This window comes from Artibeus jamaicensis, unplaced genomic scaffold, assembly GCF_021234435.1.
Source record: "Artibeus jamaicensis isolate MK-2021 breed Jamaican fruit bat unplaced genomic scaffold, CSHL_Jam_final scaffold_847, whole genome shotgun sequence".
Taxonomy (NCBI): domain Eukaryota; kingdom Metazoa; phylum Chordata; class Mammalia; order Chiroptera; family Phyllostomidae; genus Artibeus; species Artibeus jamaicensis.
Genome location: NW_026522057.1, coordinates 7,601,617 through 7,888,186, shown reverse-complemented (window position 1 = coordinate 7,888,186; position 286,570 = coordinate 7,601,617). Strand labels below are relative to the sequence as shown.

Genomic DNA, 286,570 nt, shown 5'->3' with positions numbered 1-286,570 from the left:
GCAGCTTCTTCACAGGGCCTTCAAGTCAGCACGAGGAATTTGGCTTTCATCCCAAGTGGGGTGGGAAGCAATTGAGTTTAGAGTAGGGGAGAGGCAGGATCTGATTTACGTTTTGCAACGATTACTCTGGTTTTGTTTAGAGCAGATGCTGCTAGTAAAATCCAAACTGGCCACCGTCCCCAGCTGCCAATGCATGCAGCCTGCCCGGAATATCCAATGCTGTTTATCCTGCGGCCGTTCTGAGCGTGTCGAATACAGTGTGTTTGCGATGGTTTTAAATGTGTGCAGCTTTGTAGCAGTGTCATTACACACAGACACGTACCTCACGAGTGTTTCCTTATGAGACATGTGGACAAGGTCCAATCTTCCCCAAGGAAGATGTAGAGCCTTGACTAAAGCTGGCACTGCTACAAATTATCCTGAGTCTATTGGTTATAAAAACTACTCTTAATACATTGAGTAAAGTAGGGAAGTTAAATGCAGGAGGCTTAGAAGTGTGGACCATTGGCCCGGAGGGATATTAACAGATTGGCATTTAGGTGTTGATGTTTCTCCAGCTTTGGAGAGTATTGTAAATCAACACATGGTTTGGCGTGACAGCGTTTAGTGTGTGATGTTGAATCCGAGATGCATATGTCGTATATAAAAGAGAGGAGAGGGGCTAGGCGCTCAGAGAGGAAAGGGAGAATAGAAATTAAGGAAGGTGTGTTAGAGCGTGATGGGAAAGAATCCAGAAGCCCTGGAGTTGACTTGGGAAGAACAGTATGAACCTACAACTTTGATATTCTGCTCAAATCACTGAAGTAACCCGGGCAGCCTCTGCATCTGCCCCAGGTGTTGTAAGATAAGCGAGCAGCCCCACTGACCATGGGTTAGTCATTCAAGTCACTTTGCAGTGGAAGGCAGCAGGGATTCCCTGAAGGGTAGGTGAGCTGTGCTGCACCTTGGGGTGGAGATGGCTTGGTGTTGGGGGGCCAGGATGCTTTCTCCAGGAAAATAGAAATGTGCACGGAGGCCGGCCCAAAGAGTCCCCTCTACCCTGCCATTAGGACGGCCAAACAGAGACCATCTGAGCATACAAATCAGTCGCTATGAGCAAGTGGCACAAATTGAGTCCATGAAAGAGCTTAAGTCCATAAAGCTATTGAAATATGGAAATTAATAGCAAGTGTGCCAGAGGAAATTGGAACGCGGACCATCCATTTTCAATATGGTTTACAGAAGGATATTGATCAAGTCACATGGCTAGAAGCTCATGCTTCAGTTGTGGCCAGCAACCAGGTCTCCAATCCAAATTCTCGTTGACCTGCTCCAACTGTTTGCTTAGAGGATTAAACTGCATGCAGAATCGTGCTGCGCCTGTGCTGTTTGTGTGGTTGTGCCCAGGTTCGCTCTTTGTGGTGGCCAAAGGGCGGAATGCAGCAGCCAGGCCCAGGAAACCCAGATTTTGTCATGTGAGACTTTGGATGACATGTCCACACTGCCCTTTGCCCAAATAGCCTTTGTCAGGGGAAGGGTGTGTTTCTTACCAAAAAAAAAAAAAAATTAAGATGCCTTGAGAAAAGGTGAGAAAAAGGGACAGTATATTGTCCCCAGGTCAGAGCAGCCAACACCCCAGGGCCACATTTAGCCAACAGGTGTGTATGTATTTGAACTCCTATAGGGTCAAAAAAGTGTGAATTACTGCAAAGTTTACAATTAGAGAGATTTAACATATAATCCAGATTTTCAGTTTCTTTTGAAAAACTGGAACACCTGGAAATGCTGAGCCAGCATTTCCATCAGCACAGGAGGCAGGGGTTGAACAGGGACCTTCTCTTCTAGACAGGGCTCGCCCCTCCAGTTAGCCCCAGTCCCTCCCATTCCCAATTGTCTCACATTTAAATTACTTTCTTGAGCCCTGGAGACATTTGAGATTCTGACCCCTATTGGTAGGTAATGCCGGTCAACAACACCACTAATAGAGGCCACTATTACCATTTTACAGGCAAGAAAACTGAGGCCCAGAGGGCTCAAGTAAATGGTCTTGAAGTCACAGGCCATGGGAAGGACTGCTAATTGATTCTCTTACCAGATATTTTCATCTTCCGCATAACTAACTGAACCCTATTTTATTTGGACTGACAATGTGCCCAGATAAAAAAGTAGATTTCCCCTAGCTTCCTTTATAGTTAGATTTGGCTATATGGACCCTTTTTAAAAGCATCTTTAGAATGGAGGGGCAAGTCCTTTTTTTCCTCTCTTGTCCTCATTCTTGATGTCTGGAATGCAGATGTGATGGCCGGAGCTCTGTCAGCCACATTGGACCATGAAGAACCCTTGAGCAGGGAAGCCATGCATGCCAGAACAGAAAGCCAGGAGCTGGATTTCCCAATGAGTGTGCAGATCCACCATTCCAGGCCCGACCCACATTCCCTTAGACTTCTGTTGTGATGGTTAGTAAACCATGTGTGCGGAAGTCCCGTTTCTCTCTGTTCCTATGACTGATAGAGTGGCAAGGCCAGGGTTCAGACTCCATCTGCCTGACACCAGAGCAGGGGCACTTAGTTCGCTCCCCTGCCCAGCCTTCTCGTCGGGGTTGTAGCCAATTCTTGACTTTCCCTTGCCTACTGGCGTTGGAGGAGCAATTGCACCGCCGGCTTGGACTTGCTAATGAGCAAGTGGCTGTCTTCCAGTTCTGCAGAAAAAACAAAGTTGACCCAGGCAAGGGCAATTTGGGAGTTCCTTGGTGAGGAATTACAGTTCCATATGTCACCTCATTATAAGAACAGTAGCCACTGAGTTGTTTTTTCTTTTTTTCCAGGCTGCCCTCCAAGGCCAAAGGACAGATAAACAATGCCTGCGACAATGCCCAAATGTCAGGGGTTCTCAGGGAGACCCCCAAAGTCTGCCAAGGCTGCCGCCAGCTGGTACCTGATTCTTACTCATGCGAGGGGTGTTCCTGCAGTAACTGGTGTCCTTTCTGTTCAGAGCAATGGGTCCCTTTTGTTTAAGTGGTTAGGATTAATTTTGTTTTTGGCAAAAGAAAACCCCACATGGTCAGATGTTGAGACTTCTCTGGGGGGCCATGAATGAATACAGCCTTCTGGCTGGCAAGTTCTTGAGGATTCGAATGCTCAAGTCTCTGTGATCTTAAAAACAACAGTGACCATGATAATATAACACCAGTTCTAGCTGTTGTACTGTCTTTCCTTTTGCTTTCCCTTCTTCAAAGAATGGTCTAAGTCCCTTCCCCCCTCAGCTCCCCTCCCTGTGACTGCTGGCCCCGGGGCGCTCACTTCTGCCCCATTGCCCTCTGGGGACTGCTTTGGCTAAGGCCGTCAGCCACCTCCTGCTGTTAATCCAATGACTGTTTTTTAGTTTTTATTTTACTGGATTTCTCCGTGGAGTTTGATACTATCCACCATCTTTTCCTTGAAATATTCTATTCTTTCAATTTTGTGACAATACAATCTTTAGGTTTTCTCTTCACGACTCCCACCAATCCTTCTTTGGTCTGGGGGTCATAAATCCTTGTTCCTCAGAGGTTCATCTTTGGTCCCCTCCCCTCCCCTTCACTCCTGCTCCTCCTCTCCCCTTCTCGTTCTTTCTCGAATCCCTGAACACACTGCCCTCAGCCTGTCTCCAGTCCCTGCATTTACACCATTCACCCACGACGCCTGTCCAGGTCCAGGTCCTGGTCCTCAGATACAGGCTGTGAGGTGGAGGATTGCTGGCAGGAATCTTCCTGAGAGACACTCATGGGAGCAACACCCGAGGGACCAGGAGCACCCGGAAAGAGGGAGAGCGAGCAAGCAAGCAAGGCCTCAGCCGTTCCCCCAGGTCTCTGGATCTGGGATGGCCCTTTGAAGTCATCCTGCGATAGGCCAGGGAGCCCATTGTGCCTCTGCAGTGACAGGTCACCCTGGACGTCAGCCGGCCTCAGGAGGGGCGTTGTACTGGGTGAAGCAGCTTCATTCTGCCAAAGGCTGTTTCTGAAGAATGGCCCAGCCAGGGCAGACAGCAGCCAACGTTCCCTGCAGCTGGGGAAGTGCGGGCCTCCTGCTGAGGGGCATGTGGTCCGCAGCATCTGCCATCCGATCCCAAGTAAATTTATAGTCTTGACCTTTTCATGAGCAACTACCACACTTTGGTCTCTAACTACCGCTGCATGGACTCACCTGGTGCAGTCCCCCAACTGCGACATGCTGTGCTCCCCACTGCTCCTTAAAAGAGTCTCTCCTCTCTGCCTAATGTGCTCCTTTGTCTACATTCATTAATCCCACACATGTTTTTTATTTTTAGTAAGTGCTCACTCTGTGCCAGGCACTGTGCGGGGACCTGGGGCACAGGCCAGGGTCTTATTGGAGATCAGCTCTTGGGCCTGGAATCAGTCTGCCCGGTCCAAGGAGGCTGAGTGGGCAGCTCACAGCCCACCAGGGCCCGGGCAGTGCCACACTCACCCGCTCTGGAAGCTCCTGGTAGCCCAGCAATGGGATGAAGGGAAATAAAGCCCTGGGGGAAAGGGGCAGGCAGAGACTCAGGTGACAGGCAGAGATGTGTGGGGCTTAGGGAGAGGGGAGCAGGGTATCCCCCCTACTCCATGTAACCTCTACCTGGAGAACCTGCAAACGCCGCCTGCTGCGGTCAGCACCCCTGTGGTGGGACTCGGCCTGCGGTTTCCGATGGCTCAGTAAACTGGGACCCTGTGTGCATACATACATGTGCCCTCCCAACAGGCCTGTGCCCCTTGTGCACGAACACATGGTCATGCCTTCAATTCCTTCACGGGCATGCACATGAGCAAACCTGGGTTCCCTACCCCCATGGACATGGGGATGGGTGTGCCACACCCTAGTACACACCCTCCACCCAGTGTCCACACTCATAGTGCCCACACGGGTGGGGCTGGGCTTCCCACCGGCACAGGCACACACGTGCAGGGATGCTCCCGGACATTCTCACGTGCACGCCAGCCTGGGAAGCCTGAGTGACAGCTGTCAGTGCACATTGCTGGGCATCAGCCACCTCCTGCTGCAGGCCGGGGGGAAGGACGGCTCCGGTGCCTGCATCAGCCTCCAGAGGGGAGAGATGAGCCTTTTTTCTCTTTTTGAGGCCAACCTTCTGAAATGCCATGAATAACTAGTCAGTTTCCTTCTCTCCCCAGGGACCAGGCTGCTCTCTAAATACCAAGGCAGGTGGAGAGGGTGGTATTTAGCTATGGAAGTGGCTCCCAGAGGAGAACCCCAGACCTCGGTGGGGAGCCTTTGTTAATAGTCACACTTGCTGCCAGGTCCCTGTTGCTGGGTCTGGAGCGGAAAGGAGAGCGAGGCTCTACCCTCCAGGGCAGGGCTGTGCCCTGAGCTGGGGACAGACCCTCAAGGGCAGGAGTAGGCTCTTTGCAGTTTACAGCCGGCTCTGGGGGTTTAGAGGACGATCCTGTGGGTGAGGGTGGGACAGAGGAGTGCCTGCTTTTTCTGGAGAGCATGGATGAGGAAGCGGGGTTCAGTCACCACCCCAGAACCATAAGGCCCTGGCAAGAGCAAAAAGCCCATCCCCCTGTTTCCAGGCGCAGGCAGAGTGGTTTCTGGGACAGGATAGTAACTCCTTCCTTAGGGAACACTTCCCTCCTCTCCCTGCCTCCTTTTTCGTAGTTAAGGTGAAAAAAGAGATGATTGTTTAACAGCTTGACAGCAATTCCTCTTAGGGTCTTTGCTTAGGGAAATGCTTTGATAAGCTGGCTGCGTGGGCAAGAAGGTGAGATCCGGAGGGCAGGAAGTGGGCAGGAGCCAAGGCAGTAAGAACAACAAATTGGCTAAACTGTTCTGCATGAGACGTGGAGGGATTAGTTTCACTCCATAGAGGAAAGGAGAGCGAAGAAAGGCAAGAGGGCGGGGCAGAGACTCAGACCGGGAGGCTGGCCCTGCTGGGTCTTCTCCACTCGCTCCTCCCTCGGCATCCTGTCCCCTCCCTTCTCCGCCTTGCCAGGGCCCCAAGCCTGACCCCCATAAACTCCTCTGACCTCACGAGGCTCCTCCTTCGTGGCTGGGCTCTGTTTGTCTGCAAGGATGGGGGGTGGGAGCTAATCCTGGTGGTCTAGGACATGGTGACTGACTTCCTGCAGGGTGGCAGAGGGGGCTCAACAAGAACCACCACCCTAATTTCCTGGTGGTGGACAAAGACACAGGCATCAGTGGGATGGAAGACCCTGCCCGGCAGTTTCTAAACACGGACGCCATCGGCATCATCCTCACCAACCAGTACCTCGAAGAGATGGTGCAGCACATGCTTGATGCCCACCCATCCCAGGAGCACCAGTTTGGTGCCACCAAGGGCTCCATCCTGCACAGGGCCAGGGCCATGTTCACGGCCAAACACCTGCACTGCCGCCTCTCCCAGGCTTGCTGTCAGCCCCTTTCTAAGTTCTGACTGAGCCTCTCATTTTCAACCCCCTTCCCCTTCCCACTCCATGGAGAGGCCAGATGAGGTGCCTCCATGTTGCTGGGTCTCTGCCATTAAAACCAAGGCTGGTTAAAAGAGGCTCCTGGGCCCTGGCTGGCAGAGCTCAGTGGATTGAGTGTGGGCCTGCGAACCAGAGGGCCGGTGGTTAGATTCCCAGTCTAGGGCACATGCCTGGGTTGCAGGCCAGGTCCCCAGTGGGTGGGTGGGGGGGGAGGCACGTGAGAAGCAACCGCACATTGATATTTTTATCCCTTTCTCCTTCCCTTTTCCTCTCTCTAAAATAAATAAAGTCTTAAAAAAAAAAAAAGAGGCTCCTGGCCTCTGATTCTGTGAGGCCAACGGGAGGTGCCTTTAGGAGAACAGGGTGTGGGGAGAGTTGGGGTAGCCACTCCCTGGCTCTCTCTCTGTCTCAAGGGTGCCCCGGGGAGGCCCCTCCTCCACACCGAGGCCGGCCCGCTTTAAAAAAATTCTTATTTTCTCGTTCTTACCTGTTTTTCTGCCCATGCAGTGAATAACTTCACTAAAGCTGCGGTGAGACCTGGAAACAGATGTCACTGTCTACGTTTCCCTCCGGGATCACCACAAAGAGTGTTACGGACTAAAAGTTGTGTGCCCGTCCCAAATGCCTGTGCGGAAACCCGACCCCTCCACGTGAAGGCACTAGGAGGGGCTTGGGAGGTGACTGAGTCTTTTCAAGAGCGACCCGGTGGGCTTGGCTGCCCCAGTCTGTCGTGGGAGGGCACGCTGAGAGTCTGCAGCCACGGAGAGGGTCTGCGTCAGAACCCAGCGGTGCGGGCACCCGACCGCGCTCGAACTTCAGCCTCCTGAGCCACGAGAAGAAATGCCTGTTGTTTGTGAGGCACCCAGGCTGCGGCGCTTTGTTCCAGCAGCCTGAGCTGGCTAAGGCAGAGCGCTGGCCTGGATGGCTGGTGACAGGGACCTGATTGGTGCATATGTTGGGGGGCCGTCAGGAAAAGGAGGCTCATGACCCTAAAGGGGGACATTCTGTGGAAAAAAACACCTGGGCATCTGGAGGCCCCACTGCCTGTGACTAGTGAACTGTCCCTCCGGCCTCCCTTCCCCTCCCCTCCCCCTCCCTCCCCCTTCCCCTCCCCCTCCCTTCCCCTCCCCTCCCCCTTCCTTCCCCTCCCCCTTCCCCACCCCAGCAGCTCAGCACCTGGCGGCTCCTGGTGCTGCCTGGTCTGCTTGTGGCTGCTGGACAGCCCAGCTGGGGTGGGGGCGGGCGAGAAGGAAGCCACACAAACTGACTTGGGGTGGGTTTATTTTTCCGGCTCCTTCAAGGCAGTGATGGGGGGACAGGCAGAGGGGTGCCTTTTAGGACTCGTTTTTTTCCAACTCACGACACATAATGCAATCAGATGACATTTAAATATTCATAGAAAGGATGCAGATACAAGTGTGAGACTTAGCGAGGAAGGGAGGGAGGGAAAGGGAGAGTTTGGGATCCACAGGCTGCATTTTACAGAACCGTAGCATCTCAGACTGAGAAGGGACATTTGGGATCACTTAGTTTGACCTTCCTCTGTCACAGGGATTTCTTTATGGCACCCTGATGCAGGAGGAGGTACCCCACCACCCACAGGAGGCCCACTCTATCTTAAGCAAGATTTTTTTTTAATCTGGGGGGGCAACAATCCTGGCTCCAGGGAATTCTTCCCTAGAATGAGCTAAAATCTCCCCCACTTGCCCCATTTGTCTTTCCCAGTGGTCTTAGCTCTAGAGGGACCACCCAGTATGTGGCCACTGCAGATGTCTTGGGACAGCTCTCAAAGATCTCCAGCAGGTGACCACAATTTCCCAGCTCCATGATAAGCAAGCCAAAGCTCCCTCAGCCCTTGGCCTGACCTTTTTGGAGCTGCTGCCAAAAAGACCTCACAAGGGAGGCTGGGAGAGAACTTGTGTTTGCTGGTTGGTACCTGCACAGTCCAGGGGACACCTGCCATCTAACTACAGAGTGGATCGAGTCTGGCTTTCTGAGGAGCCTCTCGGGAGTGGAGTTGGAGGGAAGCAACACTAGTCTGGGGGTAAGGAGACTTCTGGCTGGTGGTTACTTCTGGCTGTGTGACCTGGATGCAGTCAATTCCCCTCTCTGAGCCTCAGTTTCTTCATGCCTAAGGCAGGCACACCTCCCTCACAAGGACTCCATGAGGACTAATGAGCTAGACAGAGTGGCTTTCCGGGCTGGAAGGGCCAGGACACTCAGCTGGGGTGAGGGTTCTCTGGGCCAGCTCTTGAGGCAGAGGGAGGAGACAGCTGAGACTTGAGGGTGCTTGGGCATCTAGGGTCCGTCCTTGGAGGCTCCAGGTGGCCCAGTTTCAGTGATTCTATGGAGAAGGCTTGGGTGGGGCAGCTTCACTGCTGGCTGAGGTGGCGGGAGTATCGATGCACCTGTGAAGGCCTGGGCAGGAGGTCTTCCAGGTGGAGGCAGTGGGCCCAGCTGTGCAGAATGGAACAGATGGGACAAAACCCGGAGCTGCAGGCTATAGTCTGCTCCCTCATGGGCTTTGTAATTGTGGGCAAAAGTCCTAGCTTCTCTGACCTTTAGTTTCACCATCTGAAAAGTATAGGAAACAAATGACCAGAGCCTCCTGGAGACATTCTAAAGATTAGAGAGGCATTAATGGATTGAGTTTAACAGGATAGAACTTGAATGAGCAGGGCCTCTCAGAATGCCAGGAGGTAGGGACATGGGAGCTCCCAAGAGCCATATGGGGCCATGAGGACACTGAGGAGCATGTCAGCAGGTCACTGGTCTGGCCACACTCAGCAATCTAGGGGTAGCAAAGAGAGAGAGAGAGAACTAGACTCTGTCCCAAGCCTTTAGAACCCAGGGCAGGATGGGACATTGGGTGTTGATCCCCACAACAGACCCGGATGAGACTGTTGGCTTAGATCGCTTAGCAGATGGGGAACTCACCACCTCCCACCGTAGTCCGTGGCGTTGGCCGAGGCTCTGAGAGGCACTCTTCCTCGGCTAGATGCATACTTTCTCCTTTTCTGCGGTCTCCTCAGCTTCCCTGGCTCCAGACAGGCTTGGGAAGGTTTAAGAAGCTTCTTCCCCCGGGGATGCAGGAAGAGGAGCTCACATAACAGAGTAGTGAACAGCTGGAATGAACGAGGGCTCACCACTTCCCCTCCTTCTGCCCCCGCACAGCAGTCTTTCCTGTTCACAGGGTCACTCGAAATCTTCCCGGCTACCCCGTGTGCCCTGGCTGTCCCAAGCTTGAGGCTGAGGCCCCGCCCCCTGCTTCCCCTTCCCTGAAACCTGCTTGGACCCGAGGCTCCGGCCACTCCCTGTTCCATCACACCCGTCCATGTCTGCTCCTAGCCTCACACCCTCACACCCTCCTCCCACATCCCACGAGGAGCTGCTTCTCTCACTGTTCTGTCAACCTACCTCCACGTGTGCCCTTCACCCCATCCTCCCACCTGTTCTCTCAGGCCCTTTCTGCACAAGTAGCTCCTTTCTCTTGATTATCACAGCCTCTCTCTCTGTACTGTGGCCCCCTCCCCAGTAGACCTACTAAAGTCTCTTCCATTAGCCAACACTGAGACAAACAATCATACTTATCCTAAAGCCTGGTGGCCCACTGTGGCTCTCTCTTGCCTCGAAGTCAAGCTGCCCATATAGCCCCTAACCCTGTCCTCACTTCCTCATCTCTCATGCTTGGGTAGCTGGCCTTCAGCCTCACAGGGGCATTTCCAAGGTCACCTGTGGTGTCCTGCTGGTAGACCTGCAGGAGATAAGCCTTCCACCCTTATCTCGCTGGATACCCTGCCACCTTTGGGACTGATGATCACACCCACTTTCTTTGGACATGCTTTTGGCTTTGAAGGTACCACCCTCTTCTGGTTGTCTGCCCACCACTGGAACCCAGCTTTTCAGTCTCATCTTTCTCAGAAGGCTCTTTGATGTTGATGATGCCCAGGTTCTGCACTGGTCTTCTCCTCTCCCCACTGCTCACATGCTCCCTGGCGAGCCCACCCTCTGGGTGGCTAGGATTGCCGGCTGTGTGGCAAGGACACACGAACCTCTCTCTCCAGCCCAGGCCTCTCTCGTGAGCGCCAGACCTGCGTGGCCAGCTGTCCACTGTCACCACGTCTAACATGGGGCTCCTCCTCTTCCTCCCCGCATGCTGCCTGCCATCCCAGCATCCAGGCCGGAAACCTGAGATCGCTCCTTTCGACTCCTCTACCTCTCCTACTTCCCTGCTTCCGTCCAGTCACAGGGTTTTGCCAGGACTTCCTCCCAAATATCTCTGGAATTTGCCCCTTTATTTCTGTTTGTGAATACCCCTGCTCTAGTCCAGGCTAGCAGTGTCTCCTGTCTGAATTCCTGACACAGCCCCTTACCGGGCTGGTCCCCTGACCCCAGCGATGCTGGCAGTGCACCCTCTAGGGAGGAGGTGAGCTGTCTGCATGTGTCAGTGGGACAGGCCTTGAACCCGGGCCAGACCTGGAGCTCTGGTTCTTGTGAATTGAGACCTGGCTTTGGGAAGAAGTGATATGTGCACAGTGTGCACGGGTGTGTGAGCACACCTGTGCACTGTGTGTGCATTTGTGCAACGCGAGTGTGTGTGTGTGCTGGGAGTGGATGATCAGGGAGGGCCCCTACTGTCACTGCCCCGAGAGATGTTCCCCGAGAGCCTGTTCCGGGCCCGTCACCCGCCCACGTGGGAGAACAAAGCGCTTTCCGGCTGACTGCCGCCTGTGTTTGCTGCGACAAGTTGTACATCTCAATTCTGTATCACATGGAAATGGAATAAATGATACTGGAAGAGACCCTGAAGTGACAATACAGCAGAGTGACTACTCCTTCGTAGCAGAGTGACTACTCCTTCGTTGCAGAGTCTCCTGCCCCCCTCCCTGCACCTCCCCAAAGAGCCGTCCCCGTTGAGATGCCAGCTCTTTGGGGCTTTCAAAGGGGATGTCTGTCGTGGCTCTTACATTTTAAAAGACAAGGAGTGTTAAACACACCACAGCGGCAAGAAAAGTGGTTCCGAAATGCGCTGAGTGTTTGCTGCCAGCTCGGCTGCTTGCCTCCTCCGCAGCCCTGTCTCGATGCCGCTGCCTCCACGAGACAGCGGTTTTCCTTCTCAGGAAGAACCCCCGGCTTCACGCCTGCGTGGGAGGGGGCGGCCCTGGAATTAGCCCTGGGGACAGGATGGCAGGCGACAGAGGCCACGAATGTCTCCCTTGCCCTGGTTTGAGCCCCATCCTGGTCCAGAGGAACACCCCTGCTTCCTTCCGGGCCTTTTCCTCTTTTCTGCCCTCTGTCCCACTGACTCCCACAATAAACATGAACTTAAGCTGCTTCCTGTTCTATGCCAGGCCCCTTGGTAGATCTGGAATAAAATGCAGTCTCTGCCCTGGGGGAGCTCAGAGCTGGTCGAAGAGACTGATGGAAAAATAGATGAACCAGGATGCCAGCTAGACTCACCTGTTCCTTAAGATCCAGGTCAGATCAGTCCAACCTCCATTCAACCGACCATACACGGAAAACCCCCCAAGATTCCCGAACTTTCCTGGAGGGCTTCCCTAGCGCAGGCTTCAGGCAGACCACCTGGGTTCAGATTCTCTCTACCTCCACCCCCAGCTAGAGGGACCCACATTACTTAACTGTGCTGTGCCTCTGTCTCCATGTTTGTAGAAGCTGGTTGGCAATAGTACCTACTTCGTGGGTTGCTGTGAGAAGTGAGTGAGTTAGTTCATGTGCAATGCGTGGAGCGGAGCCTGGCACATCGAAAGCACCATGAAAGATTAGCTCTTTATTCTCATCTGCATTTCTAACTCGGAGCTCCCGCTCACATTGAATTAATTCAGTTTGTGCATTTTTCACCCCCCTGCTGGTGGAGTCAGTCGCATCCTGAGTCGGCCCAGACAAGGACCTCAATCCTTTTCCTATGTTCCACTGAAAAACATCAGCCTCACCCCTAAAACAAAGCATGGCTGGGCACACAAAATCCCTGTGGGTAGCAGACGCTTTCAAAGGATGCAGAAGAGGCATTTATAGATTGCAAGAACGCCAGCAGCGTCAAAGCCGGTATTGACATTTCCATTCCTAAAAGCCCCTCAGCTTTTTCCACCACCCCAGCGCCAGCCTCCTGCTACATTGTTTTTTATTAGTTTCCCCTTTGCTCTCTGCTTCTCTCCTGGCCTCTGGATTCCTACTTATTTCCTATGCAGAGCAGTGTAACTATCTCTTTGGGTTCCTTGCTTGCTGTCAAATCATATCCTCAGGATGTTACCTCCCTCAAGTGCCTCATCAAGGTATTTTTCTTATGCAAAGACATTTGTTTCCTTAAGAGGAATTCTGTCCCTGCCCCAAGTGGAAAATGACAAAACTTTCTTTAGAAAGTCATAGAAACCCAAATGAAAGAAACCACATATGCTCACTAATTGGAGCACTCTCTCCTAAAGAGGTTAAATGGCATCTCCAATCCAGGCCAGACCCTACGAGGGATTCTGGTGTCAGATGTCCTATCAGTCAGGATCCAGCCAAGAAGAGAGACGACTCTGCAATTGTCTAGGACAGAAGGGATTTAATGTAGGGCATTGGTCACGTGAATGAGGGAAGGGCTAAGAGGCCAAAGATTGGGGCTGCGCCAGTGGATAATGTGTTAAAATAATAGTGAAGAGCTGCTACTGGGCCCCCAAGTGCCCCCGAGCCCCTGCCTCTTGTCCCCTTAACCCCCATTCTGGCAAATAGAAGGTCAAGGCTACTCCCAGCAGGGAGCCCCCAGGTCTGCTCCAGGGCACACTTTTGATGGGTTTGAGCCGCCCACATGCCCACACTGGTTGTTCAGGGTCTGGGGCTGCACCCGTCTTGGATGAATGGGGCCATGGTGGAGACAGCAGGAATGTGTGAGCGCCAGAGAGACAGCAGTGGAGAAACAGCACCTGGGTGGAAACTGGAGGCCGGAGACTGGAGGCTGGAGCGGGACCGGTGGGGGCACGGAGAGCTCTAGGGGGCCGTGGTCAACAGTCCGAGGAAAAGGCCCATCCTGGAACTCCAGAATGCTTTACCGTGTCTCTGCTGCACAGCGCAGACCAGCACACGCAGACCAGCACACCCTCCCCCGTGAGGACGAGATGGGGCGTTTGCTGGCCTTTTTACAGGTGGGGAAATCAAGGCCAGCAAGACAGAGGTTTGCCTGCGGTCACAGAGTGGTCACAGAGGGGTGACAGAGCTGGAGGGGCTCTCCCCCACGTGGGTCCACAGAGCTGGATGCTAACACGAGCACATCAGAGTCGGGAGAACCCGGAGGTGACGGAGGAGAGGATGCAGCAGGGAGAGGCACCTTCAGATTCTACCCCAGAGGGAGACAGCAGAAACTAATGACGTCTCTGCAGGACACAGCAAAGCGGGAAGAGGCCTTTGAGAGACTGCGACGGGAGGGCACAGGCAGCAGCCAAGGACACCAGCCACTTCCGTGGGAGGAGGGGTGAGAGGCAATTAGCGGTGGTGAGAAGCGTGGGGGCAGCCGCGGCAGCAGGGGGAGCAGCCAACCCTCTCTCAAAACAGACCCTACTCGGGGCCTTGCTCTGACCTCAGCTAATCTCATTAATGCACGCCTGTCAGAAGCAAAGGCTGTCGGACGCAGATGGAGCGTCCAGCCCTTTGAGGGTCAGTCGGGCCAATCTGGTTCTTGTTTAAAAGTAACAGAAGTGGACTCTGGGCCACTTAAGTCAAAGGGCATTGGCCAGAAGTCTTCGAGGTTCTCAGACTCCAGAGGGGATGTGGGAACTGGCTTCTGGGACAGGAGGCACATAGAGCGATGGCGGGCCGGGCCGAAGGCACAGTCTGGGTGTGCAGCTGTGGCCGAGGCGGACGCCGACCAGCCCGGTGCCAGGGCAGTGCTTCCAGACTCATGTGGGAGGGTGAGCAGGGGCCCCAGCCCCACTCCCCGGCCCCACTGGGGTCAGGAGAGAGAAAAGCTCATCCTGCAGACCAGAGGGCTGACGCCTGGAATTTTCTTCCCCTCAAGACAGCACTCAGTGTGGCAGAGGCACCCTCACCCCACTCACCAACCCTCCAACCTGGGCGATGGCAGAGTGGGCTTTGGGGAGTCTGGACCCAGCAAATACCCACGGGCGGCTTAGTGAGAAGCCGCCGAGGCCCAGAGAGGGGAGCCACCCGCCCGCCGTCACGTAGTCACCCAGTGCCTCAGCCCTGATGGCCCGATCACGTGTCTCTCTTCCGAGGGTCACATCTGCAAGTTGGAGGCTTCTGGGGAGAGCACGGCGGGGTGTGGCCTGGGGAGGCCCCGCTGCTTGTTCAGGACAAGCAGTCTTCCCTCCCTCTCGAGCACCAAACGGCAGTGCTGCCCAGTGCCAGGTCCTGCGCTCCCCGCCTCCCTGGGCCTGCCTGGAAGAAGTCCTTTCCGTGCAGGGGCTGCGTGGCTATGGTGTAGTCTGGGCGCAGCGCTGAGCGGACCCTCCTGTGTGTTGGGAGGGTGGGGGGTGGGGGCAGCTGGCGTGCACAGCTCTGGCAGCAGAGGGCCCCTGCTGATGTGGCTGACAGTACGATGTCTGGGATGGGCACGGTGGATGTGGAGCGCTGACCAGGGCCACCTGGGCCTGCCCGGCCCCCCTGGGGACCCCCTGGGGGGCCCCCTTCCACCTCGTGCTCCCTGTCCCGGTTCCAGAGTTGCTCCCCTCCGGCCCTCCCCCTCTTCTCCCAGGGACACAGTTTTTCATTTAAGCCGAGGCAGTATCTGCTCAGCCAATCACCTCTCCCTCTGCTTCCCTTTGGCAGCTCATCGCTGTTCAGGCTGCAGCCAGGACGCATTTAAAAGAGAAAAACTTTAAATTAAGTTTGGGAGTTTTGATGAAAGAAAACAAACCCTCACTATTATCACAGGCAAGAAAAGGACTCTGGCTGCTGGTGGGGAACTGCCGGCTTTCCTTCATCTTGGAGCCAGAAGAAAATCACAAGGTTTTCTCTCCCCTTCGTCCCCTGACACCCCAACCACCCCCACATCCCGTGTGCCAGGTTAATTGAATAGGAGCCTGGGCTTGTCTCTGAGCTCAAGATTCCTCCCCACGGGCGTCCTCCACAGGGTGAGGGGGCAGCCCCAAGCTTCTCTCTGTGGCAGGGGCCTGGGGCTGGGGTGGGGGGCTGCCCCGATCCCCCAGCTCCCCCTCCTGGATGAGGATCTCCTGGGATGAGCTGATCTCCAGCGGGTCCTCCCACGTGCTCAGCCCTGTCAGGGGCGGTGCTGAGGGGGCAGGAAAGGAGGCCCAGGTGGTATTTCTCTCGCACTGCCTCCCCCCCGCCCAGGGTGGGCTGGGATGAAGGGCCAAGACAATGAGGAGCTCCGCCCTGGGATGTGGAGCTTGACCATGCCAGGGCTGGCGCTTTGAGTCTCCGACTAAGTCCCTCCTCCCTCCCTCTCCCTCTCTCCCCCTCCCTTCTTTGGTTTGAGGCCCTTGGGGGCACAGTTCCCTTGGGCTCATCTCTGATGGGCATCTCTAGAGCCCCTGATGGGGTGAGACGAGCCTGGGCTGCCTCTTACTCAGGTGCCGCCCACCACCCCCTGCCCTGGGACAGCATGAGGTGGGTGCTCAGGTGGGCTCTGCTCCAGCCATTGGGACAGATGATTTCCCCCCTCTGCTTTCCTTGTCTCCTTTCCTGCCTGTGGCGAGGTTTGGGGGGAAGGGATTTGGGGTGTGGATGTGGTGGAAAAATGCCAGACACACTGCTAGATGGGTCAGTTCAGTGTTGCCAGCCTCAGGTCTGCTCAGGAGGTGGACTGAATCCCCGGAGCCCCTCTCGGATCAGCTCCCTGGGGCCCAGGAAAACAGCCCATGGGTGGGACATGCTACACGACTGAGAGGGTGACCCTCACTTTCTGAGGACCTGGATGACCATGCAACACTGGGGAAGCAGGGATGAGCTAACGCTTTGATACATCGCCTCTCAGGCAGACAGGCGGATGAGATCTCTTTGAAGGGCATTATTGAAATGTGCAGGATATAGAAAAGCATTAATGTAGGGCAGACAATTTAGCTAAGATTTAAAATATAGATTATATATAACATATAGTATAATATGTAATAATAAACAATATAGTATATAATATACATTATATTATATATAACATCATATACAACATATATAACAATATATTATATATATAACATATTATATATGTATATATCTGTCTGGTTGTTAATATTACTCAAACCATCAAAGCAATCCTCCCTGTACATAACGCCGGAAACCAGGAAAGTACAGAAAAAGCCTAAAGAGAAAAATTAAAGTGATTTGCAGTCCCAGCATCTAACAATAAACACTATTAACACTGTGTCGTGTTGCTGCCCAGTCTTTTATCTGGCGACACACGCACAGTGTTCAGCTATGGCTGCACCGTGTACCCCGCTGGGATCCAGTCACCGTCCAGCAGGTCTACTGAGCTGGTGGCACAGGGCCACCAGCATTTCTTCTGAAACTGAAGTGTCTCCTGGAGGAAAACTTACCCCGAGGAAAGAGGCAGCCAGGCAGGGACAGCTCTATGAACGCCACGGTGGACAGAACCAGGCCTGAGTTTCCGCTCTACCATTGGTCGGTGGGTGAACTTGGACCCATGTCTTGGCTTCCTAATCTATAAAATGAGAGGTAGCAGTGCCCAACTCATTGGTCAGTGAGAGGATTAAATGAGATAATGATCCATGTGACAAGGTACAAGCAACAATATTTTTACATCCAGAAGTTGCCAGCTATTTCTCCATGTAGAAGGAGACCGAAATGAAGCCGAGTGCCTTTGTTGTGGGACCTGAGTCACCCTCTGAGTAACGCAGATACTACAGCAGTGGGCAGACAGGGCGTCTCGGTGTGTGTGGGTGTGGAGGAACCCACGTGCATCATGAGACAGCTGGCACGCTGGATGCCCAGGTGATTCAGACCTGCTATATGGACAGGCGTCCACTTGGCAGGCAGGACCAGCCTTTGACTGGGAGTGGCACCCATTTCTCTCTCTCTACTGGCGTTTGGAAGTAAGTTGGAGCCCCTCTGACTTCATGAGTCCTGAAGGCTTTTGAATAATGCAGAGACATGGGGACAGAGGTCTCAAGATGGGGTCACTGGGTCCTACTATTAAAATTGGTGGCACTTAGTAATTGAAGGCATACTAACAGGTGTCTGCATTGGTGCCCCCACCTGCGCACCTGGGCCACACTGGTTATAGGCACCTTAAAAACTGAGAGTGCTTGGCACACAGAAGCCATGCGATGAAGGGCAGCTAGCTTCAAAGCTCTGGGGCCGTACAGGAGAAGGGGGGCTGAGCACATCACGGACTGTCACTCAGATTTTCCCATGGCCCCACCCCATGGACTCCTGTGTTTGTGTTTGGGAAGGAGGGAAGGGTCTCTAGCGAAGAAAAAATACAATATAGTGAGCCAATTTGACTAACATTGTCATAAGACCTTGGGGACACTGACAGCCCTCCCTTGGCACCCCACTAAGGGGGAGGAGTTGACCTGCCTGCCACCCTCCCCCTTTCCAGGGAACTGCCTCATGTCCAACTCCAACCTTCTGGTCCAAGCAGTGGCCGCCTGTCACAGGGTTCAACCTTATAGCCACTCGGGTGACCCACAGCCAGCCATTCAGTAACCTTCCTGAGAATTTTAAATTGGAGCTAAGCGGAAAGAGTCAACCTTTTCTAAAGGTGAAGCCCTATGACGTGATCCGAGAATGTACCGGGTGCAACCTCCCCAACCCTGTGGGAGACATCAGCCGGGGCAGGAGAGGACACAGCCCACACATCCAGGGAGGAGGGGCTGAGCAACTCGCGGGAGAGGGTTTGGAGGGCCAGCAGTCGACACCCTGGCTTTGGTGATCTCCACCATCCCAGCACGCCCCTTCACTCCCCACGTTTGGTCAAGCGAGACCGACAAACGCTTCTTTCCAACGAGCTATTTCAGGTTGGATTCTAGAGTTGGAAAGTCTCGTCAGGCTTTGGTATCGGGTATCCCAGTGCTCTGATGGTGGGTCTGGCTGGAGAGGTGGGAAACCCGCAGGTCACTGTACCCGATGGGAGGGACAGTGTCCAGCAAAGTGGTGTTATCTGTGTCGGGGGTGTGTGACAGAGACACCCAGAAAGAAAGCAGTGCTGGGACAACACTGCCCAGGCGCATCTGGTAGAAGCAGGAGGAAGCTGGACATGTCATCTGATGGAGCAGATTTGCTTGTGGAACTTATCACACGTACGCTAGATGCAGTCTAGTGCTTTTTTATTGTTTCCACTTGACTTTAGACCTCGGGCATCTCCCCTTAAAATGAAAGGTTTTGTGAATGTGATTTTTAATGACCTCATATCCTTTCATCGTGTGAATTAATATCATTTATTTAACAAATCCCCTAGCATAAGGGATCATAAGTAAATTGTCTTTTTTGGGGGGGGGTTTAGTTGTTGTGGTCTATGCTGCTAGGAACCTCCTTGGAAATAAATCTTCATGCTCATCTCTAATTATTTCCTTAGGAGAAATGGCTATAAATGGAATTGCTCGATCAGAGAGTGTGGGCATTACTTTGATCCATATAAATAATTTGCCTCACAGAATGGCGTGACAGCCCACACTCCCCGCATACGTAAGGTAAAAGATTTTCCTCTTCTCTGAACCTTCGCCAGCCCTCGCTGCTATGATTTGTTAAAGGCTTGGCTAAGATGAAAGGCAAAGTGCACGTCTCTGCTTCAACTCGAATTTCTTCTATTACTAGTGATGCTAAAATGATCTATTTATTTATTGGCTATTTGTAGTTTTTTATTGTAAATTTCTTATTTATGTCCTTTGCTCTTTTTGCTAATGGAGTTTTGAGATTTTCTTATCGATCTGTAACAGTTTATTCACCTTCCTTGTCATATATGTTACAGGTATTATTTCCTCGTTTGATTTTTAAGTTGGTTTATGATGTTTTTATCTACGTAACAGTGTAATTTTTATGTTTTCAGATTTGTCATTTCTTTTGTGGTTTCTTCTAAAAAATAGTGCTTAGAAATACCTTCCTCGCTCCAAGAACCAGATAAATATTCACCAAGTTTTCTTCTGACCCTTCTAAAATGTAATAGTTTCAATTTACCAATCGAGAATTTATTTTGAAGGGGGTTAGGTAAATATTTGACTTTTCCCCCTCCATATAGTCAGTCAGTTTCCCCAGTAACATGTGTTAACTAATTCATTCTCTTTTTTTAAAGATTTTATTCATTTATTTTATAGAGACAAGGGAAGGGAGGGAGAAAAAGCGGGAGAGAGACATCGATGCAAGAGAGAAACAGGGATGGCTGCATCTTGCACACGCCCCAACCGGGGAAAGAACCCGCAACCCACATGTGTGCCCTGGCCAGGAATCGAACTGGCAACCTTTCACTCTGTGATACGCCACCCAACCAACTGAGCCACACCAGTCAGGGCAACTAACCCATTCTTTTACCACACATTCGAAAGGGTGCCTTACGGCCTGCTGAATTATTTTAGGTGCTAGGATCTGTTTCTGGGTTTTCTGTTTGATTACTCTGGTCGATTTGACTATTTTTGGATTAAAATACAATTAAAATTATGGTTTTTTTTTAAGAAAGGAAGGAAGGAAATACATCTCTTAGCTAATTCGAAAGGGGAGGAAACACATATATAACTGATAATTTGACTCTATGTAGACATTATACTACATTTTTATCTCAAATCTTTTTGAAATTTCCACACCATCTTTTGGTATTTACAACTCTACATCAGTGGCTGATAATGGCTGGATCACAAATATCTTATATTTAAATTTGTATACTTATACAAGTATACTTAAAATGGCTGGATCACAACTATCTTATGCTTTTCGGGCCTTCTGATCTCTGTTGCAGCTACTTAGCTCTGCCATGTAGTGTGAAAGAGCCATAGAAATATGTAAACAAGTGGGTGCGAGTGTGTTGCAATAAAACTTTATTTACAAAAGCAGGTGGTGGGCCTGGTTTAGCCCACGGGCCATGGTTGGCAAATCCCTATTTCAGAGCAGCACAGAACATGACAAATGTGATGCAAGACACAGAGTTCATTAACATTTTTTAGTACCCGTACGAAAAAAATAAAAAGAAATGAATTAACGTGTTTCATTGGATTCAACATATCCCAAATACTGTCACTGAAACATATAATCAGCATAAAAATTATTGAGATATTTTACAGTATCTTATTTTGTAGTATGTATTCAAAATCTGGTTTGTATTTTACGCTTTTAGCACATTTCGGTTCAGCTCAGCCCCGTTTGAAGTGCCCAGTGGCCATGTCGAGGGTGGTCACTGCAGTGGACCGCGTTATTCTAGAGTGCAAGTCTAAGAATAATTTTGTTTTTTTCTTTGCAGGATCTAATCACTGTTTTCTATAGGCCTGCTTTTAGGGTAGTCTTTATTATCCTAAAAAATAAATTCAACTAGGAGAGGTGTAGGCCTTAATTTTTTCCCAATATTTTGTCTGCTATTTGGTGATGCCTTTCAAGCTATAGACTTGGTTCTTTAACAGAGCACATTCCAGCTGTTTTATCTTCGATAGTTGCTTTGGTTCTATTGTATGTATTTTGGAAACAATTACTTGTACATTAGACCTCAATTATTTCTCTTCCTTATCTCTTATTTCTCTTTTACTATTCGAATCCCTTTGTCGCTTCCCGTTGCATTCTGGGGAAACTTTTACAGTATGTTCTTCACACCGCCAATTCCATTTTTCCGCCCTGGGGTTTCTTGTCTTCCTAGGCTTCTGATGAAGATTTAAGTGTTACTCACAACCTCTCCTTATCTAGCCCTCTTTTTATTTCTGCGTGCCTCTCCACCAGCCAGCTTCTTTTCCATCTAAACCATTTGTTTTATTACTTTCCCTTCATTAAAAAGTCCATTTATCGAACATAAAAATTTGCTTATTCACTTAATCCTATCTCTGCAAATTCTTAAAATTCTATCTCTGTAAAACCTTAAAAGGTGATTTCTCGATTGTCTAGTGTATTGGTCAGTGACTATCACAATAACACTGTGTAACAAACCACCATGATAACCCACAATAAGTATTTATTCTCATATGTCTGAAGGTTGGCTGGGGTGCTTTTGCTCAGGCTGTGGGCCTCCCTGTTGACTAGGGTGGCTCTGCTCCAGATCCCATTCTGGGCTGGTGGCAACCCAGGGCATGTTATTTTCATGATGGAAGTTAAAACTCCACGAGAGGCAAAAAGAACACTCTGGGAAACACTGTCACTTCTATTCACATACCATTGACCAGAGCTAGCCATATGGCCAAGGCCAAAATCAGATGAGTGGAGTTATATCATGTCACTTTTTTTTTGCTGTTGCAAAGGTTAAACTTTATAAAGTCACAACCATATACTATTACAGACTTATTAGAATGGCTAAAGTAAAAAAAACCTGATAATACCAAGTGCTGACAAGGATGTGGACAAACCGGAACTCTTAAACATTGGTAATAGGAATGCAAAATGCTCCTTTGGAAAATGGTTTAGCAGGTCTTCATAACATTAAATGTACACCTTTTGTATGACCACTCTGGGTATTACCCAAGGTGTGTAAAAACTTATGTTAATTTAAAGAAGCCAGATTAAAAAAACCATTTACTGTTTTATTCCATTTATAAGACATTCTGGAAAAGGAAGGACCGTAGGGACAGAGAATCAAGAGTTAATTTTAAAAAGTGACTGAACAAAAGCTGGGGACTTTCTGACAACATCTCTTATTCCCTTTAGTGAATTGTCCTTATAAGAAGTCTCTTCTCCTTAGTACAGGCTGTTATAAGCACTGTTTTATATATAGGCTATGAAATTGAGTTTTTCCCCCCTTTAGTCTTGAATGGAAAAAAAATTCTATCTTGATCTAGCCTTTAGCTATAATTAGAGAGGGTGGGTCCTCCTTGGTTCTGCTCCATGTACTCGGTTGTAATTTTTCTATCATACTTCAAACAAGGTCAGTCGTGACAGGACCTGGCCAGCCGGCACCAGCAGCAGAGTTCAAGGGACATCACCGGGGCTGCCAGTGAGCGGGTCCCAGAGTCAGGGAACCCAGGTTGAAGAGATGATGTGTGGCACCTTTGACGAGGCTTGAAAGGGAACTCCACTGGGGAGAGGAGCTCCAGGACAAAGGAGGCTCAGGCCTCCAGATGGTCAGGCCAGATGATAGCTAAACCTGAAGTTGTAGAACCTGAGGTGACAGGGACATCTCATCCCTGGCCTTGCCCCAGAGAGAGGCCAGGAGTGCAGCAAAGTCAGGGCAACGGTGTGTTCTTCCTGCTTGCCAGCCCTTGGGCCCTGTTCTGTCCAATTTCCTCTTTAATTGAAACCCTTCTTGCCCTTTCCCATCAGCCCCAGCATGGGTCCCCAGCAGGCAGAGTGTACATTAATAATTAGAAGATTTGTGGCTAAGAAGGCCGCATAATTCTGCTGAAAGGAGCTCTCCAAAGGAAGCTGATGGGCTGGGTTGGTGTCCCTGGATTCCTGCTCTTGTTCCTCAAATGATCTCTGGACAATCAGTGGCTTCCTTCCACCCCAGGGTCTCTGCTGTGGTTGGGCAGGCAGCCTGATGCTTTCCTTGGACTGACCTTTGTCCTGGAGGCTATCGTAGGACAGTGGCAGTATCAGGGCCCAGCCAGGACCCCTTTCCCTCCCCTCCCAGGTTTGGAGCCCCCTCCAGTTGCAGCTGGGACTCCCTTCCCCCTGTACACCACTCACTCTCCTGGATCAAGTTTCCAGCTTGGCCTGGCTGGTGGGTGATCTTGGGACAGGCTCTCCCAGACTCAGGTTCGCCCGCCAACCCTCCAGGGAAGTGACTGTTCCTGGGAGGAGAAATGAAGACTGGGTGCTGGGTCTTGACCTGCAGGAGGGAGAGTCATCTTTTTCCTCTGGGCCTTGTGTCCGCTGGGTCTGGACTGAGCTGAGCTGGCCCCCACTTTGTGGATGCAAGAGGAAGCCAGGCAGACAGTGTTCACTAAGGGGCCTGTCATGAATGCGCTCAGACTGTAGATTCAGAGAAGCCACGTTCCATAGTGACTGTAGGCTCCTTGTGGAGTTTCTGCATCATTATCCTCAGACCTTCAGGGGAGCCTTGTCAAACATCACAGCCTGGTCTCAGATGTGCTGGGAGACACGTGCAGAAAGAGCCTCCTCCCTGTTTGGGACAGAGCGGTGGAGGGGAGGATGGGGTCCTGCTTTTGCTGAAGCCTCCTGGTGTTTGAGCATGGGCTGGAAGGGAGGTTGGCACCCACGGTGGGGGTGGGGGTGGGAGGAAGGGGCCGAGGGGAGATGGTGGTGAGTATGGTCCTGAGAAAACACCAGGCAGCACAGTCGGGGCATTTTGAGGGGGGCTGGGCTGTTGTGAGCGTAGGTGGTTGTGGGTGGTACAAGTTCTTGTCATTTAATAATTCCTGGGGATGTCACTCCTCTCGCATCAGCCTGCAGCGGAGGAGGTGTGGACATTGCACAGGCCACTGTTCCCCAGTTTGCCAGGTGGCCTTCTGGGGAGGAGGTACACACAGGGGCCAGCAGGAGGGCCTCCTTCAGACCGGGAGGAAAGGCTTCCCAGGGGCTGTGGTCTGAGTGGATCACTGAGGGCATGTCAGTGAACATCTTGGTACAGAAACCTTTGTCTGCATTTCAAAGCATTTTTCTTCAGAACAAATTCCTAGAAATGAAGTTTCTGTGCCAAAGCATAGGGCATCAGTTAAAAATGTTTTGGCCATAGCGACAGAAGCCCCCTCAAGCTGGCTTATCAAGACCAAGCAAGTGTGGGTGAAGTTTATTGGCTCATCTGCAGTGGAAGAGCCCGGGGACAGACAAGGCTTCCATCACGGGGGATCCAGGACTCAGTCGCTGTCACCGGGCTTGTTCTCTCTCCCTTCTTTAGCTCAGCTCTCTCCCTGCACCTGCCCCTGGAAGCTCTAGGCTTCCTTTCCACTAGCTCAGCCATCTGCACACAGAAAAGGGACTGTATTTTTCCTCTGTGGTCCACACTAGTCCTGGGCTGAGTCTCGTCGGACCAGCCAGTGTCCCTGAATTGGACACTAAGGCTGGGAGACCCAAGGCCTCAACTTGGTCAGTCCTGGGTCACCACCTACTCCTGGAACCTGGAGGTGTTGTCTACCTAATCCAGGGTGATCGAAGGGGGCTTCCTCAGGGGAAATCAGGATTTCATTACCTAAAGATGCTGCACAGTGCACCCCACAGATGCCGCTACCGGCAGGGACCTTGCTAAGCTTCTCAATATTCAATCTGGTGTTGTCTTTAGCAATCACACAAGGGCTGTGGAGACAGAGTTGGAGCAGAGCACCAAGGAAGGCCAGAGTCCTTGAGAGAGTCGCTTACTTGCTGCGCAGGGAGTGAGAGCCACTGCATGTCAGGAGCTGCTGGGCCCCCTGGATAGGAGTGAATCTGTGGGCACGCACTGCCCTGGACCCAGGAGGTTAAGCAGCAAACTCCAGGGTTACTGCCTTCAGAGGACTTCCAGTCTGCGGGGGAGGGGGGGATGCACGTGCAGAGATATGAGACGGTCAGAGTCAGCAGGCCGCAGGTGTCCTGATAGTACGGAGGACAGGCACTTAGGCCAATCGGGGGTTGGGGGTGGGGGGTGGGGAGAGGTGAGCCTTGGCAGGAAAGGCCAGAGTTTGAGGCTTCAAACATGACCGGCATAGACAGGGGGAGCCTGCAGGGGAATGTCCCGGGTAGAGGAAGCAGCCGGGGCAAAGGCGGGGAGACCCGGGACAGGAAAGAGCATGCGGTTGCTTCAGGTAGGTGAAGGTGCCGGAGGGCCGAGGTGGGTGCAGGCCGTGGGGAGGGATGGAGAGAGACGAGGCCAGGATAAAAGAAAGTAATGGTGGGGGGGCTGCTGGACTTCATGTCCAGCGATAGGAAGATGGTGAAGGATTCTGAGCAGGAGACTGATTCACTGATCTGTGTGTGGTCCGAGGCAGCTGGGGCAGGGTCTCAGCTCAGGCTGCCGCCACCAAGACCGTAGATCGGGGGGCTTAAGTAGCAGACTTTTGTTTTCTACAGTGTCAGGAACTGGGGAGTTCAAGATTGAGGTGCCAGCTGATTCTTTAAAAAGATTTTTATTTATTTGTTTTTAGGGAAAGGGAGGGAGAAGGAGGAGAGAAACATCAGTGTGTGGTTGCCTCTCGTGCACTCCCAGCTGGACACCTGGCCTGCAACCCAGGTACGTGCCCCATTGGGAATCCGACTGGTGACCCTTTGGTTCTCAATCCACCAAGCCACACCAGCCAGGGCTGATTTTGTTCTTGGTAAGAAGGCTCCTCCTGGCTTATGGATGGATGACTTCTCCCTGTGTCCTCACATGGCTTTTCCTTGATCTGATCTAACCCCGCTGCCTTCCAAAGGCCCCAACTTCCAAGTGACATCACATTGCGGTGCATGACTTCATACGTTTTAGGGGACACAAACATTCGGGACACAAACATTCATTCCACAACAGGTGGCTGGGGAGGCCTGGGGGCAGGGACAGGGGCCGATGACCTGTGGAAGGTGAGGGGTACTACAGGGCCCCCCTCTGTCTTCCTCCCCTCCTCTGTCCTGTCCTCCCCTCTCCTCACTCTCTTCCCACCGTCCTCCTTCTTCCCTCCCCCCTTCTGTCTCCTTGGAGGATGGGGAGATGTCTTCCCAGAATAGAAATTTATGGGGAAGTTTATCCATGGCATGAGAGACATCCGCTTTACTTCAGAAAACCCAAAGCAAAATAAATCTAATTAAATCTGTTACTGTTCACAGAGACTAGTTTTGTGGGCAATTGACCTGTTTTATTTATTATGTAAACCATCATGAAACCCGAGCTCCATATTATTTATGCTAATGGAAGGGAATAGGTAATAAATCCCATGTGAGGATGTGGGCAGCCCAGATGGTCTGGCGGCATTTTGATGGCTTGTGCTGGAGGAGCCCGTGCCAGACATCGCTTTCAACCCCAGGGGGAGGGCTGGGGGGGGCTGGGCGGGGGTGGCAATGAGTCCTGGGGGCAGCCTCGCTCTCAGCAAATTGCAAAGTGCTAATGAGAAGAGCGGGGGCTTTCTGGGTTGTCTCCCTCATCCATCTCCTCTATCTCTCAGGGGAAAGTGCGATCTGTGTTACGTCCCTTGTGGAGATTCGAATCGAAATAGAAGGTGCACCTCCCCCGTGCCCCGTTCTAGGGCAGGGACTGCCACCTACATGACCACGTTGGGTTTCCACAACAACCCTGAGGAGTAGTTCTCGTTTGTCCTGTGTTACAGGGGAGACCATGGAAGCTTAGTGTCAGAGCTGGGGTCTGAACCCGATGTACTTGACGTGTAAGCCTCGGGTCTTTCCAGGGTGCCATGGCCTTGGGTAATACAGGACCAGGAAAGAAAGGCATGAACTACGAGGGGAGAGAGGAAGAGAGAAGCAAGCAGATAAGGGCAGGAGGCGGGGAGAGGAGCAAAGGCAGGGAGGAACGTGGGGTCAGTAGAGGGGAGGGGCGTGGGGGAGGGAGGAAAGACCACCAATAAGGCCCTTCTCTCTCCCTGTGAGAGCAAGATCTTCAGGGGAGGTGACAGCCACACAATTATGTGAGGGCAAGTGCAGGGACGGTCCATGAGCAGAGGAAAACTTCCTAGGTGTGAGGGCGGGGGCCACTTAGAGAAATTGAAAAGCAGGGAGTTTGTTTACAGTTGAAGGCTGAGAGCATCAGCTTTTCTTCAAATAAAGGAACAATTCTTGAGGCCTTGGAGAAGGATCTGAGTTTACAGGAGCCTTGTGAGTAAGCAAGTTGGCTCCCGGCTCCCAGTTCCTCTTCCCGGGTCGGCTCCACCTCTGCAGGTGATGCAAGGTAACACCTTGCTCTCTTCTGCAGGCCAGGTGCCAGGTCTTGTTCTTACTCATCCTGGCCAAAGGGGCCGAAACAAAGGAATGTCACCTCTAGTGGTTTGATTAATTTCAAAACAGATGAGTCACAATGAGTGACATGTATCGAGGAATAAAATTAGATTGCAAAGGCGTTAGGGCTATCATATGGCAGTAGGAAGTGTTTGGACTTGCTGTTATCGACTTGAACAAGTTACTCAGCATCTTTGAGCCTTTGTTTTCTTGGGGGACAGCAGTGCCCACTTCCAGCGTTGTTGATGAGGACCAGACAGGGCCAGGTGCATGCCGGCACGGTGCCTGGCGAGGGGGAGGTGCTCCCTGAGGTCTGGTTCCCGGGTGGCACACTCTGAGATGCAGAGTCACATATGGGAGTTTATGGGGGGTGTGGGTGAGGGCAGGAAGCTGGGCAGGGGAAGGAGTTGCAAGGAAGGCTTTAGCTCCTGGGGAGCGCTGTAGCTGGGATGGACGAACTGACCCAGTCCGCTGGGATCTAGAGGACTCCTGGGATGCAGGGTTTTGACTCTAAAACTGAAAAATCTCTAGGCAAACTGGAACATAGGGGTCATCTTACCTTTCAGAGTTGTCCTGCCTGTAGCAAAGGGGGCTGGACCTTTGTATCTCACCAGACATAGGCTGCCTCCAAGGAGAGGACATGACCTTGGGCAAGGAGGCTCTCTCTGGCTGAGGCCGATCCCAGGAGAGGCCTCAGCTGTGAGCTGTCAGTTGCCAACACTCCAGGCAGTTGGGGGAAGAAGTGCCTTGTGTTTGAAGGTGGATCTGGGTGGCACCCCCCCAGCATCCACTACAGCTGCTTGGTAAATGCGCGTCCTCTTTCCACTGCCAGTGGTCCAGGCCGTCGTAAAGAGAAGGTTCTCTCAGCTGTCACCACTGCTGTCAGCTGCTGCCATCTTTTAAGAGCTCAGGAGGTCTCCAAACTCTCCTCTTGGCTCATTCAGAAGGTAAGACCTTGTGCTTCTGCTCCTATGCAGAGCCCCTCAGTGTCTCCCCACAGGGTTCCAGGAGGTCCCAATCCCCCAGACAGTCTCCTAGAATGTCAGCTGGGGGTGCTGGAGTTATCAGATCCTTAAGTAGAAGGCTCTTCTGCTTTTCTCATGGTGATTATTCTCTAGTCTGGGAGTCCCAGACTATCTTCATATCATGTAATTAAAATAATTAAACATAACAACAGCTGACATTTGTAGAATCATTATTATTCTAAATGAAATAAATCATTTCAGCCTCCCAGCTATTCCATGATGTAGGCACAGCTATCCTGATTTACCAATAAAGAAACTGAAACCCAGAGAGGTTAAGAACTTGCTAAAAGTTGCACAGCTAAGAGGAGGTAAAACCAGGATACAAACCCAGGCCCTTTGTCTCCAGAACCTGTGCTTCTGCTCACTGTGCAAATGGCACTGCAAGCCTGCCGACTGAACCCAAACTTAAAGTCTGTTCCTGATTAAAATAATAATTAAAATAGTAATAGGTGGAATTTGCCAGTGACTAACTCTGTGTCAGACGCCATGCTAGTTAACCTTCATCACCTCTTTAATTATTATCATGAACCTATGTGGGAGTCAGTCTTCATATTTTCACTTTATAGGTGATTGTCTCTTATCCAAGCTCGTGAAACTGATGGAGTTGTTCTGGTTATTTACTTCTGGGTAAAAGATTCTCACAAAGTTAGTGGCTTAAAACAATCACTATTTTTCCATATTTCACCATTTTGTAAAAGAGGAATTCAGGCGGGGCTCAGCCGGGTGACTCTTCTGCTCCACATGGCGTTGACTGAGGTCCCTCAGTGGTATTCTGTGGATTGTGGGACTGGTCCAGAGGGTCCACGATAGCCTTTCTCATGTGCCTGGTGCCTTGGTGAGCCCATCTGGACCACTTTCCTGACCCTGTAGTCTTGGGGCCTCCCCGTGTGGTCTCTCTAAGCTGGGCAGTTGGACTTAAGTAGAAGCTCAGTGCCCCAAGAATGAATTCCAGGAGCCAGGAAGTGAAAGCTGCTTAAGGCCTGGGCCTAGAAACTTCCAATATATATATATATTTAAATTATTTATTTATTTTTATTGATTATGCCATTACAGTTGTTCTATTCCCCCCTTCATTCCCCTCCACCCTACCCCCCCATCCCCACCATTACCCCCTTTTAGTTTATGACCATGTGTCTCAAGTTCTTTAGATTCTGTATTTCCCATACTATTCTTGCTCCCCGCATTTATTTTCTATCTACTGTCTATGCTACTTATTTTCTGTACCTTCTCCCCCTTCTCCTCCTCCCACTCCCCTGTTGCTAACCCTGCTTGAGATCTTCATTTCAATGTGTCCACTCCTGATCTAGCTGTCCTTTTAGTTTGCTTTTGTTTTAGGTGTGGTTGTAAGTAACTGTGAGTTTGCTGTCCTTTCACTGTTCATGTTTTTTTAACTTCTTTTTCTTAGATAAGTCCCTTTAGCATTTCATATAATAAGGGCTTGGTGATGATGAACTCCTTGAATTTGATCTTATCTGAGAAGCACTTTATCTGCCCTTCCATTCTAAATGAAAGTTTTGCTGGATAGAGCAATCTTGGTTGTAGATCTTTGGATTTCATGATTTGGAATACCTCTTTCCAGCCCCTTCTTGCCTGTAAGGTCTCTTTTGAGAAATCTGCTGACAGTCTGATGGGGACTCCTTTGTAGGTGACTGTCCCCTTATCTCTTGCTGCTTCTAGGATTCTCTCCTTCATTTTAATTTTGGCTAATGTAATGATGATGTGCCTTGGTGTGTTTCTTCTTGGGTCCAACTTCTTTGGGACTCTCTGAGCTTCCTGGATTTCCTGGAAGTCTATTTCCTTTTCCAGATTGGGGAAATTCTCCTTTATTATTTGTTCAAATAAGTTTTCCACTGGTGGCTGTTTCTTTCCCCCTTCTGGTACCCCTATAATTCGGATGTTGGAACGTTTAAAGATGTTCTGGAGGTTCCTAAGACTCTCCTCATTTTTTTGAATTCTTGCTTCTTGACTCTTTTCTGTTTGGCCATTATTTGCTTTCTTCTGGTCCACTCCATTGATTTGAGTCCCAGTTTCCTTTTCATCGCTATTGATTTCCTGTGTAATTCCATTTATTTCAATTAGTTTCGCCTTCATATATTTGTCTAATTTGTGGCTATAATCAACCATTTCTGTGAGGATCCTGATCACCAGTGTTTTAAACTGTGCGTCTGAGAGTTGTGCTATTTCTTCATCGCTTAGATTTATAGGCTCTGGGGCTTTGAGATCTTCTTGAGCCATTTTTGAGCTGTTCATGCCCGTTAAGTACGAGGAGGGGAGCCTTGGCCTCCCAGGTCGCTGGGTTGTGACGCTGTATGTGGAGGCGGGGTCAGAGTGGGGAAATGGCGGTGCCCTCTGCTGCCGCTCGCCACTGGGGCCTGCTGGGTCCCGTCCAATCGCCCACTCCCTCGCTTGTCTATCCACGCACGGATGTGAAACCACAGTCAACCTGCAGCCCAGCTCCCTTGCCGTTTCCCCGCGGTTGCTCGCTGAGTTGCCGACCGGGTCCAACCCTGCGCCTGGATTCTGCGTGCCTGAGTCCGTCTGACCGAGTTTTCCTGTGCAACCCCGCTCCTCCAGCTGCTGGTTTCACCCCTCTTACCGGTCAGGCTGAAGAATTTGTTGTTATCAGACTTCTGAAAAGTTCAATTTTCTGTGTTCTGGCTGTGTTTTCTGTTGCTAATATTTAGTTGTCTCTAAACTTGGTTGTGTGAGGAAGCATGGCGTCTCCACCTATGCCTCCATCTTGGCGGAAGACCCCAATATTTTCTATTAGTTGGATCCATTATGGAGCTCACCCAGATGCAAGGGGAGGCGGGGCTTAGACACCCTGAAGGGAGTCATGTCAAAGCCTTTCCTGCCATCCTAATCTATCACAGAGCGAGTCTGTCCATTCACAAAGCCCTGGTGTTCCACGCGCCTCTCGGCCTTCCCGTGCGTGCTTCTCTTTTCCCTGTGATGCCCTCCCTTCAAAGCACTTGGTGACTGCTCCTCAGCCTCCAGACCTCTGGGAGTGGCTACCAGGATAGAACTGTTGGGCCATCTGAGCCCATCTCTCTGATGGCTCCTCTCTTCTCCTCTTCTTTGCTTCCTTCCATGCCTGAATGGCAGCTCTGTGTCAAGCTGACACATGGGCCCTGGCGGAGGTCAGCACAGTCAGAGAAGAAACCTGAAAGTGAAGCCTGGCAGCCCCGAGGCAGGTAAAGGGCAGAGTCAGCCTTGGACCATGCTGGTGCTGGCCTTGGGAAACTCAACTCTAGTCGGGTCATCGTCATCTGTCTCAGTCTAAAGTCCTTTATGATCTGATCCTGCCTAATCTGCAGCCTGCTTCCTCAGCACTCCCCAGCTTATACTTTCTTCTCCAACCATACTTTTTTTGTTTTTTTTGGAGGATGTAGGGGTTGGAGCTACTGTAGCCATCTTGAAACCATGAGAAGCCTGGGGGTGGGGGAAGCAACCAGTGAGGAAGTAGATATATGTACAGAAGAAGGAAGAAAATAAAACAAAAGGGAAAGAGAGAGAGAGAGAGAGAGAGAGAGAGAGAGAGAGATCTCTTTGACAAGTGTTTGAGACCTGGATCAAACCATACCTGAAGCTTACTTAATCAGGCTTACTTAACTCTTCGGCCACATAAACCAATGTGTTCTCTATATGTTTAAGCCAGTTTTGGTTGGGGTTTCTGTTACTTGAAACAAAAGAGCCCAAATAATGGTAGATTTACTGAGATTCCGCCGGGACAATCATGCTGGATATTCAGCCCTAGGTAATGGTAATAATGCCTCTCTTCTCTGGGGAAAAAGCATAGAACTTGACCATCTTGACTAGAAGACCCCAACTCTTCACTCTATAAATGGGGAAACTGAGGTCCTGAGAGGTAAGGTCACACACGATAGGGGTAGGGTCTCTGGACTTCAGTCCAGTGGCCCTTCTACCACTGCAGATGCCTCAACGGGGAGAAAATTCCAGACCTGAGCTGGCCTTTTGAGGCCTCCACTGGTCAGCACAGGAGGCTGGAAGTGCACAGGCTGAGGCCCCATGAAACATGTTGGACCCCACGTTTTCTTCTGTGTTCCAGCCATGCTGGCCCTTTCTTTTCTGGGATGTGCCGGCAGTGTCTGCGTGGCAGTCTTTGCACACGCCGCTCCATCTGCGTGGAGACTCCTCCCACCCTTTCTCTCTTTGCCTCGCTGTCCTCTCCTCACTTCCCAGGCTTCATCTCTGCCATCACTTTTCTCAGGGAAGCCCTTTCTCCTCTACCTTCAATAGTTCAACCAATATTTACTGAGCCCCTAATCGATGCCGGCCACTTTTCTGGAGGTCAGTGGAGAATAAGATTAACTGGAGCTTATTGCATCCCTGGGAGTGGAGGTGGATGGATGGAATGCACACACGGGCACACATACGGACACACATGCGCACACACTACGGAGGAAAATGAAACAAGGTGCAGCGTGATGAATGCCCGCAGAAGAGGATGAGGAATTTCGGACTGTGCGGTCAGAAAACGACTCTCTGAAGAGGTGACATCTGAGCACAAAATTGAATAAGATGAAGGAACGAGCCATTTGGAGAGCTCAGGGTGGAGTGTTCCAAGCAGCAGGTGCGGCCAGTGTGGCTGAGGCTGGGGGTCGGCTGGAAGGAGCAGAGGGAGCGTGAAGAGCCCTGTGTGGGGGAGGGGCAGGAGGTGAGGTCACACGTGTAGACAGGCATGCAGGCCAGGGAGGACTTTTAGATCCCAGTAAGGGCTGGGAATTTTACTCAACTTAGCAATGAGAAACTATTGAGAACTTTTAAGCAGGGGGTGATGTAATTCTGATTCCCATCTCGGCAGGCTCCCTCGGCTGCTGCGTGGACTAGGGGCTGTACGTGGCAGAGCATGGAAGCAGGGGCCCGGCAGGGGCCAGGCTGGGCCGGTGGTCCAGGCAGACGTGATGGGTGCTGGGCCTGGGACTACAGCTGTCACAGTGTGGGCAGAGGTTGGATTCTAGGCAGTTCCAAGGGAAAGCCAGTGTGAACTGGATATGTGTGAAAAAGCCGGCAGTGGTTTTGGCCTGATTAACTAGGTAACACTTACTGGGATGTGGGAGACTCAGAGAGGTGGGTTTGGGGAGAAGCCCAAGAGTCTCACTGAGGCTATATAAAATTTGGGGTGCCTTGCAAACAAATGGGGAGGGCTTGTAGGCGGTCGCATACATGACCTTGAAGTTCAGGGATGGGGCTAGTGCTGGACACACACACATGTGGACATCCACAGTCAGTAGAAGGCCTCTAGGGCCATGTCCTTGGGCGAGGTCACTGCGGGAAGAGAGGTCCGAGGTCTGAGCTCTGGGAGCCGCCAGTGTCAGGAGGTCAGGACTAGTGGGGGACTTATATTAGTTTCCTGCAGCTGTCCGAACAAATGACCGCATCTGAACAGCTTGAAACAACTGACAGCTTCTCTCGCAGTTCTAGAGGGTACAAGGCTGGACTGGTGGTGTCCGCGGGGCCACGCTCCTTCCAGGGCGCCTCGGGAGCCCCTGGGCTTGTGGCCGCACTGCTCCGCTCTCAGTTTCCAGCATCACGTGGCCTTCTCCTCTTCTCCCCCCATGTCTCCTCTTTTTCTGTCTCTGCTAGGACACTTGTCACAGTATTGAGGGCCCCTGAATAATGAGGGTTATCTCACCTTGAGAGCCTCAACTTAATTACATCTGCAGACCCTTTTTCCAAATGAGGAAAGGGTTCACAGGTTGTGAAATGTGGGCCTGTGGTTTTGGGGCCACCATTCAACTCACTGCAGTGGCCGAGCACAGAGGTGAGGGTGATCAGATGGGGTGAACCAGGTGACAGTGATGTCCCAAAGGCAAACAGAAGACTCTGGGGGCAAGGGGGAGTGACTGGTTGGGGCCAGTGCTACAGAGAGGTGAGAACGAGGCTGAGAACTGACCATTGGATGGTCTCTGTGGAGGCCTTCAGTGCTCCTTCGAGCCAGGCCTGGACTGTGGAGTTACTTGGATTAAACGGGTCACCATCCCTACCAAATTGAGACCCCACCCCCGCCCCAAGGGGCAGGAACCATGTGTCTGTTCTGATCATCCCTGGGTTCTCAGGGCCTAGATCAGGTGCACGCGAGAGGCTCTGTAACAGTTTTTGATGAATTCCAGAGGTCGAAGCCAGAGCCTGGCTGGGGGGACAGCAGGGCTGGCCTCCCAGCTGAGAGCTGAAGATGAGGGGCCTGCCCACCATTTTGTACAATGTCTCCTCATTTCCAGTGACCACCTGACCTACGGGACCTGCTCCCAGGGCCTGAGAGTCAAGGGTACTAGGCCTGGAGGACTAGTCAAGAGACATGCCCTGCTCTGCCCTCCCTGCCTCCCCAGGGGAGGGGAGGGGCGATCCAGGCTCCCAGGGACAGGGGGGAGGGGAGCCAGGCAGCATATGCTTGGGGCTGGGGGTGCTCTGGCCTCTTCCTTTCTCTGGGTGGGAATTCACCCTCAAATCCTCCCCTTGCACCTGGGGAGTGCCGCCCACCCTCCGAGAGGGTGCCAAATGCTAATCCTGGTCCGGGTGTGGATATGCTGCTGTTTAAATAGTCAGAGATTAGTTTTCAAATTGACAAATAAAGCCCATCTGGAGTGCTTGGAGCCGGCCCCTCCAGGGCCTGGCTGAGCAAACCCAGTTTAATTAGCCTGGTGTTCAGCCCTGCAGGGGAGGGGATGGACTGAGGTGGGATGGCAGCTTCTAGCTCAGCTGCTAGCCTCTCTGAGGCAGCTGGGCCAGTCCCTGTCTGTCTGTCTGTCCTCCCCAGCCCTTCTCCCCACTCTGCTGAGCCCTCAAGTGTTAAAGGGCAGCCATGGGGGTGTAGAGAATTCACTCTGCCTCCCCTCCCAGAAAAGACAGACCTGAACCCCCTCTGTCTTCCCGCTGCAACAGGGCTCCTTCACCCCAGCTTGCCCCCCACCCCAGCTTTCACCTGTGCCTGTGCGTGCTTCCCATTCATTCAGCCATCTATGCACCATTAAATAATGATGGGGCACCTGCTGTTTGTCAGCCACTGTTCTAGGCACAGAGGAGGCGGAGGTCTGCCTCCTGGAGTTTTAGTCTTGTGGTGGGCAACAGGTAATTGGTCAAATAACCACACAAACAGGCCTGTGTTCAGTCACGGACTGTGAGATGTGCTCAGAGAGAAGCTCACAGGGTTGGACGGGTGGGGGCTTGACGTGGTTGACGAGGGTGAGGGGCCCAGGCCGAGAAAATGGCTCGTGAGCCAAGATCGGAAGGGCACAGGGAATCAGCCAGGTGAGGAAGAATGAGTATTCGTGTGTGCGTGTGCGAATGTGTGTTTACACATCATGCACGTAGCTCTCCATGCAGAGGGCCCGCGGCATGCTGAGGCCCTGAGGTGAGGGAGCGGGGCAGTCTTGTGCACCCGAAGGAGGGCCTGTGTGTCTGGGGACAGGGCAGGGGTCAGGTCAAGAAGAGGGGCAATGAAGCCCTTGCCGTCTTTAGGCAGGCTTTTTGAAAAAGGTGGCGCTGGCTGTCCTGTGGAAGCCACACTTCTCTCTGTCTGGGATGTGGCCCCAACCCTTTGCCCTCAGCAGGGGGAGCCCGTTCAGAGTCAGCTTGGTGCTCCCCTCCCTCTGTCCTCGCCCAGCACAAGCTGCATGGTGGCTACTGCCTGTTCCCCATCTGGGCTCCCCTTGCATTCGGTCTGTCTTTTCAGTGTCAACCCTGGTGCTAAATAAATGAGAAATGAATGGGTGAATGAATGAATGGGTGAATGAATGAAGTCCGACCTCAAGGACAGGGCTGACGGAGCCTGGGCCTCAGACCTGCCCACGCTTTCCTTCCGACACTCACTGATCCGGCACAGCACCTATCACCACTCCCAGCCCCCGAAACTGGGGGTGTGCTGACAAACATTTAACACCTGTCCAGAGGAGGAACAAGCCCTCTTTGTGGCCTTTATTGATTTTAGAAATCCTGCCCACCATGGTCCATTTGAAGCTACTTACCTGCCTTCTCTGGATGCCAACTTTCGAGGGGGAGGTTCAGTCGGATGAGCCGGCTCCAGGCCGCCACTGCCCCACCACGCGGCTGTTGCTGGACCCTGGGCCTACGGGCTGGTCAGCACCAGGTTTGGCCCCGCTGCGCCCCAGGCTGTAGTCTTCTTGGCCTAACAGGCAGTCTGGCTTTTCTGACGCCCTCCGGTGAGACTGAGCCCCTCTCCCTGACTCGCTCCCTGGCCCCGGTGCTTGCCTTCCCCGCACATCCAGCAGGTGGGGGGCTCTGCATTTCAGACCTGCGTGCCCTTAATGACTTTCTCACTGATTGTCCCCTGTGACATGGATTTCACCAGCCAGCAGAGCTAGTCTGTTTGAACCCTGTTCTTGCATATGATAAAGGCCTGCCATGCTTCCGCCACCCTGGCAAGGTGAGGTCCAGACCCCGCAGCCTGGCCTCCCTCCACGCGTGGTGCCCCGCAGCTCCCTCTGACCGTATAGCGGTCAGACCTGCTGCTCATTGTTCACTCCGGTGCGCATTCCATCTTCATGCTGTTTGCTTCGACCTCCCCCTGGTCTGCAGTGCCGGCCCTTTTCCCTGTCCACCTTCCTCCAGGGCCCGCTCAGCACCTGCCTCCTGGCCCCTGGGGCTCAGCCCTGGTGTGTCCCCCACCCTGGGCCTGGGTGTCTGCTCTCTGGTAGCGGTGTGATGGCACCGTGGCACGGTTAGAACACGCGCTCTGGAGGCAGGGTGTCGGGGTTGAGTCCCGGCTCCAATGCTGCCAGCTATGCGACCAAGGACAGGTTACCTAACTTCACCGTTTTTCAGTTTCTTCATCTGCGACATAGGGATGATGATAATAAATCTCTTCCTGGACAGGTGTGAGGATTAAATCAGTTGCTGCTTGTAAAGCGTCTAGAGAGGTGACTGGCAATGCAGGGAGTACTTAGTAAACCCTTGCGTGGCGTCTTCAGCAATGAAACATCCTCCACTTCTGCCCTTCAAGGCCAGTGCACCCCTCCCCCAACCTAGGCACCTGTCCCCAGTCCCACCCCCTCACCTACTATTCTCAGGACCCGGGAGCTCTTCCTGGCTCCTCCTTTGGTATTTAGAAGGGACCCTCTTTAACTCGGGGCACACACTCTTCTCTGTGGCCACTATTAACAGCCAGAGGCTGCGGCACTCCTGCCTCCCTGTGCCGGAGCTGGGACCCCAGGCTGCTCACATTCCAACAACTGAAACACTGTCAGGGGACTGGGATTTTCCAGGATTTTTTTTAGTGCTGGAGTGGCTTAGAAATGTTCACGTTAATGAGCAGCACACTCTCTAAAAAAACACTGGAAAAATCCCAGCCAGCCCAAGGCAACAAACAAGGAAACCCCTGTGGACCAGAGCACGGGGAACCCCCTGTCGGCTTCTCATTAGTCATCACTCACTGCTGCTCATTTGTTTCATTCTCTTTGAGTTTTCATAGGGAGACAGGAGGACCTGGGTGTTTTAAAAATGAAAGGGAGAAAACTCAAAAGTAGGGAAAATTGTAATCTTTATTTCATTTCCCCCCCTAGCAGATTTGGAAAAGACTCTATCAGGGCAAGAAGCAGGCAGCGCTCAAGAATTTGCAAAGGTGTGGACAGGAGTGCGGCCAGTGAGGTGGTGGCAGGGGGCCATCACGGCCCCTGGGCCCCAAGGGTGGGGTTTCTGGGTGGCAGAGAGGCTGGCTAACTCCCCAGCGCACACAGTGACCAGAGTCTGGCTCTGGCTAGGTTTCCCCTTTGATATCCTGAACTAGGACCTGGGGCTTTGTGTGGCAGAAGGACTGGAACTTCGGGGACACACTGGGTTGCCTTGTCGTCAGAAGCCCCCATTTGTTCTTCTGAGTTTGCTTCAAGTCCCAGTAGGCAGGAAGGTGGCTGGGGCTTGCTCTGAGGATGTCCCCATGAGAATCTCCTCTGCAAACAGCCCTGAGGACCCTGGCCAGGACCCAGGCTGAGCCTGGAGCACACATGTCCAGGTGACCAGCACTCTGCTGTCCTTTGGGACACAGAGGGGAGGTGGCCTGTGAGTTGGGAAGGTGGCAGTTGGCGCAACAAAAGCAGGGCCAGGCTGGGTGGAGGCCGGGGCTCCCTGACGGGTTTGCTTTCTGCCTGGTGATTACCCATTACCTCCCGTCAGTGCCTGATAAACCGTTATCATGGAATTATCCGCCACAGGCTCCGGCATCAGTTATGAAATCCATTACTGTCCGTCAAGCCCTGTGGCTAATGGGAAAAACCTGGCAGCTGCCCCGTACGCCAGGCGGGGCTCGGGCAGATCTGTTATCTGTCTATTACTTTGGCAATCACGCCTCGTAATGGAATCTTGGATGGGAAATGACAGAAACTCCCAGGATATGTCATTCCGACCAGCAGCAGGTGGGTGGGGCCTTTGGTTGGTGCTGGAGTATGGAGTACGGCAGAGAGGTGACCCAAGTGGTCAGCCCTAACACCATTTGCTGAGCTGGAGGGAAGCCCTTTGCTGTGCCTCAGGAGCAGCTGCCCAGTCCAGACCAGCTAAACACGGTGGCGGACAGAAGTTTGGATGGATGGATAGATGAGTGGGTGGGTGGGGTATAAGCCGTATCCCAACGGCCTGGAGTCTGTGCTTCATTCTCTCCCTACCAGCCTCGTCTTGGCAGGGTTATTGAAAGTAGAAATGAATGAAAGAAAGGAAGGAAGGAGGGAAGAAGAGATAAAGGAAAGACAGGAGCAGGAAGATCCTGTAGATCATTCTGGCACCTGACCTACCCCAAGTCCTGCCACCCTCCCCAGGGACTTGTGGCCATAGGGACAGCCTGGCCTCTCAGTGGAAGGCCACAGCCTGGACCTTCTCCTTGCTCCGAACGGATGTGGCTTTGCAGTCTTAACTGCCCTATCCCTGTGTCTGCCTGCAATCTCCTAACCTTTCAAGTTCTTTTTCAGTTACTCAGTGGAAAGGATTAGCTGTGTGGCCCAGGGAAAGCCATGCGATCCCTCAGAGCCTCTGTTTCCTTGCCTCTAGACAGGTCCCTGGTGCCTGCCTTGCAGGGCTGCTGCTGGCGTGGAGCTTGTTAGTGCACATAAAGCCCTAGCCCAGTGCCTGGCTCTTAGTGGGCGTCCTGGTGGTGGCTCTTATTGTGCTTCCTTCTCACTGCCCTTGCCCTCAGCCCTCTCCCACTGCTCTTTCCACCTGCTCAGCTTGGGACCATGGAGGGAGCCCCTGCACTACCTCCCTGCACCTTCACCCCTGGCCAGTGTCTTGTCTGCCTGGGAGAACCTGCCCTGCATGGATTCCTCCCCTTTCTTTTCTACCCCTTTCGCCCAGAAGCTCTGCCACCTGGGCATGGCCATGTGATATGCCTTGTGGCACCCAGCAGATTTGTGGTCCTGGCTCTCACTGGGGCCACAGCGGCGAGCTCGCTCCAGGCTTTCCTTGTCCATGGTGAGTTCCTGTTCCTGGTTCCCTCACTGTGCTCTGTGGACACTGCCCTGTGCCTGACCCTCACTCTCAACCAGCCATCAGCTTACTCTTCACTGGGCTAATTAACCTGCTCACCTTCTAACTGGGCCCCGCCCCGGGGCCCCACTCTACACACACTCTCGCCCACCTGCCCTTCCTCCTCAGTGGTCCTCTTGTCTTCAGGGCTCTGCCCAGCTCTGCCCCTTACCCCTCCCTGTCACCCGAGTGGGCTCCCCACCCCCAAATGCCATAGGCCCCCATCCATCTCCTGCAAAACTATTGGTGGTGGCTTCACACAGTGAGCCCTCCCACTGCCGCATGTATCTCACTGTGTTTCTGTCCCTGAAACCCTTCACCTGCTTCATTTTTACCATACCTTGCTCATGTGTCCGCTCAGCCATGACCTCCTCCCCAGTGGCGCTGGGCCCCTCTGAGCTCCCATCCCCCTGTCCTGGGCCACCCCATCCAGCTTGTATGACATGGTTGTTGTCTTCTTTCCCACCTGTGTCTGCCACGAGGTTCACCCCAAACATCTTCCTACTCTCCCCTATGTTTCCACATGCACAGGTGGACCCACATCCATACTTCTCTCTCTCTCACACACACACTCACACTTAAGAGTATGAGATATTAATGGAAATAGCCTTGAGCATAGGACACATGGCCCACACCCTCCCACCTGGGATGGGCAGGAGGGGGAGCGTGGAGTGGAGGCTGGCAGCTCAGGATATGGAGGTCCTACTTGCCCATGGGAGAGAGGAGCCTAGGAAGCCAGTCAGCACAAAGCTGCCCAGCCAGGCCTGGTGCTGCTGGGGGTTGGGGGGCAGGGGGCCAGTCTGAGGGAGGAGGCTACAGCAGCGGCAGGACCTGATGAGGTCCTGGCCCCTGGTCTGGGAAGGTGGAGAGAGAGAGCCTGTGGCTCGTCTCCGCACAGCAGCAGGGCACCACACCCAGCCCCCGCCAGGACACAGGCACAGCGTCTGCAGGTGTCAGGGGTGCAATCAAACAGGATAGCTCGGGCCAAGCAGGGAGGGCACAACACTCCTGATAAGAAAACTGAGGCCCAAGGCCAAGCCTGGGGCAGGGCCAGCAGTGCAGGCCAGAGGGTCAGAGCACAGGGTTGCATGGGTCATCTCACTGAGTCCTCACAATGGTGGTTTGGGGCTTGCACTGTTATCATCTCCATTTTACAGATGAGTAAACTGAGACCTGGGAGGTTAAGGAAGTGGTGTGGGCTTGGGGAGAGCTGAGGTTGGAATCCGGGCAGACTTGCTCAAGCGCCTGAATCCTTAACCACTTCCCACTCCTTAACCCAAGCACATGGTCCTGTCTGCCCCAGTCATGAGAATTCCTTTGGCTCTAACTTGTCTCCTGCCTCTGTATCTCCCGAAGCACGAAGTTGAATTAATTCATGGAAGCAGAAGAGGACTTGTGTGGGGAGAAATGGGGGAGTAGCTAAGCAGCCTACTGGCTTGGCCAGGCCCTGAGGAGACTCCCAAACCCAATTAGCAGTTTTATTAAAGACAATTGGATTAGATGCGTCTGCAGCAAACGTTTGCTTGGCTTGAGCTGGGGGAGTGTATTCATTTCTCATTAATGTGCCTGCTTCTTGCTCAATCATCAGCCCATGGAGTTCTGGACCAGCTGAACACATCCTGGCGGCCTCTCCCCTCTCACCACATCTTAACCTGTCCCCACCCTTTTCACCGCCACCCTGGGCCAGCACCTTGCCTCTCTGTCCCCTTAACCAGGAGAGAGGGCTCCCAGCAGGTCTGTGCCTCAATTCAGAGAGGGGAACCTAGAAGTTCCTTCTTCAGGTCTTTGCACAGCTCCTTCCGTCTTACCCTTCAAGTCTAAGCTCATTTGTCACTTGTTCACAGAGACCCTCTCTGACACCCCTGCCTTTTGATCAAGCAGGGCGATGATCAAAAAAATAACCACCCCAAGTTATTTTTTTGATCATTGCCCTGCTTATTTCCTTCATAACTTTTATCTAAGTGGAAATTATATTGCTTCATATTTGTTGGATACGTAGATAATCCTGATGACAACCCTGTAATAGTGCATTGTCCCCATTTTACTGATTGGGAAACAGAAGCACAGAGAAGTTAAGTGACTTTCCAAGGTCACAAAGCAGGTTGGTGGTACAGCCGGGAGTGAACCGAAGTCCAGGGAAAGCAAAGAGAATGCTCTTTCCTTTCCATTCCTGGAATGACGTTTTAGTTAATGCAGGGCTCTGAGGTGACACCCCTGCCTGCTCACTCAGTCACAGAGCGCATTCCGAGTCTCCTGTGGGTGGGTGTGCCCGGGGGAGCCCAGCAGGTTAGCCTGCATGCCCGCAGCCCGCTGTCTGCTACACAGCAGGGATCCAGCTGCAGACCCAGGCCCGGGAGGGGCAGCCAGAGGCCACGTGTCCTCCAGTCCCCAGCCCACCGGGGGCAGAAGGCTTGACCACATCCAACAGTAATATATTCCTCCCACTGCAGATATTAATTTGGGGGTTTAGAGAAAAATCCATATGATGTGAGTTACCCAGGGCAGCGGTTGCAGGGAGAGGCACAAAATCAATAGTGAGAGATTGTCCTGTTCCACTGCTTCTGTAAACGGGGCTGGCCGGGCCACTCCACGGTAGGTGCAGACTGACGAAGGTCAGTGGGATGTCTGGCCCTGCATGGCCCTCGCCTCCCGCTGCCAGCCCTGGGGGTGGCTGGTTTCAGCGCCTGCTGGGGCTTACTTGTATTCTCTCTGCCTCTCTCCCCCTCTCTCCCTCTCTCCCTTGGCTCTGTCAAAGGGCTCTGTAAATATTTATCAACGCTTCTCTGCAGGCAAGAGCTCCCGCTTGGAGGCAGCTCCCTGGGCACCAGACTGTGGCAGCGGTGCTCCCATTCTCTCTGCCACACCCATGGCTCGCCTGTGAGAAAGCAAGGAGGCCCCCAGCAGACCAAGGAAGCTCGTGAGGTCCGGGCCCAGGGCTGCAGACGGGGCTCCATCATCAGGGAGGGCTTCTGAGGTTTTGTAAAGGAGTGAGAACTGGGGCTGGGCCACACTACCCCCCCTCCCCGCCCCCGCAGGGTCTGCTCTGTAGTCTCTTTCCCCTCTCCTGGCTCGCCCATTCGGCTTCATTTTGCAAGCTCAGTCCCGCCCTTGGCCGCATCTTAGCTGGCATCGGGCGTTCTAGCGCAGCACTGGTGATCAAAAGGATGAGGCGAGCCACACAGGTAATTTCAAATTTCCTAGTAGCCACATTATAGAAGGTACAAAGAAATGGGTGTGAAATTAAACTTACTACATCTTTTATTTAACCCAAATATCAGCATTTTAATACGTAAGTAATTAAAAATTATGAATGAGGCCTTTCAAATCCCTTTTGTCATGTGAGGTCTTTAAAATTGGTCATGCACTTTTATACCAAGAGTGCTCTTAAATTTGGAGCAGGCGCATTTCTGGTGCTCTGATCACATGTGACCACCACCTTGGTCGGCTCAGTTCAAAACAGCACTGCAATTCACCGGGAGTGACTGAGCCGCGTCACAGTGTGACTGAGCATCATAAAGGGTGCCTCCGTGCGGTGAGGCCAGACAGGTCACCTAGCTGGCAGGGTGCCAGTCTGCCACTGACTACCACATGACCTTGGACAAGGCCCCCAAGCGAAAGCGTGGGATGTGGATTTGAAGTAACACAGACCTGAGGTTAGCGTATGGCTTCTCTACTTACTGTGTGATCTTAGGAAAATCACTTAACATCTCTGAGCTTCAGTTTCCCCATCTATCAAATGAGAGTACCAAGAGTTGCCCCTTCAGGGGATCCCAGCACGTACCTCCCGGTGCTGGGTCTACAGTAAGATGGACAGTGACCTGCCTCTGGTGCCAGAGAGGTCAGAGAGCCACGGGTAACCTGGAGACACAGGCCGAGGGCCATTCTGTGCCTCTGGAAATGGGCTGTCTTCTTTTCCTCTGTCTTTTCTCTTCCTAGCTTCCTAATATCTTTTCTCACCCCGCCACCCACCACAGAGGCAAGGAATAAGTTCCATGGACAGAGTTCAATCTCCAGCTTGTGTTTTGGGCTGATTTCACACCCACGTGCCCTAGCATTTTGACACCACAAAATCAAGCCTTTTTAATTCGCTGCAGAATTGTGGGGTTTTTCTCAGAAAGTGTTTACCAGGTATGTAAAATATAATCACAGCTTTATGAATACGAACTAGATTATTTTAATGACTGCAGGTAATTTAAAACTTAAGGGCAATCACATTTGCCAGCCATCTTCTGGCACTTTAAAAGCAGGAGCCAGCGGTTGTGAAGAGCCGTGGTCTCGCACGCCTGCTTCTCGGCAACGACCCTGCTCCAGCCTGGTGTTACAGTTATCTGATTATTGTAATTGATGACATTAGAAATAAGGAAGCCACGCAGAATAATGCAGGCTCCTGTCATGCCAGAGTGGTTTTATTCATTGTTAGAGGAGTTCATAAAGTTGAAAGAGAGCATCTATGTGGGCTGGAACGGCACAAAGCATGTTCACTCCTTTTTTAATTTGTAAATAAAGTTATTAATCCCTGGAGTCTATTGTAACTGACAACTGAAATAAACCCTGCATGCCCCTGCCTTTTCCGCTCCGTACCCCTGGGAGCTCCATGCTGTCGCCTGGCCCCCGCAGGAGACCCCTGCCCTGCTGGTCCATCCCAGCTCTGGGACCCCTGCTTTCCTTCGTCCATAGGTCCCCAGCCTCCTGCTTTCCTCCTCGTTAGTGCTTCTCTCCCCTCCCCTCCCTTGGGGTACCCTCTCTCCAGTCTGACTGAAGAGCCAGGGCCTTTTAGGTCTGACACAGGGTTCTGAAGGATCTAGAGCTCCAGACCCTCTTTTTAGGGGGCGACCGTCATCTCTGTAGAGTTCTGCCATCCCCTGTGCAGTTAAATCTAATAACCATCAGTGACTGAATGTTACAGAGCGCCAGTGTGGCTTTTACCAGCTTGTGGATTATCCACCATCATGTCTCACAATCAGCTTGGGTTACGATTTTTATTATTTTTATTATTACAGACACTGAGGCTCCAAGAGGCTAAATGACTTGCCTAAGTCAGAACATTTTAGCTGGTGGCAGTGACAAGATTCAAAGCCAGGTTGGTCTGGCTCTCACTTGCTCTAAAGCAGCATTTCCTCAGGGAAGGAGGAGTGGCGTGCAGGGGGCGCAGGGGGCGCAGGGTGTAGGGGAGGGAGGGTTGGGCGGCAGTCCTGATCATGGGCTTTGGGGCTTTCTGAGGACTGGGAAGCAGGTCCTTGGTTGAGCAAGAGAGGAGTTAGTTAAGTGGTGGATTGGAGGTTTGCAGAGAGGGGAGGGATTTTAAAATATGGGGGGAAGGTGGGAAAGTTTATGGATCAGAATCATGCAGAAGGAGTTGAGAACTGGGGCAAGGGTGATTCCTGGGAATGAGGAAAGATTCCAGGCCATGGCTGTGGGGCGGCCTTCAGCCATATCCTGTGGCCATAGAGATGGAGAGGGGGTAGACAGTGGCCAAAAGAGACGGTGATGGGCCAGCTCATGCTTCCCATCCGAGAGAGTGGCAGAAGCATGAGCCACGTGGGTTCAATGCACTGACCCTAGGGCACCATACCGGGATGCCCCCCATCCCCGCTCTCCCTCCAGGTCTGCCCAGAGCCACACTCTGCGGGGTGACTCTGCAGATTCTCAGCTTGAGGACAGGGCGAAGGCAGGACAATTTTCTTTTAATTCCTGCTAATTTGCTGCTTCTGCTTAAGCTCGTAAAAAGTTTCGTAGCAAAACCATTCTGGCCTGAGTCCCTGCTGTAGCCTGCTGAGCTGCTGTAATTAAACTTTGATTAGTCAGCTCTAAATTCCCTTCGGAAGCTATTGTTGCTCTTGGAGGGCCTTGGAAGAGCGTTGGGTGCACGAGTGTCCTAGAACTTGGGATGGTCAGTGAGCAGGTGGTCAGGGATGGAGGCAGAGGCTGTTCTGCTCAAGTTGAGATGGGGACGTGCAGGAAGCAGAGCCAGGCTGGCCTGGGCCCTCCCAGACATGGGACAGTGACGGGCTGGGTTCTGGGAGCAGGGGTGCTTGTAGGCACAGCCTCTCCGGGAAGCCCTCTCTGCCCTGTAGGCCCCGGACAAATATATTTTCCTTTCACACGCTTGTTGTAAAGTTGATTTTATGGGTGCACTAAACCTGCCTTTTAAATTATCGTTAAGTGTAATAAAACGGCAGAAAATTGTCAATTTTCCTGAGAATGTGAGTAAAGTGAAAGTTAGTTACATGTTGGCGAGGGAGCGGTGGTCCAGCTGTGTCTGAGATCGGAAATAAGCCCGAACGCTTTGTGGGAACAGCTGTTTTTGGATGTAGCCGTCAGCCTTCGATTTCGTTCTGAGGAGGTGACAAGGCAGGGAACTGAGGCCCTGCGTGTCCGCAAACTCACCCAGAGGCCAGTGAAGAGGGATGAGGGTTCAGAATGTTCTTCTGCCAAGGGCCCCACCTTCTACCTTGAATCACGGCCAATCAACTTCCTGCTAAGAGCTGGTGTGGTCTAAGGTGCCCTGGACCGTGTAGCAACTGGCTCTCAAAACAGCAAGCCAAACAAGTAAAAATAAAAATAAAACCTCTGATGTATAGTGCTCACCAGACCCTATGGTGTAAATAGTGCCAATTTCAAAGTACTCTCATGACCCCCCTGAACTTGGACTTGGGGAGAGACCTGTGGCCACACACCATTATATGGCACTTCCAGATTTGATGGATGTAAATAACCTCAAGACCATAGATCATAGTAACATAATTAAGATGCGATGAGATTTGAGCATGTACTACCTTGTTTATAATATAATTTATTTAGTTGTGAATTTACACACTTTAACTTTTAATAATGGCTGTGTTTAACAGCCAGCTCGAAAATTCTTGAAGAAGTTAACCACCACCCGCTCTGCGCACCCTGGGAGGAGGTCTGGGAGCGTCCGGCCAGACTGCAAAGTCTCCAAAGGCAGGGCCGCCTCTGTCTTGCTCCCTGTTGGGTGCTTGCCACCAAGCTCAGTGTTCAGTACTTCATAAATGTTTCTAGAATTTATGAATAACAGGTGGCAGGAAATGTCCCTTGCAATGCAAGGGAGTTCCTTCCTTTATGTGGCAGGACTGGTTCAAAGCCAAACAGCTCTTCCTACTGCCTGGAGCTGCCGGAGGGACCGCACCAGGCCACCTCCTCCCCTGTCCCCACCCACACACCCCTGGCTGGGGGTCTGCTCCCCTCAGGGCAGCTGATGCCATTGAAAGACAGTAGACTTTGGAGCCAATCAGGGTTCAAATCCTGGTCCAGCTCCTCCTTCTGTGTGACCTTGACTGAGTCACCTCCTAGATATATCAGATAAGTGGAAATAGGTTCTTACTCTGCCCTTTACTCCTTCAGCAAATATTTACTGAGCACCTACTAGGTGCCAGGTGCTGTCATAAAGGCCACAGACACACACAAGAATGGATCACAAAAGAAAAGGCAGACATGCATATGTAACAACCATTTCTAAGACTTTGTGAACTGTGGCGGGTGCTGCGAAGGAACAGAGAATGGTTTATGGGGGAGGATGAAGGGGAGAAAGAGGCAGAGACCTTGGGAGACCCCCAAGGGGGAAGGAATGTGGCAGCTGAGCCCGAAGGAGGTGGGGAGTTGTTTAACGACAAACAGGAGGAAGAACATTCCGGGTGGAGAGGGCAGCAAAGGCCCACACAGGAGAGCGTTGCTGGCAAGTCTAAAGAGGTGATGAAATTCCTGGCACACAGTAGGAGCTCAGTAAATATGCCTTCCTTTCTGTCTCCCCTCTCTGATTCTCAGTAGGTCCGAGGGGGCGGGACAGCGACTGCCCTGGATGGTACCTGCCCAGTGTGCTGGGCACTGGCCGGAAGGGTTGAGGAGGGAGGCTGTCCCGAAGGCTCAGGCCCCTGCGGCGGGGGCCCAGGGTCTGGGTCCCTGCCCTCTGTCTGCCGCGGTGTCAGGCTGCAGGCCCAGAGAGTGCCGTCAGTACCCGTCCCGGGCGAGGATTTTAGGGAGGGAGCTGTCCAGGCCGTTGTCGAGGCGTCCAAATGACTCTGCCGTCTCTAGGCCGTAAACGGGTGTGCAGCCTGTCTGCTGGTATTACCCCGTGGACCCTCACGTCCCATGGCAGACCCCATCCCCTCCTGCTTTGGCTTAGAGCCACATCGCTTCTAGTCATTCATGGTTTGTATTTTCGACCCCGACCCTGTGCTCTGAATTTTTCTGCCCTCATTTCTCCTTACCTCAATTTTTGTTTGATATGTGTATTGTTTCAAGTTGCCTTGGATTCTTGACTTCAGTGTGGTGGGAGAAATTAGGTAGGGAAAGGAGGAAGGAAGGAAGGAAGGAAGGAAGGAAGGAAGGAAAGGAGAAAAGAAAAGAGACAGAGAAAGACAGAGGGAGAGACTGAGAAATGAAGACACAGAGAAAAAGAGAGTTGAATGTGGTTCAGCTCAAGAATCTTCTGAGAAAGCCGAAGACCTGGGTCACCTGGGCAGCTTCCTCGATCGCTTACTCTACATAAAGCTCTGTTCTGGGCGCGGGAGATGCTGGGCAGAACAAGGGCGGTAAAAGGCCTTGGGCAGACACTGCATTGTGATGTCAGGTTGTCTTGAGGGCACCACTGGGGTGTGGCAGTAAATGTAGCGGGAAGTGGTTTGTGGTTTCCCCAGATCCGTGGGACTGGCTCTACGCCCACCCCGAGCCAGCTGACCCTTCCTGGACCAGCAGAAGACACTTGAGCAGACTGGATGTTTCTGGTACCAGGAGCAGGTGGGCGAGGCGGAGACCGAAGCAGCCTAGCCAGGCCTGGAAGCAGCGAGTCGTGGAGACCGAGCCTCTGCGGCCTCAGCTCCACCCGTCCTGTACCCAGAGGTGCCACCGAGATGCCCTGGGCAGAAGCCAGTCCTGAAGTCTCGGCCTGCTAAAGCAGGGGTCACGAGTTAGGCACGACAGAGCCATGCCTGCTGTAGTAGCTGCTTGGTCCTCTCCTTACCTGCTGGGCTTGACCACCACCTCCACGGGCTCTGCTTAGCCTGGAGCTGGGCTTGCTCCTCATGGTCCTGGAGTGACCCCACCTCCTGCCATCTGTGTCCTGGTGCAGTGTGTCTGTATTCCTGGACAGATCTCCTCCGTCAGTTATATGAAACCTGAGGCTCCTGTCCTGAGGGTCACTTCCCAACTCCGATTCGTCCCTACTTCCCCCAACTTCTCATCCCAGCATCTCATCCCTGAGTGCTGACCTCCAGCTTGACCTCCTGAGCTTGGACCTCCCCCACCTGGGGCCTCCCCCACCTGGGGTCTCCCCCAGGTGCCCTGGAGTCCAGCAGGGGCAGAGCCTTACGTGGGCACAGCTCTCAATCCTTTTTCTGAGGGTAAGGGAGGGCGTGAAGGGGGCGGTGACTTTGGGGTGGCCCTGCCCTGCTAGTGCCTTATGTTCTAGTAGCTGCATCCACAGAGCACCAGAGCAAGTGGCCCAAGAGGGGAAACATTGGCATTAGCATTAACCAGGAGAAAAAAAATCCAACCAAGTAGTCAGTAAATACTGAATTGAATTGACCTGAATAATCTAATAATAACCAAAGCTACTGTATATGAGGATTTATAGGACTGACACACAGTTACATTTTTCATCTAATTCCCAGATGACCTCTGGGAGAAGTACTATGATTTCTCTCATATTATAGGTGAGAAGATTGAGGTTCCAAGAGGTCAAGGGACTTGCCCAAGGACATGTGGCGGGAAGGTGGAAGAGTTAGGGTTTGAACCAGCCAGTGTGGGCCAGTGCCCCACATTCTTCCCACTCTTAACCATTTTCTCTCATTTCAGCCTCAGTTTGCCTCTGTAGAAAGGGGATAATGACAGCATTGTTGGATCCCTCTCCCCTGTGCTTTCCCCACCCCCAGTTCAGCCGGAGCCTGTTCCCACCCCCCTTGCCTTTGCCCATCAGTTCCTGGCCTGTTGCTGGGCCCTCAGCATCTCCCGGGGCCTGTGCCTCTCACCCCAGGTCTGGGGCTGTGAATTCACATAACACCTGCCAGAGGCCCCGGGAGCTGCTGGCCACTGGTGTTTTAGGTGGAGTCCTTGAGCCTCAGAGCTGGAGAGATCCCCGGGAACTTCAGTTTCAACCCTGTCCTTTTGCAGAGGGGCGCGCCGAGTGCCTGGACAGCGAAGGGACTTTTCCGATGGTTCTGCAGCAGACTCAAGTGCCTCTGGTCCTCTGCGTACAAGCAGGAGCTGTGGTTCTGGGGTTAGGTGGGCAGAATATCCGAGAAGGACCTAGAACCCCAGGAGGAGCTTTCCAGCGAATCGAGGGATCTGTTGGCTCATCAGGGGCCCTGTCTCCAATAACCTGCTTTCCCAATGATCTAAGTAAGAAGCTCTGCCTTCATTATCCTAGTTAGCCTCCAAGGAAATAAAAATATGTCACTCCTTTAACACAGTTTTTGTGCTATTTTACTTTTACAACCATCCCTTTCAAGTGCATTTAGTCTTAAGCTCTTGAATCCTGTTTAAGTACATGCGGATAAGGCATCAATGAATGGAGTAATAAATAGAGAAATAGGAAGGGTTGTGAGTTTCCTCTCTCTCTCTCTCTCCCTGAAGCTCATATCATATCAGTGCTCAGCCAGGCTCTCCAGGAAGGGGATCAGAGTTCATCTGAGGGCATAGCCCTCAGGGTCTGGGAATGAAGCCTGTCTGGCCATGCAGCCTGGACCAGCCCCAGGTCATGGGCAGCTCCAGGCCACCCTGGGACCTTAGACCTGGTTTCTTGGACTCCTGCTTGGTGTCCAAGAATAAGGTCAAATTTATTGGGTTCTCTAGAACTGAAGTTCTAGAGAACTGCGTTCTTCTTCTAGAGAACTCGGTTGGGTTCTCTAGAAGCAGAGCCTGAGATGGGGACCTGAATGCCTGTGATATGGTGAGGGAATGCTCTTCCAGGAAAGGGAGTGAGGAAGCAGCGTGAGGCAGGGTCAAGGCCATGGTGGCCTGAGCAGGAGTTTGATTTGGGCTGCTCCACAGCTGAGCTCTGGAGCACAGAGAGCACCACGGAGTTGGCCCCATCTTAAGGAAATGGGGAGGCCTTTGTATGGCCACACTGGAGGTCATTCATTGGCCGTGAGCTGCCCTGGGTGCTGGGAGATGGGAAACACAACGTCATGGATGCATAGGGGACAGGTGGGAGCCATCACCAGCCAACACTCCCAGGGGCGGAGGAATGAGTACATCATCCGGGAGAAGGTGACCTGGGTGGCAAACCTACTTTGACTACTACAGTGGCCCAGCATCTCCAGAATGGGCCTCTGTCTCCCTCTCAGGCTTCCACTCACCCCCAACTGAGGCTTTGCTGCTGGTCAAGCCCTGTGCTCAACATTTTGTATCCATCTCACTGCATCTCTAGAAGAAGCCCACAAGGCAGGGCTTCTGAGCATGTGTTTGCTGAGGAGGCTCAGGGAGGGTGTGCAATTCACTGAATGCCACACAGTTGCTGGGAGCTCTGGTCCCGTGCTTGTTAGACTTCCGATTGCACCTCGGGGGACCTTCCCTGTCTCCTGTAACCCAGCCGCTCAGCATCTTCTCAGCATCTTTCCCTTCTGGGTCACTGGCTCCGTTTCACACATTATTCCCACCCACAGAAGTCACTCATTTCTAGTTTCCAGGTCCCTGTCCTTTTTTCATGCCGTATCTGCCCCTGGTCCTATCTCCATCATCTTCAGTGGCCTGAGTTCTGTCAGGAGCTGGACATTTCTGACTTGCCCACAAATGACAGACGTCTCACTGGGGAGAGATTGGGTTTGCCACCACTGTCTTGGCTGACACCTCCATCAACGTAGATCTTCCTAAAGACAACAGACATTTATCCCTGACAGTCAGAGGCACAACTGTAATCAGATGCTGAAGGCCTGAATTCTGTGTTGTCAACAAATTGACAGAGCTCTTTAGTCAATGGAAAGAGGCCAGCAGGAAGGGTGGGGAGGGCTTTAAATAGCCCATCCTCTGCAAAATCCAGCTCCCCTGGGCCAGGGCTGGGCTTCAGCCACAGGGGTGGCCGGGTGGCTTGCAGGACACAAGACAGAAATGAAAGAGAGACTATGAAAACCTTAGGCAGAGTGAGAGATGGCTCTGGGTCTGGGAAAACAAACCAGACATGGGTGCAGACAAGGGAGAATGACTTAAGGGTTGAGGAAGACGTTACTGAGCTCATCAATATCCGGTTCTTTTCTCTATCCTGGGTACGTGGGAGACTCACTCCTACCCTGAGTGCAGATTGGGAGAGTCATGTGTCTAGTTTCAGTCTATGAAATGTGAGTGGCAGGCATGTGTGTCACTTTAGGCTGAGGAAGTAAAAAGCATTTACGCAATTCTTCAGTCCATTTATTGCTATGTCGAGGAATTACAGAGCAGGCCTTGTGTCTCACAGTGGAGACACAGGATTGCAGTAGCCTGGATCACCAGCTTCCACGATGGAGGATAGCTGTCCCAGAGAGTTGCCAGACCAGAGAGAAATAAATGTACATGAGAAATAAACATTGTATATTAAGTAAGCCACCAGGACATTGGGGCTGTTCGTTGTTGCAGCATATCCTACCCTATCCCATCCCATCCCATCCCATCCCATCCCATCCCATCCCATCCCATCCCATCCCATCCCATCCCATCCCATCCCGACTAATACAATCACAGTTCATTGCTCACCTACTATGTGCCACGTACTGTGGTGAGTGCTTTACATGGATCATCTCACCAAATCCTTGCAGCTTCACTTCCAGGCAGGACCTTTTCTTAACTGCATTTTACAGATGAGGAACTAGGCTTAAAGGGATTAAGTCACTTCCACAAGTTATTGCACAGCTAGTAGGCAGCAGAGTTGGAAGTCAGGTCCAGGTCTGTCTGGTTCCACAGCTGGGATTGATTGTTAACACTCCAGTTCCAGAGAGGTCACCTTAGTTTTTCTTGTCTTTATTGGGCTGCAGGAACCAGAGCTTGGTAGGACCCAGAGGAGTATTTGAAAGCTGTCTGAAGATTGCCCTAAGCACTGCCGGAGTCCCTGAGTGAAGTCAGCCAAGGCCCACTAGCTCATCAGCCTCTGCTCCCATGGAGCCTGCAGTCTGGGGGAGGAACCAGCCAGGCAAAAGTGTGATGGTTGGAATGAGGGGTGTGTGTATGTATGTGTTCGGGGGGTGGAATGGCCCAGTGAGGAGGTTGGTCTGATTGTATAGTGTACTCGTGGGAGGGAGGAGGGTGTGCTCCAGGCCAGAGAGATCGGATAGAACCCCCTTGGCCTCTACTGGGACAGGTGGAGGTGTGCTGGGTTTACAGGGGCTACGGCTCTGTCCTCATGTCATCAATCTTTCCCAAGGGGACCCTGGCCTCCTTGACTTTTTGCTTGGGAGGCAGGAGACTACTTCTCAAGTTATAGAGTGGGGAAGCAGAGTGATAAACCCACCTGTGGACCGCGGTACTATATACACTCTCAGAAGGCAATGAGCAGTGGGTGTTTGGCTCAGTTTTAGATTTTGCAGAATGAAGAACTGACTTCTGAGCCTGGGGTAAGACCACACGTAGAGTGGAAAGAGGAACACGAACATGGCTTCAAACCAGCTTTTCCCACTTGCCCCTGAGTGACCTTGAATAAGTCTCTTTACTTTCTATGGTCAGTTTCTTCTTCTGATAAGGACAAACATATCTCTTGAAGGTCACTTGTGAGGACTGAATGGCACACAGTAACTTTCTCTCCTTTCCCACTCTTGAGAATGCAGCAGCCTCTGGATAGCAGAGCCCAGGCCATAGCTTTTCTCTGGCTGGGGAGCTCTCCTCGGGCCCTCCTCTGGACCCACAGAGAAGGCCTGCCCTAGAGGGCTACTAGGGCCCAGCTGCGGGGGACCCTGCCCTCATCCAGAAAAGAAAGATCAACTTGAACATAAAGCTCCCCAACTTCTCCCAGCATCACGTCCCCGGAGGCAGTTAGCAAGCGGAGTAATGTATGGCTCCATTTTTAGATGTTGCCGAATTCCATTTGCCGGAGATCTGTGTTTTATTGCCGTATCAGTGTTTCTAAATTGCACTATATTTTCTTAGCTTGATGGGAATTTACAGCACTGGGATTGGAGCGAAACTGGGCTCTCCCTGAGGCTCGGAAAGCGCCGGGGTCGATTGCTGTGGCTGCTGCCTTCCCCCCCGAACTGTTGCTGTTAATTATTCATATTAAGAAGAATTCGAATCCTAGAAAAGATGCCCAGGAGGCCCACTTGGGGAGATATTCATGAAGGGTGGGAGGTGGGTGGCTGCTCCCTGCGGGGATCTGGGTTCCCCATGATGAGGTGGGAGAGCTGTGTCATGGGGTGCACTAAGGCAGAGATGGGTTCCAGGTTGGGGAGCTGGGGAGGGCCCAGCTGGCCGCCAGCCTAGGGCCTGTCCATTCCCAGGGAGCAGTAGACATTAGGTTGACCAACAAAGCAACAGGAGCAATAATGCTACATGTTTGAATGGCCCTTTAGTGGCTTCAAAGGTTTTCCATGTCTTCTTGATTCCCCTGAAGACAGGGACCATCAACCCCATTTTACAGATAAAAAACTGAGGGTCCAGGGCACCAAAGCATGAAGTGGAGCTGGAGTTAGAACCCAGGGCTTTCTGAGCTCTGGGCTCTCCAAACTGGTGTTCACTCTCCTTCGTGGGTTTTGTCTCCTTTCCACTTACAACCTGGAGACTTGGAAGGGGGGTGTCCTTATTCACAGAGCCCTTGCCATGTCAGGGACTGCACTAAAGATTCTGGCACCATTGCATTGAACCTGTCTAGTGGAGGGTGTCACTCAGCCCCTTTTGCAGAATAGCTCCACAACATTGAGTCACTTTTGTAAGGTCACACAGGGACTCCTAAGTGGCAAAGCCTGAGATTCAGGCCCAGAAATATCTGGTTCCGAAGCCTGTTCTTTGCCACCTTACTCCACTGCTTCCAGTGACACCAGCTCATCCAACTCCAGCTGATGTAGGAACGAGCTGCCCCACCTATGGGTCAGAGTCCTGATGCATGCTGGGAGTCAGATGGCGCCTGTCTGGCTGGCATTCAGCAGGCCCTGGACTTGTATGACAAGGGCCAGGGTGCTCAGGCTGCACCTGTATTTGAAATTCACAATCTCCCCAGCTCCAGCCTCCCAGGATGACATAGTACCACCTGGGACACTGGGCAGGGAGAGGAGGCGGTCCCATGAGGATCCAGCTGGGGAATGAAGGAAGTTCTTGTCTGCCCCTCTGGCAGGTCTCTGCCGTTTATCTCACTTGGCAGGGATCCTCTGTCTAAAAGCACGTCCAACATTTTGTGCAATAAAGTTAATGGACTTCTCCATCTTAGAGCAGCTGAATTCTCTTGGAGCAGATGCTGAGGGTTATGGATGTTCTAATTAGGAAGCTGCCGTTGGTACTGAGGAAAGAAGGGGAGGCTTATGATGTTGCATGCCCTACGAAGACCCCCTGCCAAACTGTTTTCTCCAAGCTCGCCGAGGCAGACACGCTGCGGCAGAGGGAGATACTTCTCTCCTCTCCCACTTCCCGTCCAGCTGCATTGGTCTAGACGGGACCAAGGGAACCGGGTGGGATGGCCACAGCCTCCCAAGTCTGTGCAACCACAAACAGGGCTAAGTGTTGCAATCAGATACAACTTACAACCAAGTTAATCTGACACATTTATTGATGTGCATAATTGTTATTGGACTGCACTGCAATTAGGCATAAATGGTAGGCTCTTCCTGTGAGCGACTCTAATTAGTAATTCTTGTTTTTAGCCCAATCAGGTTTAGATTTTTTTCCCCTATAAGCCTAGAAGTTCCCCAGTGTCTGGAAACAGCATTGATTATAGACTATCTTCTGATTCACTCATTCATTTACTCATTCGTTCATTTATCAAATCTATGAAACGGAGGTCCCAGCCTGGCGGCCTCATTCTGATGCTCCCTGGGTGATAGTGGGAGAGTTGTTCTATGTCTCTGGCTTTGGTTTCCACATCTATAAAATGGGTACAATCTCCCCCAGCTCATAGGGTTATGGTGAAAATTCTGTGAGATGAGGTATGCCAAGTATTAAGCACAGAGTCGGGCCTGGGGTTATCACTCATCTAGCTGGAGCATACTATCCTCCTCCTCCTCCTCCTCCTCCTCATCATCATCATCATCATAATTATATTATTGGTGACACCTTGTCCTGGAAAAGACAGAGCTGAGCACTGAGAGCTCTCAAACCTGTGATCATTGGATGACAGGGCAATTCTGAATGCAGAGGGGTCTGTCCCTTGGACTTTGCAGGGAGCTGGAGGTCAGGGACATGCAGAAGGCAGGGAATTGGGTTGACATTGGCTATGGCAACTCTTGTGACCTTGTCCTCACCCATAGGTGACAGGGACTGGGAAAGTTCTGGTTTCCCACATCTTTTGTCTCACCACTGCCCAGCCCTTGGAAAATGGGGGGCTGAGTCAGAGTCCCCAAGAAGGGAAGTACCCGCATAGGGCAGAGGCTCTGATTAAATGCTTGGCCCTGTTTCCACCCCAGAGGATGCTTTACCAGAATTTAGAGAAGTCTTAGTGACTTGAGGCTGGATTGGGGAGGGGAGGCGGGGAGCTGGGCTTCATGGCAAACTAAAAGTACCGGGTTTAGGCCAAAGGGACAGAGGCCAGCAACCTTATGGAGGAAAAGCTCTCTGCATTTGGAACCTGTCAGACTCAGAGGGGAGGGTGTGTGCTTCACCAATGCACCGCACACTGGGAGAAAATGGCCTGGGAGATGCCTGGAGCAGGCAGGGACTGTAGGGGCTCTTGGTGAGGTCAGAGCTGCAGGAAGGAGCATGGGACAGGCCTGGGCGGGAGGCCTGGGGACCTGCACTGTGAGGGAGGGGCAGAGGGCCAGGAGATAGTGAGCTCTGTCCTGGCACTTACTCACTGGAGCTTGGGCAAGTTATGAGGCCTCTCTGAGCCTCAAGCTGTTCATCGCTAAAATGGGGTCATGGCAGGTGCTGTCAGTGTGTTGCATACACTTCCTGCCTTGTTGCTTAGGCACAAAATACCCACCTTCTTACTGTCCCCACTTGCATTGCTCTCCCTGGAGCTTTATCCTGCTCTGGAGCCTGCCTTGCCACTTGTGGCAGGACAGTAGTACTGGGGATGGACAACCTTCAGGGGTCAGCCTAACCTGCAGATTGGTGTATACATACCCCAGCTCTCTCCCCTTGAATAGGAAACTGAGTAGCATATTATATGCTGCACCAGAGGTTCCTCATGAATGAAGCCTGTTGCTTCTCATCTTTTCTTTTATCGCCTGCTGGGTACTGACAACTCTGTCTTCAAGGGGCTCCAACTATTGAGGGATTGGGGACAGAGCCTGAGTCAGGCTGAGCTGACACTTGGGTCTTTGGAAATAAAGGACCAGGCTTCTCTTGGGACAGAGGTAGGACCTGGGGGCTTGTCTGGCAGGAAGTGGCGTGTTCCAGGGCAGGGTGGCTGCTCTGGAAACCCTCTCCACGGGGCCTCCTCATCCCAGAGCTGTCTGGAGGCCGAGGCAGGCAATAAATCCCTCGATGTAGCTGGTCCCAGCATGGGCCACCCAGCAGAAAGACTTCTTCAGCGGCCTCATTTGCATAAGATAATGAAACCGCAGTAAAAATAGTAAAAGAAAAAATGGCCTGGCAACTTTGTTTCCATAATGACAGATGCTTCTTAAACACTCAGCTTCTGTTTCCAAGGAAGTGCCATCAAGGCCCCTAGGAGGGAGGGTTGGGGGATGATGGGAGAGGGGGAGATGTGTGTCCTGGCCCAGTCTGATTCTTGGAAAGGTGACCTGCAGCCACAGGTGTGCCCAGGTTTTGACCTCCTCCTGCTCCTGGCTCACTCCAGGTGGACCTGGGGGACAGGGGCAGGAGAAGGGAAACTGGCAGGAGGGACTCTCACAAACAGTAAGCCTGATGCCTCACACTTAACATCTGCTTTCCTAGAAAGCCTCCTCTTTCTCTCTCACACGAGCCCCTGTGCCAGTCAAAATGGGCAAGCCCAATCAATGCACAGGTGAGTAAACTCAAGCTGATGAATGAATGGTCCAAGGTCATCTGCTTCAATTAAGGTGGCAGAGGGACCTTCAGGCTTGTCTCCAGTTTAGAGCCCCTGTCTCCTGACGTGAGTGATACGGGAAATGGCAGGAGAGAGGCCAGGTCCCTGACCTAGAGGGTGGTGGGGACTGGTGGGAGGTGGGAGCCAGCTCAGCTGGTCTCAGACCTCAGTGGTCCGAGTGGGGTGAGATGACTGAGGTCAAAGGAGAGGGAGCCCTTGACATTAAGGGTTGAGTTATCTAGGATGGGACTCCCTCAGACCTGGGGCCCAAACAGAGCCCACCCAGAAGCTGCTTCAGAACCATTTGGTTGTGTCCCCACCAAGCTGCCTGGGCGCCACAATGACTGACTCAGAAGAAGAAAAAATAACAGCAGCTGTCATGAGGATGATGAAGATGAATAAAATAACAAAGAAGGGCTTGTTCCCTCAGCTCCTTTCTAGGCCAAGGAAGTGGGGGTCCCTCGCTGTACACCACCTTCCCTCGAAGTGTTCAGGACAGAGTCTTCATCTCCTGATTCAGCGAAAGAGGGGTGGCCAGAAAGAGGCCTGAGGATTCTCAGGGTACAGGTGGCTCTCCACTCATGCAGGACGCCAGCGGGAGTCACCTGGCGCCTCAGGAAGGTGACCTCGCGGAGCCACCAAGAAGGGTGCCTAGCAAGACACATCTCCCCAAGCTCTGCAGCACTCACGCACTGGAGACTGGGACCTGCTCCCTGGAGCGGCCTGGGGCCAGCAGTCGAGTGTGCGCACTCGGGCAGAACCTGGGCGTCTCTTCCAGCCTCGACTCCATTTCTGTCTGGCAGTCCCTCCCCATGCTCCCCCTTTGGCCTAATGTAGGAGGCGGTGGAAGCAGAACAGGACTGTGCGTCCTTCCAGATGTTGTGGGTCAGAGACCGGGACTTTGAACTTAAAAGCGTAGTATTTGACCACCCCTGTTTCCTGATTCCTCTGTCTCTGGGCTAGTTGGCTGCTGATATTGGGGAGGGGCCCAATCATTTGTTACTGTCCCTCTATGCAAAAGCTATCATTGGGTGCCAGGCATGTGCAATCTCATCAAATCTCTATGACAACCCTTTGAGATAGGTCTTGGTTTCCCCATTCTGCAGGCAGGGAAACCAAAGCTGGGTGTGCAGTAGGAAGCACAATTAATAATCACTTAAGATGGGGGAGAATTAAGGCATAGAAAGGGGCGGGTTCAGTTCTGTGCTGCTGTTGAATGGGGTGGGTGAGGTCTGGGCCTTATGAGCTTGGAGTAGGAGGGTCCCCTGAGGCCTGTGCTCATCACTGCCCCCTCTACAGTGTGGCTACTTACTGCTGGGGCAGTGGACTCCAGCATCACTTGGAGTTTGTCAGTTCTGCAGAATCTCAGACCCTCCTGGGCCCACTGAGCAAGAACCTTCATTTTATGAGATCCCTAGGATATGCGTGTGAAAGCTTGAGAAGTGGAGTCTAGAGGTAGGTATACCATCTCCCGAATACTCCTTCTCTGAGAATGTCCACATCCAGGGTCCTCTGCTCACCAGGTGGGCAGGTAATTGGGATCGGGACATTTTCACTCTCTATAGCTGCTGTTGGGCCCTGCAGAAGGGGCACTTGAACCAGAACTGGGATGGCTATTTCCTGCCATGACCAGGAAAGGAGAAAGGGAGAGTGGGGAAGAAGGTGAAGAGAGAGGAAGAGAAAAGGGAGGGAGAAGCTTGACTGTGCTTTCATCAGACCCCTTATCATGAGGTCCCTTTTGCTCTAGTTAGAGTAAGTCTTTGTTCACGTGATCCCTGACTGAGGAGCCTTCTTGAAAGTTCTGCTCTTGGGAGTCTGGTGCAGTGGAACTAGGAGCAGGTGTCTAGGTGCCTGGAGTTAGGAGGAGCTTGGAGGGGATTGGCCGAGGAGAGGCTAAGGCAGAAGTGGTCTAGCTGATAGTAACTGGGACCTGAGCCATGATAGCTCCATGCTGCCCCCGCCCCAATGCCCACCCCGAACTCTGGCTTCCTGATTCTCCTCCCTTCCCTTCTTTGCTTTCCCCTCTTCGGGAGGTAGCCGGGGAGGGGTGGGTTTCAGGACCTCACATCTTGAGGATGAGCATTCTGGGAGGGGCAGAATGGCGATGTGTTTGGGGGCCAGGCAGCCCCACTGACTGTTCCAGCTCTGGGGTGGAATGCGCACTGACTCTGTGTGACCTTGAGCAAGTCCATCCACTTCTCTGATCTCTTGCTTCCTTAACTGTGAAATGGGATATAATGATGAAGAAGTAAACTACTCCAGAGGGTTGGTGTTTAATTCCTGGGAAATGGGTAGAAAGTGCTCACAGTGATGCTTGTCTGGTACTAAGTGCCTGGTGATGTGGGGCCCATTTTCCTCCCTGGAGAGAGAGAGCTCAGTGTCTGGGAGGGTCATGCCGGTGGGGATGGGCTCTGAGGGGTAGAGTCAGGTGCTTCTCAGAGAGGCTAAGGGTGCTGAGGAGGTTTTTTCCTTTCTCTGCTCAACCCAGAGACAATCAGGGACACCCCACTACCCTGAGAGGCCTTGCTGAGCCTAGTCCATAGCCCAGAGGGTCACGGATTGGCTTCTGGGCCAGGCTCTGAGATCTGGAGGAGGAGACTTGCTTCACCACTCACCACTGTGTTCCCAGGTGACTTAGCATATAGTAGGTCCTAATTCTCCTTCTCTTCTTTGTCTTTTTTCTTAATAAAAATTACTATCACTTATTGTTGGCTTATGATACACCCAGACCTGTGCTAAGTACTTAACACGGTTTTTCTCCTTTAATCCCCACAACCACTCTACAGGAGGTCATGGTAGTTGGAGTGAGGGGGTGGTTCATGATCATGCAATTTGTTGATGAGGAAATTGAGGCTCAGGGATATTAAGTTGCTTGTTCCAAGTTATACACCTAGCAGATGGCAGAGCTGGGGCTCATACCCAACATATATGTTTAACTCTATGCATGGATGGATGGATTGAGGGTAGGTAGATACGTAGATGGGAATAGAGAATTGGCCGACAAGTCAGTAGGTGAATGGAAAGACATACATAGGTAGACAGGTGGGTGATTTGATGGGTAGATGAATGGATGGGTGGATGGATGGATGGACGGATGGATAGACAGATGAATGAGTGGGCGCTCTACCTGTTTCATCCCCACTGTGGACCTCATTCCTTCCAGGTCTCTTCCTTTTCCCTTGTCCATATTACCCCACTCTGTGCTGGTTTCGAAGTCTACTCTGAATGCCACTGTGTTCACTCTTAAAAAATAGACCTCACCTCTGCCTCCCAGAGGCCCATGTTTTCCAACCGAGGGCCTCTCCCTACTTCTCACCTGGCTTGCACCCAAAACTTCTTCCTGAGCTGTGGCTCCAGGCTGGACTAGAGTTTTCAGACACTGCAGCCCACTGGGTCTTGGGCTCCTCTCCATTCTGCAGGGACTTCTGAGGTCTTGGCTCACCTGGCCCTTGTCAGGTGGTGGAAAAGGAAAGTTCATAGTTTAGAAGCTCTTTCCAACCCACATATCTTCCTATGGGACTTTCCAGTTTTCTCAACTCTCCTAAAGTGAAGAACCTGGGCCCCACGATTTCATTGCGTGGCCCTCCACTCCCTCTCTCACAGCTGACTGAACCACAGGCGACCAACTGGCCCAAGCTGGTCCAGTCACCATCACAGTCACCCCTCAGGAAATTAGAAGGGGTGGACACTGGGACTGAAAGGTGGTGTAGTTGGGGGCTGAGCTGTCTGAGACAAGGGTGAAAGGATATAATATGTGTCAAGCACTTAGCACAGTGCCTGCCACAGAGGAACTGCTCAATTTGGCTATGATTATGATGGAGCATGGAGGGCTCTGGATGCAAATTAGTCTTTACCAGTTAGATGTTTGCGTGCATTTGGAGGGCAGAAGTGAGGTAGACGCCACCCTCCCCTGCACCTGTGGGTTGTCTTGTCACTGGGAACGTGAGGTTTTTCAGTGTCACTCCAGTATCCATCTCCGACTTCCTGGGTGGTGAGAAGCAACTGCACTGGAGCAGTGGGGGCAGCAGATGCTCAATCCTGGCTTTCTAGGCCCTGGACGGCAGCCCTGGGGGGTGCTTTTGCCTCAGGTTCTGTCCGTCTCAGAGGCAGCCGCTGAGTGGGGTCAGTTCTGTGTTGCTTTGGGAGCCACTGGAGCCCCAGCTTGGCCTGGATTCCTTATCTCTATTCATTTTGTAACCGTCTGTGTTCAATCCCTTCCTGCTTCACATGCCCCAACCTGAATAATTTTTAAAAAATTACTTTATTGTTGTTCAATTACAGTTGTCTGCATGTTCTCCCCACCACTCCCCTGACCTCAGCTAAACCCACCTCCCTTGCATCCACCTTTCCCCTTGGTTTTGTCCATGTATCCTTTATAGTAGTTACTAAAAACGCTCTTCCCACTGTACCCTCCCCTCTGGCTATTGTTAGATTGTTCTTTTTAAAAAATATTTTATTGATTATGCTATTATAGTTGTCCCATTTCCCCCCTTCATTTCCCTCCACCCTGCACACCCCTCCCCCCACATTCCTCCCTTTAGTAGTTCATGTCCATATGTCATAAGTTAGTTCTTTAGCTTCTGCATTTCCCACACTACTCTTGCCCTCCCCCCTGTCTATTTTCTACCTACCATCTATGCTACTTATTCTCTGTACCTTCTCCCCCTTCTCCTCCTCCAACTCCCTTGTTGCTAACCCTCCATGTGATCTCCATTTCTGTGACTCTGCTCCTATTTTAGCTGTTCTCTTAGTTTGCTTTTGTTTTAGGTGTGGTTCTTAATAACTGTGAGTTTGCTGTCCTTTCACTGTTCATATTTTTTAATCTTTTTTTCTTAGATAAGTCTCTTTAACATTTCATATAATAAGGGCTTGGTGATGATGAACTCCTTGAATTTGACCTTATCTGAGAAACACTTTATCTGCCCTTCCATTCTAAATGAAAGCTTTGCTGGATAGAGCAATCTTGGATGTAGGTCTTTGGATTTCATGACTTGGAATACTTCTTTCCAGCCCCTTCTTGCCTATAAGGTCTCTTTTGAGAAATCAGCTGATAGTCTGATGGGAACTTCTTTGTAGGTGACTGTCCCCTTATCTCTTGCTGCTTCTAGAATTCTCTCCTTCATTTTAATCTTGGCTAATATAATTATGATGTGCCTTGGTGTGTTCCTTCTTGGGTCTAACTTCTTTGGGATTCTTTGAGGTTCCTGGATTTCCTGGAAGTCTATTTCCTTTTCCAGATTGGGGAAGTTCTCCTTTATTATTTGTTCAAATAAGTTTTCCACTTGTTGCTGTTCCTCTTCTCCTTCTGGTACCCCTATAATTCAGATGTTGGAACATTTAAAGATGTCCTGGAGGTTCCTAAGCCTCTCCTAATTTTTTTGAATTCTTGTTTCTTCATTGTTTTTTGTTTGGTCATTTTTTTCTTCCTTCTGGTCCACTTGATTGATTTTAGTCCCAGTTTCCTTTCCATCACTATTGGTTTCCTGTGCTTTTCCCTTTATTTCACTTAGTTTAGCCTTCATTTGTTCCTCTAATTTGTAACTAAAGCAGTTCTGGAACGTCCTGATCACCAGTGTTTTGAACTGTGCATCTGATAGGTTGGCTATCTCTTGGTTGCTTAGATGTATTGGCTCTGGGGCTTTGAGCTGTTCTTCTTGAGCCATAATGTTTTGGTCTGTTTGTGCCAGTTAGGTATGAGGGGCAGGGCCTTAGGTGTTCACCGGGGCGGGTCGACGCAGTCGCTGGGTTGTGACGCTGTATGGGGGCGGGGTCAGAGAGGAGTAATGGCGTTTGCTCTCCTCTCTCTCAGATCTTGGTCTCCTCTGCTGCTTCCAGCAAGCAAATGGGGCCCTTCTGGTGCTGGTTCCCAGGTACGTGGGCTTGTGCACTCTCCAGGACCCTGTGGGTCTCTCCAACGAACTCTCTGTGACTCTGAGAGCTTCTCCCGGCACCTTAACCCCCAAAGTTTTTCCAATTGGTGCTTTTAGGCTTTATTTCCCAGTGCTGGGGCCCTGGTCTTCATGGTCTGTCTCATTGCTTGCTCCTCTGCTTGGTTTATCTGCGCACGAATGTGTGACCATGGTCAGCCAGCTGCCCTGTGCCCTCACTGGGTCCGCCCATTGCCACCCCACGGCTGGGATCCGCCAACCACCACCCAGGTGCCTGGGTCTGTCTGGCCACATTTTCCTATGCAATTCCGCTCCACCAGCCACTGGCTCTGCCCCTTTACCAGTCTGGCTGAATGGTTTGTTGTTGTTGGACTTCCATACAGTTCAATTTTCTGTGTTTTAGTTGCGTTTTTATTACTAAAACTTTGCTGTCTTTAAACTTGGTTGTGGGAGGAGGCATAGTATTTCCACCTATGCCTCCATCTTAGCCAGAACCATTTTTTTCTGAATTCTTGTTTCTTCATTCTTTTCTGTTTGGTTGTTTCTTTCTTCCTTCAGGTCCACTCCATTGATTTGAGTCCCAGTTTCTTCCCATCACTATTGGTTCCCTGTGCATTTTCCTTCATTTCACTTAGTGTAGCCTTCATTTTTTCATCTAATTTGTGACCAAAATCAACCAGTTCTGTGAGCAACCTGATCATCAGTGTTTTGAACCGTGCATCTGATATAGGTTGGTTATCTCTTGGTCACTTAGAAGTATTGATCCTGGGGCTTTGAACTGTTCTGTTTGAGCCATAATGTTTTGGTCTGTTCATGCCTGTTATGTGTGAGGGGCAGAGTCTTAGGTGTTCACCAGGGTGGATCAACCTAGTCGCTGGGTTGTGACGCTGTATGTGGGGGCGGGGTCAGAAGGGGAACAGTGGTGCTTGTTCCGTGCTTTCTCAGATTTTTGTCCCCTCTGCCACTTCCTACAAGCAAATGGGGCCCTTCTGGTGCTCGTTCCCAGGTTAGTGGGCTAGTATTCATTCTAGGACCCTGTGTATCTCTCCAATGAACTCTCCTGTGAGGCTGGGAGCCTCTCCCAGCACCTCAACCACTGAAAGTTTTTCCAATCAGTGCTTTTAGGCTTTATTTCCTGGCGCTGGGGCCCTGGATTGCGCGGTCTGTTTCACTGCCCTTTTATATGCCTGGTTTATCTACGCATGAATGTGTGTCCCCGGTCAGCCAGTCGCCTTGCACACCTCACTGGGTTGGGTCTGCTCATTTCCTCCTCACTCCCACATCTGCCAACCACCCCCTCTTCCTGCCGAGACCCCTCTCCACCGGCTGCCGACTTGCCCCTCTTACTGGTCTGGATGAATGGTTTGTTGTTGTTGGACTTCGGTACAGTTCAATTTTCTGTCTGTTCTGGTTGTGTTTTTGTTTCTAAGTCTTTGTTGTCCTTAAGTTTGGTTGTGCGAGGAGGTACAATATTTCCACCAACACCTCCATCTTGGCTGGAAGTCCTAGGTTGTTCTTAATTTCAATGTCTTTGGTTATATTTTGTTTGCATTTTTCTTTCATTGATTATGTTCCAGTTAAAGGTGAGATCATATGGTATTTGTCCCTCACCACCTGGCTTATTTCACTTAGCATAATGCTCTCCAGTCCCATCCATGCTGTCACATAGGGTAGGAGCTCCTTCTTTCTCTCTGGTGCATTGAATTTCATTGTAAATGTACCACAGTTTTTTGATCCACTCATTTACTGAACCATTTTTATATGCGTAGTTTCCATCTCCAAAAAGTAGTTGACTTAGAGCTTTCTCATTTCCAGTTTGCAAAAGCTCAGGCAAGATCTCCGATGGAGCAAGTTTGGATAAGAGGCCCACTCATCCTCCCCAGCTGTGCCCAAGAGGCAGGGTCACATAGGGACATGGCAACTCCCAAGGCAGTTATGTGGAAAGAGATGAGTTAGTGAGGGACATGCCCATGAGAAGGGAAGATGGAGGTCAGACAATGTCAAGGACAGACACTACACCCTCCATATCTGACTTGAGAGGCAGGAGCCTGGGTTGGACCACCCACCTGCTCTTCACCAGGGTTTCTGGCCTGGGGCAGTCAGCCCTGGGTGAAGGTGCCATAAGTCAACTGCCCAGCACCCTCTGGTTCTAGAGAGGGGAGAGAAGCAGAAAACACAGCTTGAGGGGTCTTGTTTTCTAGAAACATTTCTTTATTTAAAATTTAAAACCATATTACTTCATACAGCAAACTGTGCACTTCGATATATCACAGTGTCTTAAAAAGGAAAATAATCGAATTTGTTTGGAAATTTATTTACATTAGCCTAGAATGATTGGCAAGTAACACAGTTACTATGAAACCCAAATTGTTACAAAATGTTTACAAAAAACTATATTCATAGAAATTCTGCATGTCCACAAAGGGCATCCCCTGAATGGCCCAGAGACCAGTGTGTGGGAACCATGTTGTGTGGGAGCGGGGGGCGTCCAGGCACTCTGGTCTGGGTGGTGGGACAGGCCGGGGGTCTCGCATGGTGCTGGCTGGGGGCTCAGCCCAGGGGCTGAGAACCCGAGTCCCCATCATGGGAGGCCCAGCAGGCAGAGATGGGATGGGGGTTTGGAGCACAGTGACAGGGCCCTCCACAGGGGGCTGGGTTCAGACGTGTTCTGCCCAGGGCCCCGGGGGCAGACCCAGAATTGTGTGCAGAGCAGCCTGGTGCACGGGGCTGAAGCCGAGGGTGGGCTGCTGACCATGTGGAAGCACGCTCCAGACTTCTCTCCCCTGCGTGCTCCGGAGATTCTCTGACCCATGACAGGGCTGGACCACTAGCGAAGGGATCAGCAGTGCAGAGAACAGACGAATCTGCAGGGAGGGAGGTTTGCTGTTTCTTCTGGGGGATCCCTGCCAACTGCCCTGCTGGGGCAGATGCTACCGGGCAGAGAAGGCAGAGACATGGCATGGGCTGTGCTAGGACAGGACGGGCCTCGCTGGTTTCTCATCTTTTATGCATGTCACTGCTCTGCTCACATCTGTTCTTTCAATAGCTGGCTTCTGGGTCACATGGAACTGGAGAATTGTCTGAGATGGGACACACTCCTAACCGGCATTACTGGGTCTACAGCTGCTTCCCTGCACCTGGAGGCCTCAGAGTTTTGATCTGCAAAGCAGAGACACACTGCTGGGTGATGTGAGGTCGGTTCTAGAAGGCAGGGGACAGGGGTCAATAACTAGGACACTGGGACATCATACTGGCATACTGGCAATGTCCTTGGGGCCACTGTCTTAAAAAAGTGCTTTCTCTAGCCATGAGCTGTGCCCACATGTGGGGTGAGACTCTGACGCAGAGGCCTCTGCCACCTACCACACTGTCGCCTTTTTGGGGTATTCCAGGTGGAACCAGACGTCTACCTGGCAGTTGTGCAGACAGGTGTTTGAGCAGGTCTCAGGAGCCAAGTACTGGTGTGACATTGCTCCCAAACCACAGGCCCTGCTGTCCTGCTGCGGACGCTCTCAGATGGAGACGAGGCTCCCTCGCTACTCCTGTCCCTGCCCAGAGGCACCTGCTCGGCAGAGGCCCATCCGCCAGCCTGCACAGCTCTGCCCTCTTCCTGGGGGTCTGTAGTTCTGGTGCGTGTGTGCCTTTTCCCCATCCCTTCTCACTCACTGCCACCCCTGCCCCAGGTGGCCTCTGTCCCGGACTGTGCTGCTGTAGCCCCCATCTCTCACCTGGTCCCCACCCATACTGGCTGGGTTATGTACACTCCGTGTGCAGACGTGCAGGGAGGGGTGCGTATACACATGGGCTACAGGTCATATATACACTGTGCATATATATATATACAGCATATATATATATTTTTACATTCATATATATAGTGTACAGAATATTCACCTTCTACCAAAAACAGTTTTGTGACTTCACATATGGCCTCAGCTTTGACATTTTAACTCAGGGCAAATGCAAGATGGACATGAAGGCGTGAAACCTGCACGGGGACAGAGGTCAGGGCCCTCCGCAGTGGCGAGCGGTGGGGCCCATTCCCAATGTGTCCTCCCAACTCGGGAGACTGTTCCAGATGTGTCTATTCCAGAGACCTGTCTACAGTGTTGGGCTCATTCTTTGCATCTGTCTAGGGGGCTGGGCTGGTCCCAGGTGTTAAGTCCATACAGCAATTTTGACCAGAGCTAGGCCCTTCCAGATGGCGCTCCACACAGGACCATTCTGGGCGTGGGCCAGAGTTCAGTCTGCTTCCAGATGTTTGTGCATATAGCTGGGGATGGCTTGGGGAGGGATCAGCTTCATGCTGAGTGAGGAAGCAGTTGCAAGCCCCCACACAGCACTCCCTGGAAAAGAAGGCAGGGAGGGAGCTTCTAACTGTCCTGGTTGGACTTCCGCCTTCCCAGAGCTCCAGGAGGGGGAGTGGCCTCTAGCCACTTGGAGGCTCCACCTACTGCTGCCAGCCCCCTGCCAGCGCCTGGTCTAGCCACAGTGCTCTGCTCCGCCAGTTGAGGCAGTGTCTTGGCTGTGTTGGGGGGTCTGAGCAGCCACAGCAGGGAGACCAGTAACAGGTCATGGGGAGAGAGAGGAGGGCTCATTGTTCAAAAGCCCAAGGGTCATGGTGGGGTGTATGTGTTTCTCCTCCCTGCTGCCCCTCAACTTGGCCAATGTGAGCAGGTTGAGAGGAGGCACTGGCATTCTGAAGTGGGAGACGGGGGTGGAAGGTGGGGGCACTCTGTTCGGCCAGACAGGGAGAGTCTAGCATCTGCTCAGGCAAGTTCCATCCTCTGCTCTATCCAAACCAGTGTTTACAGGACCCCATCACTCTCAACCCTGGAGCTCAGTGCCTCTGTGCATGCACCTGCATGTACCCGTTGGAGCGCTGTCCACACCCACTGGCAGGTGGGCCCAAACTTGGACTCTACATGGTCCGCCTTGCTGGGAACACTTTCTCCACCCCCCACCCCCCAGATGTAGCAGAACCTTTAGTACCTGGGACAGACACAGCTCACACTTGGGCAGAAGCGGTTTCCACTGCACTCTGAACCTTGGGCTGGTCTCAAAGACAAACACAGGACATCAGCCAGAAGTTGAACATTAGCCACACATATGGACATAAGGCTCAAGTGGGAGGGAAGATCAGGCAGCATGTCATCCCACTTCCATTTTGGAGCCCCCAAAATCATTTCAGTGCCTTTGGGGGACTCCCCTAACTCAACTGCATCTCTGACGTCCTCCGTTCTTTACTCCTTTGATGAAAGTCTTCCTAGCCCATGCTGCTGCCTTTCCTGTCTCTCATCACAGTCTATGTGCACAGCCTCAGCAAGACACATGTTCACGGAGAGTTATACACAGAGGCGCACGCGCGAGTGTGTGATATGAGTATGGATGTGGGCGTGTGCAAAAAATTCTATCGGATGAAGGACAGTGTTTACTGTGCCTTACTAGTGGTTGATGATAGCAAATGGGCAAATACTTTCATTAGTATCCTGTTACCTGGAAATTGCAAAAATATGTCATTTTCCCCTTCAAACACGGCACTCTGCCTAGAGCAAAGGAGTCACCAGCCACGAGTCCCTGAAGTTTTGCCCGCACTTGGCCAGTCTCCCTGTGCCTATGCCTAGACAATCTCAGCAAATCTTTGTGACAAAAGACCTGTCCCCGTGACAGCAGTGCCAGCAGACCCTGGTTCCCTGCTTTCCTGATTGTCCGTCTCTGCTCCTGCAGTGAGCTGGAACATACTCGTGCATCTGAACACATGTGTGAGCCTACGCACACTCACAAACTCCAGTTCCCCCTGGCTCCTCACATACAACAGGCTCACACATGACCTCGCTGCAGGTCTGTCTGGTTTTGTCCTCTGTCGTGCTCTCTGCTGCACACACAGGCCCACACATGCCTGTGCACATGTGCTCACATGTGGACCCCCTGGTGACATGGCTTCTCCTCTAAAACATATTTGGCAATGCTGCAGGTTTTATCCTGTCCTCCACCTCTGCCATTGGGTGCACAAATGCACATGCATGCACAAACACACATACTCGTGCATGCATGTATATATACATATACTCACCAGAACCCCACTATGACATGGCTTCTCCTGCTTTTACAGGTATAGAGCTCTGCTGCCTGTCCAGAGTGGTCCCCCTCATCCCCAATTCACACACATGCTCACATGTGTACATATGCACGCAGCAGAACCCAAAGAGTTCTCCTATTATTGCCTGCCCTGGACTGTGGATATATCCAAATCTGTCCTTCTCCCCCGGCCCCCAAACTCACACATACAAGACACAGACTCACACTTATGAACACACACACCCCTGCACCCAGAAGCTCACGACAACATGGCTTTTCCTATCTTTACATGTGTCAGCTCCGCTGCACGTCTGGCCTCTTCTCCCGCCTCCAGCGCACACAGCCAGGCGGAGTTGCTCTGATTCTGGGAACCAGCTGCTTTGGTCCTGCAGCTCGCAGCTCCCAGGACGAACAGTACTTGTCACGTGAGTCCACTGTGCTCTCCTGCTTTGGAAGTTCCTGGGGGAGCTAGAGATTACCCTTCGCCCCAGCCGAGAAGGTCCTTGAGACCTAAATGTAGCTCCTCCCTAAAACGAGGCCCCTCAAGCAGAAACAGGAGAGAGGTGGGAGGGGGTGGCTGGTGCTCCTGGGTTGTCCAGAATCACCTGTCCACTTCCCCTGCTCGAAGACTGCCCTCTGCCCTTGGCTGTGGGAAGCCCTGCAGGCCCACCACATTCTCTTTAAGGACACTTTGCTCCTAACCCTTCTGTGTCTCGTTTTCCAGAATCTTAGTCACAGACCTTTAGAGCGTGCATCACAGCTAGCTGGAATCCACAGGTCATTTGGTGTACCCCTCACTGGTACCCCATCTGCTACCACTTCTCTGCTGGACCCCCAAGTCCCACAAGGTCCCGGCTGCTCTGGACAAGAGACCAGGGCCAGGGTTGCCTTGTGTCTCTGGACGGGCTCTTTGGTTATTTCTCCAGGAGGCAGCTTCTCTCTTCCCACCCTTGGGGTCTCTACCAGCCATGATATCCTGCCCCTAAAACCTTTCACTTTGGGGGTATATCTTCAGGTTTGGCAAGTCCAGGAGGCTGGGAGTTCTTTGGGGCCCCCCTAGTTCTCCCCATCTACCCCAAAGTTAGCCTGTGCAGTAGGGCCTGGCCCCCTCTTCTGAGGGGCCTGACTTGACTTTCCCTTTAACCTAGGCCACTCTTCTCCCAAGATGACCGAGGGTCTCAAGGCCAACTGGCCAGGAACAGGAAGTTGCTGATGACTATGTGGCAAAGAGTCCAAGGTCCCTAATGCCACCAGGGTTTAAAAACAGCTTGGGAACCAGCAAAATAAGATCCGATGACTTGAGGGGCATATGGAATTTCCACGGAATCCGCGGTCCCTCTGGGCTTCAACTATTGGCTGAGTCTCTGGGCAGCCTCCTTTTTGAGAGGTTCAGGGGGTCTTCTCTCCTCTGGCCAGAAAGTGGAGAAGAATTTTCTCCGACCACTCCCCCACTCTTCCAGAGAAGCGGGGGCCACTGGACATGGTCTGTTAGAATTCCTGCCTCTGTGCATTCTCCTCTCTTCCAGACCCCAAATCCTCTTTTCCCCTATGGAGTCCTCTGCCTTCAACTTTGCCCAAACAGAGGCTGCCACAGGCGGTGCTAAGTCCAGGAGTTCAGAACCATGTGAGCAGCCCTGCGGGGAGGGAGTCTTCCCAGGCATGGGGGGTGGCCGTCCTCCATCTTCAGCTGCCACTGGCAGCCCAGCTGTACCATCCTTACGATGCCCAGGGTTTGTGTCTCTGGTCTCTCAGTCAAGCCCCAGGGGACCCGGGCTCAGGGGGAAGGAGTGGCGATAAAAGAGTGGTTTCTATTTTCTTTGGCCTCTGCGGGGCCGTGGTAGGAACTTCTGACTGTGGAGGAAAGTTGAGGGGCAGGTGAGTTTGGCCCGAGAGAGGCATGTGCTTCCTTTGGCCTTGGCTGTCTTGGCTGGCAGCTTTAGAAACCCATAGAAGAAATAGGAAGAGAGTGAAGCCCAAGCAGCTGGCCTGGGGGCCTGCTGGTTTCCCAGGAGGTAAGGGCAGAGGGCTCCTGGCCCAAAGAGCAGGCAGCAGCTCTGGTCCCCAAGCCCAGTGTGGGGACAGGGGACGTTCCTTCCAGTTTCCTTTGTTTTCCTCCATCCTGCCCTTCAGGCCGGCGGTCCCCGCCCTACCAGTGCTTAGGGGAACACGGGGGCCAGCGATGTGCTGCAGGTCATGCTGTCCTTGCCCGGAAGCCGGCGATCATTGAACGTGTGCATGTTGATGACGGCGTCTGTCTTGACCATCATGGGAGGCTGCGGCTTGTGCTTGACCCGACGCTGGCAGGTGAGGGAGAAACGGATCTCGTCGGCCACGGTGCTGCAGAAGGAACGCTGGGGTGCGGGTGGGAGGAAAAGGGCAGATGGGTGAGGCCGTCCCTGCACCTCCGGCCAACTCTTGCCCTTGCTCCTGAGCCTATGCTAAGGCCACCAGGTCTCTCTTACCTGTCACCCCACCCACCCCCTGCTCTCCGCAGGATGATTAGTTTGTATAGCAGCCTATGGAGCATCACAGTCTTGTTTGGAGAGTAAGGTCACAGGGCAGGTAGTGTCCTCTTACTCCCGTTTTACAGATGAGCAAACCGAAGCTCTGAGTGGCATACACACTAAAGTTTGAAGACTCGACCTAACTTTTCCCCACTGGGTGATGAGAGCGGGAACCAGCCAGTTTCCTCCACAGGAGCCCAGCCCCGGGCACTAGTCTTCGCCCAGCGTCTGGGTTTAAGATACACCTGACGAATGTGTGGGTGACCCCTCTCCTGGGAGGACTTCCAGCTAAGGGCACAGTCACCGTGTTCTCACTCGGGGAAGCCCAGCATGTGTTTCTCAAGGTGGGCATCTGGGAGGTAGGTCCCTGAAGGGCAGTGGGGTGGCAGTGGCCTCCTCTGGCCACAAAGTCCCTGTGAGTCCCCGAGAGGGACAGCAGAAGTGCAGCATCCCTCACGGGTATCTGATGGCAGAGGTTGTCCTGCAGCTTGCCTGGAAGGCCACGGGGACTGCCAGTGCCTCAGTTTACCCAGTGAACTCAGAGCATCAGCAGCAAGACAGCTCGTACGAAGGCTCTGTGGTGTGGGGGATGGGACCTGCATTTGACTTCTGTTCTCCCTCTTACCAGCTGTGTGGCCTCGCCAAGCTTCTCCTCGTTCACCCACCAAACACAACATCAGCCCTCACCTCCCTTTCTTTGTTCTGAAAATATCGTTTGAGCCCCTTCTCTGCGCCAGGCACTATTCTAGGCGTTAGGCATTCAGCAGTGAAAATGACAGATACACTCCCTACCTTCTGGGGGCTTGTGGCCTAATGATGGGATAAAAGCAGATAATATACGTGTAAACAAACAATGTCAGATAGCGATACCTATGATGAAGAATAGAGCAGTGAAGCGGGTTACAGAGGGGTTGCAAGTAGGGACAGGTGGGGAGGCTACTGAGAGGTGACAGCTGAGCGGAAACTGAGTGACCAGAAGATGCCCAGAACACGGCACTCCGGGGGAAGACCGCCTGAGGTGGACAGGACGGCCCGTGCGAAGGGCCCCAGGCTGGACCACGTCTGATGCATCAAGGACCAAAAGGGAGGCTGGTGCGCGTGGGGTGGAGAAGGGGGGGGAGGAGGCCAGAGCAGAGGTGGGCAAGGACTAGATCCAGTGGGCTTCTTGGTGGAATTTAATTCCAATGACAATGGCAATTCCTGAAGAGTTTGCTTTTTAAAAAATATATCTTATTTTTTTTAGCTGCTCCTGATTACTGGACATTGAGTTTTTTTCCTAGTTTTTTTATGCGATAATTTATATTTCAACAAACATCTTTGTAAAGACAACCACATCTTTGGCCACTTCTGGTGGGTGCACGGCTGACTCAGGCTTCCTGGTTATAACGGCCTCCACTTCATTTCTGATGGACGTAAAAAGCTGGCTGCTTTGAACGGTCCCCACACACAGGACTTAACTACAGCCTCTTTCTGCACGGGCCGTGTATGGCTTTGAGCTTCACTGTGAGAGGTGCTTTCCCCCTGCACAGCGGCCTCAGCCCAGGTGCTCATTGAAACCACCCTGCACACTTTCTTAAGATGCCAGTGCCAGGCTCTGCTACAGAGCAGTTAAAACAGAGTCTCTGGGAGTGAGGCCAGGACATTAGCACTTAAAACGCTCTCTCCCTGTGATTCTAACTTGCTCTCAGGACCCAAAGCCACTGACCAGCCCGGCTTGGATGAATCAGACACGTTCTCCCATCTGAAGCACTTGGGCTGGGCCTCTGAACCCTTTTCTTTTTTAAACTTTTAATTACGGAAATTTCCCAATACAGGCAGTAGAGAGAACAGTATAATGAACCCCTAGGTAACCATCACCCAGCTTCAGTAATTACCCTGGAGGGTTCTACACAGGGGAAGGGCATGGTTTGAGTCAAGTTTTAAGCAGGGCACTGGCTGTGGATGGAGGGCGGGGAGAAGAGAGAAGCGTGGAGGCAGGAAGGCCAGACCGGAGGCTGTTGCGTGGTCCAGCTAGAGACCGCGGGGCTGAGCCTGGGAGGGAGCCGCAGGGATGGGCAGGTGCGCCCACTGGTGTGGGTGGGACAGGAGGGTGGGACTGGCCAGGCTTCCTGGTGCTCTGATGAGAGCGGGGCCTGCCACTGCCACGTGCCTGGCACACAGGAGGTGTGACACCAGCACAGTCCCTGTCTGCCATCTCCCTCCCTCTCTCCCACAGGCACCCGTGAGAGGGGCTCACCTGCTCTCGCTCTGCTGTTTTGCGGAGCTTGTACACGAACTCGCCCACGGCCACCAGCACTGACAGCACCAGCCCAGCGGCCAGCACGATGAAGATGCCCCCGATCTTCTGGATGCCCAGGGCGCTGGCCTCTTTGTTCTCCTCCTCGGGACAGCCGCTGCCCCGCCACCACTTCTCCTTCATGATGTGCAGCTTGTCCTCCTCCTGCAGCTGCAGGATGGCGATGGTGATCTTGTCCCGGTACGGGGAGCCTGTGGTGGGGAGAGGGGACGGATGTCGGCGGCACTCGATCCAGCCCGTGAGCCCCTGACGACACTCCGGCCGGTGTCGGCCACCATCACTGGCCCTCTTGGTGAGCTCACGAAAAGGGGGAGCCTGTTGCCAGAAGTTCTCTCTTTCTATATGCATCTGGGTGGGCGGGAGGGTCCTCCCCTGAGGCAGGGAGTCTTCCCTCTGGGTCCCTGTTTTCACAGGCCCCTGGATGGCACACTGTGTCAGGGCTGTCTCCACAGGGGTCAGGCCAGGGAGCGCAGGTGTGACCTCTGAACGGTCCCCACCTCTGGGTTTGCCCAAGTTCTCTGCTTAGGCCAGGGCTCACCTCACAAGGTACGTGGCTCCACCCCTTCATCTCTGGGCAGAGGAAATGCCACCTCTGTAGGCTCAGTGGGGTGAGCTGGGAGTAGGAGCAGGAGACTGTGTGTGGGAGGAGATGGGGGGCCCCGCCCCGCCTCCCCCCCCCCACCCCGTAGCCTCTTGCTCACCCATGGGCGTGCCGATGCCGTAGCCCTTGGAGTCGATGAGGCCCCCGATCTGGGTGAGGTTGCAGTTCCTCTGGGTGACATACTCGATGGTGGTGGACTCCATGAGCAGCGCGTAGTCCGCCGTCAGCGTCCTCTGGATGCCCTCCTCGTTGTTCTTCACCAGCGCCGAGGGCTTGCTGCTCATGAAGGCCCACATCTTCTCGAAGGTGGAGATCTTGGATTTCTGGGCCACGAGGGGAGGGGCCATACACACACAGTTACCAGGGACCAAGCACCGCGCACCCCGCCTGGCAGGGCCCCGGGCAGGGAGGTCTGCCCACGGGGCTCAGTGTGAGGGGGCGCCACCCATTGCTCATATGCAGACACTGAGGCCCTAGGAGGGCAGGTCCCCAAACACTGGGCTGGTGAGTGACAAAGCCAAGATTCAGATGCAGGCCCACCTCTCTGGAAACCTCTGGCTCTTTGCTATGGCACAAGGGATTTTCATGATGACTTTTACAAAATTAATTTTCTTTCTCCATTTATGTATCAAATAGTTATATGTGCAGGCACTATTCTAAGTGCTTAACCACGTTTATTCATTGACTCTTCACAGCAAGCATAGGAGGCAGGTACATTAGCCCCATGTTGGAGATGGGGAAACTGAGGCATGACTAAGTAACTTGCCTAAAGTCACCCAGATACCAAGGGGCAATGCCAGGCTTGAAACCCAGACCTTCTGGCTCCAGGGCCCATGCTCCTAACCACTGAGCAGCACTGCCTCACAGAAACCACTGTGAGAGTACAGAGGGAGAGGTGGATGGCAATGAGGGCAAAGCTCGTGGGTTTTGGGCCCCCCACGTCACCCTCAGTGCACTGTGTCTCGGGAAGATTTTGTCTGAGGGGAGGGTTCATGTTCCACTTTACCGCAGTGAGAGAGAAGCAGGGTGAGAACTCCAGGACGGGGAGAGGCGGCCCTGCCCCTCGGCCCCCAGAGCCTCCCGGCCTAGATGCTGCTGCATGAGTAGAACCAGTGTCCCTAAGACCTGGTGGGTGGGCTGCTGTGCTTCCGCTGCCTGGCTGGGGAGACACAGAGAGGGCACTGGGGCGGGGACAGGGGGCTGACACCGAATGTCCCCTGCTGCTGAGGAGACTGGGCAGACCAGGGTGGGTGGCCTTCATGAGATTTCTTATGAATATAGTGCTCCCCGCAGGGATGGGCCCTGCCCCCGCCGATCCCAGGGGAGCAGGTGGCTCCACAGGCCCCACCGGGCCAGCAGTTTCCAAGTCCGGCTGTGCCTGTCTGTGATGTAGGCCTGTCTGACTGGCACCCGGCCTGGCTCCAGTGTGCGTGACGGCACGGATGTGCTCAAACAGGCTGGCACAGAGCTGGGGGATGGACAGGAGATGGGGAAGGAACTGTGTCTGCCAGGAGTGGACAGTGGGGGTGGGGAGAGGCTGGGAGGAAAGTGTACCTTCTGCTCTCCAGGTGCTTCCTAGCTCTGTGAGGACTGTCCCCTCGGAAACTGGCTCCTGTAGACTCGGGCACGCCAGGGGGAGGGGAGGCCCCCAAAGCCTCAGGTAGGACCCCACTTGGAATTCCATCTGAGCCCAGATTCTGTCAAGTACCAGTGATAGCTTCTTTGGGCACAGGTTCTGGGGACACATTCACAGACAAGCCACTGCTCCCCCACCTGCAAATGTATCTGCCCCCAAAACCAAAGGCCTGGCAGGGCTTGGGTCCCTGGAGCTTCAGTGGGTTCTACCAGAGCACAAGCTGGCTGTTCCCAGCTCCCCTCGGGCCTCAGCCTTTCTCCTGTTTTCAGCTCTTTCTGCTCTCCAGCTACTCCACCTCCATTGTTACTCTTACCTCTGCAACTCTTGCCTCCAAACCTTCTGTTCTCTCCTGCTAGTCCATCTTCTCAGCTACTCCTCCACCTCAGCTCCTCCTATAGCCCAGATGCCCCTCCTCCACTATTGCCCTTAAAAACTTTCCCAATGTCTAGCTCTTCTGACTCACCAGACATTTCTTATTTTGTAGACAATCTCTGATAGTCAGATACCTCCTCCACTCCCAGGCTCTTTCATCTCTCAGGTCCTTTCTTACTCTGCTACCTTTCCTGCCCAGATTCTCTGTGGCAGGAAGCTTCTCTATGGCTCCAGTGACCTCTGTCACTGGGACTCAGTCCTACCCCTGGATGTGAGTTAGACATCAAGACTTGCTTTTAACTCCCCCCAGTAGCTATGGGATGTCACTCTGGAGATTAGGTTACATGCGACTGAACTGTCATCCTGCTGTGCTCTCTCGCTGCCCTGATGGAAGCCAGCAGCTGCTGTGTTGTGAGTTGCCCACAGAGAGGCCCACAAGACAAGGAACGAAGGGCAGCCTCCAGCAAGTGGTCAGTGGAGAATGGACACCCTCCAGCTGACAGCCAAGGAGGAACTGAATCCCACCAAGAGCCAGGCCAGGGAGTTTGGAATCAGAGCCCCGGGATGACTGCAGTGTTAGCCAACACCTTGAATCCAGCCAGTGGGACACCAGCCAAGGGGACTCAATCAAGCTGTGCTGAACCCTGACCCACAGACTAGGAGATCACAATGTTTTAAGGCACTAAGTGTTGGTCAATTTGTTATGCAGCCACAGATAACTGATACACCCTCACATACACAAGCTATTTCTGTTCTCAGTATAGTTGTTTTGTTCTTCAGATAATCAGTGCTAACTACTCCGTTAATCGGATATCCAAGGCCTATCATCCCCGCTTACCAGGCACACATGCTCCACAGATACTCTGCCCTCCTGGTTGTGGTGGCTAAATACTATTTTCCCACCCTCAGCTCCTTTCCCATCCGTCCTCCCTGCTCTCCAAATCCTCCTTCTACCAGAGCTGGGAACCAGGGGCTGATGAGAGCAGCAGGGCTCCCTTCACACCTCCAATGCATGCCTGCAATCCATCCGTCCCTCCACCCCTCCATCCACCCACTGTCCTTCATTCATCATGTTCAGGTTCTCGCCCATTCGCTCACACAGCATCTATACACTAAGTTACTCAACTAACTATCCAACTGCCCACTTAGCCCTTTACCTGTCTATCCATTCATTCATCCATCTAGTCAACCACCTGTCCATCCATCCACACACCTCTCCACCTCACCCATCTTACCCACTCACCCTTCCACGCACATAGTCAGCCACTGGTAAAATCTCGAGCCTGACAAAAGTCACTTGAAATGAACCATTCAGGGAGTCCTGTCCCACTCCTTCTGTCTCAGAATAGTAGAAGAGCTTGTTCTTATTCTGCAAACTCCTCCCTGTATCCTCCCCCCAGCATGCCATCCCTTCTATACATAGGCACGCCCGACATCAAAACATATGCTCTTTCCAGTAACACTACATCATAAAAGGAGACAGAAATTTCCAGTGGGGCTGGAGGGAGCATCAAGGCCACCAGACTTTGAAGAAAGACACACGAAAGCCTCTGGTGGTAAAGGAACAGGAAGCTGGCTGTGACGCTGGTTTCAGGCGGTTGTTGTCTGCCAGCTTCAGGTTCAGGGTCAACAAATGTACTACCTCAGTCACCTATAGGCAGATGGGTCTGAAGTCTACTTCCGTAGAATGGCCACCCACTGTGCTTGTCCTATGTCTTGGGACCCCATTTTTAAACACATCCACTCATGGTCTCTGTCTCCCTTAAGTTCTGTCCATCTGTGATTCTGATTCTGGGCACATCACCAAAAAGTTTCCCTCTGGCATGGATGAGACGAGGAGGGATACAGCGGGGGGTCCCTCCTGGGATCTCAGGCCTTTTCCCCATCTCCCCGGGCCTGACCACCAGAGCCCTAAGTTCCTCTGGTCACCACCCCAGGGAACAGACGCACATGCCTATGGTTTCCTGAGTCATCCTTCCCACCCCAGTTTCACTGGGAACCTTAGTAAGCATCGCTTCAGGCCCAGCCACCCAGATCAATTAATGGAATCATTTGGAGCAGCCAATACAGGGAGATGTGCCAGAACGAAGAGACTTTTTTTATCAGTAAAATTGGCAAGAAAGTAAGTTTCAGGCACACGACTTTCAATTCCAGCCTCTTCAAAGAAGTAAATTGATTTTCCTCAACTGAAGATACTTAATCTTGAGAATTTAACATTTCTGTACAAGAAAAATGTATGTAGGTATATATAAATATATATCTATTCCGAAGGGAGCTGGGTCCCAGGGAGCGTGTGTGGGGAGACAGCGGCAGTGTGATTCCATGCGAGACCGGGGGTATTTTCCACGTTGAATGGGAGACCTTTCCCAAAGTAATTGGCTTTCTTATCCCTGGGCGTGGAGTCTTCGGCTTTATCAGATCCCCATCCTCGAGCAGTTAATCATGTCTCTTGGCTTATTTCCTTGGGCACCAGGAGGTTTTCCTAAGTCTGCGGCTTCTGCCTGCCTGGCTGGGACAGACTGGCTGACCCTCCAGCCCAGCGGCCCCTGCCGTCTGTCTGCACGTGACCCTGAGGTTTGCCTGTGTGGGGCTGCAGGCTGGTCCCTCCAGTGGGGAGTCGGCCGGCGAGGTCTGCAGGCTGCGGTGGTGGCAGCGGCAGTGGGAGGGGCCAGCCCCATCGCAGGAACTCTGGTTTTATACCCTAGCTCCTTCTGTAACTGCAGGCAGGCAAGTGACAACACACCTCTGAGCCTCACTTTCCACATCTGTAAAATGGGGGCTTTCCACCACACAAAGGCGGGCCCGTGAAGTGCTCAGTAAGTGCCTGGCATCATTGTTTCTCTTTGAGGCCCTTTAATCCTCTTTAAGGCTCAGTTTGCTCATATAGAGATTGGGGGTAATAATTTCCACAGTACAGAGCTTCGAGAGATTATGACGACACGATGCTCAGCAAATGCTGACGGGAGCCACACTGGGGACGGGTGTAGGTAGACAGTGCTGAGCAGAATGTTGGTGAACGAGAGAGAGCCCTGCCTCTCGGCCTGACAGCTGGTGCTTCGTGGAAGAGCCAGCCCCGTGATGCTCCGCCTTTCACATTTTCAAAAAGCTAGAAATGCGAATGTTTTTAAATGCAAGAATCTCCCAATTTTAAAATGCTGGCAACTAGTTAAAAATATATAAGCAATGTATGGCCTTTAAAATTATGTCTGTGGATTGAAGAGGTCAGTGTATCCCTGGTTTCAATGATCAACAATAAAAACAGCGTTTATGGCACATGTACTGTGTCGGGTGCAGTTCTAACCTGTTTATATAAATTATCCCATTTAGTCATCTCAACTCTGGGAGGGAGGATGCTATTATACCCATTTCACAGATAAGAAAACCCAGGCACAGAGAGGTGCTCAGTAACTGAGTGATTTTCAGCAATTTCCCAGCATCCCTGGCCCTCCCCCTGCACCTGTCGCTGCTCCTCTGCCTGCTGTGGGTGTCTTCTGTCCTGAGGACCCCCAGGTACTTAGCTCTGTGCGGGAGCAGGTGGCCATCCTATGGTAGAGACACCAGTGACCTCAACAAAGGCCCAATCCCGAATGACCTGGAAACGTGGAGTCTCCAGGTGTGCACTGGCTGGTCTCTTTCCAATGTCCTCCTTTTTGGGACTGTGGGGCAATAGGAGAAAAGGGTCCAGCCTGCTTCCCAGTCTTTTGCACCAGCCAAAGGGAGGAGCATCAAGAGGAGAGAGCCTTGAACTTCCGTGTTCCTGTGTGCCTGGCACTGGGCTAACCACCGTACATACTGCAGCTCATTGCATCCTCTTGCTAATTGCCACACAGTGAGAATCAGTACCCACGTCATTCAGGTGAGAAGATTCAGACTCAGAGAAGTGATGTGACTTGCCCAAGGTCACCCAGCAGAGACAACACCCAAGACTTCAGTCCTGCGCTGTCTGACTTTAAGACTGATGTGCCTTGACTGTGCCAGGTGCACCCTACTGAGCTCTGCCTGTCACTGTGTTTCAGTCTTCCACCCCCACTTCTGACTGAAGGCAGGGCTAAGGTACCATCAGAGAGGCCAGCAGACAGGTCCGGAGGAACAGGAAGTTGAGATCCAGGAGTGCCCCCAGCCCTCTGGATCACGTGAGAGTGCTGAGCAGCTGGAAGGGGTGGTGGCGGACTGAATGGCCTGTCCGAGTGCCTTGCAGGCTCCAGTGCCGGGACAGGGCAAGACTGTGAGACGGGGGAGGGCTTGACAATGCGAGGGACCCAGAGAGCCTCAAACTCTTGGCCCCCAGCTCCTGTCCCTCGTACACGGTCCCACCCACACGTGATGTGCCTCCCCTGCACCCCGGCACCAAAGAGGGCTAAGTCCTGGGAGAAGCTGTCTTCTCGCCTCCTCTCCCTTCAAAGCTGCCCAGCCCTCCCCACAGAGAACCCGCTTTCCCCACTTTCTCCTTTACTTTTTGCCTACATATTTTTACAGCCAAACGGTGCTTTCAAAGGCCTCCTTTTTCATCTCCTAATTAATTTTTATCTGCCAAGACAGAGGGAGGACAGCATAGGAGACGCTGTTTGTGATGTCTGCTGCTCCCTGCCAACTCTTCAGATGAAGTTTCTTTGGAACGATGGGGCTGTCTCTAGCCTCGAGCCTCCTGGGCTGCAGGGTGGGGGCGTGGCCAGGGATCTGGAGCTCCCCCAGGAGAGAAAGCCCAAAATCTCTCTTCCTGCTGCTGGTTTTGGACAGGAACGGGTTCTCTCCCCTGGGTTCTACTCTCAGCCTGGGGGCTTCTTAGTTTAAAAAATTTTTATTTACTTATTTTTATAGAGAGGGGAAAGGAGGGAAGGAGAAAGGGAGAGAGACATTGATGTGAGCGAGAAACATCGGTCGGTTGTCCCTTTTACGCACCCTGACCAGGCACTGAACATGCAACCCAAGCATATGCCCTGACTGGGAATTGAACTGGTGACCATTCGCTTTGAAGGACAACACTCAACCAACTGAGCCACACAGGTCAAGGTCAGCCACACTGGTCAAGGCTTTTAAAGATGGTTTGCAGCCTAAGCAGGAACACAGGGTAACTACAGAATTGAAGTTCATCTGCCCTGGATTCTGGGACATTCAGAGGTGCCACCTGCTTGGTTCCTGTCCTCAACATGGGCTCTTGCATTTGCTCCATTTGGCTTCTGTCACATTTTAGTCCCATGCTTTAATTCAACAATGGCATGCACACACACACACACACACACACACACACATACATGATTATTAGATTGTCTTGTTTGTTATCAGGACTGTTCCAGGCTGGGGATCCGGCTCAACTGACTGTGGCTTCACTCTTCCCCAACTGACTCCTGGACTGGCTGGCTCCTGAGAGAGGTGACACAGACCCTGTGACAAAGAGCACAGGCACTAGAGCCAGATGGCTGGGGTTCAGATCCTTGTTCTGCATTTCACTAGCTCGATGGTAAAATGCTTGATGGTGAAATAGCAAGTTGAGGTTAACTCAGATTACTTTCTGAGCCTGCTTTCATCGTGGGCACAATGGAGATGATATAATAATAGTCTCTAACCCCTAATGTCGCTGAGAGAATGATATGAGTGGATACCGCAATCCCCTCTTATCCATGGTTTCACTTTCCACAGTCTCAGTCACCTCAGTCAACTACGGTCCAAATATGCTAAGAAGAAAACCCCAGAAATAAACCACTCCTAGGTTTTAGTTGCGTATTGTCCTGAGTAGTGTGATGAAATGGAGAGCCGCCCGGCTGCGTCCTCCGCAGAATGTGAATCATCCCTCCGTCCAGTGTGCTCATGCCTCCTGTGCTCCCACCCGCTACTCACTGAGCAGCCACCTCCGTTATCGGACTGACTGTCCCGGTATCGCGGTCCTCGTGTTCAAGTCACCCTTATTTTACTTAATAGCGGCCCCAAAGCTCAAGTGTAGTGATGTTGGCCATTTGGATATGCCGGAGAAGCTGTAATTGTATGTACGTCTAGGGAAAAACATAGTATATATGAGGGTTCGCTATCATCTGTGGTTTCAGACACCAGCTGGGGGGCTTGGAATGTGTGTCCGTAGGTAAGGGGGAACCACTGTACAGGTAAAGTGCTTGGGATCTTGCCTGGCTCCTAGTAAGTGCTCAATAAATGTTACCATTGTTGTTGACTTTGTTAATGTCTCCTGTGCATCCTATGGGTACTCCCGGAGCCAGCCTTGGCACATACACTCACGGGCAGAAGAGGGACACCCCCGCCACAAGAAGACCCCAGGATGGGTGTGGGAGGGGGCCCTTCGTGTGCAGACAGACATTTGACCTGACATCCCGGATACCCCACTGAGTGGCTGTGTGGTCATGGGCAAATCACCCAGCCCCTCTGGGCCTCTGTTTTTCTAGGTTAAACTCAGGTTTCCTTCCAGCTCTAACCTGAAAGTGACAATGAGGCTATGACCTGGCCTGGGGCAGGGGAGGTGTGACTATGGGGGGTTGGGGGGGAGGTGGGGGAGGAAGTAAATTTGCCCAGGGGTCTTCTGGGAGGGTGCTGTGTGTCCCCCTACTGGTGGCAAGGAAGGTAGGTGAGGGCAGAGCAGGCTGCAGCAGGCACTGCCTGATGCGGAGGACAGCGGCTCTGTGGGGAGCTGGGACTGGGCTCTGGGAAGACAGCCTGAGCATCTGAGCATGGAGGGAGGCGAGGACATCCAATCAGCGGCAATGAGCTGCTCCGGCCGTGTTTATGCTGCTTCCCTTTGATGGGGAGCCCTGCTTGAGACTTGCTCATGAGTAATGCATGAGAGATGCCGTGGCAAGTCACAGGGCTGGGCTGCAGCCTGAGCACAGGCACAGAGGCACACACACACACAAACGCGTCATCGCACACACATGCAGACATGTGTGCGCAGAGGCTGCCACACACACAAGCTATTACACATATGTGGGCCATTCCACAAACACACAAGCTATTACACACACAGGCCCATCCCCCACTCACACTAATTGAGGCACACTCATGGGCCTATTTAAACAGAGAGGCATGTCTATATTCCCCACACATGTATCATGTAGACACTCTGGCACACACTCATAGGCACATATCCACATGCCCAGATCCCAGAGATGCATGTAAACATATGCTCACCAACACACACACATATGTGCAGACGCTCATGTTCACATACAAACATGCACGTTCCTACACAGGCAGACTCTGTGTGGGCACAGATGTGCACACATACATACTTGAGTGCACATTTACATGCTGCATGCACACATCCATCTAGCACATACTCAAACACTACTCACACTTGTGAACACACACACACAGGGTCCTAGAGAGCTCCCAGCGTGCCTGTGACCATGCTTTTCCCTTTCCTTCTCTCTAAATGCATGACAGTGACCCTTAGGAAGGCCACGTTTGCTCCTCTGTAGCAGTAGCAACATCCAAGAGGGGAGCCCTTTTCTCTTTGCTGAGCAGGAGCCTATATCCTTAAGGAGGGACACGGGAGAGGTAGGGGTGGGAGAGGGTCCCAGTGGGGCTCTGCTGCCCCAAAGGCAGAAGGCTTTCCCACCCAGCCCCTTCCTGCTCTCCTCACCAGGCCTATCGGAGGTTCAATCCATCATTCAGAGGCTCAGCCTAGAAGGAGGCCAGGGCTGGGGCTGGGGGCCAGGACCCAGAGGAGAAGGACATACCCCAGGCTTTCAGACTGATCAAGAGCAATTGACTAATAAAGAAATAACTGAACGAATGGACCCATAGCCGCAGAGTTCCCAGATCCTGACCGTTTCTGAGAAAAGCTGGGACGATGGTTCTCAAAGTGTGGGCCCTGACCAGCAGCCTCAGAATTCCCTGGGAACTCAGTAGGAATGTACGTTCTTGGCCCCACCGTGGCCCCACCGAACCAGAAACTCTGAAAGGGAGGCCCACCAACCCGGGCTCACCCCAGCCTCCCAGGCGATTTGGATGCTCACTCACAGCTGAGAACCACGGCCTACCAGGGGGCTTCATTCTGCAGCCCGTGGGCTGTGTGCAGCTCAGGATGGCTGTAATTGCAGCCTAACACAAAACTGTAAATTTACTTAAAACATGAGATTTTTCTGTGTGTGATTATGTGTTGCAACGTATTTACTGTGTGGCCCAGAGACGCCAAAAGTTTGGAACCCCTCTGGCTAGACCATGGGCCTTGGAGGACAGCAGAGCTGGGGCAGCGTCTGGCTGAAGAAGCGTTGGGTGCTTGGTTGAGCCCCTTAACGACTCTGAGCCTCAGTTTCCACATGTGTAGAGTGGAAATAATTGTAGCACCTGCTCGCAGGATTTGTCAGGAAGATTGAGTGAGGCAAGCTTTTAGTACAGTGCCTGGCTCACTGTGAGCTCTTGGTGGTGGCAACTATTGTTATTATCACTTTCATTTCCACAGGAACATTTACAGCTACGGGTTTTCAGGGCCAGCCAGTCCCATAACCCTTGGTTACTCCAGTAGAAGGTGTACAAACACTGGGAACACAGCCAACACCTTACAAAGCAGGAGGAGCAGCAAAGTCATGGCCAAATCCTTACAAGAAGAGTAACCTGAGCAGGTGATGGGGGCTTTATCCGGACATGGTTATTCTGGTTATTCTAAGAGCGTAACCTGCTAAGGAATGCTTGTAAACACTTGGAGTTTTAAGTCTCCTCTCTTCCTTGGAGGATGCACCCGCTGCTGACCTCTAAGTGGTGAAGAGCTGACTCCCAAACCCAGGCCAGTCTTGTGGAGATGGATGCCGCTGAGAGCCAAAGCCAAGGGCAGGAAACCCGCTGGCCCCAGGGCCTGTTTGTGCATCTGGCCTCACTTCTCCTTCCCCCCTCTCCAGCCTCATCTCCCCACCTGTACCCCTCTGATGATTTAAGGAAATAAAGTGCACTCATTCTGCTTGCCCCAGGTATAGAAACTTCTAGGATCTGTTCTGGGACCCACCCAGGTGGTCACATCACCTCAACCCCCAAAAGTTAACTGGTCCCCAACAGGGAGGGACTACGCCCTAGGGATTTCTTGGCTCTGTGTGGTTAGTGAAGGACAGCAAAGGGTCAGCTTGTGGCGCTGCAGTGGGAGGGAGAGGGCCTCACCTTGAAGAAGGTCATGGTGGCCCCGTCCTTGACAGCCCCATACTCGATCTTGGTTTGCTTGGCCAGGTCATCAGCAGAGTCGATAGGCGATTCCATGCGCTCCACGGTCAGAAAGGCGGCTAGGTTGGCCGTGTAGGAGGAGATGATGATGAGCGTGAAGAACCACCAGATGCCGCCGATGATGCGAGTGGACAGGGCTTTGGGCATCAGTTCAGACCCTGGGGGAAGGGAAGAGGCAGGTGGTCTCTGACAATGCGCAGACCAGGGCTGCTCGGGTCCTCTGGGTCACAGACTCCACTGCTAGTCAGGAAAGCCGAGCCCCTGCCCCTTGACCAGCGTTTCTCCAAGTGTGGGCCCTGGACCAGCGGCATTGGCATCACCTGGGAACTTGCTGGACATGCTCATTCTCAGGCCCAGCCCAGGACTTACTAAATCAGTAACTTCAGGGGTGAGGCCGCGTGACCTGGGTCGATAAGCCCTCCAGGTGATTCTGATACAGGCCACAATTAAGGACTGCAGCTCTTCTAGAACAACAAGCACCTGCCCAGCATTTCCTGGGCTTCGCAGGCCCTCTGGTGCCTTTCCTCACACTCCGTGCGGCCCCTATTCTGAACACCTGGAGTCAGGGCCCCTGGGCTCTTGAGTGAATCCTGCTCCTAACTCTCGTGTGCTGTTGTGCCAAACACTCCCCTCTCTGGGACTCTGCAAAGCAGGAGCAGCTGTCCTTCCTCTTCCCAGCCTCGCACAGATCCAGCGACACTGCCACGATATAATTTGAGGAGAAATTGTATTGCAAATACAATTGGTATACAAATACAAGATTGCTATGCGGTGCTTTGCAGGAGGAGAAAAATCAACATGTTTTGAAGCTCTTTGATGAGATGGATCACGCTTCCTCCCTGACCTTGGGTGTGGAGCACAATTTAGGCGAAACCTTCTAACTGAAGTAATTAACTAGGTGGCTTTCAAGAGATTTAAATAGCAAGTGACTCCTGAACTTTCCAGAATATTTGGACCTGCAATCTGAAAAGCGTCTGCTTTGATATGGATGATTTTTTTTCCCCTCAAAGAAATCACTCAAGGGAGAGGTTTTCAAATACACAACTATTTTTCTCCCTCCTAATCAAAACCTCGCGGGGAATACACTAGGGGCCAAGGCTTTGAATAGCAGCAGGAGATGGAAGAAGAGAGGCTATTACTGCATTGAAGGGCTCCCAGGTCTCTCCCAACTGTCACTGAACAAAGATGATGGACAAAGAAGCAAGGCGGGGCTTCAGGACACTCATTAATAGTGGGGACAGAATGAGGCACTTCCCTTGAGGGCTGCCTGTCACTTCCCACCAAGGCTCCTCAGCTTCCTCGCCCCGCCACCCACCCCCAGCCTCACCTGCCTGGCCCTCCTGCAGACTGTGCTCCAAGCCAGGGATAGAGCTGCCCCCCAAAGGGAGAATGACTTATTTTCATTGTTTGCTTGGTGAGCTTTGCCTGGCTCTGTTGCACCCTCACTCAGGCCCAAGTCCTTGCCCTCGGCTCTGCCATGGCTGGGAAATCATCAGGTGGGGGGCAGATTGATCTTCCTTCACCCTTCTTCATTCAAGTGCCCAGCACAGGGCGTGGCGGGTTGTGGGCACTCAGGACACGTGGGGTCATATCACGCATCCACTCATTCATCCATCCATTCAGCATTTCATGGCGGATGCCTATTAGGACCAGGATTTGTTCTGGGCCTTGAGGATACACAAAGATGAGTGAGGGACAAGGCCATTTTCTTCGGATCCTCTCCCTTCCCATGCCCCTCCCCCTCCCGGCTTTGTCGCCCACTGGGCCTCGGCGAGGCCCTATCACAGGCGGAGATTTGGGTTTCCCCACCCCCCAGGATAAGAGGCTCTGGGGTGAGAGGCAGAAGCAAAGGGCACATGTTTCCCCTGAGGAGTTTCCTGTGCCCACCTCCAGCCCCTGTCACCACGCTCCTCGTGGCCGGAGCAGGTGCGCTGCTTTCTGAGATCTTGGAGCAGTTGTGCAGTTGGCCAAGGGTGGGCCAGCCGCCCAGGGTCAGGTCCTGCGCACTGGCCCTCCCTCAGGAGGATGGAAGAACCCGGTGTCCTTCTGCGTGTCCCAGCTCTGATGCACTCAGGCTAAAGTCCCCACTTCAGACTTGACCCTTCCTCCTCCTCCCAGGCTCCCCACAGCCAGACCGTCACCAAGTCCTGTCCCTGCTACACCCTGAAATTCTCTCAGCCCATCCCGTGCTTTACCCTCATTGGTCCCCACGCCAGTTCAGGTCCCATCATCTCATTCCTGCGATGGCCTCTCACCCGGCGGCCTCCCTGCCTCCGGTCACCACCCCACCCATCCTCAGCCCGACTTTGTTTGGCCAGAGTCTCCAGCGGCAAGGCCATCCGTGGGGTCAGCCCCTGCAAGAGGGATGCACTGAGTCCACCTCAGCTGGAGCAGGAGGGACCAGGGATGAGCCCGAGTGACATGGGTGGGGGCGGTTCATCTGCTTTAGCCTTAGAACGAAGGTGGCAAACACAAGGCCCGTGGGCGGAATCCGGCCCCCCACCTTGTTTTATCCGGCCCAGCACCTGGTTTCTACCTGGCAGCAGCGCCGAGTTCTCGCTTAACTGTTAAGGACTAATTACATTTATACAGTCCCACAATGACGTTCGGCCTTTGAAGGCAACCACAAAGCTGAGGTGGCCCCTGGTGGAAATGAGTTTGACACCCCTGCCTTAGAACCTGAGCAGGCCCAGAAACAGTAGTGGTGAGGGGTGGGGACCTGGGGCAAGGGCACACGCCTGGATGTCCAGGTGTCTCCAACCCCGTGATGGCTCAGTGGGTCTGAGGCTGTCCTGGAGGGTGGGCTGACTCTGCTGACTCCAGAGAGGTTCGGCACCCCTCCCTGCCCCACCCCATCAGGGAGAAGAGGTTCCTGGGGAAAGGAGGCCCTCTCTCCCAGGGAGGGGGTGCATACCTTGCTGCATCAGGGACCCCATTCCAAACCAGAAGCTGTTTAGCAGAGTGAAGTTGTTTTCCACCACCTCGGAGCCAGGGTTGCAGGGGTGAGCGTCATACCACTCGTAAGGGCTGAACCTGCAGGGGAAGTGGGAGCAGTGAGGCTGAGCTGCAGGGAGATGGGCGGGGGAGGAAGGGGTGTGGGTATCACGGCAGCGGCAGCGGGTGGTTTAGCAAACACTGATGTGCGACCACTTTAGCATCAATTGCCTCATTGTTCTGCTGGGGAGGCAGGGACGGGAAATCAGGACCGGTTTGTTGTGTGCTTTATTGTTAGTGGCTTTTGCTGGTTATAAAAGTAATTCAGCAGTGTCTCTTAAAATTAAAAGTGAGCATGCCCTTCAACCTAGCAATTCTGGGACTCATTAGCCATCCTAGAAAAAACATGAGTACATAAGTGCAAAGAGAAGTGCACAGAGGTGTTTATCAAAGCGTTGTTTGTAAGAGCAAAACCCTGGAAACAACGGGAATGTCCTTCAGCACAGGTCTGACGGAGGAAACGATGCCCTCGCCGCACTTTGAAATCTCATGCCGCCGGTGGAAGAGGAAAAAAAACCACTTGTAGATGTACCAACAAGAGAAGGTCTCCAACATACGATGTTTGGTTTAAAAAAGATAAAAATAAGAACAATAGGATCACATTTATGTAAACAGATTGCCAAAGACACAGCTTTCTACCTCTTTATGTCCATTTGTATATAAATACATAAAGTATCTGCAAGAATCCAATTCAAAACAATGGCAGTATTTTCCTCTGCGGAGGGAAATCAGAATGGCGGAAGGAGCTTTAGGGAAGCCTTTTTGCTTTATATGTATTATATAAAATTTTAAAAATGAGAATGGACTTTTTGCATTATTTGTATTATTTACTTACTATTATTTATTACTATTTTTACTATTTACTTATATTTTTGAATGACTTGTATATTACTTAAAAACTTAAATTGAAAAAAGTAAGATACACTCTTCCTGAAATAGTCAAACAGCACAGAAGAATACAATGAGAAAGGGAAAGTACTCCGGGATCTCACCCCCTGGAGAGAACAATGTGTTACATAATTTTTCAGCGTCTTTTCCCTGGATATGCAAATGCATGTATGACAGGGAAACATGGTTACTGTAAGCCCCCCACTGTCTTCTAAGGAAGAGCAGTTCTGGTAACTGGAGGGGCCTTTGTGCACAGCCAGCCGGAGCTCCAGGTGAGGAAATGAAGGCCGGAGGAAGCCAGAGGGCGCTGCAGAGAGAGGGGTCCCGGAGGAAGTCGCTAAGAGGCTGGCATGGCCGGTGTGGCATGAAGCAGAATATCCTGGGGGCATAGAGGCCTTACTCAATGCCAAACCCCTGGTTCGTGGCAGGCATGAGCCAGGCCAGGACTGTTTGCAAAATGGACAAGCCCTGTGCCGAGCCAGAGCTGCCATTGGGTGGGTCTGGGGACCTGCCACCTTCACAGATTCCATCTCTGAGCAGCTGTGTCCAGCTTGCCATCAGCCAGCATGGGGCAGTCCAAAGGACACAGGCCACATGGAGAAGGGGACCAAGGGCCACACACACTATACAGACATGCTGTGCTTGACCCTGGCAGTGTTGCAAAAAATCGAATTTGTGGCTACCTCTAACAGCCAAGAGGTATCACCTAAAAGCCTGACTCACTCTCTAAGAATCATGAATTCGGCAGCCCTGGTGCAGCGTCCTGCCCAGCGCAGCTGTGGGAGTCGGGTACTGGCCGCCCCTTTCGCCAGGTGCGTGTCTCCAGTTTGCTTCAGTCCCCATCACTTCCCGCTGCCCACCACTCAGCCTGCTTTACTTCCTCATCCTCCCTGTCCGACCCCCCCAGCCTCCACCTCATTTAAACTCAGATGGGTCATGATTTGAAGCCTAACTCCACCAAGAAAAAGCTTTGTGACTTTGGGCAACGACTTCGCCTATCTGAGTCTCAGTTTTCACTTCTCTGAAGCAGGGAATAACTACGCCCGACACACAGGCCTGTAGTAACAATCTGACAGGACGCGTGTGAACTGTGTTCTGTGAGTGCTACACAGCATGACAACTATTGGGATGCTGTTCATCCCTCTGTGGCCAAGGCCCTGGTTCCTCTCCTTTGTCCTCACATGTCCCGTGTCATTCCAGCAGCTCCAGGAATCCTGTCTCTTCCCCAAAGTCTCCCCAGCCTAACCTCGGGAATTGGCTTTCTACCTCCCTTGCCAGGAGGGATGTGGTGGAAAGCAGGCTTGGCTGCGGCAGCTGATGAAAGGCCAGGAATAGGAGGGGGACGGGATGCACATCACATGGACAGAAGTGATGCTGGAAAAGCTTGAGCTGTTTCCCAGGGGGAGGGGAGCTGAGAGGCTGGCTGGAGCTGCTAAAATTATGGTGAGAGCTGCAGAGAGTGGCTCCTGGCTTTCAAAGGCTTGTTAGACCATTAGAGACAAGAGGCCTAATGAAGGCCTCTCTGTGGCAGGCTGGGCTGCTGGCTGGGCTGAGTAGGCAGGCAGCCCCAGGCCGGCAGGCAGCAGAGGGCTTTGGAGGCAGGACAATTTCATCTCTGCCATCCTTCCCTTTGGTCTTTCTCTGTGCGGGAGGAGGGAGCTAAAGGGAGTGGGGTAGGGGAAAGGTTTTCAAAGAAGACCCAGGAGAAAAAAAAAGGCTGAAAAACCAAGTCCTTGGATCTCAAATTGCCTCTCCAGAGAAGTCTCTCTTCGTACCTTGTTAGGATTTAGAGAGAAGAAAAAAAAAAAGAAAAAGAAAAAAAAAACCAGGGCAAAGGCTGGGCTGGAGGCTAGTGGGACGGGCAGAGGACCCATCTGGGAAGGGGACGGGGAGCTGGGCCCAGCAGCCAACCACCGGGGCAGAGGCAGAGGACAGATGTCCAGGTGGCCAGAGATGTGGATCGTAGATAAAACACTTGGTGACTCCAGTTCATATGCCGAATGTGTCACTTATTGCTAGGATGTCTTTGGCGAGGATAGTGCCTTTCTGAGCCTCAGATATCTCCTCTTCATGGGAGGCTGTGAGAATTAAATAGTATAATGGCTGTGAAAGACAGAGCAACATGCTTGGCCAATATGAGGCTCTCAGTAAACACTGAGCTCAACGTGCCCCCAGTTACCTCCGCCTGCCATCCACCACAAGGATGCGCTAGCATCTCTCATTTGAACAGCCAAGTGTGCAAGGGTATGGCTAGCATGTCTTACAGACAGGTCGGTATGTACGGTGCCACATTTCTGCACGAGTGCATGTGTGTGAGTCTTTGTGATGCTGTCCTTTTTTCAAGTGTTAAGCCACATTCTGAGCTACCCAAAGCACCCAGGTCTGCAGTACTGGGTGCCTGGCCCAGCTGATGCAGCTCTGGGAAATAACTTAACCTCCCCAAGCCTGTTCATAGGGTCTGGGGTACAAGTGTTGCTTCCAGAGTCATGTACACAGACCAGGATGAGGACTGGGGGATTCAAGCTTGTGGGCCATGGACTATTCCTTAAGGGATATAAAGGGGCCTGAGCTGCAGAGAAGGAAAAGGGAGTATGTATAGCAGTGCTCTGAGTGGGGACTTGCTTGGCTCCCTAAACCTCCAACCTCAGGCCAGAGCTCTAGCCATGGCATTGCCCTTACCTGGCGATGACAAAGAGGACACAGCTGACACCCAGGTAGGCGAGGAGCACATACATCCAGATGTCTGGGGACAGAGGGTTGAGGAAGGAGAAGACACTGGGGTTGGTGCCATTGGGCTTGCGATACAGGATGCTAATACCGAGCGTCATGAAGGGTTTGGAGAAGTCAATGGCCTTCTCGCGGACGTGGGTGATAGTCAAGGGGGCCACAGCCAGATCTGCTTTCTGCAATGAGAAAGAGAGAGACAGACAGACAGACAGACTGTGAGCAAAGCCTAGGACTAGCAGTGAACAGAACACCCTCCTTGGAGTGGAGTCAGTTGCCTGAGCCCTGGATCATTTAACTACTCTTCAGTTTCAACATTTACTAACCCTTCTTCTGGTCCAGGCCATGCTCAGGGTGCTGGGGAGACAATGATGAACTTAATTCCTGTTCTCCCAGAGCTCACGACCTTGAGAGAAAGGACTGTGGTATAAACATGCAGAGAATGGAGCCCTATTAAAACTGTAACCATGTAGTCTATTCTCAAAATGGTGCTTTATCAAATAAATACAGTTCAGCAACCTAAGAACATTTAAAGGTCACTCGTGTTCTTTATTTGTACCTTCAAAACAACATGAAGAGGACGTGGAATCCACAGCAGCCCTTATTTAAATGCTTTCCTCTCCTATACACTTCCTGATGGCTTCGCCCCACTACATATCCTAAATGCCCCCAACACCAGATAGGCACAAGGAATGCCTTCCTGGGAGGAGGAAGACAAAGACGAAACTGAACAGGCCAATCCAGACACCTGTTTAGTCGCTGGGGGACAAGAGCAGAGGAAGAAAGGAGGATTGCAGGGAAGGCTAGGAATGTTCATATGCTGGTAAACCTCGGCCTATCAGAATTTTATAGAGGGGAGTAATTAAAGTTCTATCTCTTGGGTCTGAGCTTTTCCTAATTAAAAATCTATAACCCTTCATCCCTATCTTTCCAGCCTTGCCCCACTGCTCTCTTTCTAAATAAGGCCCCGTTTAATTGCTCCCTGATGACCACGTCCATGCTTTGCACACGCTGTGCTCTGTTGAGAATGCCCTCTGCCTGTGGCCCTTCACTGCCTTCCAGATTCCTTTGCACGTGCCACCTCTTCTAAGAAACCCTTCCTGGTGACCTCCAATTCTAAATCCCTGTGAAGTCCACCCTGTCCCATGGTAAGATACTAGCCTGCTTGGTGTGAACAACAATATGTGTGTTCATGTGACTTTTGTCTTATCTGCTTATTTGTCTGTGAGCTTTTAAGCACAGTTGGGACTGTGACTGATTCACTGTTTCATTTCTCAATTTTCAAGACCCATCTCAGCCTCTGTAATACTTGTTAGTTAATAATATTTCTCTTTGAGATGTTACCCCTTGGGTTTCTGTGGATATTTACATGTCAGAATGTGAACAAAGTTATCACTTCCCTTCCTCAGATGGGGCAGGATAGACAGGGAGGCTGGGTCCTAAAGCCCAGCACTCAAGGCCCATTTGCTAAGATAGGGAGGCTACCTTCTGAGACCCCCTCCCAAGGCAATGCCTCTAGGCAGCCACCCAGTAGCTTGGTCCAGCTCCATCCATCCATCCATCCATCCATCCATCCATCCATCCATCCATCCACCCATCCTTGATGAGCTCCACCAGACATTAGGGAATATAGAGTTGAGCCACACAATGAGGGAAATGGACATTAATGAAATTGTTTACTACATTGTAACTGTTAGCACTATCTCTGACTTCACTAATCCTAGAAAAGAAACCAGGAACCAGGTTGAAATCAGACATCAAAAAGGGGAGGACAATATGGGTGGAACCCCAGCTTCCAAATGGCATTGCAGATGTCTTAGACTGGGGGCATCGGGAAACACAACCATGATGTTGTGTACCCTGATGTTTCTTCTTCTAACAGCACCCCCACACCCAAGTAGTGACATTCAGAGCACAAGGATTCAGTGAACCTCAGGACCTGGGAGAGCCAGGGAGGAGGAGCCTATTACAAAGGATTATTTTATACTGGGACCTTCCTTTTGTAAATTTCTGAGTGTGTGAGCTGGAATTTGCTTAGCTCTTATGGCAGAGGCAGAAGAAAGAGGCAGCTGTGGGCACCCCAGCTTCCTGGAGCCCTCTCAGTTCAGGAAAGCAACAAGAGAGAGAGAACTATCTGGGAAGGTACAGAGGGACTAATGTGTATTTGCTCAGGACCTACTGTGTGTCAGTCTGGGATTTGGAAGTAAGCAAGAGACCCAGCTCCTGCTCTCGAGGAGCTTCCGATCAAGTGAGACCCTTTTGGGGACTGAGGAGAGGACGCTGAGTAGGATGAGAGCTGGGGTTGGGCACCCTGGAAGGTCCCTTTCAGTCCTGAAGTTCTAGTTCTTTCTAATGTTGGCATGATAGGGGTGAAATGGGCTTTTGATTTCTAGAACTTGGCCTCCTCCAGGCTTGTCCCTTCAAAACACAGCACTTTGGGAGGCTCTGTTCTAAACCCAAAGTCATCATCATTGTTCAGAATGCATTTGGAGCTGGCCTTTGGGAATGGCCTCTGGGGCTTGGATAGATTCTTGGGAAGAACCTCAAAGTCAATGGAGGCAACTCTTCCTTGGGCTTCTGGTGGCAAGTTGGACGAGAGCATTAGTTCCTGGGGGGTTTGGAGGGTGTGCAGCCAAGGCTTGTTCCATCCACCAGAAGTGTTTTAGGATTGGTGAGGAAGCCAATCATGGGGCCACAGGCCCTTTTTGTGCCCCCCAGACCCACTCAGAACTACCAGAATTTCCCCACCAGCCTTCCTGCTTTCTGCTGTAATGAGGTTGCAGGGCAGGGGCATCTCTGGCATTCTGTGCCTACAGCAGCAAGACAACTGGTCAACCTGACCTTCTTCACAGGGAATTTTGATGTGTGCTCTCCCTTGCACTTCAGGAAGGCTGGAGTTCACCACTTCCATTTTGTCTTAGGCAAGAAACACTACATTTTGCATCAGTTATGATTTCCCAGAAAAAGGCATTATTTTGTCCAACTTCTCTTGAAAGAGCAGAACAGATGTCAAGCCTTTGCCATTTTAGTTCATTACTCAGACTGAAAGGCCCCATCTTGGCAGGTTCCTCCCACTTGAACAAATTTTCTTTGAGGATGATTCATAAAATCATAGGCTGTCAGACCTGGACAAGAGAAATTTAAGAACTGCTATTCCACCCCATTTTTTTTTTTACAGAGGCAAACTAAGGCTTAGAGAAGTTCTAAGGTCTTTGCTGTCATATTTACAGTAATCACATCCTTGAATAACCCCCAAACCTCTGACTTGTCCAACACATTCATTGGTCTTGTGGGTGATTTGCTGACCCCTCCTGCCTCCCTGAGAAACTTTCCATACCTTTTCTAAACCCCTGGGCCAGGCAGGATGGCCCTTCTAGGACACTACTTCATCCCCATAAGCACTTTCCACTTACCAAGAGTCTGTCAGGACACCCTTGTCTCCAGCCTCTCCTACCCTACTCTATCCTTGAATGGGGCCACTAGGTACCCCCTGCTTTATCAAATCCCCAGCAACCAGAATTGAAGTCAAGAGTGACTTAACCAGCTACAGCTCCATATTTTGGCCCTAAGCATCCAGCCACCTTGGCTGCTGGTTGGGCCTTAGCTTTGTACCCTAGACTGAAACTTGGGCAACCTCCTACTTGATTTTAAGAACAGACTTGTGACCATGGTCCCAGTTCTGAACACATACCACTGGTTGGTCTTCTCTTGGGACAGGGGTCTTCCTCAGAGACTCAGCTCTGTTTCCTGAGCCCCAGGTTGCTACCTGTGTCTGGTGTCCCTGTTGGCACTGGCCTACTTGGATTCCCAAGTATGGTCTCCCCCAGATTCCCCTTCTCTGTGCTCTGCCTCTTGGTTGGGATCTTCCAGGGCATCCGCTTGCTCAGACTGTGACCTACCATAGTCAAGAGAGTAAGTACGGCTATTATTCATGGATGCTCCTTACACTAAGCAGCACCGAGTGTGCTACATATATCATCACCTTATGCAATCCTTCCAGCAGCCCCATGAGGCTGTGAATATTATCACTGCAGTCCAGATGAGGGTACTGTGGCTCAACCAGGCTAAGAGGTTCGTCCAAGCTGATGAGTGGCTGAGCCAATACTTGGACTCAGTTTACTGTGACCTCAAAGCCCAACCTTTTACTATACAAACCACATGTGTTAGGTTGAGTTGTGCACACCCTCCCAACAAATACATTCAAATTCTAACCCCTGGTATCTGTGAATGCAACCTTCTTTGGAAATGGGGTCTCTGTAGAAGTAATCAAATGAAGATGCAGTCATGCTGGATTCGGGTGGGCCCTAAATCCAGTGGTTGCTGTTCTGATAGAAGAAGAGAGGACACACAGAGAGAAGACAACTCTGCCGTGTGATGACTAAGGCAGAGATGGGAGTGATGCAGCTACAATCCAAGGACTTCCAGTGGTTGCTGGCCATGCCAGATGCTAGGAGAGAGGCATAGGACAGATTTTCCCCCAGTCTCCAAAAGGTGAGAAACCAAACTTGCTGACACCTTGATTTCTGATTTCTGGCCTCCATAACTGAGAGAGGATACATTTCTGTTGTTTTAAGCTACCTGGTTTGTGGTCATTTGTTGTGGTGACTCCAGGAAACTCACACACTTCATACCTGCCATTTAGACCCTGGGCAGGATGCATGGAGCTCCTTCTCCTGACTCCTGCCAGCCCTTCCCCGGCGTCTGTGCCATTCTGGCGGGCAGGATTTATGGCTGGGCCTGCCCTGCCCGGCCCTGTCCTGAGCCTCGGTTACATTTCCAGACACCTGAACTTGACTCTGGCTTCTGACCATGACTATCATTGGGCCTACTCAGCATATGCTTGGTGGGGCTTGGGAGCCCTATGGCTGCAGGAACATACCGATTCACCCCTGCCTCTCTGCAGATCCCTTTGCTTCTGCTTCCATAGCCACCCAGGAAAACCAGCCTCACTCCAGCCACACATGCAGAACTACTCCCCAGAGATCCATCTGTTGGCTGTCTGCCCCCATCTCAGGTATATGGTACATGGGATTCACCTTCCACTCTTTTCCCAAAGTGGTATTTCTCCAGCTAGACTCTTTCCCCATTCCCAATACTGCTTAATATATGTCAAAGACTTCCTTCTGCCCTGAGGATAAGAAATTCTTATTATGGGCTCCTTGAGCCATTCATGACTTAGTGCTGTTCAATCCAATTTTCTGCAATGATGGGGATGTTCCATAGCTGCACTGTCCAATAAGTATGGTAACTAGTCACACGTGGCCACCAAAAATTTGACAGGTGGCTGGTGTAACTGAGGAAATGAACTTATACATTAACTAAGTTAAATAGTTTTAATCAATTTAAAAAATTAATTTTAATTCATGTAAATTTAAATGAAAATAACCCCAGGTGGCTGGTGGCTACTGTGTGGGCAGGTGCAGAGCTAGCCCTGTCTGCCTCTCCAGACTTACCTGCATCGTGTTCCCACTTGTTCCCTTTCTACTGGCTTCTTTCAGCCCTCCAGTCCTTGCCCTCTCTCACCTCAGGACCTTTGCATGTGCACTTTTCTCTACCTGGAACTTCTCCCTCAAATTCTGTGTCTAGTTAATGGCTACTTCTCCTTCAGATCTCAGTGAAACATCAGTTCTACAGACGAAATCCTCAGATAAAATCAGGCCTCCTTTGTGATTACTCTCACAGCACCAGGTATTATTGCCCCTAGCGCTAATCACAGTTGTGATGTTAGAGGCATTAGTAGGTGATTCTCCAGGTCTTTCTCCCCTGCTGGACCATAAGCTCATGAAAGTAGGGCCTGAGCCTTTATCTTTTTCTGCAGGGATGAATCGGCCTGTTCCTACAGCCATAGGGCTCCCAAGGCCCACCAGGCAATTTGAAGCATATGCTGAGTTTTTCACTGTTGTACGCCTCTTGCCTGGCTCATAGCAGGCTCACGGGAAAGATTTTGGGACTGAATGAATGGGGATGTTGCTAGTTTAGGAGAGACATCCCGCTTGTGTGTCTGAACACAAGGCAGATTATAAGAGGGCTGAGCAAGTCACAGACAGTGTCTGATGATGACCCTCTAGCCTCCAACCTTAAGAACACACAGTGCCCATTGAAAGGCCTTGGACATTAATCTGACAACTAACAGCCTCAAACACCTGCGAAGCTGAGTGGAGGGGAGATGGTTGCTAGGAAATTTATGTGTCAGTGGATGGGTCAACTACGAACACTGGTGATTCATGCACTGGCTTCCTGAGCTGATGACAGCCTCACTTCCTGACAGTGAGGAATGGTACCCGTGCCTCTCTTACCTGGCCATGTTCTCCTCCCAGAACACTCACCATACCCTGGCTGAAGAGTTGCATGTGTCCATATGTTCACAGATTATTGTCTCTTTCCTCCACTAGGGAGTCAGATTCTGAGGCTCAGGGGAGGGATCCTGCCTGTTTGTTCACCTCTGTGGCCACGGCAACTAGCATGAGATGTAACTTAATAAATTTAACTTAAGAAATTGAATTTCTTGATCAATGGGAGCACCAGAGGTTTAGAAGAGCTCACCCAAGAAGCACCTCCACATGGCCTGCCACATAGCAGTGTTCAGGGGTGGGGTATGCTGAGTCACAGGAGGTAGTTGCTGCTGACCCACCAGCCAGCCGCCGTGCTTAACTCAGCACTGTGGCCACAGACAACCTCGGAACAGCCCATATATATCTAAAGGATGAGTGCAGATGCTAGAGAACTCTTAAGTGTTGACTGAGGGGTCATGCACCTGTGCTTCACACATAGGCCTCCTGGGCTGGTGAATACCTGATGGTGAGAAATGAAGCCTGGATCCTTCCCCAGCCTGGGAGAATGGCTGATTCAGGAGTCCTGGCAGGAGTGTCAGTATGTTCCATTGGTTGCTCCCATATCTCTAGTTGCCCTCCAGGTCTGGCATGTCATGGGTGCTCGGGACAGAGGCACAAGCTGACAGCATCTCACCTCCTGCCAGTTGGGCACCCCTTGCCCCTACGACTTCCCTTGCACACTGCTGTAGGGCCCTGATTGGCTCCCATGGCCCCCATGCCAAGCCTAGAAATGCGTGGAAGTCAGAAGTCAGTTAAGAAACCTGTCCTCCCTTTCCCTTCACTCCAAGAGATGGTCCCGAAACACACTTTGTGAGGGTTTTCTGAGGCACAAACTCGTGGATTGAGCCATTAGTCACACTCAGTGGGGATGGCTCAGTATGCATCTTCATATCCTTGTGTTGGCTTCTTTTCCCTCCCGCTCCACTTCCCTGCCTCTCGCTCTCTCCCCAGAGCTCTAGTCAACCCGGCTGCTCTGATGAGAGTTTGCCTTTGCAGTTGATCTATATCCCTTGTAACCAACTTCCCTGTCCCATGCAGGATTCTGACTTGCCCCAGGTGAGCTCCCAGCATGCCTTACTTCAAAGTGCATTGGCCCAGCCTGTAGGAGATGGCTTGGCAGAGCTTTTCCTGGCCACACAAATAGGGATTTGAGAATTCTCCTAACACCAATGCATGCAGGCCAGAACTCAGATCTGGTTCCTGGTTTGAAGGCAGGGACATAGGCAGTGATGATGGGGTCATGGCCTTGACACCAGACCCTCCCCTAACACACTTTGGATGGGAAACTCAATATAGTCCAGACTCCACATGTGTCTGGGGAAGGTGCACAAATCTGTGTGTTAATTCAACATTCATCAACGCCGACTCTATGTGGGTCCAGCCCCTGCCAGGCCTCTGCTCTTGGCTTCAGGCTCTACACTTGGGGCTCTGCCTCCACACTCCCTGGGAGGATCCTGGTTTCCTGGCACCAGGACAGAAGCTCTGGATGGCAGGTGTTGGAAAAGGTCAATGCCCAAAATGAAGCAAGAGGGTAATGTCTTGGTGTGTGCCTCAGTTCCCTGTGAGTCTGATCAATGCGAGTCAGCTCCTGTTTGGATTCAGAGGGTCAAGGTCTAAATCCTGGATCACTGTGGCCCACCAGGATGACCACGCCCGAGGGGCCAGGTCTCCCACTGCTACCACGTTCACACAAGTACATACTCAGACACGTACATTCCCTGCTTTGGAGTGAATGCCGCCGAGCAGGACAACTCACATGTGCTGAGCATTTACCAAGTGCCAGGTACTGTGCTAACCATCTTTGTGCCATATCTTATTAAATCTTCCCATGAACCCTGGGCAGAAGGCTTTTTAAAAAATCACTCCCATTTCACAGATGTGGAAATGGAGGCCAAAGAGGCTGAAGAGCTTTCCCACTGTCAGCTGTGCTAGACCCCAAATTTGGACCCATCACTGTTGGCTTCTAAAGTCATTGAAACACACAGAAGTAATTTAAAGGCATGGATGTGAGTGGAGCCCTTTAAGAAAGGGGACATGAGAGACAGTAGGCAGTGTAAATGGAGACAGTGGTGATTTGAGAGATGGGTGTTGGGCAGAGAAAGCACTGCTCTATCCAACTGTGTTTCTTGCTCCCATAGTTGGAGGTGACTTGGAGGAAGATGAGTGTGTCAGCAGGAGGGGGATGCACCCTCCAGGTGTCCCATCTTCCTCCACAACCCTGGCTCCTCGTAGGGCCATGTGGTACGGGACAGACGTGAGCAGAAAGTGTCAGGGAAGGACTTCTTAACTCCTGCTGGTCAGAGGCTCCACCCGAGGCCTCCAAATGGGGCTCCGGGGACAGACCCTCGTAAAGTTAGCATTCATCATTTTTACATCTACGTTCAGATCCCTAATAAGAAAGTAATAATATTGCCGAGGCTTTACCACACCTTCTATGAGCTAGTGAGAAGACTAATTATCTGACGACACTAATAAATGGTTATGATGATATTAAAATTGGCACCAAGCTAGGATTAATAGGCTCATCAATTGTAGGGACTCTGGTTTAACAAGGTCACCCGCATGTCCCGTCAATGTGGCCTCAGTGGAGATGGGGCTGCCTGAATGAGGCCTCCTCCTTTCCCCAGCGGAGGGTCCACTTAGGAGGGTCTGGCTGCTGCTGGGTTGTTCGGACCCAGCCCCTTGCAAACGGCCTTTCAGAGCTCTCTGACTGCCAGAGATGCTATGGTGATAAGACTGGCATTTGCTCTGCTCACTTGCGCCTGTGGCTTCCCCTCTCCATGCGATTCCTCCTCCTCTCCAGCCCAGCTCCCCTCTGCAAATGACAGGCTCAGACCTACTGGGGGCCCCACACTCCAGAGTCCCACTCAGAAGTGCACGGGGAAACCAATAAACGGAGATGCCTCTGGGGCCTGCTGACTAATTTCCATAATAATTACAGTTCTCTAATACAGGTGACAACACCACTCCCTTCCATTTATATTGAGTTCCACAACCCAGGAGCTGCTTCCCTATCAGTTGTCTCCAAGGAGCCATGCAACCAGCTGGGAAGAAGGCAGGGCAGGTGTCATTACTCTCACTGAGTTAGGAAATGAGCTCAGGGAGGTAAGGGGACTTCCCAAAGCCCCCTCCCCACTCTCAGAGTAATGAGAAAAATAATAAGAACAAGTACTAACTACATAATGCGCATGTGTGAACTTAGTCCACACAACAGCCTTATGGGGAAGGTTCTATCATTTATTATCACTCCCGTTTTACAGAAGAGGAAACTGAGGCACAGAGAAGTTAAGGAACTTGTCGAGGAGCGCACCGCTGATGAGTGGCAGAGTGGGAACCAAGCTCAGCCGAGTTTATGTTCTTTACCTTTAGCCTCTCCCGTCAGCCCTCCCCGGGAGCCTGATTTCCTGGGGCCCAGGAAACGACTGTGTGACACTCTGCTTGGAGCCTTCTGGCTGAGCTCCGGCCTCCTTCCGGCTCCAATCTCCAAGGCCCCCATGGGGCAGGCCCTTCCAAACAGGGGCAGGAAGACTAACAGAAGACCCTGATGCTGCCTGCCCCCACCCTGAGAGGGGGAGTGAGAATAATCCCGTGGGCGGGCACTTCTCGGGTTGCAAAGATCTACTGCATGAGCCTCCTGCTGCTCTGGTTCTTCGCAGAGGTCAGAGCATAGGGCTTCAGAGAACCTCCAAAGATGGGGCACTAGCAGGGGCACGCACCTCCCTCTGCCTCAGCTTCCATGTCTGTTCAAGGGGGTGGTAGCAACAATACCTACTTTACTGAGCCATTGTCAGGATGAAGGAGAGAAGGAGCCTAAGGGGGTGGGTACAGATCAGGTTCTTGCCTTCCCAAGGAGGTCTTTGATAGAAAATGCTTCTGGGGATTTGAGGGCCCTGAGCTGGAAGGCAGGTCATGTACGTGCCAGGTGAGCCTGTACAGATGGTATCTCATTTATACCCACAACAACCATAGGAGCTATGGTAGTTGCTAATTACTTGACTTTAGAAGTGAAGAAATTGAGGCTCAGTGATGTTGATGAACTCACCTGGTGGCTCATCTATTAGCCAGGACTTGAACCTCGGCCCAGCGATCCACAGCCTGGGCTCCTAACCATGGCGATGGGTGGGCTCTCCGCATCTTACAAGCCTCCCTTTTACGGAGGGCTGGCTGTGGGCCGGGCCCTGCACCTAGTGCTTCATGCCCAGTATCACAACAATCCTATGAGGAGGGAGGAATTACACCCACTGACAGAGGAGGAAGCCATTTGTGGAGGTCCAGTGACCTGCCCGTTTATGTAGCAAATAAAGGAGGGAATGGGACTCGAACCCAGGGTCTCCTGACTCCCCTGACTGTGGTGTCCCTCGACTGTGGAGCTTCTTTGTCTTCCTTCCAGGGTCCCAGAAACCCCAGGGCCCTCCCATCACTTGCACCATCTCCCAGAAGCTCCATCTGTTGCTTCTGTTCCTTGCTCCCCGGGCCCTCTCCCATCTCAGACTGAGTGTGACTATCTCTTTGACACCTCCCAGCTGAGCCTTGCCCATCCCTTCATCCCAGTCCTTGGCTCCCTGGACCACTTGTCAACCCATTGGACCCAAAGATGCTCAAGACTGATGGATCTATCTCGGTGTCCCAGAGTTTGGTGAAGCGTTTTGCATTGGCAGCTCGCTCCCATGGCTGGGGCATCCTTTAGTAGCTCTTAAAAGAGCAGAAGGCACTGTTGATACACAGCCAGCTCATCAAAGACACCAGTGGGACGGCTCTGAGTCCAATGGGGGCCAGTGGGCATGCACTCACATGAAGGCGGGTGTCTGGGAGTTGGGAGCATGAGCAAGGCAGGCCAGAGGGAGCTCCTTACCCCCTCCATGCTTCAGGTCACAGCCTTTAACTCCAACTCTGCTGCCCCCTGGGCCCCCATCTGCCAGGATATCCCACCCTGATGTGCACAAAGGACTTGGCCAAGCCTTTGGCAGGGGGTGTCCTCAGCCCCACTTACGTGGTCGATGAGCTCCTTGATCATGCCGTTCCACTGGCCCTTGTCGTCCTGCGCCCCGTACTTGCCATCCTCCACCAGCCGGATCTCATAGGAAAAGCCCAGGATGTGGGCCAGTTCCTTGAGCAGGTCGATGCAGTAGCCCTCAAACCGGTCATTCCCAAACAAGGTCCTGTCGGACTTCCGGAACATGACAAAGGGTTCCTCCTGCAGGGGCAGAGAGGACAGGAGCTGACGCAGGCCGAGTGGGTCGGGGAAAGCTGGCCAGGGCTGGAGAGCTTGGGATGACACCTCTACTCTGTGTTTAAAAAAACCCTTTGGGTGGTTTAGCTAGATGGCCTGCTAAATCAAGGAGGAAAAGCACATTTCCCGAGAGCTGACTTTGTGCCTCCCAGATGGTCACCTACTGGTGTCCCTGGCAAGACACTGGGGCTCAGGAGGTGTTTATTAATTGTCCAGTGGCCACAGAGCTAGGAAGCAGTGGAATAGGGATTTGAACTGGACTGTCTGGTTCTGAATCCCAATGATCTGTCTGCTGCACACACTCAGCACAGGCCAGTGTTTCTCAAAGTGTGGTCCCTAGACGGGCAGCAACATCAACACCTGGGAACTTCTCAGAATCACACATTCTCAGGCCCTGCCCAGGCCACTGAACCAGAAACTCTGGGGCAGGGCCCAGCAGTCTGGGTTGTAAGAAGCCCTCTGGGGGATTCAGATGTTGGCTCCAGTTTGAGCGCACTGCTGCAGAAGGCCCGTCATCAAGTATCTTCCCTGAAGTCTCTCCCAAGTCCTATTTAAAAGATTAGATCTACAAGCTCCCTGATACCACTCTTTCCAAGGATCTCAGTCTCCAGCGCTAGGATCTGCCGGGTGAGTGGTTCCTGATAACCATGATAGCTCGTGCGTGTATGCTGATGTGCCAGACGCTAGTAAATCAGCAAACCAGACGGTGTCAGTGGAGGGCCCAGCAGAACAGGAGGGCACAAGGGGCAGTAGCTGATATTGCCTCATCTAACTTCAATTTCAACCGTCTACAGGCAGGTACTCATAACCCCATTTTATAGGTGCAGAAAGAGAACTCACGAGGATAAGAGACTTGTGTGAATTCACTGGTCCTCTAGAGAGAGGATCTGAGCTCAGGTTGGTGTAGCCCTGGAGTTGAAGCTCTTAACCCACCTCACTGTGTCACAGGCCCTGAGTCCTGAGCTGTCTCTGCCTGGTGGGCAGGGGTCCTCGGAAGGTAGCATGGGTGGCAGCTGTCCCATGTCATCAGGCTTAGCAAACTGGGTCCCAAACAAGGTCCTGGGGATCAGAATGCTTAGCAAACTCAACCTGTATTGGCTTCCTGCTATACACCAGGCACGGATCTCAGTGCTTTCCCACAGGCTGTTTGCTTTAAGCCTCACAAGCTTCCAAGGCAGGTGACACTATCCCCATTTGATAGATAAGGGAACTGGGGCTCAGAGAAGGCCAGCACATTGCCCGCGGTTGCACAAGGGTTGGACTACATTCTGATGGAGTTCAGTTCCAATCCTTCGGCCTCTTTCTGGGCCTTAATCTTCCCCAAAGCCATCTCGGCAGCCCCACATGTCAGAAGGCCTCAGACCTTCAGCTGATGGGTGAAAACCTTTTGCTGACAGAATGCATGTGCGTTGGAAATCTCATGAACACAAGCCCCTGATTCTGCAGGTGTCTCATCATTCTCTCCACTGTGGGCCTCTGGAGAGGGGTAAGCAGTGAAAGGCTGGGGCAAAGGCCCTCATCAGAGGTGCTTGGGTGCAGAAAGCCACCAGCAGCCTCTTGCCAGGCACCCGCTGTGACAGGCGGGATGGATTCTCTGGCCCTGGATACCCAGCAAATATGCCTTTCAAAATCCTATCCCACCCCATGACTGATTTACTCTAGATTTTCAACAGTCATTTGGGAGGCTTCAGAGAAAGAGTCTGAATCCCCAAGGGGTTCCGGTCTCTCCAGGGATTCGGAGGAAAGCACTTCTCAGTCTAATTGGGTGGAGAGCTGGGTCCTGGGGCTGCATTCCATGCTAAACCCCAGTGCCTCCTATCCTGCCCTCCGACCAAGTAGGCAGATGATGAGATTGGAGAACAGAATCCAGGTGGGGCAGGAGAAGGGGCTGGGGCTACGGGGAGGGAAGGGGACTTTGGCTAGTGCCCATGCTGCCTTTGTGCTAATTTGACTCCGGGAAGGCACCGCCTGGAACCCTGGCAGGAGGCCTGGTGAGCGAGGCCCGTGCGGGGATCAGCCCCAACACACCCTTCGGGTCAGACGCTTTTGTGCAGTGAACAAAGCACTGCCCACTGCACCTGGTGGCCCTGATGTCAGCTCAAAGAGTCACTGGAGAGAAGGTACTGTCCTTGCAAGGTGAATTACCTCGATTCCTGGGCACAGTGTACCTCCTTCTGTAAAGTGGGGATAATAATAGAACCTACTTTACAGAGTTGTTTTGAGCTTTAAATGAGTCACATTATGGAAAGCACTTAGGACAGTGCCTGGCAAGTGTAGGCTGCCAATATTATAATTATTGTTAATGTAGTTATTATCTTCTTTCTGTGTGCTGGGTGGCCTGTTGCCACGGTGACCTTCCTAGCCTAGAGACCATGCCTAATGTCACCAAAGGTTAAAACTCGTAGCTGGCGGCGGGAAACCATTTGGGGAAAGGTCTCTGAGGTAGCTCACTTCCTGAGCCTCTCTCCTCTCCCCTCCCTGGCCCTATCCTCTAAAATTAGCACTTTATTCGTGAAGCCACCACGGCCCCAAATCTATACATCTCCATATAAATACGCTGCCTTTGGAGCAGCTGTAAAATGCCATTAATTTTGAGAAGTGCTTTGCGGACGGCATACATATTTAACAGCCAAAGCCCAGAGCATTAAAATGGTGCTCGCCTTAGTAATGTGTCTCTAGACCTGCAACATTTCCTAGGGGGTAATTCTGAACTCCGCCAACTACTTATTCATGGACTATTTCACAATTTATTACTGGAAATGTCCAGACAGCCAATTCACAAGTTCTCTCGGCTGCTAATCGATTGCTCGGTGAAGGTGCCCTCAATTTCAAAACTTCACGCTCTCCTATGGCTCTGGGAGAACAGCTAAAGGAACAGGGGTAATATTTCTCTTCAACAAGTCACAGGAAACAGAGGTCCAGAGAAATAACCTCTTCCGACTTTCCGCTGCCAGGGCCAGTCGTCTTGCTTCTCTCCGATCACTTACGCCACCGGGGTGAGAGCCTGGCCCTGCACCGAACCTCTCACAGCGACTGGACTGTGGAGTCGGAAGAGGAGGTTTTTGCTAGAAGGATCCAGGGGTTAGTGACCGAACCTCCGTGTTCCCACCCCCCTTTCTGACTTAGGAAATATCCACACACACGTGCACACAGTCTCCCTGCACATGTGCACACAACGCAACTGGCGCAGATACACCACATTCTCGAGGGTTCTGTCTGCCTAGTCCTGCTCGGACAAAGAGGCCAAGGACCTTGGACCCGAGGCCTTGGCTTCAGGACAGGGTATTAGTTGTCCTGCCCTCCCAGCAGGTGGGGCCTAGAGTGGTCCTTGGCCTAGGATGGCTCTCCCAGCCCACATCCCAGCCTCCCACTGCTGGATGCTACGGGTCCACCTGCCTGGCCGCTGAGTCTATGTGGGTCACGATGTACACATGGCACAAATACAGCCATTGGTATGTATCCAGACACCTGGGCATAGCAGTCCCACACACACATGCGCGCACATGTGCGCACGTGGACCCGTGGCATCCAGCAGTGGGAGGCTGGGATATGGGCTGGGAGAGCATGTTGACACCACTGCTCACTTCACCAACCAAAAGACCACTGAACCTTCAAAAGCAGGGCCCTCAGAAATGAGTCGGGCGTGTTTTCCCAGTGTTGAGCTGAGGTTTGATTTTGGGTGGGTGAATTTTTCATGAGCTCATAGAAGAGCAGAACCAGAACAGTTGCAGGAGCCAGGCAGGGAGAGGGCAGGAGGGCGGGCGTCCAGGTTCCCTTGGCACCTGTTTCGGCCTCAAGAATGAGGAAGACTGCTTGTGACAAGGAGGAGCCGGAGAGGGTGGGGTCAGGGCTCTGTCCATCTGTGTCCAGGATAAGGTGCCCCTACCCACTTATCCTGGACTTCAGGATAGGGAAGGGGTGGGTTTGCAGGTAGCCCACACCGAGATGGACCTCTGCTACATCCAGACTCCAGGGCGCTGGGGCTGGCCCTGTTCACCAGAGCCAAAGCAGTTAGATCTTCCTGCCTTGTACCTGCCTATCACTCAATGCGTTGCCCTCACAACACACTGCCAGAAGGGCAGCATCGTCCCCTCCTGCCCCCCTGCCCCAAGTGCTTGCAGCCACTGGTGCTGGCCCTGCTTTTAGGCTGTCACAGCACAAGGCTGGATTTCAGCCAGAGCAGCTGGGGCTGGGCTTCTGCCCACAGCTGGTACAGCTGTCCCGAAGAGCTCAAGCCAGGGCCACCTAGGGCTGGGGGACATGAAGATCACACTGAGACTTTTCGGTGCAGTCTCTGGAAGGTCTGGACCAGCTCTAGGTCTTCAGGTCGCCCCAGGTCAGTCCTCGTGTGGAAGTGGGTGTCTCTCACTCAGAGGACTCTGAGGAAGGACGTCTGCCTCTGGATGTCTGGTCAGCAGCCATGTGAGGTCAAGGCAACGGGGCCAGGAGTAGGGAATAATCATGACGTCAGGGCCATGAGCTCAGAGGTGGCCAGGGCAGGGGATGAGACGGTGGCTGGGATCTGGAGTTTTACATACAGGTAGGAGATGGCAGCTATGAGGGTCTCATGAAGTCACAAGCGCCAGTGCCTTCAGGAGCCGGTCGGGAAACAATTACACAAGAAGCATCCACACGTGAACAATAAAGAGGTGCTAGAGTGGTCCGTGGTGGGCTAGGGAATGCCCACGGGGCCTGAAGGGCATTTAAATGCAAGTCCAAAGTTTATAATGCACCCTGCGCTAGAGAAAACCTCTGTGACCATGGTCAGGGGTCAGCCTTCAGTGAAGTTCGGGGTTTTACTTGAACTTCAGAGAATTTCTCTAGAACTGTCATTCTGCATACTGTATTAAGCCCGAGCTTCCTGGAGACTGGATTTGTAATCAATAATAATATGAATTAATAACAATGAGAGCTATCACTTAGCATACAGTCTGTGCCATTTATATTTATTAATCATCCCTCTCAACTCTATAAAGTAGGTATAGTTATTATAACCCCTCTTTTTCAGGTGAAAAACTGAGACACAGAATGGTGAAACAATTTTCCAGGCAGACAGCTAGTGAACAGTAAAGCCAGGACTCAAACCCAGAGTTCTGTGCTCTTAACATTATCACACAGTCTTGCCCCTGTGTCCTGCTCACGCTGCACGTCCCAAAGAGCTGCAGGGCTCATGTTTGCCTGGACGAGGGCAGTGGCACAGATGGAGCTGTGTCCAGGCGGCGGGCCAAGAGGGGGTCCTTTCCTTCTACTTCCCCCGAGTACCTGGGAGCCACCTGGTCCTTCAGGTGGGAAGTTCCTCTGGTGAGCAACTTGAGTACAAGCAGGTAGCTTTGCAAGAAGCTTCCAGGATTGACCAAGAAACTTCAAGAAGAACAGGGGAATATCTTCTGGATTCTTTCTCTGCTGGTGTAGAAAAGTCCTCTATGCCTTTGTAGACAGGACTTATGCCCTTGAAATCAGGCTGCTGCCATTTTAATAAAAAGTTAACCCTGTGGCCTTTCAAGGCATATTTTGCCTCCTTTTGGTACATGATCTTCGGCTCGCCTGTTACCGTTAGAATATTGTTCTGTGGCTGAATCACCTTCACTCCCCCAATCACCTCTCCTCCCAGTCTTTTAAAGCTTATACTCATTTTACCTTTTCAAGTCTTGCCTTGTAAAAAGCGCTTTATTTATTGATAGCTCACATTTTACGGAGCTCTGCTTTTAATCTTTTAGCAGTTCTTATTATTTTATTTTTACCCTTTTATATTTCAGCGTTGTCACACTTTTATCCTTTTGCTTTCTGACATTCTGGTTTTACAAATTTTTTTTAACCTGGTCTCGCCAAAGCTGTTAAATATTTATTTTAATTTTTCATCTTTCTTGATCGTGTTCCTTTTCATTATTCTCTTTATTATTTTCCTTTTAACCTTTTTATTTTGTTCTCTTTCAACTCTCTTTTTATCTTTTTCTATTTTTATCCACATCAATATTCTTTTAATTGCTCATTAGTCCTCACTCTAATCCCTTTGCTCTTTTTAATCTTTTTTTTTTTTTTACAGTTTTTTTTCCCTGTTCCTAATGAGATCTTTGGACTTGCTGATTTTAACAGTCTGGTTTTTATATATTGTAGTTAACAAAAAGTCAGTCGATAAAGGCAGGCAAGATGCATGGTTATCAGGGGACAATGCCAGTGGGAATCTCACCCCAAACTGGCCGGTGGGTGGGCCGGTGGGGTGGGCCGGTGTCCCCCCAGTCCTTGTGCTCTGGATCAGCAGAGTGTCCCGAACCCCAGTAGGTCCCTGTCATCTCAATCACAGCCCCTGGAGCCTGGGGCGGAGACCCACAGTCCACAGTGCCCCCTAGAAGCCAGTGGTAGCCCTGGTGTCTGTTCGTCAGGGCTCCCGGGAGGATGGGGTTTCCACCCCTCCCTGCTCCACGGTGCCCACTGCCCAGGTACTGAGCACACTGCCAGTGAATCACACCAGAAGGAGGACACAGGGCATCCAGTAGCACCTGGCTGGGCTGCCTCCGGTGGGGGGCAGGCAGGGCCAGCCTTGTGTGAGCACCATGGAGGGACCAGGCATGGGGCGCCCAGCCCTGCCCCACCAGGTTCCATCCTGTGACAGTCTTACTTTATCCACACACTCCAAACAGAGCTCTTTTTCTGTTTGCTTTTTGAAGAGAATGATCTTACCTTGTGGTCCTTGCAAACTATAAAGGGAAGCTGACCAGGGCCAGCTTCCATTGGCCCTGGCCTCCAATGGTGCTTGGTCAGAACCCACCAGGCTGTGACTAGGCTGCCCCCCTGCAACATGGCCCAGTGTGGGCCCCCAAGAGCAGTGCTGTGTCTCTGGGAGGGAGGGTCCTGAGCCTTGTCACCCTGGAGGCTTTCCAAGAGGGGCTGGCACACGGGGTTGGCACAGCACTAGCCACTCAGAGGAGGGCAGTGTCCTGACTGAGTCCTGCCCACCCTGAGCTCCAGAGTGCAGAGACCCTAGGAGACCCCCAAAGCCACTCCTTGGGTGGACATGTCCGTCAGGAAGTGGCACTGTTCAGTCTGGGAATGGAGGGAGGGCGGCAGGTGGAGTGACCATTGCCAAGAGCTCTCAAGATGGGGCACTTTGGAGTGAGGCGTGTGTGGGCTCCCAGTGCCCAAGGGGCTCTCAAGGTGTGGCCAGAGCACCCACCCAGCTGGCGGGACCCCTGAGAAGGGTCTATCCCTGGGGACTGAGGTGGAAGAGGTAGACCCTGAGTCCTGGTTCAGAGGCCAGGTTGACCCTCCTTTCTTCCGCACCACCATGGCTTCTATTTAGACTTCCAGCCCAGGGAGTAAGTGGCAGACACAGAGGAATCTGCAGAAGGGACCGGCCACACAGGTCTCAGGTGGGCGCGAGGACCGAATGCCCTGGCTTTGGGAGGAGGCCTCCGGCCTGTGGCCCTGAGCAGAGTTGCTGTGTCCCAGCACTCTCTGTTTTTAAAATTTTTTAAATTATTGATTTCAGAGAGAGAGAAAGGGAGAGAGATAGAAATAGAGAAACACGGATTTGTTGTTCCACTTACTGATGCCTTCATTGGCTGATTCTTACATGTGAGTTGACCGGGGATCGAATCCACAACCTTGGCACATCGGGATGATGTTCTTACCAACTGAGCTACCTGGCCAGGGCTCCGAGGGCTGTTTTGAGCAGCCTCTCTGTGCCCATCTTCCTGCAGCTCCACCTCCCCCAACTTCCAGCCTCCCAGCATCTTCATAAGAGGCACCCTGTCGATGAGGGGTAGAGCAGTGGGGGTGTCTCCAGCCCTGATGGCCATCCCACCCGCACATCAGACAGTCCCTCCTGTGAGGCCGCAGGCTCTTACCAGCACTGTGGTGACAACGAGTGACCTATTTGTCAGAGAGTCGGTGACGTTAGGGCCTCGGCCTTTGGCGACCTCTGTGATGTTGAGCCCCTCGGCAGGACTCCACACCCCAACCTGGATGGACAGACAGACAGAGAACAGGGTGCTGAATCCTCAGTCTTTCCACTCTGTTTCCATATCAGCAAGCCCGTCGTCTTCATCTCGTTCTTTATGACCATCTCTGTCTTGGCTACCATGCTTGGAGCTAAGCTTTCTGACAGGCCTACTGCTTCCTTCTTTCCAGGAGGAGAATCCCAAGGTGGAAAGTCTCCTGAGGTCTGCCCCATCTCCCCTGGTGACAGGCCCTTCACAGCTGATGGGGGAAATGCAGAGGGAGAGGTGATCATAAAGGGAGCCCAGGGGAAACAAACCATCCTGGGGTGGAGCAAATGGCATGCGGAAATCAGGGGTCCTGGGTCAGGGTCAAGGTCAGGTCCTCCCCAGGGACAGAGTCCCTCTGAGCCTCCTACCTCCTGAGGAAGACCCAGGCTCCCAGCTGCTTGCCCACCGGGTCTCAGCCCCAGGGGCAGCTCTAGGGCCAGATGCCCTCCAAAGCCCAGGACCGGGCCTGGGGCCAGGGAGGTGTTCGCCAGCACCTGTGGAATGAGTGAAGGGGCACGGAGATGTGCTACACACAGGAAGGCGGGCTGGGCAGGAGGCTGGGCTCCGTAGCTGTTTGGGGGATGGTAGAACAGAGTGGATGACCCGTGCTGGAGGCCTGGATGCTGCTGGGTTTGCAGGGAGTTTGCTTTGTGGTTTTACTTCTAAAATTGGCAGATACCCTGGGGAAGGCAGCTTAATGTCTATCCCCACAGTGCCCTTGTTGCTATCGGGCCTCAGGCTGGAGGGAGGTGAGGGAAGATCAAGTTTACAAATCACTCTAAAGCCCTGGGCCTCTTAAAGGTCCTTTTGGACCCAACTCTGCCCAGCCCTGCGCCAATCTCAGCTCCTCTTTCTCAAGGACAGGTTCAGCATGCCTATTGTGTCCTTGGCGCAGTTGGGGGTTCCTCAGGAAACTTAATCAATTAAACAGAGAGACCAAATGCAAACATCCCATTAAGAGAGCTGTGCAAGGCAGATAGCAGAGAGACACGTAATTATGCTTGGGAAATGCTGCCTTAATCCTCCCAAAGCCACCCGCTAGAGCCGGCTGGATCAGCAATGACCCAGCTTAGCAAACAGAAGTGATGGTATGAGAGGCAGAGTGGCCGTGCTTGGGGGCTCAGCACCCTCTCCAGGCAGGATCTCCTCTTTGCAGACCTCCTGGGGCAAGAGGAGAGGAGACAAGGAGGCAGCTTGAAAGACGCCCTTCTCTCAAGTGGGCTGAGCTCAGCATGAGGGTCCATTGCAGCCTGCCTGGGTGCAGGAGGTGCTCACCAAACACCTGTCTAGAGTCCAGATGAACAGCAGGAACCCTTGCCCTAGCAAACATCTGTTGAGCTCCAACCGAAAGCCCTGCTCGACTCCAGGCGCTGTGGGGACGTGAGACACTGAGGACTGAGGATAGTTAGGACCAGAATTGGGGTGGCTGTGATCAGAAGCCTCTGAGGGGGACCTCTGCAGTCAACCCTCGTCCAAGTGCGGTAGGGTGTTAGCTGTGGTCAGTTCTCCCCAGTTGCCGAGAGAAGGATGCGGTGGGTGGACTCAGTGGAAAAGGATGGATGCTTGATGACCACTTACTGATGCTGGCACAGGCACAGGAGTGGGAAGTGGTGGCATGTGTGCCGTCTAATTGCTATCCTTAGAATTTCCAGCTACCCTTAGAAATGGACAGCTGAGAGAACAGCGATGAGGCAGCTACTTGAGTGAATACTGTATCGCCATAGTACTGCCCAAGGAAGAAGGCAACTCCCCAGCACTGGGGGAGTTTAAATAGAAGTGGGAAGACTACTTAATGAGAACTCATCTATTGTGGATAGGGCTGGATCAACTGGCCTTGAAGATTTTAGAAGCAGTGGCCACAGGGCCTGTCCTTAGGGACTGATGCTATATTCGGCATCAGAGAGTTGCAGAGTTATGGTGAAGTTTCCCTGGCCACCCCTCCCCAAGACAGTGGCCCCATGAATCTGTGGGAAACTCAGGAATGAATGGAGTAGTAACCTTGGCCACAAGATGCAACCCAGGCAGAGCCACATCTGTGTCAGAGAAAATGAACCGTGGAGACAGAGGCCATTTCTGCAACCAGGGTGATTGATTGCATGGGCGAAGGCCCCGAGGTGCAACAGGAAGGGAGTGTGACTGGGCCATGGGGAGTGTTGCAGGGGACAGTGGACACCAGGCCTGGAGGGGAAAGTTGGGGTGCTTCTCGGGGAACCTTAAAGGCTGGAGAGGGACCGAAGCTTACTGACTCAGCACCAGGGAGTGATGGGCAGTTTCAGAGCAGGGAGAGCTGTGTGCTGGGAGGTTTCACCTGTGTGTACACTCGAATGGATGGAGGGCTCAGGGCTGGAGGTAGAAAGCCAGGAGGGGTGTCGGCATAATCTAAGGAACAGGCCTGGACTGGGGCAGGCAGGCAGAAGAGGAATCAAGGACTCCTGAAGGCCCACGGACATGCGAGCTGGCCCCCACGCTTCCTGGCCCCTGCTCCCTACATTTTATACACTCCCAGGGTTGGGGAGGTGCCCTGGTGGCTACCAGGGACCAGCCTGCTGTGGGAGGAGAGTGTGGCTGAGCTTCTGGCCCCTGAGATCCCAGGGAACACTGAGAACTGGGAACTCATGGTGAGTCCGCCCTCTCAGTCCAGCAGGCTGACCGCGCTGGAATATACTGAAGGTTCCCAGGATCATTTCTATGGTGGCCCAATGGGAGTCCCCAAGGCCCCAGTGGGCCTGCTTCCCTTGTCCAAACTCCCTGGAATCATAAAGGTTTTCGAAGGCTAGAGCAGTTCAGAAACCACTTGCTTCAACCTTTCTCTAAGAGTCAGTCACCTTCGGTGTGCCAGACAAGCAATTACTTTGCTTGATTTTTTGCTTAAATGCCTCTGGTGACAGTGAACTCACTCCTCAGGCAGGCAACCCTGGTCCTTAGAAAGTTTCTCTTACCCAAGGATATGTCTGTCCCTCTGCCCTAGGACAGCCCTGCAGAGACGTAAGGGACAGTCTGCCTGCCCCATGAGCCCTCCATTACTTTTCCCACTTTAAATAGCCCTGGTGGCCGGTGTCCAGTGGTCTGGGTGTCTGCCGTGGCCAGGCCACTGGGTTCTGCACTCCTCGCCTGACCAGGGCTTTGTGTTCTCCGAAGGGCCAAGGTGCAGGCCACACACCGGGTCGTGCCGAGCCGGCCACGTTGGGTCTCGGCCCCTCCCGCTCCCGAGCCCACACACCTTCTCCAGGCCGTCCTCCTTCAGACTGATGATGTCCAGGTCGAAATCGGTCCGTAGGCCACTGGTTTTGTTGAAAACGATTCGTCCGGTTAATCCTTCCCATTGAGCCTGCCGGAGAGGAGAGGGCAAAGCGGCAGTTCCTCGGGCTCATAAATCATCATTCGGTACAACTGTACAATGCTTCATTTTAATTACTCCTTGCACTGATACTGTTCCCCCAAGACCATGATTAATTAATAATCACCTCCATCATTGCTCGGGCTGTGGTGCGAGCCAGCGATTTCCATAAATTCTATTATGCTCTTTAGCCAGCTTTACATTTGCACCTTCTCGTGTACAACATCGATCTCAGACGCGTTCAAATGAGCCCCCGCCTCGAAGCCACAAGCAGGGGAAGCCCGTGTCAGATCCCCAGAGAGGGCCAGGGAGGCAGGCGGGCAGAGCAGGGTAGGCGAGCCCTGCTGGGAGGTAGAAAAGCCAAGGGGCCACGTCGGCCCCAGCTGGAAGACCAGATGCTTGGAGTGGTCCCCAAGAGAGCCAGGGGAGACAGAGAGGGTCGCCTCTGCCACCCCCAGCCCCAGCCCTGTGGCATCAGAACGTTGGGATCAATTGCAGTTAGTTGTGTTACCTTGGGAATTTCACTGCACTCCTGCCTCAGTTTCTTCACCTATAAAGATGGAACCAATAATTGAACCTTGTACCAAAATGTGATGAGGGTGACAGGAGGTGAGTCCTGTGAAATACTCAGAATGGTGCCTGGTGCAACCCAAGCCCTGAATAAAATGGTACCTTTTCATGAGCATCACTGACACAGACAGAGGCAGATAGAGGTTCAGAGAAGGTTCAGGATCCCAACTGAGAAAAGCTCCATCTTCTGTGGAGATCAGAGGTTGGCAAACCACCTGCCCGATGCCTATTTCTGTCAGCAGTTTCTTAGCTCATAGCCATGCCCATGTGTTTACCTATCATCTTTGGCAGCTGTTTTTGCTACAACTTCGGAGCTGAATAGTTGCTACAGAGGCCGCCTGGCCTGAGAAGCCTGAAATATTTACAATGTGGTCCTTTGCAGGAGCCGTTTGCAGACTGCTGTTCCAGATGATACCTGTCTGGTGGGCCCAGAGAGTCGGCTCTGCACAGCGCTTCACACTGCGCGTCCCCTGGGACCCCCGCAGCCATCCTGGAAGGCGAGGAGCCCATTTTACAGATGAGAAAGCAGGCCCAGAGGGTCCCCAAACTCACAGAGTGGGAAAGAGGATGAACCGAGCTGGAGCCAGGGTCTCAGGGCCCAGCCCCCAGGTTGGAGTGGTTCCCTCCTCCCTGTCCTCTCCCTCCTTGTTGGGGTTAGAACCCAGCAGGCACATAGGTTAAGAGCCCGGGATGGGTGGCTTCCTGTGTCTGGGGATGGAACAAACCTGCCCATCCTGGAGTCCTTGGGAACAAAGGTGGGCTGGGAGTTCAGAGGGGGCAAAATGTGGGAGCTCCTACAGCTGCGGCTGGCTGGCCTGAGGGCCCAGAGCACGGGAGAAGGGGGTCTGACTGTCAGAGTCTTTGCGTGGCCACACTGTGCTCACCACACTGGGGTCATGGTCCCTTACAGGTTCTGAGAAAGGCTCCCAGGCTCCCCCTGGCTGAATGTCCCCTGTGCCCCCGCTTGCACTCATACTTTGACACACGAGTCCATGGGTCCACGGGTCCAGATCCCCGGAGGCTTACCTGTTGATCTCAAACTGAAACTTTGGGGAATCTGTGAGCACTTGAGCAGCCCCAAGGCCACTGGAAAGTCTTCCTATGCACCTAGACAGCGAATGCGGACCCTGGCCCAGCGTTTTGCACAAGGAATCTAACCTCTTTGAGCTCTAAGAAGGGGAAAATTACCGACTTCCCTAGATTGTGTTTAGACTACAAAACTGGTGTATACAGTGCTTAGCACAGTGTTGGACATACAGTTGTCCCTCCTGACCTGCAGTTTTGCTTTCCATTGTTTCAGTTACCTGTGATCCTTAAATAGTACACGAAAAACTCCACAAATAGGCAAAATTCATGAGTTTTAAACTGCACGCCATCCTGGGTAATGTGATAAAACCCTCCCTTTCTTCAGCGCATCCACTCTGTACACACGCCCCACCCCGGCGTCACTTAGTGGCGGCCCCAGCATCGGGTCGACTGTCACGGTGTGGCAGCCAGCGCCTGTGGGAAAGAGACCCTTGTCGTACTTCACAATGACCCCAAAGTGCAAGGGCAGTGATGCTGGCCGTTTGCATACACCAAAGAGAAACTGTCAAGGGCTTCCTGTGAGTGAAATGGTGGAAGTTCTAGACTTAGTAAGGAAAACAATTGTACGTTGAAGCTGCTAAGATCTATGGTAAGAACAAATGTTCTACTATGACATTGTCTGATTTATAAATTAAACTTTGTCATAGGTAGGTATGTATAGAAAAAAAAATATGATCTGATACTGAGTGTGGTTCCAGGTGGGACGTATCCCCTGCAGACAAGGGGGGACATATATACACTATGTACGATCCTCACAAAGTGGTTTATATTATTCCTTCCCCTTGTTGCTTCCTTCCAGCTCCTCCTATGGACTGGGGCTGGCCCTAGGGCTGCATGCGGGCCAAGGCCTGAGGCCTCAGTAGAAACCCTGTCACAGAGGACTCATCCCTGCACGAGCTCTCTCGGTTCCCATCCCAGCCCTGCCAGGCAGGTGTCACCCCATTGTAAAGTCATGGACACCGAGGCTCCAACAGGGGCTGAGCTGTGCGGGCCACAAGCAATGGCGCTGCAGACACCCTCACTGCTGGGGCTGAGGCGAAGAGCATGGGTCATTGCTCCCATGTCAGGTGGGGAGATCTGTGGAGCCCGGGGAAGATGCATCAGACAAGGGGAAGACCACTGCTCATGGCCCCAAGGGGAGGCTCAGCTTCTCTCAGGCTGGCTCCCCAGCCCCTGTGCCCCCATCTCGGTCTGTGGGCTCCCACACCTTCAGGCTATCTCCTGACCCCCAAGGGAAATCACAGCAAGAGCCTTCAACCCCGCACTCGTGGTGGAGTGCTTCCTCCTCGTCAGCCGTGGAGGAACTAAATGCCAGCAGGTGCAGCGCCTGTGGGTGGGCGGCGGGCAGGGGCAGGGCCAGGGCAGGGAGCCACTGGCAGCCCCTCCCCATGACATTTCCCGGCCCTCCCGCCCCTTCCGGCAGAGGCTTAGGACTCGCTAAATGAAAGATGCTTCACACGCTCTGAACTCCGGCCTGGCATTTTCCAGCTCCTCTCGGAAATGCCAAGTCTTTAAAATGATTTACTGTCACGCAGTCAGATGGGGAGACAGGCAACTTGGAAATGGTCCGAGGGAAGACTGCGCCGGGCTCCCGCCGGGCCCCAGGGGCCGGTGCTGGCCAGCCGCGGCACCGCGGGCCAGCCAGGTGGTTGCTCCAGACCTTGGTCTCCACACCCTAAGGTGATGATTTTCAACCGGTGTGCTGCAAGAATTTTTAAAACATACAACATCTGACTATTTAGTCAGGGGCACTGACCTCTTTTCCCTTAGAGTGTTGAATAAGAAAATGACAACAATCAACATAACAATAGCCGTCCAGTGTGAGTGAGTCAAAATCACACCTGTTTCATTTTTCCTGTGAGATCAGCAAAAAATATATTTTTTGTATGTCAGAGAATTGTAGTAATTAGCTTACGTTGCCATGAGATTTTAAAAAAGGTTGAAAATTGCTGCACTAAGATAAGACAAAGATGTTTCTAAAAGAGCTCTGTACAGGTGGGGTGGGGGCGTTCACCGTGCTGGGGATGGGCACACCCACGGGGGCCTACCCGCCCCTGGAGGGAGAAGGGGGCTCCCTTTCCTGTGGTGTGGACAGTGAGGGTTCAGCTCCCACCTGGGCTCTACCACTGGGCTGCAACCATTCCGAGGGGTGAGGGATGAACACACAGAGTGGAGGGTCCGGAAACTACGATCTTTCACTAACAGCCCTTCACAGAACACGAAGCCCTCGTGGTGACGGTTATGATGACAGAAATGGAAATAATCGCAGTTGGTCTGTTTGGCACTGGCTCTGTGCCAGGCGGTGTGCTGGTTTCATACCCACCATAATGCACTGAATCCTACAACAACCCTCGTATTATCTCCATGGTACAGAGGAGGACCTGAAGCACAGAGAGGTTCAGTAGCTTTTCTGAGGTTACCCAGCTCCAAAGCGGTTACCTTCAAAACTACTTGTATCTGTCTCCTAAGAAAGTCTGGTGACTCCCTTGGGGCCTGACTCACCAGACCCTGACGCTGGCCTCGGGCCACTGAGCTGGAGGCCTGCCAGGGAGGGAGGTACGGGAGGTAGGAGTCAGGCCTCGGAGTCCCTGAGAACAAGCCAATGAGCACGCAGGCCAGCCAGGCCTTGTTCGGGGCAGTGGGCGTTGAACTTCCTCTGCATTTTGAGGGGATGAATGAGAAGGGGCCATCGGGGTCCTCTTGTACTGAAACAACTGATACCAGAGTCCCTCCCGGGAGTGAGGGACCTGGGGCCGATGCCTCCTCACAGTGACTATGAGACAGTGTTTGCCTGGTGATGAAACATATCTGGGGGTGTCCAGGAACTTGCCTAAAGCCACACAGCTGGGCAGAGGCAGAGATGAACTCCAAAGGCACATGCATCAAACTCCCAAGCCTGTGTCTCATCTGTATCCCTGTTGGTGTCATTCTGAAATGCAGGAGGAGCTGTCACGGGCCTCATCACAGCAGCAACGGTGAGTGAGGAACCTCCGGGAAAGCCGCCCAGTCCACGGAGCAGGAGGACGTGTCTTTCTTTATAGTTCACCCTTGGAGTGGTGCTGTGCTTTGGGTGTAGGGGTCCCCCCATGAACGCAGTGACCACTGACACCGGCCTAGGCCGTGAGCTCGGGGAGTGCAGGGCTCACCTGCTCTAGCTCACTGCCTGGTCCACACAAACATCTATTGGATAAATGAACTCCCAAGGCAGCCGGCCTCACTTCTGGCCCACGGCGCTTGCTACACAGAGACTGTCTATATGATCCCTCCTGGAGAGCTGCCCTGAAGTGCAGTGGGGGTTGTCCTCACAGGGTTGCTCTCTCTGACCCAGGACCTCCCTGGCCACATCTCGTCCCCATGAGCCTTCTTCATGCACCATTTACTGGGATGTGACAGGGCCCAGCCCTGGGCAAAGGGCTTGGTGCATAGTTTCCCACTGCCGTCCCCACAACACCCGGAGGTCGGCATGCCCACCATCTTCACGACCCACCGAGGAAGCTGATAGCCACCTCAGCCGGAATCACACAGCCCAGACCTTAGCTTCATTCATCTGTAAAATGGGAGCAATGAACTGCCCTCCATAGTTCACAGCGACAGCGGTGCTGGGGAGAGTCCTTTGAAATTAAAAGTAGGCACGGTATGTTTCCATGGTCACCTTCTCGGCAGCAGGACAGGTTTCTGCTCTCTGGTCCCGTGGATCCGCTCTACAGATGAAACTGCTCCATAGTTGCCGCAGAGCCAGGGGAGCCGGGTCCTGGCCGGGACTGGGGTGCGAAGTTGGTGGATAGACCCGTGACGTAAAGGGGAGTCTGTGGGGCTGGTTGTTATTTACTGAGCCTCCTCTGCCTTCTGCGCTGCACTAAGTACTTCCCTCGAAGTCCCTGTTCCCCTTCACAGCATCCACGTGAGAATGGAATGCTTCCTACCGTATTGTACAGACAAGCAAGGCTCAGCAAGATTCTTGAGTTTGCCCCGGGGCACACAGCCAGAGGTGAAGCCCTTTGTTGTACTTTAAACCCGGGCTGTGTCCTGCTGACAGTGCTGACCACCCACTGAGTACCTACTATGTGCCAAGGACTTTGCCTCTCAATCACACTGTAAGATTGGTAAGATTGTTCTTATGGTGCCTGTTTTTACTCAGGGAAACTGAGGTCCAGAGATGTGAGGCAACTGGCCCAAGTTCAGGTGGATTGAAAACTGAATCTGACTCCCAAACCTGGGCCCTTGGCTACTGTGCAGCACCACCTCCACCCAGGGAGATGGCCTTGGCCTTGGTGGGTGATGTGGGAAGTACTTACCTCCTTGATGAAATTCATGAAGCGGCCGCCAAAGCGCCAAGCCTTGTGCCGGTGGCACTGCAGGGAGTTCACGGTCATCTGGGGCGCCCTCTGGTAGCACACGGACACGATGTGGACGGCGTCATACAGCAAGGCGGCGTCGGTCTGGAGGGGAGGGCCCAGGGCCTGCCTGAGAATGGCTCCTGGGAATTCTCTGCCCACCCTGCCCTGTCCCCCACCCCAGACACATGGAGTCCTGGTGAGGGAAAGGCCACGAGGCCCCAGAAGTGACCCTGTCTGTGTTCCAGTGACAGGCCAGGCATAGGTTGACCGCTGCTCTGCAGGCACCGACTCCCACCCTCTGCAGCTCAGAGGGTGGCAGTCCCTCCCACCCCATCCCACTGCCCTGTTGTTGCCTGGGCCTCGCCCACACCGCCTCCCTCCTGCCTTCCCCAGCCTCTGCTGGTCATAGCCAAGAGCCCTCCAAGCCCAGGACCCACTGGTCCTTATCACAGCTCTCTGTAACCAGCTGTTTACCCGCCTGTACTCCCAGTCCTGGGACAGGCAATGTCTGACTCCTTTGTGTCCCAGCCCCTAGCCTAAGGTGCAGCCGACACAGGGCAGGTCACAAGAAGGGGGGTGTAGGAGGGAAGAAAGAAGAGGGAGGGAGGAGAGAAGGAAGGAAAGAGTAAGGAAGGACAGATAGGAAGGAAGAGAAGGAGGGAAGGAGGGAGGGAGGGAGGGAGGAGAGAAGGGAGGGAGGGAAAGGGGAGCCCCGATCTGGCGCGCCCTGCTACCGTACCATCATCACTCCGTCCAGCAGACCGGACTCTGCTCGGGGCGCGGCCTGCAGCCGCTCCATGGACCACTTCTCCACGATGGCCGAGACGTGGGGGCTGTCCACGTTGAGGATCCGGAACCCTGTCAGGTTCACCCCTGAGTAGCGGTAGGGCTCCAGGTCCAACGCATAGAGATCCTGGCAGAGAGAGGTTCACGGAAATAAAGGTGTGTCCACTGTAATGGCCAGCCCACTGACCCACACTCCCCACAGCTGACTGCAGGCCCCAGGGCAGGTGAGGCCTGTGGTGAGGGGGCGCCCCAAGAGCACTGCACCAGGAGTCGGTCTCAACACCCGACTGCCTGGTGGTCGACCCCACGCACTCCAGGGCCTCCGGCAAGTCGCTCCGCCTCTTTCTCCATCTAACAAATGGGGGCCATATCTCCCCTCTGGGACCCGGTGAAGCAGTTCATGTAAAATGCCCAGCCTCGAACACCAAAGTAGCTTGACAATAGTCACGATGGTCATTTTCTCCAATGGGGGAGCCCCACTTTGTGGGGCTGGTCCTGGGCATCTCCAAGTTACCCAGAGTGAGTCTGAAGGGAGAATTTTATTCCTCAAAGGAGGGTATTTGAAAAGCCTTTTCTGCTGGGGATTCAGAGTGCAACTGCCCTTGTGCCCTTCCCTCTCCTCGTCTCTGTCACAAGCTGGGGCCTCCAAGGCACAGCTGACTGGTGGTTAGCCTGCCTGTCTGTCTGTGGGCCAGGCCACCTCCAGTCTGGTGCAGCGGGCAGGCCAGGAAAACAGGCCTTCCTGCACGGGGCAGCCCCGCCTCGGCCCTCCCTGCAGCTCTGGGCAAGAGCGTCAGAGGGAGAAGCCAGGTGCTCAGCTGAAAAGAGATGGGGTGTGGCAACAGGAGGGGCAGAGCAGGGCTCTGACCTGTTAAGAAAACTGACCCCAAGCTTGGAAATAAGGCAGGAGAACAGCATGGGAACATGGTTTACCTGCCCACCCAGGGTTGTGTGATTCTCCTGGGGAGCACGCCTAAGTTTGACTTTGCTCTTGGCTGCTGGTCACAGGCAGGCCCAGATTTCGGTTCACTTGTAGGGTTTTGTATGTAAGAGAGAGAACCCTCACAGTTGTGGTTTCATTGCCCTGTAGGGTGCTGATCTGCTTTGTTTCTAACCTAGCAGCCTTACCCTATGTTTTCCCCATCAAACACCTGGGCACTCGATCACTCCAAAGCCCTCTGAGCCAGCATGGCCATCCTGCTGGCGCCCTTGTTAATGGGTTGGTCCATCTGTGGCACAAGTTTCATTCTATATTCTATTTTTTTAACTGTTTGAGAGAATATACTTTGACACTGTAGGTTGGTCCCATTCCACTAGTGGGGAAACTGAGTGTGAAGTTTGTTGTTTGAGCTCCTCCTCATCTACACTCTGTTCTCCACAGCCTTCCCTCGCCAAGCAGTCTTCTACTCTGAGCCCTTGTTCGTCCTCCCTCCTGGGTCCTCAGGCTTAGTCACTGCATCCCATGCTGGGAGACAGGGGCTGGGGACACTTTTCTTGCCTCTCCATGGCTGCAGACATCAGGAGGAGCATCCAGCCCCATCAGAGTCCCAGCTTTGGTTAAGTTTGATGGTGGCTCATGGGAAGGTGATGAGTGATACAACCTCAAGCCACAGAACAGTTCTCATACTGTGCTGGCTTCCTCTGGTCTCTGAGATCTTCCTAACTGTTGCTAAACTCATCCTGTTCTTTCTGAACCCCCTTCCTCCCAAATGCACTTCTGAAATGCACTGTGTTAATTTCCTCTTGGCAGGCTTAGGGAGTAGATCAACTTAAGCATGAGCAAGAAAGTTTAGTCTCAGCCTTGCCCAAACAAATATGGCCCCAATTTGAGGCCAGGATTTGGGATGGGGAAGGGGCTGCATGGGAGCAGGAAGCAGAATCTTGAGCAGATGGGAGATCTCTACTGAACTGGCCAGAGTGTGTCTGTGTGGCCTTAATCTTAGTGGGAGCAGAGGGTGGTCACTGTGCTCAGTCCTGCATGAAGAGTGTATCACCTAAACATCACAATGGCCTGTAAAGTGGGTATTTAACAGTATTCCCTTTATACAGATGAGTTCACAAGGCCAGAGGGGTCAGGGAGTTGCCTGCAGTCGTAAAGCTCATCAAGGCGGGGCAGAATCTGTACCCAGGCCTGTTTCAACGGTGTGTTGGAGCTGGCTCACACTGGCTTGGGAGAGCTCACTGTCAGCTTGGACTCTGCGTTCAGTGGCATCACACTGGTAGCTTCACATTTGCTATCATGGGAGTATTTACACCATGGAAATTGGCAAGCACTCGAATCTGGGTTTCTCTCCGCCTTTTGGAAAGGTGGTTGTACACATTTACTAGCACACCATGGTCTGTCCTATTAAAAAATCCCTGTGCTTTATGTCCCCAGTCATCGTCAAACACAAGGTATTCATCAGAAGTGTCTTTGGAGCTTTTTTGAGAATGTGTAGGCCACATTCACAAAAAATGGTGGGGCGTGGGACGTCTGTGTTTTGCAAAGCCACTCATTTAAGTTATTACTTCTGAGTGGGAAACACGCAGAACTTAGGTGGGGATACCTGTGGAACCGGGAAGGGAACAGCAAGGATGCAGCAGGGGGTGGGGGACACAGCTGGAAGGAAGGCTTCTCTCCCCACGGCTCCTCCCTGACTAGAGCTCACTGCGGTGGCTCCAGGGAATGGCGAGGAGTAGAAACCATGAGGCCAGGCCATCCGGGTTCAGGGTTCCTCTACTCTCATTGCCTCGGTTTCCTCATTTGAAAAATGGGGATGCTAGTAGTGCCTACAGTACAGGGTTGTCACGAGGAAGAAAGGGGTTATCGGATGTGCTGAGAACACACCTGGTGCGTGGTACACGTGGACAGAGCCCCCAGGGACAGCACCGGGTTGTTGGAGGGGAGAGGCAGATGGGAGCTGGGTCCTCCTGCCTTGGCCCTCTGGGCAACGTGAGGACAACTGGGACGGGCTAACATCTACTGGGCACTTATAAATCTCAGAGCGGCAGGCCGGTTCTAAGTACCGCCTATGTATTAACTCAGTTCACAGTTCCACCTTGCAAGAAGTGTGTTATTATCACCCCGTTTTAGAGGGACGGGTTGTGGAGAGATTATTAGTCTTTTGCTCAAGGCTACACAACTGGGGAGCAATGGCATCAAACCCTCTGCCCTATGCTGATCCAAGCCTCCCCCCGGCCCCCAGTCCACACGCACCGGATATTACAGTCAGCGCTACCCCCCACCCCGGAGCAGTCAGAGGGGCCTGCCTGAAGGATGAAGCCAGCCCTGTCACTCCCGTGCTAGGCATATTTCAATGGATCCTTATTGCCTTCTCAGAAAAGAAGTGCAACTTCCTTTGTATGGTTTACCAAGATCTTGGCCCCTCTGGCCTCACTTTCCTTTCCACGCCCTCCAATTTTTTTTGCCCAGAAACACTGAACTACTTCTGGCCCCCTTTCCCATTCCTCACAGGCCCCTGCCCATCATTTGGCTTCTCATTCCCGAGCCGGTGCCTTTGGGTGTGTTCGATCCCTAGGCCAGAGCACCTGTCTTTGCAACTCTTCTCGGACAGGCTCCTTTCTGAGGTTCAGCTCCAGTGTCGCCGTCTCCGGGAAGCCTCCCTGACTGCTCCTCTACCCGTGTACAATAGGGTGGGTCAGAGGTGTGTCTGCTCTTATCCTGGGGCCCTGGGACTTCACTCCATGGACAATAATTGTCTGTGTCTGAGATGTCTCCCCTGTGAGCCCTTGAGCCAAATTCTCCCATCCACCGAAGTGGAAGGAAGGTCAGCTTAGGCGAGGAGCTTTATGGGCATCTAAACATCGCTGGGAAGAGTCTGACATGGACAGACTAGTGTTCCACTTACTGATCTCAGGGGACGCTCTCGATGGGACTGAAAGTGAGAAATGGTTTGGTAAACTACCGGGGGTGGAGGATGAAACCCATGAGGGGATGGCTTTTGGAACATGAGATCTTACCTAAACCACTTTGAACAAGGTAGGTCTGCAACGATGGAGGGATTTTGTTTTGCAAAGTCGTGTCTGCCAGTTTGGGGCCAGAACTGAACTGCTGGGGCCACGGAAGAGAAGCTGAGCTCTGCCCCCAGGGGGCGCCCTCCTTGGTCTACCCCTGCATGGGGCTCAGCCTCCTCTCCAGTTCGATGGGTACCTGACACCTAAGGTCTGAAAGATGCCAAAGCATTAGCCTGCCCAGGGCCTCTGTGACTCGGCACTCCCTCCTCTAGGACCAGAGGACAACTGGACTCAGTGGGAAGGCAGGGTGGCATCTCTCGCTTTAGTGGGGTCTTGGGTGTTGGTGACAATAGCCCTTCCAGTCTCCAGAGACAGTCTTTGCTCTGCTGGCGTGTACGCAGAGGCTGTCAGGGGGTCCAACCTTCAGGCGTCTCTGGGCCATACTGGAAGAAGAGCTGTCTTGGGCTACACATCATATACAGAAATACTATGGAAAACGCAAAAAAATTCATAACGTTTTAGGTAAATTTATGATTTTGTGTTGGGCTGCATTCATAGCCACCGTGAGCTGCGGGTTGGACACCCCCGCTAGGCCATCTCACGCAGCCTCGGAGGTGGCACAATGGAGTGGCAGGGCTGGGGTCACCTTCCTCCCTGTCACCTCAAGCCTGGCTGGGCTTTAGCTGCAAAGTGCTGGAGGGCTTGTGGCACCAAATGCACCATCCCCGTGACATGAGGGCAGCGACAACTGGGAACTGGTAAAGAGGCCTCTTTGTCCAGCTCCAGTTTTTTCATGCAAACCGCCCCAGGCTGAGACCCCAACTGCTATACACAGTGAACTGTGCGCAACCTTGCTGCTTGGCAAAAAGTTGCTGTTCTCCATGCCAAATGTTGACACACTGAATTCAGTATCGACGAGGGACCTTTTAGAAACATTCAGCATAACATAATAGACTAATTCATTAGCACCCCATGGGTCTGACTGGGTAGAAGCTGAAGCTCAGAAAACATCGCCTTAAGGAATGACAGATGAAAATATCTTCCCCATGATATAACTGTTATTGCTGGGAAGTGGCATTAATTGTGATTGCTTATCTATTAATTTATTATAATTCTTTTTTCACCTCCAGGCTTTTACCTACACATGACATGTACCGGGGCTCAGCTGGGGCTGATTAACGCAGGGTTATCTGGGAATGGCTCAAAGCTGGCTGGAACAGATAATGGCAGCTGGGGTAATTAAAATGTCTTCTGCGTGGGAGAAGCAAATTTGGAGAATTTTTTAGAGGCGAAGAGTTGGTGACATGGGTTTCCTAAAGGGAAGGAGAGAAATGCCAAATGCCACTGCCTTCCTCCGCAGTACAGCCACGCTGACCAATGGGCAGAGGCGGAGTCTCCCGGGAGACTCTCAAGCCAACAGGGCTGGAAAGAGGTCCCAGATTTGGAGCTGGAAGCAGGCCATGGGCTGGGGGAGAGGACCCGGAGGACAGAGCTAGTGCCCTGGAATGTGGGGGGCTGCTGGGGGACACCCTGGTGGCTGCTCCCACCCCAAACATGCCCTGCTGCAGAACTGTTTGTGTTGCAGGGTCTTTGATCCCTGGAAAGATCGGTTTCCCTCAACTCTCAGAGAGGCGTGGGGCAGAAGGGCAGTGGGCTGGAACAGCCATGAGCAAGACTGGAAGTCAGAAACCAGGGCCTCTGTCACTGATCTGCTGTGAGATTCTGGGCAGATCACTCAACCTCTCTGGTTGCAGGCTTTCCCATCAATCACCTGGGAACACAAACTCTGCTCTGTGAAGAGGAAAATCAGTGATGTGGAGAAAGGGCTTTGGAACCTGCGAAGTGTGGGCGCTGCTGGGATTTGTGGAGGCTTTGCTGACTCTATTAGTGTCAATCACCAGGTCTGGCCCATCTCAGCCAGAGGAGACTTCTTGCAGGCTCTCACCACGACCGGCTTCAGCAGACAGCTTGGAGTGGGCAGCTCCCGGCCGAAAGCAATCGTTGCTCTGCCCCTTTCTTGCAGAGTGACCTCTCTGAGCCTCAGTTTCTACTTCTCTGTAAAACTGGGGGAGCCATACCTTCTTGGAGAGTTAGTTGCATTTAGATGAGATGAGGTATGCTGAGTACACAGAAAACGTAAGCAGGAGTTTATTTAATTAATCGATTTAACTCATACAGAGCATTAAATGCCAAGCACTTTCCTAAGTGCTTTACTAATATCAACATATTTAATGTTCAGCACAACCACCCTGTGGGTAGCACTGCTACTGTGTGGTTTTGTAGATGAGGTGCAGAGAGGTGAGGTCACCTGCCTGAGGAAGTGAAAGAATCTCAATTCTAATTCAGGCACACGGACTGGCACCAGAGTCTACGATTTTTCCTGACTGTTACTGTGGCACAGACCCTGATCATTTCACTGATTACTTACTACTTTGCACGGCAGTCACTCATTCACGCATTTGTGAGCACCTCCTAGGTACTGGAGACACAGATGTGAATCGGGTCTGGTCCTTGATCCCTGTATGCATGGAAGGAAGCCTACCAGCTGGTGTTGAACTGATCTCCGCACGCCCTTTCCCACCCAAGCGCCCAGCTGTGGGGCAGCTCAGGACGTGGCTCCTCCATGACCTCAGAGAGCAGAGGGCTGCCTGGCCAGCAGCCGTAAGGAACGAGGAAAACAGTCTGCACCTGGACGTCCCGGCCCTCTCCAGGCCCCTGTCTCTCAAGGCCCCCGTGTTTATCACGAACGTGTATGATTTTCACATACCTCTACTGTCCCCTCTACTGCTGCCGCCCCCTCCCCAGCCCTGTAAGTAGCATCAAGGCCGAGGCGGGGCGGTCTGTCCGGCGATCCGCCCCCATCGGGCACGCCCCTGTAACGTGAGAAATAGACGCAGGTCCACATCTGCTGGTCCTCTGGGTGTTTTTTTTCCTTTTCCCAGATTATCATGAATACAGGTACAGCTCCCGGCTTGGAGCCCCTGCGTTACGTTAGCTCAGTACCTACGACCTAGAGAGCCTCTGAATCGGCTGTTAGCTGAGTAGTGAGTAAACGAATGACTGAATTAAGGAAATGAAAATTGAGGAGACACGGGCCCTCCCTTCAGGAACTCCAGCTGTGACCCTGGGTGGGCACCGGCATTAATGGGGAAGGCACAGGAGGGCGGGGCTGGGAGGTGCTGCTTCCTCCAGACTCCTGCCTAGAAGGTCGGCTATGGCTATGGGGCTGCGGGCCAAATCTTCAGGCCCTGCTGCTCCTTGGCTCCCTGAGGGGTCACCTTTCTGGCCTTAGAGTGAGGCATGAGCCAGGGAGGAGGGGGTTTTAACTGAATGTTTAGAGCTAGAATCTGAACAAGGCCTGACAATAGAGATGGCTTAACCTCGGGCCCTGTGTGGACGGAGTGGGGGAGGGGCCGTCCTCTGGCTGGGGGTGAATAAGATATGCGAACTTAGTTCCTGCTGTTTTTAAAGGGAACTCCCAATGTCCCATGCTTTCAGCGTGGTGGCTGCGTCTTGGATTCTGTGAGCCCAATGTACACCACCTCCCACCAACAGACCTCAGCTGATTGGCTGAGGAGTAGTCACCTGTCCCAAGGGTGGTTTTTACAGTCTGGCTGATGACCCAGCTACCACCCTGGGGACATTTGAAAATATAGGGTGGTATTCATGGTGGGCAGAATATTCTGGAATCATGGACTATCCAACCCCAAATGCCTATAGAGTGCCCTGGTGAGGAACACTGACTGGTGCTTGGCCAGTCAGCAGTCTGACCTGGGTGGGGGTGCAACGCTCAGAGAAAGAGGTGGTGAGACAAGGCAGAGGAAGAATGGGTGGTCGGTGGGGAAGGGACGAGCCCAGGGCAGCTGTGCTGTGCTGAAGTTTCCAGGGGTGGAGACTTTGATTAAGGAGCAGAGACAAAGAATAGGGGAGGAAGCAATAGGGGGACGGAGAAAGAGAGAGAGAGAGAGACTGGCTGAGTCTCAGTGCAAAGGGTTGGAACCATCATCCTGTCATGTCTAGAGCTGCTTGGATTTAGAACCACCCTCCCTGTCTGCTCTCGTGGCCGAATGGCTGATTCCCAAACCTCCAACCTCTACCTAATAACTTGAAGTGACTTGAATAAGTTCTGCTCCTTACACCCAAAGAAGACCAAACAAAGGATCTGAGGCCCTGAGCCATTACAATTAATTGTTCCCATTTTAGAGACAAGAACACTGAGGCTGGGGAGTAAACAGCCCACATGATAGAGCAGGGACTCTTGTCCTTATCTGTGCCCCAAGGCTTGTTCCCCTCCCATGTACTGGAAAGCAGTGTGCGGGGTAGATGGGCATAGTCTGCAGTGGACCTCAGCAGTCCCGGCCCATCTGCCTGCTCCTACAGTGGCCCCTGGTCCCTCCTCTGTATTTTCCCATCATGGATGCCAGGACTTGGTCAGAGCAACTCCGAGTGGTGAGAACTCAGAGAGCTGAGCCAGTGGGATACAGGTGTGAGAAGAAAGTGCTGAGCTACTGACACAGGCTGATTGGGACCCCTAACGGCCAGAAGTTGGTCTCAGCCCTCTAGGAGCCCAGGGTGGAGTGGACAGGGCTGCCGTACCAGGGACGGGGCTTTGGGGTCCTGGATCGTGATTCACCCCACCTTCCCATCCTTGCTTCTCTGCCCACCCCCCAACTCCAAACAGGTGGAATATCAGGGACCTGGTGGCCTCACCCTCCAGTTCCCATTGACTTTCCAGGATATAGCATGGCTGAGAGAAGCCAGCTTGGGTGGGCAGAAATCCAGAAGGGTCTGGGGAAGGAAGGTGCCTGGTCCTAGTCACCAGCTTCTGGGATCCCTTCCTCTTTATCTGCCCCCTGGCAGGTCCCCAGGTCTGAGCTCTGGATCAAGAGAATGTGCAGGAACTCTGAGCTCTGCCATGGATATGGGGTGCAGTGGGTGAGGGGTGGGGTGCCAAGCAGTGGGGTGCTGGTAAATGCTAAATAACCAGCTCTCAGGTGAGAAGGGGTAAAAACCCCAATTTGTAGTTTTTGCCAACCTCTGCAGAATGCATACTCCCATGGTGGCCAATTTCAAGCCGTCTACATGATATCACTAAACGTGGAGCTTGGAAGAGATGACCACGGCTGGCTCTCTCAGTCTGCCAGAGAGAGCCTGCTCCAGCCCTCTGCTGAAGAGCTCACCTGCCTCCTAGCCTTTGCTTATGCCGCTTCCTCTACGAGGCACATCTTCCCTCTTTTTACTCCGTGAACTTCCACCGATCCTTCAAGGCCCAGTCCAAAGCACCTGCTTTCTGATAAAGCCCGCCTCAAATTTTCCATCCTCCACTAGGCCCTCAGCATCTGGCCTCTCCTTCACTATGCCCCACGGCCAACTGTCCAGGCCTGTGGTGGCACGAGCCTGCTATATTAGCTGGACATAGAAATGCAGACGGGACAGGATGGGAGCTCCTTGAGGGCAGGGCCAGGCGCTGATCATCTTGAGATGCTCGGTTGAGCACAGGGCTTGGAAAGGAAAGTCAACCGGGTGCTGGATGAACGAAGGAACACAGTCGGAAGCCAGCAGGGCTGCAGCTGCAGGGCTGATGCAGACTGCGGGAGCTTGTTTCAGCAACAGGGTAGTTGGCAATGCTGTCACTTGGGGTGGGAAGAGTCCACCCCAATCCCCAGGGAGGTCAGAAGGCACCTGGATCCAAGGCAGGCAGTTTGGGTGTTGGTGCTCTTTGGCACAAGGAACTCTTCTTCTGCTGATCTCAGACCACAGCTAATTATCCTAATGGGTTTAAATGGCCCTAAATGTTCTCCGAGTTTGGACAGGACCCATCTGGAGCTTGCAGGTGGGCTGGCCCGGCTGACGGCGAGTGGGCAGACTCTGACATGGATGCTATAGGAATCCAAACTGGCTCTTGTTGTTGCAAGAGGCCTGAGACATGTGTGGGCTAGGAGCCAAGGGTCAGTGTAATAAGAGCTAATACGTGTAGCTCTTATGTGAACCAGGAACTGCCTTCGGCACTTACTTTGTCCACTCATTGGGTTCTCACAACATCCTAGGAGGCACAAGCCATCGCTATGCCCATTTTACAGAGAAAGAAACTGGGGCAGGGAGGTTAAATGACTTCCCCAAGGTCTCATAGCCAGTAAACGGAGGGGCTTCTGTTCACACTGGCAGGTTCCAGAGTCCCTGCCCTTAGTCACACATAATGTCACTTCTCTGAGTGGGCGGGCCACCAAGACATGTTTGTGCTCCTTCCTGGGGCCACGCCCACAGCCCCAGAAAGGCAGGTCCATCCTGGATCTCCTCTACCTGCAGCACCTGCCCCACCAGGCTGACTGTGTTCCATGGGAGTCCCACCCCCAGCCCCGCCCGGACGTGGAGGTACATTACCAGAGTGGTGAATATGAAGTGGTAGTACTCTGTCATCATGCCCATGGCCATGGCCTGTGAGAGAGCAGAGCATCAGCAACCTGCAAGGACCCCCAAGCAGCCCCCAACACCCTCCCGCCCAGCCACCCTGCGGTGAGGACTGGGTGGTGGGACAAACTGACGGGGTTCAGCGAGGCTGGCCACTTGGAGTGCGATATTCTCTGAGACCCCCTCCAAACAGTGACCGTGACGGCTGGCAGGCAGCAGTGGATTTCACATGGGGAGTGAGCTGTACAATCACTTGGAACAGATTAAAATGCAGCCTCTTGGGCTATATTCTCCAAAAAGATTCCGAATTCCATGGGGATGGGTGGGGCCTGGCTGTCCATCTTTTTAGTGAGCACCTCTGGGCCTGCTGCATAATCCAAGATACTTTCTCAGGGGCCCTGACCCCACTCACTGAGCTCAGTGTCCCAGGTCTGAAGAAAGGCATTCAGGTGCCCTGTCCCCACCCGCCCTGCCAGGCCCAGGAGGAGGGTCTGTCCTCCACCGCAGCCTCCCAGCAAGGGCTGACCGCAAAGCAGGCCACGGGGCAGCTGTGGAATCACTGCACACCCCCATGGAATCTATATTATACACACTTCATGCATTTTGTTAGCAGACTGGAATCTGTAGTACCAACGACTGTGTGCATTTTCTAGAGTACTTCAGAAGGCTGGGCCCACATAGTGCTCCGAAGGAAAAATGTCCCTGGGTCAAGTGCACTTAGAAAATGCCACACATTCACTCCCCCTCTTGGAGACTGACAACCTGCATCCACAGGTTAAAGGCTCAGAGAAATCCTCGACTGGCAGACACACTCATCTTTGTTTAGTTCAGTGTTTAGCTGAGCCCAGAATCTCTATTTTCAGTTATGTTTCCAGGTCAGACAGACCTGGGAGGAAATTCTGACATGCAGGCTGGATGACCTAGGGCCCATTACTTTCCCCTTGAGCCTCAGTTTCCTCATCTGTCAACTGGGCACAATAACTGAGCCCACTTCCCAGGGGGCAGTAAGTGAGGAGCTATGTGTACCTCACTCAGAGTGACTCCTTAATAAACCAAAGTTGCAATTGTGATTATTATTGTTACACACGCTGGGAAGAGAAGGGATGCCCTGGACACAGTTGGCCGGGAAAGTGGGGGTTAAGGGATTTCTGGGGGATGGTGTCTCCTGGACGGTGACTTTAAAGTTGCTCCACACCCACTGCTGGCTATGAGGCCGCACTGGGATAAACTTGGTTTTTGCCTCACCTTTCTGAACCCTCCATAACCGGGTGAGGTAGGGCCACTCACTCTGTCCACAGGGAGGGGATGACTCCAGGGCACTTGCTCTTGGCAAAAGGATTCAAATTCTCCAGTGAGTTTTTTAATCACCATGTGAAGGAGGCTGGTGTGGGGCTTCCTCAGAGGAAGACAGAGGCTGCCATTCCCTCGGGCACCCTGTGGGCCCAACTGAAGGTTGGGACTTGAGCACCACCTGCTCCCGGGCCTTGAATCACTCCCAGCCCTTGCTCAGCACCTCTTCCTCTGTACTCTATGTCCCCCTCCCTGCTACCTGCCTCTTGAGGTGTCATGTGTCAGGACCCCCCAGAATACCTCCTCCAATCACCAGGGATGCTTTCTGGGACCACTTCCTTGCCTTTTGGTTCCCATCAGCATGGTCTGGTTTTTCCTTGGAGGATGTTGTGGGCAATGTGACTGTTTCTTTCTTGGGGGGCTGGCAGAGCGTGGCTCTTGTTCCCAGCATGCCACACTGGGCTGTGTCCAGGACCAGCGGCCCAACCAGGACTGGAGTCATTCCCCTCCCCAGCTGTCACTGCAGAGCTGAGCAGATGGTGGGAGGAGCCTCTGTAAACCTCCTGGTTATGGGAGAGTAACACCAAATGCTGCGGGCTGTGGGGATTGGTCTTTAGAAGAGGCAGCGAGGTATTCTGGGGGCCGCTCCCGAGACCCCCAGGCCTCTCTGTGCCTCCCAAAGTGTCCTGTCCTGTCCTGTGCAGCTTCAGGCCCCTCTCTGCAGCCACTGCCTCGCCCCTGGACAGAGATGGCACAGAAAGCAGCATTTACGCAGCACCCTCCATGGGCCAAGCCTGGCTGTGGCTGCTCATCCATCCTCTTGAGTCCATCCTCACACCAACGTGGACCTTGCAAGGACCACTGTGTTGATTTTGCTGCTGGTGAGACAGAGTGACCACCCAAGGTCATAGAGCCAACAAGAGGCCAACTAGGGGCAAACAGATCTGGCTGACATCACACTTGTACTTGGGGAAGGGGAGGTAGGGAAGGCGGCGGGCAAGTCCCGAGCACCTGTCCCGCTGCCCAGCGCTCACGCACCTGCTTAAGGATCTGGGCAGCCATGGTGTGGCTGCAGTCGAAGATAATGCGGAATTCCCGGCCTCGCTTCATCTCCTTGAGCAGGGGGCGCGAGTCGTCAGAGTCGAGGGGCAGCTGGCGGATCTTCAGGCGGATGTTGTATCTCGATGGGGCCATGATGAGCTCCTGCAGTCGGATGAGCCCTGATAGGCCCCGGGGCACAAAAGACGTGTGCACACATGTATACAAAGTAATAATGGCAGACTCATGTACATATACATGCCTGTGGCCACAGATATGCAGACATGGAATTGTGGCCCACAGAGATATGTGCATGGGCACAGCCACACATGTCCAGACACAGGCACCTGCACTCAGCTGCACATGCCTGCACACACACATAGATGTGTGTGTACATACAAACATATTTGCATACATGTTGAGAGAGGTAGAGCATGTGCTTGGATAGATAAATATATGTGTATATATGTAGATAGGTGTGTGTGCACACAGATACATACATACATATAGATTCAAAAGTCGGTGTAGACAGCAAATTCTCACGGACTACACCTGCCTGCTCCTCTCCAATCCAGGATGGGTGCAGAGACTTACGGAGCCTGAACCAGATGCCACCTCCTCTTCATGCCCTGCCCTCTGCCACATTGTGAGGCACAGGACATAATCTTCCCAAGTTAGTAACCTGCTCCCAGGATGCAGGCACAAGTGGCGGCTCCACACTCCACTGCACCAAAGGTGGGACTGGGTAAGAGCAGGTGGTGTCTGTGCCCAGCCCCCACCGCATGCCACCCCACCCCCAAGGGCAGACTCTGCAGTAGACCTAACCCATTCTTCCAGCTCAATGCAACCACCTCCTGCATGAAGCCTACCCCTACTGCTCTGTCCAGATGCGATCTCCTCCTCTCCCAACTCGGTGGCCTACTGGCTTAGCACTAGCCTCTTCTGGCCTCATCTCACTCCCCTGGTCCTGCCCCAAACTCCTTCACATGTGGGGCTGCGTCCCCATAGTCCCCAGCACAGGATGTGGGACTTAAGTGGTACTCACCACAAATTTCCATAATTGGATTGATTTGCTGTTTTTTTTTCTCCCCATACTGAAAAATCCATCCTCTACCTTAGCATTTTGCAAAACCGCTTAATCTGGGGACTTCCAGGGAAAACTAAATGTCATTTCCTAGAGACAAATGGCTTGCAGAGGTCTAATTAAGTTCATTTCCGTCCCTATTTCAAGGTTCATTGTTGCTGATGCCTCTCTGCTTAGCCTGGAAGCAAGCCTGCTGGCTGCTCTCTCTACCCTCAACCCCACTGCAGGGAGAGGCTGGGCCAGCCCAAAGCCAGGGGCCTGAACCAGTCCTTACCCACCACCACCACCTCCACCACCTGCTGGACCCCTTGCTTGCCCTCAGGGCTCAGTGTCTGAGAGCTGGCTTCACCGAACACTCACTATGCTCCACTCCCCCAACAACACCACTCTGATACTCCTTTGGGGGACAACCTTCCTACTCTCTGAGTCCCTAGGACCAGGAAGGCTCTATCCCCAGCTCCCAAGGCACAGCATGTGACCCCAGCATGGCCAATCAGGCCTCAGTATGGGCTCATAGATGGATATGTGACACCACCAGCTGGTCTTCTCAGAGTGGCTCCCAGGATGTGCTGGAGTAAATGTGATATGTATCCCCTTTTCCACTGAACTCAAAATAAGTGGGAGGTAAACCTGGGAGTCACCACACAACCTGAGAGAGATTCCAATAGGGCAGAAATCAGAGGCCAAACAGAGAGAAAATAAGTTCTAATGGTACCTATTTGAGCTTCTGGATCAAACAGCACCTGAAGCTAAATTTACTTCTGAACTTTCCAGTTAAGGCAGCCAACAAAATCTGCCCCCCTTTTTTTCTTTAACTAGTTTGTGCTGGATTAAGTTTGCAATCAATTATTCCAGTGTCTCCTGTCCGAACAGAGTCCCCTGCCCTCTCAGTGACTCCACCCCCCAGACAACCCACTTCAGAAGCCTTCCAACAGAGAGCCCCTGTTCCCAAAGCTGTTTTAGGCACACATGCTTGGGTCTGTTCAGGCTCTCATTCCCGTTCCTGAGGGCTGGATATCAGGAAAGCAATCAGGTTGGGGTCCTTCATTTCACTGTGCTGGGAGGACAGAATATAACCCTGGGATCTAAGACTCTCAGAGAGCTCCCCAAATGAGCTTTGCCATGGCTATGGGCATCAGAAAGCCCTGCCCCCTGGAAGGTCTCAGATTCAGGTGGCTGGGTTGGGAGGGTGCTCCAGAGTCCTGAGTGGCTAGATCTAGATCAACAGGGGCCCAGGGCCTCCTGACACCAGACTTGATGGGCAAGAGGACAAGATCTTTGTAAGCCTTAGCAGAAGAGGGAGTGGTCACGAGCTCCCTCCAAACACACATCCAGTCTTACCCTTCCCAAACTAATCTCAGAAATTTTTAGTTTGGCTGACTGATGCTGCCCACTCACACCTGTTACCCCACAAAGCCCCAAGTGCACACTTTGCTCCCACTTGCTCTGTTTTCAGACCCATGCAGAGCATCAATAGGCATATGGGCTTTGGGGACCCAGGACATGATGACAGGGACAGACTAGATGTGGGAGCAGAGGCCACCAGAGTCTTCCTGCCAACCAAGTGCACTGCCCCGTGTAATGTATGGTGACCCACATTCTCCAGCAGCAAATGTCAGACCTCCTTCCCTTGAATGTGCTCCCCAAGGAGACTAGAAGACTAGGTCCCCAACCTCAGCAGAAGGTTCTTTTGTTTGCCCAAGATGAGCTTTTCTTCCTGGCCGCTTCCCTAATCAATCTCTCTCAAAATATCTGCAGTGAATCATGTTGGAATCACGCTTTTCACTTACAAAGCACTTCTGCATTCATTACCCGACTTCACCATCTCCCTGTCCTAGAAAGCATGCAGATGAGGGACTTTTGTGCCGATGTGACAGAGGAAGGGAGTGGAGGCCCAGAGAGGTTCAGTGACCCTCTCAAGGTTTTGCAGCATGCTAGCAATGGGGTCAAAATCAGAGATCCTATCTTTCAGTTCCTAGACCAAGTCATCAGTACATAAACCCATCATAAATCAAGCAGCATCTGTACTGCAAAAAGATAACTGGTATAGCCTCTTCTAACATGCTAAGAGAATCATGATTTTGTCTGGGAGGCAATGTGCCAGTCCCATGGGATTACGTGATTTAAGATTGGGAGGAGCCAGTCAGCAGCAATCCCATTCCCATTGGACTGTGCTTCTGGGTAGCAGGCATGCCTGGTGAGCTATACTGAGTGGTCCTCTGCTGGGAGGTTCTGGGACTGGTTTGCCTCCCATAAGAGGCATGCATCACATTAAGAAAAGTCCATTGGCTCCTCCCATACTTGAATCCTCTCTCCCAGACAGGCTGTCCTCTTGATACGACTGCCATGCACAGGCAGCCCTTCTCCTTGCTTATGCTGCTCCCCCTCAGTTATGCCCTCCCGACTCCTCTCCCTGTCCACCCTTCCTAAGACCCAGCTCATTCACATCTCTGTCCTCTGGTAAGTCAGTCCAGACTAGCCAAGGCCATAGAACTTCCTCTCCCCAAGCATCTCAAGCCCTGATGTCATGTACCTGTCACTCAACATTTAGCCCTGGTAGCCCGGAATGACCAGTGACCTCTGGGTGGACACCTGCTGCCCTATGACATGATTAACTTTTCAAAATAAGACGATGGTATACATCCTCATTTCTTCTCCCTTACCAATGCCCAACACACTCTTTCCTAATGAAATTTAATTATCATTTATTTCAACTTGATTTTCAATTTGATTCAATTCGCTTCAGTTCAACAAATCTTTATAAACATCGGCATTGTACCAGGCCTTGTGCTCAACCCTGCAGGCACAGAAAGCTCATGGCCCAGAAGCAGACATGGGCTCAAAGACAATCGTAGTGTTGTGTTATGACCAATAAATCTGCAGGGCTGCAGAAACACAGAGGTGACCTGGAGCTGGGCAGGTGTGCCCCTCAATGGTAGCGACCTTGTGCAGGGGGCCCTGAGAGGGGTGGGGGTCCCTGCCCTCCAGGATCTTCTGGCTGGTGCTTTGGGTACAGCAGGATATCAATAGAGGCTGGTAAAATCCTGAGCTAGACCAACAACTTGGGAATGTCTTTTCTGAGGGTTTGTTTCTCCCTGTGATTACCAGTTCGCATTAGGAGGTCGTTGAGCAGACATTGAATCACTGGCAGCTGAGAGTTGGAGGACTCTTTCCAGGCTGGACGCTGGAGCTCTTGACTTGATGCATGGGCAGAGAGGGCCAGATGGGTTAAGTGACTTGCCAAGGTCACTTTCTTTTAAGAGATGGGGCTAAGAAACATCTTGTGACTCCAGTTGTTGGAAGGAAAATGGAGAGGAAACAGCCCTGTGCTGCCCAGCTAGTAAGCGTCAGAGCTGGCACACATGCACTGTGGGTTTGAGTCAAAGGTTGTGCTCAGAGGCAGCAGGGCTGGATGTGTTTGCTGCAGATGGAAACGTGCGAATGTAAGAGCAGGCAGGTGTGGGTGTGGGTGCTGGGAGCAGGGCGAGTGTACTGAGTATGGATTTGAGCATACTGCTGGGGTGGAGGTGGGTGGGTAGGGAAGGTGTGATGCAGGAATGAGGCAGGTGTGAGATAGGCTGGGGCTGAGTGAGGTGGGAGTGAGGCTGGTGTGCACAGGGCTGTGAGTGCAGGGACAAGTGTCCATGTGATGGCGTGAGGCCTGAGTGTGAGAGAGGAGCTTTTTTCCAGGGGCAGTAGAGTTGGGTGAGCAGTCAAGACCCTGATTCTGGGTTTCTGCCCACCTTTCACCCTACCTGTGGCCTGGTCAGGCCTAGCCACCCACCTGTACTATCATCATAGACCACGGTGGCCGACCGCCACTTGAGGTACTGGACCAGGTCAAGGATGGCGTGGCTGAGAGAGGCGTAGTCAGGGTAGAGGTTCACGTAGAAGGTGTCCTTGTTGTCCAGTGGGTGGTGCTTCCAGCGCAGCTGGATGTGGGGAACCTCCAGGGCATTGCAGATGGACTGGACGGCGTTGGTGCAGGAGCCCTGGGATGGTCCGAAGATTGCCACCACGCCCAGTGCCAGCTGGTCACAGGCTGCAGCAGAGGGAGGGAAGGAAGGTGCAGGGATCAGTGCTGGGTCTTATCAGGGGGTTGGGCATATTGGGGGCAATGACTTTGGTGATCCCATAAACACATGGAACTCTCTGAGGGTAGATGACTGACAATCTCTCTGAATCTCTGTTTCCTCATCTGGAAGCCAAGGTTGTAATAAACCAGGTTGCCTCAGGGGATTGTAGTAGGTTCAATAATACATATATGACCCTCAGCACAGTGCTCATGAAACAGATGTGATGGTTGCTTTTGATGTTGTCATGGTCATGATTAGTGTCACCAGCTGTGTACCGTGTCCTGTTCTGTGTGGGAACTTGAGAGACAAATAGAAATGAAATAGCTACTTGCTGATGAACTTTAAACTTAAACCTCCAGCCCCAATCTGTTTCCTAAAATCTAACTAGTACGTCTCATCTGTCACTGAGCACTGCTCCTTGGATGTCTGAGACACATCCCAGACCTAATAAGTCCAAAATGTAACCCTGTCTTTTCTTCCCAGACTCTCCCATCTCAGTCGATGGCAGCTTCACTTCTCGCCATGTCCAGTGCTTTGTGCCAAAACCCCTGGTTCTGTCTTGACTCTTCTCATTCTCTCATATCCTGCATCTCAATCCAACATCAATTCCCGTTGCTTCACCTTTGAAATATATCAGGATCCGACCACTTCTCGCCAGTCCCTTGCTGGTGTAGGCCACCATCGTCTTTCGCGTGAAAGCTCCACCAGAGACTTCCAGCCTCCTCAGTAACCCTCTACACCATCTATCCTGTGCCCAGCAGCTGGAGAGAGCCTTGATCAACCTAAATGGATTATATCACTCCTTTGTTCCAAGGGCTCCCGTTCCACTCAGTGTAAAAGCCAAGTCCTTAACAGTGACCAACAAGGCCCTACTTGCTGTAGCTCCTCCCCACCCCTGTCCCCAGCATCACCACCCCACTACTTTTCTGACTTCCTCTCCCATCCTTCTCTTGTCTCACAGCACTCAAGCCCCACTGGCTCCCATGGTGTTCCTCACACATTCTAAGCCCGCTCCTGTCTCAGGCCTTTGTACCTGCTGTCCCTTCTGGCAGGACTGTTCTTCATACTCTACTTTATCTCTTTACTAAATGACCACCAGAAGTCTTGTTCATTTTTAGACTTCTCCTCCCACTTGAACATAAGCTCCAAGGAGGCAAGGGCTTGCTCTATGTTGTTTACTGCTGTATCCACAGTGCTTGAAACAGTACCGGTTTGAGTAGGTGCTTAATCAACATCTGCTGAGTGCACAAATACTGAATTTTTTTACTTCAAACACTTCACATTCTTGGGGGAGGCCCAAGAGCTCAGGCAGATCAGACAGCAGATGCTTCTGGGAAAGTCAGCATCAATGGGCACAGCGTAGCATGAAATGAGCAAACCCACGGCAGCTGGGGCTCGTACAAGGATTGTGCCTGAAAGATCCATAAAATGAACCTCTCAGGGGCATCAGGGGGAGGGCTTCCCAGGAGCCACTGCCCTTTCTTCTGGAAACTGTCTCTACTTTTCCTTCAGGTTCCACTGATTTTTTCACTCCCAGCCCGTGAGGTGTGGGAGAGTGACTAAGACCCTGGGCCACAGCTATTGGTTTGTAGGATGGTCATGTGACCAGTCAGAGCTAATGGGACCTCTGGCCCTGAGAAGGGGGCACATTCTTTCTGTAACTGGATTTGGAGGGAGGTAAAATCTGGAGGTACAGTAGCCACCTTGTACACACAAAGAAAGCTTGGTGCTTGTCTTTGAATGGAGTCAGTCTGGCGGTGAGCAGAGCCAAGAGAGAGAAAAAATTTGAGCCTCTGATCAGGTAGAACCCTGGATTTTGGTTACATGAACTAATAACTTCTCTTCTGGCTTAAGTCAGTTAGAATTTGGTTTTCTGTCACTTGCAAACAGGAGAGCCATAGCTGAAGGGCATCAGCAAACTCACCAGCCTGTGGCCACAGGAATGAACTACATGCACATGTATGAATACAGGATGCATGTAGGGGAAGGCAAGACAGAGCACCGAAACATAGATACCTAGTGGATTCAGATGCATCCTGGCTGCCTCAAGGGACTCAGAGAATGACTTACTGGCATTAGGTCCACCCCTAAGATCTGCAGGCCCAGGGCCAGAATACAAATGGAGGCCCATTACTGTACAGCTAAATAGTTAAATGTTATAAGCTAACAAACTGTTATATAAAACATCCCCCGTCCCCCCACCTTGACAATATGCCTTCAGGACAACCTGGATAGTCAGGATATAACAGCCTGGAAAGTGAGGATGGAGACTTCTCACATGTAGTGTTGGGGGAGAGGTGGCACCAACCCTACCCTGTCCCCTCCACTTTGACCACTGGCTCCACCTTATATCATAGGGGCCTCTCCTCTCTGTGTGGACATCCCTTCCCTTACATCTGAGTTTCATCTATACCTATACCAACACCTGCCCCTTGGTCTCACTTAGATAGGGCCTGCGAAGGGGACCATGGCAGCATGGCTTCCTCCTTGTAGGATGGCCCAGGAAAGAGGTTCATGTAGCACCACTGGGCAGAAAAATTCAGGGTTCTAGACACTTGGAACAAACACTAGAGTGGCAGCATACAGGGTCCTAATGGGCAAGTCCCCTTGGTCCCACTGACCCCTTGTTCTGGGAGGTGATGTCGACTAGAAGGAGGTGAGGGTAGCATCTTCCAAAGCACAGGTTCTGGGAAAGGGGTCCTCTTGCCTGGGCTAAGGATGGTACCAATGGATCCAAGGATACAAGGTTGTGTTGAGTCAATCACAATGTGTGATTTTTTAGTATTTTCCCTCTCTGCTGATGTATATTCCCTCACCCTCACTGCTTCCTGGGAACATGAGATATTGTAGAAAGTGTTTATTTTTCCTGAAATTTGTACTTCCCCCAAGAAGACCAGAGAATGCCATTCATGGCGTAAGTGAAAGATACTGAACTCTGCAGGGGTTGGGGAGGGGCTAGTTATTGTTAAGAGTCTGCTGGAACCACCTGGAACATGGGACAGGGTGGCCCTGTATGGGAGGCTGTGGGGCCAGTACAGAGAGCATCTCTTGGGTTAGCAGGATTCCTCTGGCCAATGTCAAGTGCAGAAGAGGATGCACAGTGGGGAATACAGTGCCTTCCTGATGCTTCTACAGTTGTGGGACTGGAGGCCAAGTCAGGGAAGCACTACTTTTCCCTGTTATCATCACCCTAGAGCCAATAAACCTGAGCAGCACTCCATGCAACTGTGTGTATGAGACAAACACAGTGATGATAAATGCTGCAAAAACAGGAACTCTGGGTGTGTTGGTAAGCTGTCCAATTTAGGGACAGTTCTTCCTTTCAGTGCCTTTGACCCAAGGAAGCCAGTCTCTGACCTGTACTCTCACTGCCCGTTCATGCTGCTCTACTGCTGGCTGGGTGTGTGGGTGTCTGTTCTCACCACTTTGTCCCCTAAGAGCAGGTGCTGCCTGAAGGAAGAGACCACGTGTGAGTAATTTTGTAGCCGTTTTGGAGGCTGGATACCAACATGAAGGAGATGGTGACACTGAGTACGTGACAGTTGTCCAGGCCCAGTCACTTTTTCTTACTCAAGCCAGAGGCCATGAGAACCTGATAAAATCTGCAGGTTGCTCTAATGATCTACCTCCTGTCTTTGTTTTGAACCTTCTCGCTGTCCTCTGATATCCCTAGTTTCCATCCCATCACCTACTGTCTCTGCTCTTTCTCTTTTCCTTCTAGGACCTTTCAACTGATGACTTAGCCAAATGACGTGTGTGTCTCATTTCCTCTCACTACTATCTCCAAGAACCTGTGTTTTGGATTTTCCCCTCTGATCTAGGTCTTGAAGCAGGTAGGTGAGAGCTGCCCTGCCACCCATCCCCAACCCTTACCCAGCTCAGCCTTTTAGATCATGGCCACCTGCAGGCCCAAGGTCTGGGCCTTCCCGTTTGACTGATGCAGGGGAGAGTGGACCAACCACAAATTATGATGATGTGGAGGATTGTCAGAGTGATCTTGAAGGAAGTAATTTAGATTTTGACACTGGTTGTAGTGCTAATGGTAAAGGAAATTATAATGATCATTGAGACAGTGAAGACTATATTGTAGGGCTGTTGATGATCCTGGTGATACCATTAATGAGGGTGGAACTGATGATGATGTTGATATTGTAAAATAGTGGCAGAATGATGATGAGAGGATTGATGATGATAAATATGCCAATGCCATGATGGTGACTGTAGCGATAATGGTAGAAATAATGATGATGATGTAAAAGTTAATGAGGGAGGAGGTGATAATAATTTGAATGGTGTTGATAAGATTGGTGATGATGAAGATTCCATGCTGTGACTATAGGAATGTTGATGATGGTAGAGATGATGGTGAGCATGTGAGTGATGATGAGGCTGGGGATGATGATGATGCTGTTATGGCAATGATAGCGATGATGATAGTAGGGGTGGTGATGATGGTGTTGGTGGTGTTGATATGATGACAATGACCACACTGGGTTTCATTCTGCTGGAGATGTAGTGATCAGATCTGACTGTTGGGTGTTAAGAGGCATCAGCCCTGCCTTTTACCTATTCCTTCTCCTTGGCCTCTCTTCACATCCCTATTTCTGTCCCCTCCATGTTTCTTCTACTCTCTAATAGTCTTCTGGTCTGGATGAACACTGTTTTCTCAAAGGGACCAGGGCAGGGGGTATAGCAGCAGCAGCAGCAGCAGCAGCAGCAGCTTTATCTCCAGATGTTTCCAGGGCAGCAGCCAACCCTTGTTCTGGCAACCCTGAGCACACACTGCAGTAATTACATTATTTGTGGCTCCAATTTTAAATCCATTTTCTGGTCATTTTACAGTAACTCAGTGGTTCACAGTCATTGCAGGAGTCCACAGTCTGAATGCAGTTCCCCCACCCCCTGTCCATGGCAATTGTAGTAATAGCAAAAATTATCCCAATCAATTTGTGTCTTAAAAGGAATTGAGCAGCCCAGAGAATAAGTGAAGGCAGAGGAGCCTGGGGAGTGCCGGGTCGATTCCAGGCCAGCTCTGGTCAGGCTGGGAAGAAAACACAGACACTCTCTGGGTTTCTGGCTCAGGTGCTACCTTATCTTTTAGTTTTCCACAAAAATATTTAAAAATAGACAATAAGTGAAAGTCCCTTTTAATGGGGAAAGGCTCCATGGGCCTCTGTAGAGGGAAGCACTAATTCAGCCAGAGCTGGCAGGGCAGGTGGTGCCAGGCTCCGTGCCTCCGCATCCCCATCCCCACATGGCCCCGAGGTGGCTGGGTGCAGCTGGTGTGGGGGGACTGGAGATGGGCACCCCTGCCTAGGGAAAATGAATTATCATCGGGTTAATTGGAATTAGGCCCACGTTCACCTCCCTGGAAGAGGCCTAATGATGTGCCTGAGAATATAAAAACCAAAGATCAAAAGAAAAATAAAGATTACAGTATACGGGGTTCCCTTAAGGGAAGGAGGGTGCCCAACGGGGAGCATGATCAAACAGCAGACATGCCTCCAGGGTCAGATAGTGGTGTTTCCAACCACAGTGTGGGTCTGTTTTTGCAATATTATCAGAAGAACATTAAGGGAGAGTGATGGCAGAGAGGAGCTACTTATTTTTTTTTAATTGAGATATAACACAATATAGTAAAATGCATTCATTTTAAGCACAGGCTTTGATGAATTTTGACTTGGAACTTTACTCATGTCACTACTACTTGGATCGAATACAACACATTTCCAAACCTAAGAAGGTTTTTCTCTGCCCCTTTCCAGTTAATATCCACTACATACCATTCCCTCCTCCAGCAGTAACCACTGTTTATTCACTCAACATTATGTCCGTGAGGTTCATTTGTGATATTGTGTGTAGCAAGAGATTGTTCTTTTCTTTATTGTTGATTCTAATTCCGCTGTATAACTATACCCCAATCTCTCCATTCTCCTGTTGATGGACCTTCAATTTATTTCCAACTTTTGGCTATTATCAATAAGTGGTTGGGAACATCCTTGCAGGGATACATTTAACTTTAGCAGATGCTTCCCCACAGTTCTCCTGAGAAGCTGAACCAGTCTGCACTCCCACCAGCATGGTGTAGAAAAACATTCACCACAACCCTACCTTCCACCACTCATAGAAAACTGATTTGAGATAGATCACAGAGCTAACTATGAAAGACAACACAAGAGAGCTTCTAGAAGAGAACAGAGAAGAATATCTTTATGATCTTAGGATAGAAAAAAACAGAACACAAAAGGTGTTAACCACAATGAAAATGTGAATGAACTGGACTTTTTTACATTCAGAACTTCCAAAAGATACTACTGAGAGAGTCAAAAGCAAACTCATCTGTAATAGACATCTGCAATACAAATGTATATATGACCAAGGGCACTTATCCAGAATTTATAAAAGACTCCTACAAATCAGTGAGACAGTGACGAGCAATTCAATTTTTTAAAGTGGTTGAAAGGCTCAAAAAGCACTTCAGGAAAGAGAAGATTCAAATGACCTACCAGCATATGAAAAGACATTCAATATCTCTGGTCATCGGGGAAATGTAAAATGACACCACAATGAGATGCCTACTACATAAACCAACCAAATGGCCCAAATTAAAATAAAACTGATTTTGCCAAGAGTTGGTAAAGATGTGGAGCCACAGCAAATGCTGTCCATGGCTGCGGGAGTTCAAGTCAGTAATGCAACTTGGGAAAACCGTTTAGCTGAGCACACACATCTTATGGCCTCATCCTTCCAGTCCTAGGCATACACCCAACAAAAAATGTGCATACTTGTGCACCAAAAGACATCTATGAGAGTGTTCGTAGCAGTGCTATTTTAAGGCCCCAAATGGAAACAAGTCGAATGTCCAACAGTTATTTTTGTTTTGAAAAACTGTGGTATATTTGTATAATGAAAGATGTGCAGTAGTGAAGAACAACAGATGAATCTTAGAGATATGTCATAGGAAAAAAAAAGCAAGACTCAAAAAATTATAACCTGGTATTCTATTTATGTAAAGTTTAAAAACAGGCAAAACTAGTGCATGGCACCAGCAGTCTGAACGATGGCACTATAGTATGGTCTTGGAAAGGCAAAGGGCAGAAGAGATGGGCAGTGATCACAGAACCACACACGCACACACACACACACACACACACACACCCAAGACCCAGAATTGTGGAAGAAAAGCCCAGAGTGTTATAAGATGAAGCAAGGAGACCTGACCTTGTCTGGGGGTTTGGGGAGGGCTGCCCTGAGGACCAGAAGTTTGAGGGAAGGATGAATTAGCTAGACCAAGGGCCAGGCAGAAGTGATATTTACAAGGGAAAGGGAATTACAGAGGGCAGAGCCTGGGAAAAATCCCTGATGCAGGAGTGCAACAAGGAATAAAAACTTTATACTACTCTGACTAAATGTTAAACCTGACTTGTTACTCTAACCTGATGTTTCTTTTGCAACTAGAACTTGCATGTTAATTTTTATTTCAGTATACTTCACAGCAATCAGCAGTTTCAGTCCCCGTGTGAACCTAGAAAGCAGCCTGACGTCAGAACACCAAGAATTCAGCTGATAAGAAACCAGATGGCCAACTCAAGGATGCTGACCATAAAGATCCACATCAAAGCCTATGGGAAGATGTCTTGCATGCCTACAGTCCCTTTCCCCTGAATTCTTTGCTCTGCTTTCCCTCCCCTCCCTGATAAAAACTTCTGCTTGCATGGAGATGTTAAGATGGGCTTTGAAACAAGAGTCTCCCATCTTCGTGGGTGGCCGGCACTTGAATAAACCTCTTTCCTTTTCATCAGTACCTGTCTCATGAGTTTGGCTTTTGCTGTGATAGGCAGCTGAACCTCGGCTCCATGACAGGAGGAAGCCTGGCACCCTGTGGATGGCAGGCATGGCTAGACCTTGGAGGCTGGGTGAGCAAGTAGCACAGATGTGGCTGGAAGGTCATGTTGGGGCTCGACTAGACATGGACTCTATGGATGATTTAGGGAAAAACGATGGGACATACCACCCAGGGTTTTAAGCAAACAAGTCAGATGACCTGGTGGAGAGTGGAGAGGGGATGTGGCTTTGGTCACTTGGACCAGTCTGGCTGGACTTCTAGAGTTGCGTGTTTCCATCTCAAGTCTCCTTGTCCACCCCAGGCAGCTCTGCATTCTGTAGTACTGGGAGTTTCCACTGGAGAAAGTGCCTTGGAAGGCTCAGAAGCTCTTCCCTAGGCTTGCTATTGGCTGGAGGTCTCTGCACTGAATTGCAAGCACACCACTAGATAGTGATTAAATACAACTTTAGTGTTTTTTAGAAAAAATGGACAGAAGATTCTGTCTAGCATTTTAGGGCAGTTCTGCCCACATGGGCCTCTGTGTTCTGACTCTAAACATTTGTTCTGTGTCCTGACCTTTTTACTTAGCAGTTTTGGTTGAGTTCAGTCATTTTCTAGATGAACAAGGCTGGGCAGAGGATGCCAGCATGAATTCTCAGCAGGGAGATAGATACCTGACTGCACAGCACTGGCTGTGGGGCATGCTGGGGAGGGAGTGGGCAGGGTGAAGGGCATGCCAGCACAGGGGAAGGAAGACGGGCAATAGACCACTCTTTGAGGCTATTAGGACAGAGGGGCTAGAGGTAGGATCCCCTTAGTCTGGGTGCTTGTTGGCTCTGAGACTCAGGGCAATGTTTTCAAAAGATTCAATGTTAGCCATTTTCAACATTGGGGCCTTTCGAACTTCTGTGCACAAGGAGAGAAGAAATGGGGTGGAAGAAACAAGGGCCAGTGGTAGGAAAGTGCTTGTAGGTATGAGGTCCCTGATTTAATGACTCAGCATGTGGAGAGCAAGTCAGTCAATGTAATACAGGCAAAGTCCAATATGGTATCTTATGGGTGCTAGACATGGATCTAAGCACTTCACAAAGCTGTGGACATTCTGCAGATTTGAAAACTGACACACATATTGTCCAAGGTCACACAACTAATATCAGAGCCAACAGGGTGCAAGTCCAGGCAGTCCAGCTGCAAGCCCACACCCTGCTGCCTTTCTGTGATGAAATGTTTGCCCACAGTGGGGCTTTGTGGGTCAACAGAGCCAACAGCAGGTAGCACCTTGTCAAGTCTGCACCTGGGACCTCAGAAGAACTTGATTGGCAACTGAGAACACTTTAGAAAGGCCAAGGGTCCCCTGTGGATGGGCCTCAGTTCTCCCAAGACATATGGATGACACTGTCCCTAAGCTCAACTGACAGGGGTAGTGGACAATGATGCTCAGCCTTCTATTTCCCATTCTCGCCCCATTCATTCATTGAGTCACTCAATGATCATTTCATTGAGCACTTACTATACACCAATCTTCTAGGTGGCAGGGCTATATTGGTTAAAAAAAGAGAGCTGTCCTTTTGGTGGTATTAGAGAGAAAGGGAGAGACATTAAACACACACAATTATTTAAGTATTACTTGTGATAAGAGCTTTAAAGAAAAAAAGCAAGGGATGAGGATATCACACTATAGGAAGGATGACCTTGTCTTCCCTGGGAGTGAGAGTTCTTAGGCCTGAGATTTTTAAATACAGTTTTGTGGAATGCTAGGGCCCTGTGGAAGTTATTTCCAGAGTTGGTTAAGCCTTTAAGTTAAATTTCAATTAACTATATACATAAACCATATATTTTTAAAAGAGTAACAAAAGAATATACTCAAATGTGCCATATTAGAAACTGCTAGTTCATTCAGCTATTGACAAATTACCTTTTCTTTTTCTTGGAATAAAGTTCTCCACCCCTTTCTGTGCAGGGGTTGAAGTTTACTGTAAATATCTTACTGATGAGGAAGGATGAAGCCCCAATTTTTTTCATATTGTTAAAAAGTCAGGTGTGGAAAAAAACTGTTTGAGTTTACTACAACTTGTTTCTATGAATTCTGATTTTCTGGCCAAAATAAAATATGAAACCATTGAATGCTGAGGTCAATGTCAGACTTTAAGTGTCATCCATAGCCTCTGGGGCCAAATGTTGTCAGCACAGAAGCAGCTTTGCTGTTTTTAGTAAGTCTTTTTATGGCAAGTAAATGTTGCACATCAGAACTTATATATATTCTGGTTTATATGCATTTACAATTTTTATATTCTGGGTAGGATTCAATGAAATAAAAACAAACTCGAAATGTCTTCAGTTTAGAGGTGTCAGAGACCTGGGCTGCCCTCCTCACTGCAGGCTCCCCAGCTCCATCCAGGCCCCTCCCCTCACCCCTGATGCCCCTCCCATGGCCCCTCATTCCCTCATGACCTCTGACAGTAGTGCGGGAACTTTTGATGGACAACACACTGCTATTTGGGGGCGACACAGATAAAAATGAACTGGACCAGAGGCAGATTTCAAAACTGTGCAGGAAAATGCTGTAAGCCTAAGTCCACCCAAAGCTTTGGACCATTTTCTGCACCTTGGACAGCAAACCACCCTACTTCAGCAGACAAGTTGACATACTCACCCTTTTTGGTGGCTTCGAAGCTATCATGGAAGTGAATCCTTTGGATGTCATAGGTCAAGGTTGTGTTGGGCAGCAGAGTCCTGTTCCTGTTGATGATGTTGGCAGAGAATCGAAAGGCATGCTCCTCAGCATTCATGACCTGGGCGTTGGGGCCATCGGCGTACTCAAAGATTCCTCCTGTGAGAGATGGGTACAATTGTGTGTGCTGAGGAAGGAGAAGGCACCAACAAAGACACTTGGCCCAGAAGGTTTTATGGACAAACTCCCCCCCTGTGTTCAATAATATCCTAGATAATTCATATACACAGAAATTGTGCTGGAGCATAAGAAATATGAAGACCTCTTAGTTAATTTCTCTAGCAAATTCCTGATAAGAGAGACTGACACACAGAGCCCAAATAAGATCACCAACTTATCAACATCACTATAAAAATTCTGAATAGTGTGCTAGCAAGTAGAATCTGCCAGATTATTACAAGCATAACATACCATGACTTGGCAGAGTTGTATTCCAGGAATGGAAGGGTGGTTGAACATAAAAACATCTATGAATATCATTCCATCACATCAATAGTTCAAAGGAAAAAACCACATTACCAAATCATGCAATGCAGGAAGATATTTGATAAAATCCAATACTTATTGCTGTTATAAATGCTTAATAAACTAGCACCTGGAAGAACACTTCCTTGAAGCATCTTTAGCTCAGATCAGCCTATAATATCACACTAATGGTGAAAGACTAGAGACATTCTCATTAAAAAGGGAGAGAGGGGAAGAATCCACACTACACCATTAACCAATGAAATAAGGGAAAAAACATACCTCTTGGACAGAAAAAAACCCTGTTATTTGAAAGTGATATACATGTCTTCCTAAAAAAAATACCTAAAATAATCCCTAAACATGAAAACTAGTAGGAGCTAGTAGAAGATTCAAGTTAAGTGACCAGTTAGCACAAATTAATAATGTTACTTTATATCAGAAAAACCAGTAAGAAAACTTAATAGCAAAATAATTTTTTTATAATTTTTACAAAATATTAAATAACTAAGAACAAACCAAATAATAAATGTGTACTTCTAGTAATAGCAATGACAAAAACACCTTAAGTGGAAGACGTAAAAGTAGATTTAAATGAGGAGACATGTCACGTTCTCGGGTATTTAAGGGTAGAGGTGTCAGTTTTCTCCAAATTAAAATTTCAGTTTAATTCAATTCCAATTAGCATCATAGAAGGATATTTCTTTTACTCGACAAAATGACTCTGAAATGCATCTGGAAGATGAACTAGGAGATAATAGTCTAAAAAGAGATGAGAGGTGACTTGCACCACCAGATTTAAAATATACTATAAAGCCAAAATAATTAAACCGTGACCTAATGGCATATGAAAACACAAGTAGATCAATCAGATGAGATTAAAAAGTCCCCAGAAAGAGATTCCAGTAGAGATAAGTATTTAAGACATGATAAAGGTGGCTATTTCCAATTAGTAGGTAAAGGATGAGTTATTCAGGAATTGTGCTGAAACAATTATTCAATTATTTAGGAGAAATATAATTTAGATGCTAATCTTAAGCCACATATCAAAATAAGTTTCACACCCTAGCTGGTGTGGCTCAGTGGATTGAGCACTGGCCTGTGAACATAAGGGTCACTGGTTCGATTCCCAGTCAGGGCACATGCCTGGGTTGCAGGCCATGTTCCCAATATGGGATGCACAAGAGGCAACTACACACTGATGTTTCTCTCCTTTTCTTTCTCCTTCTCTTCCCCCTCTCTATAAACAAACAAACAAATAAATAAATAGTTCCAGATGGATTAAAGATTAAATAGCAAGAAAGTAATGGAAGGAAGGAAGAAAGAAAACACTACACAAATACCAAAAAAGAAAGTATAGGTGAATATTACATAATACTGAGGTGGGAGAGGCCTTCCTGGTATTTCTATAAAGTCAGAAATGTAGGAGAAAGATCAATAACTCCACAGAAATCATATAAAATTTGTATTTATCAAAATGACCATAAACAAAACTAAAAGGCAAACAAAAAACTGAGAAACAATATTGGTAACATATATGGCAGTACAAAGGTTGATGATCTTACGTTATAAAAAGCACTTAAACCTCAACAATGAAAAAAGATAAACACTCCAATCGAAAAATATGTAAAGCAGTGGGGGTAGGGGTAGGCAAAGGAGAACACGGTGGGGGGGAATTGGGACAACTGTAAAATAGAACAACAATAAAATATTTAATAAAGAAAGAAAGAAAAGAAAAACTAGCAACCATAAAAAAAGAAAAATGTGAAAAGGGTAAGCATAGATATTTCACAAAAGAAAAAATAATAACACAAAGGAGCTATTAACATGGGAAAAAATGTACATGAAGCCTGATAATAAACTCAGTTTAAACCATCAGTGAGATACCGTATTTTGTTGTTGTTTTTCATGTTTCATCGGCAAACATAAAACAGATTATCACACCCAGCTTTGGTGAAGGAGTTTGGAAACTGACACTCGACTCTTGGTAGAAGTGGGAACTGGCCACCCACCCTCCCGATGGCCATTAGAAATACACCAAAGGCTTTCAACACACTCGTGTCCTGGACTCGATACTCTGGTGACTCCGGTAGTGGGCACACGGTGCATGGGGAGGGGGACGAGAGGGGTCCGACATGAGAAATAGCTGAAAAGCTGTAATGTGCTGTGTATCTCCACATACTAGCAAACATTTCATGATTTGAGAAATACCCATAATGAATGTGTGAGCGACCAGTGGAGGTTAGAAAGCAGGCCATGCAGTGTGGCCCCAGGTCAGAGGAGGAAGAGGAGAAGGCGGGGAGGAGGCAACTGCATCATGGCCATCAGAACGGGAGACATTTCAGGACCACACAAGTGAATAGTCCTTTGTGGCATATTTCTTATATTTTCCAAATGAAACTTTGTTTTTTGCTTCTTAATTTGTTTAAAGAATCAATTTTATTGAGGTATTACCTACTTTAAGAGATTCCACACAATTCACCTTGTTTTAAGTGTACAGTGATTTGGGGGAAATTTACCGAGTTGTGTGACCATCACCAAAATCCAGTCTCTGAACATTTCCATCACCCCAAAGCTCCCTCCTGCCTACTTACATTCAATCATTGTTTTCACCCCCCTCGCCCCAGGCAGCCACTAGTTCACGGTCTGCCTCTAGAGATTTGCATTTTTTGGCACTTCATATAAATGGAATAATGCAATTTGGGGTCTTCGGCATCCGGCTTCTTTCACTTAGCATAATGTTCTTGAGGTTTGCTCGTGCTGTAGCATGTGGTAGGATTAGGGGTGACTTTAATTCCCTTCTTGTTGTTTTTCTGTATTTTCAGAGAAGTTCTGCAGGGAACATGTGTTACATTTCTCATCAGAAAAGCCACCGTGTGATTGTGCGTATGTGTTTAAAGGAAAATACTGATCAAAATAGCATATGACCCAGTAATTCCATTTCTACGGATACAAATTTAGCAAAAGTTAGAGACACATAAACATATTCATGTATAAAGATATTCTTGATATAATATGGGAAACAGAAACAATGCAATGTCTCAAAGTAGGAGGTTATTTGATATATTAAAACCCACCCATATGGCAGAACAATCTGTAGGCACCAACAGTCAGGAAATGGGATGGCTTGAACTGGTGTCTGGGACTTGTTTCCAGGTAATACAGGAGGGATGGAGGTCAAGGGGAGGTGGGTCTGGCTGGATGGGCCATGGCTTGCTGGGGCTGGGTGGTGGGTCTACAGGGGCTCATTGTACTGTTCTCTCTCAGTGTATCTAAAAGACATCCTCTATAATAAAGTATTTTTATTAAAATTTTTTAAAAGATTTTATTTATTTATATTTAGAGGGGAAAGGAAGGGGAGAGGAAGAGAAATATCAATGTATGGATGCCTCTCATGCATTCCCTGCTGGGAACCGGCCTGCAGCCCAGGGATGTGCCCTGACTGGGAATCAAACCGCGATCCTTTTGTTCACAGGCCTACGCTCAATCCACTGAGCTACACCAGCCAGGGCTAAAGTATTCTTTAAAGTCACAGTATAAGTAAGACGAAAACCACGAAGCACGGTAGTGCCATCAGAAAAGAGATATTATGTACATATGTGTATGGCTGTTCTCTGAAAACTCAAGGGGATCGGATGAAAAACAGGGAGCTCCTCCTGGGGCCTGGGTACACACACAGAAAAACGTGTAGCCCCTTTCTACGTCAGCAACAAACAGGGAGAAATTATAAGGGGGAAAAAAAAGAGACCCTCTTCCCAACAGCAACCACAAAAGAAATAAAACAGCTGACAATATATGTGCGATTCCTGTATCAACAAAACTACCAAACTTTACTGGGGGACATAAAGGAGGACTCGAATAAATGGAGAGACATAACTTGCTCCTGGAAGGGAAGGCCCGCTGTTATAAAGATGTCAGTTCTCCTCAAATTAATTTATAAATTTAGTGGAATTCCAATTAAAATCAAAAAGGACATACCAGAAGGGCACACACCAAAATGTTAACAGAGGTGCCTTCTAGAAAGGAAAAGGGAAATGGATTGCTTCTGCTTAGCGCTTTCTCCCCGCAAGTCTGCCCCATTGACTGATAGCCTCGGTAATCAGGGGAAAAGCTTTAAAAAATGCTCTTAAAGAATACCCAGTGACACAGAAAATGCTCATCCTCGCTCCCTCCCACTCAAGCAACAAAATCATATTACAGTATGATTACTATTTATTGAACCAAAAGCACATATTTATATTTATAGAAAAAAGACTGGAAGGATTTGCATCAGCATGTTACCCATGAGTATATCTAGGTAGGAGGGGTTTATGGATACTTTTAGTCTTGCTCTTTGTATTTTCTTCATATTTCTAAATGATTTGCAATAAATGTTTTATTTTTGTTGTTTTAAAATGTAGAAATTTAAGAAGAGAGCCTGGGGAGAAGTCTAGTCATGACAGATCCCTATCACAAGTGAGGGTCAAAGGTCGTGGAACAAAGCCATTTCCTAGGGTTTTACACCTTCTTCCTGGCCTCTCACACCTTGGCAGGTGGAAGGAAAGGAAGAGAGGGGCCGATATCTCTCAAGGGTGATGACACGTCTGAGCCACTGAGACCCAAGCCCTGATGGAGGCTCAGTCTTAGACAACAGTTTGGTTCCATAAACACCCACTGATCCCTGCCACATGCCAACCTGTGCTGGGAGCTGGGGTACCAAGAGAAGTCAGCACTGAGCCCCTGCTCTTCCGGAGGGCTCAGCTGACAATAACCAGCATAAAAGCATGCAGTCATGGAGAGGTGCCCACCACAGGCTCCAGGCACAGCCATGCCTCCATCCAAACCCTTGCTATAGCCACTGAAGTTACTCAATCTTTCCGAGACTCAGTTTCTCCACCTGTAAAAGGGGGTAGATACTCCAAAGGGTTGATTCTTGTGAGGAAGAAAGGAAACTATTACTAAATGCATGGCACATGATGAGGAATTCTTAGAGGAGGAGAGAAACAGTGCTGTCTAGGAAAACAAATACTGAGTTTCCACATTCTAGAGCAGAGGTTGACCAACTTTTTATGCAACTTGCCAGACAGTAAACAGTTTGGCTTTGTGGGCCAGCTGGTCTATTCAACTCTACCATTGTAGCAGGAAAACAATGATGGACAATGTATAAACAAATGGGGGTGACTGGGTTCCAACAAAACTTTATTTACAAAAACAGGTGGTGAGCAGATTTGGCACTCCATATAGATGGGCTGGAATTGGTCCCCTGCTTTAGGGAAGCGCTGCCTTTATCCCAGAGGTAAAAGCACCTTAGGCCTGGATAGAGAAGATAGGACTATCATAGTCCTGAATTGCTGTGCAAAAAAAACCCCCAAAACAAACCAAAAAAACAGATGAGATGTTGAGTTTCTGAATGGGGAGGATGGGAGAGAAGGGCCCAAGAGAAAGGAAATAGGTTTGAAGAAAGCTCAAGAAAAGGGAAAAAGAGGAAGAGACTCTAACTCTGGCCCAAAGGCAGGTGAGGTTGGAAAGACATCCTCCCAGGCAGGGAGAGGCCACGCTAGCAGTGACTCCTGATGGCTAGCTTTCTGTTTGTTGGCCAGCACTGTGCTGCTGCCTCCCTTCCTTACAGGACCCAGCCTTTCGGAAAGTCTGTGGCAGAAAACTGACACCAGCTTGTGCTATTGGGGGACAGGGAAGGAAGGTGGGCAGTGTGCCCAGCCCAGGATGAATCAGGGCAGAGAGAAGACAAAGTTCAGTAGAGAAGGAAGTGAGAGCAAGGGGTGATTAGGAGAAACAGGAAGCTCTGGCGCATCTCAGAGGCAGGAGAGATACGGTCCCTACTTCCCAAACTCAGTGTAAGAATGCGAGTCATTATACTTGAGCATGGAAGGGAAGGGTGACCCCCAAAATCTGAATGGCTTGGGGCCCCGAAGCAACACATATTTAGCTGCAGCCTAGAGTTCAGAGAGTGGATTCTGGATGCAACAGACCTGGGTTTGAGTCTTGGTTCCAGTCATTCACAGACTACTCTTTTCTCTAGAGAACTGATCTGAGCTGAAGGAAGCCACTGTGCCCAGAAGGTACACCACTCGCCTCTGTCCTAGGGGCAGTCTGCAGCCAATGACTGACTCAGGCTGGGGCTCAGAGGAGTGGTCCTCTCGCCCCAGGGTGGGGATAATTCTGTGGTGCAAGTTTGCTCCTGAGCCCCTTCCAAATCATTGCCCTCCACATGCTCCCCTTCCCTGTCCTGCTTTGCTCGCTCCCCTGCTGTTTTTTCCTAAAGGGCGCTCGCTCTTCCCCTTTATCAACCCCCAGGCATCTGAATCCCTGCCTCAGGCTCTGCACCTGGAGGTCCTGACTTAAGCCTGGGATGGCAGCACTCCACACCTACCCGTCAGTGCTTTTGGGGGAAGAGAAGAAGGAACCAAATCTCATCAATTAATAAACCATCAAGGGTTCTTCTTTCTACCCTCTCCCTTCTGGGTCCTCCCACCCCCTTTCTCTCTCGTGCAAGGGGCTTCAGAAGCTCGGGGTCTGATGGGCTGGGTTTCTGCTTTGTGGAGGAAAGGCTGCTTTGGGTCTTGGCTTCTGGAGGGGACAACCCGCCCCACTTAGAGGCAGCTCCCCCATTCAACTGGATTCTCTCCCTTCCCATACATTCCTCATGATCAGTATTTAAAGAGGCTAATAAGTAGGTTGGCACCGTTGATTAATGCATAATCTTAATCATGATTGCATAGTGTAATTGGCATTAATTTGAAGAGCCAGTTCATTATGAAAATAATTTTTGCTGCTTTCTGCTTTAATAAAATGGAGCGGAGGCACCAGGGCTGCTGAGGAAAGGGGATGGGGTATGAGTGTGTGAGTGTGTGTGAGTGCGTGTGTGATGGATCCCAGAAGATGTTTGCAGGGGTGGAGCAGAGGTGCCACTGAAATATCTCTTGAAACAGAATCTTGAGCGGAAGCCCAATGGGTGAAACAAACAACAACACAACGGGTTGTGTGTCAGGGACAATGCCCAGTGCTTTCCATCCGCTCCATTTCAGACGCACAAGAACCTCTACAGCAGGGGTGTCAGACTCATTGTCACCGGGAACCACATCAGTCTCGAGGTTGCCTTCAGAGGGCCGGAGGTAATTTTAGGACCGTATAAATGTAACTACTTAACAGTTAAGCGAGAGCTTAGTGCTGCCGCTAGGTAGACACAAGGGGCCAGGCCAGATAAAACAAGGTGGAGGGCCAGATTCGGCCCTTGGGCCTTGTGTTCGCCACCTGTGCTCTACAGCTACATTAGAGAGAAACTATTATTGGTCCATTTTACATAAGAGAAAACTGAGGCCCAGGGAAGTTAATGAGGTTGTTAAAACCGCTGACTGGCCAATTCTCTTCTACAACCAAAGCCAGCTTGCTAGAGCCAATAGTTAAATTTTCCGGAATTTTGAAAGCTCATTATTAAGCCATTGGCAACTTGAGATTGGCCACAGTAAGAGATTTATACCAAAGAAATAAGTAGGTAATACACATTAGGACTTTTTTTTTTCAGAAGAGCACATTCACAAGCCCACTGCTGCTCAAGCCCACTTCCACCATCTGGGCCCTGGGGGACTTGATGCCATGGTTCCTGAGAAGGCTCTGCAGCCCCAGGGCTCCGCCAAGCACAGCCTGAAGACCACCACTCCCACCTAACCTCATCTGTAGGTGGGGCCTGGGGGCGGGGGCGGGGGAGCAGGGATGGAACTGGCTGTGGCAAGTGGAACCAGCTTCCTTCTTTCTCCCTCTACTATGATATTTTGTTGTATGTTTCAAGAAACAGTCTGTGAACCCTAAGCATAAATGCCCATGTTTTTAAGATTGCTTTTTAAAAAATGTATCTCAAAAAATGTGCCCAAATGCTGGAATTTCCTTGCATCCGAGGTAAGCATGCAGTGGTGGCCTGTGCCAAGTTGAATGTGACCTCAAAAACTGGGATGAAGCATTGTCGCTGCTGCTCTGCCCCCCCTCATCATTCGGGGCAAGGGTCCTGGAGATAGTGCCCCCATCTGCTGGGCAGATGGGCCCTAGAGGTCTCCCAAGGCACAGGTCCTGGGGCAGATGAAGCAGAAGCTTCATCCCTTGCTCAAGCCCATGACCTCATGACTGTTTAGGGCTGGGCTAAAAGTCTGCTGAGATTTTTCTTTCTCTTGAACAACTCTGCAATATTCTTGAATCTGGCTCTTGGAAAAGCTGTCTGGCCAGCCCAGCCTTGAGTTCAGTGCACCCAGGAGGTGCAGGCAGAGCCTGCAGCATGCCACTACCGTCCGGCTGGCAGCAGAGTCCCAGGAGACACTCCCATTCCCAGAACCAGGCCCAGGCACTGCCTGTCCTTGGGGGCCTGATGCGCTTCCTCTTCTAGTCTGCTTTGTTCTTCTTCTGAAATTTCTTAAGTGTTGTAGAGATTAACTGAGACGCTGATCAGGGAGATCATTGCTCACAGCCTCTCCCCGGGGCTGCCTGCCTGTCTGTTCTGATCAGGGTTCTCTCTTCCCTCTGCCAGGGTCCCTGGGGCTCTGTGCAGCCCGTGGGCTGGAAGAACCAGGCGTTTTTCTCTGCTGCACCTGACCGGCACTTCAGGATCCCTGGCAGTGTCTTGGAACTTGCTTTTAGTCTCTCTACGCCCTGGTCTCAGCAGAAAGAAGAGCAGGGGCACGAGTTGGCTGGAGTTCCCCACTACCTACAGTACATGGTTTCTAGGTGAGCAGTGTCCAGCAGAAAAGGTCATGGGCTTTCTGAGGTCATGGGCAAGGAAAGGGAGACAAGGAATATATAAGTCTTTACTTTCATGTTCATTCATTCATTCATTCATCCCCAAGCAGGTAACTGGTTACAACTGTGAATGGGGCACTGTGCTGGCCACTGGAGGAGTCAGAGAGACATCAGGCCTACTGCCAGTCCTTCAGGAGCTCATGGCTTGGAAGAGGCTATGAGAGGTGGGGCATATAAAAACATTGTCAGGGTAAAACCTCTCCATGCAATGGGAACAGCCTACAAAACTGGGGGCACTCAGAGTGTGCTGGGTGTCTTCCTGGAGGAGGCAGCCTCTGATCTTCACAGAGCTGAGCTGTGCAGGGGTATGGTAGCCAGTGGTAGGGAGAGCAGCCTCGGGTGGGTATCAGGGTGATGGAGATTTGTGCTAGGGCAGGGCCAGTGGAGGGAGGGAGGGGCCAGGCAGAAGGGGAGCTGTAGGGAGTGCTTTCCTAGGGTTGGGCAATGATAGAGGGAGGTCGGGTCTAGGGGAGGATACGTGGAAGACGACTCTGGAGTCTGGCCGACAAGGAAAGTCCAGTCTAGCAGGTGGACTCTGCAGCTAGACAGCCTGGGTTTGAACTGACCCCACTGATTTCCAGTTGCATGACCTTGGCCAAGTCCCTTCACTGCTCTGTGTCTCTGTTTCCTCATCTGAAGACAATTAATAGCACTTACAACATAGGGCTATTTTGAGGCTTAAATAACATAAATCATCTAAGGCATACTGTAAACCCTTGATAAGGCAAAACATTATTATTATGAGGTGACAGGGAAGCCGGAGGCCTTTAACTGAAATGGGGGCATCTGGAGAAAGAGCAGATCCGAGGTGAAGATGTGCACTCCTGCGGGGTCCCAGGGGACGGACTCCTGATTGAGTCCCGAGGCCTAGTGGCAGTTGTTTTAATTGATCTGGTGATATGCAGAGCTTTGTCTATACAACTCAGGGACACGCAAGTCAAATATTGCAGAATCGACTGTGTTGGGAGGATGGCTGGAGGCTCCTGTGGCGCTCAGAGGACCTGATGACCGATGGGCTGTCATCAGGCGGGGAGCAGGAGGTAGAGCTTCGGGAGAAAGGGCTGGGAAGGGGTCAGTGGAGGGGCTGGTGAGTAGTGAGCGCCCTTGCCAGAGGGGCTGGAGGAGCGAAGAGGGAGAATCATCTGCGACACCAGCCGGGCTGGCCCACATTCTAGGTGGGCAGAGCCGGCAGGCAGCCCCTTCCCAGTGCAGCCCGGGCTCCCCCAGGCAGCGTGTCTTCCGCTGGCTCTGCCTTCTCACCATTCCCTTCACACCTGTGTCCCTCCACCTGCGCTCTCCCTCTGCCTGCGTCCACGTCCCTTCTTTCTCCGATTCATTCCTGCAAAACTGGCTTCCGTACTTCTCTCCTGAGCCTGGTAGCAGACACTGTCCTCGCGACCTTGTCCCACCCCAGAGGCCTCCTGGACGCGTTTTCTCTGCACGCCTGGGCATTCTCTGGCAATGACAGGGGCCTGCCCAGCAAAGGCCAGGCCGTGGGGGGGCAAGGCCCCGTTTCCTTGCCCCTCAGAGGCACGATCCTGAGGCACAACCTACAGCCTCTCAAAGGGCCCCAGCAGACTCGGGCCTGGCTACCCACAGTGTCGGCCCAGCCTCTTTTCCCTGTGCACCCCCATGCTTCCTGAGCTCCTCTCTCAGATGGACCACTTACACCCTAACTTCTGTTGGGGGCCTGCTTCCCCGAGCTCCGAATCCACCCCGCTGTGTATGCTCACACATGTGGTCACCCGGAGGGGGGTGACACACGGCCCTCCTGCCGTCTCTTTCCGGCGCCCAGGGCCGAACACACTGTCTAGCACAGGGAGAATGTCGAGACACGTTTGATAAAGAAATGCGCACGTAAGTACACCGGCACATGCGCAGATGTTCACTCTGCTTGTTCAAAAGCTAATTCCAGTCCAGGACTTTGATTCATAAGCAAAAAAGCAAAAAACCAACCCAAACAAAACAAAACACACACAAATAGCTTTCAGACCATCTGCCATGAAGATGCCCAGCCAGGCGGACGCCGGGTCCTGCAGCTTTCAGCCCCCTCCGCCCCGGCCCCAGCACGAGCGCGCTCTGACTGGACGAGGAAGCTGCGGATAAGGTGCCCTCGGTGGGCTTCCAGCCAGGCCCGTGCCCCTTGCAGGGATGGAAAGAGGGCCATGAGACTGACTGTGTGGCTGGGTGGCTGTTGGGGGGGCACCAGATTCTCCCTGGCTGTGGGTGGACTCTACGAACGTCTCTAGCTGGGACTCATCTCCAAACCCGGGGCACCTGCTCCACAGTGGCAGCAGCACCTGGAAGACAGCCCTGCCTCCGGCAGCCCCCAAGTGCCAGCCTGCCCACCCACAGCCCTGCCCTGAGAATACCAGGAGGCCCAACCTCAGGCCAGCCTGGATACAGTGTGGGCAGAGGCGAGGGGCAGGAGGCGCCAGGGCTGGGAAGTTAGTGGAGGGGAAAGAGGCAGCCTGTTCTGCATTATTACTCCCATCCTCATCTGTTTCAAATATCAATCGCTGTGCAGGTTAAATACTTATTCAGATGCCTTTTAGCTTAAAAGCAAGCTAATTGATCTCTGGAGATCCTGAATGAACAGTGAAGAAACCGCACTAATTATAGAATCAACTTCCACTTCTCTATTTTGTTTTGTTTCTTCTCTGCCTATACTGCCGTGGTGACAGAAAGGGGCCCGGTGGAGAAAAACACATGTTGTTTTGATGAAACTGCAACAGTAAGTGGCGGTGGCGACCCCGCGCAGCCTCCCCTCCCACGGCCCTGACTCGGGGCCAGGGCTTCCCAGGGGGGCCTCCTGGGCGCACCTGTCCCAGGTAGGCACTCTCAAAAGCAGAACCTTAAGATGCTGAACACACAATATAATCTACAGATGATGCATTATAGAATTGTACACTTGAAATCTATGTCATTGTATTAACCAGTGTCATCCCAATAAATTCAATAAAATAAAAAACAGAATATGTGAAAATATCAGTACAGTTTCTCTGTTGGCCAGAATCCACTGTAGTTGTGTGTCCTTCGCCTGCCCACCCCACAGGACCTCCCCACCCCTTCACGACAAACCAATAAACAACAATTAAAGACAGCATAAATGGTGCCAAAGCTGCTCCGGGTCCACTTCCTGCTCACATACTTTGACCTCCTCTGGGATCTCAGCTTGTGACGTCGCACTGGCCTCCTGCGAACAGACCGTCTAGCCCAGCTTCGCCTTGGCATCCTCTGGTCGCTCCCAAAGCCCCCTGCTCTCCAGGGAGGCCCGTGCTGCAGTGGGGGGGTCTAGGGAGCCTCGGCTGGTAGCAGTAGGCTCCTGTCTCCTGCCTGAAGAGACGGGCCTTTCCACCTTCTGTTCCCACCCTGCCCAGGTTCTGACTCCATCTACTGTGCTGCCTCGGGTAGGACAGAGAATGGGCGCCCCTGGCTTGGCCGCAGGGACACCTGAGTCCCTGCTGTTCCAGTCAGTGGGCAGGCAGGCTAACGTTTTCCATACTCGGGGGACACGGGAAGCTAAACAAAGCTGAGCAGGTTTCTTCCCTGAGGGCTTTCTCTGAGCGCTTACTCCGCTCACCTGCAGCCTCCCAGACGGGGCAGTGCAAGCGGCAGGTCCCAGACTCACTTGACAAGTGTGGAATCCGCCTTTGGTGGCAGAGCATCTCACCAGAAACAGGCTTTGGGAATCCCTGTGTTACAGCGATTTGGGCAAAAGCACTTTTCCTTCTGAGGTGTGAACTATTTGAAGTCCAGAGCCAGGGCCTTCATGTCTCAGTTCACCCCACATACCTGGTCCCCAGGGCTGAGCCTCGGAGACCAGAAAGAGTGAAGAAAGTAAGACAGCAAAAGGTGTTCGATCTACGTAACACCAGAGGCCCAGCGTGACAGATCTGGGTTGTTCCTGGATTGATTGTCACTGTTAGTGACTGATTGTTTTAACGTAGCTTAGGGGTGTGATTGCTCCGCTAGGCTCTCATCAGTGTGTATCCGTGTGGCTGTGAGTGTGTTTGTGTGGTGCGTACATACCTGAGCGGGTGTGGGCACGTGTGTCCCCCGAATGGGTAGCACAGCAGGGAGGGAAGTGTGGGGAGCCAATCCATCAGCCCGACGCTTTGTGCCTCTCTCCCCAAGGCATTGGGTTGAAATAAGAGATTGTGACTTAATTTTAATCATTAGCAAATGAGACTTCTTGCATCTTCACAGGCTCTGGGCTCTTACAAAGGAATTCCCAGTGACCGTGTCCCCCGCAGACACCGCTGATGGAGAGGTTCATTCACTGAGCCCTTCACTCAACAACACTCAGGGACACCCCTGTGTGTCAGGCACGGGGCACGCGGCACACAGGACAGTAGGCGAGGCCTCCACCCCCGTGACACCTTGCTGCTTCCCCCAAAGCTCTTGCTGAGGGTTGAGATGAACTCAAACTCAAATTTGTTGTCTAGTTTATCATCTGCTTCTGCCCCGCTCCCCTGCCCCCACCACTAAAATATAAGTGCTACGCAGAGCTGGTTGGCCGCCTTCTCCCCAGGCTTCGGTGAATATTTCTCTGGTGTAAATCAATGTGTATGAAACATACAAGTACAAACGAGCATGGACTAGCTAAACGACACAATTCCGGAGAAGTAACATGTGGGCAGCAGCACTGAGTCAGAGCTGCTACCTTAGGGTGGCTGAATGGGCAACCACAAAAAAGCAAGAATGTATTCTCAGGCTTTCCAGTGGTGGTGGCGGCAGGGGCGGGGGTTCTTTATTGAGGCTTCCAGATCAGAAAGCTGAACGCTTGCCGCCCAAAGCCAGAAAGACCCATCATCCCCTCTAGTCAAAGCCACTCAGAAAGCCCAAGGAGGTTTATAAAAGGCAGGACAGCAGGTGCATTTGCAGGACTGGAGCAAAGTCACGATCCCAAAATTGGCATGGATGGTCAGCAGCCAGGGAGAAAAGGAGGAGCTTGAATTTTTAAAACACTGGCTTAAGGACACTGACTGCTAAACCTGGCACTTTGAACAGATGCAGAAGCAGAGGAGCAGGAGGCCGAGAGCAGTTCAGGAATCCGGGTAACGAGAGTCACTCGCACCCACTGGTCTGCGTGCTGAGCCTTCTCTGCTTTGCTCCCTTAGTCCTCACCACAACCCCATCAGATGGGTTCTACTGTGATTCTCATTCTTGTCAGAGGAGAGAACAGAAGCCCAGAGAAGTCAGTGCTTTGTCCCAAGTCACACAGCTTCTGCAGTCCAGGAGTCATGCTCTGCTCTGGGTTTTGACTCAGAGGCCTAAACTTGTAAACAGCAGGCTGGTGCTGAAATACAGCTCCTACCCTGGAATGCATCCTCCTTCAGCCTCATTGGCGGAAGCTTCCCACCTGGTAGTTAACACCACTGTCCACAAAGTCCTTTAATCTGTGGGTTATTCCTGAATTAGTGTTGCTAGATTTACATTCAACTATTCAGTAAATGGTGTACAGTTCTCATTCTAAAGTATGGGTTCAGTCATTCCAACTCATTCTTTCACTGCCTTACAGTTATAATTAACAAGAACAACAAAACTTCAGGTATTTCCGAGGGGAGGGAATTAGGCCACGAGAATATAACAGGTGGAATCTTTCCTGAAAGACAGATCAAGTAAGCGCCCCTTCCGGAATGGCCCTGACCAAGCCTGGATGGGCTGCCTGCCATCCTTGCCCAGGATGGGGGTGCTCTGCATCATTCCCGAATGCACATCGCCTTTGATGGGAGGCTGGCAGCCTCCAGGCTATGTAAGGGTGAGGGACAGGCTTTTCTCTGGGTGAGGACTTACGTCCTGTGGTCTACCTTCAAGTCCTCAAGGATATCTCCAACCCACGTTTCTGAAATCAGATACAGCAGACTTCGAATAACATCATTTTGTTCAATGTCTTGTAATGTTGATGAGATGCTGTAGGAACTTAGCGCTTGTTTATATCAATTGTAAAATTGGTCTCATTTTATGTCATTTCACTGAAGTTCCAAGAACCTATTGGTGATATTAAATGAGGACTTACTATACTGTATTTCCCCCCAAACCTACAATTTTCTTGGGCTTTCTATCTTGAGGAAGGGCACCAATGCCCATCAGTAGTCCAGGCTGGGAACCTCAGTATCCTCTCTCCTTCCTCACTCCTTGCCCCTCAAATGCCTGAGGTCTGACTCTCCATCATCACCCCCCCCAGCTCATTCCCTGCCCCATGGGACCAGCCTCCTCCTATTCTCCCTCCACCTCCCCTCTCTTCTCCCAGTCTACCCCCCATGCAGCTGCCCAGTGAATCCCAAAGCACCAACCCCATGATGTAAGTGCTCTGCCTCACATCCTCCCAGCTTCCTCCCGCCCAGAGGACCAGGGCCCCAGTTTTCTCTCTGACTTCCAACATCTTCATAAATCTGGCCCCATTTATCTTTCTGCCCTACCTCCTCCTAACACTCTCTGTGCAACATGTCGCTCATCATGCGATGAACTGCCACATGCTACGCCTTCGCTCGTGACCTTATGTTTCTTGTTAACGATGACAAAGTATTAGATCCCTTCTCATGCATCAGGTACTGTGCCAAATGCACAGTTTAACAAGCATCACCTTGTTTAATCTCTACAATATCCCTAAATATTAGGCTCTCACTGTATTATGAATGAAGAAATGGAGGTTCAGACAGTAGTAACTTCCCTGCAGTTCATAACTGGAACCCAGGTGTGTCCAGGTACGTCCTTCCCATGCTACACTGATTGGTTCAATCTTTGCTTTGGCAATTACCCGTCGCTATGTCCATGTCAGTCGCCCAGGTGGCAAACATAAGGCCCGTGGGCTGCAATCTGGCCCTCCACCTTGTTTTATCCGACCCGGCACCTGGTTTCTACCCAGCTGCAGTGACAAGCTCCTTGCCCCTAGTTAAAGGGTAGTTACATTTATCCAGTCCTCAAATTACATTCGGCCCTTTGAACAGGGGTAACCCCAGTGGCCCCCAGTGACGATGAGTTTGACGCCCCTGCTGAGGGAAGCCTGAAGTGCCCAGCACAGCCGTGAAACTGAACCAGAGGGATGAAAACCCACATCTTTGGCTTGGTCTTCAGAGTGGCCCTTCCCTAATTCATTTATTAATTCCACAAGAATTCATTAAAGTGAGTAGATGCTGATCCACCAGAGGAGTAAGGCACTGAATGGGAAGAGGAACAGAGCAGAGCAGGAAGGAGCCTGGCGATTTTGGCAAGCAGGCCCGGGCCAGGTGCGGTTCTGTGCAGGTCCCACCTCCTAATCCACCTCGGTCCCTGACTCAAAGATGCACTGCCTTGAGGAGCGGCTGCTCCTTCCTCCAGCGCTGCTGTGCTCTGCTCTCAGCTGACACACTGTGATTGTCTTCACAGCATCTCCCAGCAGGCCCTGAAGAGTCTTGTGAGAAAGTGCAGTGCCCAGGACCTCCCAGGCCCCGCCTGCTGCTAGCGAGCATCCTTATCTTCAGACATGTGGTGCAAAGGAAAGGATGGAACGCCCCTCCCAGGCACACAGCCAGTTCCATCCTGGCCATCAGCAGGAGCATGAAGGCTTGCTTCTTCTGGGTGCAGGTTGGCTTCCGGTTTTCAAAAGCAAGCCCTGTATTCCACCCTCCCCTGCCTCCCACCCCCACTCAGCCCCTGCTCCAGGCTTAGAACCACGGCTGGTCAGGGCTGGGAGGGAATTAAGCAGCTGCAGCATACTAGCGCCTAAAGCTTGTCTGTGCTGATTGCATGCCCTGGCTCTGGGGGCTCGGCTTGCCCTGCCTGGCTTCCTTGTCTAATGCCTCAGTTTCCCTGGAAGGACCAGAGCAGAGTAGTTGGGGGCCAGACTGCTTTGGTGCAGTTCACGTCCCAGCTCAGCCACTGACGAGCTGTTACCCCTCTGTGCGTCAGTTTTTACATCTGTGAAATGGGAATGCTGCCTCCCAGTGCTGCTGGGCAGTTTGGAGATGAACACAAAACCTTTGAACCGGTGCCAGTGCAGAGTGGCTGTGTCATGTGGCCTCTGGTTCCCCTTCCCGCTGCCCTCTTCCTGAGGCTCAGAATATGGTCTGCTCCTGAACTTACAGTTCCCGGGCCAGCCCCACCTTGTGTCCGTGCCTGCTCCCCATCTGCTATGGAGATAGAGTTCAGGTGCCCTGCCCCCTGCATCGATCTATCCCGGACCTGCCTCTTCTCTCTGCAGCAGGTGGGTCCTGGCCTCTCCTACTCACCTGAAGTTACTGGGGCCCAAGTCTCCGCCATACTTTAGCTCCATGCCAAGCCCAGTTCCGCTCTAAGGGGGGTGAGCTCAGGCTGGCCCCTGGGGTCTCTGCACCCCTCTACAAGGAGCCAATGCCACCCCGACGTCATTCCCCACACCCACTCCTGGGTTTTGCTCCCGCCAAGGCCCTCATGCTGCTTGCCTAGTAATGGCTGTGGGAGCAAGCTGACGGGCAAAAAAGAGGCTCCATTTCTCTCTGGGACCAATTTATGAGTTTTCAGAGGCAGCTCTGGCTCTCCTCTCCGTTTCTGCCCTGTCTCAGCCTGCCTGCTGCTCCCACCCACTCTCTTGGCTGTTAAGATTCTGAAGGAGGCTGGAGAGGTGGGACTCACTGTCTGTCAGCCAGCCAGTAGGGAAAGCTGACGTCCAGCCAGATGTGGGTGGGGGGCAGTGAGGGACAGCCTCTGCGAGGCTGGCAGGGCAGGAGACAGGGTGAATCCTGTGGGCAGATACTGATGCAGAGCCACCAGTTTGGGGGCCCTTTGCTTTTGGAAAGAGGCAACAATGCCTGGTGCTTAGGAGCACAGCCTAGAGTAACATGGAGCTGGGTTTGAGACTCAGTCCACCCTGCCCGCTGATAACAGGGCGGTGACGTCCCCAGCCTCTCTGCCACCTGCAGGCTGCATGAACTCAGACAATCTTGTTACACTCCGTGTGTCTCAAAGTCCTTAACTACAAATCTGGGCAGCGATCTTGCCAGTACCTGAGCAGAGTCAAATAATATTTAAGTATTAGTAGGATGCTTTGTGTGGCCTTGTCAGTTGTTTGACCTCTCTGAACTGCCATTTCATCCGCAGGGGTTTGTGAGGGCAGAATGAGTGCTGTACGTGTGGCCTGCAGCAGGGAGCCTGGTGCACAGAGGATGCTGGGAAATGGCAGCTAGTGTTGTTTTTATTACAGTATTTCATTGATTACAAATCACACTCTCACTCCACATTTAAACACCCCTGACATGCAGATGGGCCCTGCAACAGATGATAAGAAAGCACAGTGTCATAGTTTAATTGGTGGCATATTTTCTTTCTCAGGGAAGCACATGAAATTATGTATCTTACCATTAGTGGTGATTTAGAATTTATGAAATCAAAGCAGACCAAGGCAAGAGGGAAAGTTCCCACTGAGGATCTGGCCCTGCTGAGGGCATCCTACCTGCCTTGTCTGCCCAGTGCCCCCTTCCTACCTTTCCTGACCCTCTCTGACATCTGCCTTCTCCTTCAGCTAGGAATGAGGTCTCCACAGCCTCTCAGACAGGGAGGTTTGGAGCCTTAGGGAGGCAGGCATTGCTCTGCTTTTATGCTGCTCACCAGGGCCCTGTAGAGAGCGAGGCCCATGTGGCCACAGCACCAGGCTGAGGGTCGGTGAGAGCTGGCGGGTGAGGAAGTGGGTGTGCACTGGAATCCAGTGCTTACTGTCACTAGGAGGGAGCACAGTGGTGTTGCCACCATCCAGTGACCTCAGGACTATGGGAAGACAGGACACAGACCTGAGCTGGCTTGGTATCAGTCCCTGTGGGGCACATTCGCAAGTGGGACAGTGCACCCAGAGCTCTGGCCACTTTGTGGTTTCTGAGGAAGGAGGAGGAAGCTGAGAACCCCAGGAAAGCTAAGATTTAGGGGCAGTCAGGGAGTGGGTTCTGTGCTATTGCCGGTGGCCCCTGTCCCCCTCAGTCAAGCAGTGCCCCCAAACCTCTCATGTTGTGCTGCTGTCTCAGCTGCTTCGATCCCTCCCTTGAGATCCTTCTCCCTGGGGATTCCCTCCCCCATGACCCAGTCACTAAATGGTTAATGCCTGGCCCCACCAGGGGCTTTGATTGGCTGCTCCCTGTCCCTTCCAAGGCTGGTGGTTACTTATACTGACTATCACCCCTGATTCCCTCAAAGAAACGCAGACCTTCAGCCTCCTTGGGGAGGTCCATGAAGTGGGGCTATGAACTTACTTAACCTCAGGGAAGGAAACCTCCTTATATGGAGCAACCACCCCAGCCTGGCCCTGGGCCTGGACTTTACATGGACTTTCTCACTGATCCAAGAAGCAAATGAGGAAACTGAGGCTCGGGAAGTATGGCTGCTTGCCTAGGAAGCAGCTAGGTTGCACTGAGAACTCAGATCTGTCTGCCAGCAGCAGCTCCCTTGCTCACACAGTCCCCATTCCTCAACCATAGCGGGGATCCAACCTCTCCTGCAACCCAGAATCCACCAACAAAGCGATGATCAAAGGCAGGAGATGGTGCTTGTCTAGAGCCTGGGGTAAAGGGAGCCTGTGCCAGGCAGGGAGCGGCACCCCAGCCCTCACCCTTGGTCTGCAAAGTCATTAAATATGCAGAATCTCATCTTGTTCTTGGGCAGCCGAGGGCTCTGAGTCACAGGAGGTGACATTGCTCTCCAACAGGTAAGTTGTTCAACAGATGGGCAGTCGAGTGGCAAAGAAATACATTATTAATGTTTCTGGTTAAATTAACTGATTAAAACCACCCCAGGTAAAAATGTACGTATCAGCGCTTTGCCCACAGCAAATGAGGAATTAATGGAATATGGCTGCGTCTTTGTAATGAAACACAGACAGGGGCTGTCTGGGAAGGTTCTCTCTCTCCAGCAGCAGTGGCAGGGGGTAGGCGGTGGGGGGCCTGATCCATCTGTTAAAGGGACCTCACTGATTGACAGCACAGGAAAGAGAGGCCCAAGGAGGCTTCCTTCTGCCTGAGTGGAGGCCTAAGTTACCTGGAGTCTTTGGCCCTTGATTTGCTGAAGCCGGTGGTGGCGACGGCTCAACGCAAAAGCAGTGGGCCTCTCACAAGGGTGTGGGGGGTTGAGGTGGAGAGCACTGCACTGAAAGCAGAATCACAGGATGCGGCTCCAGCTCTGCCCCTGCAGACTTCACACAAGCCACATTCCAGGAAGAGCCTCAGTGCATATGATAGGACAGTAGGGCTAGCACCCAACCACACCCCCACCCCCCACCCTCCCTGCAACTGACAGGCTAGCGGTGGAGAAGCAAAACAACTCAGCCAATCTCTCCCGCCCTCGGCCATCAGCACCTTGGAGAGCTCCTGGAGCAGCATAGTGGCAATGTTTTTGGAACATAACAGCACCAGCCCTACTCTAGTGTGGGTACAAGCAGGACTGGGGGGTATGGCACTCCATACTCAGTTTCCTCATCTGTAAACTGGGGAGAATGAAACCATCTTCAAGGCTTTCCTCTAACTCTTGCCTCTCTCCCATCACAGGTTTTGAGGGTAAATCTCCATGTTGACCTTGTCCTCATCCCCAGCAGATAACCCGTTGGGAGCTGAGCCCCATCTGAAATGTACCCAGACACCCCCTGTTCTTGTGTGGCTTTTGGGAAACCCTGTTCTGTTCTGACATGAGCACAAAAGGACACTCGCATGTCTATACAGTTGGTTACATGCATACCCGTGTATGCATGTAACCAATTGCACACTATGTGTACACACATGCACACACCTGGTAGACCCACACAGGCACACATCTGCACCCAAGGGCCCACATATACAAGCAAGCCTGCACACAGACACATAATGCTCAGAGCACCCACACATGAGTGCAGAGACAGGTGCAAGGAAGGTGAAGCCCTGTCGGTCGTGTGCAGGCAGGAGGGCATGGGAACGTGCAGGTTGGGCACACTTCTGAGGCAGTGCTATAGATGAGGGGCAGGGAGGGTGCTGCTGGGACAGAGGATCAAGGGCTACTTTTCTCAACAAAATAGTTTTGTGCCAGGGTTTCAAGAGCTCCCAGAATCTATGACCCAATTCAGGACAAGACGAAGGTTTTACATAAATTAACCAAGTAATCACATCCCCCCACTAGGGCTTCCCTTGATCCAGGGACCTGGAGTGGATGGAGTCCCATACCCCCCAGTCCTGCTTGTACCCACACTAGAGTAGGGCTGGTGCTGTTCTGTTCCAAAAACATCGCCACTATGCTGCTCCAGGAGCTCTCCAAGGTGCTGATGGCCGAGGGCGGGAGAGATTGGCTGAGTTGTTTTGCTTCTCCACCGCTAGCCTGTCAGTTGCAGGGAGGGTGGGGGTGGGGGTGGGGGTGTGGTTGGGTGCTAGCCCTACTGTCCTATCATATGCACTTCCAGTGGCTGGGTGACATGGCAGGGGAGCAGGATGGAGGCGCCAACCAGGAGCCTCCTAATGACTTTCAGCTTGCAAGGAGGCCCTGTGAGGGGGTCAGTGCTGGCATCACAATATCATTAACTGTTTACCCTGGGAAAGTTCACACTTCCTGAGACCGTGCTTGAGCTGTCAAAAACACTGCACACAGCACTGGCAGCTCTGCCGACTGGGCTCCCCAGGGCCCAGCAAAACAAACATTTAGCAGGTGCCTGGCTCTCAAGCACACGTGCTCACACCTACTCACATGGGGCACGGTGTGCCAACACAGAGATACAAACAAGCACATAGACTTACTCTCCAGACACCCACAGAGACACAGAGGCACACTTACCCTCCAGACACAAGCATACGCACACGCAGACATGCACACACAAAGCCACACTGCCAGGATAATAGGATAACAGCATATGATGCACTGAACGCTGACTGTATATCAGGCATTATTTCCAAACTTTTAATATGATCATTTAATCCAACACTCCTGACAACACTAAATGATAGGTATTATTGCAATCTCATTTCTCAGAGGATAACATTGAGGCTTCAGCAGGCAAACTCCACAGCTCTTACCATTCACTACACTAACATACACCTGTGCACACCAAGGCATGTGAAATTCAGACACACACACAGACATAGGTACACAAGCACACAGAGGCAAACTTGGACTCATACAAGCACACATTCACAGAAACATACTTGCATATATATATATCACAACCAGTTCCCTCCTAGTCCATGTACCCTCTGCCTCAGCCCCTGTCCCCCAATGACCCCAGGGTCCTGGACATACTGCCTCAGGGAGCCACTTCATGCCCTCTGGGCCCTTTGTCTGCAAGTTGCCCAGCTTGTGAAGGGCTGCCTGGCTGGTGTTGATAACAGCACTGGCAGCCAGCAGGAGAGAGTGGGCTTTGATGGGGATCCAGTCCAGATGGTGGCAGCAAGTCCCAGATGTTGCACAGAAACAAACAAACAGGCTGCAATTGGGAACTTGGCTCCAGTCTGGCTGGCCCTGCACAGTGGTCTTCCCAAAGGCAGGGGCTCTGATGAGGATGCAGTCAGTGTGGCCACTGTCACAGGCACAGCATGGGACAAAACCTTGGCCACAGAGGGTAAGGGTTCATCTTTAGGGTTCAGACTTCTCCAGAGCCCTGTGCAGTTCAGCAAAAAGCTACATGGGTCCTAGCAGCCCAGGGAGTTCAGTGCTGGTGTGGTGGGAGCTCAGCTAAGAAAACCTGGAATCACCCGTGGTCTCAGCCCCATCAGCTTGGCCCCCCTGGGTAGCCAGTGCCTGACCTGTTGCTCCCAAGGCCTCTCTGAGCCCCGAGTGGGAGCCATCACTGCCCATTCACCAGATCTCTACTCACTGATTTCCAAGGTCACTGCCTGCTGGTTCTCAAGGATACTAAAGACTGATGCTTTAGGCCAACTTCTCATTCATTTTCAAGGTTATTGCCCACTGACACCCAAGGTCACTGCATGATGACTTGGGTAGTCACTGGACAGAGATCCTTAAGACCATTTCCTGCTGAGCCCTGAGATCACAGTGATTCCTAGGGCCATTCCTGGGGCCATTCCCAGGCATTCCTGGGGCCCCACTTTGACTAGAAAGGCCTGACTTTGTCCTCTTCCCTGGCCTTTTGGTCTCCTGACAAAACGGAAGTCCCCTGAGCTGTGCAAACTTCCTGACTGGATGTTTAACACCACAGAGAGGAGGGTGGGGTGGAGGGTTGGGGGCTGGGGGGTTGGGGTGGTGGTACGTGCTTCAGGTGAACTTGGTAATTTACACATAAGTGCATGCGCACTTGAGGCTGCCCCTCCTTCCCTCTTTCCCCCTTCCTTCTTCTCCTTGACCCCCTATTCCCCCTTTTTAGCAGTACCTTCCAGGCCTGTTGAGAAGGAATCTACTCTCGTCTCCCAGGCCAGAGCCAGGGCCTCCCACCTCTCAGACTCCCCAAGTTCCCACAGCCATTCTCATCTCTGGCTCTCAAGAAAAGGTCTGATTAACCGCCCTCTGCTCAGGTGAGTAACTCAGTCTGTGTGGGTTCTCCTGGGAAATTTGCATGAAAAGAGGTAATAAGCCGAAGAAGTGAACCTCTCAGGGAAGAATTTTGGAGATGTTCCCTCCTGGTACTGAACAGACACATCTCCCTTCCCCAGATACTGCCTGAATCTCTAAGCAAGGAAAACATATACACATAAAGTGTCATGTCCTGACATTTGATAATTTACATTGAATGTCGAAGAGCATCTGCTTAATTACACATGAAGACAGGCTCCAAGGGAGGCAACGACCCCTGTTCCAGAGCGCTAACAGCCATGCAGCTCAGGCTGCGCAGACAGCTCGATTTGTCTTTCGAGGTTAAATTAAAGCCCACGTTTCATTTTTGACGCAACCCAATTCTTCTAGTTTTCTCCATCTACCTCCAAAAACTGGGGCCTTAAGTGGAAAAGATGCATTGAATAGCAAATGCAATTCAACAAATATTATGACACACTGTTCATCACGAGCCATAAATATTTAACGGCTCAACTTTATGGGCTTTTCATTTTGTTTTATTTTCTTTTTTGCCAGATGCAATGAATTTGGAGCTAACAGGCCCCCATGCCTTCGAACCACCGGTGTCCTAGTTTGTAAACTGAACAAAGTGAATTTCGGAGAGGTGTTTGTGACCTCAGTCCATTGGGGCCACATTGCCTTATCTCAGCTCAGCCCAGCTGGCTTTCTGTAAAAAAATAAAAGTGCAATAAAGGGAGAGAAGGGGGAATGGGAGGCAAGAATGGAGAGGGTCGGCAAGCCTCTGTCGGTCAATTCATTTCTGTTTAATCCACCTCCGAGCTGCAGAAAGCTCCTTTGTGGTGATGAGACCAAAGGTCGGTAATAGATTTCAACAGGTTCTGCGAGGCTGTTGACTGCTTGGAGCCGAGTGGGAGAGCGGGAGGCTCCCTGAGAGGCAGGGGGAGAGAGATAATTGGAGACCCGGGGCCCCACTTTGCCCTCTGGTTCCTGATTTCACAGATTTAAGAAGAAAAAGAGATTGTCAAGAATTCTGCCTCTGAAATTGTGTGTGAGAAGGAAAGTGAGCAGAGGTGGGGGTGCCGGGCCTCTCCTAGACCTGGCACGTGGCCACTGGCTCTGCTCAAAGGGAGTGGGCTGGGAGGGGGTCACAGAGGCTCAGAGCCAGGCCTGCTGGTTGGGAGCTGCCTCTAGACAGCTGGGAAGGCCTTGGAGTCATCTTGGAGGCTCCTTCAAAGCTGTGTCTGAATGGAGAACCAGCCACCCACTAGGGTTGGGGGAGGGAGGAGGCAAGTGGAGGCAGGGCCAGAGAAGGCAGACACTCAGGTGTCTGAGGCGCGATGCATCTGCAACAAGACAAGGAACTATGGAGGCGGGTCCCAGGGACCTAAGTAGACTACATATCATCACTCCAACCTCTGCTGCGGCTGCCTAGGGGAACTCAAGAGGTTGTTACCTGTGTGCTAGATATGTCTGAGCAAGAGTGGCAGTGGCTTTGGGTGGGGGGAATGACGATGTCACCCCTTGCCACGCAAAACCACTGGCTCCCGATGCAGGGCTAAGAGCAGTATTCTACGTATGTGCACACACAGATGGCCGTCATTCTGATGGCAGGCTGAGCCAGGCAGAGGGATGGGAGGCAAGTGGGCCACACCCTTCTTCACAGCTCTCCCTGGCTTCCCATTACCCAGGGAATTTAGCCTTTAGAAAAAAATCCCCAAACCTACCTCTTCAGCCTTATTCTCCTACATTCTATGCTTTGACCATAGCAGGCCCCTCACTGTCCCCAGTCAGGCAGTAGGGAAATGTGGCAGGATGGAAGCAAGGTCAGGATATTCTCAAGGAAGGAGAGACTAGGGGCACATTCATCAGCTTGGGGGTATGGGTGTCAGAGAACACTCCCAGAAAGAGACAGCGTCTGAGTTGAACTCTGCAGAGTAAATCCTCAAAACAATGAGAACAGCCCACATCTATTCAATACTCACTATGCCAGGCACGTAATCAGTGTTTTATTTATGCCAATTCACTGAGTCCTAAAATCTTTCCTATGGGAGAGATACAAGCATTGTTAGTTTCAACTTGCAGATGAGGAAACTGAAAGACTCATCCATGGTCACCCAGCTTGTAAAGGAGGGAGCTGGGCTTCGGAATCAGATGTCACAGATTACGACATCTATGCCTGCACTCGAACCAGCCTGCTGAACTCTGTGAGGCTTTGAGCCTGTAAAGATGGGGACTCTATGACTCATTTCTGCCCTCCTGGTACCCGGCGGGGGTTCCAGCAGAAGCAGGGCATCTGTGCATGTTGTTGAAGGGATGGTGGATAAACTGATGGATGAATGAGTGAATTTACATGTGTCTTGAACCCAAACAGACCTTGGAGGTAACAAGTACACAAAATTATAGTGTATTACTAAAAAAACAAAACAAAACAAACCTCTATTTGTCCTAGAACAGTAGTTCTCAAAACCCATTCCATGTGGCATGAATTCCTGAAAATGTTAAGCACAAATGGGTATCCATAGTCACCTATGGTCCATGGGAACCATAGTGAGTTTGGAGAACTCCGGGTTAACGAAACTGAACAGGTTTGTTCACTCCAGGGCTTCTTAAGTTCTTTTGGTTGGTGAGCATTTCCAGAGCCCCAGCAAACAAAATTTTGGAAGCGCCTTTTTTAGTCACCTCTTTTGGAATATAAGGAATGATGTGTTAGTTATTTACTGCCATTTAACAAATTATGCCCAAACATGGCAACTTTAAACAACAATAAATAATATCTCACACAGTTTCTGTAAGTCAGGGATTTAGAAGCCACTGAGTGAGATGATTCTGGCTCGAGGTCGTGCATGAGCTGTAGTCAGGATGCCAGTCCAGGCTGTAGCGATGGGAAGCTAGACGGGCTGGAGGATCCACTTCCAGGGCGGTGCACTCACGTGGCCAGCAAGTTGGTTTTGACTGCTGGCAGGAGAATTCAGTCACTCCCGTGTGGACCGCCCATAGAGAGTTGCTCAACTGTCCTCATGACATGCTTTTCCGGGCATGAGCAAGCCAAGAAAGCAAAGTGGAAGCAGAAATGCCTTATGATCTAGCATTAGGGGTCAAAGACTATGGGGCCCACTATATTTTATTGGTTACACAGGGCGAGCGATTCATAAGGGTGGGAATATCAGGAGGCAAGGATGATGGTGGAGCCTTCTTGGAAGCTGGCCATCCTGATGGTCTCTGGTTCAAGCTTCTGGAGCTTGGTGATAGGGATGCATCTCCTCTCTTCAGGCCTGCAGGGACACAGACTTCTACTGTGGACTGTCACAGCCGTGCCCACTGGCTATGTGGTTTTTACACTCTGTTCTCATCAGTTGTCTCATTGAACCTTACGGAATCATAAATCCTAAGCATCAGAGCTGAAAGCCACACACTCCAAACTCTTTATCTCACAGATGAGGAAACGGAGGCCAGTGAAAGCATGGACCTGGTAGAGGGTCCCAGAGAAAGTTCGTGACCAACCGTGGCATGTAGCTTTTGTGTTCCTTCTGCATCATGCACGCCTGACAAGATGTGAATGTAAATCCACCAGCTTGAAATTCCAAAGGGGCATCACATTCCTACCCTGAGCCTTGAACTTTCTGCAGACCTGACCACAATGGGTTAAGGCCACAGTGGGCTTCAGGACAGCATGGTATAATTGGAGCTCTTGTGGAGGTCAGGTATGGGATAAATATTATGGGATGGGCCCTTAGTAGCTCTCAATCATAATTGTCTCATTTCTTTGAGGCAATGCCACCACCGTCCCAGGGAACAACAGGAGCTAGGAGCTTCCTCCTCAAAACCTGCACCCTAAGACCCACCCTCCTCTCCAAAAATGAGCTCAGCCAACCACGAGAAAACCAGCTACCTCCGTAAGTAGGTGGGAGAGCTGAGTGGGATAGTTGAGTACCTGAGATGCCTGCTGACCCTCTACTATGGCATGGCTTGGATCTGCAAGCATATTCCCAGGGCTTATGTCCTTCTGGGCACTGGGTTTACCTTTCTGGTCACTGTCACAAGTGGCTGGTAGAGCCCGATTCAGCAGGGTCTCCCCGCACTCGGTCTGTTGGGACTCAAAGTATTTATCCTATGTTTTGATAAGCATGGTCTTTCTCTAGAAAGCAAATTTATCAAATTATTACAGTAGACCTGAGATGACACTTATGAGAACAGATAATCAGGGAGATTCAACAAAGAGAAAAACTGACAAGAAATGGAAACACCCACCTGCCCTTATTGCTGAAAGGAGCTCCGAGTCTGGGCCGGCCTCCCCTAAAGGGAGGCCTGAGGGGTGCCTCACCATGCTGCCGGTCTCAGCTCAACCCTCGCCCCCTCCCAGAGCCTTCTCTGATCACCTTCTTTCAGGTTTTGTTGCCCTGTTGTCCTTCATTGCGAATCCTGTTTGTTTCCTTCATGGCACTTAGTACCTTCTGTCATTACCCACGTGTTTATTTCCTTGCTTATTGTCTAGCCCTCTCACAAGACTGCAGATGTCATGAGAATATGGACACTGACAGGTTCCCCTCTGTCCTCAGTACCTGGCACAACACTGGCACTACAGGGACGACCGTCCTTCCTCCAGTGGAAGAGCGTTTCCTTTGCCATATGCTCGAGAGTTGGGACAGCTGGAGGCTAGTCCAGAGAGACATCTGGAGGAGATGCCCTCACTGGGCATCAGGACCAGACGAGAGCTTCTGCAGCCTGTTCCCACAGTGCGGCATGCTCACCCTTCTGTCTGGGTCCCGGATGCGGTGTCTCCAGCATCTGGCCAGGAGTCTTGCCTGTTCCCCGCTGGCTGGCCAAGCTGACCCCACTCTTGTCAGCACCCATTTTGCAGGAGGGGACTGTCCATCACATCTTCATCTTGCCTGGCTCTGGTTGGATCTTCCAGAGGCTCTGGTCAACCCTCTGCCAGCCCACCCCTCTCTCTCGGTCCTGCCCAGGCCCCTGAGACAGGACCCATCTCTGACATGATGCTTGTTGAGACAGCCTGGTTTCACCAGCCTCGCCCCTTCCTGGGTGAACTTGTTCTGTGCTTGGGGTGTCCTTGGGGCCCAACCGTCCACATATTCACTGGCTTCTCAGCTCTGTCCTCCCTCTTTCTCCAGAGCAAAAACAAAGGGCCCCTCAGCTTGAATTCTGATGCTGACAATTTCCTGCCATTCTAACTTAATTTTAATTTGACCGAGATTAGTTTCTATGTGACTTAATCTAATTCTTGTTTTACTTTTATCATGCTATGGAACTTCCAGGTGTAGAGAACCAGCCCTGGGTTTAGGTTAGTGCCCGATCTCTAGAAACTCGGTGACCGTCACTCCCAGCAAGTGACAGTGAGCCCTGTCCTTTAGGGACTGGCTGTGTCACAGCCCTCCCCTCCACCAGGGCAGGGGTTTAGGAGACACCTGAGCACTTCTGAGACTTTCTACCAGGAGCATTTGGAGACTTGGGTCCTTCCTCCTCAGGGCTCAGAGGTCAGAGGACACAAAGGCAACATCCCCAGGGTCTTTCTTTCCAATGACGGTTTGGCAGCCATGATGACTATGTTCCAGCCAGTGGCACCTCTTCTGTTAAGAAGCTTCTTGCCTAAAATAAAACCTTTAATTTTTTCCAAACTGCCACTTCATGTTCATCTACTTCATCCACCTCTTAAAGAAGGTCTACCTTTTCCTTTTATTCTGAACATTTTTGTAGAAGCGGATAGAGGGAGTTACACCTGGTCACCCCCACTGGGGTGTCTACAGTCAGCTCTTGCCTGTAATGACCTGAGGCCAGGTACCAGGTCTGTTTTCCCACTGTTCTGTGTCTAGCCCACTGCCTGGCGCATGAACCTATAATGAAGGTACTGGGATAACGGAGGTGGGAAGAAGTCGTGGAGAATCCCAAACTGCTGCTAACACTAATAATCAAAACACGCCAAATGACACATCTTGATCCAGATATAATCAATCCAATACGAAGAAACACATTTACCACCCATTCTGCAGTCTGTTACGCTGTGTTTCCGTCTGAACTCTCCTTTTTTTGTGAATAGAGAACAAAGCCTACGCGAACACAGCTTGTCACTGAGCAGGCAGAGCACTTTGCTTTCTAAACAGCCTGGCAACCTGCGTGAGCCAAGGTGACAGAGCCCAGCAGCTTCGGTGTCTCGATTTTGCGAGTGGCGCCTCCCTGACCCATGCCGTCCCCTGATTCTCTGACAAGCCACCTTGCTTTGCTCAAGGTGACAGGCCTCAGTCCACACATGCCACAGCGAGTCGCTCATAAAGGTGTTTTCATCAGCCCGCTCACTGTTCCTCATTCATCCACGTGCTGCCTGAATGGACCGCTGGTGGGGGAAGGTTTTCATGTTGCCAAGGACACATGTGGACCTAAAGGCACCAAGGTAGTTCCTTATGGTTGGCATCTTCTGAAAGAAGATGTTATCACTACTTGGTAATCAATTTCACTTTTTTTCACATCTGTCCCCACTGCCATTATTGTCATTATTATCATCTGTTTCCCCTGGTTCATCTGCAAGCCAGTTAACCCACCCACAGGTAACTGAGGGGCCAAATCATTATAAAAGACACCATATCTCTAGATGCGTTGGCTGGCTTGAGGCAGTAGAAGTCCTCTGTGTGTTTTACACACTTTTCTCCAACATTACTTCCAAGTGCAGGGGCAGCAAGGTGCAGTAGAAGAGACACAGGGCTGTGAATCAGCATTCACAAACTATGCCTCCTCTATCTCCTCTACCCATTAGATCAAGTGAGTTGGAGTTTTCGGAGGGGCCCCTGTTGTCCCTCCCCTTGTGTTTCTTCCCAAAGGAAGGTGAACTTTCCACTAGAGCTGCTTGTCCTTCTCTGCCCGCTCCTCACGCCCCCACCACGGGATGAGGAATTGTCACTGTGAGTATTCAGAGTCCACCAGGTCATATGTCCTAGAGGGCAGGGATGTGTCCCAGAGGTCAGGACCCTCAGCATTCTGTCCCAGTGTCACTGTGAGTGGGTGGGTGGGTGGGTAGGTGGGGACAGGTCTGCCTCAGGGATTGGCCACATTAGGCAAATGTGAAATAAAGGAGAAGTATCACTCATTCAACAGATATTTACCGAGCCCCATACCATGGGCCAGGCAAAGATCTGGACTCATTGAGCTTTGCTATCCAGTGGAAGAAGAAGAAAAGAGAGAGGTAGATACATGTGTATTGGGTGGCATTGAGTGCTGTAGAGAAAAATGAAGCTTAGGATGGGAATGGGGAGGGGTCAGAGAGGCGTGCAGGGCTATTTTAGAGAGAAGTCAGGAGAGCATTCATCAGCAGAAGTGCCCTTTCAACAAAGATCAAGTTCATGGTGAACCTACACTGGCCCAGCTCGCCACCGCTTACTTTCCTACGACCTCATGAACTATAACAGTTTAAGGATCACACCTGAGACTCTTCCTTGGAATGTCTAGAATTCCATCCTTGGAAAACACTCTGCCACCTCCTGTGTCCTCACCCCTTCCTAGTGACGCCTCAGTCTCACAGGCTCATGGGAACCTCATCTGTGGTCTTTTGAGCCCTGGGCTGCAATTCAGCCAGGACAGCTGAGCTGTTCTAGTCTGGACAGGCAAGGCATGTCCTATTTTCTTCACCCATCTCAGGCTTTAGTTCCCTCTCATCAAGGCTTGCTTTCCTCTCCAGTCTGAGGGTGATTCTCTTTGACAAAGAAGATTTGAGAAGTTACTCTTTGCATTATTTATCTCCCCCTGTGGCCAAAATAGCCTCATTCCCTGTCTCTGGGATCTGCTTATAGATTTTTGTTGTTGCTGTTGTATTTTTCGGGGAGACTTGTTTCCAGGAGAGCACATTTAGGAAGTGAAAACCAGAAAAGTGCATGGCAACAGCGTTTCCTTTTGAAATTTTCAGAAAGCAACCAGAGGGAGTCAGGGGTGTCGAGTCTTTCAGTGTACCATCAATTTGCAGCTAATTGGTTTCGAATTCATTAACCACATTCTTCTGCCTGCCTCGGCCTGTCTCTGGAATGGTGCTTGAGTTTTCCGATTCTTTGAGTTGCCAAACTAATAATTCACCTACTTTATTTCCTGACTCGCAGTTAGTTTGTTTTAGTCTAAATAATGCATATTCAGCTTCATTAGCATATATTTGGATCATTTCCGACTTGAAAGTATTCAATCCCATCAATTTACCATTAGCGAGATCATTCAGCAGGGAAGTTCCCATATCTTTCATGCTTGTTCAGGCATTCTCCTCATCTTTATTGGGTGTGGGGCAGGGCAGTGGAGGGAAGATGGGGGAGGGGAGAAGAGAGGGAGGTAGCCTTTCTCATCACCCCAGATTCAGAGGCCCCCCCTGTGGGAATGGGATGAGTATAATCCAGGTTGCTTGCTCTGGATACGAATGTCTGTAGAGCGAGGAGGCTGGAGCGCGTGCAACAGTCCGTGGTGAGTACGAAGGGTCTCATCCTCCCCGACCGACACTCTGGCGCTCCAACTCCCAGTGGGCGTCCCACACTTGATGCAGCCCTGACGCCAACTACCAGGGATTAGAGCAGACCTCACAGGTGAAGGGCTTGGCCCCACACGACTCTCCCCCTTTGGGTGACAGTTGCAAGTCCTGGGCCATCTGTGTGTTTGAGATGCTGGCTATCAGATTCTGTGATTTACTACAATGGCTTGGAGGACTCAGAGGAAGAGTTTACTTACATTTACTGGTTTATTATAAAGGATGAAACTCGGGAACAGCCAAATGGGAAGGAGACACAGAGAAGGGTATGGGACGAAGGCACAGACCTTGCATGGGTCCCCAGGTGAGACCTCCTCCTAGCACCTCAATGTCTTCACCAGCCCCTCGACCTGGTAGTTCAGGGGTTTTTATGGAGGTTTCGTTATACAGGCATAATGTACTAAATCATTGGTTGTTGGTGATTAAACTCAACCTCTAGCCCTTCTGCCTTTCCAGAAGGTCAGGGTGGGGATGGGATTGAAAGTACCAAGCTTCTACTCCAGTCTTGGTCTTTGTAGTGACAAGCCTCCTGCCCCATCCTAAAGCCATCTAATGGTCCACCAACGGTCACTTCATTAGAACAAAAGATGCTCCTATCACCTTTATCACTCAGGAAATGCTGAGCATTTTTAGGAGCTGGGTGTCAGGAACTAGGGACGAAGACCAAAAATCTTATCACACCACAGTGGCACTTGAACTGGGTACGTGGGCACCCAGGACTGAAGAGTCAAGGGCTCTTGACATTCAGATTGAAGTCAATAATGAACTTCACTGGAGAAACATAAGCATGCTGCCAGCATCCACGAGGCCATGGATGTGTCATGGACCCACAAGGTCTGCCACACCTAGTGGTGTTGGTCATCAAATAGATGCATGTGTGCTGATGTAACACAACAAGTCATTTATGTGGGACTCGCTTGCTCCTTTTACACCTTTTGTTTGGCTGGTGGGCCATGGAGAGGAAGGGATTTGGGAACCAGGAGAGTGTCAATGCACTCTAAGCATGATGGGGAAATTGAGACCTGGAAGGGAAGGGACCAGAGATGGAGGAGAAGAAGAGGAGGTGCAGGTGCCTGGGAAGGGGAGCAAGGAGAGCGACTAAAGAGGTGAGAGCAAGAAGAGTGGAGGGGTAGTGGCTTTGCTGGACTCCTGCTGGGTCTCCCCACACTCGGTGTCCATGCCTTCATTTGGGAGGCAGTGTGTGATGGGCGTGTGTATCTCAGTGCAATGACAGGCCAGGCTGTGGCAGCCTGGCCCTGGGAGAGATCTATCACCTTTGTAGATTTCGTACATAATTACAATTGCACCAAGTTCTATCAGAGGGAACAGCTTTGGGAAGAGCTTGTTCAGGAACTGAAACAATGGGGCTAGGACCCGAAAGAAGGTGACATTCAGAAAGGTGCTCAGGTGACCAGGAAAAGAGAGGGACATTGTGGGCGTCTGTAAGCAGAAGAGCAGAGGGGCTGAGTCGGGTGGGCAGTCAGGCCTCTTGGACATTTGTCTGGGTTAGGTGCCAGGAAAGAGAGGCTTGCTGGGGCCCAGGGAAGCCCCAGGGAGGGGAGAGAAGGGTCAATTGTACAGATTGGGTACAGATTCTTGTTTAGGAAGCCCAAGGAGATAGAGCTTTGCTTCCTCACCACCCTGGGCATGGGCAAGAGAGGGCTGCGCTGGCCCAGAAGGCAGGGAGAGCCAGAATCTCCAGATTGGACGATGAAGCCAAAGAGGTCTTGATTCGGGGGTGCTGGAGTTCCTGAGGCTCCCGGTCGAGGGCGCACACCAACATGAATGTCAGGTGGCAAAGGATGTACTACTTTATAAGTCAGTAGCTGCTCCTTTCTATGTACTCCCTAGAAGTGTTACGCTGGAAAACATAAGCTGAGAGACCTCAGGGGAAGTGTCTGTTTCTCCACCAGCCTGTCACCAAATCAGAAGCATGTCAGGAGGCAAGAGTCTCAGAAAGCTGGAGGGTAGGGCCTGTGTGTGTGGATTCAGGGCAAAAGCAGAGGCTGGCCTCTCTAGGGTAGGAAATGGCAGGTACACCCCCTGGGCCCACTGTGCTGCCTCCAACCCCTAACCTGGAGCGGAGACAGAAGACAGGACCCATTCTGTGGCAGACAGTGGGGGTACAGACCTGGTTTCCTTCCTCAGAAGGGGTTTAGGGTGTTTCCTGCTCTGGCCAGTCTCCCCAAAGCCTGAAGTTGAATCACTGACCACACAGCAGGGGGCCACAATGATGAGCCAGTGGGACCAGGCCCTGTGGTTGCCAGGGGAGGAATCAATAGTGCTGGTCAGGAGCTCCCTGGTGCCTGCCTTTCCCTTCACTGGAGAAGGGTGTCTTCAGCCCAGCCTGACTCTCTGAGTTCTTCTGCTGCAAGGCCAGGAGATGAGACACCCCTCCTGGGTCTGTCATAAACCCAATGATGCTGCCCTGCTCACCCCAATCCTCTGCCATTACATCTGGGTCAACAAGCCACCTCTTTCAGGACAGGAATCTTCCACCCTGTTCCCTACTCTGTGGTCCTCTTACCTGAGCCAACTCCCTGACCCTGGTAATGGTTGAGGGGTCAGCACTGGACCCCAGGCTCAGCCAACTGAGTCCTTGCCTGGGCAGGGTCTTTTAAACAGGAGGCGGGAGAGAAGAGGCATTTTGTTTCGGTGGAACACTGGAACAGAGGACAGCCCCGAGTCCCCAGAGGTTGCGATCCTCACCTCATGGAGAAGCCACTTGAGAGAATGATGTTGATTCACAGGGAGAAGCAGGGGACGTGAATCAGAGCAAGATGGGGACAGAGACACTGGTCCCTGGTTCCAGCCATCCCCAAGGCTAAGCCAAACCTGCCCTTCCTGCCTTTGGCTCTATGAGCCAATAAATGCCACTGCTCATGCGTCAGCTTCTTGATCGGAGGTTTCTGTCGCTTGTAATCAAAGCCTAACATCCCTCTCACACCAGCGTGTGGCAGTGGAACATGAGAAGCTGACTGTGAGCCCACAGAGGGAGCCAATGGGGCAGGCACAGTCCAGGGGGCAGGGGGTGGACAGAGGGAGTGGGAACAGAACTCAGGCCGAACAGTAGCCTTTCTCCGGGGGATGGCTGCACAGGAAGAGACTCTCCCAGACAAAGCAATGAAGACCCTGTCCTTGGCTTTGTGCGTCTGCAAGCAGAGGGAAAAACCCTTCTGCAAATGGTAGAGAAGGCCATGCTGACATGGGCTGCACTGCCCCTGCTCAGCCGAGGTCAGACTAGAATGGGGACCGGGGCCCATGCTGGAGGGGTGACTCAAGGAGGGGACCAGTTCAGATGGCACCATGCAGTATCTCAGACAGAGGTTCTCACCAGCTCCTCAAGGAGGAGGCAAGAGGAAGCAGAAATGAGTATTAGAAGCCCCCAGGGTGAGCTACAGTTGCTGTTTATCATGCTTTTTAAGTGAACTGGTAGAAGACTATAAATAGTAGTCACTGTCAATAATCGTCTGGTCTTCTTCATAAAGTTTAAAGTCAGGGAACCCCCTGAGCCACCTCACCCCCAAACATATCCTTAATCATCGCAGCCAAGACCATATGCCCTGAATGTTGCTGCTTCTCACAGAACCAGGGAGAGGAGTTTCACGTGAGCCAGAGAGGGCAGCAAGGAAATGGCAGCAGGGACCAGGAAGGAGCTCCCGGGGGAGAACTGGTCTCCCACCGGCCTCCACTGAAAGCTGTGCTGGGCCCTCCTGACACTGCCACCCTCGCAGGCTCCTCGAGTCCACATCCCACTTATGCAGTGTCTGCCTGTTCTAGGAGAGGTGTGCACACACGTGAATAAAACAGACAAGGCCTCTGTCTTCAGAGCCTCAAGTGACAGGCAGAGACAGAAGCAACAAGCAATCAAACAAATCAACTGCCTTTTGACCCAGTGATCCCACTGCTGGGATCATGACCTAAAAATCCTAAAGCACCAAATTCAAAAGAACTTATGCACCCCAATGTTCACAGCAGCATTATTTACAACAGCCAAGTGCTGGAAACAGCCTAAGTGCCCATCAGTAAATGAGTGGATCAAAAAACTGCGGTACACTTACACAAAGGAATTCTATGCAGCAGAAAGAAAGGAGCTCCTACCCTTCACAACAGCATGGATGGAACTGGAGAGCATTATGCTAAGTGAAATAAGCCAGGCGGTGAAAGACAAATACCGTATGATCTCATCTATAACAGGAACTTAAAACAAACAAATGAGCAAAACAGAACCAGAGGCATAGAAACAAGGAACAAATTGACAGGAACCAGAATGGGGAAGGAGGAGGGAAGAGAGGAGGGTCTAGTTAAAGACTACAAAAAATGACCCATGGACAACGGAGTGGGGATTGACTGTGGGAGGTGGGGTGGGCAGGGTTGGGGAGAGCAATGGGGCAAAATGGGGACAACTTTAATAGAGCAACAACTAAAAAAAATTGAAAAGAAAAACAAAACAAATCAAGGAGCAAGGTACGTACAGACTGTAAAAAGGATGTAAGGTTCCTTCCTGTTCAGCATCTACTGGAGCTGAGATGGAGGTCCAGAGACTGTAAGAGACCTACCCCCCAGCAGTAGCCCCAGGGGCAGCCCCCAGCCCCCAGCCCCCAGCAGCTGTACCCCAGCTGTTTCTCTGCCTTCATCCTGCGGCCCCAGGGAGGCCCCGTGGCTCTATCCAGAACCACCCAGTGGTCTTTTCCACAACGCCTGAGAGGATGTCCCGCTGGCCTAAGTCTGCCCTACATCTGGTACATGATCAGGGTAATAATCATATGTCTGGTTTGCCAGGGACACTCCTAGTTTACACCTGTCATCCTGGAGTAACTATTAGTAGTTTATTAATATTATAATAATATTAATATTATTAACAGAACCCACCTTCACTTGCAAAATAAATAAGTTATAAGCCCCCCACCCCCGCACTCATGCAGCACCCAAGTCTCTGGGTCCCTGGAGCATCTGAACGCCAGAATGATGCTTTGCATCTCTGCGTCTGCTCCAGACATCAGACCACAAGAGGAGTCCTAGGCCGTCCTGCCCCAGGAAACCTGGGGGCCCACCTCCCTGGACACTGCCCAGTGTTTGAGAGGCCTGACATTGGGCGAGGCATCTCTTCAGATGGCCCTCCCTGCCTCATCCCCCTTCCACTCCCAGCCATGGCTCTGCCTGCCCACTGATCCCTGCCCCTGACAAGGATTTCTTGAAGACAAAGCTCACACCCATGGTGTTAGAAGTTCCTGGAGAGAACCAGCCATGCCCTGGGCACAAGGAAGGTTTGTTGAGTTGGAGAAGAAACACAACAGCTTAGGTGAACTACATCTCGGAGAGGAGCCCAGGGTTCCTGAGTTGACCCAAGTACACATGCCACTGAAATGCCCCTTCCTCCTGAGAAAGCTTCATGACATTTGCCATGTGCATTGCGCTCCTGGTCTTATAGAGCCCTGGATCTCCTGAGTTTTGCTCTCATGAGTGTCTAGCTTCTTGGCCCTCATCCTCCTGGACTGGAATCCCTGTCCTGCCCTGGAAATGAGAGGGGCAGGTGGGGGTCTCCTGAGATGGAATGATTTCAGCTCAGTGTGGACAGCAAGGCACCCAGCCGTCTGGGAAGCTGGCCCTGGGCCAGGCAACAGTCCTGTCTACCTGTGCTCCTTGTCTGCACACCGTCCAGTGCCCTCCGCTCCCCCTGCATCCCAGCCAGTGCAGCTGGGCGGCAACAGGCGGCCTCTTCATGCAAATTAAACAACCTTTTTATCTGCTGGCTGATTCCCTCTTTTGAAGAAATCAACTACAAATTCATTTTTTGGGGGAGAAGCAATTATGATGATGGATGGAATGCCAGAGAAAGGGAATCTAACAGGAACCAGAGGCCCAGGCTGGGGGGAGGGGACAGCCTCCCGGCACAGGAGAGTGGGGACAGGCCCTTCCAGCTCCCATCCAGGCCGTCTGTCTGCCCTTCCTTCCCCTCCCCAGCTTCGTGGAGTAGGAATGGTGGGTGAAGGGCCGCTCGCACCGTGGGGACAGTCCACTCTGGCTCTGTAAGGACAGGTCATAATAAGAGGCATAGCTTGCATCCAATAAATCATGACCACTTATCGTGCCAGGCATTTTCTAGGCATTATCTTATTTAATCTTCACAACTACTCTGCAAAATAAAGACGAATTTACCCATTTCATACCTGGGGAAATAGAGATGCAGTGGCTGACTTGTTCAAGACCATGCAGCTGAACAGGGAGCAGAACCAGAGCCCAGCTTTGGTCCCACTGCAACATCAGACCTCCCAGGAGAAGGGGGGGTTAGCTCAGGGCCCTGGAGACCAATCAGCCCCTTCCCCTCCCATCTTGCCTGTCCCCAGGTGGGCAGATCATTGGAGAAATCTATACATTTATTCAACACAGTTTTGGGCACAGTGTGAGGATGCAAGAGCTCCAAGTTCACCATCAAAGGCTTCAGCTACCCTAACCTTGTGGGTTGAGAAAGTTGGAGACCAGAAAAATCCCACGGACTTGACACAGGACCTTGGTGGAAGCCCAGCTCCTCTGCGGCGATAACTACGGGTGCAGCAGCAGTCTGTGCTGGACAGGACGCCGGGGCCGCTACAGTGGAGGGACTCACATGAGTGCCCCCAGTGCCGGCCCAGCGCCAGCCCTAGCAGCTCAGGAAGGGCCAAGATGGAGGCAGCGTCTGCCAGCCTGTCAGTTCTGGGGGAATCCTTCACCGAGATGAGTCTGGGCTTCTACTTCAAAGGCTCCTCCAGCAAAGACCTGCTAATTGTTTGAAACACATTTTCACCGAAGTGTGAATTCTCTCTCTCTCTCTCTCTCTCTATCTCTCCAAACCTCCTGTGAATTCCAGGAGAGCTCAAGCTGCTTCCAGTCGGGGAAGCTGTTCCCTTGTCCAGAGCTGGAGGAGACTGGATATCAGGGACCAAACCCCACCCATTGCTCCACCTCCCATGGACTCTGGGGGACCTGTCATCCCAGGAAAGTCGAGGTAACACCCTGGGCACTGTCAGCCCTGGGGAAGTGGGGACTGGCCTGAGAGGAAGGCAGGAACTGAACCCATGGGGCTCCATGGCCCAAGGGTCTAGGGTTCACTGCAGATGCCTCCCACCTTTGGGGGGATAATAGATTACCCGAGTATTAAAAACAATGGCTAACAATTCCAGGAAGCTTGCTAGTGGCTGACACTGAGTGCTGCACGTATTAAATATCCATATGCACTAGAATCTTCACTGCAACCCATGACACAAGGAGGACTTTGTCCCCTTTTACAGGTAAGGACACTGAGGCATGAGAGTCTGAGTAACTGGCCCAAGGTCTCTGTCCCCTGCTCAGCAGAAGAGAGGGGACTAAACCCTGGGTAGCTAGTCCCTGCTCAGCTGGCAGGAGATGGGGGTGGGGTGCAGAAAACACAGAAAGAAGTGAGCGGCTGCCACACTTCCACCCTCCCCTGTGCCAGGGTCCTGCTCAGAGGTCAGGCAAAGCAGGAAAACCAAGGAGCATTGGGAGGAAGAACAGAGGCACTGGAGTCATAGGATCTGGCCACAAATATTTACGAGCCGGGTGAGCACGGGAAGTAATTAGCCTTTCTCTGACTTCAGTTCCTCACCGATGAAATGGAAATGACGATACCTGCCAGCAAGGTTATTTTCAGGAGGCAAGATAATCAGACACTCACACGACCCTGAGAGTGAGTGTCCCCTTACATTTTGTGCCAGAGGCCCCTCATTAGTCTCTCCCTGGTCCTCGCCCTGGAGATAATTACATGTTAAAAATCTGGACCAGAAAATCTCTGGCAAGAGTAGACAATACATAATCAAACGAATAAAAGAGAAACGAATGCTCATAGGTGAATGAATGACAGTCAGCTATCTGTTATTCATTCATGTCCAATCTTGTCAAGCCCTGTACAGGACCACTGTCCTGGGGGCTCTAGGATGAGAAGGCACGTGCCCTGCCCTCAAAGAGCTAGCAGTCTAGGAGGACCCCTGTCAAGCCTGGGATGCCATCGGTGCCTTTGCTGCCCAACCAGGGGCTGGTCTGGTTTGAGGAACCTGCTGGGTCCCTGGCTGCAGGTGAAGCCTTGAGAGCTTCTGAGAGTCAGAGAGTTGTCGGTCTAAATCAGTTTCCCATCTGCAAAATGGGAGAATAGCTTCGACTCTCAAGGTGAAGCCTTGATCCCAGGCAGAGATCTCAGTTGGGCCTGAAGTTCTGGGGAAGGTAAGACCCCTGCCTCTTGGTACCTTCTCCTTAGGCACTAGGCCAGCTCAGGACCCATACCCCATACTAGGGATGGAGTATGGGAGGAAATCTGAGAATTGTGTCTCAGGGGACCACCCCCTTTCAGCCCCTTCTACTTGGGATGCACAGAGCCCTCCAGGCTTGGGGTCCTCAGAGGGCAGCAACCAAGACTTAAAAATCCCACCCCCACAGGAAGAGGGCCTTGAACCAGCAAGGGAGGGAAGGAGGGGAGGAGCAGAGCAACTTTCCCAGGGCCAGACCTGCTGGTAAATGAACAGCTGGAAGGCACAGCTGGAAGGTGAATTCTGAACATCCAGAAGAGCATCCCTGGGGACTAATATTAGGGATGGCAAAGGGGTCTCTTTGCTGGAAGGCCCTCAGGCTGCAAGGGTCAGGGGCCTCCTATTGATTTCTGCCCTAGCCCCAGGACAGGAATCTGAGGGCGGGGCAGGAAATAGAGGGCTGCAGGGTATCAGAGCAGGGGGAGGGGAGGGAGAAGAACAAAAGGAGAAGGGGAGAAGTGAGCAGCAGAGTATTCTCCGGGCAGCAGAGGGTCTGCTCCCAGGACCCATGGCACAAGGACAGGGGGACTTGGAGACACCGGGTACTGATTCTCGTGACCTCGCATTTCTGGGAGAAATCTCCCATACAGTGCACCTCAGCGTCCACTGCAGCCCCTCCCTTGCATCCTCTTCTGTGAACTCCACGGGCTTCTGAGAGTCAGAGAGCTGTGGGTCTAAATCAGTTTCCCATCTGCAAAATGGGAGAATAGCTTTGACTCTCAAGGCTGCCCTACTTTTCAGTGAGGGAATGTCTGCAGAGAGCTCAGCCCATGCCTGGGAGAGGACACAGGAAGAGCCTAATTCTTGGTGGCTAGCGCCACCTTTTTAGTATGGCCATAGCAGTGGCTGAGCCAACACGAGGCTCTCTACGAACAGAAGGCCCGCTGCTGAGCAAAGGGACCAAGCCAAGGCCCTGTGAGACCCAGCTCCTCCAGCCTGTGGGCAGGTGTGCCTGGCTGGTCCTGCCTCTTCACAGTAGCTGATCAGTGGTGCACAGGGCGGGTGCCTCTCCCCAGTGGGCCTCATCACAGGCCAGTACGGGCGGAGCTCATTTAAAGATCTAAGTGGAGCATATTTCTCCCGACTCAGCAGTTTCAATTGACTTGTATTGTCTCTGAATAAACGCTGGAGTCACAGCAATGAGTTTTCTGGGTGTTGGGCCCATTTAAGTGGAGTAGAGAGGGGCCGGGGGAGCAGACTGGGGCTGAGCAGCTAGAGAGGAGCTTGAGCTAGCTCAAGGATCAGGCTGGGGACCCCTGCCTGGGAGATGAGCTTTCAGACCTTGAGGTTCATGCCAGGAACTGGAAAAGTTCAGGTGTCTGTCACAGACTTTTAGAGATGGCAGGGACTGGTGACATTGTTAAGACTGATCCTGCAACATCATTTAAACTGATCCTCCATGCAACAGATGGGACACTGGGGACCAGAGAGAGACTGCAGAAGGCTCAGAGTTGTCCATCAGGTCCGAGTCAGGGCGGGGGCTTTCCGACTCAGGCATTGTTAGTACAAAACCAATATTCTCCAGCGTGCCGCAGCTTTGTGTCTACAATCTCATTTAACCGACACGCTGGCTCTGTACGAATGGAATCACTAGTCTTACTTCAGAGTTGAGGACAGAGATGCTCAGAGAGGTTGGGTGACTTGCCCAAGGTCACGGAGCAGATGAGTGGTAGTTTGGGTGTTCCACTTTTCTGACTATCCCATGCTGGGTGGGGATGTGCCTCTCATTCTCCTGGGGCCCTGAGGACAAAGCCTTGTTGTGCTTCAACGAGACCCACCTTCTGCAGTACCTTGGTTTCCCCAGGGTGACAAAACTCCTGCCTCCCAGGAAGTCCCTGTCTGGGAGGGGGGCCAGGGTCTCTGCTCAAGGTGAAGAGCTGGAGGGAAGAAAGAGCTCAAACTTGAGAGGCAACCTGAACTAGTGCAGCCAGGTAGATGCTGGCCTGTGGTCAGTGGAGGGACAGGTGGTAGAAGTGCCACCATTAAAGCTACAGCCTCATCCCCAGGCCAGGCCGGAGACAGAAGTAGGGTCTGCACCCAGTGCCTCCCAGGCAAGTCCTGACACCTGGTGCCCAAGGCTGACAGACTGGGCTGTGCCTCAAGGGATCCGATGGGACACCTGTCCTTTGCCTAAGGGACAGAGGTTCTGGGGGCAGCACAGTGTCAGGCTGGGGACCCAGCCTGGGGGCAACTCAGAGTGTGCAGCTCCAGCGGGCAGCAGAGAGCCTGTCAGCACCCATGGGCCTCCTGCAGGGAGGCTGAAAGCCTGGTGCCTGCTGCGGGCTGTAGAAAGGGCACCTCGAGTGTGGCTACTGTGCCGCCGGACTGGGGTGGGGAGTTTGGACACTGGGTGTGCACATCACTGGGACAGATCAGCCTGATTGCAAGGGTGGCTCTGCTGTCCAAAGGATCCATCTGTGAACAGCCCCCGTCTGGTTAATCAGTAATGGTAACGACAACAATAGCAACAGCCGCCCCTCGGAGGGGCTTCATGCACAGGCTTCATGGTGCAGGTGAGGAATTGGCAGCTCAGAGACACTGAATGGCTCACCCAGCGGTGCGCCACCGGGAAATGGATGCAAGCCCTATTTTGTCTGACACAAAAGCCAGGGCCCTTTGCTTTGGCTGTCGCCCACACCCCAGCAGGCAGCCAGGTGCCCCCTGGAGACCTTGACAGTGTGATTTTTAATATTTCCTCCAGAAAGGTTGGTTCTGAAGGGGTGGGAAAGGACAGGGGAGAAGGAGGAAGGACACATGGAAGATGAAAGAAGAGCAGAAGACAAGGTGCTCAGTTTGGGTTGTGGTTTCTAGACTGGAGGAGGAGGCGCTGGAGGAGGAGAAAAGAGGCTATGGGGGAGGGGAGAAGGGTGGAGGGGGAAAGGGAATGAGAGTTTCGGGAGGGACTCTGCTCTCCCAACCCATCCCTGGGCCTGGCGTTTCCATTTCTCATCACGGGGCCCCGCTCACCCTCATCCACCTTTATGCTTTTTCCCTCTTCCCTCTGCCTCAGACAACCAGACAGTTCCACCAGTAACTGCCTATGGCATCTGCACCCCCTCCTTCCCCTTCCCCACCAGTACCCGAGGGGCCCTTGTCCTCATCATCACTGTCATCTGCCACCTGGACCACTGCCTCCAGTTCTGCCAGGTTCTTCTTCCTAAGGCCCCGGTCACATCCCACCTCTGCTCAAAGACCTTCAAAGGCTGGCCACCACCTACAGAATCAAGTCCAAATGCTTCACCGTGGTGTTCAGGGCCCTTGGCAATCTGGTCCCCACTCTCCCTCTCTCTGCCAGCTTCTCCCCATTACCACACGCCCTTCCCTTTCTGATCTCATTTCACCTCAAACGTCGTTGTATCGTATCATGCCATGCCTTCGAAACAGCTCACCCTTCTGGTCTCCTTCAGCCTCTTAAAGCACTGTCAACAGCTGACGTCCAATACAATGGACTTCCCATTCTCCTGCCCCCAGCAAGCAGGGGTAGTTTTATTCAGAGCCCATCACCGGGGCCCAGATCAGGGCCAGCAGAATCACAGGCCCCCCCATACTTGCTGGGTACATGAATAACTGCCCTGCTACCCCACACTCTGTACCTGCTGCAGTGACCAGGAACACTTCACAGCTGTCCCATGGGACCCACACATCTGTCATTCGCCTTTGCACTTTGGCCGAAATGAGAAACTTGACCCATCTCCAGTAACTCCTCCTCAGGCAGCCACCTTCCTTACACCTTCCTCAGTTGGCCTCAGGATGGTGTGCTTGGAAAGTGTTTCATCACCTGGCTGTAGGCTCTTTTAAAAGAAATGAAAGGTCTCTGGTCTTATCTACCTGGTACCAAACTGGGTACATACTAGGTACTCAGTAAATATTTCTAGAGAATGCAAAGAGAATGAAAACTTGATTCAGCAAACATTTTCTGAAACTTACCTACTCCCAGCCAAACTCTGTGTTGGCCAAAGCCCTACTGTGTGCCAGACACCATGCTGGATGGGTCCCACTGTGTGCCAGGTCTTTATTGGTAGAGGCCCTACTCTGTGCCAGGCTCCAAGCTGAGAAAGCACCTATTGTGTGCCAACCTGAGTTAGCCAAAACCCTACTGTGTATAGATCTCTTTTGGATGAGCTCCTATGATGGAGAAGGGGTCAGCTATGTGCCCGATTTCATGCTGAGAGTGTACCTACTATGTGCTAGGTACTGAATCAAGCACTGGGGCAACAAGAGAAGTAAAAGTCAGCCCCTGCCTTCAAGCACCTCATCATCAGCCTGGGACAAATGGGAGAGGAAGGGGAAGAAGAAAAACACAGGGGAGATTAATAATAACTATTTATTCTGGCAAATTATGAGCGCATGGAGGGCCATCTGTGCACAAGGCTCCTGCCTGCTTGTCACCAGCAAGGCCTGGTGCAGGAGCCCAGCTCAGCTCTGGGGAGCAGCTGGGCTCTCCATCAGCTTGTCACTGCCCTGGGGAAGGGCCACCCAGCCTCCCTGTCTCCAGCCCTGCAGCCCACTGCCTGCCAGGTGGGTGGGCAGGAGCTAGCTATTCTAAACATATGGCCAAGGTTGACCATGGGTGAGGTGGGGGGTCCTCCGTCCTTCTGGAGCTGAGATGGACACTCCTTGAGCTGGGAGGTGCTCAGGGTCCAGGATACAGAGGACAGCTCCTGGAGCTTCCCCGAGGAGGATGGGTCAAGGTCACTGCTAGGCAGCTCAGACTGAAGGATGGCATTGCGAGGTCTGTGGGGAGACACAAATGGGCCCAAGGCTGGATCCACCTGAGAGGTGAGGGTAGAACCCAGGGAAGGGCTCAGCCAGAAACATGGAACATGTCCCAGACCCCATTTTACAGACAAGAAACAGGCTCAGAGTGGTCAAGCAACTTTCCCAAAGTCACACAGCCGGTAAGCATCAGGCCACCTGGTCCTGGAGTGCCTCTGCACGCCCATGATACTGGAGTTGTTCTAAATGTACATAAGCCCTCACTTCACACACACACATACACACACATCATTTCCCTTCCCGGAACAATGCTATGAAATACTTTTTATTACCTCAGCCCTAGCGGTGTAGAACTTGGAACTCTGAAAGGAGAACTGGCTTGCCAAAGAGAGCACAGCTGAGACTCAATCAAGTTGGCATTCCAACCTGGATTTTTAAATGTACTTGTGCTTATAAAACACACATCTGTTAAATAATACAAAGAAAAAAATTAACGACACTGTTGCACCATCCAGAAAAATCACTGCTTGCATTTTGGTACAGGTCCTTCCAGTCTTTTCTCTATAAAATGATAGTTTCTCAATAAAACAAAACACTTTTCCATAAAAAATGTGGTCGCTCTATACTTTCCTCAACAAACACTAACAGCTGGGCAGTGAGGCTGTGGCCAGAGTTTGAACCCATCTTCCCACACTCTCTGGTAGATCAGGTGTGCGGGAGACAAAGCTAGCATGGGCGTGGCAACCCGTGTCTGGGCTTGGCTGCGTCAGCCCTTGGCTGTGTGCTGGCGGGCAGCACAGAGCAGCAGCAAGGAGTGACGAAGAGAGTGGCCCAGTCGGTGCCCTTGAGCCCAAGGCCCAGTTTCCTCTGGTAAAGGCGAAACGCTCCATGAGATTTGTCCCTTTATTCTTAGAGACTGTCTTTAAAAATTATTTTTATTAAATTTATTGGGGTGACACTGGTTAATGAAATCATATAGGTTTTAAGCGCACAACCCTATAACATCATCTGTACGCTGCACTGTGTGTTCACCACCCAAAGTCTAATCTCCTTCTGTCGCCATGCACTTGACCCCCTTTACCCTTCACTACGCCCACCCCCCTTTCCCTCTGGTAACCACCATGCATTGTCTGTGTCTGTGAGTGTTCGTTTGTTCATTTGTTGCTTTCAGTGTTATATCCAGCATATGAGTGAAATCTTATTGTTCTTCACTTTTCCTGTCTGACTTATGAAAACTTAGTGTTTCCCTGCTGGAGAACAGAACTGTGGCTTTGTGGGGAGGGGGTCATGATCTGTGGGAGCTGATCTCATGAACAACTTTGTACTGTCACCTGCCAATCACACATGTACCCCCTTGGGATGTTGGGGGTCCCTGATGCTGTAGTGAGGGGGCAGATAAGGTCTGGGAGGCATGGATACAGGCTGGGATCGAAGGGGTTTTTTTTAATGTTAGCCAAGGCAGGGCAAACCACATGTACTCGGATCCCAAGGAAGTATTTCCCAGAGCACCCAAGAAAGGAGGTGTGGATCGTGCAGTCAAGAGGAGGTGGCTTTCTGGAGGGAGCGGGCTGGACCAGGAAGCCAAGCTGCTCTGGGTCACACAGCTGTGAAGCAGCACACAGGAGTCCCCTGTGGGTCAGGTCATACAAGCAGAGGCTGGGACAGGTGATCCTGGGCTCTGCAGCACATCTGTGAGGCCAACGCAGCACGTCTGTGAGACCAACACAGCCCTGCCTTCAGACTGAGGAAGAGTGGACCAAGATCAAGGACATGTGCAAGAAAGGGACAGCAGATACCCAGGGGTCCTCGGTTTAAGAGCAAGGCCACACAGAGGAAGGGTCAACACATACCCTGGGGTCTGCATTTCTCCTTCCTTTTCCTTCATCTTTTACCCTTTGCACACCTGGGGGTGGCCATGTGACTGCTGGGGGCTAAGTGGCCCGGGCCCAAGGCCCCCTCTCCACATGGTGTGGCTTTTGTCCTACTTACATCGGCACCACCGATGCCAGGCTCTCGCAGATTAATGAGGCCACAGCTGAGGCCCTGCACCCAGGGACTGGCCTTGTTTCTAGGTGACCAGATACTTGAGCCTAAATTAACTTTGACTACCCTTTGTGCTCCTCACTCTCTGGCCGGGCAGGAGGAGAGGAAAGGGGAGGAGATGGAGAAGGGGCAGGAAAAGGAGGAAATAAAAGGGGGAGGTAGAAGGAGGGGATGAGGAAGTAGAGGAGGGAGGGAAGGGAGTAGAAACTGGGAGGCAGAGGGAGGAAGGAGAAGGCAGAGAAGGGCAGGGGGCCGGGGTGCAGAAGGGCAGCCTCCTGGGGCAGAAGCAAGAGTGGCCCCATGTTTCTCCCCACTCTGTCAAACAGCCCCTCCCCTCTAGGACCCTTGTGAGGTCTCTCTCTCTCTCTCTCTCTCTGCAAGGGAAATGAAGGTCCTCACAATTAGCCACATCAGCCCACACACGCAACGATAGAAGGGAGAAAAGGCCCTGCTTTATAGATGTGAAAGCGGGTTCAGGAGACTTTCTTCAAGTCACAGGCCGGGGAGCAGTAGAGGACTGCAGCTCAGGCCTCCCGACGCCCTGTCCAGTGCTCATTCTGCTGAGGGATATGTGCCACACAGTGACAAAACCCCTACACATCCCTCAAAACCCCACTCAAAGAGCCCCTCCCCCAGGAAGTCTCCTTGGGGACCCCAGGATCTCCTGCAGTGCTTCCCACAGGCCATACACGGCTGATGGTTCCTCTGTGCCCAGCTCCTAGCATACTGCAGGCACTGAACGAATGAATAAATGAATGGATGGGATTTTGACTGGATAAATGAGTGGAGAAGCTTTTGACTCAAAAATAAATAAATGGAGAGGCTTTTGACTCAGAAAAATCTGGGTTGAATCCCCACTCCATCTCTTATTACCTCTGTGACCACTGGTGAGTTTCTGAGCCTCTCTGAACCTCAGTTTTCTCATCTCTAAAACGGATCCCTCATAGGGTTGGAAAATGAATGCCATATGCAATCCCCCATTTATTCATTTATACACTTACTGAGCACCTTCTGCATGCCAAGCAGGCTCCATGATAGGTACTGTGGGTACCCTGTGGGAATAAACTGACGTAGTCTGTGCTCTCATGGAGTTCAGGGCTTGGTGGGACAAACAGACATGTACGAATGAATGACTATTCAATTACATAAGTGCTAGAAACAAAAAAAGACAAAATGTGAAGCTAGAGAACGGTGAACGGGGGAAGCCTAACTTGGCCGTGGTGGTCAGGGAGGGCTTCCTGTCCACTGTGCACCTGTGTGCAAGCATGTGTGCCACGTCTCTATGCAGTCAGGCAAACTGTGGGAGAAAAAATAACCAGGGGCAGGAGGATCAGCCCCCAAGACTGTGCTAAGGACACCTGGGAGCCATGGGTGGGCCTCTGTCTCCCTAGGGTGCTATCACTGCAGTCAGACTGACCTTGGTCTCTCCCCTACCTCAGTGCTGGCTGCTGTGCTCTGCCTGGTTCAGGAAACCCACTGTCCCTGGAAGAAAAGGGGCCTCTCAGGAGGGTGAGGGCTGATGCTGCCACATAGGCATGAGAAGGATGAAGAGTGCACCTTCAGCTGGGTTATCGGAAGAGAATGCCTGGAAGAGGGGCTGTGGCAGGGACGGGGGAGCTTCTGTAGGCTGCGAGGAAGGGAGGGCACTCTGCTGAGAAGATCTCGCTTGGCTGACCCTGGGTCTGGGGTCTTGCCACTGCACCAGCCTGAGTAGTCCGGGATGCTGGGCAGTGGCTGCTCCTGCCTGCATCTCCTGGGCCCAGAGCTCATTCGTGAACTTGCTCAGAAGAGGTTCACAGATGCCCTTCTGTGGCAGAAGCCACGGTCAAGGCAGAGGTGCAAGTGCTCATCATAGGGGCAGTGAGAGGACAGCTTGCGCCCCTCCCTAAAGGCTTACGTAAAGCGGGTGGTCCTCCTGGAGCAAGTAATGGCAGCCACCAGAGGGTTTTGAGGGGGCAGCACTGAGCCATGTGTGTGGGTCTCCAGGATGTCTGGGGGTGGGGAGAGGGGCTGAGGTTGGAGGTAGGGAAACAGGTGGGAGGACAGGTCTATGTTCCTGGGCTTGACCTGCTTAGTGCAAGGAGCCTGGGGAGAGTGTACAGACACCCACATACATGTATACACACAGAGGTCCAAGGCTTAACCAGACTAGTGTAAGAAGACTACAGGAGACTGTGCGCACACACATGCAGATCAACACACATGTGCACACACGCATGTGTGTGTACACCTGCATGCGCACAAGGACACACACATACATACCACCAATGAAACCTGGCACAGACACACAGGGACACACGAGTTCAGGCCACATAGGGGCAGAATGGACAAGTGCCTGCTGGTGTGCACAAAGGGACACACTCCCATGTGTATCAGAATGTGCACACACATTCACACACACAGGCCCATAGGAGAAGGGACGAGCAGGGAGAAACAACCTGGGTCCAGGCCTATTCCTTCCAGAACAGGTGGGAAGGACAGGTTGGCCCTGCATTGGGTGGTGTTTTAGGCCGCAAAAGGCAGGGGCGGGATGTGCCCAGAATGGGCCTGGAGTGCACCGGTTTGCTGCGGCCTGGTGAACACACCAGCCCACCAGTCAGCTGCCTCCCCCTCTAAAAAGGCAGCTACAGATGAGTGACAGCCCACTTGGCTAATGCAGGGCCTGGCACGGGCTGTCGTCAACCCCGCCAGCAGGGTGGGAAGGGGCAGGCACCCGGCTGCACATCCCCCAAGCATCCTGAGAAGCACATGTGTGCTCACGAGCTCGCCTGTGGGCCAGCACACGAACTGGGGGCAGAGGCACAGAGGCCGACAGACCAAGGAAGAGCACACACATGGCACCAGTGCACAGAAACACGGCCCTGAGCCATCCTGTCCCTCAGGTCACCACAGAGGCACAGACACGTGGCACACACGCTTGTGCACAGATGCACCTCCAGGGCCATACATGACCTGCTCACACACACATGCTGCCCGGATCTGTGCAAAAGTAGGGCACATGCACACACACCCACATACAAGCAGAGCTAGAGAAACAGACAGAGAAGGCCGTCACGCAGGCTACACTGAGAATACACACGCACACCGCAGCACACCCAGATATACATCGAGCACACGAAACCACCCGTGCTGAGGCCCATGTCCATGTGGACACAATACCAGAAGGCACAAAAACACCCTGTCACTTGCTGCACAGACATGAATGCATCAAATACACCAAGACATTCAGGACCAAAGATACACACGTGCACGCACGCCTTCCAAGGGCACACACGGGCACTCACACACACATCCACAGAGTGTTCTGACCTTCTGTATGGGGACCCCCTACTGCTTCTCCCTCCCCCCCCTCCTGGCTAACAGTGCCAGAGCCTAGTGTTCTGGCTGGTCACCCACAAGGGTTAGACATGGCCAAGGCCAAGGACTCCACAATGAAGGTCCAGCGTTTAGACTGGATTCTCAGAACTGATTGGTGACAGTGATGAGAGCCAGATTCTGTGGTGTCACCCCTTCTCCCAAGGCACCAGACTGCCTTGGCAGCCAGTGTTATGGCAGCCAAGCTATAACATCCTGCTCACCCATCTCAGCGCTCAGCCTGGGGAGCAGAACCCAAGGAGCTCTGATACCCACCCTTTCCAACAGCAACCTCCTCTCTTTCCAGGTAAGTCATCACAAGCCTAAACCAGGGCGGAGAGGCCCGAGGTGGGGGCAGGCGGGTGTGACTTGTGGGGCCCAGCAGCCACCTTGGCTGGAGATGGGCTGAGGTGCTGCATAAGTGCAAGCCCAGAAGAGGAAAGTTACTTAGGAAGATTAAATGAGTCAGTGTAGCATCTCACCAACAGCCATTTAAAAGACTCAACGTCTCAGTCGTGAAACCACCACAATTTACTGGGAAGGCGGCATTCCAGGCGCACATCAGAGAGAGGGAGGAAGCCAATGTGTGGGCAGAAGGGCTTCCAGCTCCAGGAAAAGGGACGCCTAGGGCCAAGTTCACTCCCACACCACTCCCGCGACCAGCGCACTCCACGGCCCATCCTGGCAAGGTCTTGAAATGTTCCTAAAAGATCCTGGCCCTGAGCCCAGCACCCCTGAGCAGGTAAGTGGGAGCACAGAGCGGAAGCTCCTGCAGACACTGGTCACTCAAGGGTGGGTGGACACAGAATAGATGAGACCAGCCAGGAGCTGGCGATCGATGACAAGAGGTGATGAGCCATGAGGGCTCACTGTTCTAGTCTCTCTGCTTTGGCATATTTTGAAATTTTCTGAAATAAAACAATTTTAAGCTCTGGATCCCTTTTCTTCAAGTTAACACTCATTTATTATTCATTCACTTATCACGCATTCATTCCATCCATCACTTTCATGAAGGTCCTGTGCTCAGAGAGCTCACTATGCAGTAGACTCGTCTGTATCACTCTGGGTGAGGCCCAGTACCCATGGGGGTGTAGATGGGCATAATGCCCTCCAGGGACAGAAGAGGGCTGCCTTGGCCTTTGCCAGGGATGGCCATTCACATGGTACTACCATTGGAGCTTTGGGGCAGGTCAGTGGTCACCCCAGACCTGGGGCCAGACACACGGAGACGACCTGCCGTGAGCGCTCACATCCCAGGGATGGCGGCTCCCATCTCCACTCTGCGTTTTGCTGGTTTCTGCAGACATTTGGTGCAGAGTGTACCTGTGCCCAGAAGTGGGCCCTGTGCAGTGTACCTATGCACTCACAAGCACCCTCATTTCTGCCTCCAAGCGCCCACCGCCCCTCCCTCAACGGACCTGCTTGGGCTGGGGGTTAAGGGGCATGCAGAGGCAAGCAGGAAAGGGGTCTCGGCCTGAATTCTGAAGTCTGAAATAGCCCACCACAAATTATCTTTGTTCTGACAGGCTGATTAGCATAATTATCCCATCAGAGAGGGGGGGAAAAAGCCAGGAGAGGAGAGGACAGCGGCAGACAGAGAGAGCTGGGGGCAGAGACAAAGACAGCAACAGGCACCAAGAGAGCTGACACCTTCTCGAAAGCAGCCGCCCCAAGGAGTGAGCAGGGACCCTGGCCTTGGGAGGAGCCTCAGGAGGGCCCTTCCCTCCTCCCTCCCTCAGCAGGCTGGCTCAGTGCAGGCTTCGGAGCCCACAGCGATGTCTCCAGACGGCGGGGCTGGGGTGTGCTGGACAAAATTGTTTTGCCAAAGGATACAAAGACCCTTGCGTCAAGGTTGTCCTGCTTTCGTTCAAGTCACATCTCATCATTTCCCAACAGCTCTTCGGAATGTGCCCTTCCCCAGTGCCGGGCACTGCACTGGACACCGGGGACGTGGCCAGAACCAGGAGAGCCACCTGTCTTTGCCCTCAGGGAGTGCCCAGCCTGAGGAAGGCCACGGAAACCAGTCAGGTGGTTTCAATGTTGTGACAACCAGTCAGAGAGCCCGGGCAGGTGCCCTGGGATACCAACATAGGATATGGGATCCAGGTTGCTGGGGGGAAGACATGGAAAGTTTCCAAAGAATGGAGACCCAAGGAAGGACTGAGTGAGGGGCTGGGGCTGGCCAGACGTTAGTGAGAGCTTCGTCCTTGGCCCTGACAATCCCAGCATCGTGGCAGATGGCTGTTGTGCCCTAACCACCCAGCTCCTGCCTCTGAACAAATTTACCTGCATTAGCTTCACAACTAAATGGAAAGATCCTTGCAAGTAGGCGCCTCTCATTTCCTATGTATCTCTCAGTCCTGTGCACAGAGTGGGCTTAATAAACCTCACTGAACAGAGGCTCTGTCCATGCTCAGAAAAGTGCTGCAGGCGGAGGGTCCTGGGCTCAGGGCTCTAAGTCTCCCTCTCACTCTTTCTGCTCCAAAGGCCAGCCCCCAGGTACATGTCCCCAGAGGTCAGGCTCAGCCCCAACACCCTTTTCCGAAAAAAAGAAAGAAAGAAAGAAAAAGGAAATGATGTTTCTGGGGGAAGGGGCAGAGAGGGAGAGAGAGAGCCAAGCCACCCGGCTGGTCTAGGAGAAAACCTGGGGAGTCCTGAGCAGAGCCCCCCATCCCTACAATGGAAGCTGATTAACCCCAGGGAGCAGGGGGGGCTGGCGAGGGACTGAGTGCAGAGAAATGGGGTGGGGGAGAAAAGGAGGACCTAGGAGTAAATTGGAGAAAGAGACGGAGAGAAAAGAAAATAATGAACAGACAATCAAAGAGTGAGAGACACACCCAGAGAGGCAGGGAGGCAGAGAGACGGGAGTGGATAGGTCAGGGAGAGGGGCGTGTGGAGAGGCAAGGAGAGGGAGCAAGCCAGATGGAGAAAGATGAATACACATGGCCAAAAAGGGGAGGAAGAAAAAAAAGCTGGAGAGATAAACAGCCCAAAATGATCAGAGGTGAGTGGAGGCGAGGAGGGGCAACAGCAAGGACGGAAAGGACAGAGGGAGACAGAACCAGTGTGGGGGTGCGGGGGGCGGGAAGCAAGAAGCAGGAAGGGGGAAGAGAGGAGGAGAGACTCATCCAGGCCAGGCCAAGCCAGGGGTCAGGGCCCTGGGCAGGCGGCTGGTGCCCAGTGTCCTCTGCTCCATCTGTCTGTCCACAGGAGCTCCTCCAGTCTTCCACGTTCAGGCTGCCAGGTCTCGCTCACGCCTCCTGCCCACTTGACTCCTTAAGTATGTCTGGGGGAGGCGGGCAATGGAGAAAACAGCTCCAGGAATAAACAACCCTGCTCAGCCTCCCGAGACCAGGACACTCAGGACGCCAGGCTGAACATGAAAGTCACACCCGTCACGCTTCCAGATGGCTTCCCGTGTGCCCACAAAGAGGCTTGGGAGTTACATTAATAAGGGCAACAGTGAAGCGTGCCTTTGGTGTGGCAGGCACTGTGCAACGCTCTTTCCCTGCCTTATTTCTTTGGGTCTTCTTAGCAGCTCTGACCTGTGTGCCGTTATTCACTCCCTTAGAACATCTGAGGCTCAGAGAAGTTCAGGAACCTGCCCAAAGTTACACAGCTGGAAAGTGGTGGAGCCGAGATTTGAACCTCTGCTTTTAATTTGTATTTCTTGTGATTAACAAAGAGGAATGAGAGGGTTCTGGCCTCTGCGGGAACCCATCCTCCACCCCACCAAGGCCCAGAGTCTTTTAGGAAACAATCCCTAGTGAGAGGGCCCCTCGACCTCCTTCATGCTCTCGGAGTGGGTACTACCGGGAGGCAACTCTGCATCAATTGGTTATAGTTGGCAAGGGCCTCCCAAAGCATGGAACGTGTCAAGCTGGTCCCAGATCGCCTCTGTCTGCCCCAGTGAGCCCCAGGAACAAGGAATTCGCTGGTGAGAGTGAGAAGACAGTGTTTAGAGTCAGGAGTCTCTCCCAGAGAGAAGCCTACCACCCTTCTCTCTGTACCACTCTGGCCCTGGAGGCCCCATGGGCAAAGCCATCTGAAACAGGATGTCCTGAGAAGTCCCGGACCTGTCCTGGGCAAGCAGAGAGTCACCCATGCGTCTGAGGGCACCAGGCTGCTCATATACCTGAGTGAGACCTGGAGCAGACGGAGCAGGTATGTCAGGCTGCTGTGGCTCTGCCCTCTGGACAGTGTTGAAGTCCTTCCCCAGATGGTGTCCCCTTTGACTTGCCCAGAGATTTGCTGGCTAAGGGTTCAGAATTTGTCAGAGCTCAGGTGACCTTCCTGTGGAGGGCACCCTTGAGCTCTGACGTGGCAGCCTCAGCTAGCACAGCTGGTGAGGTCCCCGAGGACAGGAAAGCGGACCACAGGCTCCGTGTGATCAGGGATGGCTTGCACAAAGTTACGTGTCTCCCTCTCCTACACACAGATCATCACAGACAGGTTCAGGTCACTTACGATTCAAAGCCCCACATCTCTGCCCTGCTGACACAGCCGGCATCGGGGAGGGCTCTCCAAGTGCCAGGCTCTGGCCTAGACACTTTCTCTTACTTCATTTCTGATAGTCTTCACGGTAAGCCCTGTGAGGGCTTCTGTGCCCATTTGATAGACGAGGAAAGTGAGGCTCAGTGAGGTGATTGGTCAAGACCATACATAGTGAGTAACATAGCCAGGATCCAGCTCTCTTCACGTCCTTTCCACTGAAAGGGCAATAAGCCACCCCCTGAAGCTACCCCTCGTGATATGACCTGTGCAGCCACAATCAACAGCGTCAAACCCAAGCCTCAAGTGCCACTTGGAAAAGTGGAGCCCCACAGGGATCTGACAGAAGTCCCACGCCAGAGCCCTTAAGCTGCCAGATTCCTCCTTCATGGCCCAAGCCCATTAACTGACTCAGTTTCTTAGGGGAGGTTCTGAAATGCTGCTAATTCTCCCAATTATAAAACAGATGCCTGTTGATCCCGTTCAGGTTTGTCACACCAGAGCTGCACGAGTGACAGCTGAACCCGAGGGCCCACCCAGTGGAGCGGAAAGCAAGCAGCATCCGAGAAAGGAGGCTCAGTTCTCATCCCAGAGCTGCTCTCGCTCAGAGTATGACCTTGGGCAAGTCACTTAACCATCCAAGACGTCTGTTCCTTGCTTGTCAAGTGAAGGAGTTGAATTACGTGGTCCCCAAGGTCCCCTGAAGGCTGACCCTTCTGGGAGCCTGTGATTCTGGATTCAATTAAAGTTGACTGGGCTGTCTATCAGCAAATTTAATGACTCTTCAAAGTTGACCAAGGCAGGCAAAAAGATTATAAATGTAATTTCATGGAAATGGGAAAATATGAGAAAAAGCCAGCAAATAGCATCTTAACACAGAGGCAATGCTTACCAGCACACGGTGAGTCACTGCCTCTGCGTGGGGGTGAGGGGGAACAAAACTGGATTCCCTGAAGCTCGTGTGAGCTTGTCTCTTCAGAGCCTTGGGGAGGACCAGCGATAGCCAGAGGCCAGATGGGACCCTTGGGGTCAATTCAAAATGAAGGGAGAGAGGGAGGGAGGTCCCAGGAGCAGGTGGATTAAGCCTGCCTAAGAGAGGAATTTATGGCAACCACAGTCCATTCTTCTCCATTTGACCCAAGGACCTCCAGGCCTGCTGGGATGTGGCTCTGAGAGACTCAGCGAGGCTTGATATTGAGTCTCAATGGAAATTTTGTTCCCAAGGAGGTTAAAGGTCCTCTGTGGAACCTCAGTTCCCCAAGAGATATTGCAGAGAGAATAATTTAAGCAAAAATACTATTTGTTTCCCAATTTATAAGCAATTACGCATGATTTACAGCCCAGCCTGCCTCTTGCACAAGCAGCTGTGTAATTTACAAGACCATAAAGTCGGGGGCTCCCATGCTCCTGTCACCATAAATCTGGCCTGAATGGTGACTTGGGGCAGAAATGATTAATCTGCCCTTCCAGGATGAGCTGTCACACTGCTGTATTAGCCAGGGAAGCGTCCTGCCAGACGGCACTTCCCAGCCCCACCCAAAACATGAGTTTTGCATTGGAAGAGAAATATGGCCCATGTCCCAAGAGACTGTGGGCCACCAGGCGTGTTGGCCAGTGAGGGGCCCAGCCAGTGGTGCAGAGCCAGCCAGCTGTGCAATGATACACCCTGTCTTTTGTCCTGAAGGGTCACCTGTGACATAATAAGAAATATTGTGTTTGGTCTCTGGCCCTGGTTCCTGCTGATATTTTATCTTTGAACCTGTTAACTGACACATAATTCGTATAATCCTTGTAATTTACTCAGTTATAGTGGTGATCAGAACACTGTATACAGAGCTCCTAAATCCTTTGTGACTTCCTGGGTGATTACAGTGTCTTTTGTTCTAACCAGGGGACTCTGGGTGGGCTCCTGGATGGAGGTTGGTCATCACAATGACCAAGCCATGAGGAGAAGCTTGGAAATTTCAGCCCCATCCCCTACCCTCCTGAAAGAGGAGATGGGATAGAGAGTGAGTGAATAGTTGACCACATCTATGTGATGAAGCCCCCATCAAATTCCTAGAGTATGGGGTTCACAGAGCTTCTGGGTTGAGAAACACATCCATGTGTTGGCAGAGCAGTGTACCCCACCTCCACAGGGACAGAAGCTCCTGCACTGGGGGTCCTTCCTGACTGTCCTATGTACCTTTCCATCTGGATGTTCACCTATATCCTTTATTTTATAATAAACCAGTAAACATAAGCATTTTTTGAGTTGTGTGAATTGTTATAGCAAAATTATCAAACCTGAGGAGGAGTTGTGGGAACTCCCAATTTATAACCAAATCAAACAGAAGTGTGGGAACCTAGGGACCCACTACTTGAGATTAGCATCTAAAATGGGAGCAATCTTTTGGGACTAAGCCCTTAATCTGTGGGATCTGGTTCTAACTCCAGGTAGACTTGAGTTGAATTGAGTTAAATTGTAGGACACCACTCAGTGTCTTGAAAGAACTGGAGAACTGCTCTCCCCCTGCCCGCCCCCCACATTTGGTGGCAGAACCCCCCCTGCCCCGCCCCCCACATTTGGTGGCAGAAGTGAGGTGTTGAAAGGAGGGGACAAGTAAAACCAGTGTGTTATCACCTCAACCACCTCCCCACGGGTCCAGCTTGCATCAGCTGAAGCAGCTTGTGGCATATTTGTGATGTCTCAAGCAGGAGATGGGGTCACACAGGCCACGAGACAAATGTCAGACACACAAGCCATAATTTGACTTGGATGGAGCCTAAAGACTTTGCCAAACCAACTGGGGCCTTGGAATGTTCAGCAGAACAGGCTGATCCACAGCCTCTGCCAGGACCAAGGTGGGGGCTGGGGTGTCAGAACCAAGGACAGCTCCTAAGGAGGCTCTGCAGGGCTAACCACAACCTTTTAACTTACTGCAGTTCAGGTACCCCTAACATGGGAGAGCAGGTGAGAGAAATTCCTAGCTTGAAAGGCCAGGACTGGGGGAGCAGATCCCAATCTTTGTGAACAAGGTTCATTCTCTCACCCACGCAAGAGGCTTCTCTCCTTTCTTCATGAAACTGGGTGTCTCTGGACACCCATGTCACACTGGACATGACTGATTCCTCATAGATTCAGTGGCAGCTTATTTCTCAGGATCCTCCTCATGACAGCCTTCTTCCAGGGTAGTGTGCCTCCCACCCTACTACCCCCAGCCCTCTCACCTGCATGCAGATTCTACCTTCAGACTCGGGCCCAGGGAAGGGAGGAACTTTAGATTCAGTCATGTTGAGTTTCTCATTCATTCATTCATTCAACAAATATGTACTAATACCCACTGTTTAACAAATGCATTTTTTTCTGGGGACACAAATATAATATGGTCACTATTATATTATACAAGTGAGGACAAATAAGTTTATGATCATTATCCCTAATATTTGATGAATTTTTCAAAGTATCAAGTCTGTGTGGAGCCCTTCTCTTTGCACTATCTCATTGAACCTTCTAAGGTATTCTATGAAGTGAGTGTCGTCATCACCTGATGACAGAGCTAGCAAGAGGAGGAGCTAGGATTTGAACCCAGGCATCCTGACTCCAGGGCCTGCCCTTTTAACCATTACACAATGGCAATATAATTTAATCAGTTCAGTGATAGAGTAGAAGAGGCAGGTGAGTGCATACAAGAGCTTTTGTGGCCCTTAATTCTCTTCCCAAGCCCCTGACACTCCCTTCTCCACTGAGAGCTGAGGGACCATGGGCTCAGGCCTGAGTCCTTCCTACTGGCACAAAGCCCTGACAAGTGCTTCTGACTCTGCTGCTTTCCTCTGGCCTGTCCTGACTTCTGCTCCCACCTCCATGCCCAGCAGGGCTTGACATCCCCCTGCTTAAGGGTCACTCCACAATGTAGAGCTCAGGTCCCTTGAGTGTGTATTTGGAAATGAGGGGATAGAGACTTCTGGGTCATCTCTGGCTAGCTGGAAAAACCAACACCAGGACACAGAGTCACAGCCTATGGTCTGGAAAGGCAGGAGGTGACAGGACAGGGGCTAAAGAAAAAGCCAGATGAAAAACCAAGAAAAAAATCCAGGCTGATGGGCACAGAGTAATATGGGCAGGGGTATAAGTGCTTAGGCAGTGCCCATGGAAGGTATATGATGAATGGTGAAAAACAGAAGAGTAAAGAAGTATTTTGGTACCAGATGAGCCAGGGTTAGAAGCCCAGCTTTGCCTCTTACAGGCAGGTTACTTGATCTCTCAAAAGCTCTGTTTCCTCATCTGCAAAATGGGGTTAATAATAGCAAAAATACATCCTGGTTGTGAGAACTGAGATACTGAATTTACGACCCATAGTAAGCACCCAATAAATAAAAATAATAACATTGGTAATAATGGCTTATCCTTGTCCAGTAAGCCTGTGCTGAAGGACCTGGATCCCAGGCATCTGGGAACAGAGCCCAGACTCAGCTCCAGTCTCTGTCCCACTGAGAGGCTGAACTGGCAGGGTGCAGGTGTTCTGTGACTATAGCAGACTCCCCACTGCCCCGGCCACCACATCTATGTCTGTCTCTTGCAGGTAGGAACCTCCCTTGAAATGTCCACCATGGGCATGGGAGCACTGTTATTCACTCACTTCCCCATAGTTTCATCTGCTCTATGTCTTTCTCTCTCTGCGACTGTCTCCTGTTTTGTCTACTATTGTTCACGCTCTCTCTCTAGCTTGACTTTTCTCCCTCTGTCTCTGCCACCCCCCATCATTACCACTGTCCTGTAGGGCAGGATAACTGGTGGCCATTGAGACTGACACATGTTCCCATAAGGCAAGTCAGCAGTTCTTTGTTAAAGAGGTTGATTGGGTATTCTTTCCCCAGAGCTCTCCCAAGAGCAGAGAACATTTTTAATCTGTTTCCAGTCCAGTTTTCAGAAGTTCAGAAGATATTTTCATCTGCCTTTTCAAACACCTCTGACTCAAACACCCTTTCTTATATATATGCAGAGACCTTACTAGTCTACCAGCACTGAGACAGTCACAATAGCTGCAGCCTCCTCTCAGCCTAGAAGCTATCACCTCCCTATCCCCCAGCCATAGCTCCATGTGGGGCCAGCCAGGCCCTGATGGGGCCCTTGCCAAGACATCCAGGTCAGCAAATTGGTAGACACATGGCCTTCATTTCTCAACAGTGGGTATCTCAGGAACAGACGTGCCTGTCAGGACAGCCCCAGCACCCCTACCCAAGGTGCACTCTAGACTGCTGTTTGACAGTTGACAATTTGAGCAAACAATGACTCATCCTGGAGACGAAACCAAGGCAGAGAGCCTTTCCAGCCCTCTCTCAAGGGAGACAGACTAATTAAGTGGCCTCATCAGAGTGCCCTCTGTGAAGCCAGCCCCACTCTCCACTCCCTCTGCTCCTCAAGAGGAGGCCTGATTAATGGAATTGACTGCAAATGCTACTCTCTCTTCTCCCAAATTACTCTGGCTCCCAAGACAAAGCAACCTTTCCAGAAAACCAGGCAAGCATCCTCTTGCTCATCTCCTCAATCAGCTCTGAAGTTTCCCTTGCCAACAGCCTCCTTGGGGGCTGAGCAGTACCCTGCCAATAGCAGGAGCTTCATAAGACCTGGAGGAAGGGGAAGGAATGGACCCTAACAACTCGGGAGGTTAGCCCTACCCTTGGCAAACCAGCACAGGGGGCTGCATCTGGTCATCCTCACTCCATTGTGTCCCCTGTGAGACCTGTGGTGGGACGCATGTTCAAATCTGTCACCTGGGAACAGAGCTGGCTTTTGTTTTGCTAGAGTTTAGTGGAACAGAGTTTACATAGTGCTAATCTCAAGAAATGAACTTCCTCACACAATCACTGATAGATTCATTCATTCTTTCCTTCATTCAATATTTGTTGGCCCCAACCATGTGTCAGCCTTGTAGCTAGACCTTTGAGGTACAGAAATGAAAACCTTCATGATGGAGTTAGTACTAGGGCAGAGCTATGAGAAAGATGCCCTGGAAGTCTATGGTGGGGAAAATTTCGCTATTTTCTGAGGGTATCAAAAGGGCTTCATAGCTGAGGGGACACTGGCAGAGGTACTGGGAGGATAAGCAGAAATTCATCCAGGGAGACACGGAGCTCAGAGTTCAATGAAGTCAAGGGCGCTGGCTTTAGCCTGCAACAAAGTCTTTTAAAACTCATTCTGGGCATAGAAAACTCGGAAACCACAGTGGTCTCCAGGGAATGCCATGAAAATGTAGACAGATAGAACTCTATTGCATGAGCTAACAACAATTCTGCTAATGGGAAAAATCATATCTAAAGTAACAGCATGAAGTATTGTTAAGAAGTTCCATCTTGGCAGGGGAGAAATACATAACACAGGTCTTTTCACCAACAAAAATGTGAAAGATGAGCTCAACAGGCTGGCAAGGATGCCTAATGTCAAGTGTGACACCTGAAAACTGAGCATCTGCTACTACTTCCTGGGGACCAGTGTTAGCATGCACCAAGATTGAATAAAAAGGTAGAAGGGTTGGGGTAATTAAGAAAATCTTATCAACTAATTGCACAGCTTCTGAGATTTGGGACAAGAGCATTGCAGTTAGAGCAATGTAGGGTCCTTCTGCTCCTGAAACCCCTTATCCAACCCAGGAGGTTGCTCTACAATGTTCATGGGTGGCCAGGGGCTCACCTCACCGTGCCGGGCCTGGCTGCTCTCAGGAAAACCTTTCAACATCTGAGTCTGGTATTTAAGGCCCCCATACTCTAACCAACTTACATTTCCAGGCTTTTCAAATTTCACTACAGTCTGCTCTAATCCAGCTGTGTCATTCAACTCACCACTCACCTTACATGCTACACTATTTTGATCACCATTGTAAGTTGAATTCCTGGCACGTATATTGTACTCAATGTCCATAAGGATGGACTCAATGTCTTGTAGAATGAATACAAGGGTAGATGGGTACATGAATGGTTGGATAGGACCTGCTACCATGCCATTGTTCTGCTTGGAATTCCCTATCTAAATTCAGCTTATCCTTGAAAACTTGACTCATAAGACTTCAGAATCCCTCTTCCCCCAGCCCACATCATCACACAAGGATTACTTGTGCCTCTAAATTCCTGATAATGAGAAATGAATCATGCCTGGATTCCACAGATTGCTCTACTATGTCTTTTTCATTCTTTGTGACTTTGCAATTTTTTTCTTTTTAAAGATTTTACTTATTTATTTAATAAAAGGGGAAGAAGGGGAGAAAGAGAGGGAGAGAAACATCAGTGTGAGAAAGAAACATCAATTGGTTGCCTCTCACATGTACCCTATTGGGGGACCAAACCTGCAACCCAGGCATGTGCCCTGACAGGGAATTGAATTGGCACCCTTTTGCTTTGTGGGATGATGCCCAACTGAGCCATACCAGTCAGGGCTGCAATTGCTTTTTCATGTCTGTTCTCCAAGTAGCCTACAATTATCTCAAGAAGAAGGATCCTGTGTTTTGTTCCAAGACATCTCTGGACCACTGGGCAAGTCCCAGTAAGAGCTCATTAGGTAATGATGTGGTCATAACAAGCTCTTATTGGTGAGTTATGCTGAGCTGTGAGAAGCCACTAGCCAAGCAAAGCATAATTTGCCTAATCCCAGTGCTGCTGTTGCATTACCTGGGCAGACAACTTCTCTCTATACCTTTAGGTCATTCTTGGTCTGCCTTTTCTGCAGCCCCTCCTTTGGAGAACTTCTTACTCCTCAGGATCCTGGTGGGGCTGTCAATCATGGTGCTATCTCTTCCAGCCATAAGGATGGGCAAGTGTCTGTGCTGGTCGATCAGCATAGTCACTCTCATTGCCACAGAGATCTACTCCAGGATGAGATATGACTGAGTCCAGGCCAATCTAGAAGGTTTATGCTAGAGCTAGCAAGGGAAACATCTTTCCCACACAAGTAGAAGGAAGCCTGTATTGTAGAAGAGAATGAGGCCACCTCTAGGCTTCCCAGAAGCAAAGTCCAGGGTTGGCTTGGCCTGATCCCCTAGGTCTATCTATGGCTGAAGCCAGTCTAGCCCTAGACAGTCCAGTTTGAGGGCCTGCCAATTCCTTTTTTACTTAAGATACTTTGAGTTGGGCTTCTAAAATCAAGAGAGTATAAGATATAAATTCTTTCTCTGTACCATAAGGGCAATAGATTATAAGCAAATGACTCTGCTTTTAGAGGGGAACTAGTAAAAAGTTTATGCTTGGACATCAGAAGTCTCTTAGCAGTTTTCGAGGCTTGTAACCCATTCATGCAGTCTTGCCCCAATCCCAGGCATGCTCCTGAGTGGATTCTCACAGCTCTTAGCAGCTATGACCTTCTATCCTTGAAGACGTCCAGAGGAGTAGCAGAGTGAAGAAGACAACTGCCTGGCATCCCCTGTCCAGCAGAGGCACCAGCACCCATGTGGTCTTTGCTGACACCCTCCTTCTCTGCTGCTCTTCTTGCAGCCACATTATGCAAATGGACCCAGTAGTCACAGAGCCCTGGAGACACTCATTTGGAGGGAGTGGGAGAACTGTCTCCAGCTTACCTCTCTACAAAGTATGTCTGTGGCAGAACCACTCCCCAGGGCCAGGCACCATCTGTTGTTAGAAATCCCTTTTGCTAATTATTAAACTTCTCTGAATAAAAATGAATCATGAAGCCAGGCTGGAGGGGGTTGGAGGAGGAGCTGGAAATTTACTTAGCAGCAGTAATCATCCCAGCTCAGCCACACGCAGAGGTTCCTCACCCATCTTTAGCATGGGCTCCACCACATGCTCAGCATCTCAAGGAGGCTGTTGTTTCTGAAGGGAAACTTACAGGGCCTGGAAGCCCTGGGGATGCCTGTCAGAACCTCTCTGGGGCTGGAGCTGCCTTGGAGCCCTAAGGAGCCCACTCTGTTCAGGTCCCAAGAGCCAGCCCAGGCTGAAAGTGGGCAGATCCTTCTGAAATGGCCCAGCCTTTCCTGAATTCATCACCTCGGGAAAAAAATACTAGGCCCATTCAATGTCAGCCAGTTCCTGGATGAAGAATACAATAATAAACAATGATCTTGTCCCCTCATTACACTGCAGAGAGGATGGAAGGGGTAGGAGTTGAGAAAAGAGAGGTGGACCCAACCTACTGATGGTCCCCACCATCTCCAAGGGTTCCTCTGCCACTGTTATGTGACCTTTCCCTTTGATGGGCTGGGCCAGGTTATGTTCAGGGAACTGAGATGAGTGGAGGACACTGGGAAAGGAAACACCCATATCTTAAGCACTTACTGTGCTTCTAAACATGTTGCTCTGCCCTCAGTAAAGTTCTCTCATGGTATCTGCCCAGCAATCATGCAAGACAGACGTTATTACTCCCATTTAAGAGACTGGAGAACTGAGGCTCACAGAAGGAAAGGGGCTTGCCTGAGGTCACTTAGTTTGCTGGTAGCAGAGGTGGACCCAGTTCTGTGGGTTTCTTTCCTCTCCAGAGGAAGATCTGCTGACACTGAGAAAACCACATAGTGATCTGGCTCAGGATTGCCACCACCATCACCATCAACTCTGAGCATGAGCCAGGTGCCAACTGGGCCCTGAGAGTGCAAAAACCTGCGGGGCTGCCACTGTAGTCCCCTGGGAAGACAGACAATTATCGCCAGTACGTGACTTATGACAGCCTAATCTCTGCCCAAGAAAGTAGAAGGAAGGCAAAGCACCAGGTGGTCACATCATACACATCTCAATCTTGTTTCGATCATTCCTAGGTCTCCCGTGCCTCTTAGGATGGTAACGGACATCAGAGAGGCAGTCAGGGTCCTCCACAATCTGTCCCTTGCCCACCTCCTCAGAGCCATCTTTCTGCTCCTCCTTCCAGCTGCAGCAATGCTGGCCTTCTGGGAACATGTCTTGCTTTGTCCACACTCTAGGCTTTTGCCCGAGGTGTTCCTTCCAAGACCAGTCTTTGCCTAGCTAGCTCCTATTATTTCTTCAGGTGTCAGCTGAGACATCAATTTCTTTTGGGGTCAACTCTCCCTCCCATAACACAGAATGAGGTATACAAAGTGTTTTAGATGATGTAGCAAACATTTATGACGCAGCTCACCTAATTTCAGCACAGTTGTAGTGAACAGTTCCCTGCCCATGTTCCACTTCAAGTACGAGCCAGACTCTTGCTATTTTCTTTTTTAATTTAAATATTGTTTATCCTATTGCAGTTGTCCCCATTTTCACCCTTTTACTCCCTCCACCCAGTCCACCCTCCCCCACTTCAACAGTCAATCCCCACACCATAGGTCCCCATGTCCATAGGTCTTTCATATACAAGTTCTTTGACTAATCTCTTTACCTTCTTTCAACCCATTCTCCCTTCTTCCTTCTCCCTCCCTCCTTCTTTTTTTTTTTAAAGATTTTATTTATTTATCTTTAGGGGGGAAGGGAAGGAGAGAGGGAGAGAAACATCAATGTATGGTTGCCTTTCGTGCGTCCCCTGCTGGGAACTGGCCTGCAGGGAACCTGCCTGCAACCCTGGCATGTGCCCTGACTGGGAATCGAACCGCGATTGTCTGGTTCGCAGGCCCGCGCTCAATCCACTGAGCTACACCAGCCAGGGTCCCTCCCTCCTTCTTACATCTGTCAATCTGTTCCATGTTTCTATGCCTCTCGTTTTATTTTGCTTGCTAGTTTGCTTTGTTGTTTATGTTCCACTTATAAGTGAGATCAGATGGTATTTGTCTTTCACTGACTGGCTTATTTCACTTAGCATAATAGTCTCCAGTCCCCTTCATGCTGTTCCAAAAAGTAAGTATTTCTTCTTTTTTACTGCAGCATAGAATTCCATTGTGTAAATGTACCACAGCTTTTTTACCAGCTAATCTACTGATGGGCACTTTGGCTGCTTCCAAATCTTGGCTATTGTAAAAAGTGCTGCTATGAACACAGGGATGTATACATTCTTTTGAATTGGTGTTTCAGGATTCTTTGACTATAGTACCAGCAGTGGAATCACTGGGTCAAAAGGCAGTTCCATTTTTAGTTTTTAAAGGAAATTCCATCCTGTTCTCCACAGTGGCTGCACCAGTCTGCATTCCCACCAGCAGGGCAATAGGGTATCCCTATGTTCTTGAACTTTGAGATCACTGCTGAGCTCCTCAGAAACAACCAGGAAATGTGAGGGGAGATAAGTAACCAGTGTTGGGAGTTGCAGATATGTGCCCAGCTTCCGTATCCTCCATTGGGATCATTCCGAGGTGAGATCTACCTGGTTTATTGGGAGGTCTTAGTGGGACCAAGCCCCAATTGCCCACAGCAATAACCAGCTCTTGTTTCAAGGGGAGGCCTCCTCTCCCTCCCCTGTCCCACTTTCTCTACTCCTCCACTCCTGTTTCCTAGGAGCACTTCCCAAATAATCTACCGGCATTTAAGACCCTCTCTCAGGCTCTGCTCTCAGGACAAGTGGTTCAGAAAACCATCTTTTTTACTTGAATATTTATGTATATGTTTTAACACATACTAAAATATGAATAGCACACATAATAGCACAAAGGCGGCAATGATCCAAATGTCCATCATGGATGAATGAATAAACAATGTGGGGTATACACTCAGTGGGATATTATTCAGCCTTAAAAAGGAATGAACTTCAGATACAGGCTACAAAATGAATGAACCTTGAGGACATTATATTAAGTGAAATAAGCCAGACACAAAGGGAACAATATTGTATTATTCTACCTATTCGAGCTATCCAGAATAGGCAAATTCATAGAGACAGAGAGTAGAATAGAGGTTACCAGGGACTGAAGGGGGTGGCTAATGGGGAGTTATTGTTTAATGGGTACAGAGTTTCTGTTTGGGATGATAAAAAAAAAAAAGCTCAGGAAATGGCTTGTGGGTGATGACCACACAACAGTGTGGATGTAGTTAATACCACTGAATCATACATTAAAAATCACTAAAATGGTCAAGTTTCTGATACATATATATTACTACAATAAAAATAAGTTTAAACTTTGAAAAATACATAAATAGCACTTTAAGGCCCATGATTTCACAGATAATATGGCCTAGGACAAGGCTAAGATCAGTGAACCTATTTAAAGTTTATTTGAAATTAAAAAAATGAGAAGTAAATAATACTACAGATGGTATGCTGATATGGCAGAAATTGTGAAGGTGGAATTTAAATGCTCCAAGTCTGGGAAACTCTGCCCTGAATGAAATAAAATCCCCACTGCCTCATACTCCCAGACCCCCCCCCCCTTCTCCTTCTTACAATACTAGTCACACCTGAAAAAACTTATTTCCTGGTCTGATTCCCCTCTAGCCTGTATATTATATGACAGCAGTGACTGCCCCTCTGTCCCTTTCTGTATCCCAGCATGTAGCTAGTGAGAAATGCTCTATAAATAAATATTCGACTATATGGGATTGGATTCAAAGATATCAGGAAGGTCTCCCAGAAGATGAGAGACTCCAAAAGTGAATACAATTTGCTCAGGCAGCAAAGGCAGGGAGCTCCTGAAGCAGGAACCCAAAGTAGGGAGACCCATGGTATGTTCAGAGACAGTGAGCTGTCATGCAGGGCCAGCAGAGGACAGGAGTGGGAGGTGTGGGAGGGTGTGTGTGCTGAGTGGTTGAAGAGGAAGATGGAAGGTGAAATGAACCCTAGTATGCCAACCTCGGGCATTTGGATGAGTCATTGTAGGCCGATGGGAGGGCTGCCTGCCTCTCCCTTTTCCCCAGAGACTCAAGTCTTAGCTACTTCCTTTCAATACAGAAGGCCCTACCTGGGGATGGTCTTCAGGGCACCTGTGACCCTTCCTATTGTGTATAGGTTATTATATAAATGTGTATTTTTCTGGGGAAAGGATCTGTAACTTTCATTAGATTCTAAAAATAATTTGTGATCCCTCGAGGAGTGAGAATTTCCTGTCTCTGATGGGAAATCAAGCTGGGTAGGTCTCACTCAAATTGTCCCATACCCCCATGGGCCTTAAACCTTGATAGGCAGGGTGGAGGGGACCACCCGGCAAACTCAGCCACTATCCAGACCTCATAACCATAGGACTGAGGACTGGGACTCAGGGAGCATAAATCAACTGCATCTCAATCCCCTGCTGGTTGAGGGGAAGATGAGGTGCTGCTCCCATCCCCCTCCTCATGGCCCCTGATCTCCCAGCTCCTCTCCTGGGGCTCCGAGTCACCACCTGGGTCTGAGCCCCAACAGCCTTTCACTCCATTCGCTCCATACCAGCCCAATCCCAAAGCACTAGGATACTCAAGTGGCTTCTTCCAGGATCCCCACTTCAGGGGTGGGGAGCTGATCAACCCTCTCCCCAGTTACTCACACTTCTGAACTACCTATCTTCTGCCAGAAGGGCCCCTGGCCAAAGGACCCATGAAGAGTCACTTGTCTTTCTGTCCTGACCTAGCCTAACATCTCTGGAATGGGCTCCCTAGGTCAATCAGGATCACAAGAGTCTGAGAGGGTGTGACCAGCAGCAGTTGTGGGTTGTCCTCAGTTTGGCGTCTCCCTCCAAAGGCCGGTTGTCAATCCCCTCCTTTTCCCCCAGGAAGCCAGTCTGCCTTTGGTGTCTAATCCAGGAAGGTGTGGGTTAAAATCCCACTTTAGCCATTTGGCTAGAGCTCCACAAATTACTTCCTCAGGGAGCCTCCATTTCTTTAGCTTTGAAATGGGATTAATTCATTCAATGCTCTTAAAATAACAAATAAAATCATGTCACCTCCCCCCAAAACAGGTTCCATTGTTTTAAAGGTTTGATCCCCTTACATCTTCCTATTGGAGGTGCATGATTCATTGTTATACTGAAAGTTCTGAGATCTTCACACAAAGAAAACCTGTTTTATTGCTTTGCCTGGGGCTGGACTATGAAACCCAGCCTCTGTGCACAGCCAGTTGAGAAGCCCTGAGCTGGTGTCTGCAAAGATGGCTCAGTGCCTGGGCAGGCAGTAGATGCTCAATTAGCAGGCTCTGTTTTCTCCAAACACTTCCCCTTGAAGAGCCAGATATGCAGAAAATGTAGAAAATTAAGGTAATAGAGTCATCGTCCAGCCTCCTTGTGGAGTTTTCAGTATCAACTCTGAGAATCCTTTTAGGGGAGAGGCTGGAGAAACCAATGGCCCAAGGCACAGCTTCCTGGGATCAGCTGGTTGATTCTGGGGAGGCTTCCTTGCTCTGCTGAAGGGGTGGGTAAATCCTGCCAGATTTGAATGCTTGCTAATTCTCCTGAGGATTTCTCTTCTGACAGCCAAGACCCACCCACCCATTAGCAGGGACTCAGTGGCCAACACAGTGAGAAGACGAAATCAGTGAAAAGGAAACAAGCCAATAAACAGGGTCCACCCACTACCAGAGCCCCCAGAGCCCCAGGAGCCAAATCCGGGGGTGGGACCCACAGGGGCGGGACCATTGCTGTGTGGCCACAGAGACCCAACGGGGCTGCCTTTCAAGTCTCCTAGGCCACTCTCCGCACATCCCTTCCTCCCCCCACCATCATGTCCACTGATTAAAGCAGTGTTTCCTACTACAGCATAAACGAATGCATTATGTCTTTGTTATGCTAATGTCATAGCAAGACGCAATTTAAATAGCACTTCCAGAAAAATTAAGTATGTTCATTGACACAGTGAAATGTTTTCACCCTCGATGTAACCTTCACAGATTCTGTACAAAATCCATCAGTCAGTGAGCTATTCATTTGTGAATGCTTAGCAATTATTATGCTAATGCATCACAATGCATTACAGCAAATTCTCTGTAAGTGGCAGAAAGTGCAGCTGCCTGGTACACACCGCACCCAGATTACTGGAGCATCTATCAATATACAGCGTCATCACTGCAACTTGAGTCTGTCTACGCTTTGAGCTCTGCCTTGGGAGTAGTGGACCTCCCACGATTAGGGACTGAACTAGAAAGCAAATAACACATCTTTGGAGGTCTCCTAGCAGGAAGGTGTATTGGTTAGTTACTGCTGCATAACAAACCACTACAAAACTCAGTGGCTTTAAGCAATAGACATATGCTGTTGCTCAGGAGTCTACAGATCAACTTTACAATTATACTGGGGTGGGTTAGGCTAGGCAGACCCAGGCTGAGTTGGTTCATGTGTCTGTGATCTGTAGGAGCTAGCTGTTCTCTGATATGGCCTCATTTAGTGACTGGAAATTAGCTTACTCTCAATAGGGACAACAGGGCTGACTTAGGCACCTGTCTTTCATCATCCAGTAGGCATACCAGTCTTATTCATATGGCAGTGACAAGATTCCAAGAGACAGCGGTGAGGGGTGAGAGAGAAAGCATGCAAGGAGTCTTGAAGTCTAGGCTTAGAATTGGCACAAAGTCCCTTTTGCCACATTTTATTGGCCAAAACAGACTTCAGCTCTTGAAGGAAAATGCAGCAGCCATCTCCCATTGCACAGATTGTGGATACAGGGAGGAATAAAGACATGTAACTATTTGCCAGCAACCTTCTACTGAAGGTATCTGCACTATACATATTTGAGTACCAAGAGAGGCTGGCCTTGACCATGCTGACACCACCTCATGATGCTGGAGAAGTATAGCCTGCTAGTGGGTCAGGGGCAGATGAGTTGCTATTGGTATGGTGACTTGTATAAACTGAACTGCCCTTCTAAGTGTGGGATCCAGCCCCAGATTAATAGGCCAGTCACTGAGACAGAAGAAGACTCCAGATGCACCAGCTGTCACTATAACATAAATTCTGACTGTGGGGTGGCCTTCACAGAGCCATTCTCACTCTATTTTGGGGATAAATGGCATGGGCTAGTGAACCAACAGGCCAGAGTTAGGTCTTGCCTATGGCTGGGGGTTGGTGTCCAGTTCTATTTCATCCACCTCAAAAACCTGGTTTTGGCCACCCAGCACAACCAACTGCTCGGTCGTATCTAGGTGCCTGGAGCTTGGACCTCTGGTGCAGGAATATTCTAGGTCTAGAATAAGCTGATTATGTGCCTGAACTAACTACATCCTCTCTAAAGGGAGCTGCCCCATTCATAGCCTCACTGCCTCAGAGCTCATGTTTGAGATCACATCCTCCTTGGACCCAGCTGGTTGGACAAAGGGGCAGTCATGTAGCCTGGGTCTTAAAAAGGAGTTGACACAATCAGATTTATTCTCTTGGGAATCTTAATTAAGAAACACAAAACACACTTGCTTGTCAGTGACAGGAGCTGCAGATGAAAGATAATGAGGTATCATCAGGCCACCGAGGGCATGATGGGCCACAAGAAGCCCAAGTGGTGGGGCACAGAAGCTGTGGACTGCAGAGGATGGAGAGGCAGGGAGGTGAACAGGGAGGACTTGTATTCCATGGGGCTGAACCCACATTACTCCTGAGATGGGAAGGGGTGGGAAAGGAAAGAAGGAGGGAGAAGAGGGAGAGGGATGGGGGAGAGCGAGGCTGCTCTTCAGAGCCCTGTGTAACTGGATCCTGAAGGCTTTCAGGTTCCAGTTCCAATCCACAGGCATCTTGACAATAAGCTCTCTTAAGTGGGCTTTTATTCCCTGCAACTCAACAAACCCTCCCGCCGCACTCCACAAGTTCCACAAGCTCTTGTGCTTCCGTGTGGCTGGGTCTCCTGGTGTCTTTCCCAGTTTACTAGTAAAGCTCTGTTTGAATGAGTCTGGCTTCACTGTAGCAGAAACGGTGGGACCAAACCATGGACTCCCAACCTGTTCTCCGCACAGTAGCTAGAGGGATATTTTAAAAATTCAAACTGTAACAGGGTGCAGCCCCAAATAGGGATTTGGAATGGGGTCTAGAACTCAAGGAAATATTAGAAAGATATATAGGATGTCCTCACACACCCCCACCCCTCCACACCCCCCCCAACAGGTGCGAGTTGAAGGAAGGGACACATGGAGCAGGGCCATTGAGAGCTGTTTTGCATAACAACGGCTTTGCAGCTAACCTCTGGCATGGTCATTTAACATATCTATAACCTTTAACTGGTTTCATAGATTTGTTAAAAAGCTGTGGCCATGCTTTGAGCCAGGGAGAAGGGAGTGAATTCCATGAAAGATGTAACTGGGAGGCAACTCCCCTGGGTTACAGTCCCTGCGTGAGAGGTTGCAGAAGATTGGCTCCATGACATGGGGCCACACCTGCCCAGACTCATGATGGCAGCCCAGTAAAGATGGAAGGATATGAGAGTGCTGGCAGGTGTAGCTGATTGTGGGAGGAGTCAGAAATGGGGCTGCAGAGGAGAATTGGTATGAGGATTTAAACTGAGACACGGCAGCCATTGAGGGGACCATGCAGCTGTGACAATAGAATCATGTGGTTTTGCCAAAGTGGGGACCCCCCACAGCCTTGGTGAGGAGAGGACCATGCAGCTGTGGCAGTGCAGGAGAACCATGTAGCTTTGGCGAGAGTGAGGATCATGTGGCTTTGGGATGCTCCCTCTTGCCACGTGGCTTATAAAGCAGGAGAGACTTTGCCTGGAAGAAAAAGGGTGCAAGGGCTTTTGTTGGTGGGCTATGAGAAAGTGCCACATGGCTTTGGATTAACTGGAGATCCTGGCCAACGAGACAGCTGATGGTGCCAGGAGCCTGAATCACAGACTGCAACTTTTCCTGAGATACAGTACCCCAGATAAGGGCAGAGGAAGAAGGACGGACTGTGTGTGTCTGTGGGTATCTTAAAAGACTTTAATATTTTAATCAGGCCATTAGGTCACTACTGTAAGTCTGTATAGCTTTAAATAAACATTTCCTTTCCTTTTCACAAATCTCTGGCATTGAGAGACATCTTTCCTCTGGTGGCAGACAATGTGAACCTAGCAGGGGTCCTTTTGGTAATAGTATAGCGTACCCCCCTTGACCCTGTTCTGTAACGAAACCTGAGCAGCCCGTAGCCCTGCTTAACATCCTTGAGCACTTCCAAATGCTCTTAAGATAAATCCCAAATCCTACAGAGCTCAGTGTGGTCTGGCCACTACCCACCCCTCAGCCCATCTCCCACCACAATGCCCCTTCCCCGGTAGTGGCTCCTCACTGGCATCCAGCTTCCCATTGTTGGGAACCACCCTGCCTGATTTGAGAAGCTGTAATCCCTCCACCCCGCCCCAAACCCACCCCCACCCACCATGGCTGAGGCTGAGTAAAGGACCTTGGGATCATCAGCCACTTAGGAGACAAAGCTTATCTCCCTGGGAGGAACACCACCTCTGTCCACTTTACTTCACCCTGCCTGGGCCCCAGTGCATGACTGGGTTAGCCAATGACGGATAAGATTCCTCAAGAGAGGGATGACCTAAGACAGGCACAGTCACTAGGGGGCCCTCAGGGCAGGACTTAGGAGGCTATAGAAAAAGATGGTGATGGACCCACTTTTTTCAGGCTTTGATTTAGCCTGAGTCTTCATTCTGTCTGCAAGAAGTCTCCTAATCTCTTGGCTGCCTTACTTCTCCTGCCCAATTTAAGCCTGAAACAATGCACTTAAGCCTGAAACAATGCCGGAGGTAGGTGTGGCCCTGTGCTGGAAAGGGAGACTTCCCTGGGACAATCAGGCCTAAAAACTGAATGTATAAAATCCTGTGAAACCTGCTTTGCTAATACCCTCAATTTAAATGATAAGGGTCCAGGCATGAAATGAGTTTGTTTCCCCAAAGTTTTATGGCCCTTTAGCTAACTGACTCAGACTCAGAATAAGCTCTCATAGTTCTTTGCATGTTATCTATTGTTTGATCCTTACTGCCTGACAATGATTGAGCTTTACCTATGTGCCCTGTATTCCTATGCAAATGAACCCAATAAAAGCCCATTGAGAAAAAGATTCCTGGCCCTTCTCCTTTGAGAGTTCCTATACCTTTCCTCCCCAGGCAGATCATGTCTTGGTAGACTTATTTTCATCCATGGTGGATGGCGGGGTGAGGGGGCCTGCTCTTGCTGCTCCCTCTGCCTGAGGCACCTTTCCTCCTCCTGGGGTGCCATTTGCCCCTCTGGCTACTGGGACCAGTTTGTGTGGTTTGGATAAGGGCTTGCCAGGACAGCCTTGAGGGCACCTGAACCCTCCCCAAGCAGACTCAAGGACTCGGCTCACCTACATTGGCTGGTGCTAATAACAGGTACCAAGAAGGCCCCACCCACCCAGAGTCAGACCCACCTACTGCTCACCCAAAGTCTTAGGAAAGTGTGGCTTCCCTCAACAGAGTTGGCTTTTCTCTTTTCCACCCCTGACCCCTAGGCAAGAAAGCAAAGACCATAGCAGTGAGTAAAGATAATACATTTAGGGTCCACAGTAGCAGTAAATTCCTTCCTGGGAACCCTGATGGAATATGTCCACTCAGTAGCTAAACACTCACAAAATCCCAGCCTGGAACCACCTAAAGGACTATCTTGCTCTTTAATCTGCACATGAAGAAACCTAAGCTTTCAACATCCACCCAACCTTCTTCCCCATTCCTGTCCTATTGGCTTGGCATAAGAACAATGAGCTGATGGCTATATCCCGAGAAAGTGATGACCACAGCTGCAATTTACTGAATGCTGACCATATACCAGGCACCATGCTAAATATGACATGGGTGATTTTACTTCATTCTTACAATATGACTTTCATAAGATGAAGAAACTGGGGCTCATGGAAGGTTTAAGTGTTCCTCCCTAGTTAACTGGTGATGGTTTTTAAATGCAGGCAGTCTTGCTCTAGAACTAATGCCTGCCACACTATCCTGAGCCGCCTTGGTCAACTCAGGCTAATCTGGGGCTTCTTCATGGAAGCCAGCAGTTGGAGGGTATGTGAAGAGAGAGGGAGCCAGCTGGTGCTTACCTGCCATCACCATGAGCTCTGAGCTGGGTCTCTGGGAGGGAAAGTGGGTCCCGTGCCACCATAGTTGGTTGCCTTGTGATCAGGGAGATAGGTGGGGCGGTGAGGCAGCCAGCTAGGGTCAGGGGTGACAAAAGGGAAGGGCAAAGGAACCACCACTGGAGCTCCATTTAAATGATGCTTTGAGATTCCTCATAGCCACAGGGAGGTGGAATCCTCACTGCCTCACCATTGGCCCCACTTCACAACTGAGAAAACTTGAGTCTTGGAGAGAAGAATCTGTCCAATAGCACACCATGGGTACAGCCAGACCCATCTGATCATCTCCATTTTACCTACCAGAAGTGAGCCCTCTGGGAGGGGTCAAAGGGAGGAGTGATCCAGGCCACGACTTTATTATTCTGCTTATTCTTTCTAGGAGGCTGTGCGGGCTGCCTATAGCATTCATGCAGTAAATGTTTTTGAGCACCTACTATGTGCCAGACATGGTTCTAGGCACAGAGGCTATGACATTGGACACAATCCCTCTGGGAGCCTAGAGGCTCCTTGAGGGGGTCAGATTTTTACTAATAAACATAAAACGTCATGTCCAGTACCAAATGACGCCAAGTCCAACTGCAAGGGAGCAGCATATCTCCGTGTGTCTGGGGTGTGTCTGCAAAGGACAATGACACTGTAAATGGGGAGACTAGAGGAGGTGCTGAGAGTGGGCAGAAGCTATCCCTGGGGACCTTGACCTGCTCCCAAGTCCTCCCCACTCCCCTTGGCTCCTTCTCACTCCTGCTGTCACCACCTCAGCCAGCTGAGCCAGCATAGGTGAGGATATCCCAGAAGGCATATTTTCTATACACTCTCAGGACAATGCCCCAGCTTGTCCAGCTGAACCAGCTGGGCAGGGAAAGTGAGTAAATGGGTGCTGGTGGAAGCAAATCCCTAAGACAGAATGTGCCCTGTGGCTGTGATCCTCCAGGGCTAGGATCTTACGTGCAGCTACTGCTTCTACAGCTTCCAGGGGAGGTGGCCTGGCTTGGCCCACCGCCCAGAGAGGACAAGAAGGGAGGACACAGAGCCCTTGGGAAAGGTCATTTGATCCACAGCTGGCCCCTGACAGCCGCAGGTACTTAGAACTCAGAGTGTGGTACCTGGACCACAAAATACCAGCACTGCCTAAGCATTTGTTAGAAATGCAGAGTCTCAGGCTCCACCCATGCCCACAGAATCAGATCTATGAAAAACCCATTTGTTCAAGTTGGAGTATTGCCTTCAGTCACTAATCTAAAGGAAACTTCCAGTGGGAACGCAGGGAGGGGACAGGACGGGGGCAGGGAGGGAATAGTGCCAGCTCGCAGGTCCACTGGCCAAGCCTTTTGAAGTCAGGTCCAAGTTGGGAGAGGCAGCCCAGGGGCCTGAGTGTCTGAAGCAGTCCTGATAGTGAGCAGAGGAGGGAGAAGAGGTGAAGAGAGCTCTGAGGCTGAAGAGGAAGAGAGGGAGGCAGGCAGAAAGTGGGGGAGGAGGCAAAGGAGGGGAAGAGGCTGCCAACAAGTAGGGCAAGGAGCCCACTGCGGCTCTGAGCAGGCCTCTGACAACTCCCAAGAGCCCCATCATCTCCACGGACAATTAAAACAGTTAAAACCAGGCTGTTTCCCAGTAAGCCTGGCAGCCTGGGCCCACCTGCTGCTGGGTGGCTCTTGCTCCAGCCCTCTTCTTGTGGCACATGCAATGCTCTCTTGCACAGTTACACAATGATGTGTGTCCTCCAGTGCTTACACACACGGGATGCACATGCACACCAGAGCAGTGGGTAGATTTTCCTCGCCCCTCCCACCAGCCCACACACTCCGAGGGCTGCCTGTGCTCCGGCAGTGGCTCCCTCTCTCAGCACGGGGATCAGTGCACCTGGCCGTAGTAAGTGACCCTCTCAGGCCACCTTAGATCCTGCCCCCAGATCCTTAAATGGCTACTTCCTGTTTGCCCCAAATCCAGAACTTTATGGCCTCTGAGAATCACAGAGATTGAGTCATTGTGGTTAATGAGGGGCTTTAAATGAGCCTGGGTCTAGCAAGAAACTGTGGTATAGGGATGAAAGGGTCAGGGTTAGTTATAAAGCCTTGGGCTTGGCAGCCAGGAGGGAAGGAGAAGAAGGCAGTGAACTGCTCTTGGGGGCTGCCAGGGATGAGCACCAAACCCCCTTCCTTCCGTTGCACCTCTCTGGCCCTGCTGAAGGGGCAGTGCCTTCACACTGGAATCATTGGGTTGTGTAGGTGGTGAAGGCATGGAGCCCGGGCCAGGAGAGCCACAGTGGACACTGAGAGCTGGCTGAGAATTAATGAGGGCATTCCAGGCCTCGGGGCGATATCGGGAGCCTGGTTGATGTGTGCAGAACAGGTAGGTGAGGAAGCAGTAGGACCAAGCTGGACAGCAAGCTTGGACATGGCTCAAAGCCGGGCAGGAACTAGCATGGTGGCCGTGGGCTCCATGAAGCCAGGGCAGGAGCAGAGAGAACACGCTGGACACTGACACTCAAGCACACCTCCAAACAGGGTCACGCCCATAGTGTGTGTTCAGGAGTGCTGGGGTTGGGGACAGCTTCCGGCTCTGGAGGCCATGAGGTAGACAAGAGGGGAATGAGAGAAGACTGGGATCACCTAGGAGGGGATGGGGGAAGGGGACAAACAGAGGGCCAAGGTGATGACAGGCAAGGCCTTTTGCCTTAGAGTTCTGGGATAGAGAGGAGGTGGGGTTGGGGGTGGGGGTGGGGAGCTGCTTGCCCTGCCTTGTCCCCTCCTCAGGCTCCAAGGCAATTCCTTCCTGTCCCTAATGAAGCTGGCTGAAGAGCTGCAACCCTTGTGTTACCCTGTGGCCAGAGCTCACGGAGCATCCTGCAGGAGCCACAGCCCTCTCTGTGTGCTGCCTCCCAGGGGCCGCCATCATTCTGGGAGAAGGGCCTTGGAGCAGTGTTGACAGAGATGGTCTGGCTGTCTGGGGCGGAGGCAGTAAGAGCAGGCCTGGTGAATTTCATACCTATGTGCGTGAATACCATGCACAGAAAGGTGTGTGCAGACCAGGCCTCTTTGGCCTCCTTTATCTCCGAGGGGCCAAAAGTGAGTGTGCTGCCCATTCCCAAGGTGGCTAGGATAGGCTTCAGGTACGGCAGTGGGATGACCTTTCCCCACAGGTCATCTTAGGGTCCAGGAAAGGCCTTGGGATCCTGGCCTTCCTCCCACACAATAGCAATCGCCAAATGGCAGAAGATGGCAGCTTTTCAGAGGCTGTGCCCTCAGTCCCCAGCTGCAGTAATTAAGCTTCAAAGGCACTCGTGCTTCGCACCCTCTAGGTTTTTGCTGGCCTCGGCCACCCCCAGGTCTCCTGGCACAAATCTGGAATTATCTGTGGGCTCCCTCTGCCTCCACGGAACATTACACACTTGGGTCCCTTCTCTGTCTGATTTTCCCCAAAGCAGGACCCACGGTGAAGGCTGTGGGCAGCCCCCTTGTGACTGATTTCCCTCCCACCTCCTCACCGCGGTGACCTCCTCACCGCAGTGTCTTTGTACAGCGGTGGGGGCAGGGCTGGTGGAGAAACGTGCTGGCTCCAGGTGAAAGTGTGGACAGCTCCCTGGCACACAGTTCCCACCCCAACCTTCAGCCTAGAAGAGCCCTCGCTCTACCTCCAGGGACCCAGACTCACTGTCTCCTCCTCTCTGAGTTTCCAAGAAGAATGCTGAGAAGCCAACTGCTCAAGGACACAAGGTCACTGGAGAAAGTTCATGTTTCTTAGTTCTGAAGCTCCACTTGAGCACAGGATACTGATTTTTGAACACCCATTCAGCAGTCTGTCCACCCATCCATCTACCCAGTCACACACTAGCCCATCCATCTTTCCCTCCCTTTACCCTCTTTCCCTGTCTTCCTCCCTCCCTCAGTCATCCATCCATCCATCCATTCATTCACCCACCCATCTATCTGTTTATCACTCTGCCTATCCATCCTCAGTCCATCCATAAATCTATCCACCCATCCAACCAGCCAACAATTCAGGTCACATCCCCTGAGCTGTGGCTGTGCCAGACCCTGGGCTCTAGAAACAAAGAAGATGAATTGACATAGTCCCTGCCCTCAAGAAGCTCCCAGCCTGGCCAGTGACCAGATGGGGAGACAGATAAATGACAAGAGAGTCTGACAAGTGCAATTACCAAGCTATGAACAAAGAACTGTGGCAACATATCAGCCAAAGCCTGGAGGAGCTGGGGAAGGCTTGGCAGAGGGGGTGACATTTCAGCTGAGTCTTGAAGAATGAGTGGCAGTCTTCCAGCTGGGGGTAGGGGGAGGGTTCATCCCCATGTTCCTCAGAGATGGCTTGCGACAGTTTGAGCTCCACAACTAATAACTTTGGGGTGCAAACTAAATCCTCCCCAGCCATAGAACTGGAACCCAAAGCAGTCATTTTAGACTTTGACCTATGAACTGCAGCCTCACAGAAGATAGTCACCTGCCTCTCTCAAGAACATAATCTTCCCCTAGAAATTTCAACACCTGCATTCATTTAGGTGGCTATGCGGTAACTCTGGCCAGCTGGGCACTGCTTTGCCCTCTCACAGAAATTCCAATCCAGCTTGCACCACTGTCAAGAGCAGAGCCCAGCGCAATAGACATGCCATGTCCAAAGGCAAGCCAGTGGGCTGAGGAGGCAGAGTTCAAAGGTCACAGCTCCAAGCCCCGTAGGTGGTCGGTGCTATGGTTCAATGTCATGTCTGTCTAGTAGAGCTTCTCCTAAAAGTAGACACTAAAACCAGGATTTGAGTTCAGGTAATTTATTAGGAGGTAATTGCCAGAAACACTGTGAAGAAAAGGGCAGTGAGTCAGGGGAGGGAAGGAAGCCCCAAATGGGAGTGCTGTTGAGTAGGTTATGGCCAAGGGCAATTCCGGCTCAGTCCCGTGGAAAAGCTCTGGTAGACAGTACAGACTGTGCCCCAGGAGTATTCCATCAGAGGAGCAAGGAAGCCCCACTTTATCCTTGGATTCCTGCCCATCACTGGCTGAATGCTGCTCCTGCAGCACCAGTACCCGGCACTCTGACCTGGGGAAGGGGTCTCAGGTACGTACTTGCCCAGAAATCCTGCCAGGGGGACCGGAATGGTAAGTGCCCCTCCAGGCCCAGCACCAACAGCATCTGGCACAATGCCTGTGCCAGCATCTGACCGTGGCAGAGAGGGATGGCTGTCTCCTAGGATGAGGAAAGTCTTAAGTTCCAGACACTCAAAAGAAACCTAGATAATTGGGAAGGTTCAACTCTGAACAGTGATCAGTGACAACTCACGCAAATAAATGACACCTAGCTGTCACATGCCTACTCTCATAGAACTCAGGCAGGACACAAAAGGCACCAAGACAGAGGTTCCAAAGAGCTTCAGTGCAACTGAAAAAGCCGTGCCTGGGTCCCATCCTCCCAGAACCCCCACCCTCCCAGTCCCAGAGACATCACCCCGGAGCCCAAGGCAGGGAGGCAGTGGGTCAATGCCGTCTGTGGTTGGCAGAGTGGCCGTCCCACCTGTGGGACAGCAGGAGGCCGTGGGGCTGGTTTGATGGCGAGAAGCCCCTGAAGTCTCTAATGAGCGCCCAAGCCCACTCGGAAGCCCTGATGGCAGGGCAAGGAGAAGCCATGGCCCTCGGCCAGATGGGCGGAGATCAGAGAGTCTTCTGTGCGAGGACGTGCACTCGCCCAGATCTCACGTCAGGGCCGAATAACTTTCCTCCTGAGCGTTGCAAAGTGAAACTCCACAAAGTGCCGAGTCACAGAAAACGCCAAGATTCTTCACACATGGAATAATGAGGCAATAAAATTCCACCGTAAAGTTAAATAATTTACCATAAATATCTAAAGCTCTCAAATTATTCTCTACATTAACTGCCTATGTTTAAAATGATCTTTGCATTCACTGTGTCACAGATGGCAAAAGCAGACAAGAGAGTCCTTGACAACTCTAACTGCAATTAGCCCTTCCCAGCTGCGGTGATTTAAAGGCCTTTTCAGTTAAGCTGAATGAGACACCCGCGCTTTATAAATAAAGCCTTTACCAGGGCTGACAATGAAGTATTTGAAACGTACAGGCCCGAGCTGGTGGAGAGGGGGTGGCGGGAGCTTACTGTCACTACATCCTCAAACCGAAGCCCTACGCAGCCCGCAACCCTTCCCCACGTGACGCTTACACAGGCTCCTCCTCCTTCCCACGAGGGCGGCTCCCCATCCCTTCCACGTGCTCCCCACTCTCCCCACACAGGCACAGCCCCCTCCCCACTTCATACTCCTGCACGCTTTGTCCATATTCCTGCGGCTGGGCACATGCACGCCCCTTCCTTCACACATATGCACACAGGTGTCTCCACTCCTGCACTCACAGGCACACACGCTGTCCATCCCTTCTCCAGGTTTGCGCATGTGTGCACACACGCATGCACACACTCACACACTCACAGCTGAGAATGCCGTGCTTTTCCAAGAAAGGCGCCTTGGGCAAAAGGCCACATGAGGCCAACTGCGTTGGTGGGAGACCCAAGTGCCAGCATTTGTGGCCCAGGAGCCCTGGCCCGCGGCTCTGGCTGGCAGAGGAGGAGCGCTTCCTGTGCTGGGGAGGAGTTGCCCTTCAACAAGCCTCCAGCACCTTAGAGATGGGAGGTAGGAGGCTGAGGCAGTGTGCAAAGGAGGTCAAGGTTACCCTCTGATTGCTGCGGAGTGTTCCTCCCAGGGGCCCGGCTGGTTAATTGCTTGGAGTCTGGTGTGTTGGAGGAGCTGTCAGCAAAATGGCCCCTCTGAATCACAAGCTCATCTCTGGGATCCTTGTAGGGGAGCCTGGGTCCCCACTGCTTCCTGGCCTCGCCTACCACACAGTGGACCCGGGCCAGGTCCCCACCCAGCCCAGGAAAGCATGGCTGCCCCTTTTCCCACTTGGGGTCCAAAGGTCCTCTTCCTGCATATCTTGCTGGGGCCAGAGCTTGTCCCAAACACGGCCTCGGTGTGAAGTAGTCCTGACTCGCAGCCTCTCCCAACTGGCACCCACAATGCCGTGACATCCACACCCCCTTCCGCTGAGCAGTTACTGCATCCAGGCCCCATTCTAAACTGTGCCTCCTCCTGATATCACTCCCCTCTGAGTCTCACTGACATTCTGTGACATAGAAATTCTTCCTCACCCTCGGTGTTCAGAACGGGGAAATGACACACCAGGACGGTTAAGTAACTTGTCTCAAGATCTTAGACCAAGTAAGAGGGAGGTAGGGATTTGAACCCAAGCAGCCCATCTTTGGGGTACATGCCTTTCACCACTACCCCCCAACAAGGCTCTCACTCCTGCCTGCCTTCCAGGCCCCTGTCCTGACAACAGCTGTCCAGAACCACACCTGCCAGGCCAAGCCCTGAGGCCCTGCCTACCCCTCCCAGCCACCTTCTTTAGACTTGGAGCCCTGTTCCTGAAATGTGAGCCAGCAGGACAGTCACGATGTCCCATCTGCTTGGGCACAACCTGTCCTCACCCCCTCCTGCTGTGTCCACTGGGCTAGGCTTTCCCTGCACAGTCACGTCTCCTCCACCTGGGTCCCCATCACAAGATCCTGCCTTCCTCCCCAGCCTGGAAGGGCTGGTAGCCTTGCACCAGCAATGTCCCCACATCTCTGGGGGGACAGCAGTGTCTCCACTTCTTGGGGGCTGGGGGAACTCCAGGAGTCGCTGGCTGCAGACAGCCTCTGAGGCTGTTAGGAGGCTGCGCCTGAAGTTCCAGAGAAGCATTTCGATCCCTGAAGGCCTCCACCAAGACAAGGTCCCATTAATTTGCTGCTTTCAATATCTGAGTTCCTGGGAGCTGCCTGGGCTGGGGCTCAGCTCACAAAGAAGGAAAATAAAACTTCTGCTCTAATGGCAAATAAAGGCATTTATGGGGTCTTGAGATTTGTCACAGGAATGGGAGGGTATGTGGGGGTGCAGTCCCACTGGTGTGAGGTGCACAGCAGAGGGGCAGCTACAAACCGCCCCACCCAGGGTCCTAGCAGCTGATGGCAGCCAGAGTCCCAGGGGCCGGGGAGGGCAGCCCCCAGGGGCCACTGGGATCAGAGGAGAAGGAGGGGTGCTTAGCTGCAGACTCAAGCCCAGGTCATGCTGGGGCCATGCGCCTCCTGGTGAGGGGCAAGGATTTGGCCTCCAGAGTTTGTGTGGGTGTGAGTACCAGGTCCTAGGCCCCAACCCACCTGTCCATCACCCTGGTCCCCAGCTGCTACTTCCCTGGGATGTGGGGGGGGGGGCTGGGGGGTGGGCCCTGGGAGCTGTAGATTACCCTGTATTGCCTAAGGGAAGCACACAGGCTCCAGAGTCAGCACCACCACTTCCTTGCTGTGTGACCGTAGGAGAGTAACTTCACTTCTCTGAGCCTGTCTTCTCGTCCATAAACCAGGAATAACAGCCCTCCCCCAACACTCCGTTCATCAGGCATTAAGGGTGAAATGCAACAGAAGGTTCGAAAGCCTTTGTTAGCTGATAGATATTAATAAGCACCTCACAGTAATGGTAATGCGATGTGAATCTGGGTATGTGTCGTGACACGTGCGAGTGGCCAGGACTCAAAGAGCTCAGGCACGTGAGAAGCCTACACCATGCTGGTTCCTCGCAGGTACTTTGTAAGTGACAGCTCCTTTCTCTTCCTTCTCTCTCTGGGACTCCCTGTCGCAGGAGTCCTAGGCCATCACAGGTGAGGGCCGGAAGGGGCCACAAAAACCATCTTCTTTTTCATTTTTCTTACCCTCACCCAAGGATATGTTTATTGATTTTAGAGAGAGGGGAACCAGAGGGAGAGAGAAAGAAACATCCATCGATTGCCTGTCGTACACACCCCGACCAGGGGCCAAACCCACAGCCCAGGCATGTGCCCTGAACTAGGGAAGGACAGTCTGCAGGCATCAGGAGATCAGGCCTAGGTGGGTTCATAAAGGGACATTCAATGGACCAGCCACAGAGGAAGAGCGGGAAGGTTGACCAAACGCAACAAATCTAGGGTGCTGTCCTCCCTTGCGCTGTCTACCTGTGCACCACGGGAGAGCGCCCAGGCCTGGTGCGAGGAGCGCTCCAGCTGCGATCTGGTGGCCGGTGCAGTGAGTCCCGTGTTGCCTCTTGCTGGTTGTACATCTTTGAACCAATAGCTTAACTCTCGGAGCATCTGAGCTCATCTTCCACCAAGCAGAGGCATTAGTAACACTCTGTTCATCGGGCATTTAGGATAAGATGCAACAGAACATTCGAAAGCCTTTTGTTAGCTGACGGATATTAATAAGCACCCTCGCAGTAATGGTAATGTGATGTGAGTCTGGGCAAGGTATGTGTACTGACACGTGCGAGATGGGGGAGGGGGTGGGTGCTGTGACGACGGCCCGGCTCCCTGTTAGGAAGAAGGATGGTTCTCCCAGTGCCAGGATGGCCCTCGGCCAGCAGCCTGCTTTGAAGACTGAGTCAGCTGAAGAAAACAGCCTCACCTACAGTCACGCCTCCTTCCAGGGGCGGCCGTACAGCATAACTGATCAGCCCTGCTACCCCCGTGCCGTTCAACCGGGAGGGGCCAGCCGGGCCCCAGAGCTCCTTAGGGGGTTTGCAGAGGCCCCAGTGGCCACAGCGCTGCAGCAATATTTCTCTCTGCCAAATTCCACTTCTCCACCTCTCTTCCATGGGGCGGATCCCCGGCACACTCCCGGGGATAGTGACACCTGGCCAGGAGACCACTAAGCCCATGCCTGCACACCAACGGTGACGGAGAAACACCTCCCTGACACCCAGATCTCGGGGGGCCATAGTTGGGTGCAACATCGTCCAGCTGTGTGCTCAACACCAAGCAGGGTTCTCTCCCTTCTCATTTCTTGGCTCGGTGGCCTGGACAAGCTAGTGCGCCTCTGTGAGCTTTGGTCTTGCCAGCCATTGAATGGGCACAGGGACCCTGGCCACACGCAGATGTGGTGTCAACACCAGGAACACCGCCTGGAGGACAGCACGAGCTCCATCCTCAAACTATCCGACCTCAACACGTTCTCATTCCCAGTTTCTGCAATAAGTATATGAACGTCCAGGTTTCGAGTTAGTTGAAGCTGAGCGACCTTAAACACGTTCGTCTCTCTGTTCCTCGGCTTTTCCAATCTATGAGCTGCCATCAGTACCACAGGGTCATGGTGAAGATACAGGATCTAGTCCACAGGGCACTTGCACACCAGCGTTTACATGCATGGGGTTCTCAGCGAACGTCACCTGTTGCTTTCAGAACACTTAGCAGTTGGTACCAAGAACTAGATGCAACATGACTGGCTGGGATGTCTTGTGCAGAACAATACGGCCCTGTCCCCTCTCACTTTGGGTCCTTTACCTCTAATAGTGCTGCCCAGAATTCTGGAGTATGATTCTTTTCAGTCACTACACCATACCGAGCAACATTCTAAGATTCCTGGCAACAAAACAAAACACAAGACAAAAAGCACCCCCCAAAACACACACACATAATTCTGCACATGCTCTCAGAGCACGTCTTCGCCTTTGACTCCGGCCAGATTTGGAACCTGTGTGCGTGTACGGCCTTCATATCTGCTACAGCTGGCCTCGCTATGTTTGGTTCGGCCTGGGGAAAGCCCTTCACATCCAGAAGAGCCAAGAGAGGTCGGGAATGACCTAGATAGACACTGCCAGTGACCTCTGCCGAGTAGTGGGTACGGAGACGGAGCTGCCGGAGACTGGAGCCTCGCAGATGCTCAGAAAGGAAGGGACAGGTGTAAAAACGAGGAAGCCATCAACGTCCTTCCAACTGCTGCTGTCATCCATTGTAATTACAATTTCCCACAATTTCCCATCCCACATGAAATTAATAAGCATACTTCTATCAGCTATGTTATCAGTAACGACAATGGTCACCATTGTTCACGGTGGTCCACCACATGTGTGGAAAGGGCGGGTGGAGCACCTGAGCACCTCTGTTTTGCCTCTTGTGACCCACCTTCCCTGGGGCTTCAAATGACTGGCTAAGGCTCACAGCCCATCCACAGGTTACCCAAGGCCCCTGGCAATGGCCTCACACAAAAAGTTGATGGTCCCATTAGACTTCCTCTCATGAGCATCTGAATGAGGCAAAGCTGAGTGTGAAGCAATTGGCGGCAGGAGGTTAGAGAGGATGGAGAGCTCATGGCAGACCACACGCAAGTGACAGGCACAGGTCAGGGGCAGGAACAGTGTGTGTGCATGAGTTCTGAGGCAGAGAATAAGGTAAGGATGGACTGGGTGGTGAGGAAAGCAGGGCGAAGAGCCGGGGAACCCGAGTCCTGTCCGTGGGGCACTCCTGCGGTTAGGCAGCCCAGACCCAAACCACCCTCAGCTTCCGCTCTACCCGAGCCCCGCTGCTTCCACTTTAACTGGGTTCTACACACACACACACACACACACACACACACAAGTGCGCACGCACGCGCGCGCCTAGCAAGCCGTCCCCTCTGCCTGTGAGCCAAGGGCAGAGCCATGCGGTGCTCTAGCAGAAGCCCCTTTACATGTGGGCAGAACCACAGATGAGCAAGCACCCCTGGAATGCAATCACTGGGCCAGTTACTAGCCCACCTGAGTGCCTTTCCTAATATTCCCCTTCCTCTATCCTGTTCACAAGGAGAGATGGGGAAGATTATCCAGGCATTATTCAGGTATACGCATCCCCCTGAAGTTTACCCACCCTGCCCAAGAAAGAAAGTTTAGTCTGGCGGAACTTGGCCTTACGCCTAACACAGCATGACATGTGATAGGTCTCGAAAGCTTGTGTGTGTGCTTTATGGGGACCCTGTGTTGGGTCTGGTGCTCACAAAACTCACCCTCAAGCAAGCTCTGTGACTGGAGTTTCTGGAATTCACCCTCCCCTTGGACTTTGTCCGTCCCCAGTCCCCCAGGACCCCTGCAGCCTCCAGACGTCACCAGCAGTGTGGTCCCAGGATCTCAGAGGCAGGTTGTGTCTCAGTGCTCAGGCGTGGGGCTCCTGTCCAGCCCACCATGGGCCGTTCTCCCCATGAGGTCTGGACTGTCCCTTTTAGGTTGACAATCCTTCCTCTCAGTTGTAAAACAAAATGGGAGTAAAGTGTCACCTCTGTGTCCCTTGTCACCCATCGATGTGAAATCCTTTGTTTGTTCTCCACAGAAAGTGACAAGACTCTTCACTCTCCTCGGGCCTGCCTTTCGCTCCCTGCTTTCTCTGCTCCACAGCCCATTTAGGGGTCCTCAATGCCATGGTCACAATATTATCATTATGAGTCCCTTGGAGGAAAGGGAACTTTTATTTTTTACACATAAGCCAGACACTCATCACTCTGTTGACATATCACATGGATAAGTTCTTCTGAGACTCACAAGCTCCTTTCTAGAAAAGAGAAATTGACCATTGAGCAGAGGCCACAGAGCGAGGAAGCGGCCAAGCCAGAACTTGAACTCAGGCCTGTGTTGTGCCTCAGTCCTGCTGCTACCACTGACTACATGGGTGCCCTTGGGCAGGCGCGTTTCCCCAGCTGACAAAACAGGGCGACCAATATTTCCTACATGTTTAGCACTGTCTCTGGCACACAGTAAGCACATAGGTATTGATATAATAGCCATTACTATGATGTACGGTGATTTTCCCTGAGTGTATTCCAAATACTGCCTTAAGGTCACAGCCCTGGGGACGCCTCCTGGGGAGCGCTGTGTCCTGGGAATCACACCCCTTCAGACGAACGTGCCTTCCTGATAGACCTCCAGGCTTCCCATCCTTGGGTACGACCATTACAAATCCAGCCTCTCTCCACACACCCACACAGGTTTCCTTACGGACCACCCCACACCCCTTCTCCCTTAATGGCGCTGTCAAAAACCAGGAGCCTGGGTTGTCCTTGATTCCCTGGGCTTCCTGTCTCAGAGCATGTAGCCCTGCTCATGTGTCCTGAACTCCAATATGTCACCTGCTAAAGTCTGGCCTGCATGCTCCCCAGACACCACAAACAGAGCTGGCTCCCGTCATGCCTCTTCACCGCCTTCTTCTCAGTCAGAATTCGGTCCTGAGCAGGTCCTCTGGCCACGTTCTCTTTGTTCTGGGAGCTGGAACTGTCACCAGGCAAGTGGAAAACTCACAGGAGGCTCTGTGCCAGACCAAGGAGCTCATGGCTGACGTCTGGATGTCCAGCTTTCCCGTCTTCACAACCTCTACCTCCATGTCCACCTTTGGTCAGCACCTCCTGCCTCCCGTCCGCAGGAATTGAGACCAGGAATGCAGCTCCCCTGCCCCCACAGCCAGGCCAAGGTCAAAGAGAGACTCTTCGCAGGTCAGAACCCAAAAGATCCAAGTCTTCCCTTTCCAGGGTTTTGTGGGAAAGGCTTCTGAGAGAGTCGTGGGAAGAGGCGGGACTGGTTCGAATTCTGGTTCTCCACTTGCCGTGGTGTACAGGTGAGTCTCCGGGTCCTTGGTTTCTTCACCCAGAAAATGGAAGTAATGACATGGACCCAGCTGGTCTTGGGATGAAATGGGAACGGGCAGGCAGGGCACCAGCTCACTAGTAATAACTTATTCTCCCGCAGCAATTCTCTTAGTTGTTCAGGGACCCCGTGGTGGGATAAGCAATGGTCAGGCCTCACCAACATCTCAGACTGACTTTCCTAGGACCTGGGATTTTCAGTGCTAAATCTAGAGACGTCTCAGCAAACTGGGAAAAGTGGGTCCCCCACCTTGAGGTTCTGCTCAAAGGGACCTGGCTCCACTCTGCCCTAAGCTGAGCAGGGGGTGGGAAAAGAGAGCAAGACCAAGAAGATGTAGAGAAAAGTTGGTTCTTCACGCAGAGGTATGTATCTGTAGGGCTCCAAGGCAGGGCTCTCCTCTCAGTCTCCCCATCAGACACCCTGCTGGAGTCCTGGGGCATCTCTGTCGCCTGCAACTCCCCGTGGTTAGAACTTGGTCTGGGGCAGGGAGCAGGAACTAGCTCCCAGGGGCTGCCTGGCTGTGCCCTGGCTCCTGGTTTTCAGATGGTGCCTCTCTCCAAGACCGTGCTTCTCAGCAGGGGGTCATTGTCCCCAACCATGGGACATTTGGCAATGTCTGAAAATATTTTGGGTTGTCACAAAGTGGAGGAGAGTGCTACTGTCATCTTGTAGGTAGAAGCCAGGGATGCTGCTAAACATCCTATAGTGCACAGGACAATCCCTACAACGAAGAAATACCTGTCCCCAAATGCCAGTAGTGCCGAGACTGAGAACTCCTGCTCCGGGGGAGCCAGAAGAGGCCAACCGTGGAACTGGGAACCAAGGGCTCACGGAGCCCATCCCTGTGTCTCTGGGTAACCAAGCTCAGCATCCAAAGCCCCCCCCCACCAAGTGAGAAACTGGGTGTCTCCTTCCCCACAAGGTCAAAAACGGGAAGTTGCAATGCTAGGGCCAGGCCTGAGAAAGTCACTTTTGGCAAGAGGCTGGCAAGGAGCAAGCTTTATGGCTTGTTCTGTTCAGAGTTTTAATTAAGCGTCTCAAATAAGGATTTAATTGGGCTGTAACAAGCCAGGCTATTGTATGCAAGAGAAACACCTGGGGATTATTAGAAAACATTTTTTAAGGCAGTAAAGCTGCAGCAAACACTTGCAGTTGTTAAATCAGAAAAATTATAATTCCAGAGCTCGCTACCACACAGGGTGAGGGGGAGCATCCCCCGACTCTGCAGCACTGGCCTGGAGGGGCAGCCTGCAACCCCACCAGGGGCGGGACAGGTGCCCCTGGCGGAGGGACTCAGGCCAAAGCCCTTGCCAGTTCCTGCCTTTCAGGCAGCTTCTGGAGAAAAAGAGAGTGGCCAGGCCTAGCCTGGGAGGGGCCAGGGGAGACCAGAGCCAGGCTGAGTGGTGCCATGTGGTCAGACCCAGCCCGGATCCTACACAGGGCCAACCCTGGGTGGTGTGAAGGGTGGCCCAGCCCAGCCCAGCCTGGGTCTAACCTGGGAAGAGCCAGGAGTGGCCAATCCCAGCCTGGGAGGTGCTGGGCCCGCTTTATGGACAATCTCTCCCCAAACTAAAATGGAAGCTCTGTTCTCCCAGGGACCAGGATTTATTTTGTTCCCTGCTGAAACTTCAGAGCACAGGATGCCTGGCACATAGGGAGCATGGCTGAATGAATGAATGAATGGGAGAGGCAGGGGTGCCCGGGCCCATCCTTTAGGGGCTAAGGCTGGCCATGCCACTCCCCCAACCCGGTTTCTGATGGGAGAACCCAAGGCCCCCAGTAAAACAGGTGGCTGTTACACTGATTCCTATTTGTGGATGGGAAGCCCTGGCCTAAATCTTGCCTCCTGCTTGTAAAGTGGCGTAAAACTGCCTAGCAGGGCCCTTTCCATCAGGTTCAAACAGGAACCCTTCCATGACCACGCCCTCCTTAGTGCTGGCCTCCCGGCAGCCCATCTCCCTCTGCTAGGGCCTGACCACAGGGCCCTAACTTCACACTGCCTCCCCAGTAAGACCGGGGCCTCCCCAAGAACCAGTCCCATGCCTAGTTTCCCCTGTGTCTCCAGCATCAGCCAAGGGCCTCCACACAGAAGATGCTTTACAAGTGTCTACTCGGTGACTCAAGAAAGAAGAGATGACTGATGTGCAAGTGCCAGCAGCATCTTCATCGAGCCTGCCACCTACCAGCCTCCCTAACACATGCCAAGCCCTCCCAGTGGGTGATGTGGGTCATCAACTCCATGTGGTAGGAGAGACTCAAGTTCAAAGAAGCCCTTTATCCCACTCCTCCCAAAGCTCTCCATTGTCCCAGTGTTGAGGGAAGCCCCTCTCCCAGCCTGTGACCGGCAGCATGAATTTCAGTTCAAGGCAGTAAGGGGAGCAAGGCTAGACTCTTGGCCCCCAGAACCACTGAAGGGTCCCTCCCAAGGCTAAAGCCCAAGGGGCTTCTGAGGCTCCTGCTATGCCCTTGGACATCTGCCTGCAGCATTTGTAGCTCCTATCTCACCCCTCCAACCCTGCCCCACCCTACTCTGGTGAACTTCAGAAGGAGGGGGAGGGCTAGAGGGAGGTGAGGGCCCAGTGGGTATCAACCTGGGAGGACGGCTCCGATGAACTGCTAGAACAGGGGACACAGAGTAAAGGCTCAAGTACCCAAGACTGGGGCCTGGGTTCATCAAGTGGGAAGGGAGGTGAGTTGGTTGCATGTGAAGGGACAAAAACCCAGAATCAGGGAGGGAGGCTCAGAGCACAGAGTTAGGGGCTCAGGTGCACCACCCGGGGAAGGAGCACCACCCGGGGAAGGAGCACCACCCGGGGAGGGAGCACCACCCGGGGAAGGAGCACCAAGGTCTGTGAGGCAGCTGCAGGGGCGGCCGGAGGAGCATTCCCCTCTCTAGCCTAGGACCAGACGGCGCTTAAGGAAGGAAACTATAAGTCAGGAGCCCAGTGTAAGGAACCAGGGTCGGTGGACAGCACAGCACTCTGCACCCAACCTTCAGGGTTGCTTTCAGAAATGGTCCTTCTAGAAAGCATCCCAAGGTTCTAAGTCTAAGTCTCTCCCCACTCACTACCCAAAGAGGTCTGAGGCAGCCGTAAGGGGGCTTTAAGGAGCGGTCACTCCACCCCACTCAGCCCACAATTCTCGGCTCCCTCCCCCAGAAGCTCAGGCCACCACAGGCAAGGGCAGGGTCCTCTGGCTCCGCCTGCGGTAGCACCTTCCACCCACTCCTTCTATCCAAAACCACCTGCCAGGCAGGCCCAGTCACAATCCCTTGAGAGTGGGTGACAAGTCCCAGCTTCAGAGCACTGTTTCAGGTCCTCGATCAAACGGCCTTCCCTCTGAGGCCTAAGGCCTTGGGGACCCCGACCATGGTTCACATGACTCCTCCCCCCACCTCCTATGCCTCACCCCTGCTTATTTGGTCCCCTAGGAACTGAATATGATCAAGCACACTCTATTTCACTGTCATTGTCATGTGGAGGTCAGGGTCCTTATTAGAAGGTAGGCTTTCTGCAGGCAAAGGTTTGTGCTGTTTTGCCCTTTGCTGCTCCCCAGTGCTCAGAACTGAGCCTGGAGCACAGCAAGCGCTCAGGACGTATTCGTTGAATGGATGAATGCATGACCTTGGGAAATCCATCATCTCACTTGATTTTTCAGCCCTTCTGTGGGTAAGGTTGACAAGACAGCTGCTACTTTTATTACCTCTATTGGATATGAATGAATGATAATTACAGTAATAATAGCCAGCTCTTCCTGAGCACCTCCTATATGCCAGGTCCTATGATATATGCTTCACACACATACATTTAACCAATTTAATCTTCACAACAACTTTAGGAGGTAAGGGCTATTAACCCAATTTGGAGTTCAGAGAAGTAGGGTAACTTGCCCAAGGTCACACAGCCATGTGTCAGGCATCAAGCTGAGTGCTTTGCATGGTTTATATCATTTCATGCTTACAACTGTTTTACCAAGCAGTCATTCTATTTTTATGGAAAAGGAAACTGAGGCCCAGAGAGATGCAGTGACTTGTCAAAGGTCACCCAGGGAGCCAGGCGCAGAGTCCAGATTCAAGCCCATCTGTCTGTCTGACTCCAAAGGCGGCTCCTTCCCCTACACCCACCAGAGCAGGAAGCTTCCTATCAGAAGGGGACATTTGGAGGGACTTGAAATCGGAGCAGGAGAGAAGGTGAGCCTTGAGAACAGTGGTCCAGGTCCCAGTTCTGTCTTGGGTCAAAATACGTGTGGGAGCTTCCACCTCTGAGACTCACATCCCACCAACACCCACTGGCGTGGGCCCGCACAGCATCACCCTGGGCCCACACTTCCTTTAAACCTCGGTGGGGGAAGTTGGCAGCGGTACCTGACTGAACAGTTAGGGAATAAAACACCTAAGGTTGCTACAGCCCCTGCCTCAATGTCTGCCAATCACTATCCAAAAATGTTCCCGGGATTATCAGCCAGTAATTTGCATTCGTAACTTAAAGAATCAAAATGCCTTCAGATGCTGCAGATCTGTATGTCTCAAGTCTCCCCCCAGCCCACCCTCTCTGCCCGTAGCACTTGACAAGGTGAGCTCCCCTGGGCCAACAGCTCCACCTGACTGTTACCAACCAGGAGTGGCCATGATAGATGAGGGGTCCTTCATCTGTCTATTGTCAGAAAGAATTGTCCGAGATCAATTGTTCTAAAGCAAAAATCTATGGCGTTTGGCAGTTGTCCTCTCAAAAGCAACGAGTTTATCTTCAGTAAGTCTATATAGCAGGGAGCTTAACCAAGTTACTGGGGGACATTGGACACCTGACGGCGCTTGGCAGGAGGCCAGGGGCTGCGACCCCGGCGTCCTGTGGAGCTTTATAGATAATGTCTGCTGCTCACGGTGGGGGCCTGGCGAGGCTGGTAGGGAGCTCACCCGGACCAGGAGCATCACTCCAGGTGGAGAACTGTCCGTTTGTAGGAAGAGACACCGGACTCGTTTTGAAGAAAAAACCCAGGCCTGGGGCCCTTCTTCAGGTTGAAGTGGGAAGAGAAGCCTTCACAGGTTCCCCAATTCCCTCCAGAGAAAGCTGTCTTTGGTGTCATTTCCCCAGGGGCCAATTGGAGACAGAGCTGAGTGCGAGTAGTTTACCTGGGAGGTCATCTCAGTTTACTGGGGTGGGGCGGGGGCGGGGAGAGGAGAAGTGAGACAGGGAGACGAAGCCAACTAATAACGGGTGCATTAACCAGCAAATCACCACTGTGGGTGACCGGACTGCAATCCAGCCACAGCGCCTCCCACTGGGGCTTCTGGGAGATGGGGCAGAACCTGCCTCAGAGTCACCCCAGCTGAGGGGAGAGGAAGCTGGGGTGGGAATGGATAGGAGGAAGCAGCTCCCCCCTCCCCAGCCCCCAGTCACAGCTGCAGGTGTTCTCAGCCAGCAGCCCAGGCTGCAGAGGGACCCAAAGGGGAAGGGGAAGGGGCCAGCTTAAGATGGGCATAAGAACACCCACTGGGGAGAGGAAGACATTTTTAACTTCTCCCTCCTTGACTTGAGTCTCATCCCTTTTATTACTTTTTTCATGTATGAATTATAAGGTACATAGTAGACTGACCTGGGGGTACTTACATATAACTCATAAGGCACAAATTATATTTATGAGGGTGCATGCTCAACTTTGTCACCAGTGAGTGATTATCATTAATCAAAGAGGCCTGGCGATCACTGCTCTAAATTATTTTTTAATTGTGTTTATTTATTTTTATTGATCGCTTTTAGAGAGAGAGAAGAAGGGAGAGAGAAAGAAACTTTGACTTGTTGTCCCGTGCATTCATGCCTTCCTCGGTGACTCCTGTGTGTGCCCTGCCTGGGGACCAAACCCACAGCCCCGGCGTATGGGGACGATACTCTAGCCAACTGAGCTGCTCAGCCATGGCCCACTGCTCTGAATTCAATGAGAACTGCTCCCCACGGCTGTCCCCCAACCAAACAAACCACCACCGAGACGTCGGGTCTTGTGAGAGACGGTGGCCTGAACTGTCTACTGGCCGTCGTGAATCCTAACTCTGAGGGAGAGACGTGACATTTTGGAGAAGGGACAGAGAGCAGGCTGGCCACCCATTTCTCCAGCTATGCTAGGATTTACCCTTGGATCAAGCCGTGCACTTGGACTGCGTACCCAGGCTTCTGGCTTCATTTTTGTCATTATGTGTTTAGTCCTTATGCCTTCGGCTGACACGGAGAACAGACAAGACCAGACACAGTCTTAGGAAATCTGCCACTGCCATTTGTTAAAAGGGTGCTGCATACCTCAGCATCTTCTATGTTAGGCCCTACGTGAAAAAATATATTTTAAAATGAAGGTTTAATAAAAGTTTAATTTTCCCCCCAGAGATACTAGGGTGATTTTTTCCACATAGGGTAGGTAAAACATATGTAACTAGTGGTATTTCTCTTTTCCCTTTGGCCACCAGGGAGCACAGAGTCAAATGCTTGGTCCAATTATAGCAACTGTAATGGCCATTATGACTTAGATGTGACATTTCTTTTTTCTCCTGGGAAACACTTGATTTCTAATTTGTACTTTCTTGGTCCTGAATTCTTTGAACAATAAGCTATCTCATTAAATGTGATTCTCATAAACAACTTCAAGTTGCTTTTGTGGAATGAGATGAAGTAGTTACTAGTGCATTAATTAAAGATGAAGCCCAGCTGATAGACCAACGAGCACTTTTGGACTCAAATATGAAGCATCACTCATGCCCTGCTGGGTCAGTGTCTTGCCATTTCAGACCCTGAGTCAGCCTAGGGCAAAAGAAAGAGAAAGGCCCTTTGCACGACCTCCATGATTTCAGCCTCAAAAGATGAAGGTACTTGACTTTCAGGATCTGGAGTATAGTGGGCGTCTGGGGTCTGGATAAGAGGTTCCCAGCACCTGCTCTCCACCCCTCACCTAAATGGGATCACTGTTCCCTTCATTTTCATTTGGACCCTTGAATCTACTCCTGGCTTTTCTGAGCAATTGACTATATAACTCCACACTCTCTCCAAATCCTCCTCTTAACCTCTACTTTGAACTTATTCTGAAAGTTGTCCTTTGAGGTTCCAAGATAGACCCCTCCTCTTCAGTGAACACTAGGGAGCCAAGATATTCAGCGTCTCTGTTCTTTCCGTATTGGCAAATGCTGAGTCCCGCCCATCAGCTGCCGCCCTTGTGGGCTGATGAGGCCATCTCTAGTCTCTCCCCCCAACCCTGGCTCAGCCCCTGGCCCCCAGTTCCCCAAGTCTTCTTACAAGGTGCTGCCCCAGGCAGACAGAGGAGAGAGGAGGGAGGGAGCTGGGAATGGTGCCTGCCACCCATCAGGACCCCCAAAGCCAACTGAGGAGGTGTCGAAGGGAAGAGATGAAATATTTGAAGCAGCAATGGACCAACCTCTGCTTTTAGCACCACCCCCCAGACGGACAGACAGACACACACACACCAGAAATCATCAGAGCAGCGTGGACTCACGCAGGCTGAAGGAAGCTGTTTTCTAAAACCTGTGCACATCAGAGGGCGGAGGAGAACACAACAGGGCAGAAAGTGAGCCGCGCCTGCCTCTAATCCCTGCTCCACAGCCCGGCCTCGGGCAGGCGGGGGAGATGTCAGACCAGCCGGGCACCTCTCTGAGCCTCCATTTCCTTATCTATAAAGCGGAGATAAGAATACCAGCCTATCTCAGGGGGGCATCGCATGGAAAACCATGCACAAAGGGGCTTTGAAAGGGATAAACGATCACACAAAGCAGAAGAGAATTGTCACTGCAATAGTTCCCTCCAAGAGGTAAGTGACCCAAGAAGAAGGGGAGAGATTGAGCTTCAAGGTCTGGAGAGGGCGAGGCTGAGGGGGGTCCAAGCTCTGGCCAAGAGGCTCCCAGCCCCCCTCCCTCCCAGGTGGAAACACCACCCGCCTTGCCTTCATTCACACCCTTAAGTCGAAGGCTTGGGTCTTCTGAGAAGGGGTCCCCAGAGGTCATGAGGAGTCATCTGGCCCCTCCCCATGCCCCATACCTGGTGTCCCTTTGTTGCCACTGAACTATGTGTCTGTACATGTGTGTCTGTGTGTCCTCTGAACCCTTGCAAAGGAGATTTCGCACGTGTGATTTAGGCGTGGTGACTGCAAAGGGGACAACCATGGTCTCCAGTGGCTGAAGTCCATGTTCACGAAACACCTAGTGTGTGTCCCTGGAGCTTCCTCATCCCCCTCCCTCTGAGAGCACTGGGTTCTCCCTTGCAGGTCCGGGCTCACCGTACCTCTAGGCCCCACCGCAGCAGGGGCAGGGGGGACCTAATTAGCCAGCAAGCACTTAGGAGAATGGGCTCCTCATTAAGAAAGCCTCTTGGCCAGCTGGACCCATAACCTCGGCCCCTGGGTGTGGCACAGGCTTCCTGCCTTGCTTCCTGGCCTGCAGTGCCAGTCTCCGACACCTACCCAGTAGCCCTCCTCTCTGAGGACAGTCTTTCCAATCCTGGCCTACTTTTGCCTGCTGCCTCTGAGCTTTACCTGTTGCTGGGATTCCCGCTCCAGGCTCTGCCCCTTTCTGGCTGCCTCATGGCCCCATGTTGCACCTGTCTCATGGCCCTTCTTGCCCAAGTCCCCACCTGATACCAGGTGCCAGATGCCCATCTGGATATCACGCTCTGCCCTGGTAGGACCAGGCCCTCCACTACCTGTGGCTGCATCTTTGCCTCCAGGGCAGCCCGAGTCCCATCCTAGCCAACCAATCTTCTCTCCTACACCCACCGAAAGCCACACAGGAACACTGCGGGTCATGGGGGTGGAGGCACCTTACCTATCCCAGAGCCCAGGGGCACGCAGCCGAGTCTGAAGGCCGTGGAGGGGCCATGACCGCCCACTGACCTGCTAACTAGACCTGGGCAATGAGAGGCCCCCCACCACCCCTGCTGTCCTTGGAACGCATGCTCTGCTGTTCTCTGCTCGTCTTCCCTGGTTCAGGAGGACACAGCCTCGAGACAGAGATGGGGTATGAGACCCTCTGGATGGCGTGTGTGGCTGAGCCCGGTTAGGACCTCTATATGAACGTTTAAGATTCTGGCAAGCAGGGGCTGAGCTGTCTCATGAACCAGCCTTGTAAGTTCCCTCGCTTATTGTCACCTACCAATCTGGAGTAGCCTGCGCCTTTCTTCAGTCTCAGATGGTACCGGGGAAGCTCCGGAGGGGGCTTCAAACTACAGGAGTCTAACAACAGATGGTGCCAAAGCTGGTTGGGGGGTTACTGGGGCTGGCCCACCAGGGACGGGGTCATGGAGGAAGCAGAACCCGATCTGGGACTTAAAGGGTGGGACACAGGTGAGCAAACAGGTCTTGCCTGGCAGCAAACGGTGGTCAGAGCAAAAGCGAGAGAGTGGGGACCCTATAGATCACTGCAACATTCATTCCTTCAGTCACTCACTCGGCAAGTATTTATTGAGCGCCTATATGAGGTTTCAGATGCTCTTCAAGGCACTGGGCATGTTGTGATAAATAAAGTAGACGAAAACCCCTGTCCCCAAGAATTCCACACTCAAGGGAGTTTACGGCAGCGAATGAGGATGACAAGGTGGGTGGAGGCCTCGAATGCCAGGCTGAGGCGGCTGGGCTTTACCTGGTAGGCACTGGGGAGGACTCGAGGGATCCTCAGTGAGACTGAGGTGCCATGCAGAGACCTGAGGGAGACTGTGAGAATCACTGACATAAAAGGTGACACAGGCCAAGGTAAGAACAACGAGGCAGCAGCAGAGAGGAGGGCCTGGCTGTGCATCAGTGGGAGAGAGATGGGGACTCAGGAGACCAGAGATGGACGGAACCTGCTTGGATGGAAGGCCCTCTGCTTCATCAGGGTCTGGGGCCCTCTCTCCCCCCTCTAAACACACCACCGTCAGAGCCAAGTTTGAACCCCGGCTGTGTTCACGGGGGTGGGGCTTCTCCCGGCCCTCCGGCCTCAGCCCTCCTCCGTTCACAGCGACTGTAATAATGCAGTGGGGAGGAGCTAAAGCCCCAGTGAAGACTAAATATAGCCCGCCAGGCCATGTGGAGAAACTTTCCCTGGATTTACTTAGGAGCAAAGGTTGGCATGTTCTTTTGGGGACCGCACTTTGTCTCAGGATCAGGCCAGCCAGGCCGAGCCTGATGGGCCCTCAGAGCTTCTTTAAACACAAAGAAAACATTAAATGCTTTTCTGCAAAAGCCTCAGCATGCGAAAAGGAGTGGCTCGTGGGAGGCTTGAGTCAAAGACCTTCCCGGTCCATGCCCTGCAGGACTCAGGTGAACTTGCTCGTTCAACATCTGAATCCTCCCAGACAAAGGGCAGTCTCCACAAACACCAGGAACGCAGCTGAGATGGTGGGGCTGTGGGCTGAGAACTGGCACAGCTATGGAATGAATCCCAGAAGGGCTGTGGCTCTGCTGGGCTGCACACCTCAGGAAGTGGGCACGATTGCTGTCCCCACATCAGGACAGAAGACAGACCAGGGAGGGGCTAAGAAACTGCACAAGTGCGGGGCAGCCAAGATTTGAACCCAGCCTGCTTCTTATGACTAAGAACCCCTTCCACAGCCCCCAACCATCGGTACTGCAGCCCCAAAAGCCCATCTCTTCACTGAGGTACCCCCCAAGCAGGACAGGAGCCCCTGCTCTGCTCAGCGCTATGCTCACTCTGCACCCCAGTCTGCCAGCTGCACTGTGTTTTGCCTTTCGGAGCGTCCTGTCCACCCACATTGTCTCCTCCTTGCTGAGTCTCACACATGGAGGCTGAACTCAAGGTCAGCTCAGCTCAGCCAACAAGTACAGAGGCCCCACTGTGCACAAGGCTCTAAGACGCGACGTGCAGGCGCTGTCAGAGTGCCACGCCTCATCTGGGTCCCACGAAGAGGTAGGTGGTATCACCGTGCCCATCTTTCAGATGAGGAAACTGAGACAGAGAATGAATCAGCAACTTATCCAAGGTCACATAACCAGTAAATGACAGAGCCAAAAGTCACACCAAACAGCCTCTGTCTTCCACCCACAGAGCTCAGGTGCCAGGGAGAAGGGAAAGAATCATTCCTAAGAGGGGACCTTGGAAAACCTTCTGGAGGAGGTAGGATCTGACCGGGGTGGATGTTGGGAAGGGCATTCCAGGCAGAGCGGACCAAGTGAACCGAGCTTGGTGAAGCTCAGTGGGCACTGTGCCATGGAAGGTTTCTGAGGTCACAAAGGGGACATGGCCCTAACCCAGCTTTCCCTGGGTGGCAGACCAGGCAGGCAGCAGCAGCAAAGTGGGAGTGGACCTTGGGTAGGGAGGACCCTGGGGCCCCAGAGCCACCCAGCTGTACGGAGGACCCAATTGTTCCTCAGAGCTCTGGGTCCCACGTGGGCCAGCAGCCCCACAAGTAGGAACCACAGCCGTGAAGGTCAATGTGCCCAGCACGAGCCTACCCACAAGAAGTGCCCTGTATCTTACCTCCCCCTCTCACTCCATCCTCCCACCACCTTGCACATGTCCTTCCAGCACCCAGAGTTGCCAGGCCAGGGGGCTTTGCCTGCCACTGTAAAAGGGACTTCCAGGTTCTTGTGGTGATGACAGGGGGCAGAGTAGTGAAGGGAGCGGATTTGGGGGTCCAAGGGCTCTAGGTGCCACTCCTGGCCCCAGCCTTGAAGAGCTGGGTGCCCTTGGGCCAGCGTCGTCATCTGCCTGGGTCTCAGCACCCTCCCCTGTAAGACAGGAGTGAGAAGCTGCACTCCACGGAGTCTGGGCAAGGACGAGAGCACCCCGGACAGTGCCAGAGCCTAAGGCAAAGGCTGACTGAAGAAACACGCAAAGCACGGGCGTTCACTGTGAAACTCTTTCCATTTTGCTATACGTTTAACATTTCTCATAATTGAATGTTTTCTTCCCCTGGCCCTGCAAATCCAGGTCAAACCCAGACAATGCCACCCACCTGGATGCATTTCTCTGGTTACCCATATGTGGAAACGGAGACACGGGGAATTTGGCAGGTCACAGTGAGAGCCTGGGGATGGCGCCGGGCCCAGGTCCTCTGCCCTGGGGAGCTCTGTGCTCTCGACACCCACACCCCAGACCAGGGAAGGCCCAGGGTGCCCGGCGTGGGCTGGGCTCCACCTCCTCCAGCAAAGGTTGGCCAGAAAACTCTGGCTGCTGATTGCCGAGAACGTCAGGGAGGTGGGTGGTGGCCCACACCCTCACCCCAAGTCAGGTGAGAATTAAGTCATTATCATAGAACTAGGGCCCCAAAGTCATTCCAGCCCATGTCCCCGACTGTTTCCTTGGTAAAAAGGAAGAGGTGGCTGTGATACAGCTAAGATCGTGGGCTCTGAAGCCAAATCATCTCAGTCCAAACCCAATATCCTCTGTTTACTTGCTGTGACCTTGGGCAAGCTACTTACCTGTCTGGGCCTCAGTTTTCTTGACTATAGAATGGGGTTCTAATAATTACACTAAAATTGACCTCGCATTGTTGTCATGAATGCTTGGCACATGGTGAGCATTCGAGAAATGTGATGCTTTTACATGTATTTCTTTTTAACAAAACTTATTTTTAGAGACATTTCAGGTTCTCAGAAAAAATGAGCACAAAGTATAGGGAGTTCCCACACACCCCTTGCCCCCCGTGATCAACACCCCCCATGGGAGAGGTGCACTCGTCACACCCCACGAACCTCCGCTGACACCTCGTCACCACCAGAGTCCGTGGCTTCCCTAAGGGTTCACTCCTGCTGCCGCACATTCCAGGGGTTTTAACGAATGAACAGGGATGCTTTTGTATAACGTATCCCCCGCTCTCATCTCATACAAAGGAGTTTCGCCGGCCTGCCAAACCCAGGGCCGTACCTGTGCACCCCTCCCTCAGCCCGCTCTTCCATTTTTATTGATTAAGGGACAGGATCTCCTCACACTTCATTTCAGGTTGCCCGAGTAGAAGTGCGCTGAGGACAATGACAGGATGTAGGACTTGAGAGTTTTACCTTCTCGGGAGGTCCAAAATGAGAGAAACTGAGGCCGGGGAAAGCCCTAGGACTTCCAGCAAAAGGCAGATGGGGGCCAGGCCTGAGCATGGGCGCCTTCAGTCCCCTGGCCCCAGACTCTCCGGGGAGCCTGACTGTCTGACAGCCTCTCCAGGCACAAGCCAGGGAAGCGGGGCTCACAGAGCTGAGTTCAGACAAATCCACCTGGAGGAAAAGGCCTTTTTTTAGTTGTACTTTCCCATTGAAAAGGTGATCCGTGGAATGGGGGCTGAAATGGCAGCAAGTGCCCATGGCTGGAAGGGCGTGTGTGTGTGTGTGTGTGTGTGTGTGTGTGTGTGTGTGTGTGGTCCATCTGTGCAGCGCCCATGTTACCAGAGTTCGGAGAAGTGTCAGCCTCTCAGAGAAGGAGATTTTAATTAGGTGAGAGTTGTCTCCAAAAAGTACTAAAATTAAATATGAATCCATAATGCATGGCATCATAGCTAATGGTATGCAAATCGGGCTGGGCCAGGCTGAGGCAGGAATGTGGGCCGATGGTGGTAATTGGGAAAAATGTCCCCTGGCCTGCAGCCACAGCCCCCAAGATGCTGAAGGGAGAGGGCAGGGGTAGCGGTGGAGGGGTAGTTTTGAGGGGGCAGCTAATGTCCTGATAATGAAGAAAAGGTGGCAGCAAGGACTAGGACTGCCCAGCAGAGCCACCCCCAGTGACATGGCAGCCATGTGTTTGCTGAGAGAGCGCCTCCCCCTGGAAAGAAGGGAGAAGCTGCCCGGGAGGCCATCTCTGCTGGATGCCAGCTCCTGTGGGGCTGCCTGGCCTTCCCCACGGCTGGGCCTTTGAACGGGGGCGGGGGTAGTGCAGGGGAGTGGGCCGCTCTGCAGACCCACAGATGCCAGTCTGACTCTCGCCTCTCTCACCTGCACCCATCACTCAGGCTGTTCCTCTCTTTGCTCAGGTACAAATCAGAAAAGACTAATTCTACCCATTCCGGTTCCCAGAGCCGCCCGGGCGTCAGAGAAGTTGTAAACACGTTTAGAGCTTTGCTAATGGATGCTTATCCTTTTTATTTTAATGTTTATTCCTGTGAAAAATAAATAAGAGGTAATGTCTACTGAGTGCTTCCTATGTCATCAGGCCATTTAACCGACTGGATCCCTTCTATAGACCAAGAGAAACTGAGATGCAGAAAGTGTGACAGATAAGAAACGGTGAATCCAGGAGCCCGACCCAGTGGGTCTGACTGAAGAACCTACTTGACTGACAGCTATGCTGAGAGAGCTTGTAAAGATGGAGGGAAAGGGCACGCTTCATACCGACACCAGACAACAGACAGAACCTGCACAACCCGGCCCAGCTGGGGCGTGTGTGGTCAGCAGCTACAACGTAGGGCGGAAGCACCCAGGAGCCGTCTGCCCTGACGGACTGTCCGTGCGCTTTCTGGGTCCCAGCTTTCCCCCTGGGCCACCTTCACTCTGCTGGTCCAGGCGGCGCCCAGACGCATTCCAACTCCAAAGCACCCTGTCGGCCCCAAGCAGTCCAGGGCTACAGCAAAATGCCCGGGGCTGGAGTCAGCCCAGCACGTTCAAATCTCTGGTCCGAGATCCCAATGATCTCCTTGACCCCAGTGTTTTCATCTGTAAAATGGAAAGACTAACCATTTTTGCTTCATTACATTGCCGTGAGGATTAAATTGTTCAGACAATGGGCCCTGGCCCATAGCTCAGTTGGTTAGAGCGTTATCCTCATAGTGATACACCAAGGTTGCAGGTTCTACCCCCGGTCAGAGCACGTGTAAGAATCAACCAGTGAATGTGTAAATAGTGGAACAACAAATCAATGTTTCTATCTTCCACTCTCTCCAAAACTAATAAATTAAAAAGTTGATGAGACAATGATGATTTTAGCTTATCTCTATGTAGCAGACACTGTCCTAAGCATGTTACACATATTAGCGCATTTAATCCTCACCAGCTAAAATAAGCCAACACCTATATGGTACTGGTATGAGTCTGGCACGTGGTGCTTATCCCTAGTAACTCGACCTGTTCCGCAACCCCTTTCCATTTCCATTTGACGGATGGAGAAACTGAAGCACAGACGTTTAGAACTTACCCAACCAAGAGCCAGGATTTGAACCCAGGCAGTGAGGCCCCAGTGTCTAGACTCGTAACTGGCTCTGCTGCTTCATAGGGCACCTGTATGCCTAGCTCAGCACCTGCCTTTTCTAAGCATGCAGTACAGGATATTGTGCCTAAGAGGGCGAAAAGTTAACTTCAAACACAGAATTAAATAAGATCACACATGGAAATCTAGCACACAGCGGGGGCTCAGAAAAAGGCACACAAATGAATGAATGAATGAATGAATGGTAGATAGATACATAGGTAGATGAACAGACAGACAACAGGTGAGTGAATTTAAGGGAAGACAGACCATGGGACTATTCTGGCCCCCGATTCCTCTCACCAGGGCATCTGGTGCTGTAACTGGCTGTCCTTCCCCCAGCAGGGCTGCTCATGGTGGTCTCATGGACCTGGGAGCAGAGGTGGCTGGGAGTCCAGTGTGCCCTGAAAAGCACAACTGTCCTTTGAGGTCTGGGTAGATGGACCAGCTCTCCGGCCTGGGCCAGCAGAAGCCCTAGCAGCAGCCCCAGACGTCTCCGAGTCCCACCCAGGAGGGTTCTGTCTCGGGCGGTCGCCCCTTGGAGTGGTAGACGGAGGGAAAATGCGACAGGAAATGGCGCCAAGAATTTTGAGACACAAAAGGGGTAAAGCCCTTCCTTTGTGGGAATGAGTGCCAGGGGGCCAATGCCTACTGAGTGTTCATCAAAGTAATTTATTGATCAATACAGCTGACACGGCTAGTTCAGCAATTTTGTAACAAATAACCATGTGCTGGATGTGAGGAGCGCTTTACCGCATTGTGGCGAGCAGGGCCAGGCCGAGTCACCCGTGTTTGATGGCCTTCTGGGAGCGGGGCCCTGGCAGTTACGCCTCTGTGGCTTTATCTTCGTGACAGCAAAACACTAGGATGGGGAGAGAAAAGATGGGCTGGTCTTCCGATGTTCAGTCTACCTGGCAGCAAATAAGCAAGGTTGTTGTGACGAGCCTGAAACCCCCCAAGGCAGAGATAAAGGGGATGGGGTAGAAGATGCCCGGGAAATGGAACCGCACACTCACTGAGTACCTATTACTTACCACACCCCAAGCTAGGTGCTCGGACACACGCCACATTTCTCCATGTTTTCGGGAAAGAAACATCAGGCTGGCGTGTGTCCCCAAAGTCATGGAGCAACTGAAAAGTGAAGGGATGATCCACAGGTGGATCGGACTGCAGGACTTTCACGGTCCAGCTCTCACTAGGGTGCCCTTGAGTAAGTGGCTTAGCCTCACCGAACCTCAGTGTCTTCATGCGAAATTTGGGGAGCCCCCATGCTGTCCCTGTCTGATGCGCTCACTGTTGAGGACAGTGAAGGAGACAGTGTAAAGGTGCTCGGCATTCAAAGAGAACTCCTTGACTCAAGAGGGGCCTCTCTTGCTAGAGTTCCCCAAAGTACCCAGCCCAGACCAGACAGGAATACAATCTGAGTAACTCACACCGATCGAACTGGCTGGCCCAGTGCTCCATCCTTAAACATCCAGATTCCTGAATGATACGTGCTCTTCCTCCTGATCTGTGGGCCACACACAGGTACAAACTCAGGCATGTGCTTCAATCAGAACCTTGCTACTTAGCCCCCCTCCTGCCCCCAAAATAATTCAGCACCTGTGGGGCTCCATGGGCTTACTCACTTCTATATTTGCCTAGAAGCATGAATCTCCCTGGAATAGCAGCCCCTCCCCCTCAGAGAGCTGTGCTCCTCGGGGCTGCAATGCCAGGTCCTCCACCTTGGCTTTAGGCACAGCTTGGGACAGGCTTGGGGGAAGCCCCTTGCTGGGAGGGGGCCTCACTCCCCACAAGCAGCTCCACAGAAGGACCTAGAGAAGGAAGCAGGAGGCTGAGTCCCAAAGCCTGGAAAGGGCGGAGGAACCAATGGGCCATGGCACAAGGCCTTGAACCAGAACCTGCACCAGCTCAAAACAGCTGGAAGACGGCACCAGACCAGGGCTTTGGAAAACCACTCCCGCAGCCTCATCTAAAGCCATGCCCCTCCATCCAAGTACTAACCAGATATAGAATCTAAAGAACTTGAGACACATGGTCATAAACTAAAGGGGGGGTAATGGTGGGGATGGGGGGTAGGGTGGAGGGGAATGAAGGGGGGAATAGAACAACTGTAATGGCATAATCAATAAAAAATAAATAAAATAAATAAATAAAGCCACGCCCCACCCGCCTGCGCACGTGGTCCTTCTCTCTGTTCTCTGACTATCCCGCACTCTTTCCTGCCTCAAGGCCCTCACACATTTTTTAAAAAGACTTTATTTATTTACTTTTAGACAGGAGGAGGGAGGGAGAGAAACATCAATGTGTGGTTGCTTCTTGCGTGCCCCCAACTGGGGACCTGGCCAGCAACCCAGGCATGTGCCCTGACTGGGAATAGAACCTTCAACCCTTTGGTTTGCAGGCCTGTGCTCAGTCCACTGAGCTACACCAGCCAAGGGCTCCCCCTTGCACTCTTCACAGGGCAGGTTCCTCCCATTCTTCAGACCTCAGCCTAAATGCCACCTCCTCTGAGAGGCCCTCTCTGTGCCCAAACCAAAGAATGACCCCTCAATTATTTTCATGCACGGCTTTTCCTGTAATTAATAACTGTTAATTTATTTGTTTTGATACCTCTGTATTGTTTGTCACCCTAAGTAGGGTAGACAAAATCCCATGAAGAGGGAAACATAATTTTTTTTTGGTCATTACTCTATACCCAGCTCCCAGTACCCATAGAAGAGGCTGGCACATAGTAGGCACTCAACCAGCATTCACTGAAGGGAGGAAAGAAGGGGGAAGGGGAGGGAAAGGGGAGGGGAAGGGAGAAACAAGTCAGGCAAGACGAACTGCGCACCAGCTTCTGAGAGCCAACCGGGAAGGGCGCGCTCCATCCACAGAATTCCATTTCTGCCAGACTCGCAGACGTCTCCTCCCACGGGTTCCCTCTGGGTGAGCTGAGCTGGTTCCCCAGGAAAACTCCACTAGGTACTCATGGAGCCCCACTCCTTGCAGGGCTGCCACAACCTCACATACTTTACACATGGTGCTTGTCCACCAACAGAAGATAAACCACACCCAGTAGCCTCTTTGCTGGGATGCTGGAGACAGGCAGGGAGGCCAGAAATGGGGAGAAGGGCAGGGCAGGGAACCAGTGTGAAGTGATTCCAAGTGGCTCCCTAGGACATCTGGACCTGCATTCGACTTAGAGGATGCTCTGACCCTACCAGGCACTTGCGAGCTTCGTCATCCCCACACAGAACCCACATGGTCTCTCTCTGTGTTAGTTTTCTCTCCTGTTCTCCCAGTGTCTCAGTCTTCATCACTGGCTTGCTATTTCCCATTCACTCTCTAGTTCCCAATACCAACCCATCCACATCGGCTCGTGCTGGTATTAAAACAATGGGGTCAAAGTAGAGTCTACACAGCCTGTTCCCATCTCAGCACCAAGGGATCCTGAGAAGCCCAGGCAACTCCTGCCCAGATTCCATCAGGACGTGAGGTTCAGACGCTGGGAAATTGCACTGCAAGACAGTTCAGGTTTTCTCTAAGTAGGCAGAGCCGTCCTCGAGTGAAGGACTCGGGCCGGAATCTGGGGCCTGACCTCCCGTTCGGAATCCGGGCTCTGCCACCTACTGGCTGTGTGACCTCAGGGCAAGTCCTTCACCTCGGGTGTCCTTTCTTCATCTGCGAAGTGGGGGTCACTGTGCCATCCCTTAGGGTCATTGTGAGGGTTACAGGATGAATACACAAGCACTTAGAACACGTGGGCATCACCAGCGCCCAGTAAATACTGGCTATAGGCATTTTTCCCCTGGCTTTAGTCTATTAGTTCTCTTTTTTGCCTGTTTGTTTTTAATGCACTGTTGCCTAGGTTGGGACAATGAGGAAAGGTAGTGTCATCCACCCTGAGTGGGAGGGGGAAAAGCCCTGTCTCTCTGGAGACCATACGCTAAAGCAGAGGCCCAAGGGACAGAGAGCAAGGGGGCTGTGGGATTCTGGGAGGCCCTGCCGGGGCTGTTCTCTCAACCAACCCAGGAGGACCAGAGGTCTGTCCCAGAAAGGGGGCCCTGCCTGATCCTGGACAGCACTGGAAAGTCCCTTTGCACTGGCACAGGGAGCCCTGGGCCTGAGAGAGCGTGTGCATTTCATGACCCTCTCTCCTCTTTTGGTTCTGAGCACCCAAGGGATACAGAAACCAGACCTGCTGACCCATGGGTGGGACGAGCGCCCCAGCATGACTCAGTGGGGCTGCAAAGAATGAAGACCACTCAGACTTTCACGGGAGCTGAGCCCCCAGTCTGTCCTCCAGGGCCACTGTCATTTTCAGGAAGTAAAGACATTTCCGTTCTTACTCTGGGAGGTTCTGAGCTCAGGCTGGGGAAGTGGAGCCACACTGAGCACCCAGGAGGCTTCCGGCGCCCTCCCAGGTGGTGTCAGGAGTACGACACTCACTCCCCATCCCAGCTGCGACACTCCACAACTGTCACCAAGTATGTTCTATACCCGGGAAGGGCCTGCTTCCAGGCCCAGGAAGGGCAGGTGTCTGAAATCTCAAACTGGAAGCGCGTTGGAGACTCAGGACCCCGGGGTCTGGACTTGGGAATAAGAAAATACACCCAAATTCACCTGAAGCTTCCCATGGCCACCCGGCTCCCAGGGCCTGGGAGAGGCCGAACTCCACACCTTTCTAGGTGGAGAGCTTCCTTCTTGGCTAAATCTTCCTTCTGCAGCCACCTCCTGACAATGTCCACGGGGGACTCTGTCCACCAGACAGCCCACACTTGGACTGTAGGTGCTCCCCACCCACAGCCTGGCCAAGGTGAGGATGCCCAGCAAACACCTCACGCCTGTGGGTGGGGGCACAGCCTCACCTTTGCTCCCCAACCTCCGCCAAGCAGAAGTGGCAGCTTCGCGGGGCTTCCTACTTTGTCCCTCCCCCCGGAGCCCAGAGGAGGATGGGAAAGGACACGTATCCCTGTGGCCTATTATTCAGGCCCAATTAGTTGCTGGGACCGTGTTGTCGGAGTGATGGGCCTGCAGCCACTGCGGGAACTGCAGAGAGTGAACAAGGACAGAGGTTGTTAAAATGCTCCCACAGAGATGTGATGCCTGCACTGTGTCCTGGTGCCTCAAAGACATGCTAATGTACAGGCGTGCAGGGCAGAAAGTCTGCCGGGTGCGTGTTAACTCAACTCTGGGTGATGCTGCCCCAGGGATACGCACATCACCACCTGGAGCCAGCCAGGTGCCAAAGGTGGAAGGGTGAGCCAGGAGCATCCTGAACGCACCACTGTGCACTCTGGGAGAGGGGTGTCGCCCACCTGGCTCCACCCAACCTGTGCCTCTGGAATTCAGTTTGATTTGTGGGGCACTTACTAATTGCTTACTGTAGGCCTGGCTTAATGCAGCTGCTGGGAATACCCAGGGGAACTGAGTTGAAGCCAGGCACCTGGCATCCAAATCCTGGGAACACCACCTCTTACTGAAGGAGTGCCTTCGCTTCCCCAGGGCTCATCTGGAAAGTGGGAATAACTGCACCCACCTTAGGCTTGTTGTGAGGGTTAAATGAGATAGAAGAAAAGGCTTCAGTGGACAGCAGCTGCTATTATCATGGTAAGTAGGAACGAGATAAAGCCGTTGCATTTGAGAAGCCCCTGGTCCATGTGGTGGGGGTCGGGGTTGGGGACTCAGGACCCCTGGGAACCAACAGAAAACCTACAGTAGGCAAGACTAGTGACAGAAAAACATTGGAAGTGAATGGCTCTTTTTACCTTTTTGTTTAATCCTGATAATAAAAACGCAGGCACGCCAAATATTTTACTTTTTTCTCTTAACTCTACCGCAAGAGAAACAGCACATGTGAAATGGCTCTGATGCAGGGGGCAAGCTATAGGGCAAGGTGGGGCTTGTGGCATGTGGGAATGTAGGAAAAGAAGCTGGAAATCCAAACTTTTATATAAAACATCTCCATTTTTTAGTCTTTACCCAAGAATATGCTTGATAATTTTAGAGAGGGATGAAGAGAGGAAAAAAAGGGAGAGAAACATCAATGTGGGAGGGAAACATTGATTGGTTGCCTGCTGCATGCACCCAAACTGGGGACCAAACCCACAGCCTAGGCATGTGCCCTGACTGGGTATCGAACCCACAACCTTTTGGTTTATGGGACAATGCTCCAACTGACTGAGCCACACCAACCAGGGCTGAAACATTCTAAATTTTGAATGTTTTTGAATTTTTTTTAAGGCTAACTCACCTTAAAAAAAATAATTCAACTTTAAATTAATGTGGGAGGCAGAGCCTAGAAACAGTTCAGAAAGAGAACTTCCTGAATTTTAGGCTCAGGAGTTTGTCTTCAAGAGAGTAAATAGGTTTGTTGCTATCGTTGTTTTAATAGCAAAAAAATAAAGTCTGAGGCAAATGCAAGAGGTCCATGAGCTTCAGTGTTGCGAACTCTGTGGCCATGAGGAAGACTAGAGGGGTAGGAAATTATTTCTGTACCATCAAGAGGTGCTCTGAAAAGGAGGGGAGAGAAAGGCTCCAGGGAGGCTTGGGAAGGTCATGACCAACTGCCTGGTGCATCAGAGGAGGCTTCCTGGAGGAGGTAAGACTTGCGATAGGACATGATGTATGAGAAAGGAGAAATTCAGCAGGAAGCCAAAGAGGAGAGGCCATTCCTAGTGGAAAGCACAGAATGAAAGAACATGGGAGTCAGAAACAGTGCTCCCTGCCTTGAGTTGATGGTGGTTCTTTCTGTATGTAAAGTGTTTTATGTAGCATTCTGGCTGGGTGGGGCCAAGGAAGGGGTCTGCCAGTGGCCGAGGACTGGGAGGAGCCAACCCAATGTGAAGGCCTGAAGGACCGGGGTCTTGCCAACTGCCCACTGCCACCCCAGGAGAACAGGCACTGGGGGTTGTGCTCACACTCCTTGCAGCTGCCAGGAAAAGGCACCCCCAGGGAAGCCAGAGAGTCCAGGTGCCCTGGCTACAGGAATGGTAGACAGGCCAGGGACATGTGAGAGGGGGGACCAGGTTAAGAAAAGCCCGTGCTAGAGGAACAGGAGCAGAGATCCTCAGGGACGGCTAGAGCTGGGAGGAGCCCTGTGCCGAGCAGATTTCCAGACCCAGTCCACTCACTCCGTTTCCTGCCCAGATCGGTATAAACAGAATCAATAAATACTCCTGATCACCTACTGTGTGCCCGGCACTGTGACAGGTCCTGGCATCCTCTATTTAAAATAGTAACAGCAATCATGATGACGACGATGACCATAATGATGCCGATCTATGGTTGCTTTCTCTGTGTTATCCCCAGTTCTCTGTTCCCTCATCTACAAAGTGGGGACAAAGCCCCTACCTCTTGGGTTTGCTGGATTAAGTGACAGAATGTCTGGAAGGTGCTGACCACAGTGCCTGGCACACTGTAAGCCTTCAAAAGATCTCTATTGTTATTTTTATTAATGTAGTCATATTTAGCACAGGGTGCTGGAAGTTGGAACCACAAGGGAAGCGTTGGCCAACACATAGGTGTGGGGCTGCCACTCCCGCTGCAGTAGTCCTGGGTACCAGTGAGCCCTGCACCTGCCTGCAGGCTGAGGTCTCCCTCCTCCTACCACGTCTGCCCAAGAGAAGGAGGTCAGGTCCACCCTCAATGGGCGAAGAAGGGATTTTGGGTTAGCCACAGGGATGCTCCCGACCCCTTGGAGACTTCTAAGGGAAAACCTGAGACCAGACAGGGACCCTTTCTTGGGCCTCCCTGCCCAGTAGTCAGTGTGATCTAGGACTTGCAGAAGGCCTGGCTGGACAGCCAGACACCCAGGACCCACCTGCCTGCTGGAGGAGGCTGTAAGGGAAGCAGCTACCGCCCAAGGGGTGCTCAGCACCTTGGGTGCCAGAAGACAGAACACACCTGGAGTTTTCTGGTCAAACCAGGGAGCCAGCTGAGCTGGCAGACAGCCAAATGTGGCATTCATCAATGGAGGTCTCACAAAACAGGTGCATGGTTCCAGGACTAGACCACGCATGCATGTCATGGCCTGGCCTCCAGTGCGCAGGCCTGGTAAAACGAGACAGCCAGGCTTCTGCGGAGAACTGTGGACCAGGAGTTAGGGCATAAAGCCTCTGACCAGTCCTCCATTCTGTCTCCACTTCCCCCTGTCCTTTCCCACCCTAAACCCCTAACCAGCTTCCTGATGCCCACACCCAAGCTTCCACTTGTTCCCCCTGTAGTCAAATCACACAGCCACCGGGACAACTCTTCATGGATACGAATCTGGTTGTGTTGTTCCCTTCATGTAGTCCTCAATGGCTCCCTAGTGCCCTGGAGATAAAGGCCAGCCTCCTTACCTTGACTTACACAGCCTCCAAGGGGGGGCCTACTACTCAGGCCTTATTTTTCCACATCCTTTCTGCTCACTCCATTCACACTGGACTTCCTTGAGTTTTGTAAATGCTAATTTGGAACATGAAATTGTTGGCATTTGACCATGTCTGACCTACAAAGCTGGTAGTGTATGTTGGTTTAACTTAACACAACTGTCTGCCCCTTGGGCATTTGTATGGGTCACTCCCTCTACCTCGAACACACCCCGCTCCCCTCCACGTTGCTTTCACCTGACTGTCCCTCAGGTCTCAGCCAAACGTCACTTCCCCGGGGAAGTCTTTCTGATGTTCCCTGGCAACCTGCACTTCCTTCTGTAACTGACTTTGAACTGGTAATGACTCTTTGATGTCTGTCTTTCCTGGCAGATAGCAAGCTCCCTGACGGAAAGAACCATGCCTGTCTTGCTCACCCTTGTAGTCCCAGCGCCCAGCACAGGGCTGGTGTATAGCGTGTGATCAATAAAGTCTCGCTGGGTGAAAGACTGCCTGTGTGAATGAGTGGATGCCACTCTGCCCTGACCAGCTGTATGACCTTGGACGACCCCACCTCCTTTAGACATCAGTTTCTACATCTGCAAAAAAGGTAATCAAACATCAGAGAAATGTGAAAATTAAATGATATTAGACATGCCAGTATATTTGGCATTATACTGCTCCAAATCATAGACACCAGGGCCCTCTCTGGAGTGGGCTGTGGCCCCCCCACTCTCCTTTCTGACTCATGGGCACTGCCAAGGGAGGAAGTGCTGGTGGAGACATGCAGGGAAGAACCTGGTGAGAGTACTCGTCACAGCCACTATACTGAGATCCGCCTTCTTGGAGTTCGTATAACATGGAGCAGGCACAGCCCTGGCCTTTCAGGTAACACAGAAAGCCTGGATTTGTATAGCATCTCTAGCCACACAGTTCAGGATGCCTAGAATACCATAGTGAAAGCAAACAAGAGCCCTCCAGTCATATCCCTGACCAATCTGTTCTTGAATATCTCCTATAACAGGAAGCTCACTACTCCCCAAGGTATCTTATTTTATCCTCAAATAGCACTGAATATGAGATAGCTGGTGTTGAACCAAATTCTGCCTTCTTGGACCATCACTCACTGGCCCCAGTTCTCTTTATTAGGCCCTCTAGACCAGGTTTGCTCCCTCTTCTACTCTTGTCTCCTCATCTCCAAGCTCTGGTCTTTGAGCATCCTCTCTGGCACTTCGTCTCTACACCTGTACAACAGGGACAGCGCGCGCTCACCTTACTGCTCTCCGGATGGGGCTGAGATTGATAAGGAGAAAGCATTGGCATTTTCGCTCAAAGAGTGAGGCTGTGGGATCCCTAGACCTTCCACACTATGCGTGGGGCTGAGGCCCAGGTCTGAGATCAAAGTAGCTTGCAGAAAAGCCACCTTCTGCTGGGTGAGTAGGCTCGGAGCCTGTCTGCCTGCCCCAGCCTCTGGGAGAGATTGATGCCGACACTGACGACTCACTCCATTGTATTAGGTACATAAAGCAATTGATTATTCCATAAATCATTGTCTCATGAAAAGAAGTCCCATTTAAAAAAAAAAGAAAATATTATAAATCTGTCCAAGCCCATGTGAACAAAAGTGTAGCCACTTCAGTTTAATTGTCTGAGAGCTTCTTTGCTTTTGTCCCAGAAAGAAAAGTCCCTGAAGCTACTGGCTTCCAATCTAGATGTTCCCTCCCAAACTCCACAAATAGCAGTGTCAGGTCGTGGATGAGATGTATTTACAGTGCAGCAAGAAGAACCTAGGTGAGCCAGAAAGAAGAACTTTCTCACACAGGAGACAGATTCCTATCCTTCAGAGACTTAAACATTGAATACAACCCCCTGCCCCTACTTTTCCCCTGACACACGCACCCATCCCGTCTAGAAAGGGTAAGGTCCAGTTCTGCCGGGAGACAGGAAACTGGCCAAAATGAATGTTGACTGGGGCTTGAGGATGGTGTGTGACAGATCAGGACTAAAAGAATTCTCAGAACAGCATCAGTGATAGAAAGATTGGGAAGGAGCAAGGGCATGGAAGGCAGGAGTGAAGGGTGAAAGGGAAGGGCTGTGGTTGTACTGGGTGGTTTTTAGCTTGTCTCTTCTCTCTGAACTTCAGTGCCCCTCCCCAGCACAAGGGAGAATGAGGAAGATCCAAGTGCAGGGCTCTGAGCTGAGCTGTATGTACCAAAATGTCCAAGGAACCATAGCTACCACTACAAGTCACCTGCTGGACCTATATGAGGCTACTCAGATGCCAGCAGGTGCAGGAATATTGCTTCACCCACCCCCACCCCCAGGTCCCTGCAAACCCCTGCTCTGTGTGCTCTGCAGTACACAGAACGGATGCTCCAAAAGTGTTCAGTGAATCAGTGAGTCAGCCCAGAGTCCACGTGAAAAAGACAGGAAACAAACAATTACAAACAGCATAAAAATAGCCACAGTTCCAAAGCAGATCTTTCTGATTCTGTGACTCCAGGCAGGAGCAGAAAATACCCCAGTCCTCTCTTACTGAGAGCTGTCTCAAGTCAGGGCCCCCGGAGTACCCGGCTTTGTAGCCCCACCTGCTCCCGGCCCACTCCAGATCTTTCTGGCTGCTATATGACTTCAAGATGACACCTTGCCTCCTAAATCCCTGGGGTAGATTCACCTAAACCTCACTCCTGGTTCAGAGGCAAAAGCCGATTCTACCAACTCTTATGGTTCTGAGACTCTTAGCCTCCTATGCCCTCTGGCTTCTAGTCCAAGTGTCATTGCAGGCCACGCTCCGTACCCTAGTGATGAACAAAAGCTCCCTCTTCTCGGAGGCATGCCGAGGTCACTTTCCTGCCTGGGAGAGATCTTTGTCAATGCCCAGTCCAATCGAAAGGCTTCTCAGACACATCCAGGTGGTAGAGCACCTGGTACTGCTGGGTTCTTTGGGGAATGCCACAAAGCTGTGACACATTTAATTATCATTACCTGAACAAGCAGTAATTTTATTTACCAGCAGAAAATACAGCTCTATTACAGCATATGCAGGGCTCCACAACTCAAGAAGTAATATCACACAAAATACTTTTAGGAAATCACATTTAGCAGGATTATAAAAAACACATACCACAAGCCTACTTACCAAATGCAATGTGAACGATGATCCTGACAAGCGGAGCTAAGACGCTTGCTATCAGGTGTGATATTTGACAATGGAATGTTCACTCGCTTTATCATCTGTTACCGCTCCCTAGCAGACAAGCCGCACACGGCACAAAAGGTTGAAGAACAATGTATGTGGGGGAATAAAAGGAGAAAATTCTGTCCATTCACTTCATTTTCTTTTTTCTGAGGTACTCAATGCGAACCAGCACAAATAATACTTCTTGCTAGCCTACTATGTGCCTGCTAAACACCTCGGTCCAGTTTACAAACACCAGAGTCCTAGGGGAACAGCATTTGGAAAAAGAGTGTCTGTTTAGCAAGACCTTACAATTACCACATCACCCTTACCAGAAAAGTCAGCGCACAGATGGCGCCCACTGCTACCCGGCGGCCTGGCTGCTCTCCGTGGTGCTGAACTCAGAGGTTGGGGTGAACCGTAATTTCCCTGCCTCTCGCTGAACCACAGAGGGTGTATCATCATCTATGAGCTTTTATAAACACATGTGACTCTAATTTGTATTTCTATCCCAATGTGAAAAAAGGCTTTGTAAGTCTGTTTTGACACAGTGGAAAAATCTAGTCTCCTTATCTTTCTTAAGACTGAAAATGTGAAGTTGTGTGTGTTGTGTGTGTGTGTGTGTGTGTGTGTGTGTGTGTGTGTGTGTGTGTGTGTGTGTGTGTGTGTGTGTGTGTGTGTTATAGGGAAGTAGATGAGATTTTATAATGGACTGGGGGGTCAGAGACTCATGTTCTCATTTGATTTTCTCCAAAGCTCACCAAGGTGGGTGGCTCCAGGCATTTACCCTTTTCAGTCCTCCGTATCCCAATCTGCAGTAGAAAAGGGTGGGACAGGTGAAGGGCCCCTGCAGCTCCAATATCTAAGGTGCCTCCACTTGAGCTCCTCCATGGGCTCAGAGACTGTGAAAGGGGATGACTTTGCCAGGCCTCCTCTAGCATAGATTTTCTGGATCCAGAGAAAGACACAAGCCTCAGGCTCCTCTTACAAGAAGCCAGGGATTCAATCTCTGCTCAATTCTCCCCCAGCCTTCAGTCCCTATGGACCAGCCATAATTCAGCTAAACCTTCGAGTTCACCTATATTTTATTTACTGATTCGATGTTACGAGACAAGTAAAATAGACGGCTGTCACCTCTATTAAACTGGGCAGGAAAAATGGCCATGTAGGCAACAGGCTCTCTGCTCATAATGTGTCATCTGTCTCCTGGGGGAGGGAAGCAGGAAAGGGGAGGGCCTGGCTGCAGGGGAGAGCCCAGTCCGTCATGTTTGGGAAGCTCCACTGAAAACCTGTCCTGCCCTCACTCTCAGCTACACTACACAGAGCAGGCCAGTCAGTCAGGAATTGGGACCATCACTAAAGTCCTGGGTTTCCCCACTGATCCAAAAGGAAAGTCACTGTACTTACTCACCAGGCTTGGGATCAAGCATGGTGGCTGAGCCCCACTTTTGGAAGCCTGTGCCAGAGAAGAAAACCTCCAATGGCCATCTTCTGCAAGTATACAAATACATGCCTGTGCACACATTCACACTCCCTAGAACCCAGGGTTTGTGATGGATGTGGGGCTAAGTGGCCCAGGCCAACTGTTCATACATCCTGACTCTCCAGGTTAACTGCCAACCTCACTTTCCAGAAGGATGTCATGTAGACATGTTGTCTACACATTCTATCAGGATCCAGAGATACAGTGAAGACAGGTGGCCTGTCCTATGGCTGGTGGCAGCTCAGTGACAGAGCTACAGTTCTGCCAGGCAGCTGTCCTGAGTAGCCAGCCTATTAAGGAAGGAAGAGCAGACATTCCCTTCCTTGGTTTAGCTCCCAGAGGGAGCAACAGAGACGCTGAGGAGCAAGTAGGAAAGAGGGAGGGGCAAGGCCAGAAAAGCCAGGTGGATCATGGTCTTTTTTTCTGTCTCTTTTTGAAGCAGACAGCTTGTGTTTGTCTCGAAAGGAGAGTCATGAGATGAACTAGACAACAGGCGTAAAGACCAGTCCTAGGCCTGAGACAGAAGGGCCTACTACTCCAGAAGGAGTTCCAGCTACTCCCAATAGTCTACATGGAAAAGGTCTTAGCGAAAAGGTCTTAGCATAGGAGGTGCTGAGTGGATATATTAGAAGAACACCACGGACTCCATTAGGACACAGACTTCATCCAAGACTCTAACAAACTCTTCCATGAAATCCTGTTGACAGCAGGGAAAACGCATGGAGCTGAGTGACAGGGTAGTTAGATAGTCTTATATTCAAATGACTGTATTCATCAATGCATTCATTTATTCAACAAATAGCCATTAATCACCCACCATGTACCACTCAGTGCTAGATGCATTGGACAAGTGGTGAGTAAGTCAGCTATGGCCCATGCTTGTACAGTGCTCATTCTAAGGTAACTAAAAATTATGGTATAGTAAGTACCATGACAAGGAAAGTTCAGGGGACTGTGGGGACTCACAGGAGATGGGAGTCAAGAAAGGCTTCTTAGAGGGACAGACATGTTTGCTGAGACTGGAGGGATAACTAGAAGTTGGCCAGGAGGAATAGCAAGAACAGAGGTGCAGAATGTGAGGGAAGGCACTGTGTCTTCTGGGGACTTGGGTGCTCAGTATGGTGGAGCCGAGAGGGTGTGTGAGGCAAAGAGGAACAGTGCATGAGTTTGCAGATGCCAATCATGGAAGGTTGTAAAGGGCCCGAGAGGCGGAGAAAACCAGTGGGATTTGGAAGCTGGTTGAAGTGTAAGGTTGTGGATCCAGGACCCCTGAACAGACTCTAACATTGGTCATTTCCTGCCTAATGTACTGATGGCAGACACAGTTGAAGTGAAGGGAGGCGTGTCCATCCCAAGCTCAGATGGCACAAAGCTTCTTTTTGAGAGCCACAGAAGCTTCACTGTCCAGAGCAGTGGTTCCCAACCCCAACCATCCTGTAGGCCAACAGCCACTCAACCTCTTTACAACAGACACTCGGAGGGGGGCCAGAGAGGGAGAAGAGGGTGAAACTCATGCCTACCTCCCAAGGATGGGAGGTGCTTTGGTGCTCCAGAAACAGAGAGAAGAATAACCGCCTGAAGGTTCAATAATGGGATTTACTAGGGATAAATGGCAGGTCCTGGCTTCAGGCTCAAAAGATCAACTGCCAAAGAGAGGATGAGAGAAGTTACGGATCAGCAGAGATGCCTGTGGAAAAGACCTCGTGATCTCGTGAGACCACCAGCTCAGTGTAAATTGACAGAGTAAAATGGCTGCTGAAAAGGCTAGAATAGTCTGGGGCTGTATAAGTAAGCACCAAAGCTGAGATCTGAGGAGGTGATGAGCTTACTGGCTTCAACACATAAGCGGTACTATGATGAGCTCTTGATATCACATCGGAAGAGTTGGGCATCTTTAATCCGAAGGAGTGCCTTTACATTTCTGTAGAACTGCATTGTGGGACAGGGAGTAAATCCAAACCAGAATCAGCCAGCAGGGCAATCATGATTTTAAGAGTAATGGGTAATATTTACTAAGTGCCTACATGACTACGGTCTAAACATAGGTAAAATGCAAATTCTCAGGCCTCACCCTAGACCCACTGAATCAGAAGCTGTGAGGGTAGGGCCCAGCAACCTGCATTTTATTGAACAGTCCCAGTGATTCTTATACATGGTAATGTTTGAGAACCAGAGGCCTGGAATGACCCCTGGGGTTCTTTTCAGCCAGGATTCTGTAATCCTTCACCGTAGAGGGGAAGTGTGATGCCCGGAGCCCTGGGAAGTCCATGGCTGCCTGCTCCAGCTTTTCCGCCCAATTGGGCAGGCTTTTCGGAATAGCATATTTCAGTTCCGCAAAGCAGATGCAGGGAAGGCTTTGCAGAAGTCTCCCGTGTTTCTTTCTGTAAAGAGCTCATCCTTGCAGTTGTTCTTAGAACTCTATAAACCCTCTTCCATCGGCAGCCTGTCTGCATCAGCCCCCTTAACAGCACAAGACTTGTCTCCTACGGATTGGAACCCTCTTCATACACACTAGAATCTTAGGTCCTTCTTGCTCCTCTTTTCCCCTCTGCCTTCCTTAAACGCCATTCCACATGGAACCAAAGGATTTGGAGTCAAAGCCGCCACTGCACCCCGCCCCCCTCCCCCTCCCAGATCTCACTCCATCTCTTTTTCTCCAATCTGAATGATCACTGTGGGGACTCTCTCCTCCCCGGCTTTTGCCGCAGCATCATTACCTGGTGTCTCCCAGCAGAGGCAGCAGTGTCTATGCCCTGGGGCCCAGCCTCCAGCTGCAGCCCCTCTCTGGGAGGTACCTGCTGCCCTCCCAGGAGCAAGATCAAACTCTCCACCCAAGAACTGATCAGGACTCCCTGGACCAGTCTTTCAAGAGCATCCCATGACCAGAATCTTCTAATCTTTGGATACATGCAAAATGCATTTCAATGAAGACACTGCACACGTAGGGAAGAACTGGCACCGTATGGCTGCAGGTGAGAAAGAGCAGGCCAGGAGGAGTCTGGGAGATGACATACAGGAGCCTCCTAGGAAGGGCACCTCTCTTGCTCCCTAGCTTGGTGGATAACTGTCACAGGCTGCTAATTCAGCTGCAGGCACATGGGTAAGTGAGTGGTGGGCAAATGCCACATATTGATCTGCATGGAGTATCGAACACAAGGGTTGGCTCAAGGCAGAGGGTACATAAGAAGCAGACAGCCTCAGAGCTCACAATCTGATGGTGGAGACATGGCCTCCACCCTCGGGGAGCCCTCCTCTCCTAACATTTATTAAGCATCAGGCTGTGCAAAGAGCTGTATATGCTTTATCTCCTTCAACCCTCACTCTAACCTGACAAGGATGATAGGGTGAGGTTCAACCCTGCAAAATTTTTGCAGGTCAAAAACAACTGACTATGGATTGACCTAATATTAATAATCTATCGTATAGATGAAGACATGGAGGCTCAGAGGTGAAGTGATTTGTCCAAGGTCACAGGGCAAGTACACATCGGACTCACACTGAAACTCAGGTCCACCATGTTTCATCAAACCTAAGACACACCATTACACTTCGAAGTGCCAAGAAAGAAAAAAAAAATCCTGCAGCTAACCTTGGACATGACATACGAGACACTTACTGATTTCAAAGATGAGAAAGTATGTGTGTGCATGTGTGCGTATGTCCTAGAATCAATAAAATACATTATTTGACTCCAAAAAATTCATTCTGTCTGTTGGTAGTGAAAGGAGAGAGGTGGACTTAGGTACCTTCAGCAGCTCCATGGCCTGACACACATACACTAGAGAAGCCCTAGACACCCACAGGCAAAGTTACAGGCAACGCCGATAAGCACTAGTAAGCAAGGAGTGAAGGTCAAATGAAGCAAAGAGAGGGACATGGGAAGGTGATCCTTGAGGAGAGGGGAGTGCCAGTCTGGAGCAGGAGGCAGCGTGGACCCTGGAGGCGATTGCAAAGTAGAGACAGAAAGATAATGTGGGGCCGAGTGCTCTTGGCACGGCTGCTAGGAGATGTGGCTAATGGGAAACCAAAGCAGACTCAGAATGGCCTGTCCTTGAGCCCAGTCCTCCTGCCCCCAATCTAGTCTTCTCTCTCCCAATCACAACTCAATTAAGATTTTGTCTCTGGAGCACTAGAGAATCAGAAGAAAACATGACTCCATGAGCAAGCACAGGTGCGGGTGTAGTCCAGTGAGGCACCTAGGGGCGCCACTTTAAGGAGGTGCTGGCTCTCATAGACCATTGTGCAAGTGCAAGGCCACCACCCAAGAGTCTCCTGAAATGCGGTCCCCTCCCTGCGTCACTCGACCCCCTCTGGTCCCGGCCCTGCACACGCCAGACTCCTTCTCCCACAATGAAAGCAGTAGGGTGGACCTCTGGACAGCATTGGAGCTTCTCTGCAAAGATGTCATACCTGTCAGACTCTCTGGGGCAGGCAATGTCAGCCCCAGTTTACAGATGGGGAAATTGAGACCCCAAAAATTACATTACCCTCTTGACTGTGTCTGTCCCAAATCTGCCGCCTCTGTAGGGACTCTGAGCAGTGCATTTTCCCCCACTTCTCGAACAGTTCAGTCCCTGGCAGCCACCATCACCCCAGTCTCCCCTGAGGGAAGGAACACAATGGAAAAGGAGGGTTAGGTCTTCCCCCTGGGGAAGGGTGGGTTAGGCACCTCTTGCGCACAGGCTCCCACTCCCTACCCATACTGTCTACAGCCATGCATGGTCCAGAGCCCAGAGTCAGTGGGCCTTACCCCCAAGTTCTCCCCAGATTCAATCCTTAGCAAGGCAGGCTCTATTTAGAAGGTTGGAATGTAACTTTCTCTTAAAAATAAAATGACCATAAAACCTATTAGTTCGGAAAGGCTGTTGGAGGGAAGAGGGCACTGGATTGGGGAGGGAAAGGGGAGGAAATGGAAGGAAGGGAGAACAAAGAGCTACTTCACCAGTCACCTTCTCTGGCTAGGTCACTAACTGGTGAGGATGAAGGTGAGAGGAAGACACAGACATGGAGCCCTCCCCATCAAGGCTCTGATGATGTCTTTAAGACTAGTGGCTGTCAGGGGACATGGGAGCTGGAGTCCCCAGAGCAGAGGCATTCCTGTGGGTGGACTGGCCACACCCAGGGGAGAGTCCAAGCTTTCTTCTGGGCCTGGATGAAAGGGTCAGGCAGAGTGCCAGAAGGCCAGGCGAGGTGGAGTGCGGTCGGAGTGAGGGCGTGTGTTGGTGGAAGGGGTGGGAAAGGCTATTCACACCGTTCCTCTCAAGGAGGCACATCTGCCACATGGCCCATCAGCAAGAGCAGTCTAAGTGGCACCGGTAGGGCTAAACGTCACATAGCCCACATGGCTATCCCCCATGGCAGGTACAAGAGCCCAGCCCAGTGAGGCCACACTCAGCACCCAAAACCAGGGGTGGGGGACACTGCTCCGAGTGCCTGAACAAGTTCTTGTTCTCTATCTTCTAACTACACAGACAACTAAAAGCCCAGGATCTAGAGTCAGGCTGACAGGAGGGAACTTCTTACCCTGCCTCTGCCACTCACTGTGATCTTGGACAAGGGACCTCACCAGGTTTAATTCCCTCATCTGCAAAATGCAAATAATGCCTGCAGGGTGTTGAAATTTGAATAAGATGATGGGGGAAATGCAACAGCTGCATTTATTGAGCACTTACTATTCTTCCACGTTACTAGTTGCTGTTCGGAAAGCACTTAGCACAATGCCTAGCAGTGGGTAAATGCTCAAATAAACTGGGGCTGGTGCATTGTTGTCGTGTTGTTGTTTTGTTAGTTTGTGCTCCAGACCCAGGTGGGGTCCCAGGCAGAAGACATTGCCAACGCCACCACCTCAGCACAGACATACTGCCCCCTGGTGCTGCTGCTCAGGATCAGCACCACAGAGAAGAGCTACTCCAGCCAACGAGCTCACAGAACATACCCATCTGCATTAACCACTCGTGGGGCCCATCTCCCCACCAAAGCTGCAGCCCCATCACGCCAGCCTTGGGAAGGCAAGCTGGGGCCTGCTGGGAGCTGGCCACAGAGGAAGAGCCCTGATCCTGGAGTTTCAGTCCTCTCTGTTGCCAGGCAGGGCCTGGGGAGCTCCAAGCTCCTCTCAGCTGCTGCCCAGCCAAGTGGAGCATCGGCTTTTTCTGTTTCCTCCGTAGGGTCTTAAGCAAGCAAAGAGGCTCAGGCTAAAATCGTGGGAGGCAGAGACAAGGGCAGCTGTTTGTTACAGGGTGGAGGACAGCCAGGTCTCCCCATAAAACAGCACCCCACACCGCCCTGAAGCCTCTTCTGCATGAGCCTTGCCCCTCCCCCAAGAGGAGAGGTTTTCCTAGTGCCTGGAGGGACATCTGTGCCTTTTCCCCCATGGAGGGGACTCTGTTTCCTGGGGCAGGGACAGAGAGCTCTCATGGGAACACAGTGACTCAGGGAGGCTTACAGGCCCCGCAAAGGATCCTGAAAGCAGCTAAGCAGCCCGGCTTTCCTGAGGAGGGGAGGGGATGAAGTGTGGCCCCTAAAAAGTCCTTTGAAAAGGAAAATGGCACAGCCGGGCTAAACTTCTGAAATCGGTTGTGGTGCCCTGAGCCAGGGGGCTGCAAGTGACCTTGGAAGGGCTTAGTGCAGACGCGATGTCTGGCTCACCCTGCATAAACCACCTTGAAAAACCCCAGATCAATCCCGACGTCAAAAGACTATGGAGCGCAGTGCAAGGCAGGCATCAGGAAGAAATTAAACTCCACCTGGAGAAGGAGGGAAGCCCGGGCTGACAGGAGCAGCTGGGCTAAGAAAGTGGAGGCAGAAATTCCTCAAGTTAATGCTTTCTAGGGCCCCCCGGGGCCACTCCTAGGTCTTGTCTGAAGCTATTTACTTCCAGGGGGGGAACCCTATTGATCTTCATTCAGCTCCTGTCTCCTCCTACAAGGCAGTGATGTTTCAGCGCATCACCCGTCACTGAGAGAAATTTCTTATTGTTTTACATGCAGCGGCTCCCAAACTCAGGAGACAAATGTTCAGGACCATTTGGGTGAACTCATGGCAGGAGATGCAGATGCAGTTGGTCTGAGAATTCTCGTGGAGGCACCTCACTCCCCTGGGATAGACGGCAGCTGCCTGCTGGGCCCCTAGGCTCGGGGGGCTCAGGGCTCTGATCTACTGCATAGATGCTCAGAGTCTGGAGCTGAGCCAGCCTTCCCTCCCCCCTCCCAGCACCTCCCCTACACACACACACATACACACACACATGCACACACACACACATGCACAAACACACACCTGCTTTATGTCTCCGCAGTCATTTGGCTCTGAACCTCACCCCAGACTAGCTAGAGATCACCACCATCTATTTGAGCTCCCCAGCTGCTGCCACCACTGTCTGGTCCCCATGTCGCATTCCAGGCTGGCTTTCGACCCTACTGTATATGTATGCAACATGAGGGAACCTCACGAAACACAGTGAATCTAACCATCACGAATCTACACAACAGATCCACAATGGTGCTGACAGCCCCCGCCAGCCTGCACTAAAGGAACTTTGAGCCAGAGTAACCCAAATGGAACAGTTTACAAATAGGGTAACAGACTCAGTGTTGGGGCAGTGGCCATGGGGGAGTGAGATTTGAACAAGGTGGCCCAGGAATCTGGCAGGAGATAGGACAGAAAAGCCAGGCTCCCTGGCTCCCAGCCTAGGGTCCCTCCGCTTCAGCTTCTGAGTCCTCGTAAAACCAAGAAATCCAGGTTCCCACATGAAGCCACACACGGAAGCCCATTTCGTTGAGAAGACCCATGCATTAAACCGCTTTCCAGGAGTTAAGACCAGGATCCATCGGAACAATAACAGCGATGATAATAATAATAAAATACTGAACAATATGCCTTGAAAACCTTCCATGAGCAACACCGGATAATCACACGCAGAATACATCTTCCACATATTCATATAAAATAATCAATGATCATTTTTCCCCCGCAGACTACAATCCAATTACTCTCTCTCCCTCACTCTCCTTTGTTACTCGCAAACCATCCAAGCAATCAATGCCTTGACCTCTCCCTCTGATAGACACAATTACAAAAAGACAGAGCAATGCAATTCATCTATTCAAGACGGATTGTTTGAACACTCTGTCACACTGCTGAGCTATCCATCTCCTTGTCTAAGAGGAAATTTCAGCCCCCCAAAAGAGGCACAAAGAGAGGGGGCGGCACGCTGCTCCCAGCCCAGAGAGCCCTTTGCGCACCTGCAGGAAAACCCTCTCCCTGCCTGGTGCTCGGCAACGCCTGCCTGCTAGAGAAGGATTCGGCTCCAAGTGAGCCGGCTCAGGCAGACTCCTGAGCTCAATTGCTGGGGCCTCAATTCCTGCAGTCCCAGCCCCCAGCCAGAGCCCTGAGATCACAGAGGTGAAGAGGGATGAGAAAAGGATGGCATCGGGCCCAGCCGAGGCGGTAGGTTTGGGTTTCAGCAACAGAATCTTTCTCTCCCTGGGCCATGTCCACTATCGTTCCCTGACTCCAGCTGAGGCATGAGCTCGGGCTTGGAAGAATGGAAGTTCAACTCCCCGGGAAGCTCCAGAGAAGCCCAGAGGTCTCAGAGCCTTCCCATCCTCCATCCAAGCTGGCGCAGCGAAGGTGGTCACGTTTGGCACCCGCACAGCACCCCAGTTTGGGCTGAAAATCAAATGGGACCGGGCTCTCTGAGATAAATGGCCTGGGCCGACACGCTAATTAATCCTGAGGCTTAATACGAATAAGATTAGAAGAGAAGAGGGCTTTGCCATCCTTAATTGCATTATTACACGCTGAACCTAAGAGAGGGCGGGCAGGCTGGAGGCTTCCCCTCGGGGCAGTGAGGAGTCCCCCAGTGCACGCCAGTTTCACAGTATGAGGAGCAGGTGAGGGCACATCGCCCTGCCCCCTTCAGCTCATTCTTCTGAGGCCAGCCTCACCTGCTCCTGTCTTCCTGGGCCTCCGAAGACCTCCACTGCTGGGGCTGGGCTGGGAGCGTGCCAATCCCACCCCTGCAGAGGATCACCGAAGAGGATCCTGCAATGCGTGAGCTGAGCACATAGCACCTTTTGTCCCCCCTTTTCTTCCAAAGGCGCCCTACCACGCAGGCCCTCCTAAAAAAACATAGGGAAGGAAAAGAGGGAATAAAGAAAGTGCTGGGCCACAACAAGGGGATGCCTGCCTCTGGGATGGTGGCCACGCTGGGCGCTGGGGCAGAGGTGAAAGATATTTTTTTGGCTTGCCAGGAATGCCCCAGGCTGCAAAGGGTTAAGGCGAACCGTGAAGGCTGTCCCCCGAGTCCAGTATCTGAGCTCCTCTGCCTCCCCAGGAGGTGTGCACCTGCCGGGATCCGGGGTGTGGAACGAAAGACCCCAGCCTGGGCAGAGCTAAAGACGGTGCGTCTACTCCCATCCAGATGTGGGATTCAAGAGGGCTTGGGATCCAGGAGAGAGCTACGGAGGAGACAGAGCCCCAGGATTTGATCGCCTCCTAGAAAAACCTCAAGTACGAAACCACCGACACTGGTTCCCTGCACCCCTCACGGGGCACCTGGAGAAGAGCCAAAGGGGAGGAAGCCGGCCCTCGCTCAGCAGAGCTCTGCCCGCCTTGTGCCAGACGCCGGTGCTGGCGTCTCGAGAACCCAGGCGGCCCAGGTCTCCGGCCTGGCGGTGGGTGCAGGGCCTGCGGAGTGGAGGCTCCCGTGTGTCCAGGCCGGGCCCACCCCTGGTGGCCGCACGCCCAGGACACGCAGGGCTCCCATGCACCCCACCCCACCCCCGCAAAGCCTAGAGCGCTGCCTCCAGGGTGTCTGGACGGCCACAACAAAGTTAACGCCCCGAGTAAAAGACTCCGACGAGAAGAGACGCAGACAAGCCAGAGCCCCAGAAAGCTGCGCGCAGCCCAGCCAGCCGCAGGCAGCTGCGGAGGGATTTCGGCTAACTTTAAAAACCACTCGCGTCCCTCTCGCCGCCTTCCCTAGCTGTTTCGGGCTGGCTGGATCGCTCCCTTCCCCCGCTCCGCCCCCCACCTGCGCTGCCCCCAGGCGGGGGAGACGCCTCCGCAGCAAGCGGCAGCTGAAGTGACCTAGGGGTCTGCCCCTCCTCTGCCCCACGCCACCAGGCTAAATGCGGACCTCGGAGGCCGAGGGCGACCACCGGGAAAGGGTACTGGCTGCCCTAAGTCATGAGAAGCCGTACCCTGCATCCCCACCGCGGCCGCTGGAGCCATGCCCCGGGTGGGGGCGAGGGGCTCAAGGGGAGCTAGGAGGGAAGAGAAGTTGGCGCCTTCCCCAGGGTTCCCGCTCCGCGGAGAAGCCGGGTCCCAGAACTCGGTCTGCGGCCAGTCATGCTGGCAGTCGCGGGGAAATGCGCCCGATACTCGGGTTAGGGCTGGCACGCTTCGTTACACTCCGATAGGTCTGGCCTCCCAGGAACGCGCCAAGGGCCCCTCGCCCTCACCCGCCGGGGCCCGACTGCCTCCTCCCCAATAAGTAGGGCCTGTGACCTCGGCTTTGGAACTTTGTCCTCACCAGAAAAAGCTCCTTGTGGTCACCCGACCCCGGCAGCCCGAAAAGGTTGGGAAAATCTCTTGGGATCGCATTCAGAGGCCCCCATTTCCGCCCCGGCCCGGGCGCACAGACACCCCCGGCTTCGGGGACCTCTTACCGATCCGGATGACGTGGGGCATCCCGCGCGAGTCCGGGATCCAAAAGGCGCACACGAGGAGCCCGGCCCAGTATTCCCAAACCAGACTCCGGAGGCGCCGCCAGGGAGCGGTCATCGTTGGGCGCCGCGGAGCGTGTCCGGGGCGCGGCCGTGGCGGGCTCCCTGGGGCCGCAGCTCTAGGCGTGGGCGCGCAGCAGCCCCCGAGGCGCCGCCTGGCCCAGCTGCCCGGCTCCGGAGCGCCGCTGTGAGTGGGGGGCGCCCCGCGGCGCCGCGCACATCTTACTGGGGGGCAGCCCCGCCAGCGCCCGCCCCGCCCGGCTGCCGCCCACGGGCCGCCCGCTAGTGAGGCTCCTGGGCTCAGCCCGCACTCCGCTCAGACTCGGCTCCTGCTCGCGTCCGCTCGGCTCCCGTGCGGGCTCCCACCTGCCCGGCTGCCGGGCGCTAGCAGGCGGGCTGCACGCCTCTCCGGCCGCTCCTCCTCCTGCCGCCGATGCTATCACCCGGGCTCGCACAAAGCCCCGGAGTGGAGTTGCACGCGCGCACACACTCCCTCCCAGCCCCCTCCCCCGCGCCCTGCCTCCCGCCTCCCGCGCAGCCCCGCGCTCCCTCCGCGCACTCCCCGCTCACACACACTTCACACTCACACTCGCCGAGGCTACACTCGCGCGCTCACACCTGCGCAGGGGCGGGGAAAGGGGCCCTGGATGCGGTTTCGGGGGACGTCCGGAGAATGAGGTCTCTCCTCGATTCCCAGGCGTCCCCATCCGCTCCGCGGCCCCCAGTCCCTTCGAGTACGAGGGCGCAGAGCCTGGGAACCGGGCTAGAAGTAGGAGAGCTGGCACCGGGAGCTGGGAGACGGCAGCAGCCTGGCCCGACCAGCTGGAGAAATGCGCCGCCGGGGAGCCGAGCGACCCGGAGCCCGCCGTCTGCGGAGTCTCGCTTCCAGCTTGCACGCCGCTGGGGCCGGTTGGACGGCGGCGGCAGGACGGAAACTGACCGGGAACCGCTTTCCCTCCCTCACCCCATCCCTCATGGAATCAGAGTTGGGGCCGGGGCTCAAGGAGACGGAATTCAGAGATAACTGCCCAAGCTGGGCAGGAGCTGGTAGGGGCGTGAGAACCCAGGCCAGGGCCTTCGCTGCAGAAGGCAGGACTGACCGCGCACTGCAGCCACAGGGCCTCCGGAGGAAGGCGGCTAAATCCTTCTTTCACCGGGGCAGCTGAGACGCGCCCTGGTCCTTCCCAGCCCTCTCCTCCAGCAATGCGAGAGGGGCTGGCCCTCCTTCCCCACTTCTCCTGAGAAAGAATAGAGGGAAACTGTAATTTTCTGTGGGATGGAGCAGGACCTGTGTGAGAGCCAGCTAGAAAAAGGTTAAAAAAAAACTTGTTTATTATCAATAATAAATTTTTTTTCAAGTGGCGCTAGGTGTCAAGGGAAGAGAAGGGCTGTGGAGCGAGTCTGGAGCAGGAGGCTGCGAATTACGCAGTTAGGCGAGTTTAATGACCTTTCTGACAGAGACAAAGCGGCGCTGATACAGTAGATAAATAAACGGGTCTGTCACCAGCAGCGGCTAGGCTGTGTGTGAATTTATTTTTCTCATTTAAATAATTTGATCTATTCCATCATTCCCAATCTCTCCCATTTGCCAGCTGTCTGGTATGAACATTGCCCCCAACATCTGAAAAGCAAATCTTTAATTTTCTTACAAATAGACTATGAGTGGAGCTCTATCTGGCCGGTTAACTCCCCCATCTTTTCTTTTCCTCCTGGGCGCAGCGGACCATTGTGTGGGGATGTGACTATTGCAGCGTGGCCAGTTCCTGCCAATTAGGAGGGGCTCCCTCCCAGCAGAAGTGGGGACCACTGTGGCCGGGAGAGGAGCAGGAGAGATGCCCAGGGCTGTCCTCCTGGGGAGGGAAAAAGGTGTGCCAGTCTGGGGGCCACCCTCAAAGATCCACCAGCAGAGGGAGGTTCCCGTGGTCCGTCTGTGCCAGACTTGGGCTGTCCTCACCCTTGAGCAGGAGCGGCTGGTTTCCCAAGCAGCCACTGGAAAATGTTGCCCAAGAGACCAGAGGGAAGGACATGCAGACCAGAGCCAGAGAAGCAGCAGCTGCCACCTCTTGATGGAGTAACTGGCCCCGATGGGCACCAGCAAGCAGGAAGCATGGGAGAGGAGCAGAAGGCCTCGGCCTCCAGGATAAAGCTGGAGGAGGCTCTTCCTTCAAGACTGGACATCTCGTCTCCATCACCTATCTGCTTCCACAGCTGGTTTAGTTGCTCCGAGAGACCCCAAAGTCCTGGTGGTTCTCTGAGGAAGAAAATCCCAGTGCCCTGATGGGGGGATGGAAAGGGGATTGGCAGGACATGAACTCAAGGCAAAAGATGCAGGGCCAAAAGGGCATCAGCCGTGCCCAAGGATGGTTAGAGAATGGAGATGGGGAGCCTGGATGCTAGTTCTGTTTCAGTTATCCAGCAGGCAGCGTCTAGCCATGAGAGGAGCAGGGTGCAGTGGATGGTGGCCTGGCCAAGAAAACGAAGAAGCAGAAAGGTAGAAGGGTAACTCCTGAAAAGGGACAGATCTGCACTCTAGACCAGAACCCTGGAAAAGGCCAGTAGGAAGGAGAGAGGACGGGTGGGGAGCAGGAGGAGGAGGGACAGTCTCCAAGAAGTCACTGGGAGAGTGGCACTAGAGAAGTGAATAGATAAAGGCAGAGGGTGAATCTGAGGCCCCTGGGTCAGGAGAGTGTGGCCCCGTCACCTGGGGCCCCCTCACCACACCCAAGGAAGCACCGAGGGAGGGCCTTGCTCTTGCACATTCCAGAGTGGGCAGGGGTTTGCCAGCGCTGGCCACCGAGGCAGGCTTCCCTCTGCTGCCACATTTGTTGGCTGCGGTAGGAAACAGCCTCCAGCTGCAGGGCTGTGGGTTCAGCCAGCTGGAGCCCTGGGGTCAGAGGGAGGCTAGTGGCCCCTAGCCCAGGACTGGGCTTGCTTCTGGACCTAGATGCAAGCCATTTTGTAACACAGAGGTCTCCCTAAACCGACAGCAGCCTGCTCCCTCCCAGTGCAGTGGAAGGTGGGAAGCATTACAACAAAAACAGTGACAATGATAATGATGGCCACAAGTATTTATTGCATGTTTCCTATATTCTGGACAACATATTTGCTCAATGCACCTTACAAGCATCACTTCATCTAACCCTCTCCACAGCTGGCCACGACAGGATCTGTGATTTTTGCATTTCACAGATGACGACTCTGAGCATCAGAGAGGTTAAGAGATCTAAAGTCACACAGTTAATCCAGGCCCTCCCTTCCCCTCCCTCTCCTTCCTCCCTTCCTCTGATATTTATTGGCCATCACTACAAGGCACTGTGGTGAGAAGCCAGTTTTTACACGCAGGCCTATCTGCCTCCTTCATTTGCAGGCTTGACCCTTGCCTTCTCTCCCATGGGCTGAGCAGGAAACAGGCACTTGCAGAAGACCCTCATCACCTGTCACCTCCAGAGGCCCACGGGGGCTTCTGGCTGTTTGTAGAAAGGCTAAAGTAGAGTAGGATCAGCACCCTTTACTAGAGCCAACAGAGGAGCTCCGTAGTCCCCAGAAGCCTTCCACCCTCTCTTCCTGTCTCCTGCCCCCGTCCAGGCCATCCTGCCCCCAGCGGGCCTGGGCACTGACTGGCAAGATCTCAAACTGTATCTCCGGGGATTGGGAGCCACCAATCGTGGTTTTTCCAACTGTTGGTAAACAAGCCTACCCAGCAGCCAGGTCTGGGCTCCTTGCTCCCCCAGGAGGCAGCCAGCGCCGGATTTATGAGGCCTCCAAACCTCATTCAGACTAATGCAGCTTTTCATTCCAAAATAAAAGGGGCCGCTGTCTTAAAGGACAAGTGCTCCCGCATTTCATTAACATCCCTGAAAATGGCTGAGCTGGCCGGAGTTGCTGCCAGCCAGATTCATGTCTCCCACCAGGTGGGGGCAGGGGTAGGGGTATGGGTAGGAACAGATCTTAGGCTGCTGACCACACTGGACCACACCCCAAACCCCTCCCTGGCTCCTGCAGGGGTGGGAGGCCGTCCCTCCCCCCACCCCGGTGGTGGCCAAGCAGGCTCATTTGGACGAGTCCCCTGTGTGAGTGTTTTGTTTAGACTCATCCACTCCAGCTCTCAATCCCCCCACAATCACGGTGAGTGATGAGGCCCTGGGCTCGAGTTACCGAGATTCATGATCTCCGCTTCCCCGGGAATCCACGGAGCACATGCCTGCAGTCAGCTGAGTGCAGATTCCTAGGACTTGAGTGCCCTCTGCCGAGGCCTGCCTACCTTCATCTGCCTTCAGGCTGCCCGCTGGGCAGGCTGCTGGTGGAGGCTGGATGCTGAAGCCGGGGGTCTCCAGCCACTCCCCTAAGTGTCCCACTACCAGCCTGCACAGCTGCACAGCTCTCTACCAGGATGCCTTGGTGTGAATCAGGGGAGAGGTTACCGTGCTCTGGTCACATCTTGGAGGGGGCAGAAGGCAAGAAGGCAGCTGCAGCCCCTTCCTGATTTTTGCTAACTGCCTGAGCAGGGAGGAAGTAGAGAGGCCTCCCCCATACCCACTTTTAACAGCATTCTCTCCCCATAAACATTCATTCCAACCACAGGAATTAAGCCTTGGCCCTTCACAGGACACTGCGACCTGCCTCTATGCCCAGGGACAGTGACCCCTCCATCAGCCTGGGGCCTTTGTCCCACATCCCTGTCCCAAGAAGGAAGAAGCATGGCAGTAGCCATCTGCCACCTGAGCAAGCAATAAGCCCAGTGAAGGTTGCATTACCTTAGATTTTTGTCAACAGTCAAGCAAGTTCATTTCCACTGAAGTCAATTCCCGTGTTTATTGTTAGCTTAACCCGCTGCTGCGAGTTATTTCTCAGCAGTGAGGGAGACAGGGAGACAAGCCACCAGAGATCTGTTATTTTACTGACATCTGCGTTTCAATAGTTCGAGCGCCGTTCTGGTGGAGGAGTAAATGATACATGGCAATCGTGCTTGTATCTCCACATAATGGAACAGTCACCGGTGGTCTGGAAGCTGATGGGGTTCTGCTGCCTTGGGGGAGGGTGGACTGCCTACAGGAAAACGTCACCTCCCCCACTCCCTGGCAGCAAGCCCCTTTCCCCATACGAGGGATGATGACCAGAGTCGCTTGTTCATTCATTCAAGTCATTCGGTCGTGCCCTAACTAATTTATTCATGCACTCATTCATTCGTTCACTCAGACATTCATCCAGCACATCCACTCATTCCTTTGTTCATAGGATCCTCCACTCTATTATTCACTCATTCATTGGTTGATTTACTCAGTCCCTTACCCCTTTTCACTCATCCATTCGTTCAGTTGTTCCCTAATTAATTTACTCAACCACTTAATAATTCACTTAGACATTCACTCATTCACCTCTTTATTCAATCTTTTACATAACTATTTCCTTGCATTCCCTTATTTGCTCATTCATTCACTCACATTCATCCACTTATTTATCCTTTCATTCACTCGGTCTTCTACTCTTTCATTCAATCTCTCAGTTGTTCACTCATTCATTCCTGTATTCAGGCCTTTACACAATCACCCACTCGCTCAGTTACTTACTCACTTGCTCTGCCGTTCACCCACTGCCTCCCCGCCAGAATGAGCAGCCCTGCCTGCTCCCTCCTGTCCTCAGCCACTTTTTAGGCCAAGCCTCAGACAGCACCCAGCCTCATGGTGCAGCCCCGTGTGCCCCAGCTGTGTACCAAGCTCTCCAGCTAGCCACCCAGGCTTCTTGGCTCCATCCCCTGCCCAGCTCTCACATCCTCCAGTTTATCACAAAACTCAGCAACCTTCAGGATTTAGCTAACATCCCTGACCCTGGAGATGGTCTGAGCCTTCAGCTTGCTGACAGAGGCCAGCTCTGAGGATGGATGTAATTTAGAGCTGCCATGTGATGCTGCCATGTGATGCCAACACCCTGGCTTCCATTCACAAGATCTCTCTGTCCTTGAAACAACCAGGGACGAAGAAACCGGCTCAGAGGAGTCCAATGACTTGCCCACAAGTGGCTGGGGGTGGGGACAGGGTTGGTGGTGGCAGAAGCAGGTGTGTACCTTTGCTCAGTGAGATAGGAAGAGAGCAGATGAATGAGCAAATGAACAAAGAAGTAAATGAATGAATGAATGGATGATCTGTGCCCAAGAAACAAGTGGGAAAACGGAGCTTCTGACCCAGGTTTCTGGACTCCGAATCCCCGTCTCTCTCAGCTGCTTAAAATTGCTCCCCTCTGCCACACCCTGACCTCACAGGGCTTGGAGGCAGGGGTTGGAGGGGGAGGTCAGCCAAAACTAAAGCCAAAGTTGGCTAACCATAGATTTCGCTAGAGAATGTCTTTCTTGGAGGCTGCAACAAGCGAGTCTTGTCTGCACCTGTCCTCCTGAGGGCCGGAGGCTGCCATCTTCCCGAGAGAGAGCGAGAGCCCACAAGAGTCGGGATAATCCAGTCACTCACTGAGTGGTAAAAAAATAAACAAGTGAACTTCTCCAAGTTTGCTAGACTTCCCCGCCCAAGGCCAGCTTAATTAAAGTTGACGTCAAATTTTAAAGTGGGAAAACAATTAGGGCAAGTGATAGAAAAGAGAGGAAGGAAAACATTGTTTTGTTTTGTGTTTTGCTCCCTCTTAATTATGCCACAGACTGTCTCTCCCAGGGATCCCATTCCAAGTCCACCCTCCGCCAAGATTCCAGCAGGTGGTACACTGTGTGAGTGGCACGGGCACACCTGTGCCTCTCTGGCACGCAGGTACGGTGCTTCTCTACCCGCAAGACAGGCAAGGCGGCAGGCAGCCAGGCTGGGAGTGGAGAGGGGTGCGTGCTTTCAACGCTCAGGGGAAGGACCCAGGGGGTGGGGGATGAGAACAGCAGGCTGTGGGGAACAAATGTTTCCTTACTGCCCCAGCTCCAGAAGGGGGTGAACACTGGGGCCCAACTCCCCATGATGTCAGGCCTGGTCTCTGATTGGGACAGCCCCCGCCCCCACCTCCCCATACAGTGGGTCCTTGATGGTACAGCCCCTATCCCACAGCGCTCTGGGGGAGGAGATTTTTTTTTTCCAGCAACTGTCAAATGTGGAACGAAGTACTGGTGTTTCTGCCCAGAATGGGACTGGGAGCGGCCAAAATTCTAGCTGTAGCAGGTGTTAGATGTGAAGTCTCTCCACTGCAAACACACCCCAGCACTCAGAGCTCAAGTGCGCCTTTGCTGCTCTCCCTCCCGGGGCCTCACCCGTGGGCAGCAAGGACACAGAGAGGCTGAGCACCAGCCTCAGGGGGCCGGTCAGAGGTTAGGGCAGCCTGGGCAGAGAACTCCAGGCTCCTCTGAGGGAAGGAAAAGGGGCAAATTCCTCCAGGTTTCACTGGATGGAGCTGGGCAGGCTTGCGTGAGTGGGCCTCTTTCCCTGGTGCTATCCTGTCCACACACAAACACTCGAGTACAGGAACGTGTTTATGCTACTGTGCACACATGCACACACCCACCCAGAACTCCTAGCAACCACCTAGGACTAGTGAAAATGTGCACTCTGAAGCCAGGCGGGCTGGCTTCTCACCTGCCTGTCTCTTACCAGCGGAGGACCCTGGGCAATTTCCCTAATTTTCTTTGCCTCTGTTTCCTGTCCGTAAAATGGGGATAACAGGATCAGCCCTGCAAGGTCGTTGTGAGGATTAAATAAATTAAATTAATACGCGTCATGTACTTAGCATAGTACCTGGCACAAGGTCAGGGTGTAGTGTGCTTCCTGATGAACTCTCTTGGCTGCATGAACTTGTTGGTCTCCTGAACCGGTCTCCTGGGACAAAACCCTGGCCTCTAAGCCTCTGGCAGGAAGGGCAACATGTTTGGGTATGCACCCGCATGCACGCACACGCGCACACACACACACACCGCAGGCCTTTCGGGGCCCTCTGGGATGTGGGCGAGTGGGGTGGGGAAGGGCTCACAAAGAATGACGCCAGTCAAGCCATCTCTCTAGTCCCTCCCCCACCTAACACTACAGGAAATGTGTCCACCGGAGTTGTAGGGTTGCTGAGTGTGTGCTGTGGGTGGGGAAGTCTGTGATCATGTAGTAGGCAGGCTGGCTGCCAGGAGGAAGGGAGCCGAAGGCTTTTACCCCAGACCGGCTGCCAGCTTTGGACATTTCTCCAGTCTCCCTCTTCCCCTCCCCCAACTCCTACTGGCCTGAGCTTCCTCTTGGTCCTGACCTTAGTGATAAGCCTGACCCCTTTCTGGGTCTCAGTCCAGGATCCTCTC

At 51.9% G+C, this 286,570-nt stretch overlaps 1 protein-coding gene and 1 pseudogene across 1 annotated transcript; one reads left to right on the top strand and one right to left on the bottom strand.

Annotated features, from left to right (window-relative positions):
* Positions 1-6,408, top strand: part of LOC128626684 (V-type proton ATPase subunit F-like) — a 6,733-nt pseudogene extending 325 nt beyond the window's left edge.
* A 62,353-nt stretch (positions 6,409-68,761) lies between these two features.
* Positions 68,762-278,374, bottom strand: GRIK3 (glutamate ionotropic receptor kainate type subunit 3). Its single transcript, XM_037149722.2, has 16 exons — positions 278,260-278,374; positions 151,039-151,215; positions 140,269-140,526; positions 135,401-135,582; positions 133,046-133,099; positions 122,664-122,837; positions 121,883-122,026; positions 115,815-115,922; positions 112,454-112,567; positions 104,370-104,573; positions 93,003-93,226; positions 89,356-89,474; positions 86,382-86,599; positions 75,384-75,606; positions 74,623-74,873; positions 68,762-72,233 (listed from the first exon to the last, which is right to left on the bottom strand). The coding sequence occupies exons 1-16, from the start codon at positions 278,372-278,374 to the stop codon at positions 72,039-72,041; spliced, it is 2,760 nt and encodes a 919-aa protein (XP_037005617.2). The 3' UTR covers positions 68,762-72,038.
* Between the last annotated feature and the right edge of the window lie 8,196 nt (positions 278,375-286,570).

Coding starts and splice junctions, on each gene's coding strand:
- GRIK3 (XM_037149722.2), bottom strand. CDS start 278,374: ATGACCGCTCCCTGGCGGCGCCTCCGGAGTCTGGTTTGGGAATACTGG. Junction 135,583..140,268: donor GGTCTATGATGATAGTACAG/GTGGGTGGCTAG, acceptor GGGGCCTATCAG/GGCTCATCCGACTGCAGGAG. Junction 104,574..112,453: donor TCGTTGTCACCACAGTGCTG/GTAAGAGCCTGC, acceptor CTGCCCCTGCAG/GAGGAACCCTTTGTCATGTT.